The sequence below is a fragment of the Panonychus citri genome, unplaced genomic scaffold (genome assembly GCF_014898815.1).
Source record: "Panonychus citri isolate SS breed McGregor unplaced genomic scaffold, ASM1489881v1 Contig00068, whole genome shotgun sequence".
Classification (NCBI taxonomy): Eukaryota; Metazoa; Arthropoda; class Arachnida; order Trombidiformes; family Tetranychidae; genus Panonychus; species Panonychus citri.
The window spans coordinates 1-206,054 of record NW_026515473.1 but is presented as its reverse complement, the minus strand read 5'-3'; the positions used below and the strand labels follow the sequence as shown (position 1 = coordinate 206,054).

The following is a 206,054-nucleotide window of genomic DNA, read 5'->3' as shown; positions in this document are numbered from 1 at the left end:
CTTTAATTGTTCTCAATTACTTTCATTTCAATAAAGTTCCGCTTTAGCTCATAGAATCTAAACAATAAGTATGTATTAAAGATACAATTTAGTCTACATGTTTGTATGAGTTTTTGTTACTAATTAAAGTTCTGATGAACTCGAGTTAAATTACGGAAGTAGAAATAATAAACTAGAGCGGATACTCTATTATCAGTAATTTATGGGCTCATAATGATAAACCACGATTATGATAATTGTTGAATTGATCTTGCAACTAATCAAATTATCAAATTTTGATAATATTGAAATAAAAACAAATGATTAACAATTTCTCAGTATATAATCCAATAGACTTTATCTTTATTGAATCCTCTTGAGACTCTAGACTAGTGTCAATACAAAAATTACATAGATTTTACTTCATAATCAATCAACAACTCTAATTGTGATATACATCAAACAAGAACGTGACAAATGAGGGGAGATAACCAAAGGAAGAAGAGAGAGAGAGAGAGAGAGAGAGAGAGAGAGAGAGAGAGAGAGAGAGAGAAATGATGACAATCAATTAACTCTCCCGCTTATTTATCAATCGTGCGAAAAAAAAACCAAACCCATTGTTTTATCAATAATTTCTAGTTATTACTGATGATTATTAACTAATTGTCTGATCTCATAACAGTTTAGTTGTTTAAGTTGAAAACGTTTACTGTTGATCAACTTTAATCCAATTTACGACATTAGATTAACCTAATCCCCTTTAAAACATGGTTACCTTTGTCTTATTTGATGAACAATCCAAATCCAAATACCTGGAAACCTTTGACCGTTTATTGGGTATTAATCGTGATAAATTTCCAGGATTTAAGAAAGTTTTCCGAGTTAATTGTGCTCTAATTATTTTGTTATTCTTCTTCCTATCGACATGGATAACATTTTACTTGGCGAGTGTCACATTGGGAATACTTTTCATGCTCTTTCTCATTTAAAAGGACAATCAACTTAATCAACTCATGAAAAAAACTGCAACCCAACGACAATTAACAATCTCATCAATGGTTTTCATAAGGATAACATGTTAACTTATTGATTAAAAATCAATATTAAACTAACGCCGATTTCAGTTCAATTTTGACGCTAAATGTAACGTGACGTTCAAATGACAACACATAATTGTTTCGTAAATTGTTACGATTAAAATTGTGAGAATTTGTAAAAACTGAAAAAGAGAAATTAAAATAAATTAATTGTATAAACAAAAGCCACAAAAGTGTTCATATTAATCCTTTCTATTTATTGATTTATTTTCCTGTTTTATGGATACATAATATGGATTTAAAAAAATGGTTGAACATTTAGTGTTTTTTTTTGTGTATGATTAGGGAAACTCATTAAAGTGTTTAATTGACATTAATATGAATCAATTTGTGTGAGTTAGGATGAAATGTAGACGATAATTAAGGGGGAACATATCGAGAGCCACCAGTCCATGGATCAACATATTCATTTGATGTTTCTTGTTGTCTTGGTGCTGGAGTTGATCCTTGGGTGTTTTTAATTATAAAATTGGCAATCTGATCAAGATACAATTGGCTCAGATTGTGTTTCCAGATAAATTGTTGAGCTGTCATCCAGGCATCATCGCCTAGATTAAATGGTAACTTGAGTGCTGGTTCATCGTCTTTGATGTCAATATTGAAAACGAAATCATACTCTTTTCCCTCGAATTCTGTTTTTGCTGAAGGATCTTTATCACTATTTGCTTCTCCAACAACATCACCCACTTTGGTCCATTCCATTTTAATGTTACTCCATTGGTAAGCACAAATATTATCACCTTCGCGGATCAATTTGGTTGCCCCTTCTCTTTTACCGGGTTGATGAAGAGCCTCGGGCCCTGGAAGTTGATCAGCTTTGATATCTCCAAGCTCTTTGATTGGTAAGGTAGATTTAGAGACTTCATCATCAAATATTTTGATCTCATCCTCAGAAGCAACTCGAGAATCGTCTCGAGTAAATGTGTAAACTCGTCCATCAGAACAGCCAACGGCTACATTTGACTCATCGATAGCGGCAACTGACCAAGCAGTGGGAGCGGGTAATCGAATGGTTTGAACGGTTTCACCGTTAGCTAACCAAATTCTGATGGTTCTGTCTTCAGAACATGTAACAAATTGAAAAGAAGATGCTTCATTCTTGAGTATACTTATATCATAGATATAATTATCGTGACCATTGAATATTTGAACTGTTTCTCCAGAACCAATGTTCCATTGCCTAATGGTCCCATCGTTACTACATGACAAAAAGTTTTCACTATTCAAGATGACCAAACCTCTGACACAGTCTGTATGTCCTTCGTAAGTTTTTATATCTTTACCCTCCTTGTCCCATCTTTTGATCAGTTTATCAGCTGAACCAGTTAGGAAAACTTGACCTAAAGAGCAAACAGCCCAAACAGATCCTGAGTGACCTTTCAACTTTTTTTCTGAAACATTGGCTCGCCATATGTGAGCTTCTTGATCCCAAGATCCACTCATTAACAATTGATTCTCAGAGTCACCATAAAGAGAGCAAACTGTAGAGAATAGAGATAATTTTCAAAAGGAAATAATTACAAGTCATTAAACTTAAGAGCTTAATTGCTATATTTATAAGCCATTTCCTCACCTGTGCCTGAATGTCCAATAAGAATTGAATTTGGTTGAGCACTTTTAAGGTCATAAGCATAAATACATGCATCATTACTTCCGACATAGATAATATGTTCATTGTTAATTGTCATTACTGTAACACTAGAAACATAGTGTTGAGGTCCAGTGAAATTTTGAGCTTCAGTGAAACCATTTCCAGTTCTGTAACAGAAACAAAAGGTAACACATTCAAATAAATTGACTGACTTTCTCCAGTGTAGTTGGCAAAAGGATAACAAATGAAAAAAGTGTCAACAGACAAAAACAAGACAGTAGAACAATTGTAATCAAATGTATAGAAAGTAATTTACTTACTTTTCGGAGACAAATAATTTAGATATTCTATCTCGAGAGCCACAAACAAATCCATCACAATATTTAGCAACCGAACGTACATCAAGCTGATTAGTTTGAAGAACCTTTCGCAGTTTAAATGGTTTAACCTGATCACTCATGATGGATATTAATTGAATTCACCAAACCAATAAGATGACACCGAAAGTAATCCACTAAACAGAAATTCTAATAACAAACAAACAAACAGGAGATTAAATGAAGAAAGAAAAAAAAAATTAGAAAATCAAAAGATCCGTTTCAATGGATGAAAAGAAAAAGTATTTAGATACTTTGGATTAGCTTTCGATACCTTTTCACTTTAAACACCAAGGATTCAGTGTTCGAACTATTCCAGGTCAGGTTCAAGTTAAATTTCAAATTCCAAATTCTATATAAATAAAAAATAGACTCACAATTAATTGAAACAAAGAAAATATTGAACAACAATCAAGAGAATCATCAAATAAGATATCTCAAGACATTTTCGGCTTGAATGGTCTAGAATTAAATTTAATTCAAATGATAATTAAAGAAATAATAATCAATATCAATAGAATCAAATGGATTATTTTTAAATGTTGAATGTTACAAAGTTAAACATATATTGTACAAAATTGACTAAATGATCATAGTCCAAGTTGAATATTCAATGATCCATTGTTCAATTTGAGTACTTTTATCATGAGATTCAAAAAATCATTATGATTGACATACATAGTAATAATGATGATTTAGTTTCTGATAAGATTTCACGTCAGAATAAAGATCACTAATAATCTTGAACAATCAACTAATTTAGATTGTCGTTCGATTCAAAGTTCCACTTATTAGATAATCGACCTTGTTATTTATAGATGTCTCATCTAGATTTATCCGATCATTTCATTTTAATTGATTCACATCTGAGAAAACAATTATGATTATTAATAAAATTTGAGATTCGATTAATCGAAAATTTTCGATAATCGAATGAATCGTCTAAATCATCACAGGTCAGTAAGTATATGTCATAACAAGAACAGATCCTGAACAATTTCAAATTCAGAATATATAACAAACATTTGAGTTGAAAGTTCAAGTCAAAGTATCAAAATGACAAATCGACAAATTGTCGAACGTTTAATAAAATAATAATAGAAATTGAATCTAAATATATCACTGAATTGCATTTTACTGATTAAGATGAATTAATCAGTCAATATTTAAGTTCAATTGTGATTATCGTAATATTTAGCAGTTTTCAGATATCTAATAGCCATTGAAATTTGTTATTTAGATCACCTTAAACATCAAATGTCGAGTTTCGATTTTCGATATTTGTCCAATTTAATTTTCGACATTAAACATCTTTTGATGACATTTTGATTCTTCAATGTTAAGAAATTAGTTACAATTTAGTAAATTCTAAAATTCTAATAAATCACCTATTATGAATTGATTATGATTAAATTTAAATTTAATTAATTTTCAATCAATCAAGAAAATCATTAGAGACTCTGACAACAATCAAGAGAATCACCAAAGGATCACATATCTAAATCCACTACTTGTGAGCTATTTACACGTAAAGGGTTAGAATCGTTTCCATGGTTACCAAAAGGCTATTCTCACGACAGAATTAAATTGTTACTTGAGGAGAAGAAGAGAAAACAAATTTAGTGTTGATTAGGATTTTCATTGGAATAGAATTTTAATTTTATTTTCTTTCTTTATTAATTTATTGTTATTTTCAAGTTTATCTTTTTGAATGTTGTAAATTTCGTTTTTTTTTTCGTTGGAATTATAATAATTTTAGCAAAAGTGTGAAAATTGGAGGTTTAATTATTTGTTTGATGATATTTTCATGTCTTTATCTGTTAAATCTCACGTCCAAAATAAACACCTTTTGGCTCAGTGTACATCGTTAACAATTAAACAATGGAAGATCACAATAAGAGAATGGAAAATACCTAAATTGTATAAGATCACCGAGATTCCCGATTATTTACAATTTAATCCATTTGTTACCAATGGTTATCGTTGTTGCAAATTGTCCTTTTGGCAATCTATTTATTCACTTTTTTACCTTCACAATGAAACTGTTAATATACTCACTCATGGTAAGAATTATTTTCTATTCTATTCTATTCTATTATTAATTCTCTTCAAATTCGCATCTCAATACAAGGCAAATCTTTTCCTTTTCATCCATGTTTTTCCATTTAACATTCATGAGAAAAACAATTAGCTCAATCAACCTTATCCGTTACTTATTAAACAATATCGATCTCTCATGATAATCAACTAGCAAATGATAATTATTTCTCTTTACTTATTATTCGTTCTATTTTCCTTCCCATAGTTCGAATACCCTTACGAATATGTAAATTATCCTTTCTTTATTCTTTTCATTTATTTTTTTTCTCTCTCTCTCTCTCTATTTCCTTTTAGGTGCACCATTCTTTTATTTTCTACTCTTCATGCCGCGACATATTCCATGGGATCTGATCAATTATCATCTATTAGCATATTTACACATTACTGGTTGTGTTGCTCCTTGGCTTGGTAGTTGTGTCTATCATACTTTTATGAATCATCATTCGGGAGTTGATTTGTATCAAAAACTGCTCAAATGGGATGTCATTGGAATCTGGATTACTCAGAGTCTGGGTGCATCAACAACCATATACACCAGTCTTATTCTTTATCCATTTTGGTTGCAATTTAGTTTCATTTTCCTTTATTCTCTTATAGCAATTAGAGCTCTTCAACATACTCTAATAGCAAGTAGTGTTTGGAAGAGGAGATTTGGTTTCGCCATTTTGGTAGCCATGAGAGTTTTGGCCTTCGTACTCCGCCTAAATGCCATTGAAAGAGGACAAGCCAGTGTAAGATGATTAGCTCATTGATTTTACTCATTCTCTGCTGAACAAGTTACAAATTTTATTCCATGATAATCCTAGTATCTAACTCGTTTTTCTTGTTTTTCTTTTCTTTTTTTATTCGTCTTCGTTCCTTTACCTTTCTTTGTTTCTTTGTTTCTTAATTTCTTTCTTATACAGCCCTTGATTCATACCATTATGCAAGAAATTTGGCCTATCATCGGAGCCTTGATATCGGCGGCTCGAATACCTGAGCGTTGGTATCCGGGTTATTTTGATTTCTTTTTCAATAGTCACAATCTACTTCACGTTTTTGCTGTAATTGGAGCTGTTCATATGCACCTTGCAACTTGTTCAGATTTAATATGGTTATCCAATGTTTCCAAACTATACACGCACAATTAATTTTTATCTACTCCAATTATTGATTGATTGCACGGTTTTAACTCTCTCTTTTCAAAGCAAATAATTTATTCATCAAAAAAACACCAAAAAATCATCATTGCAACAACAACAACAACGTTCAACAACCAATACCTGACTGACAATTCAAAAAAAAAACTCAAAGACAGAACTGTAATTGGAAAATTACTCTGTTAATTTATTGTGATAATCAATCTATTCCAAAGTTGATTTGTTTGCTGTTGTAGTTGTAATGATGAATTAACATAATTAATGCAAATACAATTGGATTACAAAACAAATAACAATTTCGACAAAAATCTCGATAATCATTCATTTTGAAAATTCAAGGATAAACAAAATTGATTCATGATGTAAATATACAGAAAAAAAATAACTGTAATGTTAATATAAATATAATATACAACCAAATCCATTGAATAATATTGCGTGTTAACATTGGATTATACAGGATGAAGCCTTAATCATTAATCGACAAGGAGGTTAAATCATATTTCTATCCCAATCCAATTTACTTTCAATATTTGATTACAGTTAATACTTTCAACCAGTTTCTAATGAGATTCATATACACTCTTAATTGTTTAACACTTTTCTGTTAACAATCTAATCATCACCATTGCATAATTTTCCTTCAAATCCAAGCCAATTATCTAATCATAGGTAATCTAATTATGAGAAAAGAAAAGTTATCCAATCTTTAGATTTTCTCGGGATTAGTTAATCACTTTTATCTCTTTAAATCTAATTTATTTGATTACTTTTCTTTGATTTCCAGTGATTTAACTTGTTCAACAACTTGTCAAGTATAATAATAAATTGCCAATTCAATTATTATCAACATCTATTATATTTATAATCTTGCAGGTCCCAGGAATAATGATTTATTTATAAATTGTTAGTTGATTGTCATTAGATGTTGGGTAAGCAATGAAAAAACCTCATTGAACTTTACCAATAGTAGTTGGGTGTGTCTTCCAATAGATTCATTGATAAAGTATTTTCATCTCTTGTAATCATCTAATTCTGGGCTTTGAACTTTATTTTTATTCTGATTAGAGTGAAAATTGTAACCTAGATAATCAAGAGATACAAATTGTAATACAATTGAGATAATTTCGCTTTCGATGGGATAAAAAACATGGAAAAATCTATCACTTGGATAATAACTCTTTTTTCTTGATAATTGACTTGATAATCGTCGCTTATCAAAGTGATTAAATAGTCTGAATATTGATTGTCGATCAAAATGATTTTGATTGAGATAAACAATTTCTCGCAATTTAAACAGTATCAAGATCAATAGGTTCTTCAAAGTGTCATCATTATAATTTAGAGTTGTTTCTTTGTTTCACTTTGGCTAATCGATTAGCAATTGAATGACATTATCTTGAGAATAGAAAATTGAAATTAATTATCGAAATACAATTTAGTTCTAACGACAAAAAAGTTACAATTAAAGTCACTAGATGGTAACTAATTATCAAGCTTGATTCTTTAGTGTGACTCCATCTTGTGAGAAAATTTAGTTAATCGATGAAATTTTGAAACGAAAAATATTTTTAACTATCAAACGATTAATTGACTTTATCACTTACAGTCCAAGGTAAAGTTCATACGGTCAAGGTCATTAGGGAGTATTGGACACATCCAAATATAAGGAAAATAAAGTTAGATAATTTTACAATTATTCCACGAAAACTGATCTAATCAAAGTTTATTCATCAATCACAATTAAAGTAAAGTTAAATTAGCGAATTTACAAATTAGTCGATTCAATTGATCTTATCTATTTCTCCCGTTGTTTCAGTGTTCAGATTCTGATTTATTTTGCTTTATATCAAAACATGAATTCCTTTTAAATGTTCTAGAATCGATCGCATGTTATGTAATATTTATTGAAAATTTCGCAAAAATCAACTTTTCTCATGCGTGAACATGAATATTGATCTGATTGAAATGATTCCCCATTGAAGGATCGATGCTCATTTTACAATCGACACATTAGTGGACCATTGGGTCTGCGTAATGAAAAGGTATCATGAACATGTGATGGAAACAAGAACAATCAACTTTTAATGAAGACGAAAATAATCAAGATCATCTTCAATCATCTGAAGATTAAAGAAATGAAGGTAACTTGAACCTCGATGATTATTAATCGATTGAGAGATTAAATTATCTATAATCTCGATTGATTAGAAATAATTGCAACATCGTTTAGATCCTCAATACTATTTGATTCACTTTATATTCAAATTGGATTTTATCATCGATCAATATATTGAAAGAGTTGAATGATTTAGAATGAAAAAGAATCCATATCAACTCGAAACGCAATTTGATTCTATTCAATTGAATACGAATTTCAAATGAGAATATTTATAAATAATAAGATCATTTTTTTGTAAGAAAAGCTCGAAACGATATTTGTTTTCACGGATTGGATTGAATTTCGATTATTATTAATAAAATTTAGAAAACGATTAGTGGTAAGTTAATCATGGTAAAGTTTTTGGACGTTGATTAACATAAATTGTAAACAATAAACAATATCATTGGTTGATTCTTAGATTAAGCAACTTTTAATATTATATAATTAATATTAATATTATATCGTGTGGATAGTTTGTTTGTTTTATAGATTTTGTGCCACCCCTTTCAATATTATCATAGTTATTTTTTCATCTTTTTTTTTGTGTCAAATTTGACATAGAAAAGCAAGTTACATGTAATAGATTCTTATGGGGCTTCAGAAGCAAAAAGTATGAGAAGAGATGAAAATGAACGAAAAAAAAATTGCTTGTTGTGAGAAAAAGAATCGAAGAGAGAGAAAAAAGAAAACAGAAACGAGAGACCTGAAGTAGGAGGAGAGAGAGAGAGAAAAGAATGTAGAAAAGAAAAGACAAAGTGAAGTAGAGAAGAAAAAAGAGAGAAAGCAAAAAGAAAGAGAAAAAGAAAGAAAGAAAGGAAGAGAAAGAGAGAAAATATGAGGTTTGTGAGGTTTTTCTCAATTTAAATAAGGTGAATGATATGGATGGTGATTCGCCTTTAGCTTTACGTTGAATAATATTCATCGTATTTAGGCAAATATTAATAGAAAAAAGGGAGAAAGAGAGAGGGAGAGGAGAGAGAGAGAGAGAAAGGAGATACATTGAGATTAATTCATGCAAATGTACAGGTGAGAATCATGTCTTGATCTGTTGAGAGACATAAAGACAAAAAAGCAGAGAAAGTTAGAGAGCTGAAGTGAGCTGAAGGTTCCTTAATCATGGTGAGACTTCAGAAGCAATTATTGGCTTGGGTGTGGTAAAACAGGCCATGTTTAGTCCAGGATGTGCTTGTCGATGGTGAACTTTCAACTGTTTACGATTAGGTAGCTCGATATTACAATGGAGGCACTTGACATAGAATCGCACTCCTGTTGATATTCCTGATAAATTGCCTTCATCATTTATCGGCACATCATTTGTGAGATCAATTGTATTGTTTTTCATCAAATTAGCATTCATGTTTGTTAAATTACTTAAATTGTTCAAGTTCATCATCATGTTCATCATTAAACTACTTGCACTGTTAATATTAAGATTACTGTTACTTAAATGTTGATTGTGTTGTTGTTGTTGTTGTTGTTGTTGTTGTAGTTGTTGTTGAAGATGGTGCTGAAGTTGCTGTTGGTGATGTTGTTGCAGTTGTTGTTGTTGTTGCTGCTGCTGTTGATTATGATGGTGATGATGTTGATTGTGCTGATTACTGTTTCTGTTATTATTTTTGTTGTTTGTAGTTGACAATGCTGAAGATGAAGATGATGAGGACGTATTGTTGGTTAAGGTATTGGTGTGATGTTGATGATGAGAATGAGGAGTCGGATGTTGGCGTTGATTTTGTTGATGTTGGTGATGAAGTTGATGATTCTGAATATTTTTATGATTCATGACATTTCCATTGTTATTGTTACTTTTCATTGATAAATTCATAACAGAACTCATGTTATTATGTGGATTTTGCCGATATTGATTCTGGTGCAAGTTTTGCTGCTGATTCTGGTGGTGGTGATTATATGAATTTCTGTTGATATTGTTGGTGTTAGTGTTGTTGTTGTTATTGTTGCTGATGTTGTTACTATTACTACTACTAGTACTAGTACTGGTACTGGTACTGGTATTGTGACTAGTACTGTTACCATGTAAAGAATAGTTATTTTTACTTAGATTACTATTGCCTGGATTACTTAAACTACTTTTCAAGTTGTTTCTCTGTTGAATCGCTTTAATCGAAAGAGGACTTGGAAGATTGACAACTCGACCTCCTTCAACTCGAACATGGTTAACATTATTCTAGAATAAAAAAGAGAGTAACAGAAAGAAAGAGAAATTGTTAGCAAGTTAGTTGAAGAAAGTAAGAGTAAGAGATAAGAAAGAAGAGGAAGAAAAGGAAGATGAGGAAGAAAAGAAAAACCTAAGAAAGAAGAGAATATCGATAATAATAATAACATGATAGTACCTTGAAAGGAACGAGAAAATTGTTATTCCTTTGAGAACTATGGGAATTTTCGTGATTCAATAATAATCCAAAGCCATTCGCTTGTGGTGGATATTGCAATTGATGTTGATGTTGGTAAAGTCTCGCCGCGTTCATTTGTTGCTGCAATTTTAATCTTTCCATTTTTATCTGTTCTATTTTATATATTCGCCATTTCTTTTCCAGGAGACGACGTTTTTGCACTGATTCCGCAATAAAACGCTCCAACTTTGCAATCGTAAGGGTCTTTGGAAAGGCTCGACTTAGTTGATATAATGTAGCATCACGCACATAATGATTTTCACGAACATGCTTCAGGGCAGCAGAGTCAAGGTTAGGTAAACGAGTACTGTGACCCAGTTTCTTGCAAAATGTACACTCGTATGCATTGTAGGCCAAATGTTGATGGATGTGTTCAGCAAAGGAAACATCATTATGACTGTTACAGGGTGTGCTCGCAGAGGCGACTAGACTTCTCCGAGGCAACGATTTCTCACAAACAGGGCAACAAGTTGCACAGGAACAGTTGAGACTCAATCTACTTGATGATACCGGTGTTATCTGAGATTCCAGGAATTCATCCACCCATCGTTCAATATTCTGATCTTCACGGATCTCGTACATTAGATCAGTTGCCTCGATGTTTCTCTTGGTGATGCACAGTAAATGCATCAGTATCGGGAAACTTGTTGTCACAAAGAAGACACAAAACTGGTTTGTACTCCAAATGTTCACCGAAGTGTGGATAGGCGTCTAGTTTACAAGGGAATTTGGCATTACAAAAAAGGCAAAAATATTCTTCTGAGTGTCGACGTTTATTGGACGTTCTTCCAGATTCAATGTATTCCGCATGAGAAGGTGAAACAGAGATTATCATGGAATTGCTGTCTATCGGTTCTTCCGAACAAACTAAAGATTGATCTTCAATATCTTCCTCGTCATCCAATACAATAACTCCATTGTCATTAATTGAGTTGTTCATGTTGTTGTTGTTGTTGTTGTTGTTGTTGTTGTTGTTGTTATCATCATTATTATTATTATGGTGATTATTATTATTGGAGCTGGAGGTAGATGTCATGTTGGTGTTGGTGTTGGTATGAGATAAAGTTGAGGTGGTATTTGTATTTGTATTGATGTTTGTGTTTGTGTTTGTGTTTGTGTTTGTATTTGTGTTTTTATTTGTATTTGTGAGAATGGAGGGTAAAGTTTCCGTTGGTGGTGAAGGTAAAGCATAATTATGACGATTAATTGTTGTTATATTGTTACTATTACAACTCATTGCAATTCCATTTCCATTGACATTTGGCGAACCAACCATTTCTCGAATCAACTTCTTTGTTGGACGTCTTTCATATTCCATTGTTATTCCAAATTTAGACAAGTAATTGGCAATAAAATCATCTAATTTAGAGATGGATATTGTTTTCTGGAAAATCATCCACCGAGAATCAGTATCATCAATCTCTGGGTGTTTCAATTTAATATGATTGTTTGCTTTGCTCTCGAAATAAGCCACAGAATATTCTTTACCTTCCTCCTTACAACGTACACACTCATACGGTAAATAACAAAGGTGACGATGGATATGATCAATTTTACGACTAAATGAACTTTTCCTTGGTCGCGCAGATTCAATCTGACTCCCTGAGAATATTTTCTCACACACTGGACAATGATCTCGAGGTGGTAAGGCTCGGGTAATTGTTGCTTGCGCATAAAGAAATCCATTTATCCATTTATCAATAATTGGCTGTTCTCTTCTCTTGTAACGTCCTTTCTTTGCTTCAGGATGTGATTCTTTGTGATGCCTCACAAACTCTTGCATATCAGTAGCACCCTCACCACACAAGGAACACATCATAGAATAATAGTTGACATGCTTCTGGTAATGACGACGAGCCTCATCTCGATCTTTAAATGTTTCCGGGCAGAAAATACAAAAATATCCAACATTCAATAGCTGCTGTGGAATAAACCAAGAGAAAAAAACACAATTAATATCAAAATACAATCATTCAGACAATAATCTAAACTGAGACAAAAGAGAAAATAAAAACACTTACCGAATCGTCTTCACCAGTGAAATCAACCTCGGCCATTTCCTCTTCATCAAATATATTAGCAAATTGTTCCTCGAAAGTAACTTGATTAGATTGGAATATACCATTTTCTGATTTCATCGAATTGTTGTTGTTGTTGTTATGATTGTTGTTGTTTAGATTCGAATTGATAAAATTTCCTACTAATTTTGGCTCACGTTTTGAGCAACTAGCTTCTATTGGTGGTGTAATATTATCCAAGTAGTTGTGATCATTACTAAAAGGCTCATTTTCATTAGCATTTCTTTCTTCATTAGCATCTTCATGGTTTCTTATCGTCTCAATGTTATCCTCGGCATCATTGTCGTTGTTTTCGCTTAGTATAATATCATCGGCATTTGTAATCGTATCGGTCATTGTATTTAAAGTCTCTAAATCACCGATAATACAATTTGAATCTATTTCATTTATACTGTCGACAATATCACCAATAGGATTGTCCATATCTTCATCTTCTTCTTCTTCTTCTTCTTCCTCTTCCTCTTCTTCCTTCAGAGTACTTTCACAAACCATTGGTTCAATGTTGTCGTCAATGTGGTCAATGTGGTCAACGTGTTGATCGTTCATAATGATTATATCATTATCTATGATACAATCGCCATCATCGATATCCTCACCATCTTGGACATCATCTTCAACATCTTCAACTTCATCTACTTCATCATAATCTTTATCATCTTCATCACCATCACCATCACCATCGTCATCATCATCATCATTGTCATTGTTATTATTAACATCAGCTAAATCTTCAACATTATCACTTTCAACTTCATTGTTATTGTTATTGTTGTTATTGTTGTTGTCAAATGTAGTAGTCGAAATCATCAGGCTGTTGTTATTTTCATCATTCATATTGATTCCATTTTTATCAAATTCATCAAATTCTAGAATCTGAGACTCATCCATTTTCCTAGAGGACAAAATATACACAAGAAGCACAAGAACAAAAAGAACAGATAAAAAGAAGAAGAAGAAAATGAAACCAAAGGAAAGGAACAAAACACAATTAAAGTAGACACATTGGTTTTACTCTATTAGAGTTCTGGTTGTGGTACTGGTGCTGTGGTCATGGTGAGTGTAAGTGTAAGTGTAAGTGTAAGTGTGAGTATGAGTGTGGTGGTGGTGGAAGATGAAGACAAGAGAATTAATAAAATGGAAGAGGAAAAGAAAAGAAAAGGCAAAGGCACATCACAGAGTAAAAGAAAAAATAGAGAAGAAAAACAGAAGAAAAACAGAGAGAAGAGAAAAAGAGAAAAAAAGAGAAGAGGCAAAAATATAAGAGAAAAAACAAAACCAAATGGTAACCGAAAATTAGTGAAGGTTACAAAAAGGATAAGTTTATTTCGGATTAAAATTCATTCACTTACCGATTAATATTCCAATTATTCTTATCATGAAATGAACATTTTCTGTCACTCGTGTAATTCGGACTTTAAGTGTGTAATGTACAGCGAAGAAGAAGAAGAACAAGTGAATACGAGAGAGTAAAGAAAGAAAATCAATATATTCTTGTTAAGAATTAACCTTTTTCATCTTTTCCACTCTCCTCATTTCTCTTTCTCCTCTTTCTTTGTCCAGTTTTAATATCGATTTTTTTTCTCTTCTCTCTCTACCTCCCTCTCTTTCTCTCTCTATCTTCCATCATGATCTAGCTGCTTTATTCTTCCCTCTCTTGTTATCAAGCCGTCTTGTCTTTTTCCTTTTTCTGTCTTCATTTCATCTTCATCTCTCTTTTTCTTTTTCTCTTCTCTTTCTTTTCCATTACCATGTCAAAGGTTTATCCATATGATGACCTGAGTGAAAGTAGATTGTCAATGATCACCAACTAATCTTCAGTTGACTGAGTTAATCTCCTTCAGTCAAACTGTTTACTTTTCGGTCACTATTGGTGTAGATTTAAATTTTCTTTATTCTCTTACTTTTTCTCTCTCTTTTTCACTTCACTTTCTATTTTCCTCTTTCTCTCTTTTCCCAAAGACTCTCTTTCTTTTTCTCACTCATTCGCTGTCTCCGCTTCGGTTTCTTCCCTTGTGCTCTCTCTCTTTCTCTTTCTCTCTGTTGATATCCCTGTTTCTCATTTATTCTCAATTTTATATTTTATTGTGACTTCTGGTGAACAATAAATATTGTTCATTTCATGATAAGAATAATTGGAATATTAATCGGTAAGTGAATGAATTTTAATCCGAAATAAACTTATCCTTTTTGTAACCTTCACTAATTTTCGGTTACCATTTGGTTTTGTTTTTTCTCTTATATTTTTGCCTCTTCTCTTTTTCTCTTTTTCTCTTCTCTCTGTTTTTCTTCTGTTTTTCTTCTCTATTTTTTCTTTTACTCTGTGATGTGCCTTTGCCTTTTCTTCTCTTTTCCTCTTCCATTTTATTAATTCTCTTGTCTTCATCTTCCACCACCACCACACTCATACTCACACTTACACTTACACTCACCATGACCACAGCACCAGTACCACAACCAGAACTCTAATAGAGTAAAACCAATGTGTCTACTTTAATTGTGTTTTGTTCCTTTCCTTTGGTTTCATTTTCTTCTTCTTCTTTTTATCTGTTCTTTTTGTTCTTGTGCTTCTTGTGTATATTTTGTCCTCTAGGAAAATGGATGAGTCTCAGATTCTAGAATTTGATGAATTTGATAAAAATGGAATCAATATGAATGATGAAAATAACAACAGCCTGATGATTTCGACTACTACATTTGACAACAACAACAACAACAATAACAATGAAGTTGAAAGTGATAATGTTGAAGATTTAGCTGATGTTAATAATAACAATGACAATGATGATGATGACGATGGTGATGGTGATGGTGATGAAGATGATAAAGATTATGATGAAGTAGATGAAGTTGAAGATGTTGAAGATGATGTCCAAGATGGTGAGGATATCGATGATGGCGATTGTATCATAGATAATGATATAATCATTATGAACGATCAACACGTTGACCACATTGACCACATTGACGACAACATTGAACCAATGGTTTGTGAAAGTACTCTGAAGGAAGAAGAGGAAGAAGAAGAAGAAGAAGAAGAAGATGAAGATATGGACAATCCTATTGGTGATATTGTCGACAGTATAAATGAAATAGATTCAAATTGTATTATCGGTGATTTAGAGACTTTAAATACAATGACCGATACGATTACAAATGCCGATGATATTATACTAAGCGAAAACAACGACAATGATGCCGAGGATAACATTGAGACGATAAGAAACCATGAAGATGCTAATGAAGAAAGAAATGCTAATGAAAATGAGCCTTTTAGTAATGATCACAACTACTTGGATAATATTACACCACCAATAGAAGCTAGTTGCTCAAAACGTGAGCCAAAATTAGTAGGAAATTTTATCAATTCGAATCTAAACAACAACAATCATAACAACAACAACAACAATTCGATGAAATCAGAAAATGGTATATTCCAATCTAATCAAGTTACTTTCGAGGAACAATTTGCTAATATATTTGATGAAGAAGAAATGGCCGAGGTTGATTTCACTGGTGAAGACGATTCGGTATGTGTTTTTATTTTCTCTTTTGTCTCAGTTTAAATTATTGTCTGAATGATTCTAATTGATTCTTATTGATTGTATTTGATTGTATGTTGATATTAATTGTGTTTTTTTCTCTTGGTATATTCCACAGCAGCTATTGAATGTTGGATATTTTTGTATTTTCTGCCCGGAAACATTTAAAGATCGAGATGAGGCTCGTCGTCATTACCAGAAGCATGTCAACTATTATTCTATGATGTGTTCCTTGTGTGGTGAGGGTGCTACTGATATGCAAGAGTTTGTGAGGCATCACAAAGAATCACATCCTGAAGCAAAGAAAGGACGTTACAAGAGAAGAGAACAGCCAATTATTGATAAATGGATAAATGGATTTCTTTATGCGCAAGCAACAATTACCCGAGCCTTACCACCTCGAGATCATTGTCCAGTGTGTGAGAAAATATTCTCAGGGAGTCAGATTGAATCTGCGCGACCAAGGAAAAGTTCATTTAGTCGTAAAATTGATCATATCCATCGTCACCTTTGTTATTTACCGTATGAGTGTGTACGTTGTAAGGAGGAAGGTAAAGAATATTCTGTGGCTTATTTCGAGAGCAAAGCAAACAATCATATTAAATTGAAACACCCAGAGATTGATGATACTGATTCTCGGTGGATGATTTTCCAGAAAACAATATCCATCTCTAAATTAGATGATTTTATTGCCAATTACTTGTCTAAATTTGGAATAACAATGGAATATGAAAGACGTCCAACAAAGAAGTTGATTCGAGAAATGGTTGGTTCGCCAAATGTCAATGGAAATGGAATTGCAATGAGTTGTAATAGTAACAATATAACAACAATTAATCGTCATAATTATGCTTTACCTTCACCACCAACGGAAACTTTACCCTCCATTCTCACAAATACAAATAAAAACACAAACACAAATACAAACACAAACACAAACATCAATACAAATACAAATACCACCTCAACTTTATCTCATACCAACACCAACACCAACATGACATCTACCTCCAGCTCCAATAATAATAATCACCATAATAATAATAATGATGATAACAACAACAACAACAACAACAACATGAACAACTCAATTAATGACAATGGAGTTATTGTATTGGATGACGAGGAAGATATTGAAGATCAATCTTTAGTTTGTTCGGAAGAACCGATAGACAGCAATTCCATGATAATCTCTGTTTCACCTTCTCACGCGGAATACATTGAATCTGGAAGAACGTCCAATAAACGTCGACACTCAGAAGAATATTTTTGCCTTTTTTGTAATGCCAAATTCCCTTGTAAACTAGACGCCTATCCACACTTCGGTGAACATTTGGAGTACAAACCAGTTTTGTGTCTTCTTTGTGACAACAAGTTTCCCGATACTGATGCATTTACTGTGCATCACCAAGAGAAACATCGGGAGGCAACTGATCTAATGTACGAGATCCGTGAAGATCAGAATATTGAACGATGGGTGGATGAATTCCTGGAATCTCAGATAACACCGGTATCATCAAGTAGATTGAGCCTCAACTGTTCCTGTGCAACTTGTTGCCCTGTTTGTGAGAAATCGTTGCCTCGGAGAAGTCTAGTCGCCTCTGCGAGCACACCCTGTAACAGTCATAATGATGTTTCCTTTGCTGAACACATCCATCAACATTTGGCCTACAATGCATACGAGTGTACATTTTGCAAGAAACTGGGTCACAGTACTCGTTTACCTAACCTTGACTCTGCTGCCCTGAAGCATGTTCGTGAAAATCATTATGTGCGTGATGCTACATTATATCAACTAAGTCGAGCCTTTCCAAAGACCCTTACGATTGCAAAGTTGGAGCGTTTTATTGCGGAATCAGTGCAAAAACGTCGTCTCCTGGAAAAGAAATGGCGAATATATAAAATAGAACAGATAAAAATGGAAAGATTAAAATTGCAGCAACAAATGAACGCGGCGAGACTTTACCAACATCAACATCAATTGCAATATCCACCACAAGCGAACGGCTTTGGATTATTATTGAATCACGAAAATTCCCATAGTTCTCAAAGGAATAACAATTTTCTCGTTCCTTTCAAGGTACTATCATGTTATTATTATTATCGATATTCTTTTCTCTCTTAGTTTTTTCTTTTCTTCCTCTTCTTTCTCTTCTTCCTCTTCTTTCTTATCTCTCTTATTCTTACTTTCTTCAACTAACTTGCTAACAATTTCTCTTTCTTTCTGTTACTCTCTTTTTTATTCTAGAATAATGTTAACCATGTTCGAGTTGAAGGAGGTCGAGTTGTCAATCTTCCAAGTCCTCTTTCGATTAAAGCGATTCAACAGAGAAACAACTTGAAAAGTAGTTTAAGTAATCCAGGCAATAGTAATCTAAGTAAAAATAACTATTCTTTACATGGTAACAGTACTAGTCACAATACCAGTACCAGTACTAGTACTAGTAGTAGTAATAGTAACAACACCAACAATAATAATAGTAACATGAATATCAACAGAAATTCATATAATCACCACCACCAGAATCAGCAGCAAAACTTGCATCAGAATCAATATCGGCAAAATCCTCATAATAACATGAGTTCTGTTATGAATTTATCAATGAAAAGTAACAATAACAATGGAAATGTCATGAATCATAAAAATATTCAGAATCATCAACTTCATCACCAACATCAACAAAATCAACGCCAACATCCGACTCCTCATTCTCATCATCAACATCACACCAATACCTTAACCAACAATACGTCCTCATCATCTTCATCTTCAGCATTGTCAACTACAAACAACAAAAATAATAACAGAAACAGTAATCAGCACAATCAACATCATCACCATCATAATCAACAGCAGCAGCAACAACAACAACAACTGCAACAACACCAACAACAGCAACTTCAGCACCATCTTCAACAACAACTACAACAACAACAACAACAACAACACAATCAACATTTAAGTAATAGTAATCTTAATATTAACAGTGCAAGTAGTTTAATGATGAACATGATGATGAACTTGAACAATTTAAGTAATTTAACAAACATGAATGCTAATTTGATGAAAAACAATACAATTGATCTCACAAATGATGTGCCGATAAATGATGAAGGCAATTTATCAGGAATATCAACAGGAGTGCGATTCTATGTCAAGTGCCTCCATTGTAATATCGAGCTACCTAATCGTAAACAGTTGAAAGTTCACCATCGACAAGCACATCCTGGACTAAACATGGCCTGTTTTACCACACCCAAGCCAATAATTGCTTCTGAAGTCTCACCATGATTAAGGAACCTTCAGCTCACTTCAGCTCTCTAACTTTCTCTGCTTTTTTGTCTTTATGTCTCTCAACAGATCAAGACATGATTCTCACCTGTACATTTGCATGAATTAATCTCAATGTATCTCCTTTTCTCCCTCTCCCTCTCTCTTTCTCTTTTTTCTATTAATATTTGCCTAAATACGATGAATATTATTCAACGTAAAGCTAAAGGCGAATCACCATCCATATCATTCACCTTATTTAAATTGAGAAAAACCTCACAAACCTCATATTTTCTCTCTCTCTCTCTCCCTTTCTCTTTCTTTCTTTCTTTCTTTTTCTCTTTCTTTTTGCTTTCTCTCTTTTTTCTTCTCTACTTCACTTTGTCTTTTCTTTTCTAAATTCTTCTCTCTCTCTCTCTCTCTCTCTCTCTCTCTCTCTCTCTCTCTCTCTCTCTCTCTCTCTCCTCCTACTTCAGGTCTCTCGTTTCTCTTTTCTTTTTTCTCTCTTCGATTCTTTTTCTCACAACACAAGCAATTTTTTTTTCGTTCATTTTCATCTCTTCTCATACTTTTTGCTTCTGAAGCCCCATAAGAATCTATTACATGTAACTTGCTTTTCTATGTCAAATTTGACACAAAAAAAAGATGAAAAAATAACTATGATAATATTGAAAGGGGTGGCACAAAATCTATAAAACAAACAAACTATCCACACGATATAATATTAATATTAATTATATAATATTAAAAGTTGCTTAATCTAAGAATCAACCAATGATATTGTTTATTGTTTACAATTTATGTTAATCAACGACGGAACCATAAATTAACCCAACCAACAAATACTGTTAATTGGTCTTAATATGAGATCGACCCAATAATTTGATTCGTTTTTTTTATAATTCAAATCGTTGGGTAACTTTTTCACTCCACATCATTTAAATTATCATCATTCAATTTACAGTGGGAATTGATTAATTGGTTGTTTACTATTAATTTATCAGCATTAGAATTAAATTGCATCAATTGGTCGGGTCATTGTCATTATATTATCAAGACCATTGACCTAATTTCACATTCATCTTAATTATCACTACGATGATGATGATTTATTTCAATGTTTCAAAGTCAAGTGAAAATTATACAACCTTATTTGTAGTAAGAATGACAATTTAACACCGGAAATTTAATTGTTCCCAAAGAATCAATTTGCATCACTTTAAGATGATCAACTGTTTCGCTTAAATCACAATGATTAACTAATCATCCAATGGTTATTTGATTTTACTAATCAAGTTTTTCTTTCTATTTAAATTAACTAATATCATTTCGAGGTTCATCTTTCTAATCGTATATTAAATTGCTTCAAGGTTTTGATAGTCTAATTCAATGATTGCGATGTGTAATTAATTGTGATGATTTGATTTTGTTTTTTGCTCTTAATTGTTACTCAATTAACTTTTGTCAAGGACAATCAATGATAAACATTTAAAGTTAATTTTTTGAAGGCTTTTAAATTAGTATGAATCGTAATTTGACCCAAATTTAATTGTCTTGTGTCTTAATTTTTCTGCTCGATTGCTCGTATAATAATTAAGACAAAGTTCGTAACAATTAGTTGATCCCTAACAATAATCTAATATAACCCTTATGTCAATTTTAATTATGAAATTGATGAAAAGTTTATCATTAAATGAACGTGATTAAGCAAATGGGCTAATCAATGGGTAATTAAACAATTAGTAACTTGTTACCCTCAAGATATTTGGCAATTTAAATTTTACCTGAAGACATTTAATTTCCCAAAGATCATTAACTTAATCAGTTTTGTGTTCTCACTCTCTCTCTCTCTCTCTGTAATTCAATCATAACTAGTTGTTAATTAATCAGAAATAAAATGTTAATAAACAATTAAGAAAATATTGATCTTACAAATTGTTGGAAAAACTTAATTTCTTGATACAATTAACTAAGATCGTAACCAATTAAAGTTCATTTCAAGGATTCAAAGTGATCATGATCTCTAGAAAATTCAGAATATATCTAGTTAATTAGTTGATTAATACAATAAATTGCTACAAGTAAATATTAGCATTTCCAACTGAATTTAGTAAATAATGTCAGCAATTAACTCAAATCGGAATTATGAATTGATGTGAATGATAATTGAAAGATCATCATAAAAAAAGGGAATAAAAACAATTGGAAAAAGTTTTAATCGAAAAATTAACTGATCAGAATCATTGAATCTCTATAAAAGAAAACTTTAGAAACAACAATTAACTAATTGTCACGTGGAAAGAAAGGAAAGAAAGACTCATCACACCCATTTTATTTTCCCTCCTTCGATCTCTCTCATTTTCTCTTTCTCTCTTTTTTTTCGACATTTTCGAAGGCTGAATTTTCCTTCAATTGGCTTTTTATCATTACAACCAAATAATTCGTAGCGTTCATAATGTGTATCATGTTATTTCAATAGTAGAATAAAATTTATCATCATTTCTCTTTCATTCTTAATCTTTATCATCTTCTATCATTTCTCTCTCTCTCTCTCTCTCTCTCTCGATTTCGAGAAAAAGTTTCTACTGAAGAAGAAAAAATCTCTCATTAATCTTCATCTTTTCTTCAACCCCTTCGCCAGTCTCACTTTATTAATCATCATCATCCGATCATCAATTGTTAACGATCATCATCATCATCATCATCATCATCATTATCTTCAATATCGTTACAAGTTTCTACTTTCAGTATTTTTTTATCGTTCATCGAGTTGAAACAAGACACAAACAACAACGATTGTTATGATTTATAAGAATTGATTTGTTAATTTCGATATTTTTTCTTTCAACCAAAGTGTCAACAACAATACGATAACCGATTAATTTGGATAGAAAACTTTTCCCCAATTTAATTTAGTTTGTTTGATTATTCACAATGACAATTGAAACCAACGGCGGAAACAAAGCTGCTAAAAATGGGACATGTATCAACAATCAAAATGATCAGGTAAGATGATTTGATTAACATGATAAATATAACATTTTCAACAATAATTAGTCAAATAAATTGTCAATCAGATAATTGTATCAATTTAAGTGAAATTGTTCACGTTAAAAATCATTGAAATCTAACAATTTATCATCAAATATCAGCAACAAAAAAAAGTCTAATCAACTTTCAATATCTATGAGTTGATTTCAATCAAACTGTTTGCTTATTGTTAGTTAATTGTTTTAGGTAACAATCAATATTAATTGTAGTTACATTGTATAATTAGCTGAAGGAAACCTCATGTTTTGAATCATTTTAGGCCAAGGTTTGTGTGTACGACAATTAAGATGATATTATCATTAACGGTTAATCAACTTAATCAACTTAATCAACACAATCGTATTGTTGTATCCGTTGTAATTTCCGTTTCTATTATCTAACTATCTTATTCATTTAATTGAACAATTAAAAGTAAATGCTTTCTAAGTAGTTATATAATTAGAAAACAATTTAATTGGTAAAGTATTGATAGTTAATTAACTGGAGAATATCAACTAATCAACTTAATTGTTGATTCCAACTAAAGATCATTTTATAAATATTGGTCAATATTTTTCTCGTTGTTTTTTCCTCATCTTTAATTGTTGTAATTGTAATTATAATGTTATCAATTAGTTAATTATTATGATAAAATCTAAATTGTTCAATTTTCATGTTTTCAAAATCAATTGATTCTCGTGAAACAATTAACCAATTGCACAAAAGTTGGACACGTTAATTGTGTTTTCTAATAATTTAATTTCCCAATGAAACCAGTTTAATGATCAAATCATAAGAAGTTTATTTCTTTGAACAATTAATAAACAATTAAGCAAATTAACTCATGAATTAACCACAGTAAAAGTTAATGAATGTAATCAAATTATTTTTAAAGTTAATAGTAACAATTAAAACTTTTACTCAGGTAAATAAGTAAATTTACAAATCACTGAGATTAATCTGATTAATAATATCAAGGTGATTTTAATTGTTATACAGATTATGAAGACAACCTTCATCATATTAAGCGATTAACTTGATAATCAAGTTAATCTTCATCACCGTCTAACTAAATTGTTAGCAAAGTTAAAGTATTTAGGTTAGAAATTGATTACAAATGAATTTAATAGTTGATCCATTGATTTGATTACGACATTTGAACAGAAAATATTTTCCTTCCTCTAAATTAAATCAAATTGTATCATCTTCATCATATTCAGTAGCGATAATCATGATAACCTTGAATTAATCAGTCCAATAATCGATAATTAAATTATATTGTCGGGAAGTGAAATTGAGAATCTCCTTTACAAAGTATTTGGTTGATTTCCACTTGCTGGAGTTTAAACTTTATCCTAAAAACTTATTCTCATTTAAGATTAATCCAAATTGTTTCTATTATTAATATAATCCTTTAGATAATCCCTGAGATTAATTTACTATTTTGAATTAATCAATTTCGAATCATTTATATTATCGAGAAGCGATTTGACTTAATCGCTATCCTAATCTATTTACAACAATATAACCAGAAAATCAATCATACTTTATTTGGAAAGAGCAATTAATTAATTACTAGTTAATTATTGTTCGTCTTTCTCATACCCAACAATCACTTTGATCGTGATTTAAATTGATTGTTTATAATTGAAACAATTTCCCTTAAAATTTTGTCAACAATTCAATTTAATTCACAAATCGTATGATTATTTAACCAAACAATTTACGAGGTTATCGCCTCCATAATTAAAGATTCACATGATTATGAGGCCTAACATTCATTGATATAATTATCATGACAATTTAGTGATTAACTTTGATGGTAACAATTGAGTTCAATGATAACCTCTAGACGATTGTGACAAAATAATGTAACAATTTACTGATTTCTTAACAATCAATACTTTCCATTTCCTCTGATTAACTGATTAATCTCTTCCAATCTAATATGAAAACTGATCTCTTTCTCCATAGGTATTAAAAGTAGTTAATTGTGAACAATCAGTAGCTAATTGTGATCAAGTTGAACGAGGTCAATGGGGTCGAGGATTTGAATTTCTGTTATCATGTATTTCCCTTTCCGTTGGATTAGGAAACGTTTGGAGGTTTCCTTATGTTGCTTATACTAATGGTGGAGGTAAGTGTTTGTCTACAATCAATTTAATTGTGATTAAATCAAGGTGATGGTTAAATTTGTTTTGTTTTCCAATTTAATTTATCAGCAACATCAGCAAAGTATACAACAATTGATTCCCAATTAACCTTGTCTACAATTTAAATGAGCAATTAGATTTGCGAACTATTCAATTTTTTTCTGGATTAAACAATCAAGTTAATTGTTTACAAGTTTTTTTTTAATGACAGTTAATCACCAAGTTAATCCCATCGATCAATAGTTAATTAATGGAAAAATTATAAACTTACAGTTGAAATTAATTTAAATTTACATGATGAATTCAATTTCTAGCTTATCAGGTTTAATCAATCGTATACGATTAATATATTAATCAGCAAATTAGTTAATTTATTCAAAAAATCATTTAATTATTTTCTTGTTGTTTCTTAAATCATTGAACTAATTGTAACAATTTACACTTTCGATACATAAAATTAATCTTTATCACGAAAAACAATCAACACAAATAAAGTGTTCACAAAGTCAAATAGTAATTAAGTTAATCGTGATTGGTGCTGATTGTTGAAGTTCTGTCAGTTTAACTGGTGATTAAAGAGTTAATTAGATAATCAGTGATTAAAAGTTACCTTAATCAGTCAAAATGAAAGGAGCAATTTAACAATCCAACCAACCAACCAACGCTAAAAGTATGAAGTAAAATGAATACAAACTAAATCATTTAGTTAATCAAATCGCACACTAATTAATATCATCACAATCATCAGATATCAACTAATCAATTAGTTAATTGTTCCAACAGGTGCTTTCTTAATTCCCTATCTTATTTTGATGTTTCTAATTGGAAGACCTTTGTATTATATGGAATTGGTTTTGGGTCAATTTTCTGGTTGTGGACCAATTAAAGTTTGGAAAGTTGTTCCTGCCTTTAAAGGTTAGTTAATTAGCTAATTGTTTCACCGGATTAATTGGATAAGCTTTTTTTTATCATTACAATTAAGCTGTTAAATGGATTAAGCTTATACAATCAAACACAATTGGTTGACATTGAATTGAATCAACGATGTGCTTGATTGTAATAAGAGTAACTTTTTTTTGATCAATCAACAAATCAGTTATTGGTAAAAGTTTCCTTTACTCTTGACAAACATTTACTCAATTAAAATCTAAATGTAATCAATCAAATATTGATCATTGATGATTTATTTATACAGTTATTATTATTTAATTAAAATCTGTCTGGTTTATATCCATTTCTTATTGTTAATTGTTACAGGAATTGGATTTGCTCAAATGACAAGTTGCTCTTATGTGACAATTTTTTACAATTACTTGATGGCCTTAACTTTATATTATTTTTTTGCCTCATTTTCATCACCTTTACCTTGGACAATATGTGACCCAAATGTCCACTGGTCATCATCATTGTGTAATAATAATTATACTAATTACAATCAATCAAAAGCTCGTTGGTTCATCTTCCAGAAAAATATTTCCAGTTAAGTTTACACATAATATTTACATTGAAAAGAATCAATTTGAATACTAACCAAGAAAAATCTTACAATCAATTTTTCAACTTTAATTGTTAATTTACTATTTTCTTCAATTTGTTAATTAATTAATTTCATCTTCTTCTTGTTAATTGTTAAACTTTAACTTCCACTAGTGGTGCCATCTAACGAGAACAATTTTAGACTTTAACAGTTTTTACTTAACTTTTTGTTCAAAAGTTTTTAATTGTTACTTTTACTTTGATTCTTTATTGATTCCAATCATCTCATATATTAATTGTTGTATTTTTTTCTAATTAATTCAACAGTAAAGAGGTATTACATTTATCAAGTGGACTGGGAGAGATAACATGGTTTAATTGGAGAATCGCAGGTTGCCTGTTACTCTCATGGACTTTGGTGTTTCTAAGTTTAATCAAAGGAATCCAATCTCTGGGAAAGGTAATCAATTAATTATCTCCATGAGCGATTGATTGTTTAATCGCAACAATTAGATGAATTAGATCACTAAAAGTGTTTTCAATAAAAGTTACAATCCTATTGTGTTTTAAAACAAGAATCGATATCATTTATCATCAGGTTGCCTATTTCACGGCCATTTTCCCGTACGTGGTTCTCATAGCAATTTTAATTGCCTCCTTAATGGTTGATGGAGCAGTTGATGGAGTAATTTACTTCTTTAAGCCCCAATGGCATCGTCTCTGGGACCCGATGGTTTGGTACAACGCTGTTCTTCAATCCTTTTTCTCGCTCGGTGTTTGTGCCGGTTCTTTGCTAATGTATTCAAGTTACAATGATTTTCGTAAAAATGTTTACACGTAAGAATCTGGGCTTAACTTATTTTCTCTTCCACTTCAAGGACTTTTCTTGTTGCTTTTCCTTTGGTATGAAAGCTCATATTACAAGGAGAACTCACCCTAACTTGAAAGATCTTTATTACTTTTTTAACCTTTGACTCCTTGAGATTATTTCTTGATCATGGAGATGATTTTCTTGCAATGTTCAAATGATTGATTCTTTTTTTTTGCTTCTTTTTTGCTATTCTTTCTGAAGAGATGTGATAATCATCAGTGTCTTGGATACTGCAACCAGCATTCTAGCTGGTTGTGTCATCTTCGCTGTCCTTGGATCGATGGCTAAAAGTCAAGGTGTTCCTGTCAGTGAAGTTGCAAAATCTGATGGTAAATATTATCATGATTCTACTGATTATTCATCCATTATCATGAATCGATGACTTCTTCATCCTCTTTCATTGGATTATCTTCTACATTTTATATTAAACTTTGAATTTCTGTTTTATTCTCGTTTCTTAGGAACTGGATTGGCATTTATCGCGTATCCTCAAGCATTGGGACAGTTCACATTCTGGCCTAATCTTTGGTCGGTTTCATTTTTTGTTATGCTTTTTACCCTTGGTATTGGATCGAGTGTAGCCCAAGTTGAGACAGCGATAACATGTCTTAAAGATTCATCGCCTTTCTTAATGAAACACAAAACGTGGACTGCGTTCACTGTTTGTTTTGTTTACTTCATCTTAGGACTTCCTTTGGCTACTAATGTATGTAGACTAACTTTCTATCTATTGACTGTATTGTTAATGATGATTTTCTATGTATTCATTTACCATTTACAGGGTGGAATGTATATCATGAAACTCTTGGAAGAATTTGGAGTTGGAATAACCGCTTTTCTTTATGGGATCCTTCAAGCGATCGGAATAACATGGATCTATGGTTATTCTAGATTCGCGAATGATATCAAATTCATGCTCGGCAGGCCAGTTAGTTGGTTCTGGCGAATAACGTGGACAATATTAACTCCATTTTTACTCGGGGTAATTAAGACAATTACTTTCGATCAATTTAGTTCTTGTTAAGTTCCATTGTCTAAACATGGAATTAGTTCAAATTTGGTCTTTTGATTAAGTCTCCCAATAATAATCTAAATTGTAACTTTGTTAATGTTTGTTTTTCTGTTCGTTTTTCCAATTCTAGTCCATCTTCATTTACGGAAATTACAAAGCCGCCATTACTCATCATCATTCTGATCCACTGAGAAACGGAATTCCTGTTTGGGGCGAAATGCTAGGATGGGCCTTGGCTTTTCTCGCTCTATTGCAAATTCCACTTTGGATGATGATCACAATTTACCAACAATCAGGGGATTTCAAACAAGTAAGAATCATTCTCTCAATTAACTAGACCACTTTAGCTTTTATTACAACAACAATTAAAATTTCTAATTTATCTTCATTGATCATCTTCATGATTTTATTGTATTAATATTTAGAAAATAAGAAAAGCATTCAGTCCAACTAAAACATGGGGACCCAGGGATCCAGTTCACTTCGAGGAATGGTTGAAATATAAAAGCTCATTGAAACATCCGAAAAGTTCAGCCTACCAAGTTAATGCTGGTTTCGTGATGGACAATTATAATTCAAGTGATAAATCAGTTTAATCATCAACATTAATTGAACGAAAAAATCATTAACTAATCAACTTACATTTACCTTTTCAACTGTACAAACCGAAATCAAAGTCATATAACTTTATATAATCCATCACAATTTAATCGTCAATATTTGATTGGTGATCTTTTCTCATAATCTATTAATTGTTTCCCTTTAATTTGATGTATTATTTAATTATCTTCAATTTCTAGTGTATACAACATTCAACTTAAAAAGTGCCAGTTTAGCTCTACAATATTTAATTGTAATTCTTTTAATTGTTTTTAATTTAAACTAAATTACTAAATCATTAATCAATCACCTTTTAAACTGAAACAATGAACAAAGTTTAACTAATTGAGTTGATCAAAAAAAAAAAGTACAATGATGATTATGTTTAAAAACTTTTTGCTCAATTAAACGAAACAATTTGATAACAATAATCAAGAATTAAAAAAAAATTGATTGTCACAATCAAGGATAACCATTTATTAAATAAGTCAAGGTTAAAAAATTAACTGATTAACAATTAAGCTAATAGATAGTTAGACAATTACTGGTGATTCCTTAATTTTTATGGTTTGATCAATTAACTAATTGAAATTGCGATACAATGTTTTTGTTTTGTCATCAAGATGGAAAAGCATAAGAAATTAATTAACAATCAGATTAAGAAGATATAAACTAGAGCAACAATTTAGTATAAAAGTTATTAATTGTTTGTCTCCTCATCAATTCTGGTTAATATTAACCATCTAATTGTCCAAAATTTGCTAGAGGGTTAATCAGATAACAATTAACAATTAGATTGAAAATGTTGGTCAATAATTTGGTGAAAATTTTTTTAACTTTGTTTCCAATTTTAGTTAAATCAGATCCTGATTATGTTTCCCCTCGAACTGAATTACCTTACAATTCAACGGTAACTGATTGTCGAGCCGTTGGTCGAGCCCGATATCAGCATTCATGTGTCTTAGCGCCAATGACCACCTCTGGTCCATATTTTATTCCGGAGCCACTTCGACGGGTCAATATCCGTGAAAACGAAATTGGGTCTCGAATGGATTTGATCATCGGTGTAACTAATTCCCGTAGTTGTCGACCAGTGTCCGGTGCTGATGTTTACATTTGGCATGCCAACTCTTTCGGTAATTATTCAGGTTTCAACGATTTAGCTGGTGTCCAATGGGCTAACGATGGTAATTCAATTCCACAATTAACTTCCCGTTGGCTACGTGGTGTCCAACGAACAACCCAGACGGGACAAGTTCGATTTATTTCCATTGTACCTGGTTGGTATAGAGGTCGATCGCTTCATATTCACATTGAAATTCGAATGGGCAATAATCTGGTCTATGTTGGTCAACTGTTTTTCACTGAAGAATTTGGTGAACTTTTAGAACAAGTTTCCCATATAATACGGTGACCACTCCTCGAACTACTAATCCCGATGATGTTAGATTCCAACAGTCTCGAGGTGCTGGAATCCTAGTGACCACTGGTGACTTTGCCAGAGGAATCAGAGCTTCGATAACATTGGGTATTGAACCAACTCGAACTGTTCAAGATCAATTAAATCCAAACGGTGATGGCAATCGGGAACTTTAATCTACTGCCACAAGAATATTTTAATTATATTAATAGTATTTAATTTAATCGAAAAGGAAATAAACAAAGAAAATCCTAGTCAAATATCTGATTAATTTTTGATTCTTATTATTAATACTTTGAATTTTATCAAAATCATAATAATAATTGTTATCATATTTATCTGTTAATAAAGGTTAATTAATTAGCATTCAACTGATCGATCTCATTGATTGAAATCTTAGATCTTAAATCAACAAGTTGTTTATATGAATATCGGAATATTTTGCTTGTTTTATTTTCATCGAGTAGCAATTTACATTGTAATTAAATCGAGACTTTAATTGTTACGAAAAGTACAGGGAACATCTTGAAACAGTTTACAGTTAAATTGATGAGCGATTTTTTCAGCTGATTTGCCCTTCGTTTCGGGTACAAAGAAAGTGACAAAAGGTACACTGAATATCGAGATGAATGCCAATAGCCAATAAGTGCCGTAGGGTTTAAGGTAATGTTGTAAGTCTTCAAACGATTTAACCAATAGGAAGGCGAATGTCCAACAGAAACAAACACCAGCCGAACTGATTAAACCTCGAGCCTCATAAATGGTATATTCTGATATCATGGTGAAAGGTAAACACCCATAGCCAAGCGCGAAACCAGCGACAAAAACCATGAGTGAAATTAACGCAATGAAACCGTATTTAGGTCCAAGTTCAGGATTCGAGTGGACAATGTAAAAGGTTAATCCAAGAACGGATAAACTGATAACATGTAAAACTCCTGAGATGATTAAAAGTGGCTTCCGTCCACATCTATCGGACAATAGGCTTGCGATTATGGTTGAAATAAATGAGACCGAGTTAACAATCACTGAAGCGACAAAACCGTTCAATTGAATTTGTGACAATTTAAATATCTCAACCATTGAAAAAGTAACTGGACTTATGCCGCTAAACTGCTGGAAAAACATTATACCCAAAGTAATTAAAAATGGCTTGTAAACTTCGGGTTTTCTGATCACTGACCAAGGGACGAAAACTTTAGACTCATCACCGGTTGACCCTGATGACCCCATTTCCTTTAATTCACCTTCAATGTCACTTGAATGACTTCGTAATCTTTGTAATACTTTGTATGTTTCTTTGGTACTAGTAGATTGATAATCATTGTTATTATTATTGTTGTTGTTGAAATTAGTTGATTGCTGGTTAATTATGAACGCTGGTGATTCCGTTGTGAAAAACATAAGTAAAGGCATAATTAAACACGGCAGTGAACTAATTAAGGCCAATTGTCGCCACTCCAAGAAAACGCCAAGAATTGATGATAAAAGTATACCACCGATAGTTGCGGCCTGTGAAGTGATACAATTGTTAATTGTAAATTGATTAACCGATTGACTAAAACTTTTACCTGAAATGTTGACCCAATTAAACCTCGTAGGTGACAAGGTGAAATCTCAACCAAATACAAAGGTATAACTGTGCAAACAAAACCTGAACATAGACCAGTGGTCAATCGTCCGATTAATATTGATGTAATTCCAGGAGCAAATCCGATTGCAAGCCAACCAAAAAAGAAAGGGACATTAGCGACAATTAATGACAATTTACGGCCAATCAAATTAGCGACAGGACCTTTGTGATTATCAGAGAGTCAAAACAAAATGAGATTAACAGGAAATCCTTGTTACCAATTAGATGTTAGGTTTTCTAAAAAAAAAAGTTTAATCCTCGCAAAAAGTTATTAATTGTTTTACTTACCTGCAATTAAAGCACCGATCATGGCACCAATTGAGATTATACTCTTAATCCATGATTTAGTTTCATTGTGATCATGTTCAATTATTCTGGGTGAAGTTAAATTACTTTCCATACTTGGAATAGCTGATGAACTAAATCCAACAGTTAATCCCAATGAGATTGATCCCAAAAGCGATGATCCAACAGCATAGACCAGAAACAATGAAGGTTTAACATTGATCATTTTTTCATCTTTTAAATCACAAAATCAATCAATTAATCAATCGATAAACAATGAAACTGGATTAGTAATCAACGAGAAAACAAATCTAATCTAAATTGTAAGACTTACCCATAATTTTGTAAGGATAATCAAAGGATATTAAATGAATCAATGGTGAATTACTGAGGATTTAATTGTTGTCGTACTGATCAACTGATTCCGAAACTTTTTCCTTGTTATAATCAATAACAATCAATTAATTGCTTAAATTCTTCTAATAATTAAGGAAAAGGTAACGGTAATTATAATTGATTTGGTTCAACTAACAACAACTTTGTAATCAATGAGGTTTATTAAGTTAATCAAGAATAATTTCCTAATTGTAACTCAAATTGTAACTCTAATTGTGATGTTACAGAGAAATGAAAGTTTCGTCTAATAATGATTTTAATTTTAATCGGAAAACATGGCTAAGAATTAATTAATTGTAATCTCCATTTCCACCAATTTTTACATAACAATGATCTTCTTTATTACAATCAATCAATTATGATTAAATGTTAATCATCTTGAAGCATGATTAGTGAATGGCTAAGGTATTGTAGTCTAATTGTTAAGGTTAGAAAACAATTAAGGTTAATAATTTCAAGTTCAATTGAACAATTTATCGTTAAATGTTAAAAATATCATTTGGTCAATACACCAATTAAATTTAGATAGCAATTTAATCACGTGTAATCAACGTTGTATTGAATATCCAATATCATAACTGTTGATAATTTAATCAAGGTTAAAATGAAAACTTAATCGATAGCAATTAAATCAGATTATCATTGATCAAATTTTCCCCTGTCAATATTAACTCGAGTAAAACAATTACTTTTCTCAAGAAATCAAATTAATTGTTAGCTTATTGTAATAATTGAGTAACATTAATTGTGCTAAATTAATCATGACTTTCAACATAAAGCCAAGTTTAATCATTGAATTGAACTTAAATCAACTTAAATTGTCAATATTAGTCTCTTATCATATTAATCCGTTAAAATTATGAGATGTTTTGATTTCTCAATCAATTAATAGTAATTGTTGTAATTTAGTAACTGTTTTGATTGTGATGAGAATGATGAGAAAAAAAAGAAACAGAAATGAATAATAAATTAACACAACAGGAAATGTTGAAATGTTTACTCATAATGTTGACCATTGATAAAAGATAACTGGACATCTTGGGGATTGAACATTGTTATGGATTATTAAATTAACTAAAGGTACTTAAACCTTGACCATATAAGTAAAAAGGGTCAGAGGTAAATTTTTAACTCAATGGAGTATGAAAAATGTGAAGACAACAAATAAACAACAAGACAACATGCAGACTGAGGAGATGATGACAGAAAATGACCTCAATATAATTTATATATAATAATATATGGACGCGTGTCTATGTGTTTATGCGTGTGGATGTGTTTGTCCATCGGTTGATTGACCATAGGTAACATATGTATGAGGGGGAGAAAAGAAAGAGAAAAAGAAAGAGGAGGCGTAAAGTATTTAGAGAGAAGCAGCTTCAACATCCGTAGATCGAATTTTCCTCTTACTTACCTTTCTTTCTCTTTCTTTCTCTTTCTTTCTTCTCTTTCTCTTTCTCTTTCTCTTTCTCTGTGTCTTCGTGGTGGTGGTGGTGCTGGTATGAAGCCCTAGTGGGAGGAGGAGGAGGAGTCATAGAGTTCGAGAAGAGGGTCTAAGGTCTTTGGCTCGTGTCGAAGCCTCTGTTGTATAGTTGCAGCTCTAATTCACCATCAAAATTCAATACATTTTCTCTTACATCTGCTTATGGATTAAGGGAAACGAAAGAAAAACAATCAATTAATTGACTCATTCAATATGAGAATCAAATTTAATTAATTTTCTTTTTCTTCTTTCGAATAGAGAATGAAAAAGAAAACTTTACCTTAGAGATCCGTGTGTATGTAACTATATTCATTCACGCGATTCACAAACACACCTGAGATTATGAATTAATTGAGTCAATTAAAAACCGGATCAATTTAGAATATAAAAAAAAACAAATTGTGAAGAAAAGGAAATAAAATTTTCAATGAGAATTAAAAACAAAGTTACATTTGTAATTTACCAATTGTTAGAAATCAATGAAAGTCGAGAGGAAGATGAAAAGGTGAACTTTTGTTGCGAAGAATAATAAAGCTGGTCAAGGGTCAGCACAATAGAAAAGAGTTGGCGCGTTTTGGTCACTCTCTTTTCTCTCTCTCTCTCTTTATAAATGTTTACTGACCTAAGGCCACTGACCTAAGGTCAACATAATAATAACAAGAGAAAGGGGGAAACAGACAGAGTCCAGACAACATCGGTATCAAAATGTATGAATGAATTGTCCATCTTACGAAAGGTGTCCAGTAAGAAGAAGTGGACAAGGGTCAGAAAGAGAGTGAGAGAGAAATTGAAAGAATGAGTTAATGACCGGATTTACTTGGAGTAAATCATCAACTAATCATGTTACCATAATTCACATCCAATTGATTTGATTTACATCTTTAAACAATTTACTTGATTGTCTCTTATTACCTTAACTATCATACCAAGCAAATGGTTGAGGAAAAATTGACCAGCGGTCAGCATAAAATTTACTATTAATGAACAAGAAATTATGGAAAACTGTTAATCGATTAATTAAGAAAGGCAATTTTAATATAATTGTTACAATGATTGTTAATTAAATTAGAAAAACGGTTGGTATACAGTTTGTTGATCTTTTTTAATTGTTTACTATTGAAAAGAAAAACAATTTTCCAAATTTTTTAGGCACATGAAGTTATTACTATCAATTGATTGGATTGTTGGATCATCACCATTAAGAACTGATTGTAATGTCCGAATATAATCAACCGCTGACCTTAAGGTCTCAACTTTGGACAGTTTACCTTTAGCACCATTGGGAATGTGTTGTCGTAATGTTTGAAATCCAATGTTGACTAATTTAACTCGATTTCTTTCTCGTTCATTTCTTTTGTTAATTGTTCCATGAGATGATGATGAGGATGATGAAGATGAGGTTGAAGATACCGAACTTGGCCTGCGTTTGACTAAAATAATCTCAGTTGATGAAGTTATTCGTGGACTTTGCGATTTATCGTTGACATAAGATCCATTGTGATTCGGTGAATGGTAAATGGGCTCACATGTAGTTTCGTATGTTTTTTTGGCCATTTTACTTTTTCGATGACTTGTATCATCGATTATGGTCTCGTAGTTATGGTCACTTAGTAAATGTTCATCATCTTCTTCATCACCGTCTTCATAATTGTCCAATGAAGTTAAATCAGTTGAATTAATCAATGGATCGGGTAAATAGTCGGTAGAAAGTAAATCAATTGAAATATCGGTTAACATTGATGGTTTTATCTCGGTGTTGTTGTCGAGTAAACTGTTGAGTATAACATTGTTCGCAATGGTGTTGGACTGTTGTTGTTGTTGTTGTTGTTGTTGTGTTGGTTGTTGATGTACCGTTGTTGTCATGTAGGTTGTTGGTAAGGAATTTGAATAAATATTCATGGTGAAAGGGTCAAAAGGTAACGGTCACTTCTGAACAGAAGAGGAAAGGTAAGAATTGAAACTTTTATTCGTGATGATTATTAATAAAAATTGAATTTTCGATGATAAAGTTTTTTCTCTTCGATGTTGTTAACAGATCAAACGGTGAACTGGAACTAAACAGCGGTTCACCACGAGTCATAAATTTAGGCCTCTTTTAGATCCCGTGGGGCTCCTCCTTCTGATGAGACTTCGTTCACTCACCCTTGGTCTCTATTGTATGGAGGAGGAAAGAGAGAGAGAGAGAGAGACAAAGTACCAAAGGTAAGTACAGAGGAAAAGGCCTAAATACGATCTACGGATGTTGAGGCTACATTTTAATACTAACGCCTCCTCCTCCCTCTCTCTCTCTTTTCCTCTCTCTTTCTTCTTCTTCTTCTTCTTCTTCTTCTTCTTCTTCTTCTTTCCCTCTTTCTTTCTATGCATATGTTACAAATGGTCAATCAACCGATGGACACACAGGCGTTTATGTATTAATTCAACTAAATGCATTCAGGTCACTTTCCGTCATCCTAATCATCATAGTGATCATCATTTTTGTCATCATTTTCCTCTCGCGGCAAAACTCGTATTGTAAAAACCCCGCCAACTCTTTCGATCGCTGGTCAATTTTTTCTAATTCAAACTGGACATTTCGTCCTTTTCCCTCTTCCTTTTACATTTCGATACAATATCCTAAACAAATTTAACTCTTTTTCTTTCTTTCTTAATCCTTTTCATTTCATCTTCACTTCCGAACATCCTCCTCTTCCGGTCTACTGATCTCGATGGTCATTTACGTTCTCATCATCTTATTTATCTTCAAAAAGAATCTTGAGAAAAGGTAAGTTACATAATCGAAAATGAACAAAAAGTCGATTTTAATGGATTAATTGATTTTCTTTTCCCTTAATCCATAAGCAGATGTAAGAGAAAATGTATTGAATTTTGATGGTGAATTAGAGCTGCAACTATACAACAGAGGCTTCGACACGAGCCAAAGACCTTAGACCCTCTTCTCGAACTCTATGACTCCTCCTCCTCCCACTACGGCTTCGTTCATTCACCCAACACCACCCGCCCCACAAACACACACACACACACTATGGATTTTAAAGAAAGAGAAGAAAAAAAAGAGAAAAAAAAGAGAAATAAAGAAAAAGAAAGGTGAGACTCTCTCACCTTTCCTTTTACCTTTTTTGCTCTCCTGCGAATTTTATTAATGATCAATCAACCGATGGTCACACTTCCACAAGTACTTTCAACTATTGTAAATAACTTATATTCAGGTCACTTTTCCGTCGTTATCACATTATAATCATCTTCAGCTTTCTCTCTTGTATCTCTCTTAATCTTTAAAACCAGAAAACAAAGATAAGTATTTCTTGTTGATTATTCGTTAATTGTTAACATCTCAATTAGTGTATTTTCAACTGTTAAATTGCTAACAGATGATTAACAACATACAACAGACAATAAGACGAAAGATGAGACGAAGCAATTAGACAAAAACTAATCATCCATCAAAAAGGGTTAAAATCAATCAGGTAAAAACTGATCAACTAAATTACCGTTTTTTTTAAATCTTTTGAAAGACAAAAGTTAATCAATTTGAATTATTAATTTAATCATAAGGATAAGATGAAAAACTTTAAGAAAAAAGTTCAAACTTGTTGACCAATTAACTACTGATTCTCAAAATAATCCTAATGATTAACAAATAGTAAATCACACGATCACACTACTTACTATTCCAATTAATTTTCTCTCTAAATCGCAATTCTAATCTTAATTGTTACCAATCAGTTTACAATTTTCGATGAAGCAAAATGTGAACATGAAAAGATTAACGAGTTACATTCACTTAATCCAATCGATTTATATTGAGAATTTTCTATTCGATTGCGAACAATCAAATTTTCTCTGATCAACTTTAAGAAGCAACAATTAACCATCACAATCGAAATAAACTTGATCATTTTCATCTTCTTTTCTATGGCTCAAGAAAGAGAAGAAAAAGAAAACATTGGCCTCCGTTTGTAGAGTTCAAAGTTGCTAACCTAAAATTATTTTTCTCTTTTAAAAAGATGAACTCGTTTTTCCAACGGAAAAAAAAAGAAACTTGTCCTTTTGTCCCAACAGGATAAGTGACTCATCGAGTTATTAGTGCCAATCAATCAGAGGAGTTACAACGATCGATAACTTGTAAGAAACTCAACCACAAACGGACCGAATGGAACAATTGCCCTTTCATACGTTTTCCATCCGATAGATGGCTCGAGTTTTGGAAAAAATTTTTTTTTTTTTAAACTCACTTGTTGTTAATCAGTTTCTTTCTTTATCTTTGTCTCTCTTTCTCCTTTCGGTGGTTTATTTGTCTTTTTGTCATCCATCGACACTATCATCATCTCTCACCTCATAATTTTCTCTTCTTCTTTGTTCCAAACTTCCAAAAAAAGAACCTCCATTTTTATTTTTCGCATCAAAACAGTGAAGTGTTTTTCTTTTTTTTTCTATTCTCTCTCTTCTCTCACTTTCCATCATTTTTATTTAGTATAAAGAACTGCCCAAAGTGCCTTTTAATCGCCATTTTCCTCCAATCCCTAATTCCAAGTCAAACTAGTTTTCTTTTAATTCCTATTATTCATTTCCTACCCTGACAATTTATTTTCTATCTTCCTGAAACTCTGTTCTCTATCTTTCTCTCAGTTTGTTTTTTATTCTTTTCTCTAGTGGACAATTTTTTACCTTGGTTTTATTTTCTTTTACTTTCTTTCTCTCTCTCTCTCTCTCTTCCTTTCTCTCTTTCTCTCTCTCTATCCCTTATCCATCTTTTCCTCTGTAACTGTTCCTTCTTATCATCCATCTTCTTCTTCTTATTCTTCCACGGTGCCTTGTGTGTTGATCTCGTGACCTGTGCCAAGTGTTCAAAGAGAGGGTATAGGTAGACTAAACCTTAGACTCTCAACCGACCATTAAACATGGATTCTTATATGGAATTGATTATGTCCAATTTAAATCGACTAATCCCTCTGATTAATGGTAACTTTATCTCAGATCTCATTGCATATCGAGAAGTTTTAACCCAAGAAGATTGGGATATAATCTATGTAAGTTTTTTCCTCCTTATCCTCTCTTTCAAAAAGTATCCGAAGCAAAAAGAAATGGTCCTAAATATTGGTTACCTTTTAGTCTGCAATTGAGATATTAATAAGTCTCTTGCAAGGGTTAACAGTTTATGACTGCAATAGAAGTTGATCTCAATCGGATCAATTCTCATCATTTGGTTTTTTTTCTAATTAAAATTGTATCATCCATTTTTCTCCTCTCTTATTTTACCTTTTCTTTTTTCATATCAAGTCAAAAGATGACAATGATGCTAAAACGGAAAGTCTTCTACTAGCCATTGGACGCAGTGGACCTGATGCTATGTATGCCTTGAAAGATATTCTTGCTCAGACAGAAAATTTTCGAGCCATTGAGATTTTAAATTCGGGTAGAACTCAAATTCAAGAAAATAATAATAATAATAATATTAATCCTAACCGTGGTAATTGTTGCTCCGATGCAGGTCCACCAAGTAGCTCCACTTTACCGCGAGCAACGTCAAGTCGTTTCATTCCTGGTCGGGAAGGTGTTCGTTCATCACATACTCGATCTTATTCCTCTTGCGATGATAGTGACCATGGATTTAGTAATGGTAACCTAACCGGTGAACATTTTCTTGAAGGTAAAATTTATCAATCACCCACTGGAACAGTTTCCATTAAACCTGAACATCAATTTCTGGTTAAAACTGAGGGTAAACTTAAAGAAGGTCCTGACATTTATCCATGTAAATCTGATCCTCGAGGATTTTGCATAATTATCAATAATGTCGATTTTGAGGTGTTTGATCAGCGAGCTTCAGCTGAGGAAGATGGAGCCTTCCTTGCATCGATCTTTAAACAATTAGGCTACCAATTGAACTATTTCAAGAACTTGAGTGCTGGTGATATTGAAGCGGTTTTCCAAAAATATTCCAAAATGGATTCATTAAAGGATCATGATGCTCTAGTTTGTATCATCATGTCCCATGGACTTAAATGTGATCTCATAGTTGGTTCCGATGGTCTCTATGTCCGCCTTGAGACCCTCCTCTCCTATTTCAACAACTTTAACTGTCCACTCTTGATGAACAAACCTAAACTCTTCTTTATCCAAGCATGTAGAGGAGGTAAGTTAATTCATTTTAATTAATCAGTTTGCTTCTGTGTAATTTGATTGTTTACCTTTTGAAAAAAAAATCAATCAATTGACTCACTTTTTTTTATGAACAAATCAAGTGTAAAAATAACTTCAAGTGCTCAAAATGAGTTGTCGTCATTTAGGAACCATCATTAGTATTATATGTTTCATTATTCGCATGCTCAAACTCAAGCATTACACTGGAACGTGAAAATTTAATCAATTAATCAAGATTAATCAGTAAGAGTTACCATAACAATTGATCAATAGATACAAATGCAAATCGGATCACCTAATTAGAGTTACTGTTTTTTTTTACTTTTTGTTTACTTTTACCTCTTTGCATTTTGATTACAAATTAATTATTTGAATGTTAAAATTTTCTCACGTTAATTCAGATGTATAACATATCAAGTTAGATATTGACAATTAATTGATCATTAATCATTAATCACTCATGATCTCTTCTTTATGGATAGCCTTTTCTCTGAAAACCCTAGATGATGACTTAATTATCTTTCTTCTTCATGATCACGTTAATTAATTGTTCCTAATGAAATATTACTTTGTTTATCTATTTTGCTCTAGATGAATACGATTTTGGTATAATGGACGCTACTACGACCGCCGATGCTGGTCCAGTTCCTGGTCCAGTTATTTTTACCAAAAAAACTGATCCCGATCGTATACCCACTTGGAGTGATATGTGTATAGTTCAGTCAACGATTCAAGGTTATGTTGCCTTGAGAAGTGTTCAATCTGGATCATGGTTTGCTGAGGCTTTAGGATGGGCATTGATTGACCATGCATGGGAAAAGAGTTTGCATGAGATATTGATGGTGGTAAGTAGTTGATAACTAAAAGTTAATTGTAAACTTTGTATACTAATTGATTGTTTTTTTCACTTTACCAGGTAAGCTCAAAACTTAGCAAAAGAGAAGGTAAAAAGAGTGTTAAACAAGCGATTGAAGTTATTTGGAGAGGTTGGAATAAAAGTCTATACTTTAATCCTGGAATCTACAATAGTAATCATGATAATCCTGTTAAATCAACTAATCCAACAAATCCACCAAATTGATTTGAATTGCGAATCAAACTTTCTGACGATCTCTCTTTTCAATATCAATGATTAATCATTTTGTTACCATTACAAAAGTCCATTGTCTGTGCATATACATCAAGAAAAAAAAACAACCATAATCCTGAACATAATCACTGTTAATCTTAAACACTTCCAATCAAATGGTTTATTTTTTTCATCTTGATTATCATCATCACCATTGCTGCCGATTTCATCATCAATAATCACAATCAATTTCCGATCAAAGTCCCCACACCTATTTGATATTGACACATATTTATTACGACAACAGGAATCGATTTTTTTTTCTAATGTAAACAAAAAGGAGCCATTTTTTGTTTCAATCATTTTTTTTTACTAATAAAGTTTTGATTTAAAAAATAACACTCAGATAAATGATTCTGTAATTTGGATGAGTCATTTATGATTCAGGTAATCATATAATCGGATTGACTTAAGTTAATCATGAGATCATCTCTGAACAGGATTGATTAAGGATCAAAGTCTGATAACAGTTGAAAATGATTATCAAACGAGGGTTTGGTATCCTTGTAGTAAAGTTTATCTACATGGGAAATTTTCATGGCATCTAAATGACTTTTAAAAATTTTATAATTAATCTGATTCTCGGAACGATCAGGATTACATACCTGTAAAGGTGTAACATAAACATGGCCGAAAATGTCTCGATCTTTCAAAGTTGAGATGATCTTTTCATCGGTTAACCAACATTTTCCACCATCTAACCAATAGATGTGTTTAATTAGGGAAGCAAATGATTCAAGATGATTAGATGATGATTGATCCAAGACATGCAGAGAATGGATTAATTGATTAACCACAGTCATTCCTTGGCTAAATCCGATTAATCTGATACACTTAATGGGCAATAGCCAATCAGATTTGGTGGAAATCACTTGGTCAGTTAGACATTGAAGGTGTGACAAAGGTTTAGAGTCCAGTTGAAAATTTGGTTCACCGAAAATATCAGTTTCTAAAAGGGAGAAATGAGTTAATCCGGTGATAGATTAAGATTGTTGATCAACTAACCTACAAAATGATCGAAACAAGCTTTAACCCCTAATCGCATCGCAGAAGCTTTAATTGTCATTATAACGGAAGTGGAAAACTTTTTAGCCAATAGAATTGAAGTATTTTCAAGATTCCATTGTGAATATTGTTTAGCATTGGTGTTTGCTGACATCATTTCAGGATAATCCTTAAAAAAGGTAAGAGATTAAAGATTAGATTATTAAATTAGACAATAACCTAAATCAGATGAGAATCAATTTGTTTTCAAAAGTATTTTCAACTAACCTGAATATCTCCATGGAAAAAGATTACAAGATTATCTGATTTTTCGTGACAATTTCGAGAAAGAATGAGATCATTTGATCGACCCGTTAATCCAGGGACACTGAGTAATCTGGTGAGAGTTTTATTTGAAATTGGCGAAACCATAATTCGTATGAAATCAATGAGAATAACAGTAAGAGTCACTAAACGATAATCAGTTAATTGTATCTGTCAAAAAGCATCAAGGTGATGAACATGATGATGGAAACACAAAGCAACAGGTAAATAAACAGGAAATTAACACCAAACAAATAAACACAGAATTTGATTTACAATCCTTGACCTTAATGAAAAAAAGGGTCAAGTTTAATGATGAACACAAAACGACAAATGATAATGTTAATTGTGAACAGTAAGAAATTGGTAAATCAGCTGATTAGGTTTTCGTTGGTTACCATGGCAACGAATCATTTTTTTCCTTTTCTTTGTCAACTTATAAGTTGAATCACAATTTTTTATCAATTAACTCGTTTACGAGTTAAACCTAACCTAAAACAAATTAAACGCAACAATTAGTCAATTATTCACATTAATTAGCTCAGTAACATTAGTTAACGACTCTGCCGCTAATTTAAGCCAAACCATTGCGATCATAATAACAAAATGTTATCGAAAAATTTACTTACGAATCAATTGATAAATTAATACCAATCGGTGATTAAATGTCTAAATTGTTCTATTGATTGTTGTCAATTATAAGGATGTAATCTGATTTTATGATATTCTGTCGATTTAAGCAGAAAAAAAAGTTCGTCGGTGAAAAAAAGATGCTCTTAAATTCACTTCATCTCTCCAATGAAGATACTTAAAGAAGAGAACGAAAATAAATTGTTCGTCAGCACTAATTGTATTCTAATCATCTAGATTAACGATGAAAAAAACGCAATTACAATTAAATCCTTACGTTACAAGTTACTGTTTCATTCTGTTCAAATTAATTAACTTTTTTTTCCTGGGTGTTAATTGCAACTGAAGACAACATAAAGGGATTCAGCTTGACCACTAGGAGCCAAGACCTTTCGTTATAATGAAGCTCATTGGGTAAGTAAACATAAATTGACCATTAGAAATGACCAAATGGTTAACAGTTAATTTGTGAAAATTTATTGGTGTAATTTAATTTCCACACGATGTAGAGCTGCCATCGCACTTTTAGTGTTGATGAGCAACAATTTACTAATCACTGGACAGAATGAAAATGAAATCAATCCTGAAAAGGAAGTTGCATCATATTCACCACCACTTGAGCAAAACGAACCAACCAGAGGTGCTTTTACTGGTGCCGATGATGAGAATAAAGGACTTTCGTTTAATATTTCTGAAGCAAGTATGGAAATACTCATTGGAAATTATAAGAAATTACAAGATGACATAGCTAAGAATTCAAATCTGGTCTCTTTTATGCCCAATTTAGCTGAGATTTTACCTGAACCACAAGAAGAACCAAAAAATTTGACACGTTCAGAGTCTACAGTTCGAACTCGTTCAAGTGGTGATCCCGTTTCCCGACACGTTCCAATAAAGATGGAGGAAAGAGCAGCACCCGTTCGACAATCACCATATAATGTGAAACCGGGAATTGCGTCCAGCTTATATGATAAAAGTGAATTATATTGGAAAACAAATTCATCACTAATTGAAAAGTTCGACGTTAAAGCAATTTACCATGGGTACTTGGGGAGATTGGCTGCTCGGTGTAGATCACCCAATCAACCTTACAGAGGTGAACTTACACCATCTATCATAGCTGCTGCCGTTAAAGCGGCCACTTTAAGAGTGGACAGAGAAATTGCCGAAGCTCTTGCTAATGCTAGAGCAGGTAATATCATCGCATCGAATGTCATCTCTGCCGATGGTCGTCATTTGATCACAGGTAAATTACCTGCTGAAATTAAAGATTACATTGATCAAGAAGAGGCTCAATACCTTGAATATGTTGCTAAAAACTTACAGGAAAGGTGAGTCGAAACTTTAAATCATCAATATATTACCGATTAGATTCTTGATTGTATGAATCAAGGTGATGTATCAGCTAAATAGATAAGTCAAAATTCAAGTGGATATTGAGAAAGATTTTTATACCGAGTGTTTCATTTAGTTATCATGGAGTATAAGGTCAAAATGTTGACTTAAATTGTTTCGAAAAACTCGAGATTGGTTATCAACCCGCTGATTGATCGATGTTGACCTTTTCCTTTTGTTTTTTTTTTGATTGAATTTATCTCAATTAGAATGTGTATTCGACCAGTTGATGTGATTGAAAAGCTGACAAAGTTCCAATTTCATCTATTCAATCCAAGTTCTTGAAATGTTCTCGGAAACATGGAAACTTTGGTGGTAGTGCTGGAACAAGGTGCAGAAATTCAAGGTATCGAGCATATGATGGATTCTGTAACAACTTGAAGCACACATTCTGGGGTAAATCTAACATTTGCCATGTAAGATTTTTACCTCCATATTATGAGGATGGTATTTATTTACCTCGATCACGGGGAATCTCTGGTCAACCTTTACCGTCACCACGTACGATCTCATTGAGTCTCCATGAGTCTGGGGAGGGTGAAGCCTATTACACTCCTTGGCACTTTACTTGGGGTCAATATGTTATCCATGATATTATGTCAACCCCACAAAGTGTCCCAAGTCACGGTTCAGGAGTTCAGTGTTGTTCATCAGAAATTCATGATGAATCCAAGTGTATGCCAATCATGTTATCTAAAAATGATTTACAAGCATCAGCCAGAAAGTGTATCAATTTTATCCGATCAGCTCCTTGTCCACTTTGTTCAATGGGTCCAAGGCAACAAACCAATTTGGCCACTTCTTATATCGATCATAGTGCCATGTATGGAGGGGATAACGAAACGGTTGCGTCACTTCGTACCTTTAGAGGTGGTTTACTCAAGATGGGCAGCGATAGATTGAGTAGGCCAATTCTTCCTGACAGTAAATCTCCTCTTACCGATCAATGTAGTAAACCACATGCAGGAAAGGATAAGATTTGTTTCCGTTCAGGTGATGCTCGAGTTAATCAACAACCTTTTATCCAATTGATCCATTCACTTTTCGTCCGTCGACACAATCAACATGCTTCAGGATTAGCTCGAGTTAATCCTCGAGCACCAGATGAGATACTTTTCCAAGAGGCTCGTCGTTTAACCATAGCTGAACTTCAACATATCACTTTCACTGAATATTTACCAGTTCTTCTTGGACCAGAAATGGGCGATTATTTTAACATTATCGAAAAGGATACTTTGTTTTCTGAATACGAAGAAGATATCGATGCGACAACTTGGAATGAATGTGCTTCGGCTGCTTGTCGGTTCGGCCATTCACAAGTAACCTCATTCATGGCGATTATTCAATCAGACGCGAAACTTTCTCTCAAAGATTCTTTCTTCGATCCAAAGTTTATCCATTCAGGTTTGGTGAGTATTCGGTATCTTCTTGCTGACCAAAAGTTGGTGACATTTCATTTTATTCATTCATCTTATATATTAGACTCCAAATTTGATTGCAACTCTTCTGAACGGTAAATCAGCTGTGATTGACCCATTCTTAACACCATCTTTGAAGAATCATCTCTATTTCCATCCTGGAAAAGATTCATTTGGAAGTGATTTAGCTGCATTTAATATTCAAAGAGGTAGAGATCATGGAATCGCTCCTTACACTGAATATATCAAATTCTGCTTTGGTTTTACAATTAGAAGTTGGAATGATCTATTTAACTTTATACCAAGAGAAAATGTACAAAAACTTAGAAGTGTTTACCAGTAAGTTGTCAACCAAATTGGAGAGAAATTATCGTTTCTAATTAATAACAATTACAGAGATTTCCGAGATATTGATTTGTTCACTGGTGGTTTGTATGAAAAGAAGGCAATTGATGCCGATATTGGACCTACTTTCGCTTGTATTGTCGGAATCCAATTCTATCATCTTAAATTTGGTGATCGATACTTTTACTCTCACAAAGATCAGGCTGGTTCATTTACTCAAGGTACAAATTGTAAACAACGGTCTCATCTAATTGGTAAACTAATTTTCACTTTCACTTTCTCACATTTTCTCAATTCTACAGCTCAATTGCTTGAGATTAAAAACAAAGTGACTTTGGCAAATCTCTTGTGTCAAACGGAACCGGAATTGAAGTACAGTCAACAACACGCTTTCTTATTACCAAGTTATTTAAACCCCAACTTGAATTGTGATGAATCACGAAAAAGAAACTCCATCAACTATAACCTTTGGCGAGGAACCTTCTAGGAGACTGAATGACCATTGAATGGAAATGATGACCATCCAAATGAAAGTAAAAAGAGATGGACATTCAAATAGAAAAAAAATCTAAATAGAAGAAGAGAAAAAATTAATCCATTTTAAATTGTTATTTTGATTGCGGAAAATAAATTGTGTAGATCAAATTGACCAAGAACAATTACAATTGTTTTCTCATCTCTTTAATCACAGAGAAAATTTTTCGATTGTCGATTTCTAAACGAAAAACTTTTTATATTAACAATCATTTAGACAAAAAAATGTTTCTAACGAAGACACCAAGCAACAGATAAATAAACAAATGATTTAATTATATTGTTACAATTAAGTAACAACCCTTGATCTTAATGAAAAAAGGGTCAAGTTTAATGATGAACACAAAAAGACAAATGATAATGTTAATTGTAAACAGTAAGAAAATCAAAACAAACGCTCAGAAATTTGGTAAATCAGCTGATTAGGTTTTCGTTGGTTACCAAGGCAACGAATTATTTTTTTTCTATTTCTTTGTTAACTTGTTGGTTTAGAATTTTAGTTTTTCATTATTTTCATTTTCTTAATTGTTGCTGATCTTTAATTTGACTTGATTATCACCACAAGATTTACAGAGTTATATTAACAAAGATGATCCAAGAGTAAAGTGGAAGACACTTGAAAGTATTTGATGGAAAAGGTGATTAGTGATTTAAAGATTAATCTTGATGCAAATTTACAAGTGAAAAGTAAGTTAATTATAAATTGAAGAATCTACAATATCCATGAAGATGATTTAGAGCAAAGTCCTTGTTGGAAGAAAAGCAAAAAAGTGTAAGAATAATCAAAAAAAAAATGGAAGCGCAATTAAAGTGATCTGAGAATTAATTTAGATTCTCTTGTTAATCTAATCGGATGGAAGAAGAAGAGAAACCAAATGAAGACAGAGAAATAGACAGAACATAAGAAAAAGATGATTAGAGAAAATCTTAAATCATCAAGACAACAATTTCCCCTCGTGTCTTCCTATTCCTCGGAGATTCATTTCCAACCTGTTTGATTACTTTAAATCCACTTTCCCTCTCCCTCTTATCATCATCTCTCTCATTTTCTCCTTCTCTATCTTCCCATTCACTCTCTTTCTCTCTCTCTCTCTTCATCTTCATCTTCATCTCAGGCCAAGTGAAATTTGTCTCCGTGTCTTATTTTTGACTCTCTCAAAATTGATAATCTCTAGTCACTAGAATTTGTTTTTCTTTTCTAATATTAAGTTGATTCATATTCTTAAATTGTTATTTGATCCATAGAAATACAATCAGTTAACAAGATCAACAATGTTCAATCAATTTCATCTTCTAATTTCAACACTTCTCCTTTCATCTTGTTATGCTCTTGAATATCGTGATTGTGGTGAGTTTAATTTTCTCTCTTTCTCTTTCAATCTTGACCATTGTCCATCTAATAAGTAAAAGTGTTTCTCTCAAAGGTAATGGTCAAGTGAAGGGTATTAAAGTTGACGTTTGTGACCCAGAACAAGAAACATGTGTACTGACCAAAGGAAAACCATTTACAGTTGAATTGGATTTAATTCCTGGTAAGTTGAATTTATTTGATTCACTTTCACTTTGATTAACTGTAACAATTGACTGACAAATTCATTCATTCATTAATTGTAATCATGTTTAACTCTTATCGTTTACATTACAATTTCATTGTGATCAATTTTATTGATTTTAATTGATTTTTACATTTATTGAAAGCAGTGATTCATTTAATACATTAGATTCAATCATGTTAATTAACATTGATTGTTAATCGTTAATCATCACAATCTATGATCATGTGGTTTAATCAAAAGTACATTATAATATCTATTGCATGATAATTTCATTGAAATTATGAATCTCTCATTTAATTAATAGTAAACAATCAAGGTTAACTTGTATTGATTCAATCACAATTTTCCTCTTGATTGTTGATTATCATTAGAAAGATTTTAGTATTACTAATGAATTAATGATTCTTCTTGTTGATTTATTGTCATTTTTTGCTAAATTGTTTGTATTTTATTAATGCAAACACGAGTATTTATGATTTGATAATTGAGGAAACTGTTGATTGTTACACAACGAAGGAAACAATTAACTGTCTACATTATAAATCAATTGAAAAATCATTTAAATTGTAAATTTTTAATCTCTTTTATGGTGAATTATTTGATTACCAATTAAGAGAATCGTAGAAATGAAATCTAATTAGATTGAACCATAGGTTGAGAAAAGTCTTGATAAGAGACTATTAGATCTCGAACCGAGTGGAGCTTCACCGGAAGCGGGTAGCACTTCGATGCACTTTTTACTTGTGGCCGGATAGGACGAACATAACATTTCTGGTAATCGAGAAGCGGCAAGTCTAATTACCCGTCGGGATAAAGCTAAAGCTTGAGGTCCACATCGAGATGAGATAATGTTACTGGTACAAGAATCGTACCTATTGAATGCACAACACGCGGTGGAAATTCTTGCATCCAAAGCAGAATTGGTGACAACTTCCATCGCTCTTTGTAAATCTTTTGAACACCAAGCTGATTCACGTCGAGTTGAACCTAAACAACGAGCATGACGCTTATACTCTTCTCGAAGTGGACTTCCTCTGGTACAAAATTCATCTCCCACTTGTCGACCTCCCTCACCAAGGTAATCAATCAGCTCTCTTTGAAGAGGAGTCGTACATCGCTGGGTAAAGTTACGCCGACAACTTTCAGCTTCCCTTATGAAGCCACATTGTTTGTCCAGTTCAATTTCAGATCCAGTGATTTCTGTATATAAATAGTAATGGTCAATACAAAAGAAAACAAGATTATAATTGAATTTGAATTCTATTCAATTTCAAATTCTTTGGAGGGTTTTTTTTTATTTTCCTTCTAAATTCGTGGTAATAACAATCAAAATCGTTTCGGACTTGAAATTTTCTCCAAATCTCTTCGCGTTTACTTTGCCTCGATTCATTTTGACAAAAGTTACGCTGAATTCAAGTTCATTGTGACCTTGCAGTCTTTTTATTTGCTATTCTTACCACCATGAATCACCATGATTGAGATATTTAAACTGAAAGATCATGTAACCATAACGAAACAATTGGCTAATTGTTGCAGCTTAGAAAAAAAATTAACTTTTCCAAGTGACGTTAATTAATATTTCATTTAGTTTCTGCAAACAATTAACCTAAACCAGCAAACACTGAACTCATTTTTTTTAAGGAAACGATCATGATTAATGTAATAATTATAAATAGTAAATTGATTACAGGTAAATAGATGATGGTTACATTGCAATAAGATTAATAGTTGAGATATTTAATATAATTTAAAACAATCAAGTTGAAGATCAGGTACCGGTAATTGACCTAATAGGAATTTTTGACTCGTTACTTTTAAATTGTTGAGAGAATAGAAAACAACAAGTTGATTGTTTGACCGAAAAATGAACAATTAAAGTCCAGTGTAGGCTGAGAATAGACGTGAAAGGACAGAATTGCTTCGAGCTCCTCTTGGTGATGTTCCAGGGGGTGGTAAAAGTGACCGGCATTCGGAAGTTTGTGGACCATAACCAACGCAAATAATATCCGGTAATCGAGATAAGGCCATTCGTAAAAGAATATGGATAAATTCAACTGCTTCTTTACCGCATTTCGATTCAACCAGAGTAACAACACACCCTTGGAATCGTCGGTAAGCACAACAACCAGCGGGAATCCGACGATCCCATTCAACGTTAGCGATCATTTCGAGAGCCGATTGAAGGTCCTTGACGCACATTCGCTGATTACGTTGAGCTTGATTCAAACACGGAGCATGTTTCAAGTAACTTTGTCGCAATTGTGTCCCGGTGGTACAATACTCATTCAATAATCTCATTCCACCTTCGGTGACAAAGCCAATCAGTTCTCTTTGTAATGGTGTTGTACATTTTCGAGTGAAATTTCGTAAACAAGAATCGGCTTCACGTAAATATCCACATTGTTTATTCATCTCTTGACCAGTGGTTGCTATTCCTTCATTAAATGGATAATCCATAATAATCGAAATCGCAATTAGATTCTAAGTTAATCTATTAGTTTAATTGTTAATACTTTTCCTTGGTTAATATTATCATTGGTTAAATTGGTCAGTAGTTGTTAATCCAAATCCATTATTGTTGTTTTCCTGATTGATTGATTGTTAATGTTTGATTGATCAATTGATTAGACGAGTTAGTTTTGGTTAACGTTGAACTTGATTATGATCGAATCATTTTAATCATTTGTCAATTGTGAAACATTAATTAATCGTGAAGGTTAATGTTATTCTCTAATTGTTACGACAAAGTTTCCGGTTTAATTGTCTATTTTTAGTAACGTTAATCATTGCAATTAGTAATTTAATTGCATCATTTGATAAGAAAACAATGAACTTGATTCAGTCAGTAAAATTACATTAGAAAGTTAGAGTGATTAAGATTAATTAGAATTTATCATCTTATTAATTAGTGATTGTTATTATTAAAGAGAGAAATTAATCCGTTAATCAATAGAATTGGTAATTAAATTTCTTACCTGATGGATTTTGAGTGAATACCAATAATGTGGCGGCACAAAGATCTAATTCCCTGAGGTGACATGATTGTCCATGAGTTTGATTAATTACTAAAGGAATTAACGAAAAGAAACCTTAATTAGGTAGTTTTAATCAGTCATTTAAAGGGAAAATTGATTAACAATTAGTCAGAATTTTGATCAAATCTTAGGAATAACCCAAAAATTATCGATTTACATGATAAACAATAGATTAATTGTCATTCGAAGGAAATTTTCACTAATCACTTATGATTAAAATAGATTTCGACAGGAAAAGCGATAAGTTTATCCTTGTGAAGGTCTAAATGACTCAAGTGAAACCGAATTAAAATTCGTACCAAAACAACTAAACAATTAACGAAGGTCACAAATCGTTGCAACGTTAGATTGAGATTTTTGTTTTCGACAATTGATCAAATTTTGAGCATTTGTTTAGATTAATTGTCTTTAATAATTAATTAAATTCTGATGATTTCAATGAATTTTCGCCTCATTAAATTTGATAGATTCCAATTTAAGGTGATTAACATTTCCAATGTCAATTAACTTAATTTACCTAACCAATATTCATCATTAAATCAAGGTTAATTAACTTTTGTTAATTCAGTTATTTTTAGACCATTGTGCTATTAGATATTCAAAATATTAGTTAATGAAATGAGTTAATTAATCAAAGCACAATTAACCTAAAATGAAGGTAAATATACTGATTGAAGATCATTTCTAAATCAATTAACTATTACGATGATTTCCTGATTAAAATAAAGCAAATGATTAAAACTTAATGAACTTAATTAACTAGTAATCATTTAGTTTAATAATAACAAAGAAAATGATGAGTTGATTTGTTTCAGTTTAATTGTTGACTAATTGTTGCTGTTACTCAATCAATATTTACAATCTTCCATTAAATTAACATTAATTATCTTAATTTTCAATGTCAACCTACGATTTAATTGTTGCTTCAGGTCAATTAAAATCATTCACAATTAACGTGATTTAACCTACGAGTGTGAAAGTGGACAAATTAGTTCATGATGATTAACTTTTTGATTACCTACACAAAAATTTAAACAATAAGTTAATTTATTAATTGTTGATCTCCTTTTGTGATTTATTTATAATCTTTAGTATGTAACTAATATTGTATTAATTGTTTCAAACTCTTTGGCTCTTAATTAAGACAATAATGTTTAATCATCACTAAGAGATAATCCTTAAGTGATTAACTAATTATAATTGATGATGGTTAATCTTTTTTTACGATAAAACCTTATTTAGATTTGATTATGAGACACTCACCCAAATTGTCAGGTCATTTATGATTCTGATTATAATTAAACTTGATCACTAATTCAATCATCATCATAATTATCAGATTAACATTGATTACAATCAATTGTAGAAACCAAATATGGTTTAATTATCTTTAACTTGTCAACAACTTTCTATTAAGATAAACTAAATTTACCTTAATTTTTGAGCTAATTAACTCAACTAATTACCAAGAATACACTTATACAATTAACTAATCAAGTACATGTATTGATAAATGATTAGATGGATGTTCCTAATGGATGATCACACAAGATTGTTTTTTAATTATTTCTATGGTAAACAATCAACTGAATCTGACTAATTTAATTATTTGCAAAGGTCTTTCAGGTTCGACCCACACTAATCAACAATTAAATTGTAATCACAATTTTCTGTTTACAAATTAATTGCTTGAATTCCTTGAAGATGAGTTGATAATCTACCAGACAATCAACAATCTTTAAGCAAAACTAATTCAATGTCATTCAATTAATAGTCGAAAACAATTTAGATTAACAATCCAACGATTTGATCTTTTCATAAATACTAACAATTTACTTATCAACCAATTGATTGGTAAACAAATTGTCACCAAAATCGAGAGCAATTAGTTAATTATTGAGGTTGAAATGAATGAATTTAAATGATACTTACAGAGAATCGCAGCTAAGAGGAGGCTAAAGGTAATACTTTGCATGGTTGTTGTTTAATTAGATCACAAATTGATTGGAATTAATTGTTGAGAATCACTTTTTTCAAACTGTATTAAACACTGAGTTGATATAAATTGTTGAAAAGATCACAATTAGTCGTGTATATATATACTTGTTGATTGTTAAACTAATTTGAACGGATGTTAATCAGTAAATGAACAAAATCTTAGCGTGGATTATAATTAAGTCTTTCCCACTTTTCATGGTTTTGAACATTCGAGTGGGAGGTAAACTATGTTCGTACCTCTCGTACATGTATTTGTGATTAATTGTCTAACTAATTCATGATCAACGAGAAGAAAAAAAAATCACAATTTAAATCTCCAGAAACATTAATGATCATAATTGTTGAGAGATCAGATTAAACTCGTAAGAATAATCAAAATGACCACAAGAACCTTACGATGATGACCAGTCATTTCTCATCCTCGTCCATATTTAATTTCAATCTATTAAATTGGATTGACTTTAATCTGATTAAACAATTAGATTAAACTGATCGTTGATCACGTTCATTGAAGCCAAAAGTCAATGCTAATTAGATTGTTACGGTTGATTGTTGATTCGTTTTTTTTTTGTTTTCCTTTAATTTTTTTTCTTCATTTAATGATCTTGATGATTTACTAATTGTGATTTGTTAATTATTTACAGAGCATGATGCAGATGCAGTTACATTTCATTTATCGTCGTTAGTATTTGGTTTTCCTGTTGAATTGCCCGTTGATGATAATGATGCTTGTGGTCAAAAGCTGATTGAATGTCCAGTCAAAGCTGGAGTACCAACCAAATTTACTTACATAGGAAAAGTTGATGCATCCATCCCAATGGTGAGATTTAATCATGATGCTAATTACTCACAATTAACTAATTTCTTTTCTCTTATTTAATTTCTCAGTCATCGGTTACCGTTGTTTTCAACTTGAAAAATGGTGACACCGAAATCGCTTGCGTTGAATCTGACCTGGAGCTTCAAGATCCCCTACCTGTCGATGAAAATGAAACTGAATCTCAATCTCACCAAGAATTGTGATTATCATGAATTTTTTTTTCTTCTCTCAGCAATTTGATTTTTTCCCTTTTCGATATTAGTATATTTTAATTACGATCGTACAAAACTTAATTACAAATAAACAATTGTTACTATCCTAATCATCCATGTGATTATTATTCACTAATGATTGTAAATTTTGACTGTTTAATTGTTGTCTGTTCTTGAGAATCAAGTTTATAACTTTTCCTGTTAAATTGTTACACTTCCTGAACAATTAGATTAATTTAAAAGTCAATTGTCTTATTGTATCACCTTGTTGATTACTTAATACATTTCCTTGGATCAATGTTCAGTGATCATAGTAGATTAGATTAACAGTTAATTGTTCAATGCATAAACGTGAAATTTTAATTGTTATCATCAATGATTAATGATTTTGATGGTCCAAAGGAAACAACAATCAAGCAAAAAAAAAGTTTTTGAAAAAAAGAGATTGAGATTTTCAATAGAAAACATTTTGTGTAAAAAAAGTGGTTGATTAGTTGATTTTAATTTGATTATCAGCGTTTTGGGTGGAAAAAATGACATTGATCAGTTAATTGTGATCAATTGATTGACTCGAAATTGGTTTTTAATCAAGGAGTAACTCGATCTCCAGGATAAATCGTTGGAATCGTTTCCAAGCCCCAATCATGTTTACCACAATGACCAGGAAGAATTGGTGAAGCGGGAATACCTGAAATTGAACGAAACATGATTAATCAGTTAATTGTTGGCAATTTATGTGACAAAAATTTACCTCTTTGTAAAAGTCGACAACGTTGTTGGTCCAATCTAAAACGAGTTGAATCGAGATCATCAACTGGAGGATCGGTCCAAAGTCGTTCAGCTACTGCAGCAGCTCGAGGCCTAAAAAAAAGGTTCAATTATGAATTATGATTCGTTAATTTGATTCACAACAATTTGGAAATTGAATTAAATCTCAAATTTACCATATTCTTGAGAGTATATTGGTACCATCAGCGAATTCACTCCATAGACAAGCCTCTCCACCGATAACTCGTTTCTTTTCCTCTGGATCATCTGCTCAAGAAAATTCGACAATCAATTAATCAACAATGTAAACTAATCAAGGATAATTAAATTGTTCCCTTACTTGTGAAAGCTCTTGGTTTACATTGATAATGTTTCTCCCAAAATTGTCCAGGATATGGATAGTTAATGTAATTAAGATACCAACAAGCGGCAATAACAACACGATAACCTTTTAAAATATCAATGAAAATCAGTTGATTGTTGACAATTAAATATTCAAATTGAATAGTTTTACCTTTACGGATAATAGGGGCTGCATATTTATCCCATGATTCAAATTCACCAAGTTCAGAATCTTTCCAAATCTCAACCACAGAATCAGATGAAAGCTAATCAAATGAAAGGAAACAACAATCAAGGATCAAAATGGATAATGGATTTGAAAGATTGTATTGATAATATGATATTCGAGGATTAGTAAATTGGTGGATTATAAAATGTTACCTCAACATCGTTATCCACTGGATCTTGCCACATCATAACCTTATATTGTAAATCTTTAAGGTTTTTCAATGTTTGCCTCACATAATGTTGTTCAACTTGATTAACTTTTGTCCAGTTATTGGCGATCATTAAAGCCTGAATATCGGGATTAGATGACCAACAAGCATAATAAACTTCATCCATTCCAAGATGGATAAACTGATCTTTGAATAATCTTTTAATCTCAGCAAAAAGTTGATTCATAAATTGGAAAGTTTCATTTCTCATTGGATTAAGTATATCAGCATCTGAATGATGGGGAGGATTTGGTACACCAGGTTTACCATCAACAAAACAGGGTGTCAATAGTTCAGAATGTGATTTACCAAAGACTTTGGTATGACCAGGGGAATCGATCTCAGGTAATACTCTGATTCCTCTCATACGAGCATAATCAATAACTAATTGAACCTGTTCCTGGGTGTAAATGTGCTTAGATGAATAAGCACCCGATTCAGTTAATTCAGGGAACACTTTACTCTCCAATGGAAATGCTTGATCATCGACAAGGTGCCAATGGAATACATTTAACTTATTATAAGCCATAGCGTCCAAATTGATGAGAAGCACCTTCAAGGGAATAAAATGTCTTGCGGTGTCGATCATCATTCCTCTATAAGTGTATTCAGGCCAATCATCAATTCGAGTCTCATTGACTATACACTGATTATATTCATCGTCATGGTAAACAATTTGACTGAAAGTTTCAAGTCCTCTAAGTGCTCCCCAAACGGTAGCTGAATGTAAAGTTGCTTGACTTGAATTAAAAGGGATAATCAATGAATATGATTCATCGTCACCTAATTGTGGATAACCGCACTCTTGTGGACGATCAACTTGTACCATTAATGAGCGTAACTCGGTTCGTGTTGATGGTCCACTTGACGAACTGTTGAAACCTTGAAAGATAATCGGACGATATCGAGTCAACGATGAATCAAGAATATCACAGAATCGCCCGTTTGTGGTGAAATAAAACTCCATCGGATTCAAGTAAACGGTTCGTACTGTCGAGTTCAGGGACTTCGGCAATGGCCATGGTGTTCCTGGGGATGGGCGAGTTCCCTAATTCATAGAAAATCAGATCACAATAAGACGTAAAATTGGAAACTAATTAAATTATTTGCATAGGAAACAATTGGAAAAGTTTGCATTTACCTGGAGAGGAACCCGAGCTTCAATCCAGGTGATATATGAATCAACTGATATTGACGAACAGAATAGAATTAAACTAATTAGTATAAACATTTTGGAATTAATTGTTCACAGTAATTAACGTTGTTATTGATGTTGTATCATTAAAAAAAGTCACAGAACTGGAGCAATAAAAAAATAACCAAAGTCTACGATTGTTGATCTTATTCTGGTTGGAAAAAAATAGTTACTATCGTGAAGAAAATTGAGTGAGAGTTAATTAGGAAGATCAGGGAGCAAAGATAAACATGATGATGGTGAGAGACAGAGAGAGAGAGAGAGAGAGAGAAGATGATGATGATGAAGAAAAAGATAAATCAAGGTAAAGAGAATGTTTTTTTACAGGTTATTCAAGTTGAAAAGATTATGGGTTTGGTCAGTTTTTATCTTCTTCTTGTGCTAATGGCCAGTCAACCTTATTATACATCTAGAGGGTCTTCAGGTTAGCAGAGTTTGAGATTGAAAGTGATCAAGACGAAAGATAAATTGATAGAGTGAGAGAGATGATAATGATGATGACGATGATGATGATAAGAAAGTAAAGGTTATTCCCCGCGAATTCAATTTGACCGATAAGCTTGAACATTAACAATTAATTTATTTTTCTCGAGGCGTTTAAAAGGTTCACTAGACTTCATTGAAAATCAGAGAGTTAATTTCATGAGCTCAGTAACTAATGAAAATTATGATCATCTTTTCACCATTGAGAATCTTTTTTTGTTTTTGAGATGAAAACGATGAAGATGATGATTATTATTAGCACTGAAATGATTGGCCTGGTTTAACTTAATCGCCCGATATAATCTGTAATAATCTTAATCCTTAAATTAAGAAAAAACTTTGATTAGTTTAGGATCATGAACAAGGTTATTTGATTGAACTTGTCGGTCCTTTTTTCATGACAATCGACATAATTTATCAATTCCAACAAGTTCTGATGAAATTATATCGAAAAGAATTTACAGAAAATAAGAAATGGGCTGTTAGTTTTTTCCATTTCTTAAAATATTGTTTCTTCCATGAATTTTTGACATTTCATCGAAATAATTAACAAAATAAACAAACTGATATTCTACCAGAAATTGAACCTGATTGAATTTTCATTGGGAAAATTAAACTCGAAATATCAGAAAATCGAAATAAATTTTTTTTTCCAATTAAATCGCAGATTAGAAATCTAATCGATCTTCTAGACGATTAATCGATTCGCATGTGCATTTGTTTTTCTCTTTTTGATTTTCTGTCAGTTGATATTTTCAAATGATGAGAGACGTTGGGTGAGTTTATTAGTTACTTTTATTTTTCTGTTCGAAATAAAAAACCGATCAACTGATCAACAACAAGTGCGCTTGGGAAATATCATATCATCATAACCTCCAACAACAGCAATCAACAAGGATTCAACAATTAGAAAATCTCATCACATTGTTGAATAATTTTCTTTATAAATTGTGTTTTTTAAACTTCTTTTCTGTCTAATTAATAGTATCCTTTGTCTGTATAACTGACCATTCAATGGTTTACTTTTTACCACAATCAAGAAATCCTTTTGATCCTTTTCAATACCACCTTCTATTTTAATACAATCAATGGTAAACAGATCATTAGATTACCTTGTTATTGAATTTCTATTAAGCAACTACTGTGATGTCTTCACCATCGGTTCCTGGCGCTGGTTCAGTTAAATCGCCATTGTTACACTTCAACAATGTCGGTTATAACAATAATCTAAATGCTGAGAATAGTCAACCATGTGGAGTGGCTTCCCGACTCAAGTCCGCTTTATTATCTTTGGTTGGATCTAACAGCAATGTGTTGGTAATTAGTGGTGATTGTGAAAGATCAGCACATGAATCAACTGAATCAACTCGATCTGATTCCCTTTTCTCAACTAGTCTTCAGGTTTGCATCGCAATTACCTTATCTGGTTTTGGAAATGTTGGCGCTGGACTTATACTTGACGTTGTTCAACATTGGTCAGTATTTAAAACAATCAATGAATTGATCATTTTGGTACCATCACTTTTAGGTCTTAAGGGTAACCTTGAGATGACCATGGCAGCTCGACTTTCAACCCAAGCCAATCTTGGAAACATGAAAGACTTTAAGTCAACCCTTTACCTGGCTAAAGGTAACATGGCACTGATCCAATGTCAAGCAACCGTAGTCGCTTTTCTGGCCACAATATTCGCCATCGCCACTAATTCAATTTCCAAAGGTTCAATTGACATGCAAAATATTCTCATTCTCCTCGCATCCTCCCTGTTGACCGCTAATGTTGCTTGTTTTCTTCTTGGTGCTTGTATGGTTACTATTATTGTTCTCTCCAATCGATTTGAAATTGATCCCGATAATGTGGCCACTCCACTTGCTGCTTCCATTGGCGATGTCACCACTTTAGCTCTTTTAGCCTCTTTTGCTCAAATTATCCAGAATCACGCTCCTCCTGGTACAACATCAATTCCCTCCTGTATTATTATCCTCATTCTGTTTGCTCTTCTTCCCTTCTGGATATACACCGCATGGAAAAACGAACACACCATCAATGTTATCACCTCTGGTGAGTAATTCTTTACTTTTTCAATCCCTTCTCTTCCTTATTCATCATCATCATCAACTTCTTCTTCCAAACAACAACTAAACCCTTCTCTCTCTCTCTCTCCTCATTCCTTTAACCTTATCTGACCTTTCATGATGATGATAATCGATTGATTTAAATTGGTTCTATTGATTATCTCCCAATTCTGAATAATAGAAACCCTTCAATCTCTCATGACTATTTCCACCTTAAATCTTTTCCTCTTGTTTTATTGTTCCAATAGTTGTTGACACTTTTTTCTGTTTTCCTTCATGCCTTTTTTAATTATTACCTTTAAAGTGCAAATCATTCTGTCAATCAAAATTAATCGAACAGCAAAAAACCTCAACAAGTTATATTGAACCTTGTTTTCTCTGTGTCTTAATTTGCTATTATGACAACAATTAAAATCAATATATTTAATTAATCTCTTAAAGACTCTTAAATGTCAATATTTGATGAATTAAAGATCATTTTTTCTATGATATGTTTTTAAAGATTAAATTGTAAGAGAGAAATAGTTAATTGTTATGACCCCACCTTCTTGATAATCAAATTGTCTATCTCAATGTTTAATTAGAGACAATTATATTTAGAAATTTATTCTCAACTGATTGCAAGTAGCTTAATTTCATTATAATCTCACAATTAACAATCCTTAAGATTAACTTGATTATATTGACAAGAAAATAAACAAAAGAATATGTTTCTCAATCTATCAATGACCTTGCCCTTAAGGTTAATTAACATGATATTTAAGGTACAATCAATTCACCATCAAAGATATTTTTACAATTTTCATTTCTGTTTTGAAATCTCTCTTACATGGAGATTAATGATTATGAATTTGGTTCCAATTCTGTGATATCTCTTCCTTGTCTACATGATAATCATGTTAATCTCGAGAAATAAGTTATAAATAGATTCTGATTTTTGAAAGAACATAATTGAAGAAAAGAAAAAATTATCAAGAATGTCAAATGAAGATGAAAGAAAAAAGTTCATTAAGATTCATTATCTTCATCCGCCTACACATAATTCACTTGATCGATTTCCTCTCTCTCTCTCTCATCTCTCCTATCGTTACTAATTTTTACTTTTCTGCTAAATCATTACATGGACTCAATAATCAATTATCATTTATTATTCACTAATATTTACTAATTAATTTTGATCTCTTTCTTCAGGTTGGCTTCCAATCATTTTAGCGATGTTGATCTCGTCAATGGGAGGTTTCATCCTGAACGATGCTACCTCTCGCTTTGAACGTTTAGCAATGTTCCAACCGGTAATCAATGGTGTAGGTGGTAATCTGGTTGCCGTGCAAGCAAGTCGATTATCAACTTATCTTCATCGTCAAGGTAAACCTGGTCATCTACCCTTAAGCTTTGGTTGTTTAATTTCACCCTGTAGAGCTTTCATTGGTTCCAATATAAATGTTTCTACCGCTCGAGTTTTACTTTTAATGTCGATACCAGCTCACATTTTGTACCTCGTTGTATTCAGACTGATCAAGGGTGTCGGTGGTTTCGAGATGACCACTTTTTTCATGACTTTTTACCTCATATTTGCGGTTCTACAGGTAAATATAGATAATATCAAATCAATTGTTACCGTTTATCTTTTATTTTCACGAAACTATCTCTCAATTACCCATGATCATGACAACTTTTTTTACGATTACTAATTAATTGATTTTCCATTATTTTTTCTAGGTTTCTATGCTTCTCTATTTTGCTCATAATTTGGTTATACTTTTATGGAGAAATGGAACTGATCCTGATAATTTCTCAATTCCAATTTTAACCGCCTTAGGTGATTTCTTAGGCACTGCCTTCCTGTTAGTTGTTTTCATCCTGTTATCAACTGTGAGCGATATCAATGCAATGTAAATGACAATCAAATGAACTCGAAAACATAATCATAACAATTATTAAATCATAGCAATTGGACAGCAAAAAAAAGTGCAAAGCAAACATCTCTAATTCCCCTAATTATTAACAATCATAACAGTTATAATAGTTTATATTTTTTTTTTTGGAACACACAATCAGTTGATTTGACAAATCATTCAGATTGTAATCAATTGACAGCTCGCATGATAAAAGGATCACACTGAGTATTGACACTTACACCCAAAGCAATTAATGTGCAATCAAGATACACACATAAACATTTCAATCTAAATTATATCAATGAAAACAATTAGTTATTAAATATTGAATGAAAGAGCGCTAATCAGTGGACAGCATGAAGATATTATAAAGAATAATCTGAAACAAGGAGCTGAATAGATACTCATGAACTCAGAGATTCTCAATAAACCACATACACGACACAAAATGTTCATCATCATGGAACACGGAAAAACAATGGATCAAGATATTGAAAAACAATAAGTTAAACGAAAGGGTAAAGAACTGATTTCATTTGGATGTCCATCAAAGTCCATAAAGTTAATCATCTTTAAGATGCTTCAAAGGAGCTTCATGATTTCTGAGTTACATGAGACGGAAACAATCACATTATATATCAGTTGAAGGAAAAGAAAACTTTTCCATTAGTTTGAAACATAATCTGCAAAGTATTTTATTCTCATTAACAATCAAATGTTTATCTTTACCTGTTATTTAATCAAAAATCTCATCTAATATCAGTGTCTTTTGTATCTCTCTCTCTCTCTCCTATTTCCTTTTCCTCTCAAATCATCAACTCAAAACCCACCTTAAACAAAATTCTAGTGCAAAAAAAATCATTGATTTATATAAACAACAACAAAGTCTATTGTAAATACAATCTAATTAGTTGATCATCATGTTTCATTAGTTAAAAATTGTATCACCTGAAAAGTCAAACTAATTGAGAGACAAAATTTTGATGACAAATATTTATTTGCTCCTTTTTTCTAATTACTGAACAATTAACAACCTCTGATCTCAATCATGATCAACCTGAAAAAATTACCTGCGATTTCATATATATACACAAATCACTTTCCCCTGGACAGTAACTTGATGTATATATAAGACTATGTATTAATTTTTATCATATGAAAATAAAAATATTAATTTACTTATAATAACAATATAATTATAATCTAATCATTGATGAACCTTTGACGGTTTGATTGATTGCTGGTGATCAGAAATTTCCAATTGAATTTGAACATGAACAAAAAGTTACACGAGTTGTATGTTCCCAAGTCATTGATTATCTCTTCATCTTGATTATCAATCCTCCATCATATTAATAACAATTAGAATTATAATTTTCCATTGAATCTCATCAATAACATGATTTGAAATTATGATGATTTAAGAAAATATCTATTCAGAAATTAATAGTAATTATCATATTGATTGGCATAGGGAAGCAAATATAACATTGATGCTAATGGTGATTTGATTCAAATTTAATGATTTAATGAAAAAAAGGTTATAACAATATCATGATTAAATTGTTGCTTGTTAATCATCATCATGTTACTTCCGGATTCCGTCATGAATACACTTCCTTTTTCAGGGCTTATCCTGAGTTATCCTGAATTATCATGTGGTTCAAGTGATGAGGATAAACAACAAGAAATTAAATCATTTTTGAATATTAATAGAACCGGTTAATTGACCTTTAAATTTAAATCTCCTTTAATCAATTATTAGTTGTATTCACTCATTTAAAATTAACTTTTCTGTAAAACTGATTGATTAGTAACAATTAAGAGAAACAGTTTAAATGATTAAACATATAATTATTGCATGGTAACAATTGTTGATTAGATTAAACAATTAAATATCTTTAATTTGTTTTTCGGCTGTTGATTGGAAACACTAATCAAAGATCATCTTAACAATTAAATCTTAAGTTAAGACAAAACTGTAAATCAAAAATAATCCAAAGGTTATAAAGGAATCTAATTATTTTGATAATCTCTTTGCTAGATAAACAATTAAGTTTCCCTAATTGTTATAACAATTAATCTGATCGCCAGGTCAGAGTAAGATGAGATCTTTGATTAAATTAATTGTTAGTTAATACATTTGATTGCATAGTAACAGAGTTTTGTCTTGTTCACAATTAGACTGATTTAATTGAAAATCAATTTAAGTAAATTGTTAACAATCATAATCATTTAAAGTTTGTTCATTGAAAATGGTATCAATTTAGCTGATTGTTCACTAATTAGTTCTGTGGATAATTTGATTATCTTCTCAGTCGTCATTTGTTTTTTCAACCAAGTCAATTAAACAATTTAACGTTTTAATTAACTGATTGTTTGATTACAACGTCCATTGTTTCAGTAATTATTAATCTCTTCATCCTATTTGATATGATTGAGATTATTAGTATTACTTTTTCAGTAAACAATTTAACTAATTGATCACCTTCACCAGCAATTCACTTGTAATTAACCAGTTTAATATCAATTTTTTGTTGGTTAACAGGACAAATGATGATTTTATTACAATCGAGTTAAATTGCAGTTGAAACATTTAATTACCAAGAAACTTTAATTGTTAATCGTTTCATTTTTGATACAATTTTGTTTATTGATCAACAAGAGTTACAGTTATAATCAATTGATAACCTTGATGAATTTTCATTTGAATCCATTGTTTATTTATCTCTCAGGAATCAACCATTAGTTGTAATTATGGTTCTGTTAAATTGATTATTCATTTTGAAGATTATTGATTTGATTATTAACATTGACGATCAATGATGATGATTATTAAATCTGGTTAAAAATCGATTAACGGGAATCGATTATATGGAATAAACGATTTTATTGAAACTTTCTGAAAGTTTGAAAGTTTCAAAACAAACTGAGAAAAGTAAGTTCATTTTTTAACGGGAATTTGTTTCAAGACAGATACTGGAATTTTAGTCTTTGATTTCCGTTTCATGCGATTCATGGCTTTATCGAATACCCGATTAGTCGTGGGTAATTGTAATTTAGAGGTTAATTGACCATAAATGGAAATGCCAAACCAAATTCCCGAAATGCTACTTATGTAGATCACAAATTCTGAAACTGTTTGCTTTGGATAAGTATTGACTTGAACGTTCAGATCAATTGGAGGTTCGATACAAAGCATATTCTCATCAGCTAAACTATTGTAATAGACTTGAGCTGTAGTCTTGTACAGAACATACCGACACTCGATTTGAGCTGTGACCTGAGTACATTTCTCGATTATTTTCGTAAAAGCATAACTATCTTCATACGAACTGAAGCTGACGAACTTTGATTCCTTTGGATATCTATTGAATGATCTTATCCGATCAACGTAAAGATTTGTCTTTTCAATTGAAAATAGTTCATTGTCAATACATTTATCGAATAGTACTGAGTAGTAAAGGTATACTAAAGGCACATTAGGGCGGGGCCTAATATTTTTTTCTTTGTTTGAAAAAAGGGGGAATAATATCAACCATCTGTTGGTAAATGAATTTTCCCGCCAAAAAACTTGTAAATTTTCCCGCAAAATGAAAAAAAAAGGAAATCTTATAAATTAAATAACTTTTTTGCTATTAATCAAAATGAAATTCTGAATCAAGTAATCGCTTTGTCTCACTCTTCTACATCCCAAACAAACGCCTTTTTTTTAGGGGTTACCGAAGGGTCGAAATAAAAATTAACAAAAATAAAATATGATGGAAAAATGTTTAATTTGTAAATAAAAGGGAAAGGGAAAAAAGAAATGATTAAAGAGAAGGGAAACAAAGGAAATTAAGGTTTTTTTGAGAGATCGATTGGCTTCATTCGTTTACATGAAGTCAACTCAATCTCGTCAATATGACGTTTGAAGCGGAGGGGCATAAATTCACATATCTCCTCATCCTCTTCGATTGAAACAGGTCGAAGAGGAATCATCGGAGGAGGAGTAATTGGGAATAAGAGGAGATCGTGATGGTAGTGGTGTCGAGGATTGGATTGGTCGTGTTGGTGTCGATGGTGGTGTTAATGATAATGATGACGATGGACCAACAAGGAGAGCGAGAGTTTCAAGAGAAAGAGAAAGAGAAACAAATGGCGATGGTGATTGTGACCGTGAAGGCGATGGAGACCGTGAAGGCGATGGAGACCGTGAAGGAGATGGAGACCGTGAAGGCGATGGAGACCGTGAAGGCGATGGAGACCGTGAAGGAGATGGAGACCGTGAAGGAGATGGAGACCGTGAAGGAGATGGAGACCGTGATGGTTGGGGTGATCGATATCGATCTTTAACCCCCTGATAACATCGCCAAAGGTCGACAATAACGTCTCCTCTGTCTCGATTGTCCTCTAGTTCACATCTGAAGAGGTAGAGGAGGTCGAGCACTTCACCAACTGGCATCATTTGTGTTGATGAAGATGGTTGTATTGGTGGTGGAGATGATGTTGATGAAACTGTTGGTGGTGGAGATGATGTTGATGACATTGTTGGTGATGGTGATGTTCACAAAGAGAGAGAGAGAGAGTAGTTGTTTGTGTTGTTGGTGATTGTGATGGTCACAAAGAGAGAGAGAGTAGTAATTGTTGTTGGTGTTGTTGATGATAACAAAGAGAGAGAGAGTAGTAATTGTAGTTGTTGGTGTTGTTGATGATAACAAAGAGAGAGAGAGTAGTAATTGTAGTTGTTGGTGTTGTTGTTAAATGAACAATGATAAATTTCTTTTCTTTGACTATATTCATCGATAGGCGTGTTGCTCCCTCGGAAGATAAAAAGATTAAAAGAAGAAAAAGAAATGAATAAGATAGAAAAAGAAAAAAGTCCAAAACGGATTATAAGTCTAAAAGGATTATAAGTCAAAAGATTAAGAATACAAAAAAGAAAAGGATTATAAGTCAAAAAAGAGATTATAACCAAATGAATGAAATAAATGAAATAAAGCAAATAAAGAGTTTGAAGAATTAGAAGAAAGAGAAGAAAGAGAAAAGAAAGGAAAAAAGAAAGGGAGATGATAATGAAGATGAAGATGAAATGAAAAAGTAAATGAATAGAAGAACAAGGAGAGAAGTAAATGAATTCATTATTCATTCATACATTGAACCTTTAACTTCTCTCCTTGTTCACCATCACCATCAACACAATCACAATCAACACAATCAACACAATCAACACAATCAACACAATCAACACAATCAACACAATCAACACAATCAACACAATCAATCAACACAATCAAATAATCAACACAATCAAACATAACACAATCAACACAATCAACACAATCAACACAATCAACACAATCAACACAATCAACACAATCAATTCAACCAATTCAACCAATTCAACCAATTCAACCAATTCAACCAATTCAACCAATTCAACCAATTCAACCCAACAAATTCGAAAAATCGAAAGAAAAAAATAAAAATCGACAACAATCGACAACAATCGAAAAAATCGAAAAAATCGAAAAAAATCGACAACAATCGAAAAAATCGAAAAAATCGTGAAAATCGTCAAAATCAACCAAAATCAACCAAAATCAACCAAAATCAACCAAAATCAACCAAAATCAACCAAAATCAACCAAAATCAACCAAAATCAACCAAAATCAACCAAAATCAACCAAAATCAGCTCAGTAGTAAGTTCAAGTACAAATTTAATTTAGAATTCAATTGCAATGGATAATTTCATGTTCGATGAATCAATGGACTTGACTGGTTTAGATGAACTTCTTTTAGATTCACAATTGAATGATGACTCTATGGACTTCACTTCTTTTGACACATTCGTTTTAGATGCGCAGTTAAATGACACTAGTGATGATTCTCTTTGTAGACTTTTCGAAGTAAATATAATGAATGATCAGTATGATTCTCTTTGCATGGAAGTAGATGTTTCTGATTATGAAAGAGAGTGTGCTGAAGAAAGAAATTCAACAGAAAATCTACCAGAACATCCACAGATAGGTCATGGTTTACCTATTCCTCAACCACCAGTCAATAACATAATCAGGAATGATAATAGAAATGATGAAATAGAAATTGAGTTTCAGATATTAGAAGAGGGACCTTGGAAAGTGAATCGTACATTCCATACTAAGACAAAACTTTTGAGAGCCAAATTATCACATGATGAAGAAGGGGTTATCAATCTATTACAAGTAGGTGAAGCTATTGACTCAGCTTATGAACGATTTGTTAGTAGTATGATTTCAGAAGCAGGAAACAATGATAGAATTTATATAACATTCAGGAACAGCAGCGAAAATAGAGAACTTTATATAGCATTCAAAAAAGAAAATTTCAATAAAGAACAATTTTTAGATAGAGCTTATGCATTAGCGCAATCTGCAGGCAATTTTTTGGACAACAATGTATTCGAAATCAAAGTACAAGTCGTTCAGTGTGTAACTGGAAATGGTAGAGTATCTAAACTGCAGCCAGGATCGATCAGAGCTACCAAAAAGATCAATTGTCCAAGTTTTAATGAGGATCATAAATGTGGGTATATGGCCATAGGAATAGGTAAACTTTTCCTAGATAAAATAGCAGGTACACTCTTAGAAGATCATGTTAGCTGGAAGAGAACGAGAGTATCACCAATAGCACAGTTAAAAGCAGCTAGTAATTTATTCCAAGATTTGGGAGTCAATTGTCTTCGTCCACTAGATATGAATAATATTGTCGCAATCCAAGAAAAGTTAAATGATTATCAGATAATTGTTATTGATAGAAGAACTCAGTTAAAACTTTACGCAGGTCCTGAAAGAGAGAAAGTTTTAGGTTTAGAGTATAGTGAGCCACCTCATTTCAACTTCATTAAATCAATCAAAAGTTATATGGACGCTGTCGAATTTTGTACACGATGTTGGGTTAAGCACCAAAAAGGTAAACATAGTTGTTCTACTTCATGTAAAAAGTGTACAAAAATCACTCAGTGCCCTTTAATAGCTTTGATAACTTGTTCAACCTGTCATGTTGACTTTAATAGCGATTCATGTTTCGATTATCATATTGAAAAGACTCTTTGTCAAAGAAAACAGAAATGTGAAGAATGTTGGATTGTTTATAATACTCAAGAGATTCATGTTTGTGATACATACAAATGTATTAAATGTAATGTCCTCTACAAAGAATCACCCCACTATTGTCACATCAAAGTCTTGGAAATTGATGATCTTAAAAAAGATGATGAGAGACCAGCAATTATGATATGCTACGATATTGAATCCATGCAAATACCTTTAGAAAACAACGAACTCGTTCACCAGCCAAATCTCCTCATAAGTTTCACGATTTGTAATGAGTGTGTTGATCTTCAAACCTTCGGTAAAAAGGACGGCATATGTAAAGTGTGTGGCCCTCTTGAAAACATCTACAGAGGTAATGATTGTGTTACAAGATTTTGTGATTATCTCTACAGAGATATCGCACCAATAGCTTATGCTAAAAAATCGAAAGTAACAATCATCGCTCACAACCAGAGGGGATATGACGGCCATTTCATCATCCAGGACTTTTACAAGCGAGACTTTCAAGCCACTCCAAATTTAATAATGGTTGGATCAAAGATTCTTTTTGCTGGAATGGAGCAACTGAGATTTATCGACTCGCTCAGCCTTTTTCTTCAGCCACTCAGCTCTCTTTCTGAGTCCTTCAACATTGAAGAACTTAAAAAAGGATTTTTTCCTCATAAATTCAATACACCAGAAAATCAAGAGTATGTAGGATCTTTACCTTCTATTGAAAACTATTATCCTGAGTCCATGAAACCAAAGCAGTTAGTAGAATTCAGTTCTTGGCATCAGGAACAAGCCAATAATTTGTTCGATTTCGGTAAAGAAATAGTTGAATATTGTCGATCAGATGTTCAGATCCTGATGATATCAATGTTAAAATTCGTAAAACTTTTCTCTTCAATCACTGGTATTAACCCCATAACGAGAGGCTTCACCCTGGCATCAATTGCAATGGAAGTATTCCGAGCTAAAATGTTGTTACCCATGTCTCTAGCTGTAACACCAACATTAGGTTACGCTGCGAGGAAACACTCAGTGATTGGTTCATGTTGGTTAGATTTTCAACAGAAAAAACAGGGCCAACCTATTCCACGTGAATATAGAATAGGTAACTTCTTCGCTGATGGCTTCATTCCCGAAACTAAACAAGTTTTCGAGTTTTGGGGGTGTTACTTCCATGGATGTCCTGTTTGCTATCCTGATCGATCTCAAGATGTGAGAATAGGTGACCAATCCATCAATGTACAGACTCTCTACGAAAAAGTCGAGTTGAAACGTCTTTATTATACTCATCGTGGATTCAAACTGGAGGAAATATGGGAACACGAACTTGACAAGAAAGATTCATACATTGCTGATAGAATGGAGTATTATCATTCACTAAAAAAGGTCGGATGCATAGATATCAAGGAAAGTTTCTTCGGAGGGCGAACTAATAACATCAAGTTCTTCCATAAGTGTAGTGAGAATGAAAGAATAAGATATCTTGATTTCACATCATTATACCCTTATGTTCTCAGGAAAAATGTTTTCCCTATGGGACATCCAACTGTAATACAAGAAGATTTCAAAGATATTTCTGAGTATTTTGGATTCATCAAATGTAAAGTTCTGGCTCCCCAAAATATCAATATTGGTGTTCTTCCTCTCAGATTGGATAGACTTCTCTTTCCTCTCTGCCGTACATGCGCCACTAAAATGCAACAACAGTGTGATCACACAGACGAGGAAAGGTACATGACCAACACTTGGACAACAATTGAGCTCCAAGAGGCTATGACCATCGGATACAAGATCATCAAGATTTATCAAGTTTTAGATTATGAGCAGTCACCATCTTCATCACAATTTGGAGAATACATCAAAATGTGGCTGAAAATAAAACAAGAATCCAGTGGATGGCCAAGTTGGTGTCAAACCGAAGAGGACAAATCCAAATACATCAGTGATTATAAAACAGCAGAGGACATTGATCTTGAATTTGAAAATATCGAAAAGAATCCGGGTAAGAGAAGCATAGCTAAACTTATGCTCAATAGCTTCTGGGGTAAACTTGCTCAGAATCCCAACATGCCTAAGACACAAGTACTTAGAAGCTACGCTGACTTGTGGCAGATAGCAAACAATCCTGAACTTGAAACTCTTGGTCTTTTTGAGGTCAACGATGATACACTATTGATTCAACATAAGTACAATGATACATCTCTTGATCAAGTCAATCCTGGTAAGACTAATTTAGCTGTAGCGTCATTTGTTACTGCTTATGGACGTCTAGAGCTTTTCAGGCTTATTAACAAGATTGAAAATCATAGAGTAGGTAGAGTACTTTATTTTGATACTGATAGTGTTGTCTTTGTTGAGAATGAAAACGATCCAGAGATCAAGTGTGGTGATTATCTGGGTGAGTTGACGGATGAGATCGAACCTGGATGGAAATGTACTGACTTTGTTACACTTGGCCCCAAAAATTATGGATATGAAGTGTCAGATACACATGGAAATAGAAAAGCCATTACGAAAGTAAAGGGTATCAAATTAACATCAGCAGCTTTGGATATCCTTACACTTCAAAAACTTATGGAAATGATCGACAACTACATCAATGGAATACAAGATGTTGTCCATATCAATCAAACTAACATTGTTTCGGATAAGTTCACCCACATTGTTAAAACCAAGAGCTTCAATAAAATTTATCGAGCTGTTTCGGAGAAGAGAAAAATAATTGGGAATGATACACGACCATACGGATATATACCCCATCATAAACACATCTTGTTGAATTAACATATGTATTGCCATAAATTATAATAAATATTTCATTAAAGATAAACATTTCTATTTATTTTTTCATTATTTCTAAAAATTAACAAATCATTTGCAAAAATTTATGAGATTTTGTCACTCAATGCCAAAATTGAGAAGTTCCATAGCAATAACATGGGAAAAATTTGTAAAAGTTTACACTTTAATGTCAAAATTTTAAAAATTTAACGTTTAAGTGAAAAGATTTTCAAAAATTATCAGTTCAATGTCAAATTTAACAAACAAATGATAAAACTTTGATTCAAATTTCATCATGTAAATAACAACTAGAGGTGTGGTCAGTATCGTTAGTGATAGTTAGTATTAGTATTTGAAGATAACACCAGTTGTACTCCCATTGTGCGCAAAATCTGCAAAAGAGAAGAGACCAATAAGAGTAGACTGATTAAGATTTGGGAGACATTCATTGCTCCTTCATTGACAGAGCTAGAGAATAAAAGAGCGAACACTTTTGCCCAGAACTCATAAACCTTCTCTCTCTTGTTACTCTCAACATCGTTTTCCATCAACAAACATCAAGTCCTTAAAGTTTTCATCAAAATGTACTCCCGATCCACGTCTTCATCGAGATTTAGTTCAGACTCTGACCAAGAGAAATCCTATGATATGTATACTGCTGGTAAGAAACGTCGTATTCAACATGAAGAACCTCAAGTGCGTGAAAACTCTCCATCTACTACAGCCATTCCAGAGACCTACGCTACAAAACAAACTGATTTTCTTGTACTCGCGAAGAACAGTGAAACCAATACTCTTTTACTTCCCGCAAACAAGGATGTAGCCTTTCATTGTGAGAATGGTCAAGGAGCATACCAATCCGTTGCGAGTTATCTTGACCACTGGCTGAAAATCGATGTTGGAATCCATGGCGATAAGAGAAAATACTTCCAAGACCATCTGTTCACCATCCTTTGTGAAGCTTATAATGGTAAGTTCAAGGAGAACATTAAAGCAAGGCAATCATTACTTGCGACTGGTTCAAGGACAATTGTTTATGCTGCAGACCATGAAGAAGATGACTTCTTTTCTTGTGGAATTTTACCAGGAAAAGATGAAATCAAAAATCCAGGAAAATGGACGGGTAAGAACATTGTTGGTCTCGCTTTGATGCAAGTACGCGCAGAAATCAGAGAACAGTGGAAAAAGAATAATTTGGATGGTTCTGGACAACTTAAAAAGCGTCAGAGAACTGATTGATTATTTAAAAGAAAACTAAAATAATCTTACTTACATTCATCATTTCTTTCATTTGTTGATTGAGATAAACAATAAAATAATAATTAAATCAAAATGTCTTTGAAATTTGTCCATCCTTTCACATGTATGGTAGCTGGTCCCACTTCAAGTGGTAAAACGGTCTTAGTCGAAAATTTACTAAGAAACCATTCAAAGATTTTTTCAAAACTGAGTCCATCACCCAAAATACTTTGGTGTCATGGTCAAGATCAAGAGCGTTATAAACCTAACACTCTCATTGAGTATCACGATGGTCTTATTGAAGATCCTTCTGGCTATGACATTATCATAGTCGACGATCTGATGAATGAGATGGGTAACAATAATCGCCTTCTGAACTTATTCACAAAAGGAAGTCATCATATGAAAATTAGTGTCTTTTTCATCGTCCAAAACATTTTTCATCAAGCTAAAAATATGAGAGGTATAAGTTTAAATTGTCAGTATCTCATATTGATGAAGAACCCTCGTGATAAATCTCAAATTCATTGTTTGGCTAGGCAACTTTATCCTACTAAGACTAAATTATTTATCAAGGTGTTTGAAGACGCAACTCGTGATCCTTACAGCTATTTAAAGGTTGACCTTACTCCACAAACACCAGAGAATCTCAGAGTACAAGCTTGTCTTTCATTTACAAAATCTACTCCTACAGTTGTTGTTTATGAAATATGATTTCTTCAGAATTGAAAGAGTGTATATCTACATTAACAATTGCTTCCAAAATTCGCAATGTTAAACTTAGAGAAAAGTTTCTTATCGATCAATTCAAGAAAAACAGTGATTTATTTAAAGCGATAAAGGAGATTGCATTGAATCTGATACAGGAAAATATACCTTTAACTGATACACAAAAAAGATCGCTAAAGAAACATAAACATCAAATTGTAGATATTGTTAAAGATAAAGCCAAGACACGAAGGAAAAAACACATAGCGCAGTCAGGAGGTTACCTTCCCATACTTATTCCAACTGTGATATCATTAATATCAGAACTAATTGATGGATAATTTTATCAAGAAAGTGTACCAAATTGATGGTGAGGATATGAATCATTTGATACAAGATGGTGGTGCTATTAAAAAAGCTAGAAAATCAGACCCACAAGTTTCTTTGACTCCATCTAAAGATTTGATCCATAAAGTTATTAGGATTGCCCTCAGGTTAGCGCTTAAGGGGTCTTATAATCAAGACAATAATATCATCTTCCAAAAGAAACCCCTTGAAGGTACAGATATTGTAGATCTCATTTACTGCTGTATGTCCGAGGGTGAAACGTGTGAGGGATTATCTGAATTTTTACAGGTTCTTAAGGCTTCAGGGCTCGCCTCTAGTGACTTTACTAATAAAAAAATCATCAAGAGATTTAAAGGAATAAGTAAACTTAAGCAGCTTAAAAAGACAAGTATAAGTAGTCCAATAGTTCTCTCGAATGTACGAGTACAGCCACCATTATTCATCCCTAGAAACGACTTACACACTTTTGATAAGGAAAAAGCAGTAAATGATTCTCAAATCCTTTTAGAGCTTGAAGGTACACCTAAGGTCACACAGAAGATCAAGAGACCAAGAAAAAAGTATACTCCAGTAAACAATAATTATAATCTCCGGGATGGCAAAGAAAAAAGATGGGCTCGACTCAGTAAAGATTAAGACTCTGAATGATCTTTACTATAGTCCTGAAAATCCTGCATCTTTTTCTTCAATAGATAGACTTTTTGATGAAGCGCAAAAGCTTGTTCCAGATATTAAGAGGTCTGAAGTGGAAGAATGGACTAAATCACAGCTCACTTATACTCTACACAAATCTGTAAGAAAAAATTTCATTCGAAATAGAATTATTGTTTCTTCTATTGACGAACAATGGGAAGCGGATCTTGTCGAGATGCAGGAGTTTTCTAGACAAAATCAAAGCTATCGTTATATACTGACTGTTATTGATTGTTTCAGTAAATATGCTTGGGCTGTTCCCATCAAAAATAAAACAGCGAAATTAGTTACAAGTGCTTTTGAATCTATACTCGCTGAAAGAACACCAGCTGCTTTGAGAACAGATAAAGGTAAAGAGTTCATAAATTCAGGCTTCTCAAAACTGTTGGAAAATCATTGTATACGTTATTATTCTTCAAGTAATAGAGATATTAAATGTGCTATTGTAGAAAGGTTTAATAGAACTTTGAAAGCTAAAATGTTCAAGTATTTCACCTCTAAAGGAACTCGTAAATATGTGGATGTAATAAATAAACTCTTAAAAAGTTATAATAATGCCTATCATAGAGCAATAAAAATGCCACCAATAAAAGTTAATCAATCTAACTCTTCTCAAGTTTTTCAAAATTTGTATGGAAAGTCATGTCTTCGTGATGTCTATAGAAGCAATAAAAAAATACCACGTCTCGAAGAAGCAGACCAAGTTAGGGTAAAATACAAGCAGAAACCATTCGACAAAGGATTCTACCCAAATTGGAGCGATCAGATTTATAATATCAGCTCTATTGATAAAGTTCAACTCTTACCTGTTTATACTCTCAACAGTGAGATAGGTGAAAAAGTAGTTGATAAAAAGTTTTATGATAAAGAGGTGCAACATGTTAAAGCTGATGAACACAGAGTAGAAAAAGTATTAAAAAGACGTGTATATAAAGGGAAGATTCAATACTTCGTAAAGTGGCTAGGATACTCAACAACTCATAACTCATGGATCAATTCGGACGACCTGAAGAGCTTGGGATGAATGAATCTAAAATTTATTTATTCATCGCACAAATTTCCACACTTTTTTTCGTGATACTAGCGTCACTGATTAACTTGTCTTTAAACATTGGTGACCAGAAACTATGGATAACCTTGCTTTCAATGTCTCTTGGCTGTATTTTACCTACCCCAAAAATGAATTCGAAACCAATCAATTATTTGCAACGTGATAATTCAACTCATATAAAGCCAACTCTTGAAAGTGTTGTCTCTTAAAGCTTTGCAATGTCAAACTCATTTTATTTAACATTGCCTAGTAATGTTGTCAGCATTAATGAAAATAAACTATATGATTACACTACTTACTTTCCAAACCCTTTGTGCCTCTCTGATAACTATGAGGTTGCTCTCACGGAGTTTAATTACACTAAAAGTTGGTTTAACTTACTAACAGTGCCAACATTCACCCTATATGATCCAAAACGTATCATTTCATCTGAAATAGTTAACAACATCCAACCCGGCTATTATCATTCTGTAGATAACTTAGTAACTATTATTAACCAAAATGTTAAAGAATTATTTTCTAATAACCCAAAACTCATTTTACCTTTACTAGAGTTTAATCAATCATCACATACGATAACAATGATCCAAGGCTGTGAGAATCAAAACGCAGAAGATTCTACCAAACATCCCATTCTCATATCATTCGGAGAAGAACTCGACTCTATGTTAGGTTTTGAAACAATCAAGTTTGATAAAAGTTCAACAATTGAAATAATATCTATCCCCTCATTTACTGAGGGTCTTAACCAATCATCAGCGGTTGACATGAAAGCGGGAGTTCATAACTTAATGATCTATTCAGATATTGTTACTCCTACAATTGTTGGTAATGTGTATTCAAATCTATTGAGATCAGTACCTGTCAGTAATTCTAGTGTTTATGGAGAAGATGTCAATATGGTCTTCAGTAAACCTTATTATCATCCTATATCAACCAATGAACTGGATAGATTGAGAATCAATATAAAGGATGAATGTGGCCGTTGTATTGATTTCAAATTCGGTAGAGTCTCAGTAACTTTACATTTCAGAAAAAGATGGAGAACTATTATTTAAAGCAGGCTGGTGATGGTTTACCATTACAAGTATTTTCTGGCGTTAGATATCAAAGAGGTTATGGATTTTTCGGTCGTATTTTTAAAACACACGTTTTACCTATACTAAAATATTTAGGATCACAAGCTCTTGACACGGGGAAAGCTATCTTTAATGATATAAAGACATCGGCAACAAACAGAGTTTTGGATAAAGTACAAGAAGTAGCTAGTGAAGTTATAAAAAGAAAAAGAAAATTATCAGTGAGTGACCAAGTTGGTGAAGGTATAAAAAGACCTAGAATAAATAAAAGACATATAGATCGTACTCTTTTCAACTTTTTAAGATGAGTTCAATTCATAAGTTATCATCAGAAGCTTTTCTGCCAGAACTTGACCTTTTTTCAGTTCCTCCAACGCAAAAGTCAGCAGAGAGAGGATATGAGACTCAACATCGACCTATTTCAGCTCTTGACTCTAGTTCAATGATGAGTTTTCGAATACCAACCTCAATGGATGAATACATTTTGTTACACGAAACATATTTTTACATCAAACTACAAGCTATTGTTGTCAAAACTGATAAAACACCAATGACATCAAGTGATTGGTTGGAAATGAAGCCAGCAAACAATTTTCTTCATTCTATGATAAAAAAAGTAGAATTAAGTATTGGTAATAAAGAGATCACAATGTCAAATAATCTTTATGCGTATCGAGCTTATCTTGATAATCTTTTAGGATTTTCTGATGACGCTAAAAGTTCTCACTTGGGCTCTTGTTTATGGAATGAAAATGATGTAGCTAGGCAGCAAAGATTCATTCCTAAAACTGGAGGTGCTACCAGTAATGTGGTTGATCTGTATGGTAGATTGCACCTTGATTTATCTTTTCAAGGTAAAGCCCTTTTAGGAGGATGTGAGTTGCAAGTTTCACTAGTACCTCATTCACCTAACTTCTTTTTCGAGTATCCAGATGGTTTTGAAGTATCAATGAAGTTCATCGACGCTTCATTATATGTTCATCGACTCAAGGTAACATCGCAGCTATTGACAGCTCATGCAAAGGCTTTGGCTTTGGCTCCAGCTAAATATCCTGTTACCAGAATTGACATGAGACAAGTAGCCATTCCTGCTGGCTCATTGGATGCCATGCTTGATAATATTATCATTGGACAATTACCTCGAAGACTTTATCTTGTCTGTGTTTCAAATGCCGCACATAATGGTTCCAATAAAAATGAAGTATTCGTATTTAATCATTATGATATATCGTTTGCTGCTTGTTACTTGGACGGTATACAATATCCATCAAATGCTTATCAACCTGACTTTTCAAATGGATGTTATGTTAGAGAGTATAATGGGCTTTTTCAATCGATGAATATGAATAACACAGAAACAACCATCAATATAACTCGGGATAATTTTATTGAAGGTAAAACAGTATTTGGTTTTAACTTTGCGCCAGATCTTTCACATGGATGTGGTATGGCTGGTCATCTAAATCCAATTAAGCGAGGAACATTGAGACTTTATTTAAGATTCAAAGAAGCCCTAAAAGAGGTTGTTGATGTCATATTGTATTGTGAATATGATAATTTGATTGAGATTGATTCTGAAAGAAATGTCACAACTGATTATAATTAAGAATAAATAAAATGTATGACTTTGAAATTGATAGATGTTTAAAACAGGTTTCTGACTTTATTGGTGTTTTTCCTCGGGATAAAATCCCTGATCTAAAAAGATCATCTTTTTGCTTAGTCGTTAACAACGATAAAGCCTCTGAGCCAGGTAGCCATTGGGTAGCTTTCAAATGTAATAAAAAATTCTGCGAATACTTTGATTCATTCGGTATACCACCCCTTTACAAAGAGTTTAGACCTTTATTCAAAACAGGAAACTCATTTGGAATGGAAGATGTACAACATTTTTTCAAAGACTTGCGGTGAATTTTGTGTCTCCTTTTTGAAATCACGAAATAGAAAGGAAAATTTCAACAGATTTATTAACCAGTTTAACAAGAATTTGAAAGTTAATGATAAGAAAGTAATCCGTATGTGCTATGACCCCTAGTTTAGTTTTCAAAACAACTCATTCATCTCAAAACCATGGACTCGAGTACATCTCCAGTTGTTTCTAACATTGTGATAAGTTATACTCTAAATTTTTCTATTGTTTTAGAGTTTCTAGAGTTTGTGCTTGATAATGTTAAATACAACAAGAAAAAGTTCAATGGAGCTATCTGTAAGGATTTTGGATGCTGTCTCTTGATATTTCGAAATGGTAAAATAAACGTTGTAGGTGCTAAAACAGAAAAAATAGCTGATGATGCGATAAAACTATTCTGTGAAAAGACATACAATCCACTGGAGATCAAGGAAAAAAGAATTGTGAATATGGTGGCGAGTTCATTCATTGGTACTGGTATAAACTTATTGAAGCTCATGGAAAGGTCTTCAGGTGAATTTGATTATCATCCAGAGCTATTTCCATCTGCTTATTATTCAGTGCGTGGTACAAGAGAAAAGGTAGCGATACATCACACTGGTAAACTTGTTTTCACTGGCTTCAAGACTGCTCAAAACATTCAAAATGTACACCATTCACTTCTAAATATTCTAAAAAATACGATCTATTAAAGAAAGATTAAAAAAATCGATTATGTTTCAAATTCATTTATTATTAACAAATGCTTCTAAATTATATTTTACAATGTGTTGTGTTAGTGTTATTAGCAAGTAAAGGATTTTGATTGGCTTGCGACAAAATCTTGTCCCTTAGTTTTCAATATGAAACCGCAGCTAGGGAAACACTTAGCATGGAGTGTAAAAGGGTCATCACCAATACGCCAGTTATGTATAGCGCCATCACAGTGAAAACAATGAACAATATCATAGATTCCACGATAGTAAAATCCTGCTTTAGCGAGTTGATCAGAAGAAACTACTTTATCAAAATCCCAGTTGAGGAAAGATTTGATTCTTTCAAAATATTCTGATTTCTCAGGTTTGAAAGGTCCTGATGAAAGTAATTTGTCTATTGGAAAGTAACCGTAACAAAACAATCTCGGTAAACAGGCCACTCGTTGATCTATCACTCTCACCGTAGAAATGCTCTTTCTATAATGGTTTCTGGATCTTATCTGTATGTTTCCAGAAGGAAGTCGTATTAATGATTTTTCCAAGACATTCATTCTTCTGAACAACTGCGACCTCCGTAGAGTTTCTTGTGCACGGTAATGACCCTCGAGAGAAACAGTCTTTTCATTATAGTCTACCGATATCATTCCTCTGGAGGTACTTTGGCATGGACTTGAAAGATAACAGGGGAGTCCAGTAGGCGTTTCAGTCATCGGAGGTGATGGTGTATCTTTTGGTGGAGGTGTCTCGGGGAGTTGTCCGAATTTGGGGCCAGAATTGTAGGAAAATCCAGAAGAAGATTCAGATGGTGTTGGAGATAGTGTATCTTTAGGAGAAGGTGTCTCGGAAAGTCTACCAAACTGTTGGTATGGATAGTCAACAGCATCATTACTATCATCCATTTCTTCTTCAGAATCACTTTCAGAATCAGAATCTAATGTCAACGTTAAAACAACATCTTCGAATGCCTTAGAAAGTAGTTTTAAACGCATATCATCTTCACAAGATGAAAGTGATTCTGGTTTGTGAGTTACATTACCAACACTTTTTCCACAAACGAAAGGACAGTCTGGCTTCTCAAGTCGGTGATCGACCCAGTGTAGATCAGGAAGTAATGGTAAGTTGTAGACAAAATCACAGAAAACACATTTAACAATTCGATCCATACCCGTGTAGAAGAATCCATCAGATGCAACTTCAGCGAAAGAATCCCCACTTATAGTCCAACAAGGTTGTGAATGAAAAAAAGAGGCCAATCGTACAGATTCTTTCTTGAATTGGTCTGGTAAAGCTCCCCAAACAGCCAAACCTTCACCAATTTCAGAAGAACACTTAGAAAATTTACTTAACACAGTCATTGTTGATTTTAACTAAACTAAACGAATGAAATATAATGATGTTTACTGGACGAAGAGAGGAATGAAGTCAAATCGTATCTGTTTCTGGTTTTATACGATAGTTTTGCTGTGGGCGTAACTTGTTTGAAAAGAAAAGAAACGTTTTTTTTAATCTCTTAAGTAGATTATGATAATCTTTTTTATTTTTTAATCTTGATAGCTTCTAGGCTAGTTTAAGAGGCTTACAATTACAGATGCCTTGGCAGTTATGCTTAAGGCTATAAAGAGATGGTTTATATTTTCCTTCTTCTATATTGTGTTTCTTTTTCATGCTGACACAGATTGGATCTTGGTTTGTATCCTTCAGTGAAAAAGCGTGGAAGTTTAACATAGCTTATTTCATCATCTAGAAACTTTGGAGCCTCTAGACATTCCTCCTTGCTTATGTATTTACCCACTTTTAGCATTTTTGAATAGTCTTCATGGTCTTGACACATATTCACGAAAGCCTCCAATTTTATTCCTCTTCTGAATGGACGTGAAATATTCTTATCCACGCTTGGCATTTTCTTAAGACAAGGAAAAGGACGATCTTCACACATTTCTTCAAATGATAAATCTAAAAATAATGGAGATGTATAATTAGAACTCATGATCAATTAAATATTGAAGTATAATCACAAAATGTAAGTTTAACTAATTTTTAAAACGTTATAGATGAAACTTATCACGATGACTGGTCAAAACTGAATGACTTTTCTTTGTGTCTGTGTCTGTATTTATATGTTAAACTCTCGATGCTCCCTCTGTGGGTTCAACTTGAGTATTAATAAGTAAGTATAGAAAATATTGGTTTTTATCATTTTTATTTATTCATTAATTATTTCATTGATTTATCATATCAATCGGATACAGTTTTGTATAACTAGATGTTATATCTAAACCTCCGAATAGAGTGTATCCTATCAATTTATATGATAGATAGGTGGGAAGGTTGCTGGTTCAGTAGGCTCAATTGGTGTAGAACATCTCGGAGCTTCGATTGGTCTTCGGAATTCAATCAATTCCGCTGGCCAACCTACCTTTCAAAATATTCAGCTGGTACCTCATCACCGAATGAGTCGTACTCATAAAGGCAATAGGTGGCTGAGTATATTCTATCGGAATAGAACTGGTTGAGACCTCATTCGAAGCTTCAGATGGAACCTCTTCATTTGGTCTTCGGAACCTAATCAATTCCTCTGGCCAACCTACCTCTCAAAATATTCAGCTGGTATCTCATCACCGAATGAGTCGTACATAAAGCCAGTCATGTGGTGTTGGACCTCCTTCTATCGGTGTGGGTTCACTTGGAACTTCGCCAGGCCACCGTGAAGCTAACCAACTAGCAGGCCAACCTTCCCTTTCAAATATTTCGGCCGGAATACCACGGAATTCTGAAGCATACTCATAGGCGACACTATAAGAGGGGTTGTAAGGTGGTTGAGTCAAATCGACTTCACCTAGACTCACAACATAGTCCACTAGAGCATCACTTTCCTCTTGACCTCCCATCATTGGTCCGTAGGTTTGCAGAAGAACACGAATATGCGGTAACAGTTCTAAAAGACATGTTGACTTGTTGACTTGTTGAAGTTGAAGTAGTTCACTTTGAGAATAAAGGAGATGTTAACTTGAAGACTGACTGAGGATGAATGACTTTAACATTGACAATCGCTCTTTATTTATACTGATTCAATTGTATGAGGTGGAGCCTCATAAACCTTCTCTACTGTCCTTAAGGTTATTACTGGAGGGAATATCATCACCCCGAAGCTACGTTAGAGGTTTAAACTTATCTGGTTCATTAACCATCATTTGGCGTATCCCCAAGTCATTTCAGAAGTAAACGACTTAAGAGGATTAAAGAATAAGAGACTTATCTGAGTGCGACCTTTGGTACTTCATTCTATAGGTAGTCCTTAAAATCATTATGATGAAATCTTCATTTATTGTAATATTCATTAGGTTCAAACATTTCATCATGTATTGTTAGCCATCTTTAAGTTAATACACTTTTCGCGCCAATTTTTGTTTTAAAATATTTGAATTTTCCCACTTAATCTTCCCCACCCCTTTTTATTCCATTCTGAGAAAAAAAATATTAGGCCCCGCCCTAATGTGCCTTTAGTATACCTTTACTACTGTACTGATCGATTGTAAACCTGACAATTAGTTTGATAAGGTGATGGCAATGATTTGGTTTTAAATCTATTGAAACGACCATTGGTTATAGTAGCTTTTGACATCGGTGGCATTTGATAGTATTGGGTCAGTCGACTCTCGATAGGTGAATAAGCTTGGGTAAATCGAAAACCATAAGAAAAGTGAAATTATGATAAACACAAGCCAGAACATTATTGCCGATTGAATTGAGTGGAGCAATTGCCTTCATGGGCAAAGAATTATTTCTACAAGATATTCGAACGAAATAAGCGTATCCACTGAAGAAAAGACTTAATTGACACAAATTCGTTTCCAGAAAATCTATGTCACTATTTGGCGCTACTACACTGGTGATAAATTTTCTCGGTTCTATTGTGAACTTTTCAATATCACCAACGGTAATTATTCGCGATAAAAGTTCAGTTGCCATTGACGAAGCTTTTGCACTGCTAAGACAATATTTCAAAAAATCGTCAACAGAATTCATCACAAGTTTTGGCTTACTTAATACGCTTCGGCAAAACTTGGACATTTGGACTGGATGTCGAATATAAATTTCACTCATATTGATCAGTGCTATAGAAGGAATCGAAAAGTCAATTTCGGGAATATAAAGCGTTTTCGGGAACAAATAAATAACTTGAGTTTGAACCTCGAACTTTAAGAAGTTAATTGTTACAATTGCTATATGACCTGAGAATCCAATGAAACAAAGGATGAAAACAATTAAATTCTTATCCATAATTGTAACGACTATTTTTTATTTGTACTCGTTTATTATTTGAAGTTCACAAGAGTTAAATGAATTGTGTTCAATATTCATGATTACATGTAATTCAATTGAAACATTTCAATTCACTCCTTAGAATTCAATTGGTGATTAAATATCAAGATGAATTGAATGATAGATGGTCAATAAATTGTAATAGTAAATCAATTTAAATGGAAGTAAGAAAATTGGTCTTGGTCAAACTTTAGACATTGACAATTAATTTATATTGATTTTATGAACAATTTAATTGAATACAGTTTGATGAAAAATCGGCGCATTTACAAATAGTTACATATAAATGATGAATATATAAAAGTATATTATGGATTGATTAGATTCCAAATCGTCCATTTAAACGATAATAATACAAATATCGATAACTTTGTACGAATATTATGATCTTTTTAGTACTCGGATAAGATTCGAGCGATTTCCTTGTAAATCTTTACTCCAGCATCTATTGAGTGAATGAAATGACTATGATTGAAATCTGTTCCATTTACTAGAATCCATTCCTTGGGTTTAACTATAGATTAAGATAGAGATGATCTTAGACAATAATCCATTGAAAAGTGCATCGATCTGTATACAAACCTTTAAGATGTTCAACTAATCTAACGACATTATCATGATGAATAACCGTATCTCCAGTTGAACTGATTATGAAAATATGATGAGAATTAATTTTCTCTAATTGGTAGATCGGAGGTTCGGGTTGACCGTATTTGACGGCATTTTTTGTTGGACCAAAATCAAGTTTACGAAATTGATTGGATGATCCAACCTGATTGAAATGAATTATATCCCAACAAGGTGATCCTGCAGGGTAATGAGTAAAGTAGATCGCTACTCGAGATGAATTAACTTGATTACTTGACATTAGTCTAAATGGTTGTCGTGCCATTAAACAGAGAACGTCGACCATTGGATAAGAGCAAATTGTGAGTATAGATTTTGCAAAACCACGGCCGAAACATTCACTTGGATTGGAAAGTAAATATGATGAAAGGTAACTCAGTTCGAAAAATGTTCTCAAATAACTTCGACTTTTTCTTTTAACATAAACGGCTGGAGCCATGGCGATAAAAGGCTTAACTTTCTTAGAATATTCAGTTTTCTCTGATAAAAGTGCAAACATAATAGCCGATCCTCGAGACATTCCAACATAACCAACATTTTCTAAATTTGAGAAAAGATAAATCAATTATTTAGTTCGTTTTAATTGCAAACAAAAAACACCAACGAAATTCAAAAAGTTTTGATAAACAATTAATGCGAAAAACGCGCTGCCACCTAGCGATCGAATATAAAACTATATTAGTCTTTTATTCCAACAATAGATGTCAGAAGTTTTTGTTGACGAATTGAAAATTTGAAGAAAATTGAATGAAAACAATTGCGAACTGATTGTAATTACTGTTAACTAATTGGATTATAACCTTTTTTAGTCTTTGCTAGAATGTAATCAATCGTCATTGGTAAGTCAATTGTTGCCATCTCATCATAACCGGTTGACCAAAATTCTGAAGAGAAAGGAAAAGTTGATAAATTATTTGGAAAAATATCACATGAATTTCAAGGTACCTGATGAATTAGGATCGAAAGTTGTATGATTACGTGAATAGTAATTTCCACGGAAATTAGTTAACCAAACATCGTACCCAAGGTTAGCAAGTAGAAAGCCCAAATTTCGGCCACTTTTCTTGTAGTCAACAGACTGATACGATTGGCGAAATTTAAGAAAAGATTGATCAATGTAACCATCAGGTGAATTAATTATAAAATCATCTGAAGAACCAAACAAACCACTTTGAAGGAGAACTGGTTTACCTGAGGTTAACTTATCAGTATCATTAAGATTAGAAAATATCAATGGATTAACAATCCTAAACATGGTAAGAATATAACCATCACTTGTAACAATTTTATGAGTTTCACAATTAAATCCACGAGATTCAATTATCTCTGGACTATCACCATAGTCGACATCATTTAGATTAACATGTTCACTTGATGATGATGATGATGAAAACAAGGTATAAATTACATATGTTGACAAGAAAAATAAATTCAACAAGTTGATTATCCAAAAAGTATTCATTAGGTTTAGTATAATTTTCTATCTATTAGATTTAGAGTAACAATTTATACACAATTAGAAACAATTTGTTAACATAATATTAGTTTGTACCAACAGGATCGACACTTGGGATTATTGATCAACCTTTTTGTTTTGTTTTCCTCTTTAAGTTGCCGTAGGTAAACAAACGAGGATAATGATTTGAGTTTCTTTCACACAATTAGTTTACTACGAGGAGAAATTAAATTAAGCAATCAAATAAAAACTCGTTGGACAACTTATAATGATTGTAACTGTAATGTTGATTTTCACTGATTGTCAGTGGGAAAATAAATCCCCGTTTGTTTAACGTTTTTGCTTTTATCTTGGCTGATTAACAATCGATTAATTAAAAAAAACTAGGAGAAAGTAATTAGATTGCTTATCAGTGATGGGGAAAAACAATTGAATTAGACGTTGATCTAAATTGTTATTAATAATAAAGTGAAAGTGTTGTTTCATTGATGGTTGGGATGAGTAAATTGAGATCATTTTGGATTTTCATTAATAAAAATATTGAAATCAAATTTAATAATTTCTTGGTAATGACTAAGATATAAAAGGATTTTTTCTTTCGAAAACAAAAATATAAATATTCGTATCCATATTTATCAATTAGTACTTCGATGTAGGAAATAGTTTGTAAATTTAATTACAATTAAGAAACCACAGGTAACAAAGATAGGAATTTTTGTATAAAGTAATTCGGATTTTAGGAATACAAGAATCAGCACAATGGATTCAATTGAAAATTGCAAAATCTTTGGGTGAAAATGATGATGAGGATGATGATTGAAAGACTTTTGAACACGATTTGTTTTTTTTATCAATTCATCATGATTAGTTAATGATGATGATGATGATGATGATGATGATGGGATCATATTTATGAAAAAAAAGTAATTAATTGATTGCCGTGAATTTATGTAAATTTAACTATCGTTTGAATCTTCGTCTTCGGTTGGCACCTAAGAAAAATGAGATAATATGAAAAAAAAATTAGAGTTTAAGATTAGTCTTAGAACTTGTTGGAATGGATAACGTGTTTGACTTGTATTGAGGAAATATCATGATTGCAATGAATTACCAGGTGATGTTTCTCTGAGGAACATAATTGAGATCGATAAAAAATCAGCGTTATGGAAAGTAAGATAATAACAACTGTCGCTTGTAGGGACGCGAAAATATTGAGAATGAGACCAAGATTTTGCAAAAGTCGCAATTGACCAGCCATAGATTCATCCAGTTCAGCTCCCTGAGGAAAAGTATATGAAACAAAAAGACGGTCAGTAATCAATTATGATCAATTCAGAATCTCTTTCAACTCACAGCACTAAACCAGATCATTGGAACGTAAGTTTTGTCAAATGCTAAGTCCTTGGCGTAATTAAGTAGTTCATCTTTTTCCAATAGAACGTTGATTTGCATTGTTACCTTTACTTTGGTGGGAACACCAAGAGTCTGTTGGAAAAAAAATATAAGAATGATAATTAATTTAATATTTAAATGAATTTCTTTTCTTTCAGTTAATCGACGATTAGTTAATCATAAACAAGGAAAAGAAAAAGAATAAAATTTTATCCATTAGAAATGATTTCTTTAACCGAGGCCAATAAGAAAAGAATTAGTTAATTTATTTTAATTAAATCTGAATGATAATTATATCGAATTCTGATTATCAAACTAGAATCAAATTGTTAATACTAAGAAAATCTATATAATTAAGAGACCGGTTTATTCTGGATATCAAAATATTAATTAACTATGATGATCCGATTCGAATCTGATAGTTAATTTGCTTGATCAAATTTCAATTGTCCACATGATCAACTTGATATTGTTAATTTTGTGAAAATCAACAGTTGATAAACAGCAGATTATGTTACCTGATTGTATTCTGATTCTAAGGTTTATCCAGACAAAAGATCAATCAAATGTATTGAGAATCATTAAACTATCACCACGTTGAATCTTTTCCAATGATTTTTTTTTCTCACGATAAAAGTAATCTGATTTCTTTGTCTCAACAATTAAGCCTATTTAATTTCTAAATGCTTATGTGCTAATTAAAACAAAAGTTGACTACACAATCAACACAATTAACTTTGAGGCACTAGAAACACTACTTTAACAAAACTTGAGATTAAACTTAATCAATGTGATAAAAAACAATCAATTATAAAATTAGGTTATACACAATTAATGTGATTCTATTTGTAGTAATTAAGCTAACCTATCTTTTAGGTACTTTCTCATGTCGATTGATTAATTGTATTTCTCTCTCTTTCTCTTTCTCTCTCTATAAACACTAAAGTCTGATTCCTACCGGTTCAACATCCATGTAAAATTCATGTTTATTTATATCTGGTTGAAGACCATGAACACGTTCAAAGAGAGATGCATCTCCGAATAAGAAATGAGGCAGAGACATTGCAGCGGGTGACCCATGGGTACATGGTGATATATCAGCGACACCATCAGGTGGACATCTATTATTATTATGAAAAAGAAACAAAAATCAATGAGATTTAAAACTAATCCATATGGATCAAGTGAGATTTGATCACATGTAATTAAGATTTGTTGATTTATTAGTTGGATTAGTTGGAATGTGATATAATATTGAAAATATTAATAAAAATCAATTTGAATTGTTGGTTCGTTGAAAGGATAAAAATTTTGATTGACATTCTTAAAACCAATGTCATTCGTTTGCTTTTTGTTGACCATGACATTTAGGATAAATAGAAAAAATAATTATTTGTCTAATGAATTAAATTCTGTAATAAAATTTTCGTGTGAAGGTTAAATTCCAAGTGGACATTGGTCATTGCTTATTACTTATTGTAGAGCTACGATGATTAAATTGAACATTTTATAGCAGCCAAGTCTCGATATTGAAAATTTTCACGTGAATTGTTGATCTTTGTAAATTCAACTAAATAATATGATTTATAATATAATTGGAATTAAAAAAAGAATAAAAATACTTACGCATTATTGTTACAGTAGCATCGATTGCTTTTGATTGAGTAATTGAATAAACCAGAATCAGCTGAATATCTGAATGATTTTACTCCATATTTGATAACCTGTCTCTCGAAGGGAAGCTCGAGAGAGCGACAAGTATCACCGACAAATAATTTAATGGAAGAGGCTGGAAATTTTTGCAAGGGTATTTGAAAATCTGATGCTGAAACACCCGCCAGGGAGTTACATTCGTCGCCCCACCAAAGTGGTAGCGTAGTATGGTTATTCCAAGAGTACATTGTGTCGAAACGATCAAGACTCAAAGCACCAGTGTAGATACCAAATGTACCATCAGAAACTGTACCATTTCTACCATAAAACCAGCCAAATTTATCGTATGGAACATCCATTCCCAAGGTTCGAGCGAAGGTAATCAATGAGTCCTCGTAGCCAGTGAAAAGTAATTCATTGACAGTGTGTTTAGCAACTAGATGACTATTAGTAGCCTTTATCACTCCATTCAAAGCCATGGCAGTGAAGATACGACCATGGACAGTTGAGCCAGCCGCCTAAAAGACAAAGGTGGATGAAAACTCAATTAAAACAAAAATTCAATCAAATTACATTATATAACAATAATTAATGCAATATTGTTTACAATTCGCCAAAAATCATGAGTTATCAATAAGATTCTCGCATTGAATCAAACAGATTAGTCAATAAAACGTTTAATCAACTTCTCAACTATTTAATACTACAGCTCAGTTTCTCAATTAGTCATCAAATTTTTCAAAACAACAACAATTAGATGAGCCAAATAGGAAAAAGTTAGGAGAAAGTAACTGTTATTTTTATTTATGCAAACAAGTATCAGTAGCAAACATTAGGTTACAAAGATTACAGTTGTCACTATCACTATAATTAGCATAAGAGTTCCTGTTTGTCGAAATTGTTTCCTAATACTTCAAAAGTCTTAACAGTAATTAGATTAATTAATGAGCGTTACCTTGGTTAACCTTAGACAATCAGATTCAAGTAAATTTATGCAAAAAAATGTCTGTCTTGACAAGTGATGATAAGATAATATAATGACACAACAACTAAATCAATCATCATACAACCAATTCACAGGAAAACTGAAAATTCAACATTTCTATTTAAAAGAAACGAAACAATCAAATATTGATGTTAATCAATTTAATAACTAAAATCAATATTGAGTCAATTAAATCTCAATAAGATCTTTAATTAAGTTAACAGAAGACTAGTAATAGTTTTCCAATATGTTGATCTATTAATAGATTTACTTTTTAATCCTAGTTTTTAGTTCTAGAAGTGAAATTGCTTCATAATTTATATACATAAGTCGTTAAGATTAATATTAAGATGAAGATTAGGGTAAAATGAGTTGAATGATAAAACTACGTTAAATGTAACTGATGTAAAGTTCAGTTCATTTATGTTAATAAACTCAGGTAACCAAATGTTGTGAAATTGAATCAATCAACACCTCAAAGTATGAAGATAATCTGACATTAATAATCATGTGAAAATGATACTGAATGATAAACGTATCGAATTTCAATTGTTCAATTCTATAAACAAAATATTTTGTACTTCATAGATGAACGGTATCTATTTCTGGAGAATAATTTAAGTTATCAAGTTACCTGGAAATAGGATAAATATTATTGTAGGATAATCTATCAGATAGATCAAACAAATCATGTAACCATGTAATATTTATAACTGATGTAATCGTGTTCCCGTTAAATTTCAAGGTTCTTACAAAATCAGAATTGTGAAAAATAACGAAAATTTGATAACAATATTAATAAAATCTAGAAAAAAGCTTAATGAGTGGAAAAGCTTAATTGCTGTTCAATAAATGCTGATTTAACAAAGATAATCTAATGTTAAATATTGCTAATATTCAACTTAATCAGAGGAGGTATTAAGTTAATACAAAACTAGCAGCCTCTTAATCTCAATTAGTCTTATTAATTGTTTATGATGATAATCACACAGTTAATTACTTCGATTGCGGAAGTTAACCCAATTCTCTGGTGATCTTTTTAAGGTTATTCTTACAGCAATTTCCAAAGATCTTTTTTTAATAAAATTCAATAGAAAATATTGTATTCGCTAAAATAAGTAATATTAATCGAAAAATAATAATAACTTTCTCCGGTAGGTAATTGAGCCAATACACGTATCAATCTATTTAATTGATTCACCAGGAAAGTTACTAGAATTACAAATAAGGTAATCACGGCATCGAACTTAATTGAACAAGGAAACCAAACAAGGAAAATAAACAAGGTAAGAAATAATTACGATTGTAACAATCAACTGAATTACTTTTACTTACTAGAAATAAGTAAAATTTTGACCTACTGCTTAAATTGTCAACCTTATTGACCCTCTTACAACAATCGTTTGTTGATTTACTTATCATCTAGATGTACATGTAGATGTATTTACCTACTCATAGGGAATTATTTTTACAATAGATAATTAATAATAAATAGCGAATTATGATTAAAATTAATCATCAATGTGCAAAATTACCAGAAAAGAAAAACATTAATTATTTAATAATTAGGGCAATTAAAATTAAGATGTAAATGAAATTATGAGTTAAAAATGTTAATCTATTTTCAATTCTTAATTTGATTGGCATCAGCCAAAGAAATATCAGCTGGCGTAAAAAATTAGGTAATTTCATCATTTTTAGATTAACATCAATGATCATGGTCAGTTGATAACATGATGCAATCGGTTTGTTTACTGCAATCAATTTGATATAAAATGGAGACAAACTTATCAACAAGTTATCAAGAATGAAAAAGTCTCTAAAATAATTTGAGACTTGAATTAATTCAATGTGTCAAAATGCTAAGTGATGATGAAACGATGGATTAAATCAGAATAAATAATAGAATTTTACAATTGCAATAATAATAAAAGAATATTAAATAAAATCTATTAGTAGATTAAAAAGAAAGTAGGAAAATAAGGGAATAATGATTATCACAGAAAAAACGATTAGAGACAAGTAGTGGTTGCGAGAAACACACAAGGATACAAAGGATAATTAGTTGATTGTTAAGTCAAGTATTAATCTATTTCGTTTCTGTAAACAAAATTATTCATTTCCACCTAGATAATGATGAATGTAGAGAGAGAGAGAGAGAGAGAGAGAGAGAGAGAGAGAGAGAGAGGAGTAAAAATTAATTCGAGGTCATCAACAATCAAAAAGAAAATTGTTTCTCTGTCTTCATCTCTTCTTATTTAATTGACTACCATTTTCTATGTTTCTCTGTGAGCAACAGTCGTTTTAAACCCTGTTTTCCCCAAGGGTAAAAGAATGTTACTACAACAGTTTTAGAAATAAATTAATAGTGAGAATTGTGTAAGATGATTGTTGATAATGATGGATTAGTTGTAAAAGTGCAGACAGAGGTTTGATATGAATATTAAGATAACAAACTCACCACCATAGGAACGTTAAGATGATAAACAGGATCGTCCAAAGATCCATTTGTTAGTTCAGGTAAAAATTTCCACGTCCTGGATTGTCCATAATTAACAATATCAAGATTCTCGGACCAACTGAGATCTACTTTTTTTCTTGACTCAGCAAAAGCATAGGGACCTTAAAGAGAAATAATAAGATTGAATTGAAAATTATCATGAAACAGAAAAGAGATCAATGAAAACAATTAGAAAGACAATAAGAGAAGAGGTTGAGAAGAAAAGTTTTAAAATAAAGGTTGTTGCTTTTAGATTTAAATTTGTGTTTATGGATTAACAGTCTATCTACACGAGGATGATGGTATTTTGGTTAAAATTAGGTTGATCCAAGTGCAAATGTCACCTTACTAAGGAAATAAAAGCAACAGCCTTGAACAGAGGAACAAAACAACAACAAAGAATAAAACAAAAACAACGACCATAATGTGATTAAAAGAGAGAAAAATTAATAACCACTATCAGCTGATAACTTGTTACCTTCGATTAATGTAAGCACTAGGATGAACTGATCAATGAGTTTTCGGTTGAACCAAAACAAACAATTACATGCACTTAATAATCACACGTTGATTACATCAAAAATATTGAACAATCCTGTAAACGTTGAAAGAAATGTATAACTAATTGTAATGTAAAATATCACAATCAACTTACCAAGCTCTTGGACAATTGGTGATCGGCCATGTTTTATCACCTCCTCAGGGTTAGTAATGTTAAAAAGGTAAAAATTGGTCACAATTGGAATCGGAATACTTTCCCATTTGTCAAAAGTGAGTGAAGTTGAACTATTAACTAATGGAAGTGTCTGCAAGAGAAAGTAAAATAACAATTAAAATAGAGTAATAAACAAATGATAGCGATAAAACACCCACTACCAGAGAAAGAAAATAAAACAACAACAAGAAAACAGGAAAAAAACAAAAAGGAGCGAAAATGAGAAGAAAAGTTGAATTGATTAATTAGAAAAGATTGATTGACTTACCTTAGCAATAATTGATTTAATCACATTGGGCATAAGAAAAAAGGTTAAAAAACTTGACAATGTGATAGTTGAGGCAATGAAAAGTAATATAATAGGTCGAGAACGGAAACAATTAAAAAAACCCATAATCGTTAAGTATAATATAGATGTTATAGTTTAGTGATAGGCAGAGTTTTTTTAGAAACAAAAACAAAACAAAAATGAGAAGAGAATTTTTTTACAATCGAATTTTTCTTTTTCTATTCTTCTCAATCTCTGCCACTGTTGATAAATTCTTAAACACTTTTAATTGTCAAACAAATTAGATTGACAAAACTGAATTAAACAAGAAACAAACCAAATCATAATTAAATTGTTTATCAATTGAACAGATACAATCAAAGAGTAAGAAGCAAGAGAGAGCAAGCTATCCGTGCTGAGAGCAAACTGAGCCCGGATGCCACCAGAGGGCGCTTTTTACCATTTCTCTTTCTTTTTTCCCTTTCTTTTTAGTTTACTTTTTTTCCGCTGAAAAAAGTAAAAAGAAAGGGAAAAGAAAGAGGAAAAGAAAGAGAAATTGAGAAAAAGAAAGTGAAAAGAAAGGGCCCTTAATCTCAAAAAAAGAAAGAGAAAAGAAAGGGCCCTTAGTCTACAAAAAAGAAAGAGAAAAAGAAAGAGAAATGGTAAAAAGCGCCCTCTGGTGGCATCCGGGCTCAGTTTGCTCTCAGCACGGATAGCTTGCAGTCTCTTTCACTATACTCTTTGGATACAATTAACATGGAAAAGTTTATCTCTCTCTCTCTCTTTCTCTCTCTTAGTCTCTCCCATTTACGACAATCGGAATCGATTAATCGACTGTTTCGATTGTTCTTTTTTCTATTTTGATCTGCGCATGCGCAAAGAACATGCTTGTTCTCTAGCAACTGTTGGTTTATTTTGATTTTTCTCCACATTAATTGTTGGTTATTTTTAGATTTTGTTTCATTTAATTTATCTTTTTAATTGTTTGGTTTTCAATTTCTTTTTTTGATTATTTTCTTGTAATTACTTTTGTGACTCTTGGCTGTTTGATTTGTTTGTGTTTTCTTTATTGAATTCAACTATGGAGGTTAAACCTTTCGAAAAGATTGCCAATCAAATTAAGTATTACTTTAGTGATTTTAATTTGACTCGAGATAAATTTATGCAAGAACAATTGGTTAAAAATGATGGTTGGATTCCATTGAGTGTTTTATTAACTTTTAAAAAGCTTGCTGCTATTACTGAAGAACCTGATACAGTTGTTAAAGCAATTAAATCAACCAACTCAGATTTTATTGAAATCGATGAAGAAGGTACCAAGATACGAAGATCTTCCAAATTTCCATTACCAGAAAAAACTGATGAATATAAAGAAGAAGCCATTAAAAAGACTCTTCATGTTAAAGGATTTCCACTGGAATCGTCATTTGATGAACTATGGTCATATATGTCAAGCTTTGGTAGACTTGAGTCACTTTTAATGAGGAAAACAAAGAAAGGAGTTTTTAAAGGATGTATATTGGCCGTTTTTAAATATGAATCAGATGCTGAAAAAACCCTTAATGACGCACTTAATTACAATGGAAAAGAATTGTTAAAGGAGAAAGAGTTGATCCATCTAGCTCGAAGGAAGGAATATTTTGAAAAGAAAAAGAAAAAACCTCAGGGTGTCAAGCGACCACTTCCAGAAGATGAAGGTGACGAAGGTGACAAAGATGACAAATCTCAAGTTGATGTAAAGAAAAGAGGTTGAAAAAAGTGATGACCACCAGCTTCACCTTTATATTGGAATTCCGGATTTTTTGGTGTTAAATCAATCACAGGACAATAAAGTTTATTTCGAAAAACTGAATTATAAGTTGTTGTCATTGTATTGGTTGATTTACTATTCGCTTTATTCATTGTTCTATTCTCTTGAATTGTCTTAACACTGGTCATTAGTTCGGCTTCAGATGAAGTTCTAAATAGATCTCGATATGGTTTTCGTTGACCAATCGATCGACTCTCATGAAAATATGCATTAACCTGTGAACCATCTTGATAGTCATGATAATCGTGATGAGTTGTCGTTTCAAAATCCATGTTACCATCGAATTTCAAATGACTCTCATTACGATCTCGTGAACCTCGATGTCGAGGTAAACTTCGAGCTCGTTTTTGCTTTGATGCATTTTTATCTTCTCTCTTCATCTGATCTCTTTCATCTTCATTCATTTTATTCTGTTGATCATTCATATTGTTCAATGCCGGATTACTCTTGGAACTTTTCATTCGATCTCTTTCAACTTTCAATGATTCCTCGTAAATTGTATAATGATCTTTTCGATTTTTATGTTCAGATTCTTTTTCCATCGTCACATTTTCCTTGGTGGTAATCAAATGATTGGAAGAATTGATTTCATCTGATTTACTATTCGATTCATTTGAATCAACTTCCGATGTTGACATTACTCGATCTCCTTTGAACTTACAATTCAATGTAAGTGAAGATGTCGGTCGAATCGGACTTGGCCTCACAATTGGAACAGCAAAAGGTACAGTTCCCCCTGATTTACTTGGAATCGGTGATTTATTTCGTGACCCATGACCATTTTCATTTCGTGAATTAATTTCAACTTTTCGATAGGAACTTTTATCAGCGTTTCCATTTGCATGATTATCTGATTCAACAATTGTATTGATATTTTTTCCCTCGTTTTCAATTGTCATTTTCTCATGACGATTTTGTCCATTGTCTTTAATTGTTTTCTGTTGATTTGATTTAGTTGATTTGGTAACTTCAACTGCTCCCTGAAAACTTTGTTTCTTGGTTGTATTGTTTTCATCATTATGATTAACCTTTGACTTCGTGATTATTTTTGATTGGTGTTCATTTACTTCTGTTTGGTGAGATTTTTGTTCACTCGAAACTTTTGATTTACTTGCTACAATTACCTTATGATTATATTGATCGGTAGCCGAAGATCGTGTTGGTGTTGGTTGAATGTCTGTAGATCTTTTCGATTTTGACTTAATTTGATTTCGATTTGATCCTGAACCCTGTTGTTCCATCAGTTTTTGCCTTTCATCCATCGATCGGGCTAAAGCATCAAGTCGATCTTGAACCAATTGTTCACGACTTTGATCAACGACTACGAAGTTTTTGTAACTCTCCCTATTGATCGTTGAATAAGAACCTTCACCGCCGAGTTTCAATGATGTCTTGGGTCTATGGCGTCTTTTAAAAGGAACTGTAGGATCGCCAGCACCGATGTTCATAGGAGATGCAATTGTCCCATGTTCGCCATCGCCTTGCCTTGAGGCGATTAAACGTTGAGCTGCAGATGAATCAATGGTTGACTTGAAGGTTGTTTCTAATTCCATAGGCCCTTCCCATTTGAGATTATCTGTCGGCTTTGCTTTAGTTGGTCGACTTACGATCCACTCTGGTTCACAAGAAATACTATGATCCTCTCTAACCGAAGCATCGATTCGACCTAAAGTGGCCTCACGATGTTGAGACTCCATTATTTGTGAACAAGAAGATTCTGTTCCTTCTCGATTATAATTAATTGAAGAAATTTCTTTACTTTTTTCAGTGACAATTTCATTCGTTGAGATTGAACGTTTCTGGTGAGATTCAGTTCGAGAGATTGAAATGTTGTTCGAGTCAAAGTTTTGACTCTCAACTGACCGTTCAATCGGCGGTAATTTACGATTAGAATTATGACCAGAACCACTACTATTATTTTGACCGACACTTTGCTTAACGTTGGTCAAATGATTTCGACGATTTTGTCCACCACCAACTCGACCTTCTCTCGAGGTAATAGACGAAGCACTCGGATTACTAACTTTCGGGTATGAATTTGAGATTGACTTTAAAGCCTCAGGAGATATTTGCCATTGTTTTCGACATTTTTCTCTTCGAGCAGCTCTTTCCGTTTCCGATATCATATCATTATTGGTGATAACATAATCACCAACACCAGTTGAAGTTTTATTACCATTAGAACCTCGAACAGAGCAAATTTCGTATGGATTATCAGGATTACATTTGTGTTCACTAATAGAAAACAAAAATAAGGTAAAACCAAAGAAATTAATTTGATTTGATCACAATTAAGATTCGAAACTGCAACCCAAACACTTGAGAAAACAATTAAACAATCACAAACAATAATAAAGTTAATCATTGGTAAATATTGATAGTCATTGCCATTAACAGGCAAAATTGATTACAATTAATCAGTTATCATAGCAATGATTTAATTGTACATATCAATTAGCATAAATTAGACAACATTGAGTTCATTGAACTACGATTATTAGTCAAGTAAACAATTAACGATAAAATCAATAAACTAACAAGTTTTAGCTTATTGGTTGATCTTAATTATTGAAAAGTTTAAGTTGATAAAAGGAAAGACAAAGAAAATAATTAACTATCAAGATTTAATCTTAATCCTAATCCAAAGTAGCGATAGAATCAAGATTATAAAGACATAATAAGTTAATCTTATTATAAGTTAATTAGATTGGCCATTTGAAACAAACCTTTCCCCAGTTAATTGTTGTGAACAATAGAGACACCGAGTTTCCGGAATTGGATCAAGATTTGATTTCGATCGTAACTTTGTTGGTGTATTGATAAAAAGGAAAAGGTCCCATCGATGTTTACCACAGGGAGGGTGATATCGATGTCTTATCATAGAGCAATTTACTAATTAAGCTTAATTGTAAAGTAATACACATAATCATTATCGTGAGGAACTTTATGAGATGAGTAACATTTAACAAAGAGAATGGAACAAAATTTTAAATCAATTGATTAACTTTGATTTGGAAAAAAGGAAACAATAACAACAACGAAAAACAATAGATCACTTTTAATCTATTGATTAACTAAACTATTACCTGATGACCAAAAGGATACCTGAAGAGGGAGGGATAAGTGAGAGAGAAAGTTAAACTTCCCTGTGGAAGTTTTTGTGCCCATGATTGTTCATTGTTCATATGATGATGATGATGAACAATTAACTTCAATCCGATGGTTACTCTTGGCTAATCATTCTTGAAATGTTGCTACGATATAAATTAAATGAGTTCTCAGAGTCTCACAGAGTAAGGGAGGTTAATTAGTGAGCATTCGTGAAAAAAAAACAGAGAGAGAGAGAGAGAGAGAGAAAAGGGAAGATTCTGAACAATTAAAATGTATGCTGATGGTTACATGAATCATCTTGGTGATTTCATGTGACTTGAGACTGAATATTGTTTAGGAATGATGAGTTTAACTGTCCAATCGATATGGTACCTGAACCGTTTCATCAAGTAATCGTTTCCTGATCACACGCGTGTTGACCTAAATTTAGACAATATCTAAATAAATAATGTCCATTAAATTATCAGAATCAAGTCTGATGATTTAAAGTACAAAAAAATTATAATCCCATCGGCAGATTAATCTTATTTTAATCCGAAATATTTGACATTTCCTTTTTCAAGTTTCATCATATCCTTCATTTTGGGTCCATCTTTCTATCAATATCCTTTTCCGGTATCCTGATAACGTGATTACGACAATAGTTGAAGGATAATAATTAATTTTGATTCGATCAAAGTTAATTCTTCACCAAGAAAATTGAAAACTCATTAAATAATTTTAAGTTATTCCAACTATTAATAGTTGTTGACCCATGGTCAACGGTATCATGTCAGAGAAAAGGGCGTCTGGGGTGATTTTACCTGAATATTATTAATTAATAATTCAGTTTTCAGACCAAGTGATTAAATACCTTGACTATCAATTGGAATCTACCCTTGATCTCGTTGTGTCCATGGTGATAATAATATTCGGACTCTATCACAAGTTATACAATTGAAATTGCGCATTGATTGCTAATCCTCGTAGTTATGATCTCAATCAGATTCTCGTCTCAAGGAAAAATATCAACCTTCAAACATCAACTAATCAAGTCGACAATTAAACTAATTTGATTTCTTTTTCGTCGAGAAAATATTAATACATAATTTAGTATAAAAAAAACTAAATACGATTATAATTTCAATTATAATATGCTAATTGAAAAAGTTTTTTCCCCGAATCAAAAGGATTTCACACCAATAAAAAGTAACAAAAAAGATTATAAATCAACTTTTTAATTAGAAAATTTTAATCAAGATTAGAAAGATTGAGAAAAAAACTACTAATTAGATACAAGTTTACGAATCAAAGTCGCAATCTAATCGATAAGAAGTTCGAGTTTATCTCTATTATATTTCTAATTTGTTTGTAGATAATAAATTCTGAAGATATTATCAGAATTCTGGTCAAATCTTTTCAATCGAAAAAGTTTGTTGCTGAAAATTTAGGTCACTTTTATACTAAAGATGATATTCTGTCGATAAACCTGAACAATCTGACATGAGAAGTTCTGAAAATAAGAGTCACTCAAATAAGAATCAAATTAAATGAGTAAATAGATTTGGACTTAATTACAAAGCCATGAGTTAATTGCTATGAAATTTTGAACTCAAATCAAGGAACCAAAATTTTGATACTTACCCACAAATACAAATTTGGCAGATACAAAGTTGTTTAATTGCTGGATTAACCATGGCGATGATAAACAATAACAATTTAGCCAATAACCTTAACCAAGAAAAGTCCACTAAATGGCCAACCAATTTAACGACCTTCGATTTGATTGTGAGATTAACGATCAAATTACTAGGGATTAACTAAATCACTTTTCTATTCGGTACCTTGATTGTTCAACTTTAGGATAACAATGTCAACTAATTGTCTAGATTTTTACCTAATCTCTTTCACTCTCTATCATTCATTTTTCCAGTTATTTTCATCGCAATTAACTGACTCACTCTTCCTACTCCCATTTTCATATTTATCAAATTTGCTTCCTTATGAGACTGGCCGAGCATAACCAAGTACTTTGCATGCAAGAGAGATCATCATCATCATCATCATCTTCATCGTCATCATCCTGCTGACCAACAAAATTATTATCATGATCTAAATACTTGGGTTATAATATTTTCAACTCTTGTGGTCAATTCAATGTTCACGATTATTATTATTATATATTCCCAGTTGAGTCTGAAAATAAGGTCACTCGACCAATCGAGCTCATTAGATTGTTATTTAGATTTCAATTTTGATTCTCCTTTAATTCAATCGTAATAATGAAAATATTTCTGTTTCATTGTTTTCATGATTGATTAATTAATCAGATGATTATCTTATGATGAATATTAAATCATGTCAATTTATTAGTTCAATATGAGCCCTGGAAAAATAATAAGCATTTGGTTAAATATCAAGAGGTTATCCGATTGATTGAAATGTTGATGATAACAATTAACACTTATTGTTCCTTGTTATTCAAAATCAAACGATAGTTGTAAACATTATTGATTATTGATCAATAGTGAATAAGTTCATCGGTTGAATCAGGCCTAACATTATACGTTGACAATGAACGTCAAGAATTGGATTAGCTATGAGAAAGAAACAATTAGATGTCAATCCTAATTAGATAAATACAAAGGATGGAACTTATTTAGGAGATGATAATGTTTTTGAAATAACAAATTAAACAGGTGAGATTAAGGTGATTTACTAATTGTGAGCCCGAATGGATCAAAAATTATCTTCCATTTTCTAGTATAAAAAGGGAACTGATTTACATCCAATTCTCATCAGATTAATTGTCTTTAATCAGAAAATATAAAAAAAATCAAAATGAAATTCTTAGGACTTACTCTTGCTGTTCTCCTCGTCGCTGGATGTAAGTATTAGACTATTCCAATTGTGTGAACAATTAGTTGATTATTCTAATGATTATTTTCTTGTTTCTCTTGTTTAGTCGTCGCTATCGAAGCTCGATCCGTTGAAAAGCGAAATGTCTTAAACGACTTAGTGGCTAACGCTCAATCAGCTTTCAACGATGCCAAGGCTCAATTTGGAAAATTCTTCGGCTCAGCTCTTCAACAACAAATCGCTCAAGCTAAAGAATCTTTCATGAATGGACTTAAACAACTCCAAGAATCTGCTGAAGATCTTCTCGAAGATGGAGCTGATGCTCTCATTAAGAACCTTCCAGGTCTCCAAGGAATCGTCTCTGATCGAGTTGACGCCGTCACTACTTCATTGGAATCATACATCGAAAAGAACAAGGGTAAATTAGACGAAGTTCGACAACTGATCCTCGACAATGCTCTCAAGACCTTGAAGGCTCTTAAGGATCGACTCCACAACACTCAATCAACTGAAGCCGTTAACCAAATTGTCAACTCAGTTGACAATGTTGAGAACCAAGTTGTTAGTGAAGTTTCAGCTGCCAAGTCTCGATCTCTTTTCGGAATCAACTGGTCTGGTCTTAAGAACACCATCACTGAACGATTTGATGCCCTTCGAAACCGATTCGATGATTTGTTAGACTCATTCCGAGGAGAAGATAACGAAAAGATCCAAGAACAAAAAGAAAAGATCCAAGGAGCCATGGAAAAGGTTAACGGTGCTGACAAACTTCCATCCGCACAAAAGATCGAAGCCGTCAAAGCCGCTGCCGCTGAATTAGACCAAGCTGAAGAAGTTGTCGCTTCAGCTGCTTCATCAGGAGAAGTCGCAACCTCAGCCTCCGTTTAAAACACTGGTTATCTTATTAAAGTTTCGTTCATGTACATAAGTATGTACATGGTAGATTCGATTAATTAATCAATTGATTAATACTAAATGAGTTTAACTTTTATGGTTAAAAGCAAATAAAGTTTATTTTCAGCAAAATTCTTAATCTTGTCAATGGATTTGTGATCTATTCATCTAAATTTTCTAGATGAGTTATACCCAAAAAAAGACGAATCATAAATTAAGTGAAAAGACTTCATTGAATTGCTATTGAAATACATTCAGAAACAAACAACTTGTTACTTTTTGACAGATGAAAGGGTTTAATGGTGAAATGCAAATTTTTGATTGCGAGTTTTAGAAATCTGCGTTTAGCTGTGACTACAGATCAAATTTTAATTTTAATTAGTGAAACAGTTGAACTCAGCTGATTTAATCTCAGAGTTAAGCTAAATCTCGGTAGGTGAATACGAGCCAAAGACTGCATATTCGGCAACCAAGAGCAACTTGATTACGAATTTTTTATTCATATTTTGGCTTTTTGGTTGATTCAAGTCAGTCGGTTGTTGAAGAGAACAGGTAATCAGCTTAGACTCACTTGTTTTGATATCTGGTGATTTTTATCAACAATAAGGACGAAAGAATAAAATATGTAACCACTAGTGGTATTAAACTTTGAAAATTATTAAAGTTTGTTTCGATTTTTATTCATCAATGAGAACTGGAAGAGAATTGAAAGTTTTATAAAAACAATGTTTCATGAAATCATAGCCGTAGACAATTGATTCTTGAGGAGTGCCCACCTTAGGCCATTCGGTGGGTTTGTCTTCACAATCGTAATATATCAAAATTGATGGATGAGCTTCAACACAATATTTGGACAGCAAATCAGCTGATTCGTATGTGATTTTCTTAAAACTCCTCAAGTCCAATAACTTCAACTCAGGTAGTATTTTTATCAATTCCTCTAAATTATAATCATTAATCTCATCAACATATCTGATCCCAAGATGATGTAAATTGGGAAATTTGGACAACAGCCTTCGAAGTGATGGCCACGAAAAAAAACCACACTGATTCAAAAGAATAAAGGAAAAAATTATTAATAATCTAATAAGAACTTTTCACCAATTGACTTACATTAACGATAACCAAATCTCTTAAATTAAAATTCTTTATTGATTCATCTAATACATGAAGATCCTCTGCGTAATAATGAATAAAAGCGCTTTCCAAAGATGGACAAAAATCCATGAAATGAAATCCGGTGAATTGTTTGACGAAATCGTTTGTACCAAGTTCAAGAATCTTTAACGAAGATAAATTTGGACCATTGTAAAAAACTTCGTCCGCTATTAAAAATCGTAAGACGATATAAACCATTAACACAGTCGTAAGACTAATACAAGTTGAATCTCACCTTCATCGAGTTCTATGTTGAGTCGCTTCAAACTTGGAAAATATTTAATAAAACAAGGAAGATCATTCATGTCAAAATAGTAGCACCGAATTTGTTTCAACTGATCAGGTCGAAAAACTTGTTTATAATCGAAATCAAACTCTGCAGAGCACATTTCGATATTTTCCAAGTAGCCAACTTCACTCAGCTCTTTAGTGCCAATTATTCCCTTTATTTGTGGATTATTTTTGAGAATTCTTGGTAAATCACCAAAGCGATAATGATTATAAGTCGAAACTTCTATAATCTATCATTAAATTAAAAAATAAAATGTAATTAGAAAGCAACGTTCTTTTGATCTAAAAAGTTTGTTAATTACCTTTAGATTTGGAAACTTTTCCATTAAATTGTAACCTCTCCAATCTGTTTTAAAATTCATCCAGGAAATGTTCTTGTCGATATAATCACGTTTTTTATCTTTCAATTAAAAAATTGGAAATAAATTAATTATTAATCGCTGATGGATTAGGTAGAAACTTACTCGTCATTACTTGGAGATATTTCACTCTCTTAAATCTCGGCGTAATTAAATCGGACCATCTCGAACAAACTTTAGAACCAAGTGAAAGTAAAAAAGCATTAGAATTTCATCATCTAAACTGAATCTCAATCTTACCTCTAGACAAACAAATCAATTGTTTAACTCCATGGATATTTTCAAAGATTTTCCAAAGACAATTATCAGGTAAATCGTTTAATGACATGATGATAATTTACTTTTTAGTCATTTAAAAACTTGAAGAAATGAAGAAGCAAAAATTTCATTTGAAATGAGAAATTTTCTCGGAGAAACAGCTGATTAATTACTAAGAACAAGCGCTTCTTTTTGAATATGACAAAAGGGGCATTTTAAACGCATCTGAGTATTATTCTCGGAATTTTCAACGAGCAAGTGAGTTGTTTTGTCCATAAAACCCATGCAACTCTTCATCATCTAAGACTTAGATTCTAAGTTGTGAAGTAACTGAGAGAACTAGAGAAGAGAATAACTATAAAGCGCACATTTTGATATTTCCTTGTTATAATTTTCTCTAAGACATTCAAGAAATCCAATCAATTCTTTATTCTCGGAATATTGTTGACAATTCTTGTTAAATAATCAGATAATCACAATATCACTTATGGTTGCAACCATTAGTGATATTAAACTTTGGGTTATAAAAGTTTCGATTTTATTCATCAATGAGAATTGGAAGAGTAGAAAAGGATTTATAAAAACAATGTTTCATGAAGTCGAATCCGAAGACAATTGATTCTCGAGGAGTGTGCAACTTAGGCCATTCGGCGGGCTCATTTTCACAATCGTAATAGATTCTAATTGATTTCTTCTCTTTGACACAATATTTGGACAGAAAATCAGCTGATTTATGCGTCACTTTCTTACATCCTCTCAAGTCCAATATCTTCAACTCAGGTAATAACTTTATCAATTCCTCTAAGTTATTATCATCAATCTCAATCATAAATCTGATCCCAAGATGATGTAAATTAGGAAATTTGGACAAAAGTCTTCGAAGTGATGGCCACGAAAAACGACCAGACTTAATCAAAAGAATAAAGGAAAAAATTATTAATAATCTAATAAGAATTTCTCACCCATTGACTCACCGGTTCGATAACCAAATCTCTTAGGTTGTAATTCTTTATCGATTCATCTATTACACAAACATTTAATGTCCAACAATGGATGAAAGCGCTTTCCAAAGATGGACAAAAATCCATGAAATGAAATACGGTGCACTTTTCAACCAAATCGTTTGTGCGAAGTTCAAGAATCTTTAACGAAGACAAATTCGGACCATTGTAAAAAACGTCCTTCCCATAGTAATACCCTGAAAAGATATTGATCATATGAAACAATCGGAAGATCAATTCTCAAGTTGTATCTCACCTTCATAGTTATAGAGTTGCAAGTTGAGTCGCTTCAAATTAGGAAAATATTCAATGAATGAAGGAAGATCGTCCATAAGAAAATAGTAGCAGCGCACTTGTTTCAACTGATTAGGTCGAAAAACTTTTTTATAATTGAATTTAATCCGAAACCTTGCAGCGAACATTTCGATATTTTCCAAGTAACCAACTCTACTCAGCTCTTTATTGCCAATTACTCCCTTTATTTGTGGATTATTTTTGAGAATTCTTGGTAAATCAACAACTCGAAAATGACTATACGATAAAACTTCTATAATCTATCATAAAATTAAAAAATAACAATGTAATTAGAAAGCAACGTTCTTTTGATCTAAAAAGTTCGGTGATTACCTTTAGATTTGGAAACAATTCTATTAAATTGTAATTTCTCCAATCTGTTTCATATTTCATCCAGGAAATGTTCTTATCGACATAATCACGTTTTTTATCTTCGAATTAAAAATTGGAAATAAATTAATTAAAACCGCTAATGGGTTAAGTAGGAATTAACTTACACTTCATCACTTGGAGATATTTTACTTGATTTAATTTCGGCGCAATCAAATCGGACCATCTCGAACAAACTTTAGAACCAAGTGAAAGTAAATAAGCATTAGAGTTTCATCATTTAAACGGAATCTTAACCTTACCTTTATACAATCGAATCAATTGTTTAATTCCATGGAAATTTTCTAAGATTTTCCAAAGACAATTATCAGGTAAATCGTTTAATGACATGAGGGTAATTTACTTTTTAGTCATTTAAAAACTTGAAGAAATGAAGAAGCACGAAGTTTGTGCCACAAATACCATTTGAAATAGAGATGGGCGATATTATCGATATCGTTATTTTGGTGTCGATTTTTATCGATATAATAAAAAGAATATCGATTAATAAGTATCTTTTTTTACTCTTTCTTTTCACCATATGAGATTTTTTAAGGTTTTTTTACCAATTTTTTAAAACTTTTCTCTTTCTCTTACTTTTTTCTCTGTCTTTTTCTCTTTCACTAAATATTGTTAAGATCGATATTTGAAATCTGAGTATCGATACCATTCGATGATATTTTTTTCAAATATCGCACATCTCTTATTTGAAATGAGAAATTCAGTCGAAAAACAGCTGATTAATTACTGAGAACAAGAGCTTTTTTCTGATTATGAAAAATGGCACATTTTCACATCATCTGACATTATTCGTGACAGTTCCAAGGAGCAAGTGAGTTGTTCTGTCCCTAACATCCATGCGACTCTTCATTATCAAAATTGTGAAGTAATTGCTCAGAGCTAATTGTCCTAAAATAATGGCAATGGGCATAGAAATAAAGAAGAGAATAACAAATATAAAAAACACAGAATATGATTGAATAGATAATAAAATGGAGTAGATCATTTCGGTTAGGTTTAGTTCGGTCACTTAGAATAAAGTCCTAACCCCTTATAGTACAATAAAAGCAGCCCTCTCCGGTCCACTTCGGTGGGTTAGAAATGCCTATTGGGCCAGAAATGCATGTGGGCCAAAGAGGGCTGCTTTTATTCTACTCCTTATTGATTCTCATAACTTGCGTCCACCTCCAACCATTAATCAAAATTCATATGAGTTAACAATCATAATTGGAAGAATAGTTGTAACATGGCTCAAATAAATTGATAACTGTGACAATATTTCGTTCTTTTCTTGATGATCGTTAATCATTGAGAATATTTAAATAAATTAATTATCTACTAACATGAAAAATCTATGAGATGAGATTGTGACTGTTGCTCAAAATGATTTCTATTCGAATGTCGATTATTTTGTCACTTTTATTCAATTTAAGAATCTCTAACAACTAAACTATTCAAAAGAAGCGCTTTGACTCTCAGCCTTCCAGCTGTAAACGGCTGCGCCTCAGACTAGAAGCTGAGAACTTGTTGAACAAAAATTGTCGATTGTTAATTGTTTATTAAATCTATTAAGTCTATTAAATTGTTACAAAACAATTCGTTTAATTTCATCAGTTCAGTTAATTGTGATTATGTCCATAAACAATTTACCTAATGAATGTCTCTGGATGATCTTCGGCAGCTTCTTTAATCTCGAAGAGTTAATTAAATTGTCTAAAGGTAAAAGTTTAAATTTTTCAGTGTATCAATTAACCAAAATTTTAATTCTATTTGATTTAAAGTTTGTTCTAGATGGTCCAACCTAATTTCCGTAAGATTTTCAAGAATTAAATATCTATTTAACGGTAAGTAAATTTCCCTCTACGTGTAATTGTTAATTTGGTTTGATCAATCTTTTCAAGTCCATGGACCTGAAGAAAACACTATCGATCATATTGATCATACCAAGTTATGGATAAGAGATCCAGAGACGATCAAGGACCATAATTTACGAGAATTGTTACCAAACCTCAGGGTAAATATTAAATTTCAGTTGTCTATTTGATATTTATTCGTGTTTTCGGTATCGATTAGATTCTCGACATCTCTGATCATTTCTATGGTGTGGAAAAAAACTCAAAGATTTCAGTAAAGTGATAAATAATAATAAGCAACTAAAAGGACTGATTGGACTGAGTTGCATTAATTATCATAATCTCAACTTGGAAAATATCGAGATGGTTGAAATGGATGAGTTTGATTTTAGAAAAGTCTTTCGACCTGATCAACTGAAACAAATTTACTTTCATGAGCTTAATTTGCGTGATCTTCCTCAATACGTTGCATACTTTCCAAATTTAAAGCGACTCAACCTCACGATGTTTGATGGTAAACTATTGAAATTTGATTAATGTTCTGGATTAATGAAAGAATGATAATAATTTTTGCAGAACTAGAAACTCGATACAATGGCCCAGAATTGTCCAATCTCAAGATTCTTGAATCACATACATTCGAAGCGCATGAAGCTTGGAGCGCTTTTCATTTGATGGACTCTTGTCCATCTTTGGAAAGCGCTTTCATCAATAGTTCGTCAAACGACCATTTTATTGATTTGACCATAAAGAACTACAATCTAAGAGATTTGGTTATCGAAATGGTGAGTATCAAATTAAAGATTCGCCTTAAATAATTAGTAATTTTCTGTTCTTTTCAAGTCAATTCAAGAAGAAATAACTTGGTCATTCCTGCGAGAGCTGTTGTCCAAATATCCAAATCTACATAATCTTGCGATCAGAATGAGCGATGAGATTGAGGATTGTCATGTTGAAGAATTGGTGGAGATTTTGCCAGAAGTAAAACTGTTGGACCTCAGAGGATCAGAATATGTCACTCAAAAATCAGCTGATTTCTTGTCGGAATATTGTGCTAAATCCAGTCGATCAATCAAAATCTATTATGATTGTGAAAAGGAACCTATTGACTGGCCCAATATGCTTGGAACTGATGATTCAATCGTCTATGGATTCGATTTCATGAAGCATTGTTTTTATAAAATGTTTTGTGATCTTCCGATTCTAATTGATGAATGAAATCACCTACATTCTACTTTATTGAATAATATTAATATTCTTTCATGAATTTTGTCTCGGATGTTCCAATCAAATAAATTGTCATTAAAGCTACAGTCCGATAATGAGAGTATTTCAGTTTATCAACTGCTCGTTTTTTCATAATAACCATCATTTTGAACGATTTTACTTTCGGTCGCTAATCATTTGTTACAAAACACAAGGAATTTTTTCCATCGTAAACGATAAAAATTCGTTGAAAAAATGAGCTTGACTTGAGCCTCAATTGTAAGATTTAGTTCAAACACTTAGTATACGATCCTTAACTCTTTACTGGTTAAAAAAACTTCGTTCTACCTCAAACCACTAAAGCTCATCTTACCGAATTTTAAACTTACATTAAAAAAATTTATAATATTCATTTAGCTCATTTTAATGCAAAATGAATTAAAAGCGTTAGAGTTTATTCATCAATTAGATCCGGAAGACGATGAAAATTCTTGTAAAAACAATGTTTCATGAAATCGAATCCATAGACAATTAATTCTTCAGGAGTGTCTAATTTAGGCCAATCAATTGGTTCCTTTTCACAATCATAATAGATTTTGATTGATCGATAAGATTTGCGACAGAATTTAGATAAGAAATCAGCTGATTTTGAAGTCACTCCTTTGGATCTTCTGAAGTCCAACAGTTTTATCTCCGGCAATAACTTGACCAATTCTTCAACACGACTATCCTTAATAGCATCACCTCCTCTGACCGCAAGATTTTGTAAATTTGGATACTTGGACAACAGTCCTCGTAAGAATGACCATGTTAGGTGTATTCCAAGTGGCTTGAGATGCAAAAAATATAGTTGAAAATTAATTTCAGAATAGATTCTGATTCTATATACTCACTATTCCAATTACAAAATCCCTTAGATTGTAGTTCTTTTGTGCCATGTTGGTAAATTTATCATCTGATTGGTTATAAATGTAAGCACTTTCCAAAGATGGACAAAAGTCCATCACATGAAATGCGTTACAGTTATCACTCTTTCCGCTTATTGCAGACTCAAAGATCTTTAAATTGGGTAAATTTGGACCATTGTAACGAACTTGTTCACCTTTGAAAATAATTCTTCAATTAATTAAGATCATTAATCACATTAAACACTAATAATTTACCTGAAAACCAAATATTGAGTCGTTTCAAATTAGGAAAGTATTCGACGAGCTCAAAAAGATTATGCAAATAAAAATAGTCCTTATAACGAATTTGTTTCAACTGATCACGTCGAAAGCGTTTTTTATACGGGGCACGTAAAAAATCTATTGACACCATTTCGATATTTTTTAAATTGTAATCATAAAAAGTGTTTAGTCCAACTATTCCTTTTATTTTCGGATTGTTAATCACTTTCTCAAAATAATGCATTTTATAAGTTTGGCCGTAATAGTGATAAGAGATATCAAAAATCTGAAACAATTGAATAGAATAAAAATTAATCAAATTCCAGTTGATGTGAGCAATTTCTGTTAAACATTTACCCTGAGATTTGGTAACAATTCCCGTAAATTATATCGTCGAATAGTTTTCAACTGTTCCATCCATACTTTGGAATAATCCAAATGTGGAACTAATCTTGATTCTTGAAGTTGATAGAATCGGTTAGAAAATAATTTTTACAAAAATTAGAATTTTACTTACTGTTGAAAAGATATTTAACTTTTTTGAATCTTAAATCAATCAAATTGGACCATTTTGAACAAACTAAAGAAACAAAAAACAACTGAAATTTAGTATTGATTATCAACAGTTGAACTTGCAAAGTTTTACCTTCAGACAATTGAATCAACTCTTCTAATTTGAAGAAGTTGTCGAAGATCAACCAGAGACAATCATCAGGCAAATCGTTTAATAGCATAACTATAATTCACTTAACAGTTAAAATAAAATTTCAAACTTCTTGTGTTAGAATTGAGAATTTGAAATTCACCTGATTGGGAATAATCGCCAACTTTTTTCGCTTCACTTTGCTTGTGGCTCCTGAAGGGAAAGTGAAAGGGTTTTGATTAAACCAACCGCTTCTTTTGAACAGTTTGATTGTTTCAAAAAAAACAGTTCGAAATCAATGATATGAGTGAACAAAACTTCACACTATTAAAGAAATATCAACTTGAGTGATATCAACTCAACTACTGTAGACAGAAAGTTACTTCCAGAAAAAATTTATTAAACAGAAACAATTAACAATCGACAATTTTTGTTCAACAAGTTTTCGGCTTTTTGTCTTAGTCGCAGCCATTCACAGTTGAAGCTGAGAGTCAAAGCGCTTCTTTTGGATAGTTTGATTGTTGAAAAACTTTTCGAATTGAATAAAAGTGACCTCAATAAATATTACAGCATTTCCCAGTAACTTTCGCCCAGTTACCAAGAAGTTTAGTCGAGTTCCCATTTGGATTAGTCAACCCGATAGATGGCAGAATTTTTTCAATTCCGAGAAATGCTGTAATAGTAGACTTGAGTAAACTTTAATGATGAAAATCAAAATAAAGTTTATTTTGTCATTAGTCATAGTCTCGTCTCATAGAACGATATCTGAACAACAATCTCATCAATCGTTTTCTAGGAACGTTCAACTACAAATGATTGATCAACCAGCAGTACCGACCCAATCAATGACAGTTGAAGCTTCAGACCAAGTCAATGAAAACACCAATCCAAATTCCAGTTTCAGTTCCAACTTCTGCTCCGGTGTTAATACAAAAGACAAAAACACTGAAAACAACCACAGTAAATAACTATAATAATAAGTTTTTTTCAATTAAATGTAATTCAAACATTTAACGAAATATCTTGAAAATTTTATAGTTAAGGATTGAAAAACAAAAAAGTTATTAAGTTTGAAGTTTAAGATGAAAACATGATGATAAAAAATTTAGACCCAATTCTATGTTATTTACCTATACCTGTTAACCTGAGGAAACTGGTTTTTTCGAGTATCTGAGAAAATGATCTATTTCAATCAGATTATCGTAATTATTCCGCACACAATTAATATTTGATTTATCGAAACGAATAGCATTTTTTTCTTTTTCAATGATATAAAAATTATATTTTTTCGATCATTCGTTGAAAAGTTATGAGCTTTCTAAAGAAAAGGTTGAGGTGAAAAAGTTGAAAGATTATTTGGTAGGTATTTAATTACTTAATCTAATTTCAATCGTAATAAACTAATTAAAGAATTTTTTGTAAACCTTATTCGATAGCTGAGAGTTAGTATACAGTCCTAACCCTTTATTGGACCTCATAAGTCAGGTCCACGTCCAACCATTAACTCTTCATTTGTCATGGGCTATATTTTCTTAGAATTTTATCTAATGGTTTGCGAACAGTTCAATTTCGAAAAAAACCGCAAAAACCAATTCGTTAATTGGGAATCGCCTTTGAAATAATCTATTCGTCAATTAACTCCGGCAGATCAGGAAAATCTTTAAGAAACAAATATTAGAATTTACATATACATGTATATTAATTGACGGATGATCAACTTGAACTTTTATAATTTCACAAGGTTTATTTTTCGTTTTCGTTTTCGGTTTCGTTTTAAGTTTTATAACGATAAATACCATTATCAACTTGAACTGAGTTGCAATCATTTCGATATGTTCATAGTTATAATTGTTTTCATCGGGTTCTGATATTATAACTAATCCTTTCATCTTGAGATTATCGTTGATAACTTTCATTAAATTGAACTTCATTAGATTGGAAATGCAAATTGGAATTTTTATTAGAAATATTGAGATTTTGAGAATACTATTCATCAATTAGATCCGGAAGAGTAAAAAAACTCTTGAAACAATTTTTCTCAAAATCTTTCATGGATCGGGTTAATTTTATTCATCAATTAGGTCCGGAAGAGTGCGAAAATGCTTATAAAAATGATGCTTCATGAAATCGAATCCGTAGACAACTGAATCGCCAGCAGTGCTTAATTTAGGCCATTCACTCGGTTCATTTTCACAATCATAATAGATTTTAACTGGTCGATTAGATTCGCGACAATATTCAGACAAGAAATCAGCTGAATTTTCAGTAAATTTTTTAGATTCCCTGAAGTCCAATAGTTTTATTTCTGGTAATAATTCAACCAGTTCTTTTATATGGTTATCCTCAAACTTTTCACCACTTCCTCTAATCGCAAGGTTATGTAAATTTGGAAATTTGGACAGCAGAATTCGCATGGATGACCAAGCCATCAGATCTATTTCCACCCATGGCTTAAGATGAAAAAGATAAAGAGTAAATCCTAATTCTTGAGGAAACTTATTCGATACTCACTATTTCAATCACCAAATCTCTTAGCATGTAGTTCTTTATAGACGCATCAATATATTGACCATCAGAAGCGCCGCGAATGAAAGCACTTTCCAAAGCCGGACAAAAATCTATCAAATGAAATTCGTCCAATTTTTCATCCGATCCGATTGGAAAATATTCCAGAATTTTCAGGTTAGACAATTTCGAGCCAATGTTATTGAAAATTTGCTTCTCTGTAAAAATGATTTTCTCATTAATCTAGAACATCAATCCAGTGAAAATAATTTACCAATGAATCCACTGATATGGAGTCGCTTTAAATTTGGAAAGTATTCAGCGTACTCTGCAAGATATGCGAGATCGAAATCTTCAAATTTTGATTGTTTCAACTGATCAGGTCGAAAAAGTTCCAAGTAATTAACCATATTGTCCATTGCGATCATTTCGATATTTCTCAAATCCAGTTTGCGAAGTTTATTTATTCCAATCACTCCTTTAATTTTGGGATTATTGTTAAACACTTTTCTAAACTTTGAAACTTTCAATTCATCCAAGTAGAAATCGTTATAAACAGAGACAATCTAAACATTATATCAAAAAGTATTACAATTAATTGTCAAGAAAAATTATCAATTTGATAATTACCCTGAGATTTGGCAACAATTCTCGTAAATTGTGATGTTTAAGTGTTTCTATTGGGTAATTCATACATATTGTGGCCACGTCAAGATCGCCAATATCTTGATAAAATTAATAAAATGTATCAAAAGTAATTAGCGATTAGATGGAAATTTACTTACAGTTAACAAGATATTTAACTCTTTTGAATCTTTCAGAAATTAAATTGGCCCATTTCGAACAAACTTTAGAAATGAAAAGAATCAGAATTTGTGTTAGTTTTCTATCACAATTGAAACTCTTATACTTTTACCTTTAGACAATTGGATCAACTCTTCTAATTCATAAATGTTGGCGAAGATCATCCAAAGACATACATCAGGTAAATCATTTAATAACATTATTGTAATTCACTCAAGAAGGTAAGGTAATTAGAAAATAACTAACTCAAAAAATCTTACGATTTTCTGTTGCAAAAAATATTTAGCTTTTTATTCATTCATTTAACAGCTGAGATTTTATCGTTTTGCTCCAGGGCATTCATTCAATGAATGAGTTTCATTGATACAAAGTTTTGTAACACAAGGCGGTAAGAAAGTTTCTTTCTCAGGTGAGGCGCTTTATTCAAGACAAGAAAACAAACTTAATGTACAAAAAGTCAAAAAATTTATTTATCATTACAGGGGAAGCGATTTATAAGGTGATAATCATCAATGATTCCGGAAGAGTGGAATAAGATTTATAGAAATAATGTTATATGAAATCGAATCCGTAGACAATTGATTCTTGAGGAGTGTCTAATTTAGGCCAGTCATTTGGCTCTTTTTCACAATCATAATAGATTTTAATTGATTGATCAAATCGAGTTTGATAAGCACCAGGATTAAGGAGGGCCTCTAACTTTTTTTCACTTTTTTATCCTTTTTAGTTAAGAACCGCACTTTTTTTGGTTCATCGAGTTTTGCACGAACATCTCAAAAATATTATCTAATTTTATTCCTGATTAGCCGGACGGAAGATATTGAGACGTCCTAAAAAATACTGAGTTACCTTTTTTTGAGTCATAAACTTATGAGAAAAAGGTTGTACGGCCATAATTATCTTAGTAACTTTCTAAGACTTTCCCGATAAAACTATCAATTTTTATCGCTTCAGAAATCCGAATATCATTTGTCAAGACCCTTCTCAACACACTGAGAGTGAAATAACGAAGTTTTTGAAACTTTATACTCTTTCGTTTCCATTTGGTTCTGAAATTTTCATGATTGTCCTTTCTAGCATAGGCTAACATTAAATATTGATTTTGAACAGTTTTTTGAAACAATCAAACTAAAGAAAAGAAGCGGTTGATTTAATTAAACAACTTTCACTTTCCCTTCAGGAGCCACAAACCGCAGTGATAAAATTCAAATTAACGGTTAGTTAATCAGATGAATTTTTAATTCATTGGCGATTTTTTATTTAATTGTTCAGTGAATTATAAATATGTTATTGAACGATTTGCCTGATGAATGTCTCTGGTTGATCTTCGACAACTTCTTCGAATTAGAAGAGTTGATTCAATTGTCTAAAGGTAAAAGCTTATAAGTCCAACTGTGGACAATCAATACTAAATTTAATTTGTTTTTGTTTCTTTAGTTTGTTCAAAATGGTCCAATTTGATTGATATAAGATTGAAAAAAGTTAAATATCTTCTCAACAGTAAGTACAATTCTTGTTCTTTCTAATTATTGTATCAGTAATTTGTCAACCAATTCTGTCGACTTCCAGAAGAAACAGTTTCACATTCGGACTATTCCAAAGTATGGATGGAGAACCCAGAAACTATTGAAAGTTATAATTTACGAAGATTGTTACCAAATCTCAGGGTAAATATGAAATTGTTAACGTTTACTAGTAATTAATTTACTTTAATGGTTTAAGATTCTTGATATCTTTCCTTACATTAATGGTGGACCAAGGAGATCATCAAATTATAAACAAATTGTTAATAATAATCCGAAAGTAAAAGGACTAATCGGACTGGTTGGACTAGTCTTTAAATATAATATCGATTTGAAAGTTATCAGAATGGTCTCAATGAATACTCAATTTTATTATACATTCGAGTATAAAAAACTCTTTCGGCCTAATCAGTTACAACAAATTCGTTATAATGGAGTTTTTAATTTGAAAGAACTTTCTGAACTCGTCCAATACTTTCCGAATCTAAAGCGACTCAACATTACATTGCAAGGTAAATTATTGCTGTTCGATTAATGATCTAAATTAACTGAGAAATAATTTTTCAAGGGAAACATGTTCGTTATAATGGTCCAAATTTATCTAATCTGAAGATCTTTGAGTCTTCTGTAGACGGATGGTCAAGTATCTGTAACGCAATTCATGTGATCGACTTTTGTCCTTCTTTGGAAAGTGCTTACATTCACGGACAATCAGATGATGAATTTATCAATATGACACAAAAGAACTACAATCTAAGGGATTTAGTTATTGTAATAGTGAGTATCGAATTCAAATTTATTCTATTAACATCTAATATCTCTATTATTTCATCTTAAGCTATTTAAAGAATCCATAACATGGGCATTCTTACGAAGACTGTTGTCCAAATATCCAAATTTACAAAATCTTGCGATTAGAGGAGGTGACACTATTGAGGATAATCTTGTTGAAGAATTGGTAAAGTTATTGCCAAAGATAAAACTGTTGGACTTCAGAAGATCCCAAAAAGTTACTCAAAAATCAGCTGATTTTTTATCTAAATTTTACCTTGAATCTAATCGATTAATCAAAATCTATTTTAATTGTGAAAGGGAACCAACTGACTGGCCTAAATTAAACACTCCTAATGATCAAATTTTCTACGGATTCGATTTCATGAAACATTGTTTTTATAAATCTTTTTCCACTCTTCCGGATCTGATTGATGAATGAACCCTAAAACAAAAAACTCATTTTACAATGATGATTACAATTTAGTATCATGTGAATATCAATGTGATTTAATTATTGTATCGTCTTTTATAATACAGCAAATGTTTGTTAAATTCTTATTTAAAAGTTCAAAAGCATCCAACGAGATTCTTTCTGTAAAACATCAATGAAAGCAAAACAATCCGAGCAATAATAAAAAACGAAGTCTTGAATTAATTCAGAAGCACAACGATAACTTACATTTTCTAATTTTAAGTGTTCAGGATTAAGATCTTTTGATTGGTTTCATTGATCAACTTTAATTGTTATTAATTCGATTGAATCAATTAGGTCCGGAAGATCGAAAAAACTCTCAAAAAACAATCATTACATTCAATTATTATCTTTTTATAATTTCACAAGGTTTATTCTTCAAGTCTTATAACGATAAATACGGATGATCAACTTGAATTCACTTGCAATCATTTCGATATGTTCATAGTTATAATTGTTTTCATCTGGTTCTGACATTATAACTAATCCTTTCATCTTAAAATAATCGTTGATAATTTTCATTAAATTGAACCATTTTGAACAAATTTTGAGATGTTATAACAATAACAATAACAGGTAATTTATCAAAAGACAAGAAAGTTTACTAATTTGAAATTTGAACGCATTCATGGAATTGTAGGAGAATTTGATTGTTATCGATAAAATAGAATAAAATAGAATCGTTTGATTAAAAACGAACGTTTATTTCGAATAGAAAGAGAGATAATTGTATTTGTTTTCCGTCATTAAATCGAATTGTTCTTATAATAATTTTATCAATTCATTAGGTAATATAAGTTTGGATTTTTATTAGAAATATTGAGGTTTTGATAATTTTATTCATCAATTATATCTGGAAGAGTAGAAAAACTCTTATAAAAACAATGTTTCATGAAATCGAATCCGTAGACAATTGATTCTCGAGGAGTCTCCAATTTAGGCCAGTCAGTTGGTTCCTTGCCACAATCATAATAGATTTTAATTGATCGATTAGATTCGCGACAATATTCAGACAAGAAATCAGCTGATCTTTGAGTGACATTCTCACATTTCCTGAAGTCAAATAGTTCTACCTTTGGTAATAACTTAACCAATTCTTTCACATGGCTATCGTTTGTTTCGCAGTCCCCTCTGATCGCAAGATTTTGTAGGTTTGGAAATTTAGACAAAAATTTTCGCAAGAATGGCCAAGTTTCATATATTATCTCTGTCTACAAATGAAAAAGAAGAGTTCGAGTCAATCTTAATTCAAAGCGAATCTCTCACTTGATACTTACCAATTCGATAACCAAATCTCTTAGATTGCAGTTCTTTTCGGACGGTTCAATATTGCCATGTGATTTCGTACTTTTGATGAAAGCGTTTCAAAGATGGACAAAAGTTCAGTAGATGAAAACCGCTAACATTTGCTTTCTGCCTGATTGAATTAGACTCCAAAATCTTTAGATTGATCAATTCTGGACCAAAATAATTACCATAATCTCCTTTAAAATGATTTTCTATTAATTTAGATCATTAATTCAATCTCAATAACTTACCAACAAACGAAATATTGAGTCGCTTCAAGTTTGGAAAGTATTCAACATATTTATAAAGAAGATCGATCTCAAAGTTATTGTAGCGAATCTGTTTTATCTTAGAGGATTGAAAGACTTTTATATCGTTTATCGGATAGGTCATTGCAATCATTTCGATATTTTTCAAATTTAGTTTACACCGATAGTCTAGTCCAATCAATCCTTTTATTTTTCGATTGTTTTTAATCAATTTTGTACAATATCTTGTGAGCGAATCCCTGACGACACCTCCGACAGTGATGATCTGAAACGATAACAAAGAGTTCGATTAATCGTCAAGTAATAATATCAATTTTCTATTAAATTACCCTGAGATTTGGTAACAATTTCCACCAATTGTGACGTTTAAAAGTAACTACTGGATTTTCGATCCAAATTTTGCGATGATCAATTCGCTTACCAGTTCCATCTCGAAAATAATAGAATTAGAAAAATGAATCAAAACTGATTGATGGTTAAATGGAAATTTACTTACTGTTAACAATATATTTAACTTTTTTCAATCTTACAGAAATTAACGTGTACCATTTTAAACAAACTATAGAATCGAAAAGAAATAAAGTTTTAGTTACTTTTTGCAACAATTAAAACTCCAATACTATTTACCTTCCGATAATTGAATCAACTGTCCAAGCTCGTCGAAATAGTTTAATATCATCCAGAGACATTCATCAGGTAAATTGTTAATCGGCATGATTAGAATTCACAGCAAAGGTAATGAGAAAATAATGATTAGTTTTTCATGTATTTTAAACTTTGAAATTCATTTTAAAATCATCTGATTAAAGTCAGCTGATTAGTTAACTGTACTTAGTTTGATTCTAAATAAGCGCTTCTTCTGAATGCATGATTCGTAAGACAATTGTTTTTCGTCCAGTCGAATTGTTTAAAATGGTACAATATGTATGATTTCGCAATTTTATTCATCTAGCAGATTCGGAAGATCACAAAAATATTCACTAAAACTAGAAACTACAGCAGATAAAATTCGTTTCACCTGATCAGGTCGAAAGATATCTTTACAATAAAACATATAATCCATTTCGACCATCTCGATATTTTCTAGATCCAAATTGAGATCACCGCGTATCCCAAGCAATCCCTTTATTTTGGGACTATTGTTAACCACATTCTGGAAATATGCAGGCGGGAAGGAAAAGTGCATTCGGTATTCAAGTGAGGATACATAGTAATTTGCTGATGTAACCATACGAACACGAGAGATTAATAAAATCTATATTTGTAATATAAGAATCAAGATCAATTTCTAGTCAATATTTACCCTGAGATTTGGCAACAGTTTCCGTAGATTATATTTGAATGTTTTCTATTTTTCTATCCATATTTTGGAATAATCAAAATGAGCAACAGTCCCTGATTGAAGCCAAAGAATTGGTTAACTATGAGAGACTTGATTAAATGGAAATTTACTTACTGTGGAGCAGATATTTAACTTTTGAGAATCTTATGGAAATTAAATTGTACCATTTCGAACAAACTTCAGAAACAGAAAGAATCAAGTTAATTTCTATCACAATTCAAAATCTTTTACTTTTACCTTTAGACAATTGGATCAACTCTTCTAATTCATCGAAATTGTCAAAGATCTTCCAAAGACAATTTTCAGGTAATTTGTCAAAAGACATGATGAAAGTTCACTGATTGAATGGCTATTTTTTATAGCAAAAATCTTTAATTTATTACATCAACATGAGATTTAAAATTTGGTGGTTTATTCATCAATTAGCAAAGGAAGATGGGAAAAATTCTTATAAAAACAATGTTTCATGAAGTCGAATCCGCAGACAATTGATTCTCGAGGAGTGTCCAATTTAGGCCAGTCAGTTGGTTCCTTTTCACAATCATAATAGATTTTGATTGATCGATTAGATTTGAGACAGAATTTTGACAGAAAATCAGCTGATTTAACAGTAACTCCATCAGATTCTCTAAAGTCCAATAGTTTTATCTGTGGCAACAGTTGAACCAATTCTTCCACATGACAATCCTCAACCCAATCAGATCCTCTAATCGCGAGATGGAGTAAATTTGGAAATTTAATCAACAGTTTTCGGATAGATGACCATTTCATGTAATCTATCATAAGCTTTAGATGAAGAAAATAGATATACATGTGTATGTTGTAAGAATCAACTCAGGTCAAAGAGAAACTCAAATTTGATACTTACTATTTCAATCACCAAATCTCTTAGATTGTAGTTCTTTATGGAAATGTCAATTTTTCGCTCATATGTAGAACCACAAATAAAAGCGCTTACCAAAGATGGACAATAATCTATCACGTTGAATTCGTTCCCAGTCCCACCCGTTCTGATACATAAGCTTCAAGAATCTTCAGCTTTGATAAGTTTGGACCATTGTAACGCTCATTTCCTGTAGAAATGATTCTTTGATTAATCTAACAATCTTGAAAGATATTAAAGCGACATGAATGATTTACCATAGAGAAAAACATGGAATCGCTTTAAATTCGGAAAGTATTCAACGTATTCAGGAAGTTTATTTACATGAAGAAGCCCAAAGTAAATTTGTTTCAACTGATCAGGTTGAAAGACTTTTCTGTAATCCGCCATATGATCCATTGCGATCATTTCGATATTTTTCAAATCGACTGCACACTTGTTTCTCAATCCAATCAAACCTTTAATCTTCGGATTATTGTTGATCACTTTTTTATAATGTCTTGGTTTCAATTGAGGCCTGGGGAGAAAATCAACTACAGTGACAATCTTAAACCACCAAAAAAAGTTAGAATAATTAATAAGGATGAAAGATTTTTTATTTGATATTTACCCTGAGATTTGGTAACAATTCTCGTAAATTGTGATGTTTTAGAGTATCTATTGGATCCCTCGTCCATATTTTGGAATTGTTGATGTGATCAATAGGCTCACCTTGAAAACGATTATAATGTTAAAATGTAATCAGAACTAATTATGTGGAGATTTACTTACTGGTGACGAGATATTTGACTCTTTTGAATCTTATTGAAACTAAGTTGGACCATTTCGAACAAACTTCAGAAACAAAAAGAATCAAATTAATTTCTATCAAAGTTAAAACTTTTATACTCTTACCTTGAGACAATCTAATCAAATCTTCTAAACCCGAGAAGTTGTCGAAGATCAACCAAAGGCAATCATCCGGTAAATCGTTCAATAACATGATAATAATTCATTGGAAATTAACTAATTCAATTAGTCTGATTGTTTGGGTAAAAGCTTTGAAATTGACAAAACAATCAACAGCTGAAAGCGTTTAAAACAAACCAAGCGCTTCTTTTGAATGATGTGTCGTTTCCACGAAGTAATGAGTCGCAAAATATGGGAAGAAAATTTTTCGACACTTTGATCGTCGAGTATGAAATTATAATCAATCGAACTGTTGTTTCTCTGTCACATTCCCTGGAAGCAAACTGTTCCTTAATAAGTCATTGTTTAACTATTCGTTTCACTTGATTATCGTCTATCTCGTCACTATCACAAGGTGGTAAGGCATTAGATAAGTCCGTCAGCTCGATATCTTCATTTTGAGCGGTTTTTTTCGGCTTAAAGTCCAAGCTACGTATGAAAATGGACTTAATTGTTTAGTTAATTGTGTTTGATTAAATTAGGTTAGGTTAGGTCTTTGCTAATAAGGGTCACCATGACCAAAGAAAGGCCCGGAGGGCCTGAGACAATCAAGCCAAACCTCAAGCCGAGAAAAAAATCAGCTGAAAATTGAAAATTGTATCTTATGCCTTACCCACAAGGCGAAGTAGAAATAAATTGTAAATTGTATTAAAGTATCTATCGGATCTTCTTAATTTTTAAATGTTCAAAGTTATCAACAGGCTCATGTTGAAAACAATAAATACATAAAAATTGTTCCATAATGATAAGATTCACCTCTAAAGCGAATTTTTCTCAACTGCTCAGGTCGAAAGATCCCTTTACAATCAAACTATTCAAAAGAAGCGGTTGATTAATTTAAACCCTTTCACTTTCCCTTCAGGAGCCACAAGCCGAGTGATAAAATTCAAATTAACGGTTTTTTTGACCAACAGCTTATTCCCAATAGGAATTATCTAATCATATTAATTTTTAATTTTTAATTTCATGACAGAAATTTGGTGATTTTTACTCAATTTTTAAGTGAACTACGAATCGTAGTCTACGATTATGTCTAAAAACGATTTACCTGATGATTGTCTCTGGTTGATCTTCAACAACTTCTTCAAATTAGAAGAGTTGATTCAATTGTCTGAAGGTAAAAGCTTAAAAGTTCAACTGTTGATAATAAATACTAAATTTCCATTGGTTTTTTGTTTCTTTAGTTTGTTCAAAATGATTTGCCAATTTGATTGATATAAGATTGAAAAAAGTCAAATATCTTTACATAAGTAAGTACAATTGTAATTATTTTATCAAAGATTTATAACCGATTCTATCGACTTCTAGCAAGGGAAATTCCACATTTGGATTATTCCAGAGTATGGATTGAGCGTCCAGAAACTATTCAACTTGTACGAGAATTGTTACCAAATCTCAGGGTAAGCACATTGATTTTCGCCCTTAGCACAAGATCAGTTTGTTCGTTCTGACGAAGAACTACTTAGTGCTAACTCTTTACCTAATTAACTATTACTATTGTAATAAGAATAGCGGCTTTCGAAAAAAAAGTTGCGATAAGTGGAAAGACGCATGTAGAAAATTGTTCACGTTCAGTGTTTGATTTATTTTATTCTATTTAATGGTTTCAGATTGTTGATATTTATAGCTCATGGAAAAGTGCAAATTATGGAAAAGCATTTGACAATAACCTAAAAATAAAAGGACTGATTGGACTAACTGATGTTTACAAGCTCGATTTGGAAAATGTCGAAATGGTCTCAATGAATTATTTGTTGGATTTTGAAAAATTATTTCGGCCTGGTCAGCTGAAACAAATTTACTGTATGCTAGATTTTCATATGAATAATCTTTCTCGACTCGTCAAATACTTTCCGAATTTGAAGCGACTCAACCTTTCATTTCAAGGTAAAATATTGACGTTGGATTAATGGTCTAAATTAATTGAAAAATTCTTTTTGAAGGTCGAAAAGTTCGTTATAATGGTCCAAATTTATCCAATCTAAAAATCTTTGAGGCTTCGGTTTGGGATGATACGATGTATGAAACGTCCGGGTATTTAGGTATCTGTAACACAATTCATGTGATGGACTTTTGCCCATCTTTGGAAAGTGCTCACATTCATGGTCAATTAGATGATGAATTTACCAACATGGCACTAAAGAACTACAATCTAAGGGATTTGGTATTTTCAACTATGTTCTCAGTGAGTATTGAATTCAAGTCTATTCGGAAATATATTTTCTAATGTTTTTTTCATCTTAAGCTATTTGATGAATACCTTACATGGCCATTCTTACGAACACTGTTGTCCAAGTATCCAAATTTACAGCATCTCGCGGTCAGAGGTGGTGACACTATTGAAGATAGTCATGTTGAGGAATTGTTGGAGTTATTGCCAAGGATAAAACTGTTGGACTTTAGGAAATCTAATGGAGTTACTGTTAAATCAGCTGATTTCTTATCTAAATTCTGTCTCAAATCTAATCGATCCATCAAAATCTATTATGATTGTGAAAAGGAACCAGATGACTGGCCCAAATTAGACACTCCTCGAGAATCAATTGTCTGCGGATTCGACTTCATGAAACATTGTTTTTATAAAACGTTTTATAATCTTCCAGAACTAATTGACGAATAGATATGAATTAATTTCATTGGATGGTTTATGCTATTAAAATTCATTCGAAAACAAGCAACTTGGTACTCTCTGACTTTAGAAAGGGTTTAATTAAAGATACCAATACTTCAAACACCAACTATATTTATGCGAATTGTAATTCGATTTTTACACATCGACCTTAATTTCTCTTTTCTTCTTTATTAACTCTAAATTATGCTCTATCTCGGACATATTCTTCGAAAAGATTGAAATTCTTATTTCATTTTCTCCTTCTTTTCACGACAAACCGAATGAGTTAACTTTTGACCTGATTATTACCTTTGTCTCAATCAACTGATATCTATTTCTAATTCAAAAAATTCAAATTTAAATGTTTTCAATGTTCAAAACAGAGCGATTAGCTAATCTAAGACAACAAAATGCTTACGATTGAAGGACTGGATTCAATGAATGAAGAAAATATTGTAAACAAACTAAAGCTTTTGAATGTAATTGTAAATTTACTAGAATTCAAATTGTAAAAACTGAGCGATTAGCTGAGTGCCCGATGGGGCCACCATATATTGGTGTATAATGCATTGCCTTTAGCCGATGTTAAAATAAACATTAACATTGACTGAACGTTATCAACAGGCGTAATAATTAAGCTTATTATACTCGTACTCATTATACATCTGAGGAAGTTGAACTTTGGAAGATCGAATTCTCTTACCTTCACTTAAGTCGTGTTATTAAAAATTCGAAATTCGCCTGATTAATCAGGTAATAAATTTATTTCCTCTGAAAAGAAATACGATGTTTACGCGACTGACAAGATGTTGAAAGTTTAATATTTTCTATTGCAGATCGTGCAGGGAAAGCGACTTGTAAGGCGATAATCATCATTCATTAGATACGGAAGAGTGAAAAAAGATTTATACAAACAATGTTTCATAAAATCGAATCCGTAGACAATTGATTCTCGAGGGTTATCGTATTTAGGCCAGTCATTCGGTTCCTTTTCACAATCAAAATAGATTCTAATTACTCGATCAAATTTGAGTTTGATAAGCACTGGGATGGATTAAATTATTGTGATGAAATAAGATTAACTGCTAATGGCCAAGACTTCCAAAAAATCACCATAAATATTGAATTATCGTGAGTTGTAAACTCTGTCATTGTCACTTGGTTCTGAAATCATTCATGATAGTCCTTTTTAACTATCCTAACCGATATACTAACAATAACCATTGATTTCAGATTTTTGATATTTTTTCGTATTACAAGAATTGGAGAATTGTAAATTATGAAAATTTGGTTAACAATAATCCGAAAATTAAAGGACTGATTGGACTAACTCATGGTATTAATCTCAATTTAAAAAATATCGAAATGATCTCAATTGATATTTTGGATTATAAAAAAACTCTTTCATCCTAAAAAGTTTAGCCAAATTTACTATGCTTCCTCTTTACATTTGAATGATCTTTCTGAACTCGTCGAGTACTTTCTGAATTTAAACAGAATCAAAATTAAGTTTTATGGTAAATTGTTGATGTTGGATCGATGATCTAAATTAACTTAAAAACTATTTTTCTAGGGAAACAAGTTCGTTATAATGGTCCAAATTTATCTAACCTGAAGATTTATGAGTCTTTTGTAGATGGATGTCATCCTACCTGTAACGCAATTCATGTGACGGACTTTTGTCCATCTTTGGAAAGTACATATTCAGTCAATCAGATGAAAAGTTTACCATTTTTTAATTAATATTCAAATCGAGGACCATCCAAAGACAGACTATTGGTCAATCGTTTAATAATAGAATAACAATCAAGCTAATAATAAAAAACGAAGACTTAAAATTAATTCAGAGTTACAAAAGTAACATAATCTAATTTTTGATTTTCTCCGTCAGAGTTTCAACTTCACTAATTCTAACTGAGAAATTTTTAGATTTAGGAATTTCTGTCAAAACGCCAACAGGTTCTAGTTTAATTTTTCACTGTGAAACATACAATTGACTTAACGAGATTCGAAATTTTCGTAATTTATTCATCAATTAAGCACGGAAGAGAATGAAAAGATTTATAAAAACAATGCTTCATGAAGTCGAATCCATAGACAATTGAATCACCAGAAGTGCTTAATTTAGGCCAATCAGTTGGTTCTTCTTCACAATCATAATAGATTTTGACTGATCTATTAGATTCAAGGCAAAATTTAGATAAGAAATCAGCTGATTTTGAAGTCACTCCTTTGGATCTTCTGAAGTCCAACAGTTTTACCATTGGTAATAATTTCACCAATTCTTCAACAAGATTATCCTCAATAGTGTCACCTCCTCTAATAGCAAGATTTTGTATATTTGGATATTTGGACAACAGTCTTCGTAAGTATGGCCATGTTATGTAATTTGTCACGAATTCACTCCCTACCTTGAAATAAAAAACAGAGAGAAGATTATTCATATTCCAAGAGAATCTCGATACTTACGTAATGTTTTTTAATCACCAAATCTCTTAGGTTGTAGTTCTTTAGAGAGATATCAGTATAGCGATTAACATTTTGTTCAGATGGTGATATGCTATAGAGACCATCCGAACAGCTCATAAAAGCGCTTTCTAGAGATGGACAAAAGTTCATCAAATAAAATCCGTAAACACTTAAATTCCATCGGTCTGAAGCAAATTCAAGAACCTTTAGATTGCATAGATTGGGACCATTATAAAGAACTTCTTTCCCTTTAAAAATAATTCTTTCATTAATTTAGATCACTAATTGAGCATCAATAATTTACCATTGAACGTTATGTTGAGTCGCTTCAAATTCGGAAAATATTCAATGTATTTAGGCAGAGATTCAAAGAAGAAGTCGCGTTTAAAGCGAATTTGTCTCAATTGATCAGGTCGAAAGATTCTTTTACAATCCAACATATAATCCATTTCGACCATCTCGATATTTTCTAGATCCAAATTGAGACCAGCGCGTATCCCAAGCACTCCCTTTATCTTTGGATTATTGTTGACCACATCCTGGAAATATTCAGGTGGGAATTTAAAGTGGTCTCGGACTTCGGGCGGGGATACATTAAAATTCATTGATGTATATGGAACACCACAAGAGACATTTAAAATCTAAATTAGTAGTAAAGAATAAGAATAAACCATCTTTTACTTCATATGATCAAATTCTAGTCAATATTTACCCTGAGATTTGGCAACAGTTTCCGTAGATTATATTTGAATGTTAGCTCTTTCTCTATCCATATTTTGGAATAATCAAAATGAACAACATCACCTGATTGAAGCCAAAGAATTGGTTAACTATGAGAGACTTGATTAAATGGAAATTTACTTACTGTGGAGCAGATATTTAACTTTTGAGAATCTAATGGAAATTAAATTGGACCACTTTGAACAAACTTTAGAAACAAAAAGAATTAAGTTAATTTCTATCACAATTCAAAATCTTTTACTTTTACCTTTAGACAATTGGATCAACTCTTCTAATTCATCGAAATTGTCAAAGATCTTCCAAAGACAATTTTCAGGTAATTTGTCAAAAGACATGATGAAAGTTCACTAATTGAATGACTGAATTTCTTTATGAAATAATAAAACCTTTTAATTGAAAAGCACAATCAAGCTCAGAGTCTTTTCTTATAAGAGCTTTAACCCTTTGCTTTTCCCTTTTCCCTTTGAATTGTTGACAGCTGATGAAATCGTTTGATTAACATTAAGCGCTTCTTTTAAGTAGATAATTGTTTCGATAGTTTAACCGACTACACTGCCAGTCAATATTTTTCGTTACAACAATTATATTTAATTGTGGTACTAATACTTGACCAAATTGAACCAAATTTTCACAATTTATTCTTAACTCCAATAGCACTACAAGTTGTCGGGTTTTCATGGCACTGACCCTGACAGTCTAAGATTAAAAGGCCAAAACTCGTCATTTTCCATAGACTCCCATGTTAAATTCGATCTGATATAACTTTTTTATTTCTCATCCAATTTAAATAAAAAATCTCTCAAATTAATCGTTGAGATCTAGACAATATACTTTCACAACAATAAAATCTAAAAAATATCTCTATCAATGAAAACGGAGGACCAACGAAAAATTTTGAACCGTTTATTTGGGTTTTTTAATCAATCAGCACTAATTTAACCAGCTTAAGCTATTCTAAATTTTAAAAATTTTGACCAGATGATTGCTATCGGAGTTAAGAATAAATTGTGAAAATTTGGTTCAATTTGGTCAAGTATTAGTACCACAATTAAATATAATTGTTGTAACGAAAAATATTGACTGTCAGTGTATAATAGATTGAAAGTGTTTAATTTGAATTTATTTAAATGAAAGAATCAATTAAATGTAGAAGATGCACTCAGGTCCTTTCACAATTTTACCTGATTTCGATTCGTATCTTGGATAGTCGTTTGTTGATTATGTCAAGGCTAAATCAGACTCACAACACTAATCACAATGAATTACTAGAGTAATTAACAAGACAGAATTTCAGGGAACAAGAAAAACTGAGACACTTTTATATTTGAACAAGTTGAAGATGAAACTAACTCTGATTGTTACATTTTTTGGGTTCACTATTTATGTGAATTGGAACGGAAAAGGAAACATCTTAAAGAATGTAATTGTTGTTGGGACAACAGATTACTGGTTACATTTAGAAAACAAAATTAATTCACTTGGGACATAATTAAGAAAATATGTGGCTAATTTAAGCCAAACTAATCTAAAAAATTACATTTTAGAAAAGAACAAAAAATGAAAATAGAAAATGAAGAAAGAGAACAAAGAAAAGAAAGAGGGAAAATCTTTGGGGACTTTGTTTAAATTGCAATCTTATTGGTTCCAATTTAAATTCTCTTGACAATTTTGATTAATTGAAGTTAATCATGAGAGAGTCAATTTTTACCCTTCACACCCCTCGCACTTGATTAAGATACTCTCTTTTGATTACGGAGATTAATCAGAATCTTCTTTCAACTTGATTTGCTTGATTCTTTGGGAAGAACCATTTTCTGAATTTTCTCTTTCGTCAAATTCCTTCAATTCCTTGGCCCATGATGATAGTAATTGATTGACCATTGACATGTCCGGTGGTACACAATTTTCTGTATTGTAATAAGGGATTAATTTCATCCTTGGATTTTGTTTCCATTCCTCTGGCCATGAGAATTTTCCTGCTTGAACTTGGGAGTCGAAATAATACAAGAGAGAACTTGTAATAGTATTAGCACAGGTTAATTGAGCATTTTTATGGTGAATTCCACCAAGAGTCAGGGCGATTTCTTCAATGTCCTTCCATAGGAAAATGAATAATCTCATAGCTGTAATAGCTTCCACTACAGGTGAATGAATAGGTATAACGTAACCAGGAACCAGAGAAAAGCAATGGCTTGTAAATTTAAGGCTGATTGATAATACGGAGAGTAAAATTGATTTATCTCTCGACATGAGGGTAATAGTTGATTGATCTCATGAGAAGTAAGGCCAATATTTTTAAATTGATTAATTATTCCATAACCAATGATTCGAGTTGCACAAACGAGATATTTGATAACTTGGTCTCGTACTGTTCGAAGGTTACGACCATACTTCAGGTCTTGTCGAGTCAAACCATTGTAATTTACATCACTTAATTCGATTGATGAGTAACGAACAAAAGTTTCGTAGACCACACTTAGATTTCCATCTACAATTGTTACCCAAATTGGTCTTGGTTTTAGTTTATCACCTTCTCTTATTGGAGCACAAAACATTGATAGGCAATAAGAGGTTTCTTTATTTTCCAATGACTCACTTGCTAGGGCAAATAGTTTAACTCTTTCTTGAGTCATCATTGGTAAGACGGCTTTCGGTCTATTGTCCCATGACGATTTGATGATCTTTCGTCGAACATTTCTCGCATAGACTTTCTTTTGATTAGTAGTTGTTTTAGGTACATCCAATGGTTGATTCTTATTAACACAAGAAGGAAATTGTTCTAACCATTCTAAAACATGATCTACTTCAGCTGGAGCTAATCTATCAAAAGGATTGACTCTGATGAACGGAGATTCAGGGTCTTCAACAAAAGCAGAATACATTACGACTGAACTTGAATCTGAATTGATCGATTCAGCATCAAAATCGGTAATACCACGAGCCCACTTTCTCCAATTAACTGAGTCTTTGATAAGATATTCAGGAATAACAGAACTTTGCACGGTGGGAAAATCAGCAGCTCCGGGGTAATAAGGATTATTATCGATTGAAGGGAAACCAATTTCTCTTAGAAAAGCTTCCGTTTCTGACAATGGAGTTCTTGAATCTTTACCAATTTTCCAATTGTTCCACCAATTGAGGGACAAATTAGCATGAGCTCTCAATGAGATTGGTTGAAGATGAGGGTCATCAGGATTTTCATTCTCATCTTGAGTAGAAACGCAAATCGATTAGCTGTTTGTTGCCATTTTTCTTCATGTGAAATGACCTCTATTTCATCTTTCGCTTTTAAATGCGGAGGTAATAGACCAGCTAAGGTTCTAGGCTTTTCCAATACTTTCACATTTTTGACCTTGTTTAAAATTTGGTATTTTAAGTCTTTGTCCATTGAGTAATCGATTGGTCCACGTCGACAGGTGAAAATGTGATTAACATAATTAATATAATCAAAGCTTAACTTACACCAATCATGATTACAGGTAAACTTAGCATCTTGATAGAAATCAATTATTTCTTCATCTCCAATTGGTACCAATTTAACATATGAATTAGATGTTGAGGCTTTAACCAAACAATTCTCATTAACACATAAGAATTCAGTTCGTTCTTTAGGTGGAGGTAGATTAACTTGAGTAATTCCTTGTCTTAACCATTCAGCACATGGAGTACAATAGATTTTTGTACATGATGAACAACATCTTGGATCGATTGCAATTTGTTCACAAAATAGACAGGAAATTTTCTTTACTTTGGAAAGTAAATCAGGATGAATTACTCTTGATTTGATTAACCCTTTTGGTAACTGATCGAATGAGATTAACCCAATATCTTCAATTACATTGAGCTTCATCTTTTCCTTTATGAATTCAACATAAAGATTTTTGTCCATTTCATATTTAACGAGTTGTTGATCAATCTCTTCACGAGCTTTCTTGAAGAATTCAATTCTTAAATATGACGGTCGTTCCTCTTCTTTCGGTGGTAATTTTGCTGGATATCGTTTCATTTTTCCATAGATGAAATTAGGAACAGGGTAACCAGAATTATCGACTTCATTAGTATCTTCAAAGTCCCAATATCTTCTTGCTTTTCCTTCAGCAACAAACTTAGGAAGAGGGTCAACTAATTTCGCATTACGATACAAAGAATCAGGATCACTTTTACCAGAATTTTTTGGATCATTTTTAGTTGAGGGTTCAGGCCAATCATCGAATTGGGACATGATTAATTTTAGTAAATTAATAACTTCGCACAAAGAAAATGAATAACTTTCACTTTGATTTGAATCAATTGATTTAACTGATGTGTCAATTAGGGCAAACACTTTGAAAATGAAAGACAATGGACATTGGTTTCCTTTGTTTCTCTTCCTTAGAAACGTATTTTCAAGCGCCAATATCGGTAACCAAGAAGAAAAGAGTTGATTGTTAGCGGGTAATTTGATTTTCCAAATTTTTACATTTTTGTCTGAATTAATTAAATTAACACTAATTAATTGTTGTGACCTCGTTTCCGGCTTTTCACTATTGAGAAGTTCAGGGTTGAACATTTCACGATTAGCAGTTTTATATGTAGCTCTCTTTTTCACCACTTTAGCTGAATTTTCTTCAATTGGAATTGACTCTTCAAACTCAGGTAATTTTTTAATCTCAAGTTGATTTAGTTCATTATCAGTAATTGAGGTTAATTGATTATCACTCAATTCAGCTGATACGATTTCATTTGTTGAACTCAGCTCAACTTGTTCAGGCAATTCGTCATTATTTAGAGGATAATAACTTGATTCAGATTCATTAATCGCATTTTGGTCAACTAACCAATCATCAGAATTACAATCAAAATATTCATTTTTTAAACTCAGTAAACTTTCATTCAATTGACAATTAAAGGGTTTAGTTAATTGTAAATTTGAGGTAAATTGTTCAAGATTATTAGGATTTAATAACAATACTGAACCTTTTCTTACACCAAGAACTAAATAGGGACCATGATACTTTGGAACTAATTTCTTAGTTGTTCCAATTGATGGAGCAGAATTTTAATTAAACAAAATCTCCTACTGAATATGGATTCGGTTTTGTTAACTGTCTGAGTAGATTTTGGTAATAAATTTGTTGAGCGGCTAAACGAGCTTTCGTTAATTTTCTTGCTTGATCAACTGATTTATTAGTAAACGACGAAATCGACAATTGATTATCGATCGGAGAATTAGGATTCTTTCCAAAGATTAAGAAGTGAGGAGAAAATCGATGAATTTTATGAATTGAGGCATTAATAGAATAGACATTCCATTTTAATACTTTATCAATTCCTTCATTCAAACCATTTTCGATTATGAATGTTCTAAGTCTATCTCCTACATTTCTATTTGCTCTTTCAACTACTCCTTGCGATTGAGGATGATACGGATTCGAAACTTCATGAGTGATTCCTTTTGATTTCAAGAACTTTTCTATTTCCTCTGAGACAAAATTTCTACCTCTATCTGTCTGAATGATTTTGGGAAATCCAAAGATAGAAAAATACTCTTCAAGAAAATTCTTAACTGTCTGAGAAACTTGATTAGGAAATGACTTTGCGTAAACAAATCGAGACAAAGTATCAACAATGACAAGTATCACCTTTGATTTTCCATTCTGATAGGTAATTGGACCTTGAGCGTCCATCTCAATTCGTTCAAACACAGTATCAGGTATCGGCTTTAACGATGGTTCGGCATATGTTGTATTCGATGGTTTACTCATTGCACAAGTTAAACAGTTTCGACACAATTTATCGATCTCATCATAAAGATATCGCATCCAAAATCGACGAGAAATTTGAAGATAAGTCTTCTCAACTCCGAAATGACCACTTAGAACTGAATTATGTTCTTCTTCAAATAGCTTATTCAATAACTTAGGAGTTATCACTATTCGATAATTTTCATTTGTCACCATTGGTTTTCGGTAAAGAACTTCATCTCTTATCACAAACTTTTGTGATAATCACTTTTTGAATTTTCTCTCAATTGTTGTATCACTTCAGATATCATTGGATCTTTCACTTGATAACTGATAATTTCTTCTTTCCAATTAGGGTTCAATTTGAAATAGAACACAGAATTAGGTTTAATCACTCGATTCAATTCCCTAATATCTTGAATTGATTTCTCTTGATTGTCACAATCAATGTAAGTTGGATCACTTGTTATCATTAACAATTGTTCAACATATTCACTTTCTGGATCAATTGATTTCCTATGATCCCATTCCGATTGGTATCGGCTGAAACAGTCGGACGGATGTAACGAACCTTGAGTATAAATTACCTTATATTTATAAGCTCCAAGCATTATACTCCATCGTTGTAGTCTTTGGTTTTGAAATTGATCTTAGGAAGTTGACATAAAGCATGATGATCGGTTTCACAATGAACTCATCACCTTCCAAATAATGTCGAAATTTATTGATTCCAATCAATATCGCCAATAATTCTTTTTCACTTACTGAATAATTAATTTGATGTTTTAATAATTTCTGAGAGAAGAAGGATATTGGAAGCCAATTCTTAATTTTTTCCAATTGATTTGATTCTGGTTGATTAGGATCTTCCTGAAGTAAAATCCCTCCAATTGCTAAATCACTAGCATCAACCGTTAACTTTTTCTTTCGATTAGGATCGAAATGAACCAACATCGTTGTTTCGATTAATGATTGTTTTAATTTATCCATCACTTGATAGTCTTCCTTTAACATTTTAAACTTCCTTTCTTTTGATATTAATCGATATAATGGTGCAGCTAATTCAGCATAATTAGGTATATATCGACTAAAATAATTATAACAACCAAGTTGCGATTGTAATTGTTTCAAATTATTCGGATAAGGGAGATTTTTTAACGCTGTTACCTTACCAGGATCTGGACGAATACCTTTTCCATCAACCAAATGACCAAGTAATACCAATTCGGTGCAACCAAATTTGCATTTATCCGTTTTGACTTTTAGATTCCAATCTCTTAATCGAGTTAGAACTCTTTCAGTATTATCTAAAAGTTCAGGCCAACTTTTTCCCATTACTGGTACATCGTCAAAATACCCTAAACACTCCGAGTAATTTAATCCTTTTAACACTTTGTTCATTAATTGTTGAAATTCGAATGGGGCTGAAGCCAAACCCATTGGTAACCTTTTGTATTGAAACTTCCCATCGGGAGTAACAAATACAGTTTTACCTCTTTCCGAAGGTGGAATTTCGATTTGAAAATACCCTTGATATAAATCGAACATGTTAAAGTACTTCGAATCTTTAACTGCTTCCAGGCAATCATCTATTCGAGGCATCGGGTGAAAAACAACTTTAGTCATTCGATTGACTGTTCTTAAGTCATTCAATAATCTATACGATCCATCAGATTTAGGAATGATAAAGGCTGGAGATCCACCAGGAGCATCCGAAGGCTCAATAATATCTAACTCAAGTAGATCATTGATTAGGCTTTGGTAAGCTTTTCGAATGTGAATTGAACAGGGATATGGTTTCTGAAAGGGAATTTGATAATCTCCAATATCAATTTTAATCGGCCACTTTTCCCATGGAACGAAACCTAAATCTTTTCGATGCTTTGAGAAAACATCAGTAAATTTCATTAGAAGTTCTAATAATTCATTAACTTGATTTTCTTTTAAATCAGGATTCATTCTTTTCTTTAATCGTTCAGATAATTCAGGAACTTCTTCTTTTCTATTTGTTTGGAAATAAACAGAAATTTGATCCAATTCTTTAGTCTCTTCCAATGTCTGAATGAAAAGTTTCGCTCTCGGGTTTTCATTTGCATGAATTAACTTTTCATCATCGACTTTCGGTTTCCTTAAAATACCACTTTCGACTCGTCGACTCAATTCAATTGATTCTTCTGGAGTACAGAATCTGAATAGAAGTTCATTTGAAACTGGGTCACTATCGACATATTCTTGTAGAGAAACTGAATAATTTCCACCGTTGTTTTTAATTGTCGTATAAAACATATCATTGAAACCATTTCCAACCACCATGATTGGTTCTAAGTTTCGGGCTATTTGAAATCTTAGCGCTTTGACTGTACTCATGTCCTTATGTTTCATAAGGGCATAAGCTGCTCCTTCGATATCAAGATAATTGTTAGCAACTATACCTTTTACCGAAACATTTGATCTCATAATGAATGCATCCAATTGTTCAGCTAATCGATAATCAATACAAGCTGTATTTGCTCCAGTGTCGATTAGAACTTCACCACTTCGAACCAACTCACGATTTGGTTTGCAAAGATGCATCATTACCGTTGGAATGTTCACTATTTGTGGGTCCATTTTTGTAATCATCGGTCGACTCGGTTGGTTACAATTCACCATGAACATGAATTCGGATGGATCAGGTACTTTTGTTTCAGCTGAAGTTGAACTCATTAAGTTAGCACTTGTTTTCACTTGAGTTGAACTTTCAGGTTTCGCACTTTCGTTGTTCTTGGGACAATTTCTCGCGTAATGGCCTTCACCATCACATTTATAACAAGTAATTGTTGAATTTGATTGATTGTTACCTCGATTATTTGGTACAGAATTACCTTTACCTTTTCTCTCGTGGACACTTTTTCTTTTCTCTTCCATTTGTATGAAATACTTATGGATAAGTAAACCAAGTAGAGAGTCTAAATCATTAGCTCGTACCTCGATTACCTTTTCGTAGATTTCTTGGTAAGTGTTCCAACACTTCGTAAAGAAAACCTTCTTTAGACATTTTACCTTTACCTTAGTAACACGGTCTCTTAATCGGTCGACAAATTGAGACGGATGTTCATCGAAACTATATACCATAGAGCTTAATTCCGCTTGAGCTGTTGCCAATGCCGTAGGACCACGAAGATAGCTTTCCAAAGCTTGAACATAACTCTCGTAGGTATGCTCTTCCTCATCCAACGTGTCCGCTGCATCCAACAGTTCAAAAGCCAACGCCTTTTTAAGCACTCGTAATCGAGTTTCATCTGAAACATTCTCGTATCGTAATTGCCTTTTCACATTCTTCAGCCAAGACCAAGCATCAGCATTTTGTTTGAACAAAGGGATCACTGGATCCTTGGAACTAACATGATAAACTGGAGGCTGAAAATTGAAATGTTGATTAGGTTCAAACGGTGTTCTTAAAGGTGAACGGGGTGGTGAAGCAACTCTTGGAAGTTCGGCAACCAAAGGTTCCTCTTCTTCACCTTCATTTTCATTTTTATCGATCGTAGGGTCATCATAATCCATTTCCTTTAGGATCATTGAGTCAAGTTTTATCACTTTCTTGGCAGTTGACGTCTTAGGTTGAATCGAAGTCCACTTCTTAATCATTGACCAAATGATTCTCTTCGCTGGATTCGAGACATTTAGCTTTCTAACCGCAGCTTCCGAAGCTAAGCTAATTACCTCTTGCTTAATACCAAGTTTCAAAACTATCTCCTTAATATCCGATTCAGGAATAGATTCCTTTCTCATCTCCTTTACCCACTCTGGAGTAATAATACCATCCAAGATATTAGCACTTAAACTCTCCGCGTTTACAGCACTATAGTTCAATTTACACAATGCCAATTGTCACCACGGCAGTTTAAACAAAATCCTCTCATATGCTCCATTGGGCGATTCCAATCCCAAGCCAACATATATTTAGAAATTTCCTCACTCAAAATATCTTTAACTTTCGGTTCCAAACCGACATCACCAGAGTTAGACATAATCACTTATCTCAAACGGCTATCCTGCCTAGGTCGCCAAGTGAAAGTGTTTAATTTGAATTTATTTAAATGAAAGAATCAATTAAATGTAGAAGATGCACTCAGGTCCTTTCACAATTTTACCTGATTTCGATTCGTATCTTGGATAGTCGTTTGTTGATTATGTCACTAAGGCTAAATCAGACTCACAACACTAATCACAATGAATTACTAGAGTAATTAACAAGACAGAATTTCAGGAACAAGAAAACTGAGACACTTTTATATTTGAACAAGTTGAAGATGAAACTAACTCTGATTGTTACATTTTTTGGGTTCACTATTTATGTGAATTGGAACGGAAAAGGAAACATCTTAAAGAATGTAATTGTTGTTGGGACAACAGATTACTGGTTACATTTAGAAAACAAAATTAATTCACTTGGGACATAATTAAGAAAATATGTGGCTAATTTAAGCCAAACTAATCTAAAAATTACATTTTAGAAAAGAACAAAAATGATAGAAAAGAAGAAGAGAACAAAGAAAGAAAGAGGAAAATCTTTGGGACTTTGTTTAAATTGCAATCTTATTGGTTCCAATTTAAATTCTCTTGACAATTTTGATTAATTGAAGTTAATCATGAGAGAGTCAATTTTTACCTTTCAAGATTATTATCTGATTCACATCATGTGATTCATTTTATAATTGATGATTTATCTCATTGAAACTGTTATTAGAAATAATGAAATTTTTATTACGATGAGACGTGAAACAAAATTGATTGGCAAAGATTTTAATTGCGCTGAGTCTCAATATTTTTCGTATAACAATTTGAACTTATTGTGATTGCTTCAGTGAGTTCGACTACTGTTGAGAGCAAACAAATAAAATTTATTTTTCATTGCAAAATCTTGTCTGATAGATTTATTACTCTAATAGATTAATTTGATCATCAATTAGAAATGGAAGCTGAGAAAAAGATTTATAAAAACAATGTTTCATGAAATTGAATCCGTAAACAATTGATTCTTGAGGTGTATCGTATTTGGGCCAGTCTTCTGGTTCATTTTCACAATCATAATAGATTTTGATGGATCGATTAGATTTGAGACAGAATTTAGATAAGAAATCAGCTGATTTAACAGTAATTCCATTAGATTCCCTAAAATCCAATAGCTTTATCTGTAGCAATAGTTGAACCAATTCTTCCACATGACAATCCGCAACATCTTGAGATCCTCTGATCGCGAGATGGAGTAAATTTGGAAATTTGGTCAACAGTTTTCGGATAGATGACCAATTCATGTAATCTACCAATGGCTTTAGATGAAGAAAATAGATTTAAGAATCAACTCAATTTGAAGAGAAACTCAAGTCATATCTTTTATCCGTGCAAAAACAGATAAAAGAGTAAGCCTCGATCTAAGGAGAAGCTCAAATTCGATACTCACTATTTCAATAACTAAATCTTTTAGATTGTAGTTCTTAATTAAAAGATCAATATGTTGATCATCTGGAGCACAGCAAATTAAAGCACTTTCGAGAGACGGACAAAAATCTAATAAATCGAAATTGTCCTCATTTCCATCCCACCCTGACAAAACCGCTTCAAGAATCTTTAGTTTTGATAAATTTGGACCATTGTAACGCTCATCTCCTGCAGAAATGATTCTTTGATTAATCTAAGATATTAAAGCGACATGAATGATTTACCATAGAGACAAGTGTGGAGCCGCTTTAAATTCGGAAAATATTCAACGTATTCAGGAAGTTTATTTACATGAAGAAGCCCAAAGTAAATTTGTTTCAACTGATCAGGTTGAAAGACTTTTCTGTAATCATCCATATGGTTCATTGAGATCATTTCGATATTTTTCAAATCGACTGCACACTCGTTTCTCAATCCTATCAAACCTTTAATCTTCGGATTATCGGTGATCACTTTTTTGAAATGTCTTGGTTTCAATTGATACCTGTGGAGAAAATCAACCACAGTGACAATCTTAAACCATCACAAGAGTTAGAATAATGTATCAGGATGAAAGATTTTCTATTTGATAATTACCCTGAGATTTGGTAACAATTCTCGTAAATTGTGATGTTTAAGAGTATTTACTGGATCAGTCATCCATATTTTGGAATAGTCAATGTTATCTTCAGGTTTTTCTTGGAAACGATTATAATATTAAAATGTAATCAGAACTAATTAGATGGAAATTTACTTACTAGTGATGAGATATTTGACTCTTTTGAATCTAATGGAAATTAAATTGGACCATTTTGAACAAACTTCAGAAACAAAAAGAATCGAGTTACTTTTCATCAAAATTAAAACTTTTATACTCTTACCTTGAGACAATTTGATCAATTCTTCTAAATCAAAAAAACAGTCGAAGATCAACCAAAGGCAATCATCAGGTAGATCGTTCAACAACATTGGAATAGATTACAAGAAATTAACTGATTGTTTGGGTAAAAGCTTTGAAATTGACAAAACAATCAACAGCGGAAAGTGTTCAAAACAAACCAAGCGCTTCTTTTGAATGTTGTGTCGTTTCCACGAAGTAGTGAGTCGCAAAATAAGGGAAGAAAATTTTTCGACACTTTGACCGTCGAGTATGAAATTATAATCAATCGAACTGTTGTTTCTCTGTCACATTCCCTGGAGGCAAATTTGCGCTTTCTAAGTCATTGTTTAACTATTCGTTTCACTTGATTATCGTCTATCTCGTCGGTGCTTCTCATTGTATTGTTATTAACGGTGGACCATTGATTCTCAAGGAGCTTCGTATAAAATGTATTCAGTTGGTTCGTCATCGTAATCACATGAATAATTATGTGTTCAATGTTTATTAAGTGTTCAAAGTTATCAACAGGCTCATGTTGAAAACAATAAAATCATAAAAATTGCTCCATGATAATAAGATTAACCCTCTTTAAAAGTTTGAACAGGCACCATTGTTTTATTTTGATTTTGACAAGGGATTGATTGAACTTTTTGACTGTTTGATTGTGACTTTTCCTTCTGAGAAAAACATGAATATTAATAATATTATATTATTGTTTGATTAGGTCGATTGTGGTCTTAAGAGAACAAGGTTACTAACACTTGTTAATAGTTCGTCCATTTACAAGAGTAAATTGAACTTTTGGACAATCAACTGACCAGTTGTAAGATTAATCATACTTTATTTTGTCGATAAAATAAATTTTATTTTGAGCAATGATCTTGTCTAATGAATTTATTACAGAAACATGAGATTTGAAATTTGCGTGGTTTATTCATCAAATAGAAATGGGAGGTAGGGGAAAGACTTATAAAAACAATGTTTCATGAAATTGAATCCGTAAACAATTGATTCTTGAGGTGTATCGTATTTGGGCCAGTCATCTGGTTCATTTTCACAATCATAATAGATTTTGATGGATCGATCAGATTTGAGACAGAATTTAGATAAGAAATCAGCTGATTTAACAGTAATTCCATTAGATTCCCTAAAATCCAATAGCTTTATCTGTGGCAATAGTTGAACCAATTCTTCCACATGACAATCCGCAACATCTTGAGATCCTCTGATCGCGAGATGGAGTAAATTTGGAAATTTGGTCAACAGTTTTCGGATAGATGACCAATTCATGTAATCTACCAATGGCTTTAGATGAAGAAAATAGATATAAGAATCAACTCAATTTAAAGATAAACTTTAATTCGATACTCACTATGTCAATCACCAAATCTCTTAGATTGTAGTTCTTTATGGAAATGTCAATTCTTTGCTCATATGTAGTACCACAAATAAAAGCGCTTTCCAAAGACGGACAATAATCTATCACGTTGAATTTGTCACAAGCCTGACCGAATCCTGATACATAAGCTTCAAGAATCTTCAGCTTTGATAAATTTGGACCATTGTAACGCTCATCTCCTGTAGAAATGATTCTTTGATTAATCTAACAATCTTGAAAGATATTAAATCGACATGAATGATTTACCAAGGAGACAAACATGGAGTCGCTGCAAATTCGGAAAGTATTCAACGTATTCAGGAAGATTATGTACATGAAGCCCTTTTAATTGAATTTGTTTCAACTGATCAGAGCGAAAAACTTTCTTGAAGTTAACCATATGGCTCATTGCCATCATTTCGACGTGTCTCAAATTGAGCTTACACTTGTTCTGTAATCCAATGACTCCTTTGATTTTCGGATTATTGTTGATCACTTTTCTGAAATGTCTTGGCTTCAATTTATAGTTGTCGAACTCATCAACTACAGTGACGATCTGAAATCATTAAAAAGAATATAAATCAATGTCCGTTGTTCATTTTCTATTCGATAATTACCCTGAGATTTGGTAACAATTCTGGTAAATTGTGATGTTTAAGAGTATTTACTGGATCAGTCATCCATATTTTGGAATAGTCAATGTTATCTTCAGGTTTTTCTTGGAAACAATTTATAAATCATGAAAGTTAGTCAGAACTATTTACATGTAAATCAACTTACTGGTGTCGAGATATTTGACTCTTTTGAGTCTAATGGAAATTAAATTGGACCATTTCGAACAAACTTTAGAAACAAAAAGAATCGAGTTACTTTTCATCAAAATTAAAACTTTTATACTCTTACCTTGAGACAATTTGATCAATTCTTCTAAATCAAAAAAATAGTCGAAGATCAACCAAAGGCAATCAACAGGTAGATCGTTTAACAACATAATTATAAGCCGCTCAACAGGTATAAGCAATTGATTAACAGAAACAAGCAGAAATTGAGAATTACTAATTGTTAACTAATAAAACTTTTATTAAATTGAACCCAACTTTGTGTCTTAGACGCAGAGGTACAGCTGAAAGACCTAAAGCGCTTTTTTGAATAGTTCAAAAAACTGTTCGAATTGAACAAAAGTTACCGGAGGCCATATCCTCCGAACGATAATATGATACGATTGGATATAATTGAGAACTGAATTCAACAAGTATCTCTATAGTCTAAAAAACTCATTCATACAAGAATTGTTCAAAAAAAACTTTTATTTGGGTATTATCATAAATTTTATTCATCAATTACGTTCGGAAGGGAGCTAAAAGATTTATAAAAACAATGTTTCATGAAATTGAATCCATAGACAATTGATTCTCGAGGAGTATCGTATTTGGGCCAGTCGTCCGGTTCCTTTTCACAATCATAATAGATTTTGATTGATCGCTTGGATTCAAGACAGAATTTAGACAAGAAATCAGCTGATTTTCCAGTAACATTTTCACAACTTCTCAAGTCTAATAGTTTTATCTCTGGTAATAATCGAACCAATTTTTCTACATGATTATTCCCAATACCTTCACTTTTTCTGATAGCAAGATTTTGTAAATTTGGATATTTGGACAACAGTTTTCGCAAGTGTGACCAAGTGAAATTAGGAAATTCTCTCATTGGCTTCGGATGAATAAAGAAAAACTATTTTTACTAATCAAAACAAAACTGAGATTTAATACTCACCAGATCAATAACCAAATCCTTCAGATTATAGTTCCTTTTAGCTTCATCAGTATTAACATTTCCTATTGGAAGTCTCATAAAAGCGCTCGTAAGATACGGACAAGAGTCCATCAAACGAAATCCGTTATAAGTACCATACGCTTGATATGAATTAAGTTCAAGAATCTTGAGATTGGTAAATTCTGGGCCATAGTAATCTACTTCTCCTCCTAAAAAACATAATTCTTTCATTAATCTAGAAAATAAGTCGAATTTAGAAATTTTACCACAAAACGAAATATTGAGTCGTTTCAAATTTGGAAAATATTCAGCGCATTTAGGAAGCTCGTCAATGGAAGCATCGTACAAGTGGATTTGTTTCAACTGATCAGGTCGAAAGATTTTTTTGTAATCAAAATCCAGAGATTTCATCGAAATCATTTCGATATTCTCCAAGTTGTGCCCATTGAATGAATCAGAATCGCGACTATTGATTCGAATTAATCCTTTTATTTTCGGATTATCATTCACCACTTTTCTGACATCGACCGCGTGAGACGCCTGTCCAACGGAAACAAAAGGGAAATTGACAATCTAAAACCATCGAAAAGAATTATAATCAATTTAGTTATCGAGCATTAAACAAATACAGTCACACACTTATTTTGTGAAGATTCTTCATTGCCATCTAATCTCCTCACTTTTGTCAAACATGCAAAATAAGTGTGTGACTTACTGTAGATTAAATTTCTAATTGTTATCATTTAGATATAATTACCCTGAGATTTGGTAAAAGCTCTTGAAGATTGTAATCAGACAAAGTATTTGGATTCTCCATCCATATTTTGGAATAATCGTGTTTATGAACATCGAACCCTTGAAATCGATGGAACTGTGAAAATTAATCTAAAAAATCAAGAATCGACTAAAAATTTACTCACAATTTACCAGATATTTAACTTTTTTGAGTCGTATGGAAATCAAATTGGACCATTTTGAACAAACTAAAGAATAAGAAAAAGAAGAAAAAAGATTTCAAATTTCAGTAAATTTCCTCTAAGATTCAAACTCTTATACTTTTACCTTTAGACAATTGAATCAACTCTTCTAATTTGAAAAATTTGTCAAAGATCAACCAGAGACAATCATCAGGTAAATCGTTTAATAACATAACTATAATTCACTAAATGGGTAAAGTGAAAAAAACGAAGTCACTAAATTGAAGTTTTGAATATGAAACTTTCGATACTAAGTTTTGTATAACACAAGGCGGTAAAAAAGTTTGTTTCACATGTGAGGTTTAGGATACGAGCGCTCGATTCAAAAATCGAAATCAAACTAAAATGTCAACAAATTCACTTATCATTACAACTCTGAGGGAGAGAAATTTTCGTACCATATTTTTGTCATGACAAAAGAAAATTTATTCCTTAATTATTATCCTTAAATTATTTCATCTCTGATAATAATCTCACCAGTTCTTTTGAATGATTATCCTCAAACTTTTCGACAAAACCAGTAATCGCAAGGTTATGTGAAATAGGAAATTAGGACAGTCGATTTCCGAAAGATTGAATTGACCATTGAATGAATTAGTGTGATTATGAATCTCAATTGCTGATGAATATCTGTGCCTTGAAATAGATTAAGACGCTGAAAATAACTAATGATTTCGAACTGTTTTTTGATACAATCAAACTGTTCAAAAGAAGCGGTTGATTTAATTTAAACCCTTTCACTTTTCCTTCAGGAGCCACAAACCGAGTGATGAGGCACATGTTTAAGGTTATTCCTAATTTAAAATTATTAATTTTTATTTCATTGGCGATTTTTATTTTAACTGTTCAGTGAATTATATGTAATTATGCTATTGAACGATTTGATTGATGATTGTCTCTGGTTGATCTTCGACAACTTCTTCGAATTAGAAGAGCTGATTCAATTGTCTAAAGGTAAAAGCTTAAAAGTTCAACTGTGGATAATTAATAAATTGTAGTATTAATTCAATACTAAATTTCAATTGTTTTTGTTTCTTTAGTCTGTTCAAAATGGTCCAATTTGATTGATCTAAGATTCAAGAAAGTTAAATATCTTCTCAACAGTAAGTAAAATTCACATTTAAATTATTGTGTCAGAAATTCTTAACCGATTCTATCGACTTCTAGGAGTGACAATTAAACATTTAGATCATTCAAAAGTATGGATGGAGGATCCAGAAACTATCGAAGTTTATGATTTAAGGGAATTGTTACCAAATCTCAGGGTAGATATTAAATAGAAATGGTTTACTAGTAGTTTATTAATTTTGTTCGTTTTAATGGCTCAAGGCCATTGATCTCTTTCCTTACGTTGGTGATAAACCATGGATATCATCAAATTATAGACCAATGGTTGACAATAATCCGAAAATAAAAGGACTGGTTGATCTAACTGATGGTTATAATCTCAATTTGGAAAATATCGAGATGGTCGCAATGGATAATAAAATGATGGAGTATAAAAAACTCTTTTGTCCTGATCAGTTGAAACAAATTTACTTTGATTGCGCTTTTGATCTAAATGATCTGAATGAACTCGTCGAATACTTTCCGAATTTAAAGAGAATCAACGTTAAGTTCTGTGGTAAATTACACGTGTACTTTTTGATTAATTATCTAAATTAATTGAAGAATTATTCTTAAAGGGAAACCAGTTCGTTATGATGGTCCAAATTTATTCAATCTGAAGATCTTTGAGTCTACTGTAGATGGGCAGTTTGGTACCTGTAATGCAATTCATGTGATGGACTTTTGTCCATCTTTGGAAAGTGCTTACATTTGTGACCAATCAGATGATGAATTTACCAACATGGCTCGAAAGAACTACAATTTAAGGGATTTGGTAATTGTAAATACAGTATGTATCTAATTTATTCTAAAGTAAATTGTGTTAAGGATATGACAATTGAATTAATTTTCTAGTTCGTATCACTCTTTGCGTATGATAATTCACCATTCAATCCATTCTACAACAGCCTTCATATATGAATTTCATTTAAATCAATTTTCATCATAGCCATCGACAGACAACTTAACATGGCCATTCTTACGAAAACTGTTTTCCAAGTATCCAAATTTACATAATCTTGCGATCGACGGAGGTTATAAAATGGATGATAGTCGTGTTACAGAATTGGTAAAATTATTACCAATGATAAAGCTGATGGACTTCAGAGGATCCAAAAGTTACTGTTAAATCAGCTGATTTTTATCTAAATTCTGTCTTGAGTCTAATCGATCCATAAAAATCTATTATGATTGTGAAAAGGAACCAAATGACTGGCCTAAATACGATAATCCTCGAGAATCAATTGTCTACGGATTCGATTTTATGAAGCATTGTTTTTATAGACCTTTTGATGATCTTCCGCGCCTAATTGATGAATGAACTCTAAAGCTTCAATAAATCATGCTACAGTCAAATCACTTGGAAGGGAACACAAAATCATTAATTTGAAACAGAAAGCATTTTATTGAAACTGATCTGCTTAAAGTCAACTCTTCTAATCCGTTCAAGTCAAAATATCGAAACACAATTCATTTTTCTGAAAACAGAATTCATTTTTATCGGAACACTAAAGGCTATTTCTATCTCAGGACCAGTCCTACACTTTAAATGGATTCGAAGCACTTTGGCCTTAGGATGATAAACATGCTTATTTCGATAGTTGTTTCGATAAAAATGACTTGTGTTCCGAGAAAAATGAATTCTGTTTCGATATTTTGAGCAAAAAAGATTAAGCGTCTTAACCTAAAACGGATTAGTTTCAATAAAATGCTTTGTGTTTCGAATTGTTGATTTTTTGTTCCCTTCCAAGTGATTTGACTGTACATCGATAACCAGTCAATACGATTTAATTTTTATATTTTTTCGCAAGAAACGTGTGTTTATCTCTTACTTGGGTCGAGGAACATCCAAAGACACCCTTTGAGCGAAGCATTCAATAGTAGAATAACAATCAAGGTAAAAATCAAAAACGAAGACTCAAAATTACAACGGTAACATACACTTTCATGGTCAAAATTTCCACTTCGCCAATTCTAATCGATTGGATTCAAGGCTGATAAGAAATCAACTGATTTCTCAGTGACTTTTTCCGGATCTTCTGTAGTTCAACAGTTTTATTTCTGGTAGAATTGCTACCAATTATTTTATTCGATCATCGTTTATTTCGTCACTTCCTCTAATCGCAAGATTATTTAAATTTTGATAACAGTTTTCGTAAGAATGGCTGTAATGCATTCGGCAAGTGCCTTGAAATAAAAAACAGATAAAAATGATTCTGATTGCAAAAGAATCTCGATACTCACGTAATGTTTTGTAATCACCAAATCTCTTAAATAGTAGTTCTTTAGATAGATATTAGCATAGCGATCACCATTTGAACAACTCATAAAAGCGTTTTCCAAAGATGTACAAAAGTTCATCAAATGAAATCCGTAAACGCAAATTCCATTGGTCTGAAGCAAATTCAAGAATCTTGAGATTGCATAGATTTGGACCAACATTAAGAACTTTGTTACTCTTTAAAAATAGTTTTGTATTAATCTAGATCACTTATTCAGCATCAATAATTTACCATAGAACATGAAGCTGAGTCGCTCTAAATTCGGAAAAATGTTCAATGTATTCAGGAAGATATTGAAAAAAACTTCCCTTTAAAGTGAATTACTAAGTGCTAAGTATAATACAGCCAAAGACTAAGTTCGCAACCACTTTTTGAATCACTCACGCAGTTAACGATAATCAAGTAAAGATAACTTTTGATATCTAATCAGTTGACCTTTTTAAGACCACATCACTTGAATTAGTCGACAAACTTATTATCATATCTCTGGATTAACTTTATCTCATTGATTATATTCAACTGCGTGAAGTATTTAAAAGTGGTTGCCAACTTTAAGTCTTTGACTGTACAATTAAATTAAAATATCTTAATTAAAAGTATTTACATTTCCTATTAAAAGTCGCAAGAAATCTAATTGACAAACAACTTTTCTTGAAGCGATGGTCAATGAGCGACCACGTGAGACGCCACCCACGGAGTGACTAGCTTATTACTCTTTGGCGAAAAAAGTCAGCTGAGAGTGTAAATTGTGAGCTACCGGACTTATCTTGGGCCTTATCCAAAAGTAAAGTATCACCACAACACTATTTTAATTGTTCAGTGAATTATAAATATGTTATTAAACGATTTACCTGATGATTGTCTCTGGTTGATCTTCGACAACTTCTTCAGATTAGAAGAGTTGATCGAATTGTCTAAAGGTAAAAGTTTGAAAGTTCAACTGTTGATAATAAATACTAAATTTCACTTGTTTTTGTTTCTAAAGTTTGTTCAAAATGGTCCAATTTGATTGATATAAGATTGAAAAAAGTTAAATATCTTCTCATCGGTAAGTACAATTGTAATTACAACTATTATATCAGTAATTTTCTAACCTAATCTGTTAAACTGATTCTATCGACTCATAGAATGGAAAGTTACTCATTTGGATTATTCAAAAGTATGGATGGAGGATCCAGAAACTTTCGAAGTTTATAATTTAAGGGAATTGTTACCAAATCTCAGGGTAGATATTAAATAGAAATGGTTTACTAGTAGTTTATTAATTTTGTTCATTTTAATGGTTCAAGGCTCTTGATCTCTTTCCTTACGCTGACGATAGACCATGGAGATCATCAAATTATGGACCAATTGTTGACAATAATCCGAAAATAAAAGGACTGGTTGGAATAGATTCTAAATATATCATCGATTTGAAAATGATCAGTATGGTCTCAATAGATCAATTTTATTATGAGCAAGAGTATAAAAAACTCTTTCGCCCTAATCAGTTGAAACAAATTCGTTATAATGAAGATTTCCTGCTGAAAGATCTTTCTGAACTCGTCAAATACTTCCCTGATTTGAAGCGACTCAACATTTGGCTTGAAGGTAAATTATTGCTGTTCGATTAATGATCTACATTAACTGAAGAATTATTTTTAAAGGGCAAAAAGATCGTTATAATGGTCCAAATTTATCCAATCTGAAGATCTTTGAGTTTTCTGGATGCTGGGATTCTTTCTGTCCCGCATTTCATGTGATGGACTTTTGTCCATCTTTGGAAAGTGCTTACATTCAGGGACAATCAGATGATGAGTTTACCAACATGGCACGGAAGAACTACAATCTAAGGGATTTAGTAATTGAAACAGTGAGTATCAAATTCAAATTTATCCTATTAATAAGTCTATTATTTCATCTTGCATATCACCATTTGAACAAAATGTTGATCGCTATACTGATATCTCTCTAAGGAACTACAACCTAAGAGATTTGGTGATTAAAAACAATACGTGAGTATCAAGGTTCTCTTAGAATATGAATAATCTTCTTTCTGTTTTTTATTTAAAGGTAGGGAGTGAACTCATGACAAACTACATATCATGGCCATTTTTACGAAGACTGTTGTCCAAATATCCAAATTTGCATAATCTTGCGATTAGAGGAAGTGGCGAAATAAATGATAGTCGTCTTGAAGAGTTGGTTGCGATTCTACCAGAAATAAAACTTTGGACTTCAGAAGATCCAAAGGAGTGACTTCAAAATCAGCTGATTTCTTGTCTAAATTCTGTCTCAAATATGATCGATCAATCAAAATTTATTATGATTGTAAAAAGCAACAAACTGACTGGCCTAAATTAGACTCGCATCGAGAATCAATTGTCTACGGATTCGATTTCATGGAACATTGTTTTTATAAAACTTTTTTCGCTCTTCCAGATCTAATTGATGAATGAACTCTAATGCTACAGGCTCATTTTACATTGATACTTAGTATCACGTGATTTAATTATTGTATCATCTTTTATAATTTAGCAAGGGAAAAAATCACAATAAACACTTATATGACCTTATATACTGTCGCAAATCTAATGGATCAATTCGAAGCTTTTATGATTGGGGTCAGACCTCAATTGAGTGGCCTGAATACGATACTCCTCGTGAATCAATTTTCTTCGGAGCTTCTTACGAATAAATTGTCTACTAATTCGATCTTATGAAACATTGTTTTTATAAGTCTTTTTCCCGGCTTCCATTTCTAATTGATGAATAAACCACGAAAACCACCAATTTTTCAAATCTTATGAGCATTGTTTCGATGAAAGTTTTCCCAATCTTCCGGACCTAATCGATGAATAAAATCACTTACATTTTATTGTATCATGACAGTGACCTAATTGATGAATAAATTTTAAAGCTTCTAATTCATTTTACATTGATAATAAGTTGAATGTGAATAAGAATACGAGTTAATTATTTGATCATCTTCTATTTGTTGCCCATGTTTCTAGGTATCATGAATGTGTATTTGAGTTTTTTAAAATTAATTCAACATCAATAACTTACCACCAAACGAAATATTGAGTCACTTCAAGTTTGGAAAGTATTACAATACATTCAATATATTTATAAAGAAGTTGAATCTCAAAGTTATTGTAACTAATCTGTTTCATCTTAGAAGATTGGAAGACTTTTATATCGGATAGATTATTGCACTCTTTTCGAGTTTTTCAAATTCAGTTTACACCAATCTTTGCCATGATCAATTCAATCACCATTTTCCATCTCGAAAAATGAGTCAAAACTGATTTATGATTAAATGAAAATTTACTTACTGTTAGCAATGTATTTAACTTTTTTCAATCTTACAGAAATTAACTTGGACCATTTTAAGCAAACTATAGAACCGAAAAGAAATGAAGTTGCTTTTTGCTACTATTAAAACTCCAATACTATGTTACCTTCAGATAATTGAATCAACTATTCAAGCTCATTGACTTGATTGAAAACAGGAATACATACGAGCTGGAAGGGTTAAGTCGATCAAATCGCTTCTTCCATGGAAGAATATTAATATTATTTGATATAATAAAATGTAGATGCTTTTATTCATCAATTAGGTCCGGAAGATTGGAAAAACTCTTATAAAAACAATGTTTCATGAAATCGAATCCGTAGACGATTGATTCTCGAGGAGTATCGTATTTTGGCCAATCATCTGGTTCCTTTTCACAGTTATAATAGATTTTGATTGATCGATTAGATTCAGCACAATATTTAGATAAGAAATCCGCTGATTTACGCGTGATTCTTCTGAGTTTTCTGAAGTCAAATAGTTTTATTTCTGGTAGAATCTTTACCAATTCCTTAATACGATCATCATTTGTTTCGTTACCATATATAGTACTATAAAAACAAGGGCCTCTAATCGCAAGATGATGTAAATTAGGAAATTTGGACAACAGCGCACGTACAAAACGCCAGTTCAGCTGTTCATCCCGTGACTGTAGCAAGAAAAAGAAGAGTAAAAATAATTTTTAAAAATTACTCAGATTCAAAGAAAAATATAAAGCGAATACTCACTATTTCAATAACCAAATCTCTCAAATTGTAGTTCTTTATGGACGAATCAACGCGCTCATATGGTACCGCAATTTTGATGAAAGCGCTTTCTAAAGATGGACAAAAGTCCAACAGATAAAATTCATCAAGATCTCCATCCCATCCGTATAAATAAGATTCCAGAATCTTCAAATTGGACAATTGCGGACCATAGTACCCGATACGTTCTATTATTTAAGAAATAGTTGCTTTCTTCATTCTAGATTATTAACATCAATAACTTACCGCAGCAATTGAAGTTGAGTCGCTTCAAATTTGGAAAGTATTGGACGTATTTATGAAGCTTTCGCATGCAGGTACCTGTTGAAAAAATCGAATTTGTTTCAACTGATCAGGTTGAAACTTGTGTTTATAGTCGAACATAGCATTATCCATTGTGACCATCTCGACATTTTTCAAATCTAGTAGATCATCAATTTTCAATCCAACCAAACCTTTGATATTTGAATTACAGTTTACCAATGCTCTAATCTTATTTTGATCCCTGGGACCGAGACATGGAATAGTTAAAATCTAAACTCATTGCAGCAAATAAAAGTAGATCAACTGTTAGTAAATATGAGCAATTTTCTATTTGATAATTACCCTGAGATTTGATAGCAATTCCCGTAAATTGTAGCGTGCAACAGTAGTTGGTTTCTTTACCCAAATTTTGGTATAATCAAAATGATCAAGAGGCCGCACTTGAAATCGATAAAAAGGTTAGCAAAATACGAGCAATAATCGAAATGCAAATTTACTTACCCCTGACCAGATATTTTACTTTTTCGAGTCGCATGGAAATTAAGTTGGACCATTTTGAACAAACTAACAAAAACAGAATTTGAATTTCAGATCATTTCTTATACAATGTAAAGTTTACATTGTAAACTATTATTCTCTTACCTTGAGACAACTGGATCAACTCTTCTAATGAACAAGAATTGCCGAAGATCAACCAAAGACAGTTCTCCGGTAAATCGTTTAATGACATTATTTTAATTAGGAACAATTTCTCATGTAATTAAAATTTTAGATTCATCTGAACAGTACTGAGATGTTCACACTTACACTGTAAGTCTTACAGCAACTTTAAACAACCGTTACCGTTAGTTGAAGGATTTAAATTCAGTCAACCGCTTCTTTTGAATAGTTTCAAAAGACAATTCAAAAGTTTTGAATAGAAATCAACGGTTGTTAGCATAATTAAAAAATAACTTATTTTTTAATGTCTCTTATTTTAAATAAGAGACATTACAATAATTAAATGATATTAGCATTCTACTCATTATCAGTGTGAAATGATTAACTAATGGTAGCTTGAGAGTTTATTCATCAATTAGATCCGGAAGATCACAAAAATATTTATAAAAACAATGCTTCATGAAATCTAATCCTAATGAAATTTGGACAAAAGATCGCAAAAGAGCGACCAGTTCAGCCTTTCTCCCCATGACTTTAGAAAGAAAAGGAAGAATAAAAATTAATTTAGATTCAAAGAAAATCACCAATTCGATACTCACCATTTTAGTTCAGTTCTCTGTAATCAAATTCGAGGGATTTCACCGAAATCATTTCGATATTTTCCAAGTTGAGCAAATGGAACAAATCAGAATTAAGACTATAGAGTCTAATCAATCCTTTAATCTTCGGATTATCATCAACCAATTTTTTTACATCTTCAAATTCCAACTCATCACCAAATAAAACAGCAGGAATACTGAGAATCTAAACTCACCACAAAGAGTACGAACATTAGATTAATAAATATTATATTGACATAAAAATCTTATACTTGATAATTACCCTGAGATTTGGTAACAATTCTCGTAAATTATGATCTTTAATAGTTTTTGGATCGTTCATCAATATCTTGGTATGATCGAAACGATCATCATTGGACTCTTTAGAACAGAATTGGCGAAATTAATCAAAAGTAATTACATGTATATAAGAATTTACTTACTAATTACAAATATTTAATCTTTCCGAATCTCAAGGATATTAAACTGGACCATTTCGAACAAACTTTAAAAAACAAAAAGAATAAAATTTAAGTCACTTCTCTTTACCATTTAAACTCTTATACTTTTATCTTTCGAAAGTTTGATCAACTCTTCTAGTTCGAAGATTTTATCTAAGATCATGCAAAGACATTCATTAGGTAAATCGTTGAATGACATAATTATAATTCAACGAACAGGTAAAATTAAAAAACGAATCGGATTCTCGTAATTTGAACATTAGAAATAATTAACTTGTCATTTCCAAAGGATAGGAAATTTGGACAAAAGTCTTCGAAGTGATGGCCACGAAAAAAAAACCAGACTTAATCGAAAGAATAGAAGAAAAAATAGTTAATAATCTAATAAGTATTTTTCACCCATTGACTTACAGTTGAGATAACCAAATCTCTTAGATTGTAATTCTTTATCGATTCATCAACATGAATAACCTCTGCACAACAATGTATGAAAGCACTTTCCAAGGATGGACAAAAATCCATGAAATGGAATCCAGTGAATTGTTCAACGAAATCGTGTGTGCCAAGTTCAAGAATCTTTAACGAAGACAAATATGGTCCATTGTAAAAAACGTCAGGCTCGTAGTGATGCCCTGAAAAGATATCAATCATATGATACAATCGGAAGACTATTTCAAGTTGAAACTCACTGTCAGCAAGTTCTATGTTAACTCGCTTCAAATTCGGAAAATATTCAATCAATGAAGGAAGATCCTTCATTTGAAACAAGTAGCAGCGAATTTGTTTCAACTGATCAGGGCGAAAAACTTCTTTATAATTGAATTTGTTCTGAAACACTGCAGCGCACATTTCGATATTTTCCAAATAGCCACATCCACTCAGCTCTGCATTGCCAATTAATCCCTTTACTTGCGGATTATCTTTGAGAATTCTCGGTAAATCACCAAAGCGATAAGAATTTAAAATCCAAACTTCTATCATAAAGTTAAAAAATACAATGTAATTAGAAAGCAACGTTCTTTTGATCTAAAAAGTTCGTTAATTACCTTCAGATTTGGAAACAATTCCATTAAATTGTAACCTCTCCAATCTGTTTTAAAATTCATCCAGCAAATGTTCTTGTCGATATAATCACGTTTTTTATCTTCGAATTAAAAAATTGGCAATGGATTAAATATAATCGCTAATGGGTTAAGTAGAAATTAACTTACTCGTCATTACGTGGAGATATTTTACTCCATTAAATTTCGGCGCAATCAAATCGGACCATCTCGAACAAACTTTAGAACCAAGTGAAAGTAAATAAGCATTAGAATTTCATCATCTAAACTGAATATTTATCTTACCTTTAGACAAACGAATCAATTGTTTAACTCCATGGAAATTTCCTAAGATTTTCCAAAGACAATTATCAGGCAAATCGTTAAATGACATGATAGTATTTACTTTTTAGTCGAAACTTAACTTGAAGAAATGAAGAAGCACAAATTTAATTTGAAATGAGAAATTCCTGGAAAAACAGCTGATTAATTACTAAGAACAAGCGGTTCTTTTTGAATATGACAAAAGGAGCATTTTAACTGCATCTGAGTATCCTTCTTGAAAATTCCAAGCAGCAAATAAGTTGTTTTGTCCATACACATGTAACATCCATGTGACTCTTCATCATCAAAGTTATGAAGTAATTGCTCAATGGCTGATTGTCTCAAAATAATAGCATAGAAATAACAAACATAGAATATGATTGAGTAGATAATAAAACGGAGTAGACCATTTCGGTTAGGTTTAGTTCGGTCACTTAGAATACAGTCCCTTATTGATTCTCATAACTTAAGTCCATCTCCAACCATCTAAAATCTTATATAAAAATTCATCATTAATAGAATACAGAATAAGAAATTAAATGAAACCGAAATCTTCATGAAAAGTGAAGGTCTAAAAAAGTAACTTCGAGAGCACCTGATTTCTTGTCTGAATATTATCGCAAATCTCGTAGATTATATGAAATCTATTACAATCGCGAAAAAGGACCAATTGAATAGCCTAAAGTAGATACTTTCTTGGCATTCAATTTGCTATGGACTCATTTTCATGAAGAACTGTTTCTACCAAAACTCACACAGTCTTTCAGCTCTTATTGGTGAAGAATCGTTGCACAATCTATAAGTGTACAACGGTTTGCCTTCAGGGAATATGATCAAAAACATAACTGCTTAATTGGTTCAATTGCGAAAAAGTAGCATCTTTGACGACCATTTCAACAGGTAACTTGGTTGTGGATTGATGATTTATCTAGTTATTTTATTCTTGATTGCTGAATATGGAATTTTCTTAAAAAAAAGTTATTTTCTCTTTTTGATTAATTATGTGAACGTAACCATAACATTCACCTTTTAGCATCTTAACGATTATAAATCGTTGATGATTAGATTACAAAATTGGTGAATTAATGATGAATCCATGAGACAAGATTAAGATTATTGCTCAAAATAAACTTTATTTGTTTATCACCATAAAAGTTCAACTCATTTAGTAACTTAAACTGATCAACTGATCAAATCCTATGATGTACACACGATGTGCACACTTTTACATATGAACATCAACGTAGTGATGGGCGATATTATCGGTATCGATAAATATCATCGATATTTTTGTGTCGATTTATCATCGATATAAAAAAAGAATATTGATAAATATTTCTCTTTCTTTTTTCTCTTTCTTTTCAACACATGAGATTTTTTCAGATTTTTCGCCGATTTTTTCCTCAGCTTTTTCTCTTTCTCTTACATTAATTACTGTCTTTTTCTCTGTCGCTAAAAAATCGATTTTTTCGATGATAAAAATCTAAATATCGTTATCGTCGATGATAATTTTTTCAAATATCGCCCATCACTACATCAACGAAATATTAACAAGATTATAAGTTATTTAGGCGGAGGGGGAGGTTACAATTTCTCCTGATGAGGCAGCTGAAGCGGCAACTTCGTCAGCCTTGTCTAATTCAGCGGTAGCGGCTTTGACGGCTTCGATCTTTTGTGCGGGTGGAAGTTTGTCAGCACCGTTAACCTTTTCCATGGCTCCTTGGATTTTGCCCTTTTGTTCTCGGATCTTTTTGTTATCTTCTCCTCGGAATTCGTCTAACATGTCATCGAATCGGTTTCGGAGGGCATCAAATCGTTGAGTCATGGTGTTCTTAAGACCGGACCAGTTAATTCCAAAAAGAGATCGAGACTTGGCTGCTGAAACTTCACTAACAACTTGGTTCTCAACGTTGTCAACTGAGGTGAGAATTTGGCTAACGGCTTCAGCTGATTCAGTGGCATCAAGTCGATCCTTAAGAGCCTTCAAGGTCTTGAGAGCATTGTCGAGGATCAATTGTCGAACTTCGTCTAATTTACCCTTGTTCTTTTCGATGTATGATTCCAAAGAATCAGTGACGGCGTCAACTCGATCAGAGACGATTCCTTGGAGACCAGGAAGGTTCTTCATGAGAGCATCAGCTCCATCTTCGAGAAGATCTTCAGCAGATTCTTGGAGTTGCTTAAGTCCATTCATGAAAGATTCTTTAGCTTCGGCGATTTGTTGTTGAAGAGCTGAGCCGAAGAATTTTCCAAATTGAGCCTTGGCATCGTTGAAGGCTGATTGAGCGTTAGCCACTAAGTCGTTTAAGACATTTCGCTTTTCAACGGATCGAGCTTCGATAGCGACGACTAAACAAGAGAAACAAGAAAATAATCATTAGAATAATCAACTAATTGTTCACACAATTAGAGTGGATTAATAGTCTAATACTTACATCCAGCGACGAGGAGAACGGCAAGAGTAAGTCCAAAGAATTTCATTTTGATTTTTTTTATATTTTCTGATTAAAGACAATTAATCTGATGAGAATTAAATGTAAATCAGTCTCCTTTTATACTAGAAAATTCAATCAAAGTTTGATTCATTTGGTGTTACAATTAGTAAATCATTTTAATCTCACCTGTTCAATTGACTGTTTCAATAATTACATTGTCATCTACCAATCAAATTTTATCCTTTGTCTTCGTCTAATTTAGATTGACATCTAATTGTTTCTTTCTCATAGCTTGTCCAATTTAACCCAACTTTGTGTCTTAGACGCGAAGTTACAGCTGAAAGACCTAAAGCGCTTTTTTTGAATAGTTCAAAAAACTTTTCGAATTGAACAAAAGTTACCGGAGGCCATATCCTCCGAACGATAATATGATACGATTGGATATAATTGAGAACTGCATTCAACAAGTATCTCTATAGTCTAAAAAACTCATTCATACAAGAATTGTACAATTGTAGAAAAAAAAACTTTTATTTGGGGATTATCATAAATTTTATTCATCAATTACGTTCGGAAGGGAGCTAAAAGATTTATAAAAACAATGTTTCATGAAATTGAATCCATAGACAATTGATTCTCGAGGAGTATCGTATTTGGGCCAGTCGTCCGGTTCCTTTTCACAATCATAATAGATTTTGATTGATCGATTGGATTTAAGACAGAATTTAGACAAGAAATCAGCTGATTTTCCAGTAACATTTTCACAACTTCTCAAGTCTAATAGTTTTATCTCTGATAATAATCGAACCAATTTTTCTACATGATTATCCCCAATACCTTCACTTTTCTGATAGCAAGATTTTGTAAATTTGGATATTTGGACAACAGTTTTCTAAAGTGTGACCAAGTGAAATTAGGAAATTCTCTCATTGGCTTCGGATGAATAAAGAAAAACTATTTTTACTAATCAAAACAAAACTGAGATTTAATACTCACCAGATCAATAACCAAATCCTTCAGATTATAGTTCCTTTTAGCTTCATCAGTATTAACATTTCCTATTGGAAGTCTCATAAAAGCGCTCGTAAGATAAGGACAAGAGTCCATCAAACGAACTCCGTTATAAGTACCATACTCTTGATATGAATTAAGTTCAAGAATCTTGAGATTGGTAAATTCTGGGCCAGTAATCTACTTCTCCTCTTAAAAAACATAATTCTTTCATTAATCTAGAAAATTAGTCGAATTTAGAAATTTTACCACAAAACGAAATATTGAGTCGCTTCAAATTTGGAAAATATTCAGCGCATTTAGGAAGCTCGTCAATGGAAGCATCGTACAAGTGGATTTGTTTCAACTGATCAGGTCGAAAGATTTTTTTGTAATCAAAATCCAGAGATTTCATCGAAATCATTTCGATATTCTCCAAGTTGTGCCCATTGAATGAATCAGAATCGCGACTATTGATTCGAATTAATCCTTTTATTTTCGGATTATCATTCACCACTTTTCTGACATCGACCGCGTGAGACGCCTGTCCAACGGAAACAAAAGGGAAATTGACAATCTAAAACCATCGAAAAGAATTATAATCAATTTAGTTATCGAGCATTAAACAAATACAGTCACACACTTATTTTGTGAAGATTCTTCATTGCCATCTAATCTCCTCACTTTTGTCAAACATGCAAAATAAGTGTGTGACTTACTGTAGATTAAATTTCTAATTGTTATCATTTAGATATAATTACCCTGAGATTTGGTAAAAGCTCTTGAAGATTGTAATCAGACAAAGTATTTGGATTCTCCATCCATATTTTGGAATAATCGTGTTTATGAACATCGAACCCTTGAAATCGATGGAACTGTGAAAATTAATCTAAAAAATCAAGAATCGACTAAAAATTTACTCACAATTTACCAGATATTTAACTTTTTTGAGTCGTATGGAAATCAAATTGGACCATTTTGAACAAACTAAAAGAATAAGAAAAAAGAAGAAAAAAGATTTCAAATTTCAGTAAATTTCCTCTAAGATTCAAACTCTTATACTTTTACCTTTAGACAATTGAATCAACTCTTCTAATTTGAAAAATTTGTCAAAGATCAACCAGAGACAATCATCAGGTAAATCGTTTAATAACATAACTATAATTCACTAAATGGGTAAAGTGAAAAAAACGAAGTCACTAAATTGAAGTTTTGAATATGAAACTTTCGATACTAAGTTTTGTATAACACAAGGCGGTAAAAAAGTTTGTTTCACATGTGAGGTTTAGGATACGAGCGCTCGATTCAAAAATCGAAATCAAACTAAAATGTCAACAAATTCACTTATCATTACAACTCTGAGGAGAGAAATTTTCGTACCATATTTTGTCATGACAAAGAAAATTTATTCCTTAATTATTATCCTTAAATTATTTCATCTCTGATAATAATCTCACCAGTTCTTTTGAATGATTATCCTCAAACTTTTCGACAAAACCAGTAATCGCAAGGTTATGTGAAATAGGAAATTAGGACAGTCGATTTCCGAAAGATTGAATTGACCATTGAATGAATTAGTGTGATTATGAATCTCAATTGCTGATGAATATCTGTGCCTTGAAATAGATTAAGACGCTGAAAATAACTAATGATTTCGAACTGTTTTTTGATACAATCAAACTGTTCAAAAGAAGCGGTTGATTTAATTTAAACCCTTTCACTTTTCCTTCAGGAGCCACAAACCGAGTGATGAGGCACATGTTTAAGGTTATTCCTAATTTAAAATTATTAATTTTTATTTCATTGGCGATTTTTATTTTAACTGTTCAGTGAATTATATGTAATTATGCTATTGAACGATTTGATTGATGATTGTCTCTGGTTGATCTTCGACAACTTCTTCGAATTAGAAGAGCTGATTCAATTGTCTAAAGGTAAAAGCTTAAAAGTTCAACTGTGGATAATTAATAAATTGTAGTATTAATTCAATACTAAATTTCAATTGTTTTTGTTTCTTTAGTCTGTTCAAAATGGTCCAATTTGATTGATCTAAGATTCAAGAAAGTTAAATATCTTCTCAACAGTAAGTAAAATTCACATTTAAATTATTGTGTCAGAAATTCTTAACCGATTCTATCGACTTCTAGGAGTGACAATTAAACATTTAGATCATTCAAAAGTATGGATGGAGGATCCAGAAACTATCGAAGTTTATGATTTAAGGGAATTGTTACCAAATCTCAGGGTAGATATTAAATAGAAATGGTTTACTAGTAGTTTATTAATTTTGTTCGTTTTAATGGCTCAAGGCCATTGATCTCTTTCCTTACGTTGGTGATAAACCATGGATATCATCAAATTATAGACCAATGGTTGACAATAATCCGAAAATAAAAGGACTGGTTGATCTAACTGATGGTTATAATCTCAATTTGGAAAATATCGAGATGGTCGCAATGGATAATAAAATGATGGAGTATAAAAAACTCTTTTGTCCTGATCAGTTGAAACAAATTTACTTTGATTGCGCTTTTGATCTAAATGATCTGAATGAACTCGTCGAATACTTTCCGAATTTAAAGAGAATCAACGTTAAGTTCTGTGGTAAATTACACGTGTACTTTTTGATTAATTATCTAAATTAATTGAAGAATTATTCTTAAAGGGAAACCAGTTCGTTATGATGGTCCAAATTTATTCAATCTGAAGATCTTTGAGTCTACTGTAGATGGGCAGTTTGGTACCTGTAATGCAATTCATGTGATGGACTTTTGTCCATCTTTGGAAAGTGCTTACATTTGTGACCAATCAGATGATGAATTTACCAACATGGCTCGAAAGAACTACAATTTAAGGGATTTGGTAATTGTAAATACAGTATGTATCTAATTTATTCTAAAGTAAATTGTGTTAAGGATATGACAATTGAATTAATTTTCTAGTTCGTATCACTCTTTGCGTATGATAATTCACCATTCAATCCATTCTACAACAGCCTTCATATATGAATTTCATTTAAATCAATTTTCATCATAGCCATCGACAGACAACTTAACATGGCCATTCTTACGAAAACTGTTGTCCAAGTATCCAAATTTACATAATCTTGCGATCGACGGAGGTTATAAAATGGATGATAGTCGTGTTACAGAATTGGTAAAATTATTACCAATGATAAAGCTGATGGACTTCAGAGGATCCAAAAAAGTTACTGTTAAATCAGCTGATTTTTTATCTAAATTCTGTCTTGAGTCTAATCGATCCATAAAAATCTATTATGATTGTGAAAAGGAACCAAATGACTGGCCTAAATACGATAATCCTCGAGAATCAATTGTCTACGGATTCGATTTTATGAAGCATTGTTTTTATAGACCTTTTGATGATCTTCCGCGCCTAATTGATGAATGAACTCTAAAGCTTCAATAAATCATGCTACATCGATAACCAGTCAATACGATTTAATTTTATATTTTTCGCAAGAAACGTGTGTTTATCTCTTACTTGGGTCGAGGAACATCCAAAGACACCCTTTGAGCGAAGCATTCAATAGTAGAATAACAATCAAGGTAAAAATCAAAAACGAAGACTCAAAATTACAACGGTAACATACACTTTCATGGTCAAAATTTCCACTTCGCCAATTCTAATCGATTGGATTCAAGGCTGATAAGAAATCAACTGATTTCTCAGTGACTTTTTCCGGATCTTCTGTAGTTCAACAGTTTTATTTCTAGTAGAATTGCTACCAGTTATTCTATACGATCATCGTTTATTTCGTCACTTCCTCTAATTGCAAGATGATTTAAATTTTCATAACAGTTTCTGTAAGAATGGCTATGTAATGCATTCGGCAAGTGCCTTGAAATAAAAAACAGATAAAAATGATTCTGATTGCAAAAGAATCTCGATACTCACGTAATGTTTTGTAATCACCAAATCTCTTAAATAGTAGTTCTTTAGATAGATATTAGCATAGCGATCACCATTTGAACAACTCATAAAAGCGTTTTCCAAAGATGTACAAAAGTTCATCAAATGAAATCCGTAAACGCAAATTCCATTGGTCTGAAGCAAATTCAAGAATCTTGAGATTGCATAGATTTGGACCAACATTAAGAACTTGTTCCTCTTTAAAAATAGTTTTGTATTAATCTAGATCACTTATTCAGCATCAATAATTTACCATAGAACATGAAGCTGAGTCGCTCTAAATTCGGAAAAATGTTCAATGTATTCAGGAAGATATTGAAAAAAAACTTCCCTTTAAAGTGAATTACTAAGTGCTAAGTATAATACAGCCAAAGACTAAGTTTGCAACCATTTTTTAAATCACTCACGCAGTTAACGATAATCAAGTAAAGATAACTTTTGATATCTAATCAGTTGACCTTTTTAAGACCACATCACTTGAATTAGTCGACAAACTTATTATCATATCTCTGGATTAACTTTATCTCTCATTGATTATATTCAACTGCGTGAAGTATTTAAAAAGTGGTTGCCAACTTTAAGTCTTTGACTGTACAATTAGATTAAAAATATCTTAATTAAAAAGTATTTACATTTCCTATTAAAAGTCGCAAGAAATCTAATTGACAAACAACTTTTCTTGAAGCGATGGTCAATGAGCGACCACGTGAGACGCCACCCCTACGGAGTGACTAGCTTATTACTCTTTGGCGAAAAAAGTCAGCTGAGAGTGTAAATTGTGAGCTACCGGACTTATCTTGGGCCTTATCCAAAAGTAAAGTATCACCACAACACTATTTTAATTGTTCAGTGAATTATAAATATGTTATTAAACGATTTACCTGATGATTGTCTCTGGTTGATCTTCGACAACTTCTTCAGATTAGAAGAGTTGATCGAATTGTCTAAAGGTAAAAGTTTGAAAGTTCAACTGTTGATAATAAATACTAAATTTCACTTGTTTTTGTTTCTAAAGTTTGTTCAAAATGGTCCAATTTGATTGATATAAGATTGAAAAAAGTTAAATATCTTCTCATCGGTAAGTACAATTGTAATTACAACTATTATATCAGTAATTTTCTAACCTAATCTGTTAAACTGATTCTATCGACTCATAGAATGGAAAGTTACTCATTTGGATTATTCAAAAGTATGGATGGAGGATCCAGAAACTTTCAAGTTTATAATTTAAGGAATTGTTACCAAATCTCAGGGTAGATATTAAATAGAAATGGTTTACTAGTAGTTTATTAATTTTGTTCATTTTAATGGTTCAAGGCTCTTGATCTCTTTCCTTACGCTGACGATAGACCATGGAGATCATCAAATTATGGACCAATTGTTGACAATAATCCGAAAATAAAAGGACTGGTTGGAATAGATTCTAAATATATCATCGATTTGAAAATGATCAGTATGGTCTCAATAGATCAATTTTATTATGAGCAAGAGTATAAAAAACTCTTTCGCCCTAATCAGTTGAAACAAATTCGTTATAATGAAGATTTCCTGCTGAAAGATCTTTCTGAACTCGTCAAATACTTCCCTGATTTGAAGCGACTCAACATTTGGCTTGAAGGTAAATTATTGCTGTTCGATTAATGATCTACATTAACTGAAGAATTATTTTTAAAGGGCAAAAAGATCGTTATAATGGTCCAAATTTATCCAATCTGAAGATCTTTGAGTTTTCTGGATGCTGGGATTCTTTCTGTCCCGCATTTCATGTGATGGACTTTTGTCCATCTTTGGAAAGTGCTTACATTCAGGGACAATCAGATGATGAGTTTACCAACATGGCACGGAAGAACTACAATCTAAGGGATTTAGTAATTGAAACAGTGAGTATCAAATTCAAATTTATCCTATTAATAAGTCTATTATTTCATCTTGCATATCACCATTTGAACAAAATGTTGATCGCTATACTGATATCTCTCTAAGGAACTACAACCTAAGAGATTTGGTGATTAAAAAACAATACGTGAGTATCAAGGTTCTCTTAGAATATGAATAATCTTCTTTCTGTTTTTTATTTAAAGGTAGGGAGTGAACTCATGACAAACTACATATCATGGCCATTTTTACGAAGACTGTTGTCCAAATATCCAAATTTGCATAATCTTGCGATTAGAGGAAGTGGCGAAATAAATGATAGTCGTCTTGAAGAGTTGGTTGCGATTCTACCAGAAATAAAACTTTTGGACTTCAGAAGATCCAAAGGAGTGACTTCAAAATCAGCTGATTTCTTGTCTAAATTCTGTCTCAAATATGATCGATCAATCAAAATTTATTATGATTGTAAAAAGCAACAAACTGACTGGCCTAAATTAGACTCGCATCGAGAATCAATTGTCTACGGATTCGATTTCATGGAACATTGTTTTTATAAAACTTTTTTCGCTCTTCCAGATCTAATTGATGAATGAACTCTAATGCTACAGGCTCATTTTACATTGATACTTAGTATCACGTGATTTAATTATTGTATCATCTTTTATAATTTAGCAAGGGAAAAAATCACAATAAACACTTATATGACCTTATATACTGTCGCAAATCTAATGGATCAATTCGAAGCTTTTATGATTGGGGTCAGACCTCAATTGAGTGGCCTGAATACGATACTCCTCGTGAATCAATTTTCTTCGGAGCTTCTTACGAATAAATTGTCTACTAATTCGATCTTATGAAACATTGTTTTATAAGTCTTTTCCGGCTTCCATTTCTAATTGATGAATAAACCACGAAACCACCAATTTTCAAATCTTATGAGCATTGTTTCGATGAAAGTTTTCCCAATCTTCCGGACCTAATCGATGAATAAAATCACTTACATTTTATTGTATCATGACAGTGACCTAATTGATGAATAAATTTTAAAGCTTCTAATTCATTTTACATTGATAATAAGTTGAATGTGAATAAGAATACGAGTTAATTATTTGATCATCTTCTATTTGTTGCCCATGTTTCTAGGTATCATGAATGTGTATTTGAGTTTTTTAAAATTAATTCAACATCAATAACTTACCACCAAACGAAATATTGAGTCACTTCAAGTTTGGAAAGTATTACAATACATTCAATATATTTATAAAGTTGAATCTCAAAGTTATTGTAACTAATCTGTTTCATCTTAGAAGATTGGAAGACTTTTATATCGGATAGATTATTGCACTCTTTTCGAGTTTTTCAAATTCAGTTTACACCAATCTTTGCCATGATCAATTCAATCACCATTTTCCATCTCGAAAAATGAGTCAAAACTGATTTATGATTAAATGAAAATTTACTTACTGTTAGCAATGTATTTAACTTTTTTCAATCTTACAGAAATTAACTTGGACCATTTTAAGCAAACTATAGAACCGAAAAGAAATGAAGTTGCTTTTTGCTACTATTAAAACTCCAATACTATGTTACCTTCAGATAATTGAATCAACTATTCAAGCTCATTGACTTGATTGAAAACAGGAATACATACGAGCTGGAAGGGTTAAGTCGATCAAATCGCTTCTTCCATGGAAGAATATTAATATTATTTGATATAATAAAATGTAGATGCTTTTATTCATCAATTAGGTCCGGAAGATTGGAAAAACTCTTATAAAAACAATGTTTCATGAAATCGAATCCGTAGACGATTGATTCTCGAGGAGTATCGTATTTTGGCCAATCATCTGGTTCCTTTTCACAGTTATAATAGATTTTGATTGATCGATTAGATTCAGCACAATATTTAGATAAGAAATCCGCTGATTTACGCGTGATTCTTCTGAGTTTTCTGAAGTCAAATAGTTTTATTTCTGGTAGAATCTTTACCAATTCCTTAATACGATCATCATTTGTTTCGTTACCATATATAGTACTATAAAACAAGGGCCTCTAATCGCAAGATGATGTAAATTAGAAATTTGGACAACAGCGCACGTACAAAACGCCAGTTCAGCTGTTCATCCCGTGACTGTAGCAAGAAAAGAAGAGTAAAAATAATTTTTAAAAATTACTCAGATTCAAAGAAAAATATAAAGCGAATACTCACTATTTCAATAACCAAATCTCTCAAATTGTAGTTCTTTATGGACGAATCAACGCGCTCATATGGTACCGCAATTTTGATGAAAGCGCTTTCTAAAGATGGACAAAAGTCCAACAGATAAAATTCATCAAGATCTCCATCCCATCCGTATAAATAAGATTCCAGAATCTTCAAATTGGACAATTGTGGACCATAGTACCCGATACGTTCTATTATTTAAGAAATAGTTGCTTGCTTCAATCTAGATTATTAACATCAATAACTTACCGCAGCAATTGAAGTTGAGTCGCTTCAAATTTGGAAAGTATTGGACGTATTTATGAAGCTTTCGCATGCGGGTACCTGTTGAAAAAAATCGAATTTGTTTCAACTGATCAGGTTGAAACTTGTGTTTATAGTCGAACATAGCATTATCCATTGTGACCATCTCGACATTTTTCAAATCTAGTAGATCATCAATTTTCAATCCAACCAAACCTTTGATATTTGAATTACAGTTTACCAATGCTCTAATCTTATTTTGATCCCTGGGACCGAGACATGGAATAGTTAAAATCTAAACTCATTGCAGCAAATAAAAGTAAATCAACTGTTAGTAAATATGAGCAATTTTCTATTTGATAATTACCCTGAGATTTGGTAACAATTCCCGTAAATTGTAGCGTGCAACAGTAGTTGGTTTCTTTACCCAAATTTTGGTATAATCAAAATGATCAAGAGGCCGCACTTGAAATCGATAAAAAGGTTAACAAAATACGAGCAATAATTGAAATGCAAATTTACTTACCCCTGACCAGATATTTTACTTTTTCGAGTCGCATGGAAATTAAGTTGGACCATTTTGAACAAACTAACAAAAACAGAATTTGAATTTCAGATCATTTCTTATACAATGTAAACTATTATTCTCTTACCTTGAGCCAACTGGATCAACTCTTCTAATGAACAAGAATTGCCGAAGATCAACCAAAGACAGTTCTCCGGTAAATCGTTTAATGACATTATTTTAATTAGGAACAATTTCTCATGTAATTAAAATTTTAGATTCATCTGAACAGTACTGAGATGTTTAAACTTACAGCAACTTTAAACAACTGTTACCGTTGAAGGGTTTAAATTCAGTCAACCGCTTCTTTTGAATAGTTTCAAAAGACAATTCAAAAGTTTTGAATAGAAATCAACGGTTGTTAGCATAATTAAAAAATAAGAGATAATACAATAATTAAATGATATAAGCATTCAACTCATTATCAGTGTGAAATGATTAACTAATAGTAGCTTGAGAGTTTATTCATCAATTAGATCCGGAAGATCACAAAAATATTTATAAAAACAATGCTTCATGAAATCTAATCCATAGACAATTGAATCTTGAGGAGTGTTTAATTTAGGCCAATCGAATGGTTCCTCTTTACGATTGTAATAGATTTCGATTGATCGATGAGATCTGAGACAATATTCAGACAAAATATCAGCTGATTTTTCAGTAACATTTTTAGATCCCCTGAAGTCTAACAGTTTTATTTCTGGTAGAATCGTCACCAACTCTTCAATACGATCATCGTTTATTTCACCACTTCCTCTAATTGCAAGATGATGTAAATTTGGGAATTTGGACAAAAGATCGCAAAAGAACGACCAGTTCAGCCTTTCTCCCCATGACTTTAGAAAGAAAAGGAAGAATAAAAATTAATTTAGATTCAAAGAAAATCACCAATTCTATACTCACCATTTCAATAACCAAATCTCTCAAATTGTAATTCTTCAGAGATATATCAATATATTCACCTTTCGGTGGACTACGAATGAAAGTGCTTTCCAAAGATGGACAAAAGTCCATAAAATGAAATAGATGAAAATTTCCTTCGTATTCTGATAGATATAATTCAAGAATCTTCAGATTAGACAGATTTGGACCTTTGTAAATTCTTTCTCCTCCTTCGAAAATAATTCTTTCATTAATTAATACGATAATTGATTCGATATCAATAGCTTACCTTTGAGTAGCAGCGAAATGTTGAGTCGCTTCAAGCTTGGAAAGTATTCAACGTATTGAGGAAGTTCAGTGATGAAAGTTTCGTACAAGCGAATTTGTTTCAACTGATCAGGTCGGAAGACTTTTTTGTAATCAAATTCGAGGGATTTCACCGAAATCATTTCGATATTTTCCAAGTTGAGCAAATGGAACAAATCAGAATTAAGACTATAGAGTCTAATCAATCCTTTAATCTTCGGATTATCATCAACCAATTTTTTTACATCTTCAAATTCTAACTCATCACCAAATAAAACAGCAGGAATACTGAGAATCTAAACTCACCACAAAAAGTACGAACATTAGATTAATAAATATTATATTGACATAAAAATCTTATACTTGATAATTACCCTGAGGTTTGGTAACAATTCTCGTAAATTATGATCTTTAATTGTTTTTGATCGTTCATCAATATCTTGGTAAGATCGAAACGATCATCATTGGACTCTTTAGAACAGAGTTGGCGAAATTAATCAAAAGTAATTACATGTATAAAACAATTTACTTACTAATGAGCAAATATTTAATCTTTCTGTACCTCAAGGATATTAAACTGGACCATTTCGAACAAACTTTAGAAACAAAAAGAATAAAATTTAAGTCACTTCTCTTTACCATTTAAACTCTTATACTTTTACCTTTCGAAAGTTTGATCAACTCTTCTAGTTCGAAGATTTTATCTAAGATCATGCAAAGACATTCATTAGGTAAATCGTTGAATGACATAATTATAATTCAACGAACAGGTAAAATTAAAAAACGAATCGGATTCTCGTAATTTGAACATTAGAAATAATTAACATGTCATTTCCAAAGGATAACTTTGGTAAAGTTGTTGCTATTCAACCGAACCGTTATCAGCTGGAGGGTTCAGTCAATCAAAGCGCTTCTTTCAAATATACTGATTGTTTCAAAAAACTTTTTTAATTGAATAAAAATATGTTAAGTGAATTTAAACTTCTTGTGAAATGTTATTATGTATCAGACAACTTTAATACCTAAATTTTTTAGTCAATCAATTAGATCTGAAAGTGTGGAAAAAGATTTATAAAAATAGTGTTTTATGAAATCGAATTTGTAGACAATTTATTCACAAGAAGCTCCCAATTTAGACCATTCGACTGGTTCCTCTTTAGTATTATAGTACAATTTGATTGTCCGATGAGACTTGAGACAATATTCAGAATGAGCGATGAGATTGAGGATTGCCATGTTGAAGAATTGGTTGAGATATTGCCAGAAGTAAAACTGTTGGACCTCAGAGGATCAGAATATGTCACTCAAAAATCAGCTGATTTCTTGTCGGAATATTGTGCTAAATCCAATCGATCAATCAAAATCTATATTATGATTGTGAAAAGCAACCTATTGACTGGCCCAATTTGTTTGGAACTGATGATTCAATCGTCTATGGATTCGATTTCATGAAGCATTGTTTTTATAAATTTTTTTGTGATCTTCCGGTTCTAATTGATGAATGAAATCACCTACATTCTACTGTATAAAATAATATTAATATTCTTTCATGAATTTTGTCTCGAATGTTCCAATCAAATAAATTGTCATTGAAGCTATAGTCTGGTGATGAGAGTATTTCAGTTTATCAACCGTTCGTTTTTTCATAATAACCATCATTTTGAACGATTTTACTTTCGGTCGCTAATCATTTGTTACAAAATGGAAAATAAATTTTCTCCGTCGTAAATGATCAAAATTCGTTGAAAAAATGAGCTTGGCTTGAATCTCAATTGTAATGTTTATTTCGAACACTTAGTATACGATCCTTAACGCTTTATTGATTGAAAAAACTTCGTTCTACCTCCAATTATTGACGCTCATCTTACCAGATTTTGAAATCAAATTAATTAAAATAATTGATATAATATTCAATCAGACCAACATCAATGCAAAATGAATATGAAGCTTTAATTTATTCATCAATTAGGTGTGGAAGACATGAAAAACGCTTATAAAAACAATGTTTCATGAAATCGAATCCGTAGACAATTGATTCTCAAGGAGTATCTAATTTGGGCCAGTCAATTGGTTCCTCTTCACAATCATAATAGATTTTGATTGATCGATTAGATTCGCGACAATATTCAGACAAGAAATCAGCTGATCTTCGAGTGATATTATCACATCTCCTGAAGTCAAATAGTTCTACCTTTGGTAGTAACTTAACCAATTCTTTCACATGGATATCCTTAATAGCGTCTTCTCCTCTGATTGCAAGATTATGTAAATTTGGATATTTGGGCAATAGTTTTCTTAAAAATGGCCATGCCAAGTTGCTCAATCTAATAGACACCTTAAGATAATAAAAAGGTAAAAATCAATTCAATTTAAAGATTCCAATTCGATGCTCACTGTTTCAATTACTAAATCCCTCAGGTTGTAGTTTTTTTGTGCCATGTTGGCAAATTCATCATCTGATTCGCCGTTAATGTAAGCACTTTCCAAAGATGGACAAAAGTCCATCACATGAAATGCGTTATGGTCATCATACCATTTGTCTACAGAAAACTCGAAGATCTTTAGATTGGATAAATTTGGACCATCATAACGAACTGGTCCACCTTTGAAAATAATTCTTGAATTAATTTAGTTCATTGTTCAAACGAATAATTTACCATAAAACTTGATGTTGATTCTCCTCAAATTCGGAAAGTATTCAACGAGTTCATTCAGATCATTCAAATGCAAAGCGCATTCAAAGTAAATTTGTTTCAACTGATCAGGACAAAAGAGTTTTTTATACTCCACCATTTCATTATCTATTGAGATCATTTCGATATTTTCCAAATCGAGTGAATGAAAAGTATCTAGTCCAACCAGTCCTTTTATTTTCGGATTATTGTTAACCAATTTTCCATAATTTACTGTCCTCGATCCCTCGTCATAACAAGAAAAAATATTAAGAATCTGTAAACATAGAATAGAAATAAAAAAATTACTAGTAAATGTAAACAATTTCTATGTAATATTTACCCTGAGATTTGGTAACAATTCCCGTAAATTATCCAATTGAATAGTTTCTGAATCCACCCATAATTTTGAATAATCAAAATTTGGAACTGTTCTGTCTAGAAATCGATAGAATCGACCAAGAAATTAGTGATACAATAATTAGAATATGAATTTTACTTACTGTTGAGAAGATATTTAACTTTTTTCAATCTTATATCAATCAAATTTGACCATTTTGAACAAACTAAAGAAACGAAAACAAATGAAATTTAGTATTGATTGTCCACAGTTGGACTTCATTATCAATGACAAATGAATTTGTAGCTTTAGAGATCATTCATCAATTAGGTTCGGAAGATAGTGAAAATTCTTATAAAAACAATGTTTCATGAAATCGAATCCATAAACGATTGATTCTTCAGGAGTGTTGTATTTAGGCCAATCAATTGGTTCCTTTTCACAATCATAATAGATTTTGATTGATCGATAAGATTTGCGACAGAATTTAGTTAAGAAATCAGCTGATTTTGAAGTCACTCCTTTGGATCTTCTGAAGTCCAACAGTTTTATCTTCGGCATTAACTTGACCAATTCTTCAACACGACTATCCTTAATAGCATCACCTCCTCTGACCGCAAGATTTTGTAAATTTGGATACTTGGACAACAGTTTTCGTAAGAATGGCCATGTTAGGTGTATTCCAAGTGGCTTGAGATGCAAAAAAATAGTTGAAAATTAATTTCAGAATAGATTCGGATTCTATATACCCACTGTTTCAATTACTAAATCCCTTAGATTGTAGTTTTTTTGTGCCATGTTGGTAAATTCATCATCTGATTGACCGTGAATGAAAGCACTTTCCAAAGAAGGACAAAAGTCCATCACATGAAATGCGTTATGGTCATCATACCATTTGTCTACAGAAAACTCGAAGATCTTTAGATTGGGTAAATTTGGACCATTGTAACGAACTTGTTCACCTTAGAAAATAATTCTTCAATTAATTAAGATCATTAATCACATTAAACACTAATAATTTACCTGCAAACCAAATATTGAGTCGTTTCAAATTAGGAAAGTATTCGGCGAGTTCAAAAAGATTATGCAAATAAAAATAGTCCTTATAACGAATTTGTTTCAACTGATCACGTTGAAAGCGTTTTTTATGCGAAACACGTATAAAATTTATTGAAACCATTTCGATATTTTTCAAATCGTAGTCATAAAGAGTATCTAGTCCAACTATTCCTTTTATTTTGGGATCGCTAATCACTTTCTCAAAATAATGCATTTTACAAACTTGGCCGTAATAGTGATAAGAGATATCAAAAATCTGAAACAATTGAATAGAATAAAAATTAATAAACTTCCAGTTGGTGTGAGCAATTTCTGTTAAACATTTACCCTGAGATTTGGTAACAATTCCCGTAAATTATTAATATATCGTCGAATAGTTTTCAAACTTCTTGTGTTAAAATTGAAAATTGAAATTCATCTGATTAGCAATAATTTTTTCGATTCACTTTGGGTAAGACTCAAGATATGTCCGTCAGCTCGATATTTTCAATTTTCAGCTGATTTTTTTCTCGGCTTAAGGTTCGGTTTGATTGTCTCAGGCCCTCCGGGCCTTTCTTTGGTCATGGTGACCCTTATTAGCGAAGACCTAACCTAACCTAATTTAAACAAACACAATTAACTGAACAATTAAGTCCATTTTCATATGTAGCTTGAACTTTAAGCCGAAAAAAAGTCAGCTCAAAGTTAAGATATCGAGCTGACGGACATATCTTGAGTCTTACCGTTTAATTGTTGAAAAACTTTTCGAATTGAATAAAAGTGACCTCAATAAATATTAATAGTAGACTTGAGTAAACTTTAATGATGAAAATCAAAATAAAGTTTATTTTGTCATTAGTCATAGTCTCATAGAACGATATCTGAACAGCAATCCCATCAATTGTTTTCGGGGATGGTTCAACCACAAATGACTGATCAACCATCAGTACCGAGTCGGTACTACCGACCCAATCGATGCCAGTTGAAGCTTCAGCCCAAGTCAATACCAACACCCATTCCAGTTTCAGTTCCAACTTCAACTCCGATGTCAATACCAGAGACAAAAACACTGACAACACTTACAGTAAATAAAGATTCTAGTGGTAATCAAACGACTGATTTATTAATAATTGTTCGTCCTTATCCATCTCAATCCAATGATAGTTTAATCAAGAGTTTTGGTCAACAATTACAAACACGTTCGAAAGTAATTGTTTCCATAAATAAACCAAGTCAACATGATTCACGAAGTTCCTCGATCACGACAATGGGTCGAAATGGTAAATTGTTGATGTTACTGCGAACCTTAATAATTCGAGTTATTATTTCTCATGAGTGGGTGCTCAGATTGCGTTTTTACTATTTTTCGACTTTCAAAACAAACTTACTTACTTTGTTAGTCAAATTTTCATCTAAATTTCTGATACCATAATATTCTATAGAATCCTCGTAGTTTTATTAGTATCTTGTAGTAATAATCGTTAGCAGCGAATTTGTCCCAACTGATCAGGTAGAAAACTTTTTTATCGAAAAATAACTCTAAAGTGCACATTTCGATATTTCCTTGTTAAAATTTTTTCCAACACATGCAAGAAATCCAATCAATTCCTTATTCTCGGAAAGTTGTTGACAATTCTTGTTAAATCATCAGATCGAAGACTAACCGAGATCAAGCTTGATTACGGATTTTTTATTCGTGGCTTTGGCTTATTGATTGATTCAAGTCAGTCGGTTGTTGAAGAGAATGGGTAATCAGCTGACCTGTTTCGGTATCGGGTGATTTTGATAAATCAATAAGGACCAATATGTAATCATAAGTGATATTAAACTTTGGGTTATAAAAGTTTCGATTTTATTCATCAATGAGAACTGGAAGAGATAAAATAGATTTATAAAAACAATGTTTCATGAAGTCAAATCCGTAGACAATTGATTCTTCAGAAGTGTACAACTTAGGCCATTCGGCGGGTTCATTTTCACAATCGTAATAGATTTTAATTGATTTTTTCTCTTTGACACAATATTTGGACAGAAAATCAGCTGATTTATACGTCACGTTCTTACATTTTCGTAAGTCCAATGTCTTCAACTCAGGTAATAATTTTATCAATTTTTCTAAGTTATTATCATTAATCGCATCAACATATCTCATCCCAAGATGATGTAAATTAGGAAATTTGGACAAAACTGATAGCCTCGGAAAACAACCAGCCTTAATCGAAAGAATAGAAAAAAAAAATTGTTAATAATCTAATAAGTATTTTTCACCCATTGACTTACACCATCGATAACCAAATCTCTTAGATTGTAATTCTTTATCGATTCATCTACATGAATATTCTCTGCCCAACAATGGATGAAAGCGCTTTCCAGAGATGGACAAAAATCCATGAAATGAAATCCAGTGAATTGTTCAACCAAATCAACCGTATCAAGTTCAAGAATCTTTAACGAAGACAAATTTGGTCCATTGTAAAAAACTCCGTCCGCTATTATAAACAGTAAAACGATATAAACCATTAATACAGTCGTAAGACTAATTCAAGTTGAAACTCACTTTCATTGAGTTCTATGTTAAGTCGCTTCAAACTTGGAAAATATTCAATGAATGCAGGAAGATCATTCATGTCAAAATAGTAGCACCTAATTTGTTTCAACTGATCAGGTCGAAAAACTTCTTTATAATTGAATTGGTTCTGAAACACTGCAGCAAGCATTTCGATATTTTCCAAGTAACCAACTCTTTCCAAATCGAGATCGCTAATCAATCCTTTTATTTGTGGATTATTTTTGAGCATTTTAGGTAAATCAGCAACGAGATAAAAATTGTAACTTGAAACTTCTATAATCTATCATAAAATTAAAATATAATTAGAAATAAACGTCATTTTGATCTAAAAAATTCGTAAATTACCTTTAGATTTGGAAACAATTCCATCAAATTGTAATTTTTCCATAATTTTGTTTCATAATAATTCATCCAGAAAATGTTCTTGTCGATATAATCACGTTTTTTATCTTTGGATTAAAAAATTGGAAATAAATTAATTATAATCGCTAATGGGTTAAGTAGAAATTAACTTACACTTCATCACTTGGAGATATTTTACTCGATTAAATTTCGGCGCAATCAAATCGGACCATCTCGAACAAACTGAGTGAAAGTAAATAAGCATTAGAATTTCATCATCTAAACTGAATTTTTATCTTACCTTTAGACAAACGAATCAATTGTTTAACTCTATGGAAATTTTCTAAGATTTTCCAAAGACAATTATCAGGTAAATCGTTAAATGACATGATGGTAATTTACTTTTTAGCCATTTGAATTTGAAGAAATGAAGAAGCACAAATTTAATTTGAAATGAGAAATATTCCTGGTAAAACAGCTGATGGACTACTAAGAACAAGCGGTGGACCGTAGTAAAAGGCAAAAAAAGGCAAAAAGAAGCAAAAAAGAGCTAAAAGACAAAAACACTTTTTAAATTCAATTCTTTTTACTTATATTTAATTTTTACGATTTGAAGATGAACTCAGGTCAGTATATGTGGTCAAATTATCGATAAAAAATTAGATTTTTAGTTGAAATTGAATAAAAAAGTATTCATAAATTGATGTTCAAACTTCGCGCATCAAAAATCAGAAAAATTGAATTATTTTGAGATTTTGGTGATTATTGTTTTGTTTAAGTGCTATTATTGTCAATATTTCGAAAAGTCAGAATAAAATATCCTGAGGCTCTTTCACTTCAATTCTACTTGACGGTGGAGAATTTTGGCCCTTTTTTGCTCTTTTTTGCCTTTTTTTGTCTCTTTTCGTCTTTTTGTCTTTTACCACGGTTCACAAGCGGTTCTTTTTGAATATGACAAAAGGAGCATTTTAAATGCATCTGAGCAGCAAATGAGTCCGTTTTGTCCATAATATCCATGCGACTCTTCATCATCAATGTTGTGAAGTAATTGCTCAATGACTGATTGTCTCAAAATAATAGCATAGAAATAAAGAAGAGAATAACAAACATAGAATATGATTGAGTAGATAATAAAACGGAGTGGACCATTTCGGTTAGTTTTAGTTCGGTCACTTAGAATACAGTTCTAACCCCTTATTGATTCTCATAACTTAAGCCCACCTCCAACCATCTAAAATCTTATATAAAAATTCATCGTTAATAGAATACAGAATAAGAAATTAAATGAAACCGAAATCTTTATGAAAAGTGAAAGTCTAAAAAAGTAACTTCGAGATCACCTGATTGTTTGTCTGAATATTATCGCAAATCTCGTAGATTATATGAAATCTATGACAATTGCGAAAAAGGACCAATTGAATAGCCTAAAGTAGATACATGGACTCGCACTATGGACTCATTTTCATGAAGAACTGTTTCTACCAAAACTCACACAGTCTTTCAGCTCTTATTGGTGAAGAATCGTTGTACAATCTATAAGTGTACAACGGTTTGCCTTCAGGGAATATGATCAAAAAACATAACTGCTTAATTGGTTCAATATTGCGAAAAAGTAGCATCGTTGACGACCATTTCAACAGTTAACTTGGTTGTGGATTGATGATTTATCTAGTTATTCTATTCTTAATTGAATATGGAATTTTCTTAAAAAAAAGTTATTTTCTCTTTTTGATTAATCATGTGAACATAACCATAACATTCACCTTTTAACATCTTAACGATTATAAATCGTTGATTAGATTACAAAATTGGTGTATTAATGATGAATCCATGAGACAAGATTAAGATTATTGCTCAAAATAAACTTTATTTGTTTATCACCATAAAAGTTCAACTCATTTAGTAACTTAAACTGATCAATTGATCAAATCCTATGATGTACACACAATGTGCACACTTTTACATATGAACATCAACGAAATATTAACAAGATTATAAGTTATTTAGGCGGAGGGGGAGGTTACAATTTCTCCTGATGAGGCAGCTGAAGCGGCAACTTCGTCAGCCTTGTCTAATTCAGCAGCAGCGGCTTTGACGGCTTCGATCTTTTGTGCGGGTGGAAGTTTGTCAGCACCATTAACCTTTTCCATGGCTCCTTGGATTTTGCCCTTTTGTTCTCGGATCTTTTTGTTATCTTCTCCTCGGAATGCGTCTAACATGTCATCGAATCGGTTTCGAAGGGCATCGAATCGTTGAGTCATGGTGTTCTTAAGACCGGACCAGTTGATTCCAAAAAGAGATCGAGACTTGGCAGCTGAAACTTCACTAACAACTTGATTCTCAACGTTGTCAACTGAGGTGAGAATTTGGCTAACGGCTTCAGCTGATTCAGTGGCATCAAGTCGATCCTTAAGAGCCTTCAAGGTCTTGAGAGCATTGTCGAGGATCAATTGTCGAACTTCGTCTAATTTACCCTTGTTCTTTTCGATGTATGATTCCAAAGAATCAGTGACGGCGTCAACTCGATCAGAGACGATTCCTTGGAGACCAGGAAGGTTCTTCATGAGAGCATCAGCTCCATCTTCGAGAAGATCTTCAGCAGATTCTTGGAGTTGCTTAAGTCCATTCATGAAAGATTCTTTAGCTTCGGCGATTTGTTGTTGAAGAGCTGAGCCGAAGAATTTTCCAAATTGAGCCTTGGCATCGTTGAAGGCTGATTGAGCGTTAGCCACTAAGTCGTTTAAGACATTTCGCTTTTCAACGGATCGAGCTTCGATAGCGACGACTAAACAAGAGAAACAAGAAAATAATTATTAGAATAATCAACTAATTGTTCACACAATTGGAATAGATTAATAGTCTAATACTTACATCCAGCGACGAGGAGAACGGCAAGAGTAAGTCCAAAGAATTTCATTTTGATTTTTTTTATATTTTCTGATTAAAGACAATTAATCTGATGAGAATTGAATGTAAATCAGTCTCCTTTTATACTAGAAAATTCAATCAAAGTTTGATTCATTTGGTGTTACAATTAGTAAATCATTTTAATCTCACCTGTTCAATTGACTGTTTCAATAATTACATTGTCATCTCCCAATCAAATTTTATCCTTTGTCTTCGTCTAATTTAGATTGACATCTAATTGTTTCTTTCTCATAGCTTATCCATAGCTCATAGTGTGGCCTTTAATTATCAAAAACAACAATTAGTAAATTGTTGTTGAAAAACATTTCGATCAATCTAATATTTACCTTTTGACATTCAATCACTAAACTAATTCGCTAATTGTTAATAGAAAGGGTAAAATATGCTTCCATTTGCAGGATAGATAGAAATTAATTGTACTGATCAAGGTTAAAATATAATTACAATTTTAATCATGAGCACAATTAAATCACAATTATCGTAAAAATTAAACATTCGTAGGACATAATGTCAATTTCGTTGGATTTAAATTTACCTTTGCTAAAAGTCAATGTATCTTTAATTGAAATTTGAAAAGTAATTGTTACAAACCATTAATTACCAGAGGAAATTAAATCAACTGGTAATTAACAGTTGACTAGGCCTAATCACGGTTGATTTAGTTTAATTTATAAAATATTATTTATTAATAGTTAGTAATATTTAATTGTTTCAAAGAAAACCTAACCTCAAATATTAATAGAAAAAAAATTTCTCAACTATTAATAAATTATTTTCAAATTAAGAATCAAATCAAACTATTAACTTTCGTTTAATTGTTATGATTGTTTTCAATTGATGTTTTAATCAACTTAATCGGCAAAATTGAGTTTTAATTTTGTTCAAATTTTTTTTTGATTGTTTACAATTAACTCTCTTAATGGACATTTTTTGGATAATCAAACCATTTTTTTCACTTGATTTCATTTTAATCTATTTAATTGTTACAGTTAAATTTTCCCAGTCATTAGATGATTATGGTGACAGTCCAGAGATAATTAAATCTCGAGGATTTAATTGTGAAATTCACAAGATTGTTACAAGTGATGGTTATATACTAACCATGTTTAGGATTGTTAACCCGTTAATTGTTAAACAACAGCAATTAAGAAAACCACCAAATCGATTGGTAAATAATTACAAGCCTATTATACTTCAAAGTGGATTAGGTGGCTCATCTGATGATTATATTTTCAGTTCACCTGATGGTCAAGTTGATGAATCTTTGTTAAATAATCCAAATGTTGACCAGTTAATTAACTATTACAATGGTACTGGTCGCAATTTAGGTTTTCTACTCGCAAATCTTGGTTATGATGTTTGGTTAACTAATTTTCGAGCTAATTATTACTCTCGGAATCATACAACTTTAGATCCTGATTCAACAGGTACCAAAGACTATCCAAAATTCATCATAACAATTAGTTGGTCTAATTAAGTTTAATTATTGTTTTGCCTCCAGAGTTTTGGACAACAGGTCTTGATGAAATGGCCACGATCGATTTACCAACTACAATTGATTATATTTTGAATTCAACTAAAAGAAGTAAGTAAATTGTTTACATAATAATTTGTGGAAACAATTAAATCAAATGCTAATTGTACTTGATTGTTTGATTAATTCATTTTCCAATTCCCCGTTGTGAGTGCCATCTATTGGAATAGTTAAATAGTTTGAAGAAAATTTTTCTCCCCTCAACACAAGATGGCAGCACTTTTTTCCGCTCATTTTCGTTAATTGTGATTGAGAAACTTTTATGTTGCAATTAAGGAAACTTACAATTAATCTATCGTTTCTTTTGATAATAGAGACTGTTGGATATATTGGATTGTCTCGAGGATGTGCTGTCATGTTTGCTCTTTTATCAGAGAGACTTGAATACACGGAGAAAGTTAAACCATTCATCGCAATGGCTCCAGCGGTTTTCGTTGGTCGTTGGTCAGTTAGTTTGTTTAAAGCGATTCTTGTAAATGTGAACAGTTTATTACGATCGCTGGCACGCAAGAGCCCAGTCGAGTGTTTTGGTCGAGGGTTTCCAAAGAAAATGCATCAATTATGCCACAATTCAGAGTTTAATCCATTCTGTTCAATTGGTCAACATTATTTATCCTTTTTACTTGGTGATCATACAAATCTAACTCGTATGGGAATTTATTTTACTCACTTTCCCGCTGGGTCACCATGTCTTGATTATATTCATTACTTTCAAATTGGACTAAGTGGTCGATTTCATAAACTTGATTATGGTGAAAAGGAAAATTATCTCCGGTATAATCAATCTAGTCCACCAGATTATCCATTGGAAAAGATTAGATCAAAGGACATTTACATATTCAATTCGAAAGGAGATAAACTCGTAACTCCAAATAATGTGGTGAAATTGGTGGATAAACTGAAAGGTACTTTATTCGAAATCATTAATGATTGAAATTCTGATTGATTGTCACACCTTACGGTTAAATTAATTTTCTATTTTCTTTAAAACAGTCAAGCCGAAAGAATGGAAAGTAATCAATAGATTGGATTTTGACCACTTAGACTTCGTCTTTTCATTGGAAATTGGCGTTGAAGTTAATCGAGATATAGTTCGTATTTTGTCCTATTATTGACGATCAGATCAAGTTCGAAGTACTAACAGTCTATAAATAGTCTATGTTAAAAAAATCGAATCTCAAACACCAAAGATTTCGCCAAAATGTTCATCATGATTAGTGAGCTATTTAAGACCATGTAATCAATAGAAACTGGAAATAAATAGTAATCATGATAAACCAATACAATCGACAATTTAATTTATTAAATCTCTAAATCGATAGATTGACATTGAAAAGGAGAAGAAGAAAAAATCAATCAACAAGTTGATTGTCTTTACATGTTAATCAATTCTCAATCGACCAACAATTTAATCGCTAATCAATAACTGTAATCTACTCACTTTTGTTTTCCTAATGATTTCTAACTGTATCAATTGATTTACCCTTAATTGTTAAAGTGTTTCAAATAACAATTGATTGAATTAACCATATAATCATTTTTTTTTAAAATAGAATCTTTAATTGCTCCTCACTAACAATCAAACCTCAAGTACATTAAACTAATAGCAATTAAATTGAATGGAAAACAGGATAAGACAAAACAAAAACGATTCAATTTGTTTCTGTTGAAAAATGGATTTCCTATTAATCCAAATAAATCTCACCAATAGAAACAATTGAAATGTGATATATTCCTCAATGAGAACATGAACCATTTAATCTAATGGAAAATTCAGATCAGTTAATTAACATTAATTAAACTCTTTTCTCTTCTCGAAAGCCGAAAAAGTTTCAACTTCTACCAACAGAAGCGCTGGTAACGTGATAACTGTTTCCGTCTACATTTGGTTAACTTGTTTTCACTTCATCTCTTTACCTGAACAGCTTTTGGTTACTTTCATGTTTTCATTTTCCAATTTGGATTATCCAATTTTGATAATCTTCTTCTTCTTCTTCTGGTTAACATGTTGATTATTTTTCTCCTTTAATCTCAGTGTCCAATTGTTTCGGTGGTAATTATGGTTAATTGTTTAGTCAACTCATCGTTTTCCGTTTTTTTTTGTAACACTTTGTTTCCCTTTGGCAAACAGTCAACATAATCCAACCATATTGTTGAATTTAGATTAACCTTTATCTTTGTTTATCTCTGTCTATTTTTTTATTCTCTTTGTTTTTCTCTGTCTTTTGTTATCTTTGATTTGTTCTCATTTTCATCATCATCATCTTAATCTCCATCATCTTACAACATCAACAATTCTAATCATCAACAGTGTAATGGTTTAAATGGATGGAAAGATTTTCTTTTACTATTCCTCTCGGTGACCCATGTAAACAAGATGAATTCATCTGACCAATTGGTTGAGTTAATTTTTGCTAATCTAAATTGTAAATGGTAAGTTTACATTCAATTAAGTAATTAGACTTTAATTAGTCTTCTAATTTAACCACTGGTTTTCCTTATTGGTTAATCTATCAGTCTCTCAATCAGTTCGCTTGCATTTTGGATAATGTACTTAATGGGGGATAGAGTAACAATCAGCTGAGAGTTTAAAGGTGGGATTTTTTTGGCTTTTTCTTAATCTGTATTCTATTAATGATGATTAATTTTATCATCTATTCAATCATATCCTGTGTTTGTTTATGCTTTAGATAGATTGATGGACAAATAGAGTTAATCAATTCAGTGTATCGATGATCCTTTTGTTGTCTATTGATTGTCTCTTTTCAAGAACATGTAATTTGAATCATTACGATTTGAATTATGATTGATTATTATAACTTTTTCTCTGTTCAATTTACTTGATTAATCAATTACTCATCTTTAAATTAATATTTCTAATTGAGATACATTAATATTTCAAGTTATTAGATTTTTCGTCATAAAAGAAATGATCATGTTAATATTGATTATCTTTTGCTGGCTTGAGATTCACTAGAAATCAAGATTTATTGATTATCCATTTACTTTTAAATCATTTACTCTAATCAAGGATAAAGATGATAGTAAACAAGATGACAAATTCATGTAACTTGTGAAAAAGCTGAATTTCAGACTTGAATTGAATTGAATGACTTTAAGACTGAATAATTACCATGAATCACCACATGATCATTGGAACCGGTTTATGATCATGAGAAAAGAAAATCAATCCTTCATGGAGAAGAAAAGTCAAAAATTTATCTGAATAATTTACTAACATTGATTTTTTATCTTCTTTTATTATTAGAAACTCTTATTAACTAATCCTTGGAACTTGGTGTTATTTCAATGGAGTTTTTTTTATATGTTCATCACTTCCCTAAATCTAATTAAATTATAAATCTGTTTGTTGACCATAATGAATGACAACTCAGAGGAATCAGAGTCTCACGAATTGGAGGAAGGATCTAATCTAACAAATTCTGGTTTTAGTGTACAAATTGTCTCAAGTTCTATTGTCCATCCATCGTCGACCTCATCTTTACTTGCCACTGAACCTCCTCTTCCTGGTGCCATTGAAGAGATGCCTTCGAACAATGTTCCTGATAAACCGAGAGGTTATGATAATAATCATGTTAATAGGGAAGGAGATGATGAAAATGATGAGAATAAATCAAAAATTTCTCTCAATCAAGATACAATTTTCTTTGAAGATGGAGAGCGTCGAATTGATTTTATAATAGTTAACAAAGCTACTCAATTATTTCGTGAAAAATTTGACAAATGTCGTGAAATCTTTGAGAATAATTTAATTCAAGAAGGGTTACATTTGGAATCATGTTCGGGTCACAGAGGGAATTCATTCCTACGATTTACCAAGATTCATGCTCCATGGGAAGTTCTTTCTCGATACGCGGAGATCTTACACTTTAAAATGAAAGTGAAACCGATTGAATCTTGGAAGACAAAATTCATGGACGAATCACTGAGAACATCTCCGTCCATGACATCGAGCATCGCACCGCCAGTCACTACAATAAAGAGACCAAAGTTGAGGAAAGAGAAATTTACTGCAACTTGGAGACGTGACAAAGAATACATGTTCGATATTCAAAGTGATGGTAGAGAAAACTTTTTTTCACCAGCCCAAAGATCACGAATCGTTGATTATATTCTCAAACGGACAAGTTTCGATGAAGGTCGAGCGGACGCTTCGTGCCTTGGGATCGATAAAATGATGGAAGATGGTGCTTATCAAGCTGCTTACCCTCTTCACGAGGGTAAATTAACTATGGACCATAAAGATACTCCTCGAATGGAATTATACTCTAAATGGGCCTCGTTTTGGCACTTTTTTGACCCTCAACCTCTCGACGAAATATGTCACTATATGGGAGCTAAAATAGCAATGTATTTCGCTTGGTTAGGTTTTTATACGATTATGTTGATTCCCGCCTCGATTGTTGGCCTTGGTTGTTTCATGTACAGTATCGCTACTTACCCTTCGGATACAGTGTCTCTTGAAATTTGCACCAAATCGTATGATGATGTAGCCATGTGTCCACTTTGTTCAGACCATGATTGTGATTATTGGCTATTATCGTCCTCTTGTATTGACACCTTTTTCTCTTACCTTTTCGATAATCCATCCACTATTTTATTTGCCGTTTTCATGTCCATTTGGTCGGCAATTTTCACTGAATTCTGGAAGCGATACTCAGTTACCATAACCTACCAGTGGGATATCTCATCTTTAGACTATTATGATGAGGTCCCTCGACCAGAGTATCTTGCCAAATTGGACCAACAAAAGAAAAAACAACTCAATTATATTACTCGAATGTACGAACCTTATGTACCTTTCTGGAAGAAACGATTCCCCTACCTTGTTTTATCGGGTTCTTTGGTTCTCTTCTTCATCTCTATACTCATTGCCGTTGTTTTGGTATAATTTTTATCGCGTTTCCGTTAAAACTGCCCTTTCAGAAGATCTTGACCCTCAATTGGTCGATACTCATCTTTAATTAGTGCAACCACAGCATCTTTCATAAACGTTATTCTCATAATAATCTTCAATTGGATCCATGAAAAAGTAGCCTACAAGTTAACTGAAATGGAATTGCCTCGAACTCAAAACGATTTCGATAACAGTCTAACACTCAAATTATACATTCTACAATTTATCAATTATTATTCTTCATTATTTTATATCGCATTTGTTAAAGGTCGATCAGTTCGTAATCCCGGTGATATGTTTAAACCTGGTCTGTTGAACAAAGAGCAATGTGGCCTTGGTGGATGTTTCGTCGAACTGACCATTCAACTAGCAATCATAATGATTGGAAAACAAGCAATATTTGCCATTCTTGAGATGATTCAACCTTGGTTCGAGAAAAGAAGCTCAGTAAGTACCAGACAGAATTAAACTAATACTGTATCAGTAGATTTCAAATCGATTAACCATAATTACCTTAATTCTTTATTTTTCAAACAGAAAACTTTTAAACTTTAGTGCTAAAGATTTACTTCGTTTACCTCAATGGGAAGCAGATTTCGCTTTGAAGGGTTGGGAATCAACAGCCTTATTTTATGAATACTTAGAAATGGTCATTCAATTCGGAATGGTCACTCTATTTGTCGTCGCCTTCCCTTTGGCTCCGTTGTTTGCATTGATCAATAATGCATTGGAAATTCATTTGGATGCAAGAAAATTTTTGTGTCACTATAGACGTCCGATTGCAATTCGTATTAAAGATATCGGTGTTTGGTCTCACATTATAACGGCATTGGGTAAACTTTCCGTTCTAACCAATGCTTTGATCATTGCATTCACTTCAAGTTTAATACCCAAAGTTTATTATCACATGAAAACTGGTTCACTTGAAGGTTACATACCCTGGTCACTTTCGTATTATGAGACAAAATATTTACCGCAGAATCTGACCAATTTCATCAATGAGTTCGGCCTTTCCCTCAATTCATCAACCATGTGCGCTTATTCTGGTCTCCGGTATCCACCGGGCAGAAATCATCAATATCTACCAAGACAAGCCTTTTGGGAAGTTCTCGTTTATCGATTGGTGTTTGTTGTCACTTTCATTAATATAATTTGGATTTTTAATTCTTTCCTCGAATGGATTATTCCGGATGTTCCTAAGAAACTTAATCAAAGGATCAGACAAAACACTTACCTAACTAATGAATTTATCATTAACCAAGAAACAATGAGAACGAGATCATCTTATAGCTCAGCTAAACAATCATCTTCAAATATTACAATTGATCCACAAGTCTAATTGTTAACTGATCATTATATTTAAATATTATCTGAATAATGTACTTAAAATGTTGACAATGTAAAAGAATATATTGATATTTATGTTGTAAATTGTATCAATCAATTGCAGGAAATTTGCAATATCATAAAGCCTATTAAATTGTTTATTTACAAAGTAAACACCGATCCAAGAATTTAATTTATATATAAATATAATTACATGTATATTAAAAAGCGAAAATTTCTTTTATTCTCTAAGCCAAAGGCTCGATTTATTACCTGGCCATTAATTCAAAATGTCCAAATCTCGAATTTGTATCATTCAATTAAATACAATAGAGAGATTTCTGATAGTCATGCGGAAGAGTTGGTAAAATTATTATCAGAGTTCAAGATATTGGACTTGAGAGAATGTGAGAGAGACACACAGAGACGCACAAATCAGCTATTGGTTTACATCAAAATTGCGTGTCAAAGCTCATCACCAATTAAAATCTTGTGGCCTGAATCAGGTGCTTGCAGAGATTTGATTTGCTCTGAATTCAATTCGTTTTTATCAAACTTTCCCCAGTCTTTCAGGTCTCATTGGCGAGTGAAATTTCAATCACATTGTAACAACCAACTCTAATCATTTAATAGAAGTTTTGTTCACTTCATTTTGTCGGTTATCTAAAAAGCCTCATGTCAAATGAATTATTCTTCATGTTTCTGGGAAACTAAATCAACGAATCAGACAAAACACAACAAAATAATAAATTTATCATTAGCCCAGAAACGATGAGGTAAAATATTAAAAAAAAAATTATCTGTGAAAATTCATTAACCGGATGCACTATGTAATTTTCAACAACAACCTATTATTATTAATACCTCACTAAGAAACTCTCTTCATAATGCTCAAAACTAAAAAACGCAAATCACACTTAAAACGAGCGCCTTGAAAGCTACTCTTTCCAAACAAAGGCCATAAAGCACCAGAAATTATCAGCTGGTTTTAACTTTTAGAAGTAAAAGTTTTGGAAACAACACAAAATCAATTTTGAATTGAAATTTTAAATTATTTCCTTAAATTGATTTCAAGTGAGTTATGTCGATTAACAATCTACCAAACGAGGTTCTTTTTATGATATTTGACCATTTTAATGGATTCGAAGAGTTGATCCGATTGTCTAAAGGTAAGATCAAGATGAAGTTTTAAGTTACAATGTTCCAAATTTATTTTCTACTGATCTCTTAGTCTCTCCAAGATGGTTCTTGGTCGTTTTGCTGAAGTTTAGCAAAGTTAAATATCTTCAATTGATGGATAGTAAGTAAACCTCCACAAGATTAACTCTTGATTTTGACTAATTTTTGAATTGATTGTTTCTAATTTTAGAACGCCAAAGAGACGGTGACTACATAGAGAATAACAAACTTTGGAAAAACACTAGAGAAACTTTGAAAAGTCACAATTTAAGAGATTTGTTGCCCAATCTAAGGGTATTTGCATTTTTCCTACTGATAATAAGTTCGTTTCTAATGAAATATCTTTCGAATGTTTTTTTGCATAGATTATGGAAGTTCCGAAGGATGTTTTTCTCCGTCTCCGTTCTCCGGAATCGTATGATTTTAGAAGGTTGATTAACGAACATCCAAAAATCAGAGGATTAATTGGACTTTATGAACCTGTTGAGTTCGGATATAACTTGGAAAATATCGAAATGATTTCGTCAGATTTCAAATTCGAATTTAAGAAAGTCTTTCGGCCTAATCAGTTGAAACAAATTCGCTTAAAGCAAATTTACATGTCTGAATTTTATCAATATGTCGAATACTTTCCGAGTTTGAAACGACTTAGCTTAACCCTTTATTATGGTATGTTTACGACTTAATGCAAAAGAGTTCTAATTTATTTTGTTTGTTAAAGATTCAGCAAAACCTTACAATGGTCCAAAACTGCTCGATTTAAAATCCTCGAATTCACTCCAAGTTCTTGGGTGAACAAATTGATTGGATTACTTCATGGATTCTTGTCCGAATTTGCAAAGCGCTTTCCTCTCGTATTCTGATGAAAGTTATTTCGCTAAAATATCGTAGATGAGTCCATAAAGAATTTCAATCTAAGAGACTTGGTTATCGAGAATGTAAGTCATTGAGTTTCAAATTCTTATTAGATTATTCTTAAATTGTTCTTTATCTATCCAGACTTACATGGTAAGAACATGTAAGTCACTGAGTGAAAACAACTCAACATTCGAATAACTTTTGTTGTGTTTCTTATCCATCCAAAGGCTTACTATCTTACATGGACAGCATTAAGAAGGATCCTGTCGAAATTCCCGAATTTACATCATCTTGCGATTAGAGGCTACATAGTTGAGGAAAGTCATGTAGAAGAATTTTTCAGACTATTACCAAGAATAAAACTGATCGACTCGAGGAAATATGACGGATTTATTCGCGAATCAGCGGATTTTCTGTCCAAATATTGTGAGAAATCCAATCGACCAATTAAAATCTATTATGATTGTGAAGAGGAGCCAAATGAATGGCCTCAATTGGTTAATACTGGCGATCGAATTTGTTATGGATTCGATTTCATGAAACACTGTTTTTATAAAACTTGGGACTCACTTCCGCATTTGCTTGATGAATAAAGTTGCAAAATGACCCATATAATTTAATCTTTAATCTTTAATTCTTTAATCTCAGTGTCCAATTGTTTCGGTGGTAATTATGGTTAATTGTTTAGTCAACTCATCGTTTTTTTTTGTAACACTTTGTTTCCCTTTGGCAAACAGTCAACATAATCCAACCATATTGTTGAATTTAGATTAACCTTTATCTTTGTTTATCTCTGTCTATTTTTTTATTCTCTTTGTTTTTCTCTGTCTTTTGTTATCTACGATTTGTTCTCATTTTCATCATCATCATCTTAATCTCCATCATCTTACAACATCAACAATTCTAATCATCAACAGTGTTATGGTTTAAATGGATGGAAAGAGTTTCTTTTACTATTCCTCTCGGTGACCCATGTAAACAAGATGAATTCATCTGACCAATTGGTTGTGTAAAATTTTTGCTAATCTAAATTGTAAATGGTAAGTTTACATTCAATTAAGTAATTAGACTTTAATTAGTCTTGTATTTTAACCACTGGTTTTCCTTATTGATTAATCTATGAGTCTCTCAATCAGCTCGCTTTTATTTTGGATAATGTTATGTACTTAATGGGGGGATAGAGTAACAATCAGCTGAGAGTTTAAAGGTGGGATTTTTTTGGCTTTTTCTTAATCTGTATTCTATTAATGATGATTAATTTTATCATCTATTCAATCATATCCTGTGTTTGTTTATGCTTTAAATAGATTGATGGACAAATAGAGTTAATCAATTCAGTGTATCGATGATCCTTTTGTTGTCTATTGATTGTCTCTTTTCAAGAACATGTAATTTGAATCATTACGATTTGAATTATGATTGATTATTATAACTTTTTCTCTGTTCAATTTACTTGATCAATCAATTACTCATCTTTAAATTAATATTTCTAATTGAGATACATTAATATTTCAAGTTATTAGATTTTTCGTCATAAAAGAAATGATCATGTTAATATTGATTATCTTTTGCTGGCTTGAGATTCACTAGAAATCAAGATTTATTGATTATCCATTTACTTTTAAATCATTTACTCTAATCAAGGATAAAGATGATAGTAAACAAGATGACAAATTCATGTAACTTGTGAAAAAGCTGAATTTCAGACTTGAATTGAATTGAATGACTTTAAGACTGAATAATTACCATGAATCACCACATGATCATTGGAACCGGTTTATGATCATGAGAAAAGAAAATCAATCCTTCATGAAGAAGAAAAGTCAAAAATTTATCTGAATAATTTACTAACATTGATTTTTTTTATCTTCTTTTATTATTATTAGAAACTCTTATTAACTAATCCTTGGAACTTGGTGTTATTTCAATGGAGTTTTTTTATATGTTTATCACTTCCCTAAATCTAATTAAATTATAAATCTGTTTGTTGACCATAATGAATGACAACTCGGAGGAATCAGAGTCTCACGAATTGGAGGAAGGATCTAATCTAACAAATTCTGGTTTTAATGTACAAATTGTCTCAAGTTCTATTGTCCATCCATCGTCGACCTCATCTTTACTTGCCACTGAACCTCCTCTTCCTGGTGCCATTGAAGAGATGCCTTCGAACAATGTTCCTGATAAACCGAGAGGTTATGATAATAATCATGTTAATAGGGAAGGAGATGATGAAAATGATGAGAATAAATCAAAAATTTCTCTCAATCAAGATACAATTTTCTTTGAAGATGGAGAGCGTCGAATTGATTTTATAATAGTTAACAAAGCTACTCAATTATTTCGTGAAAATTTGACAAATGTCGTGAAATCTTTGAGAATAATTTAATTCAAGAAGGGTTACATTTGGAATCATGTTCGGGTCACAGAGAATTCATTCCTACGATTTACCAAGATTCATGCTCCATGGGAAGTTCTTTCTCGATACGCGGAGATCTTACACTTTAAAATGAAAGTGAAACCGATTGAATCTTGGAAGACAAAATTCATGGACGAATCACTGAGAACATCTCCGTCCATGACATCGAGCATCGCACCGCCAGTCACTACTATAAAGAGACCAAAGTTGAGGAAGAAATTTACTGCAACTTGGAGACGTGACAAAGAATACATGTTCGATATTCAAAGTGATGGTAGAGAACTTTTTCACCAGCCCAAAGATCACGAATCGTTGATTATATTCTCAAACGGACAAGTTTCGATGAAGGTCGAGCGGACGCTTCGTGCCTTGGGATCGATAAAATGATGGAAGATGGTGCTTATCAAGCTGCTTACCCTCTTCACGAGGGTAAATTAACTATGGACCATAAAGATACTCCTCGAATGGAATTATACTCTAAATGGGCCTCGTTTTGCACTTTTGACCTCAACCTCTCGACGAAATATGTCACTATATGGGAGCTAAAATAGCAATGTATTTCGCTTGGTTAGGTTTTTATACGATTATGTTGATTCCCGCCTCGATCGTTGGCCTTGGTTGTTTCATGTACAGTATCGCTACTTACCCTTCGGATAGAGTGTCTCTTGAAATTTGCACCAAATCTTATGATGATGTAGCCATGTGTCCACTTTGTTCAGACCATGATTGTGATTATTGGCTATTATCGTCCTCTTGTATTGACACCTTTTTCTCTTACCTTTTCGATAATCCATCCACTATTTTATTTGCCGTTTTCATGTCCATTTGGTCGGCAATTTTCACTGAATTCTGGAAGCGATACTCAGTTACCATAACCTACCAGTGGGATATCTCATCTTTAGACTATTATGATGAGGTCCCTCGACCAGAGTATCTTGCCAAATTGGACCAACAAAAGAAAAAACAACTCAATTATATTACTCGAATGTACGAACCTTATGTACCTTTCTGGAAGAAACGATTCCCCTACCTTGTTTTATCGGGTTCTTTGGTTCTCTTCTTCATCTCTATACTCATTGCCGTTGTTTTTGGTATAATTTTTTATCGCGTTTCCGTTAAAACTGCCCTTTCAGAAGATCTTGACCCTCGAATTGGTCGATACTCATCTTTAATTAGTGCAACCACAGCATCTTTCATAAACGTTATTCTCATAATAATCTTCAATTGGATCCATGAAAAAGTAGCCTACAAGTTAACTGAAATGGAATTGCCTCGAACTCAAAACGATTTCGATAACAGTCTAACACTTAAATTATACATTCTACAATTTATCAATTATTATTCTTCATTATTTTATATCGCATTCGTTAAAGGTCGATCAGTTCGTAATCCCGGTGATATGTTTAAACCTGGTCTGTTGAACAAAGAGCAATGTGGCCTTGGTGGATGTTTCGTCGAACTGACCATTCAACTAGCAATCATAATGATTGGAAAACAAGCAATATTTGCCATTCTTGAGATGATTCAACCTTGGTTCGAGAAAAAGAAGCTCGAGTAAGTACCAGACAGAATTAAACTAATACTGTATCAGTAGATTTCAAATCGATTAACCATAATTACCTTAATTCTTTATTTTTCAAACAGAAAACTTTTAAACTTTAGTGCTAAAGATTTACTTCGTTTACCTCAATGGGAAGCAGATTTCGCTTTGAAGGGTTGGGAATCAACAGCCTTATTTTATGAATACTTAGAGATGGTCATTCAATTCGGAATGGTCACTCTATTTGTCGTCGCCTTTCCCTTGGCTCCGTTGTTTGCATTGATCAATAATGCATTGGAAATTCATTTGGATGCAAGAAAATTTTTGTGTCACTATAGACGTCCGATTGCAATTCGTATTAAAGATATCGGTGTTTGGTCTCATATTATAACGGCATTGGGTAAACTTTCCGTTCTAACCAATGCTCTGATCATTGCATTCACTTCAAGTTTAATACCCAAAGTTTATTATCACATGAAAACTGGTTCACTTGAAGGTTACATACCCTGGTCACTTTCGTATTATGAGACAAAATATTTACCGCAGAATCTGACCAATTTCATCAATGAGTTTGGCCTTTCCCTCAATTCATCAACCATGTGCGCTTATTCTGGTCTCCGGTATCCACCGGGCAGAAATCATCAGTATCTACCAAGACAAGCCTTTTGGGAAGTTCTCGTTTATCGATTGGTGTTTGTTGTCACTTTCATTAATATAATTTGGATTTTTAATTCTTTCCTCGAATGGATTATTCCGGATGTTCCTAAGAAACTAAATCAAAGGATCAGACAAAACACTTACCTAACTAATGAATTTATCATTAACCAAGAAACAATGAGAACGAGATCATCTTATAGCTCAGCTAAACAATCATCTTCAAATATTACAATTGATCCACAAGTCTAATTGTTAACTGATCATTATATTTAAATATTATCTGAATAATGTACTTAAAATGTTGACAATGTAAAAGAATATATTGATATTTATGTTGTAAATTGTATCAATCAATTGCAGGAAATTTGCAATATCATAAAGCCTATTAAATTGTTTATTTACAAAGTAAACACCGATCCAAGAATTTAATATAAATATAATTACATGTATATTAAAAAGCGAAAATTTCTTTTATTCTCTAAGCAAAAGGCTCGATTTATTATCTGGCCATTAATTCAAAATGTCCAAATCTCGAATTTTTATCATTCAATTAAATACAATAGAGAGATTTCTGATAGTCATGCGGAAGAGTTGGTAAAATTATTATCAACGTTCAAGATATTGGACTTGAGAGAATGTGAGAGAGACACACAGAGACGCACAAATCAGCTATTGGTTTACATCAAAATTGCGTATCAAAGCTCATCACCAATTAAAATCTTGTGGCCTGAATCAGGTGCTTGCAGAGATTTGATTTGCTCTGAATTCAATTCGTTTTTATCAAACTTTCCCCAGTCTTTCAGGTCTCATTGGCGAGTGAAATTTCAATCACATTGTAACAACCAACTCTAATCATTTAATAGAAGTTTTGTTCACTTCATTTTGTCGGTTATCTAAAAAGCCTCATGTCAAATGAATTATTCTTCATGTTTCTGGGAAACTAAATCAACGAATCAGACAAAACACAACAAAATAATAAATTTATCATTAGCCCAGAAACGATGAGGTAAAATATTAAAAAAAAAATTATCTGTGAAAATTCATTAACCGGATGCACTATGTAATTTTCAACAACAACCTATTATTATTAATACCTCACTAAGAAACTCTCTTCATAATGCTCAAAACTAAAAAACGCAAATCACACTTAAAACGAGCGCCTTGAAAGCTACTCTTTCCAAACAAAGGAGCCATAAAGCACCAGAAATTATCAGCTGGTTTTTAACGAAAACTTTTTAGAAGTAAAAAGTTTTTGGAGGGAAACGGCTTACAAAATCCAATTTTGAATTGAAATTTTAAATTATTTCCTTAAATTGATTTCAAGTGAGTTATGTCGATTAACAATCTACCAAACGAGGTTCTTTTTATGATATTTGACCATTTTAATGGATTCGAAGAGTTGATCCGATTGTCTAAAGGTAAGATCAAGATGAAGTTTTAAGTTACAATGTTCCAAATTTATTTTCTACTGATCTCTTAGTCTCTCCAAGATGGTTCTTGGTCGTTTTGCTGAAGTTTAGCAAAGTTAAATATCTTCAATTGATGGATAGTAAGTAAACCTCCACAAGATTAACTCTTGATTTTGACTAATTTTTGAATTGATTGTTTCTAATTTTAGAACGCCAAAGAGACGGTGACTACATAGAGAATAACAAACTTTGGAAAAACACTAGAGAAACTTTGAAAAGTCACAATTTAAGAGATTTGTTGCCCAATCTAAGGGTATTTGCATTTTTCCTACTGATAATAAGTTCGTTTCTAATGAAATATCTTTCGAATGTTTTTTTGCATAGATTATGGAAGTTCCGAAGGATGTTTTTCTCCGTCTCCGTTCTCCGGAATCGTATGATTTTAGAAGGTTGATTAACGAACATCCAAAAATCAGAGGATTAATTGGACTTTATGAACCTGTTGAGTTCGGATATAACTTGGAAAATATCGAAATGATTTCGTCAGATTTCAAATTCGAATTTAAGAAAGTCTTTCGGCCTAATCAGTTGAAACAAATTCGCTTAAAGCAAATTTACATGTCTGAATTTTATCAATATGTCGAATACTTTCCGAGTTTGAAACGACTTAGCTTAACCCTTTATTATGGTATGTTTACTACGACTTAATGCACAAAGAGTTCTAATTTATTTTTGTTTGTTAAAGATTCAGCAAAACCTTACAATGGTCCAAAACTGCTCGATTTAAAAATCCTCGAATTCACTCCAAGTTCTTGGGTGAACAAATTGATTGGATTGCACTTCATGGATTCTTGTCCGAATTTGCAAAGCGCTTTCCTCTCGTATTCTGATGAAAGTTATTTCGCTAAAAATATCGTAGATGAGTCCATAAAGAATTTCAATCTAAGAGACTTGGTTATCGAGAATGTAAGTCATTGAGTTTCAAATTCTTATTAGATTATTCTTAAATTGTTCTTTTATCTATCCAGACTTACATGGTAAGAACATGTAAGTCACTGAGTGAAAAACAACTCAACATTCGAATAACTTTTGTTGTGTTTCTTATCCATCCAAAGGCTTACTATCTTACATGGACAGCATTAAGAAGGATCCTGTCGAAATTCCCGAATTTACATCATCTTGCGATTAGAGGCTACATAGTTGAGGAAAGTCATGTAGAAGAATTTTTCAGACTATTACCAAGAATAAAACTGATCGACTCGAGGAAATATGACGGATTTATTCGCGAATCAGCGGATTTTCTGTCCAAATATTGTGAGAAATCCAATCGACCAATTAAAATCTATTATGATTGTGAAGAGGAGCCAAATGAATGGCCTCAATTGGTTAATACTGGCGATCGAATTTGTTATGGATTCGATTTCATGAAACACTGTTTTTATAAAACTTGGGACTCACTTCCGCATTTGCTTGATGAATAAAGTTGCAAAATGACCCATATAATTGAGTCGTTTTTTTCAATTACATGTAGTTAATAATTGTCTCCTTTATTCATAATTTATAGATTTGAACATAATCAACTGATAATTTCATGAGAAAATCTTTAAAATTCTGATAAGTTTCAATTGAGCCAATAATTATGAGGTAAGATTGTAAATAATCCGAAAGAATTATTGGAATCGTTATATCTTGGAGTGTCGAATTGATTTTACATTATTAGTTAGCAAAACTAATCAATTTTTTGTGAAAAATCTGAAAAAATGCCACAAAATCATCGGAAATAATTTGCTTCATGAAGGGCTAAACTCAAGATCAATGATTCATGTTCTTTTTTCTCTTGTTCATCTCTCAATTGTTCCATGGAATTTTCAAGAATATTACGTGAGTGCAGCTAAACGCGTTTAAAACGCTCCTTTTGTGCTTAAAAAAGTGCTAAATTAATTGATCAGGTGCTTTTGATGATTAATCACTAATGTTATTGATTTTCAATGATAAGTATTATTAATATTTTCCCATATTTATTGATTATTTTCCAAATTTGAAGAGACTCAACTGGCCCCTCGGTAAAAACGTAACTCAAAAATCAGCTAATTCTCTGTTCAAATATTGTGTTAAAGCGAATCGACCAATTCTAATGTATTACAATTGTGAAAACGAACCTGTCGATTGGCCTGAATTGGTAAATATTGTGATTTGTTATGGATCCGACTTTATGAAAAATTGATTTTACGAATCTATCAACTGTCTTCCAGTTCTCATCGATGAATAAAAATGGAAACAAACATTAATAATACACAAAGTTTAACATTAGTTATGGCTACATAACTCTTTCGTCCTTATTGTTGATCAAAACGAGCGCTATTAAAGTTACCCTTTCCTGTCAATGGAAGCATAAAGCACAAGAAACTATCAGCTGGTTCTTTGAAGGAACTGGTTCAACCAATTAGACTTTTGTTCATCTCTTCAACTTGACGTTTTCAAGTGAATTATGTCAATTAACAAACTACCAAACGAGTGTCTCTATATGATTTTGGACCATTTCAATGGATTCGAAGAGTTGATCCGATTGTCCAAAGGTGAGATCGAAATTATCGAGATTTTGCATTTGTTAAACTTTTAATTTCTAAAATTTGATTTCTATTAATTTCTTAGTCTCTCCGAGATGGTTCTCGGTCGTTTTGCTGAAGTTCAGTAAAGTTAAATATCTTCAATTGATTGGAAGTAAGTAGATTCTAATTGTTTCTTGATTTCGAATGATTCTTGATTTGATTGCTTCCAATTTTAGTGTACAATAGAGGCCAGGACTTCATTGAGAATAACAAACTTTGGAAAAATACTTCAGAAACTTTGAAAAGTCACAATTTGAAAGATTTGTTTCCGAATCTAAAGGTAATTGATGACTAGCGTTTTTCCAACAGAAAAATATTAGATTTCTAATTCTATCGATCGAATTTTTCTTCATATAGATTATGGAAGTTCCTGAGAGTGTTTTTCTTTGTCTTGAATCGTATGATTTTAGAAGGTTGATTCACGAACATCCAAAAATCAAAGGATTGATTAGACTTTATCAACCTGTTGAGAACAGATATAACTTGAAAAATATCGAAATGGTTTCGTTTGATTGCAAGTGCGAATTCAAAGAAATCTTTCGACCTGATCAATTGAAACAAATTCGCTTCAACAAACTTTTAGACTACACTGAACTATCACAAGTTATCGAATACTTTCCGAATTTAAAGCGGCTCAACTTACCACTTCGTTATGGTATGTTAAAAAGAATTGATTTGTGAAATCGGTGACAAAATTTTTCTAACTTCGAAATAGACGTAAATAAATACGATGGCCCAAATTTGGCTGCTTTAAAGATACTTGAAGTTGAAGTTGTAACACATTCTTATGATGAGTTTTCTGTATTTCGCTTTATGGATTCCTGTCCAAATCTGGAAAGTGTATTCTTCCATTTTATTCATGGTAAGGATGCTTCTGTTAACGATTCGATAAAGAATTTCAATTTGAGAGATTTAGTTATCGAACAGGTAAGTCGCTGAGTGAAAAATTAGCACTTGATTAACTTTTTTTGTGTTTCTTATTATACAAAGGCTCATCATCTTAAATGGCCATCATTACGAAAAATTTTGTCAAAATTTCCGAATTTACATCATCTTGGAATCAGAAACAATGAAAATATTGACGACAGTCATGTGGAAGAATTGGTGAAACTATTACCAAAAATAAAACTGATCGACTTGAGGAGATGTCACAGAGTGACTCAAAAATCAGCTGATTTTCTTTCCAAAGTTTGCGAGGAATCCAATCGATCAATTAAAATCTATTATGATTGTGATAGATTAACAAATAGATTGGCTAAATCGACATTTCGTTATGAGAAGATCTGCACCGGATTCGATTTTATGAAAAATTGTTTCTTTAAATCTTGGTCCATTCTTCCGGACTTGCTCGATGAAGATTAATCAAACTTTTGTATAATTCTGATTATGAGTTTACTAAAATTGAAAAAAAAGTGAAACTAAAAGTTTCTAAGACGAATCAATAAAATAATCATTTGAATTAAATGTATATTGATGGTTAAAATTCTTTATTTATTTTGTTTAAATAAATCAATTTACTTCATCGATAATAAACAATTTACTTGATAATGTTTTCCTAAGTTTCGATAATGTTTAAAGATTGATTATCTTTCTATCTTAATTGATGAATAAAATTTTAGATTGATCATCTATGATGTTTCGAGGCGAAAGACGAAAGTTCATTTTTATTCCCAATTTTTGTATGCAAATTTATCATTGCGAAAACTCATGTTATGAATACTTCGAGCGCTTGGACTCGATAGTCAATCGGCTGTTCTTTCCGAGGGAAACGAATTTTGTTCATTAATGATTAATGACATTAATCATTAATGTCATTGAAATTCAATGACAAGTTATCGTTATTTCTTTAAGTTTACAAATCAATTATGTCATTAAACGATTTACCTGATAACTGTCTTTGAAAGACCTTTGAGAATTTCCATGAACTCAAAGAATTGATTCAATCTTCTTAAGGTAATATTCAGTTACGATTAAGTTTGAATGCTTATTTATTTAGTTTTATTCCAAAGTTTGTTCAAGATGGTCCGATTTAATTCTGTCCAAGTTCAGCAAAGTTGAATATTTGCAATCGAGAGATACTGTAGTAAATTAATTTTCATCTAATTGATTTCGCTTTTAACTAATTCGTTCTCTTTTCACAATTCTAAGGTACAATTGATTGGATCGATAATAACCTATGGAACAAGTTTGCAACATTACAATTTAAGAGAATTGTTTCCAAATATCAAGGTAACTGTGCCTTAGATCAAGTTCATTTCTAATGATCTTTTATCTTTGTGATAGAGGGTTCGTCTATTTTCCGTAAGTCTTTTTCTCATTTCAGGCTTCGATCAGATTTTTATGAAAATACGATGAAGAGAAAGGAGCAAAAATGGGAATTTGAATGACTTATAATTTCATTATGATTCCCTCGTTTCAGGGTTTACACTGGCAATAAAAGATAATGAACTCCAATAATTCACCAAGTCTGATTGAACACGTGGAAGCTTCCTTCAAATGCTTAGTTAATTTTCTTCGATAAAATTATGGAAAAACGACAGGTTGATAAACTGAAATTCTCTCATTATGAGACTATAGTTTTAATGATAATTTATTCGACTGAAATTTTCGAGACAATATTCAACATTCATGGAAGAATATTTATTGATACAATAAAATTTAGGTGATTTTATTCATCAATTAGAAATGGAAGATTGGAAAAACTCTTATAAAAACAATGTTTCATGAAATCGAGTCCGTGGACAATTGATTCTCGAGGAGTGTCGTATTTAGGCCAGTCAATTGGTTCCTTTTCACAATCGTAATAGATTTTAATTGATCGTTTGGATTTAGCACAATATTTAGCCAAGAAATCAGCTGATCTTTGAGTGATGTTCTCACATTTTCTGAAGTCCAACAGTTTTACTTCTGGCAAAATCTCCACCAATTCTTCAACATGACAATCCTCAATCTCATCGCTCATTCTGATCGCAAGGTTATGTAGATTTGGATATTTGGACAGTAGATCTCGCAAGAATGACCAATTCATATCTTCTTGAGTTGGCTTGAGAAGAACAGAAAATTACTAATTATTTAAGGCGAATCTTTAATTTGCTACTCACCATTTCGATAACCAAATCTCTGAGATTGTAGTTCTTCAAGGACAGATCAATAAAATCATCCTCTGGAAAATTTTTCATGAAAGCGCTTTCCAAAGATGGACAAAAGTCCATCAAATGAAAAGCACTACAATTATCATGCCCTTCGAATGTATAAGATTCAAGGATCTTGAGATTGGACATTTCCGGACCATTGTAACGAATTTCCTCACCTTTAATAATTATTTTTTCATTAATCGTGAACATGAATCGAATCGCAATAACTTACCATCAAACATTGAGATGTTGAGTCGCTTTAAATTTGGAAAGTATTCAATTATTTCAAAAAGATATTGCATATAGAATTCAGAAAAATGAATTTGTTTCAATTGATCAGGTCGAAAGACTTTTGTATAATTGAACATATCCATTGCAAACATCTCGATATTTTCCAAGTTGAGATTATGATAATTAACAAAATCCAGTCCAATCAATCCTTTTATTTTCGTATTATTGTTAATCAATTGACTGAAATCTTCAAGTTTTTCTCCACGTCCATAAAAATCAGCAGAGATGTCGAGAATCTAATCGATACAAAAAAAACACGAACAAATATCGAATAGACAACTGAAATTTTATATTTACCCTGAGGTTTGGTAACAATTCTCGTAAATTATGGTTACCGATCGTCTCTGGATCTCTTATCCATAACTTGGTATAATCAATATGATCGATAGTGTTTTCTTCAGGTCCATGGAAAAATTGATCAAAACAAATTAACAATTACACGTAGATGGAAATTTACTCACCGTTAAGTAGATATTTAACTCGGGAAAATCTTACAGAAATTAAGTTGGACCATCTAGAACAAACTTTAAAATCAAATAGAATTACAAATTATGTTATTGCTACAGCAGAATATTTAAATTTTACCTTTAGACAATTTGATTAATTCTTCTAGATTAAAGAAGCTGTCGAAGATCATCCAAAGACAATCATTAGGTAAATCGTTTATGAACATAATCGAAATTTACTGAACCGATGGAATCAAATTTAAATTAACAGTTTTGGAACAATTTAGAAACAGAAACGATTTGATATCGTCAATTTTTTTCAACAAATTCTTAGCTTTTGTCTTATTCGCAGCCGTTTCCAGCTGAAAGGCTCAGTGTCAAAGCGCTTCTTTTGAATAGTTTAGTTGAGGAAAACTTTTCGAATTGAATAAAAGTTAGTATGTATTCTTCGAGTGATGGTAAACTTGGATCAATTGGAGGCATTGGGAGTAGAATCACATTTGATGAGGATCTTTATGGTCCATAGATGATTTACCCCCATAAAGAAGATTGGAAGATTGATAGACACCATCGTTTTAATGATTCCAAGGGACGAAGTATCCGATTGACCTTTTTCGTGACTTGCCTTGACGTGACTTATTTCTCAACTAGATAATATATCATAATAATATAATGAATAACATTGTGAAATTGAATTTATAGATCTTAAAATGATATAGTTATTGACAATCGTTGAAGTTTTAGCAATTTACATAAGTTCGGCAAATAAGTGCGTTTATGTTTCACGTTCGTTATAATTAATGAAAGAGAGAGAGAGAGAGAGAGAGAGAGAGAGAGAGAGAGAATTGATTAAAATTAGAAAACAATTAATTTATAATTTAATTGAGTAAAATAACTTCATTTGATGACTAGTAAGTTGATTTCCACTTGATCCATCTACAATTTTAATTTTTGATTTCCAATTTTTCAATTAGAAGGCAAAGTTGCTTATAATGATAATTGAAGTTGACAGTTAAAACAAGTTTACTGCTGCAATTTTGATAAGAATTATTTTACCATATTTATTGAATATTTTCCGAATTTGAAGCGACTTAACATAGAACTCAATGAAGGTGAGATTCAACTTGAATTAGTCTTACGTAAAGTAAATGGTGTTACGTGTTATAATGTTTTTATTGTACCGTATTTTCCAATTGTATCATATGATTAACATCTTTTTACGATTTATAGTGGACCAAGTTTATCGAATCAATCATCAGCATCATGAAATAGACGACAAGCATGTTGATAAAACCATAGATCACGAATTGGTGATTAAGGAATGGCCAGTATTGTTTTGTTTTCAAATGAAAGCACATCGAAATTTTGTTCAATTAAATTTATTCTTTCCATTATCGAGCAACGCCAAATTCAAAGCTTTGTATTCTAAATTTTGAATATTCCACTAACAAAATTAATCTCAAAATAAGCGCCATTAAAGTTATCCTTTCCCGTCAACGGAGGCTTAAAGCATTAGAAACTATCAGCTGGTTTTTAGAGGGAACCGATTTAAACTTTAAATTTTGTTTACCTTTTTAAATTGATCTCAAGTGAATTATGTCAATTAACAAACTACCAAACGAGTGTCTCTATATGATTTTGGACCATTTCAATGGATTCGAAGAGTTGATCCGATTGTCCAAAGGTAAGTTCAAATTATCGAAATTTGAAATTTGTTAAAATTTGATTTCTATTGATTTCTTAGTCTCCCCGAGATGGTTGTTGGTCGTTTTGCTTAAGTTTAGCAAAGTTAAATATCTTCAATTGATTGGAAGTAAGTAAACCTTCAACTGATTGATTCTTGATTTTGACTGACTCTTCATTTGATTGCTTTAATCTTAGGATACAGAAGTGACCTGGACTATATTGACAATGACAAACTTTGGAAAAATACTACAGAAACTTTGAAGAGTCACAATTTAAGGGATTTGTTTCCCAATCTGAAGGTAATTGATAAATTGCGTCTTTCCATCAGAAAAATATTTAGTTTTTAAATCTATCGAATTTTTCTTTATATAGATTGTTGAAGTTCCGTTGCATTTTTTTGTTTCCCTTGAGTCATATGATTTTAGAAGGTTAATTAACGAACATCCTAAAATCAAAGGATTAATTGGACTTTATGATCCTGTTGAGTACGGATATAACTTGGAAAATATCGAAATGATTTCATCAGATTTCAAATTCGAATTCAAAAAAATCTTTCGACCTGATCAATTGAAACAAATTCGCTTCGACAAAGTTTTAGACTACTCTGAACTATCACAAGTTATCGAATACTTTCCGAATTTAAAGCGGCTCAACTTACCACTTCGTAATGGTATGTTAAAAAGAATTGATTTGTGAAATGTATGATCTAATTTTTCTAACTTCGAAATAGACATTAAAAAATACGATGGCCCGAATTTGACTGCTTTAAAGATACTTGAAGTAGAGGTTGTGACATATTCTTATGATGAGTTTTCTATATTTCCCTTTATGGATTCCTGTCCAAATCTAGAAAGTGCATTCTTACTTTTTATTCATGGTAAGGATGCTTCTGTTAACGATTCGATAAAAAATTTCAATTTAAGAGATTTAGTTATCGAACAGGTAAGTCGCTAAGTGAAAAATTGATGATGAAATTGTGAAAAAGAATTGCACTTGATTAACTGTTTTTTGTGTTTCTTATTATCCAAAGGCTGGTCATCTTAAATGGTCATTATTACGAAAAATTTTGTTGAAATTTCCGAATTTACATCATCTTGGAATCAGAAACAATGAAAATATTGACGACAGTCATGTGGAAGAATTGGTGAAACTATTACCTAAAATAAAACTGATCGACTTGAGGAGTTGTGACGAAGTGACTCAAAAATCAGCTGATATTCTGTCCAAATATTGCGAGAAATCCAATCGATCAATTAAAATCTATTATGATTGTGAAGAGGAACCAATCGAATGGCCTCAATTGGTTTATGGTGGCGATCGAATTTGTTATGGATTCGATTTCATGAAACATTGTTTTTATAAAACTTGGAACTCACTTCCGCATTTGCTTGATGAATAAAGTTGCAAAATGACCCATATAATTGAGTCGTTTTATTCAATTACATGTAGTTAATAATTGTCTCATTTATTCATATTTCAGTTCTCTTCCAATTCTCATGGATGAATAAAAATCGAAACTCCTATTATACAATATTAATAAATATGCTATTATGAAATATAACCCAAAGTTTAATATCACTTCGGTAACATTTATTATTCTTCGTCCAGTCCTTATTGATGACTGAAATCATTAGAAAATGGATCAGTCTATCAAATCTTCCAAAAGAAAAACAAGCGTCGAAATTTAAACTCAAATAATTTAACCATTTAGTTCTTTAACCTTCAAGAGATTTCAATAAGCTCACAGTTATTGATTTTTAATACTTTCCTCGAATGGATTATTCCGGATGTTCCTAAGAAATTAAATCAAAGAATCAGACAAAACACTTATCTAACTAATGAATTTATCATTAATCAAGAAACAATGAGAAAACTATTAAACAGGTTCTGTTTAACAAAATTATCTTCAAAATTTTCTCAACCAAATATAACATACTATTGATTTTCAACAAACAACATTGAAACCTCAATAACAAAATACCTTTATTCTGGAATTCGGTAAATCACACTCAAAACGAGCGCTTTGGAAGTAAATCTTCCCTACTAATGGAGCCATAAAGCACCAGAAACTATCAGCTGGTTTTAACGAAAACTTTTTAGTAGTAAAAAGTTTTTGGAGGGAAACGGCTTACAAAATCCAATTTTGAATTGAAATTTTAAATTATTTCCTTAAATTGATTTCAACTGACAAGTGAGTTATGTCGATTAACAATCTACCAAACGAGTGTCTTTTTATGATATTTGACCATTTTAATGGATTCGATGAGTTGATCCGATTGTCCAAAGGTAAGATCAAAATGCAGTTTTAAGTTGAAATGTTCCAAATTTATTTTCTATTGATCTCTTAGTCTCTCCAAGATGGTTCTTGGTCGTTTTGCTGAAATTCAGCAAAGTCAAATATCTTCAATTAATGGATAGTAAGTAAACCTCCACCTGATTAAGCCTTTATTTTGACTAATTCTTAAATTGATTGTTTCTAATTTTAGAACGCCAAAGAGACGGTGACTACATTGAGAATGACAAACTTTGGAAAAATACTAGAGAAACTTTGAAAAGTCACAATTTAAGAGATTTGTTTCCCAATCTAAGGGTATTTGCATTTTTCCTATCGATAATAAGTTCGTTTTTAATGAAATATCTTTCGAATGTTTTTTGTATAGATTATGGAAGTTCCAAAGGATGTTTTTCTCCGTCTTGAATCATATGATTTTAGAAGGTTGATTAACGAACATCCTAAAATCAAAGGATTAATTGGACTTTATGAACCTGTCGAGAACAGATATAACTTGGAAAATATCGAAATGATTTCATCAGATTTCAAATTCGAATTTAAAAAAGTCTTTCGGCCTAATCAGTTGAAACAAATTCGCTTAAAGCAAATTTACATGTCTGAATTTTATCAATATGTCGAATACTTTCCGAGTTTGAAACGACTTAGCTTAACCCTCTATTATGGTATGTTTACTACGACTTAATGCACAAAGTTTTAATTTCTTTTTGTTTGTTAAAGATTCAGCAAAACCTTACAATGGGCCAAAATTGCTCGATTTAAAGATCCTCGAATTTACTCCGAGTTCTTGGGTGAATAGATTGATCGGATTGTACTTTATGGATTCTTGTCCGAATTTACAAAGTGCTTTCCTCTATTATTCTGATAATGGTGGTTATACGAAGGATACCGTAAATGAGTCCATAAAGAATTTCAATCTAAGAGACTTGGTTATCGTCCATGTGAGTCATTGATTAATAAATTCCTATTAGATTATCATTAATATTTTCTTTCATTTCTCCATTTAAAGTCTCACCATCTTACATGGTCCTCATTACGAAAAATTTTGGCGAAATTCCCGAATTTACATCATTTTGCGATTAGAGGCTGGTACTTGATTGAAGACAATCATGTGGAAGAATTGGTGAAATTATTACCAAAAATAAAACTGTTGGACTTCAGAAAATGTGAGAATATCACTCAAAGATCAGCTGATTTCTTGGCTAAATATTGTGCTAAATCCAAACGATCAATTAAAATCTATTACGATTGTGAAGAGGAACCAATCGAATGGCCCAAGTTGAACACTCCTCAAGAATTGATTGTTTACGGATTTGATTTCATGAAACATTGTTTTTTTAAAACTTGGGACTCACTTCCGCATTTGATTGATGAATAAAGTTGATTTGAACATAATCAACTGATAATTTTCATGAGAAAATCTCTAAAATTCTGCTAAGTTTCAATTGAGCCAATAATAATGAGGTAAGATCGTGAATAGTCCAAAAGAATTTTGATATTTATTGGAATCGTTACCACATCTTGGAGAGTATCGAATTGATATAATAGGTAACAAAGTTACTAAATTTTCTCGTGCAGAATTTGACAAATATAGTGAAATTTTGGATAGTTTAATTAAAAGCTCAACCTTTTGAACCCTGTTCAGATCATAGAGGGAATTGATGTTACAATCTTAAAGATTCATGCTCCATGGGAGTATCACATCGCTAATAAAAAACCAAGTTGCGAAATTAAATGAAACTTCGAGAACATTTCCATATTTTGATTTATCGGGTTCTTTGATTCTCTCGGTTATCTCTCAGTTGTTCCATAGAATTTCCAAGAATTATACTAGGTTGCAGTTCAAACGCGTACAAAATACTCTTTTTATCTCATTCATAGAAAGCGCTCGTTCTTATATGTTCATTTATCAGCTGTTTTTTGACTCTTCAACCGAAATTTCAAATTAGTGCTTCAGCATTCATTCAAGTTTTTAAGCGATTAATTAGTGGAATCATAATCATGTCATTTAACGATTTGCCCGATAATTGTCTTTGGAAGATCTTCGAAAATGTCCATGGGGTCAAAGATTTGGTTCAATTGTCTAAAGGTAAGATTCCGTTAAGGTGATAAAATTTGAAAGCTCATTTAATTTCCCTTGATTCTTAAGTTTGTTCAAGATGGTCCGATTTAATTACGCTGAAATTTAATCGAGTTAAGTATCTTCGTTTGAT

The 206,054-nt window shown here is 32.1% G+C and overlaps 53 protein-coding genes and 1 long non-coding RNA gene across 68 annotated transcripts; 26 read left to right on the top strand and 28 right to left on the bottom strand.

Moving 5' to 3' along the window:
- Positions 1-1,252: 1,252 nt before the first annotated feature.
- Positions 1,253-3,466, bottom strand: LOC128386312 (phospholipase A-2-activating protein-like). The gene is made up of 4 exons (XM_053345330.1): positions 3,319-3,466; positions 2,988-3,194; positions 2,650-2,834; positions 1,253-2,557 (listed from the first exon to the last, which is right to left on the bottom strand). Exons 2-4 carry the CDS (start codon positions 3,125-3,127, stop codon positions 1,437-1,439), a joined length of 1,446 nt encoding a protein of 481 aa, XP_053201305.1. The 5' UTR covers positions 3,128-3,194; positions 3,319-3,466; the 3' UTR covers positions 1,253-1,436.
- A 1,182-nt stretch (positions 3,467-4,648) lies between these two features.
- Positions 4,649-6,715, top strand: LOC128386297 (progestin and adipoQ receptor family member 4-like). Its single transcript, XM_053345312.1, has 3 exons — positions 4,649-5,107; positions 5,439-5,875; positions 6,050-6,715. The coding sequence occupies exons 1-3, from the start codon at positions 4,852-4,854 to the stop codon at positions 6,272-6,274; spliced, it is 918 nt and encodes a 305-aa protein (XP_053201287.1). The 5' UTR covers positions 4,649-4,851; the 3' UTR covers positions 6,275-6,715.
- A 2,143-nt stretch (positions 6,716-8,858) lies between these two features.
- LOC128386287 (dual specificity protein kinase splA-like) lies at positions 8,859-14,228 on the bottom strand. The gene is given in 4 exon segments (XM_053345298.1): positions 8,859-10,629; positions 10,796-11,453; positions 11,455-12,776; positions 12,877-14,228. Coding segments are annotated over 4 exon segments (3,993 nt in total). The 5' UTR covers positions 13,822-14,228; the 3' UTR covers positions 8,859-9,561.
- Positions 14,229-14,283: 55 nt separating this feature from the next.
- On the top strand, positions 14,284-20,510 carry LOC128386288 (uncharacterized). 3 transcript variants are annotated; one of them, XM_053345301.1, is made up of 4 exons: positions 14,284-15,080; positions 15,524-16,460; positions 16,594-18,552; positions 18,721-20,510. In XM_053345301.1, the coding sequence occupies exons 2-4, from the start codon at positions 15,528-15,530 to the stop codon at positions 19,762-19,764; spliced, it is 3,936 nt and encodes a 1,311-aa protein (XP_053201276.1). In that variant the 5' UTR covers positions 14,284-15,080; positions 15,524-15,527; the 3' UTR covers positions 19,765-20,510. The 3 variants fall into 3 exon arrangements, with proteins under 3 accessions (XP_053201276.1, XP_053201274.1, XP_053201275.1); XM_053345299.1 differs by having other exon boundaries at positions 16,591-18,552; XM_053345300.1 differs by having other exon boundaries at positions 15,374-16,460; positions 16,591-18,552.
- Positions 20,511-22,296: 1,786 nt separating this feature from the next.
- On the top strand, positions 22,297-30,676 carry LOC128386292 (sodium-dependent nutrient amino acid transporter 1-like). Its single transcript, XM_053345303.1, is given in 12 exon segments — positions 22,297-22,749; positions 24,748-24,910; positions 25,710-25,841; positions 26,184-26,377; positions 26,380-26,405; positions 26,730-26,862; positions 27,001-27,239; positions 27,475-27,602; positions 27,735-27,979; positions 28,055-28,255; positions 28,416-28,595; positions 28,711-30,676. Coding segments are annotated over 12 exon segments (1,884 nt in total). The 5' UTR covers positions 22,297-22,677; the 3' UTR covers positions 28,882-30,676.
- On the top strand, positions 29,688-30,299 carry LOC128386258 (chlorocatechol 1,2-dioxygenase-like). Its single transcript, XM_053345263.1, has one exon. The coding sequence runs from the start codon at positions 29,688-29,690 to the stop codon at positions 30,297-30,299; it is 612 nt and encodes a 203-aa protein (XP_053201238.1).
- A 60-nt stretch (positions 30,677-30,736) lies between the features above and the next one.
- LOC128386295 (solute carrier family 2, facilitated glucose transporter member 8-like) lies at positions 30,737-32,974 on the bottom strand. The gene is made up of 4 exons (XM_053345309.1): positions 32,558-32,974; positions 32,227-32,457; positions 31,877-32,100; positions 30,737-31,817 (listed from the first exon to the last, which is right to left on the bottom strand). The coding sequence occupies exons 1-4, from the start codon at positions 32,559-32,561 to the stop codon at positions 30,801-30,803; spliced, it is 1,476 nt and encodes a 491-aa protein (XP_053201284.1). The 5' UTR covers positions 32,562-32,974; the 3' UTR covers positions 30,737-30,800.
- A 1,139-nt stretch (positions 32,975-34,113) lies between these two features.
- LOC128386300 (achaete-scute complex protein T3-like) lies at positions 34,114-42,119 on the bottom strand. 3 transcript variants are annotated; one of them, XM_053345314.1, is made up of 2 exons: positions 41,978-42,119; positions 34,114-36,031 (listed from the first exon to the last, which is right to left on the bottom strand). In XM_053345314.1, the coding sequence occupies exon 2, from the start codon at positions 35,999-36,001 to the stop codon at positions 35,216-35,218; it is 786 nt and encodes a 261-aa protein (XP_053201289.1). In that variant the 5' UTR covers positions 36,002-36,031; positions 41,978-42,119; the 3' UTR covers positions 34,114-35,215. The 3 variants fall into 3 exon arrangements, 2 of the variants coding, with proteins under 2 accessions (XP_053201289.1, XP_053201290.1); XM_053345315.1 differs by lacking the exon at positions 41,978-42,119 and adding an exon at positions 39,566-39,688; XR_008324887.1 differs by lacking the exons at positions 34,114-36,031; positions 41,978-42,119 and adding exons at positions 36,121-36,253; positions 39,566-39,700.
- Positions 38,095-41,711, top strand: LOC128386296 (caspase-7-like). 2 transcript variants are annotated; one of them, XM_053345311.1, is made up of 5 exons: positions 38,116-39,129; positions 39,380-39,515; positions 39,591-40,235; positions 40,835-41,088; positions 41,160-41,711. In XM_053345311.1, exons 1-5 carry the CDS (start codon positions 39,001-39,003, stop codon positions 41,322-41,324), a joined length of 1,329 nt encoding a protein of 442 aa, XP_053201286.1. In that variant the 5' UTR covers positions 38,116-39,000; the 3' UTR covers positions 41,325-41,711. The 2 variants fall into 2 exon arrangements, with proteins under 2 accessions (XP_053201285.1, XP_053201286.1); XM_053345310.1 differs by having other exon boundaries at positions 38,095-39,129; positions 39,380-40,235.
- LOC128386299 (mitochondrial protein C2orf69 homolog) lies at positions 41,512-43,025 on the bottom strand. The gene is made up of 3 exons (XM_053345313.1): positions 42,645-43,025; positions 42,378-42,546; positions 41,512-42,321 (listed from the first exon to the last, which is right to left on the bottom strand). The coding sequence occupies exons 1-3, from the start codon at positions 42,786-42,788 to the stop codon at positions 41,819-41,821; spliced, it is 816 nt and encodes a 271-aa protein (XP_053201288.1). The 5' UTR covers positions 42,789-43,025; the 3' UTR covers positions 41,512-41,818.
- A 513-nt stretch (positions 43,026-43,538) lies between these two features.
- Positions 43,539-47,127, top strand: LOC128386291 (peroxidase-like). Its single transcript, XM_053345302.1, is given in 8 exon segments — positions 43,539-43,724; positions 43,820-44,010; positions 44,098-44,641; positions 44,915-44,955; positions 44,958-46,114; positions 46,188-46,462; positions 46,520-46,689; positions 46,771-47,127. Coding segments are annotated over 8 exon segments (2,577 nt in total). The 5' UTR covers positions 43,539-43,710; the 3' UTR covers positions 46,956-47,127.
- Positions 47,128-47,492: 365 nt separating this feature from the next.
- Positions 47,493-54,733, top strand: LOC128386302 (mite group 2 allergen Gly d 2.02-like). Of its 2 annotated transcripts, XM_053345322.1 has the most exons (5): positions 47,493-47,689; positions 48,248-48,350; positions 48,427-48,534; positions 54,236-54,411; positions 54,480-54,733. In XM_053345322.1, exons 2-5 carry the CDS (start codon positions 48,275-48,277, stop codon positions 54,612-54,614), a joined length of 495 nt encoding a protein of 164 aa, XP_053201297.1. In that variant the 5' UTR covers positions 47,493-47,689; positions 48,248-48,274; the 3' UTR covers positions 54,615-54,733. The 2 variants fall into 2 exon arrangements, with proteins under 2 accessions (XP_053201297.1, XP_053201296.1); XM_053345321.1 differs by lacking the exon at positions 47,493-47,689 and having other exon boundaries at positions 48,064-48,350.
- Positions 48,143-53,721, bottom strand: LOC128386301 (uncharacterized). Of its 4 annotated transcripts, none has more exons than XM_053345317.1 (3): positions 53,526-53,721; positions 51,534-51,647; positions 48,143-49,758 (listed from the first exon to the last, which is right to left on the bottom strand). In XM_053345317.1, exons 1-3 carry the CDS (start codon positions 53,566-53,568, stop codon positions 49,196-49,198), a joined length of 720 nt encoding a protein of 239 aa, XP_053201292.1. In that variant the 5' UTR covers positions 53,569-53,721; the 3' UTR covers positions 48,143-49,195. The 4 variants fall into 4 exon arrangements, with proteins under 4 accessions (XP_053201292.1, XP_053201294.1, XP_053201293.1 ...); XM_053345319.1 differs by having other exon boundaries at positions 51,534-51,623; XM_053345318.1 differs by lacking the exon at positions 48,143-49,758 and adding an exon at positions 49,768-50,993.
- Positions 54,734-54,957: 224 nt separating the features above from the next.
- LOC128386293 (beta-hexosaminidase subunit beta-like) lies at positions 54,958-57,541 on the bottom strand. The gene is made up of 7 exons (XM_053345305.1): positions 57,312-57,541; positions 56,115-57,218; positions 55,906-55,999; positions 55,732-55,839; positions 55,568-55,658; positions 55,375-55,484; positions 54,958-55,311 (listed from the first exon to the last, which is right to left on the bottom strand). Exons 1-7 carry the CDS (start codon positions 57,399-57,401, stop codon positions 55,211-55,213), a joined length of 1,698 nt encoding a protein of 565 aa, XP_053201280.1. The 5' UTR covers positions 57,402-57,541; the 3' UTR covers positions 54,958-55,210.
- Positions 57,542-58,594: 1,053 nt separating this feature from the next.
- Positions 58,595-63,004, top strand: LOC128386294 (solute carrier family 41 member 2-like). Of its 3 annotated transcripts, none has more exons than XM_053345307.1 (4): positions 58,595-59,161; positions 59,243-59,907; positions 61,113-61,507; positions 61,641-63,004. In XM_053345307.1, exons 1-4 carry the CDS (start codon positions 58,995-58,997, stop codon positions 61,815-61,817), a joined length of 1,404 nt encoding a protein of 467 aa, XP_053201282.1. In that variant the 5' UTR covers positions 58,595-58,994; the 3' UTR covers positions 61,818-63,004. The 3 variants fall into 3 exon arrangements, with proteins under 3 accessions (XP_053201282.1, XP_053201281.1, XP_053201283.1); XM_053345308.1 differs by having other exon boundaries at positions 59,024-59,165; XM_053345306.1 differs by having other exon boundaries at positions 58,595-59,907.
- A 4,537-nt stretch (positions 63,005-67,541) lies between these two features.
- Positions 67,542-71,669, top strand: LOC128386257 (uncharacterized). The gene has a single exon (XM_053345262.1). The coding sequence runs from the start codon at positions 67,542-67,544 to the stop codon at positions 71,667-71,669; it is 4,128 nt and encodes a 1,375-aa protein (XP_053201237.1).
- A 12,246-nt stretch (positions 71,670-83,915) lies between these two features.
- Positions 83,916-86,123, bottom strand: LOC128386417 (gastric triacylglycerol lipase-like). Its single transcript, XM_053345449.1, has 4 exons — positions 85,284-86,123; positions 85,139-85,222; positions 84,294-84,878; positions 83,916-84,225 (listed from the first exon to the last, which is right to left on the bottom strand). The coding sequence occupies exons 1-4, from the start codon at positions 85,798-85,800 to the stop codon at positions 84,104-84,106; spliced, it is 1,308 nt and encodes a 435-aa protein (XP_053201424.1). The 5' UTR covers positions 85,801-86,123; the 3' UTR covers positions 83,916-84,103.
- Positions 86,124-86,419: 296 nt separating this feature from the next.
- On the bottom strand, positions 86,420-93,686 carry LOC128386416 (lysosome membrane protein 2-like). Its single transcript, XM_053345448.1, has 8 exons — positions 93,308-93,686; positions 92,980-93,130; positions 92,286-92,446; positions 88,813-89,357; positions 88,145-88,307; positions 87,148-87,279; positions 86,906-87,073; positions 86,420-86,786 (listed from the first exon to the last, which is right to left on the bottom strand). The coding sequence occupies exons 1-8, from the start codon at positions 93,431-93,433 to the stop codon at positions 86,751-86,753; spliced, it is 1,482 nt and encodes a 493-aa protein (XP_053201423.1). The 5' UTR covers positions 93,434-93,686; the 3' UTR covers positions 86,420-86,750.
- Positions 93,687-94,225: 539 nt separating this feature from the next.
- Positions 94,226-95,159, top strand: LOC128386419 (lupus La protein homolog A-like). The gene has a single exon (XM_053345451.1). It carries the CDS (start codon positions 94,389-94,391, stop codon positions 95,058-95,060), a length of 672 nt encoding a protein of 223 aa, XP_053201426.1. The 5' UTR covers positions 94,226-94,388; the 3' UTR covers positions 95,061-95,159.
- On the bottom strand, positions 95,033-98,229 carry LOC128386415 (putative uncharacterized protein DDB_G0282133). The gene is made up of 2 exons (XM_053345447.1): positions 97,844-98,229; positions 95,033-97,352 (listed from the first exon to the last, which is right to left on the bottom strand). The coding sequence occupies exons 1-2, from the start codon at positions 97,996-97,998 to the stop codon at positions 95,033-95,035; spliced, it is 2,475 nt and encodes an 824-aa protein (XP_053201422.1). The 5' UTR covers positions 97,999-98,229.
- Positions 98,230-100,934: 2,705 nt separating this feature from the next.
- LOC128386418 (uncharacterized) lies at positions 100,935-102,092 on the top strand. The gene is made up of 2 exons (XM_053345450.1): positions 100,935-101,094; positions 101,173-102,092. The coding sequence occupies exons 1-2, from the start codon at positions 101,049-101,051 to the stop codon at positions 101,952-101,954; spliced, it is 828 nt and encodes a 275-aa protein (XP_053201425.1). The 5' UTR covers positions 100,935-101,048; the 3' UTR covers positions 101,955-102,092.
- A 516-nt stretch (positions 102,093-102,608) lies between these two features.
- Positions 102,609-104,189, bottom strand: LOC128386277 (uncharacterized). The gene is made up of 6 exons (XM_053345285.1): positions 104,009-104,189; positions 103,874-103,942; positions 103,712-103,809; positions 103,354-103,639; positions 103,074-103,285; positions 102,609-103,006 (listed from the first exon to the last, which is right to left on the bottom strand). Exons 1-6 carry the CDS (start codon positions 104,094-104,096, stop codon positions 102,638-102,640), a joined length of 1,122 nt encoding a protein of 373 aa, XP_053201260.1. The 5' UTR covers positions 104,097-104,189; the 3' UTR covers positions 102,609-102,637.
- A 311-nt stretch (positions 104,190-104,500) lies between these two features.
- LOC128386280 (uncharacterized) lies at positions 104,501-106,268 on the bottom strand. The gene is made up of 6 exons (XM_053345288.1): positions 105,954-106,268; positions 105,819-105,887; positions 105,655-105,752; positions 105,284-105,581; positions 105,001-105,224; positions 104,501-104,933 (listed from the first exon to the last, which is right to left on the bottom strand). Exons 1-6 carry the CDS (start codon positions 106,039-106,041, stop codon positions 104,565-104,567), a joined length of 1,146 nt encoding a protein of 381 aa, XP_053201263.1. The 5' UTR covers positions 106,042-106,268; the 3' UTR covers positions 104,501-104,564.
- A 927-nt stretch (positions 106,269-107,195) lies between these two features.
- Positions 107,196-108,870, top strand: LOC128386246 (uncharacterized). The gene is made up of 6 exons (XM_053345251.1): positions 107,196-107,409; positions 107,472-107,534; positions 107,592-107,704; positions 107,764-108,057; positions 108,120-108,328; positions 108,387-108,870. The coding sequence occupies exons 4-6, from the start codon at positions 107,907-107,909 to the stop codon at positions 108,759-108,761; spliced, it is 735 nt and encodes a 244-aa protein (XP_053201226.1). The 5' UTR covers positions 107,196-107,409; positions 107,472-107,534; positions 107,592-107,704; positions 107,764-107,906; the 3' UTR covers positions 108,762-108,870.
- Positions 108,871-109,117: 247 nt separating this feature from the next.
- On the bottom strand, positions 109,118-110,953 carry LOC128386279 (uncharacterized). The gene is made up of 6 exons (XM_053345287.1): positions 110,565-110,953; positions 110,436-110,498; positions 110,276-110,376; positions 109,913-110,204; positions 109,643-109,851; positions 109,118-109,578 (listed from the first exon to the last, which is right to left on the bottom strand). Exons 1-6 carry the CDS (start codon positions 110,650-110,652, stop codon positions 109,204-109,206), a joined length of 1,128 nt encoding a protein of 375 aa, XP_053201262.1. The 5' UTR covers positions 110,653-110,953; the 3' UTR covers positions 109,118-109,203.
- A 1,494-nt stretch (positions 110,954-112,447) lies between these two features.
- LOC128386272 (uncharacterized) lies at positions 112,448-114,191 on the bottom strand. The gene is made up of 6 exons (XM_053345278.1): positions 113,983-114,191; positions 113,852-113,914; positions 113,697-113,791; positions 113,341-113,632; positions 113,073-113,284; positions 112,448-113,011 (listed from the first exon to the last, which is right to left on the bottom strand). Exons 1-6 carry the CDS (start codon positions 114,068-114,070, stop codon positions 112,628-112,630), a joined length of 1,134 nt encoding a protein of 377 aa, XP_053201253.1. The 5' UTR covers positions 114,071-114,191; the 3' UTR covers positions 112,448-112,627.
- A 911-nt stretch (positions 114,192-115,102) lies between these two features.
- LOC128386377 (uncharacterized) lies at positions 115,103-117,102 on the top strand. Its single transcript, XM_053345407.1, has 6 exons — positions 115,103-115,242; positions 115,308-115,370; positions 115,440-115,537; positions 115,593-115,905; positions 115,962-116,170; positions 116,232-117,102. The coding sequence occupies exons 1-6, from the start codon at positions 115,155-115,157 to the stop codon at positions 116,604-116,606; spliced, it is 1,146 nt and encodes a 381-aa protein (XP_053201382.1). The 5' UTR covers positions 115,103-115,154; the 3' UTR covers positions 116,607-117,102.
- Positions 117,103-117,419: 317 nt separating this feature from the next.
- Positions 117,420-121,724, bottom strand: LOC128386256 (uncharacterized). The gene is made up of 12 exons (XM_053345261.1): positions 121,315-121,724; positions 121,192-121,254; positions 121,031-121,131; positions 120,678-120,966; positions 120,024-120,241; positions 119,214-119,450; positions 118,823-118,913; positions 118,692-118,754; positions 118,525-118,625; positions 118,178-118,460; positions 117,917-118,123; positions 117,420-117,850 (listed from the first exon to the last, which is right to left on the bottom strand). Exons 1-11 carry the CDS (start codon positions 121,400-121,402, stop codon positions 117,963-117,965), a joined length of 1,695 nt encoding a protein of 564 aa, XP_053201236.1. The 5' UTR covers positions 121,403-121,724; the 3' UTR covers positions 117,420-117,850; positions 117,917-117,962.
- Positions 121,725-122,261: 537 nt separating this feature from the next.
- LOC128386254 (uncharacterized) lies at positions 122,262-124,551 on the top strand. The gene is made up of 6 exons (XM_053345260.1): positions 122,262-122,499; positions 122,573-122,618; positions 122,677-122,768; positions 122,979-123,255; positions 123,312-123,553; positions 123,614-124,551. The coding sequence occupies exons 1-6, from the start codon at positions 122,398-122,400 to the stop codon at positions 123,986-123,988; spliced, it is 1,134 nt and encodes a 377-aa protein (XP_053201235.1). The 5' UTR covers positions 122,262-122,397; the 3' UTR covers positions 123,989-124,551.
- Positions 124,552-125,977: 1,426 nt separating this feature from the next.
- Positions 125,978-127,637, bottom strand: LOC128386375 (uncharacterized). 2 transcript variants are annotated; one of them, XM_053345404.1, is made up of 6 exons: positions 127,437-127,637; positions 127,314-127,376; positions 127,161-127,252; positions 126,753-127,089; positions 126,449-126,696; positions 125,978-126,390 (listed from the first exon to the last, which is right to left on the bottom strand). In XM_053345404.1, the coding sequence occupies exons 1-6, from the start codon at positions 127,522-127,524 to the stop codon at positions 126,004-126,006; spliced, it is 1,215 nt and encodes a 404-aa protein (XP_053201379.1). In that variant the 5' UTR covers positions 127,525-127,637; the 3' UTR covers positions 125,978-126,003. The 2 variants fall into 2 exon arrangements, with proteins under 2 accessions (XP_053201379.1, XP_053201380.1); XM_053345405.1 differs by having other exon boundaries at positions 126,247-126,386.
- A 10,056-nt stretch (positions 127,638-137,693) lies between these two features.
- Positions 137,694-139,348, bottom strand: LOC128386379 (uncharacterized). 2 transcript variants are annotated; one of them, XM_053345410.1, is made up of 6 exons: positions 139,257-139,348; positions 139,134-139,196; positions 138,973-139,073; positions 138,621-138,909; positions 138,359-138,564; positions 137,694-138,227 (listed from the first exon to the last, which is right to left on the bottom strand). In XM_053345410.1, exons 1-6 carry the CDS (start codon positions 139,342-139,344, stop codon positions 137,835-137,837), a joined length of 1,140 nt encoding a protein of 379 aa, XP_053201385.1. In that variant the 5' UTR covers positions 139,345-139,348; the 3' UTR covers positions 137,694-137,834. The 2 variants fall into 2 exon arrangements, with proteins under 2 accessions (XP_053201385.1, XP_053201386.1); XM_053345411.1 differs by having other exon boundaries at positions 138,822-138,909.
- A 796-nt stretch (positions 139,349-140,144) lies between these two features.
- Positions 140,145-141,344, bottom strand: LOC128386392 (uncharacterized). Its single transcript, XR_008324891.1, has 3 exons — positions 141,251-141,344; positions 140,628-141,189; positions 140,145-140,560 (listed from the first exon to the last, which is right to left on the bottom strand). It is a non-coding gene; the product is annotated as an uncharacterized LOC128386392 (long non-coding RNA).
- A 618-nt stretch (positions 141,345-141,962) lies between these two features.
- On the bottom strand, positions 141,963-143,882 carry LOC128386253 (uncharacterized). Its single transcript, XM_053345259.1, has 6 exons — positions 143,469-143,882; positions 143,327-143,389; positions 143,164-143,261; positions 142,673-142,979; positions 142,407-142,615; positions 141,963-142,343 (listed from the first exon to the last, which is right to left on the bottom strand). The coding sequence occupies exons 1-6, from the start codon at positions 143,554-143,556 to the stop codon at positions 141,963-141,965; spliced, it is 1,146 nt and encodes a 381-aa protein (XP_053201234.1). The 5' UTR covers positions 143,557-143,882.
- Positions 143,883-144,141: 259 nt separating this feature from the next.
- Positions 144,142-145,619, top strand: LOC128386252 (uncharacterized). Its single transcript, XM_053345258.1, has 6 exons — positions 144,142-144,337; positions 144,424-144,486; positions 144,551-144,648; positions 144,713-145,007; positions 145,069-145,280; positions 145,440-145,619. Exons 1-6 carry the CDS (start codon positions 144,250-144,252, stop codon positions 145,617-145,619), a joined length of 936 nt encoding a protein of 311 aa, XP_053201233.1. The 5' UTR covers positions 144,142-144,249.
- A 1,878-nt stretch (positions 145,620-147,497) lies between these two features.
- On the top strand, positions 147,498-149,010 carry LOC128386251 (uncharacterized). The gene is made up of 6 exons (XM_053345257.1): positions 147,498-147,692; positions 147,758-147,820; positions 147,900-147,997; positions 148,062-148,362; positions 148,419-148,624; positions 148,825-149,010. Exons 1-6 carry the CDS (start codon positions 147,605-147,607, stop codon positions 149,008-149,010), a joined length of 942 nt encoding a protein of 313 aa, XP_053201232.1. The 5' UTR covers positions 147,498-147,604.
- Positions 149,011-150,302: 1,292 nt separating this feature from the next.
- On the bottom strand, positions 150,303-158,880 carry LOC128386250 (uncharacterized). The gene is made up of 15 exons (XM_053345256.1): positions 158,697-158,880; positions 158,553-158,615; positions 158,390-158,487; positions 157,881-158,205; positions 157,635-157,774; positions 157,207-157,219; positions 155,792-156,552; positions 155,230-155,239; positions 153,536-153,813; positions 153,251-153,457; positions 152,533-152,583; positions 151,311-151,389; positions 151,102-151,176; positions 150,838-151,043; positions 150,303-150,758 (listed from the first exon to the last, which is right to left on the bottom strand). The coding sequence occupies exons 1-15, from the start codon at positions 158,782-158,784 to the stop codon at positions 150,360-150,362; spliced, it is 2,793 nt and encodes a 930-aa protein (XP_053201231.1). The 5' UTR covers positions 158,785-158,880; the 3' UTR covers positions 150,303-150,359.
- On the bottom strand, positions 155,317-156,790 carry LOC128386386 (uncharacterized). Its single transcript, XM_053345417.1, has 2 exons — positions 156,639-156,790; positions 155,317-156,552 (listed from the first exon to the last, which is right to left on the bottom strand). The coding sequence occupies exons 1-2, from the start codon at positions 156,682-156,684 to the stop codon at positions 155,771-155,773; spliced, it is 828 nt and encodes a 275-aa protein (XP_053201392.1). The 5' UTR covers positions 156,685-156,790; the 3' UTR covers positions 155,317-155,770.
- Positions 158,881-159,368: 488 nt separating the features above from the next.
- Positions 159,369-161,075, top strand: LOC128386381 (uncharacterized). Its single transcript, XM_053345412.1, has 6 exons — positions 159,369-159,562; positions 159,649-159,711; positions 159,776-159,873; positions 159,938-160,232; positions 160,294-160,505; positions 160,665-161,075. Exons 1-6 carry the CDS (start codon positions 159,475-159,477, stop codon positions 161,037-161,039), a joined length of 1,131 nt encoding a protein of 376 aa, XP_053201387.1. The 5' UTR covers positions 159,369-159,474; the 3' UTR covers positions 161,040-161,075.
- Positions 161,076-161,177: 102 nt separating this feature from the next.
- On the top strand, positions 161,178-164,146 carry LOC128386249 (uncharacterized). Its single transcript, XM_053345255.1, has 6 exons — positions 161,178-162,511; positions 162,577-162,639; positions 162,719-162,779; positions 162,911-163,179; positions 163,236-163,441; positions 163,643-164,146. The coding sequence occupies exons 1-6, from the start codon at positions 162,424-162,426 to the stop codon at positions 164,027-164,029; spliced, it is 1,074 nt and encodes a 357-aa protein (XP_053201230.1). The 5' UTR covers positions 161,178-162,423; the 3' UTR covers positions 164,030-164,146.
- Positions 164,147-165,471: 1,325 nt separating this feature from the next.
- Positions 165,472-166,711, bottom strand: LOC128386248 (uncharacterized). The gene is made up of 6 exons (XM_053345253.1): positions 166,557-166,711; positions 166,430-166,492; positions 166,271-166,368; positions 165,910-166,198; positions 165,646-165,851; positions 165,472-165,567 (listed from the first exon to the last, which is right to left on the bottom strand). Exons 1-6 carry the CDS (start codon positions 166,642-166,644, stop codon positions 165,472-165,474), a joined length of 840 nt encoding a protein of 279 aa, XP_053201228.1. The 5' UTR covers positions 166,645-166,711.
- A 175-nt stretch (positions 166,712-166,886) lies between these two features.
- LOC128386390 (uncharacterized) lies at positions 166,887-168,488 on the bottom strand. Its single transcript, XM_053345421.1, is given in 7 exon segments — positions 166,887-167,304; positions 167,372-167,580; positions 167,640-167,952; positions 168,031-168,075; positions 168,078-168,127; positions 168,190-168,252; positions 168,319-168,488. Coding segments are annotated over 7 exon segments (1,143 nt in total). The 5' UTR covers positions 168,407-168,488; the 3' UTR covers positions 166,887-166,929.
- A 1,146-nt stretch (positions 168,489-169,634) lies between these two features.
- LOC128386387 (uncharacterized) lies at positions 169,635-170,895 on the bottom strand. Its single transcript, XM_053345418.1, has 5 exons — positions 170,832-170,895; positions 170,672-170,766; positions 170,314-170,605; positions 170,051-170,259; positions 169,635-169,991 (listed from the first exon to the last, which is right to left on the bottom strand). The coding sequence occupies exons 3-5, from the start codon at positions 170,468-170,470 to the stop codon at positions 169,695-169,697; spliced, it is 663 nt and encodes a 220-aa protein (XP_053201393.1). The 5' UTR covers positions 170,471-170,605; positions 170,672-170,766; positions 170,832-170,895; the 3' UTR covers positions 169,635-169,694.
- An 83-nt stretch (positions 170,896-170,978) lies between these two features.
- Positions 170,979-171,513, bottom strand: LOC128386388 (uncharacterized). The gene is made up of 2 exons (XM_053345419.1): positions 171,422-171,513; positions 170,979-171,358 (listed from the first exon to the last, which is right to left on the bottom strand). The coding sequence occupies exons 1-2, from the start codon at positions 171,464-171,466 to the stop codon at positions 170,984-170,986; spliced, it is 420 nt and encodes a 139-aa protein (XP_053201394.1). The 5' UTR covers positions 171,467-171,513; the 3' UTR covers positions 170,979-170,983.
- Positions 171,514-173,529: 2,016 nt separating this feature from the next.
- Positions 173,530-175,341, bottom strand: LOC128386383 (uncharacterized). The gene is made up of 6 exons (XM_053345415.1): positions 174,919-175,341; positions 174,792-174,860; positions 174,621-174,724; positions 174,264-174,555; positions 173,987-174,195; positions 173,530-173,918 (listed from the first exon to the last, which is right to left on the bottom strand). Exons 1-6 carry the CDS (start codon positions 175,004-175,006, stop codon positions 173,559-173,561), a joined length of 1,122 nt encoding a protein of 373 aa, XP_053201390.1. The 5' UTR covers positions 175,007-175,341; the 3' UTR covers positions 173,530-173,558.
- Positions 175,342-176,464: 1,123 nt separating this feature from the next.
- Positions 176,465-177,634, bottom strand: LOC128386385 (uncharacterized). Its single transcript, XM_053345416.1, has 2 exons — positions 177,489-177,634; positions 176,465-177,402 (listed from the first exon to the last, which is right to left on the bottom strand). The coding sequence occupies exons 1-2, from the start codon at positions 177,532-177,534 to the stop codon at positions 176,621-176,623; spliced, it is 828 nt and encodes a 275-aa protein (XP_053201391.1). The 5' UTR covers positions 177,535-177,634; the 3' UTR covers positions 176,465-176,620.
- Positions 177,635-178,409: 775 nt separating this feature from the next.
- Positions 178,410-180,327, top strand: LOC128386374 (gastric triacylglycerol lipase-like). The gene is made up of 4 exons (XM_053345403.1): positions 178,410-178,972; positions 179,047-179,130; positions 179,394-179,984; positions 180,073-180,327. Exons 1-4 carry the CDS (start codon positions 178,465-178,467, stop codon positions 180,192-180,194), a joined length of 1,305 nt encoding a protein of 434 aa, XP_053201378.1. The 5' UTR covers positions 178,410-178,464; the 3' UTR covers positions 180,195-180,327.
- Positions 180,328-180,907: 580 nt separating this feature from the next.
- LOC128386389 (anoctamin-5-like) lies at positions 180,908-185,497 on the top strand. The gene is given in 5 exon segments (XM_053345420.1): positions 180,908-181,512; positions 182,348-183,978; positions 183,980-184,038; positions 184,041-184,440; positions 184,529-185,497. Coding segments are annotated over 4 exon segments (2,787 nt in total). The 5' UTR covers positions 180,908-181,512; positions 182,348-182,458; the 3' UTR covers positions 185,337-185,497.
- An 854-nt stretch (positions 185,498-186,351) lies between these two features.
- Positions 186,352-188,040, top strand: LOC128386339 (uncharacterized). Its single transcript, XM_053345361.1, has 8 exons — positions 186,352-186,492; positions 186,555-186,623; positions 186,693-186,796; positions 186,868-187,171; positions 187,224-187,285; positions 187,502-187,510; positions 187,588-187,906; positions 188,009-188,040. The coding sequence occupies exons 1-8, from the start codon at positions 186,405-186,407 to the stop codon at positions 188,038-188,040; spliced, it is 987 nt and encodes a 328-aa protein (XP_053201336.1). The 5' UTR covers positions 186,352-186,404.
- On the top strand, positions 188,003-192,386 carry LOC128386373 (anoctamin-1-like). Its single transcript, XM_053345401.1, is given in 7 exon segments — positions 188,003-188,400; positions 189,247-189,708; positions 189,711-189,789; positions 189,791-190,059; positions 190,062-190,280; positions 190,283-191,333; positions 191,424-192,386. Coding segments are annotated over 6 exon segments (2,772 nt in total). The 5' UTR covers positions 188,003-188,400; positions 189,247-189,356; the 3' UTR covers positions 192,226-192,386.
- An 844-nt stretch (positions 192,387-193,230) lies between these two features.
- LOC128386376 (uncharacterized) lies at positions 193,231-194,897 on the top strand. The gene is made up of 6 exons (XM_053345406.1): positions 193,231-193,394; positions 193,457-193,525; positions 193,595-193,698; positions 193,770-194,073; positions 194,131-194,351; positions 194,501-194,897. Exons 1-6 carry the CDS (start codon positions 193,307-193,309, stop codon positions 194,864-194,866), a joined length of 1,152 nt encoding a protein of 383 aa, XP_053201381.1. The 5' UTR covers positions 193,231-193,306; the 3' UTR covers positions 194,867-194,897.
- A 944-nt stretch (positions 194,898-195,841) lies between these two features.
- LOC128386378 (uncharacterized) lies at positions 195,842-197,452 on the top strand. Of its 2 annotated transcripts, none has more exons than XM_053345408.1 (6): positions 195,842-195,961; positions 196,038-196,106; positions 196,171-196,274; positions 196,352-196,649; positions 196,710-196,921; positions 196,985-197,452. In XM_053345408.1, the coding sequence occupies exons 1-6, from the start codon at positions 195,874-195,876 to the stop codon at positions 197,354-197,356; spliced, it is 1,143 nt and encodes a 380-aa protein (XP_053201383.1). In that variant the 5' UTR covers positions 195,842-195,873; the 3' UTR covers positions 197,357-197,452. The 2 variants fall into 2 exon arrangements, with proteins under 2 accessions (XP_053201383.1, XP_053201384.1); XM_053345409.1 differs by having other exon boundaries at positions 196,710-196,856; positions 196,985-197,118.
- A 1,167-nt stretch (positions 197,453-198,619) lies between these two features.
- Positions 198,620-200,178, bottom strand: LOC128386382 (uncharacterized). Its single transcript, XM_053345413.1, has 6 exons — positions 200,005-200,178; positions 199,881-199,943; positions 199,717-199,814; positions 199,361-199,655; positions 199,096-199,304; positions 198,620-199,037 (listed from the first exon to the last, which is right to left on the bottom strand). The coding sequence occupies exons 1-6, from the start codon at positions 200,090-200,092 to the stop codon at positions 198,663-198,665; spliced, it is 1,128 nt and encodes a 375-aa protein (XP_053201388.1). The 5' UTR covers positions 200,093-200,178; the 3' UTR covers positions 198,620-198,662.
- Positions 200,179-201,413: 1,235 nt separating this feature from the next.
- Positions 201,414-203,084, top strand: LOC128386271 (uncharacterized). The gene is made up of 6 exons (XM_053345277.1): positions 201,414-201,549; positions 201,610-201,678; positions 201,747-201,850; positions 201,924-202,221; positions 202,282-202,493; positions 202,582-203,084. Exons 1-6 carry the CDS (start codon positions 201,462-201,464, stop codon positions 202,948-202,950), a joined length of 1,140 nt encoding a protein of 379 aa, XP_053201252.1. The 5' UTR covers positions 201,414-201,461; the 3' UTR covers positions 202,951-203,084.
- Positions 203,085-203,688: 604 nt separating this feature from the next.
- Positions 203,689-205,491, top strand: LOC128386282 (uncharacterized). Its single transcript, XM_053345290.1, has 6 exons — positions 203,689-203,837; positions 203,900-203,968; positions 204,038-204,141; positions 204,212-204,506; positions 204,562-204,782; positions 204,851-205,491. Exons 1-6 carry the CDS (start codon positions 203,750-203,752, stop codon positions 205,217-205,219), a joined length of 1,146 nt encoding a protein of 381 aa, XP_053201265.1. The 5' UTR covers positions 203,689-203,749; the 3' UTR covers positions 205,220-205,491.
- The last annotated feature ends 563 nt before the right edge of the window (positions 205,492-206,054 follow it).

Coding starts and splice junctions, on each gene's coding strand:
- LOC128386300 (XM_053345314.1), bottom strand. CDS start 36,001: ATGAATATTTATTCAAATTCCTTACCAACAACCTACATGACAACAACG.
- LOC128386299 (XM_053345313.1), bottom strand. CDS start 42,788: ATGGTTTCGCCAATTTCAAATAAAACTCTCACCAGATTACTCAGTGTC. Junction 42,547..42,644: donor TTTTCCATGGAGATATTCAG/GTTAGTTGAAAA, acceptor ACCTTTTTTAAG/GATTATCCTGAAATGATGTC. Junction 42,322..42,377: donor TTGTTTCGATCATTTTGTAG/GTTAGTTGATCA, acceptor TCTCCCTTTTAG/AAACTGATATTTTCGGTGAA.
- LOC128386417 (XM_053345449.1), bottom strand. CDS start 85,800: ATGAATACTTTTTGGATAATCAACTTGTTGAATTTATTTTTCTTGTCA. Junction 85,223..85,283: donor TTTCGATCCTAATTCATCAG/GTACCTTGAAAT, acceptor CTTTCTCTTCAG/AATTTTGGTCAACCGGTTAT. Junction 84,226..84,293: donor ATTAGTTGAACATCTTAAAG/GTTTGTATACAG, acceptor CTTAATCTATAG/TTAAACCCAAGGAATGGATT.
- LOC128386250 (XM_053345256.1), bottom strand. CDS start 158,784: ATGTTATTAAACGATTTACCTGATGATTGTCTCTGGTTGATCTTTGAC. Junction 151,390..152,532: donor ATGAGTTGGAATTTGAAGAT/GTAAAAAAATTG, acceptor CAATGAGTTTAG/ATTTTAACTATTCCATGTCT. Junction 151,177..151,310: donor CTGTAATTCAAATATCAAAG/GTTTGGTTGGAT, acceptor TTTTTTCAACAG/GTACCTGCATGCGAAAGCTT.
- LOC128386386 (XM_053345417.1), bottom strand. CDS start 156,684: ATGAAATTCTTTGGACTTACTCTTGCCGTTCTCCTCGTCGCTGGAT. Junction 156,553..156,638: donor CGTTCTCCTCGTCGCTGGAT/GTAAGTATTAGA, acceptor TCTCTTGTTTAG/TCGTCGCTATCGAAGCTCGA.
- LOC128386375 (XM_053345404.1), bottom strand. CDS start 127,524: ATGTCTTTTGACAAATTACCTGAAAATTGTCTTTGGAAGATCTTTGAC. Junction 127,377..127,436: donor GTTGATCCAATTGTCTAAAG/GTAAAAGTAAAA, acceptor TTGTTTCTAAAG/TTTGTTCAAAGTGGTCCAAT. Junction 127,090..127,160: donor AACTGTTGCCAAATCTCAGG/GTAAATATTGAC, acceptor CTACTAATTTAG/ATTTTAAATGTCTCTTGTGG.
- LOC128386246 (XM_053345251.1), top strand. CDS start 107,907: ATGGTTGAAATGGATGAGTTTGATTTTAGAAAAGTCTTTCGACCTGAT. Junction 108,058..108,119: donor CAACCTCACGATGTTTGATG/GTAAACTATTGA, acceptor TAATTTTTGCAG/AACTAGAAACTCGATACAAT. Junction 108,329..108,386: donor GAGATTTGGTTATCGAAATG/GTGAGTATCAAA, acceptor GTTCTTTTCAAG/TCAATTCAAGAAGAAATAAC.
- LOC128386248 (XM_053345253.1), bottom strand. CDS start 166,644: ATGTCATTAAACGATTTACCGGAGAACTGTCTTTGGTTGATCTTCGGC. Junction 166,199..166,270: donor AATTGTTACCAAATCTCAGG/GTAATTATCAAA, acceptor CAATGAGTTTAG/ATTTTAACTATTCCATGTCT. Junction 165,568..165,645: donor GAGATTTGGTTATTGAAATA/GTGAGTATTCGC, acceptor TTCTTGCTACAG/TCACGGGATGAACAGCTGAA.
- LOC128386258 (XM_053345263.1), top strand. CDS start 29,688: ATGTTGGTCAATAATTTGGTGAAAATTTTTTTAACTTTGTTTCCAATT.
- LOC128386379 (XM_053345410.1), bottom strand. CDS start 139,344: ATGTTGTTGAACGATCTACCTGATGATTGCCTTTGGTTGATCTTCGAC. Junction 138,565..138,620: donor GCTCCACACTTGTCTCTATG/GTAAATCATTCA, acceptor TCATTTCTGCAG/GAGATGAGCGTTACAATGGT. Junction 138,228..138,358: donor AAGATTTAGTTATTGAAATA/GTGAGTATCGAA, acceptor CTTCATCTAAAG/CCATTGGTAGATTACATGAA.
- LOC128386312 (XM_053345330.1), bottom strand. CDS start 3,127: ATGAGTGATCAGGTTAAACCATTTAAACTGCGAAAGGTTCTTCAAACT. Junction 2,835..2,987: donor AAATTATTTGTCTCCGAAAA/GTAAGTAAATTA, acceptor TTTCTGTTACAG/AACTGGAAATGGTTTCACTG. Junction 2,558..2,649: donor TATTGGACATTCAGGCACAG/GTGAGGAAATGG, acceptor TATTCTCTACAG/TTTGCTCTCTTTATGGTGAC.
- LOC128386415 (XM_053345447.1), bottom strand. CDS start 97,998: ATGATAAGACATCGATATCACCCTCCCTGTGGTAAACATCGATGGGAC. Junction 97,353..97,843: donor CAACAATTAACTGGGGAAAG/GTTTGTTTCAAA, acceptor GTTTTCTATTAG/TGAACACAAATGTAATCCTG.
- LOC128386251 (XM_053345257.1), top strand. CDS start 147,605: ATGTTATTAAACGATTTACCTGATGATTGTCTCTGGTTGATCTTCGAC. Junction 147,693..147,757: donor GTTGATCGAATTGTCTAAAG/GTAAAAGTTTGA, acceptor TTGTTTCTAAAG/TTTGTTCAAAATGGTCCAAT. Junction 148,625..148,824: donor GGGATTTAGTAATTGAAACA/GTGAGTATCAAA, acceptor TTTTATTTAAAG/GTAGGGAGTGAACTCATGAC.
- LOC128386277 (XM_053345285.1), bottom strand. CDS start 104,096: ATGTCATTAAACGATTTACCTGATAATTGTCTTTGGAAAATCTTTGAA. Junction 103,640..103,711: donor AAAAGTTTCCAAATCTAAAG/GTAATTAACAAA, acceptor ATTTAATGATAG/ATTATAGAAGTTTCGACTTA. Junction 103,286..103,353: donor CAACATAGAACTCGATGAAG/GTGAGATTCAAC, acceptor GATTTTTAATAG/CGGACGAAGTTTTTTACAAT.
- LOC128386256 (XM_053345261.1), bottom strand. CDS start 121,402: ATGTTATTGAACGATTTACCGGATGATTGCCTTTGGTTGATCTTCGAC. Junction 118,914..119,213: donor ATATCTTTCGACCTGATCAG/GTGAAACGAATT, acceptor CTGTGAATTCTA/ATCATGCCGATTAACAATTT. Junction 118,124..118,177: donor ACTCAATATTTCGTTTGTTG/GTAAGTTATTGA, acceptor ATCATTTTAAAG/GAGATTATGGTAATTATTTT.
- LOC128386382 (XM_053345413.1), bottom strand. CDS start 200,092: ATGTTCATAAACGATTTACCTAATGATTGTCTTTGGATGATCTTCGAC. Junction 199,944..200,004: donor ATTAATCAAATTGTCTAAAG/GTAAAATTTAAA, acceptor TTGATTTTAAAG/TTTGTTCTAGATGGTCCAAC. Junction 199,038..199,095: donor GAGATTTGGTTATCGAAATG/GTGAGTAGCAAA, acceptor GTTCTTCTCAAG/CCAACTCAAGAAGATATGAA.
- LOC128386254 (XM_053345260.1), top strand. CDS start 122,398: ATGTCTAAAAACGATTTACCTGATGATTGTCTCTGGTTGATCTTCAAC. Junction 122,619..122,676: donor AGTCAAATATCTTTACATAA/GTAAGTACAATT, acceptor ATCGACTTCTAG/CAAGGGAAATTCCACATTTG. Junction 123,554..123,613: donor TATTTTCAACTATGTTCTCA/GTGAGTATTGAA, acceptor TTTCATCTTAAG/CTATTTGATGAATACCTTAC.
- LOC128386385 (XM_053345416.1), bottom strand. CDS start 177,534: ATGAAATTCTTTGGACTTACTCTTGCCGTTCTCCTCGTCGCTGGAT. Junction 177,403..177,488: donor CGTTCTCCTCGTCGCTGGAT/GTAAGTATTAGA, acceptor TCTCTTGTTTAG/TCGTCGCTATCGAAGCTCGA.
- LOC128386416 (XM_053345448.1), bottom strand. CDS start 93,433: ATGGGTTTTTTTAATTGTTTCCGTTCTCGACCTATTATATTACTTTTC. Junction 92,447..92,979: donor ACCAATTGTCCAAGAGCTTG/GTAAGTTGATTG, acceptor TTTCTCTTTAAG/GTCCCTATGCTTTTGCTGAG. Junction 87,280..88,144: donor TTTACATGGATGTTGAACCG/GTAGGAATCAGA, acceptor TTTTTCCAACAG/ACTCTTGGTGTTCCCACCAA.
- LOC128386374 (XM_053345403.1), top strand. CDS start 178,465: ATGGACATTTTTTGGATAATCAAACCATTTTTTTCACTTGATTTCATT. Junction 178,973..179,046: donor TTTAGATCCTGATTCAACAG/GTACCAAAGACT, acceptor TTTTGCCTCCAG/AGTTTTGGACAACAGGTCTT. Junction 179,985..180,072: donor ATTGGTGGATAAACTGAAAG/GTACTTTATTCG, acceptor TCTTTAAAACAG/TCAAGCCGAAAGAATGGAAA.
- LOC128386257 (XM_053345262.1), top strand. CDS start 67,542: ATGGATAATTTCATGTTCGATGAATCAATGGACTTGACTGGTTTAGAT.
- LOC128386295 (XM_053345309.1), bottom strand. Junction 32,101..32,226: donor GATCGGTGCTTTAATTGCAG/GTAAGTAAAACA, acceptor ATAATCACAAAG/GTCCTGTCGCTAATTTGATT. Junction 31,818..31,876: donor TAATTGGGTCAACATTTCAG/GTAAAAGTTTTA, acceptor ATCACTTCACAG/GCCGCAACTATCGGTGGTAT.
- LOC128386302 (XM_053345322.1), top strand. CDS start 48,275: ATGTTCAATCAATTTCATCTTCTAATTTCAACACTTCTCCTTTCATCT. Junction 48,351..48,426: donor TCTTGAATATCGTGATTGTG/GTGAGTTTAATT, acceptor TTTCTCTCAAAG/GTAATGGTCAAGTGAAGGGT. Junction 48,535..54,235: donor TGAATTGGATTTAATTCCTG/GTAAGTTGAATT, acceptor AATTATTTACAG/AGCATGATGCAGATGCAGTT.
- LOC128386383 (XM_053345415.1), bottom strand. CDS start 175,006: ATGTCATTTAACGATTTACCTGATAATTGTCTTTGGAAAATCTTAGAA. Junction 174,556..174,620: donor AATTGTTTCCAAATCTAAAG/GTAATTTACGAA, acceptor ATTTTATGATAG/ATTATAGAAGTTTCAAGTTA. Junction 174,196..174,263: donor TAACATAGAACTCAATGAAA/GTGAGTTTCAAC, acceptor TGTTTATAATAG/CGGACGGAGTTTTTTACAAT.
- LOC128386301 (XM_053345317.1), bottom strand. CDS start 53,568: ATGCAAAGTATTACCTTTAGCCTCCTCTTAGCTGCGATTCTCT. Junction 51,648..53,525: donor CCTCTTAGCTGCGATTCTCT/GTAAGTATCATT, acceptor TACCTAATTAAG/GTTTCTTTTCGTTAATTCCT. Junction 49,759..51,533: donor ATTCACTCAAAATCCATCAG/GTAAGAAATTTA, acceptor ATTTATATACAG/AAATCACTGGATCTGAAATT.
- LOC128386378 (XM_053345408.1), top strand. CDS start 195,874: ATGTCAATTAACAAACTACCAAACGAGTGTCTCTATATGATTTTGGAC. Junction 195,962..196,037: donor GTTGATCCGATTGTCCAAAG/GTGAGATCGAAA, acceptor TTAATTTCTTAG/TCTCTCCGAGATGGTTCTCG. Junction 196,922..196,984: donor GAGATTTAGTTATCGAACAG/GTAAGTCGCTGA, acceptor TATTATACAAAG/GCTCATCATCTTAAATGGCC.
- LOC128386252 (XM_053345258.1), top strand. CDS start 144,250: ATGCTATTGAACGATTTGATTGATGATTGTCTCTGGTTGATCTTCGAC. Junction 145,008..145,068: donor AATCAACGTTAAGTTCTGTG/GTAAATTACACG, acceptor TTATTCTTAAAG/GGAAACCAGTTCGTTATGAT. Junction 145,281..145,439: donor ATTTGGTAATTGTAAATACA/GTATGTATCTAA, acceptor TTTTCATCATAG/CCATCGACAGACAACTTAAC.
- LOC128386381 (XM_053345412.1), top strand. CDS start 159,475: ATGCTATTGAACGATTTGATTGATGATTGTCTCTGGTTGATCTTCGAC. Junction 159,874..159,937: donor AATTGTTACCAAATCTCAGG/GTAGATATTAAA, acceptor TAATGGCTCAAG/GCCATTGATCTCTTTCCTTA. Junction 160,506..160,664: donor ATTTGGTAATTGTAAATACA/GTATGTATCTAA, acceptor TTTTCATCATAG/CCATCGACAGACAACTTAAC.
- LOC128386419 (XM_053345451.1), top strand. CDS start 94,389: ATGGAGGTTAAACCTTTCGAAAAGATTGCCAATCAAATTAAGTATTAC.
- LOC128386280 (XM_053345288.1), bottom strand. CDS start 106,041: ATGTCATTAAACGATTTACCTGATAATTGTCTTTGGAAAATCTTAGAA. Junction 105,753..105,818: donor ATATCTCCAAGTGATGAAGT/GTAAGTTAATTC, acceptor TTTAATTCGAAG/ATAAAAAACGTGATTATGTC. Junction 104,934..105,000: donor GAGATTTGGTTATCGAACCG/GTGAGTCAATGG, acceptor CTTTTGATTAAG/TCTGGTCGTTTTTCGTGGCC.
- LOC128386282 (XM_053345290.1), top strand. CDS start 203,750: ATGTCGATTAACAATCTACCAAACGAGTGTCTTTTTATGATATTTGAC. Junction 203,969..204,037: donor ATATCTTCAATTAATGGATA/GTAAGTAAACCT, acceptor TTCTAATTTTAG/AACGCCAAAGAGACGGTGAC. Junction 204,783..204,850: donor GAGACTTGGTTATCGTCCAT/GTGAGTCATTGA, acceptor CTCCATTTAAAG/TCTCACCATCTTACATGGTC.
- LOC128386294 (XM_053345306.1), top strand. CDS start 58,995: ATGTCTTCACCATCGGTTCCTGGCGCTGGTTCAGTTAAATCGCCATTG. Junction 59,908..61,112: donor CATCAATGTTATCACCTCTG/GTGAGTAATTCT, acceptor CTCTTTCTTCAG/GTTGGCTTCCAATCATTTTA. Junction 61,508..61,640: donor TCATATTTGCGGTTCTACAG/GTAAATATAGAT, acceptor TATTTTTTCTAG/GTTTCTATGCTTCTCTATTT.
- LOC128386272 (XM_053345278.1), bottom strand. CDS start 114,070: ATGTTATTAAATGATTTACCTGATGTATGTCTTTGGATGATCTTCGCC. Junction 113,792..113,851: donor AGTTAAATATCTTGTTAACT/GTAAGTAAATTT, acceptor AATTTTATCAAG/ATATTGGCGATCTTGACGTG. Junction 113,285..113,340: donor CCATATCAGTGGATTCATTG/GTAAATTATTTT, acceptor TCATTTTTACAG/AGAAGCAAATTTTCAATAAC.
- LOC128386253 (XM_053345259.1), bottom strand. CDS start 143,556: ATGTTATTAAACGATTTACCTGATGATTGTCTCTGGTTGATCTTTGAC. Junction 142,980..143,163: donor AGCTTTTACCAAATCTCAGG/GTAATTATATCT, acceptor CGATGGTTTTAG/ATTGTCAATTTCCCTTTTGT. Junction 142,616..142,672: donor ACTCAATATTTCGTTTTGTG/GTAAAATTTCTA, acceptor TATGTTTTTTAG/GAGGAGAAGTAGATTACTAT.
- LOC128386249 (XM_053345255.1), top strand. CDS start 162,424: ATGTTATTAAACGATTTACCTGATGATTGTCTCTGGTTGATCTTCGAC. Junction 163,180..163,235: donor ACTCAACATTTGGCTTGAAG/GTAAATTATTGC, acceptor TTATTTTTAAAG/GGCAAAAAGATCGTTATAAT. Junction 163,442..163,642: donor GGGATTTAGTAATTGAAACA/GTGAGTATCAAA, acceptor TTTTATTTAAAG/GTAGGGAGTGAACTCATGAC.
- LOC128386293 (XM_053345305.1), bottom strand. CDS start 57,401: ATGTTTATACTAATTAGTTTAATTCTATTCTGTTCGTCAATATCAGTT. Junction 56,000..56,114: donor CAGTGGATAACGATGTTGAG/GTAACATTTTAT, acceptor TCATTTGATTAG/CTTTCATCTGATTCTGTGGT. Junction 55,485..55,567: donor AATATACTCTCAAGAATATG/GTAAATTTGAGA, acceptor CCTTTTTTTTAG/GCCTCGAGCTGCTGCAGTAG.
- LOC128386387 (XM_053345418.1), bottom strand. CDS start 170,470: ATGATCTCAATAGATAATGAAATGGTGGAGTATAAAAAACTCTTTTGT. Junction 170,260..170,313: donor AATCAACATCAAGTTTTATG/GTAAATTATTCG, acceptor TTATTTTCAAAG/GTGGACCAGTTCGTTATGAT. Junction 169,992..170,050: donor GGGATTTAGTAATTGAAACA/GTGAGCATCGAA, acceptor TATTATCTTAAG/GTGTCTATTAGATTGAGCAA.
- LOC128386376 (XM_053345406.1), top strand. CDS start 193,307: ATGTCGATTAACAATCTACCAAACGAGGTTCTTTTTATGATATTTGAC. Junction 193,526..193,594: donor ATATCTTCAATTGATGGATA/GTAAGTAAACCT, acceptor TTCTAATTTTAG/AACGCCAAAGAGACGGTGAC. Junction 194,352..194,500: donor GAGACTTGGTTATCGAGAAT/GTAAGTCATTGA, acceptor ATCCATCCAAAG/GCTTACTATCTTACATGGAC.
- LOC128386339 (XM_053345361.1), top strand. CDS start 186,405: ATGTCGATTAACAATCTACCAAACGAGGTTCTTTTTATGATATTTGAC. Junction 186,493..186,554: donor GTTGATCCGATTGTCTAAAG/GTAAGATCAAGA, acceptor CTGATCTCTTAG/TCTCTCCAAGATGGTTCTTG. Junction 187,172..187,223: donor TAGCTTAACCCTTTATTATG/GTATGTTTACGA, acceptor TGTTTGTTAAAG/ATTCAGCAAAACCTTACAAT.
- LOC128386418 (XM_053345450.1), top strand. CDS start 101,049: ATGAAATTCTTAGGACTTACTCTTGCTGTTCTCCTCGTCGCTGGAT. Junction 101,095..101,172: donor TGTTCTCCTCGTCGCTGGAT/GTAAGTATTAGA, acceptor TCTCTTGTTTAG/TCGTCGCTATCGAAGCTCGA.
- LOC128386296 (XM_053345310.1), top strand. CDS start 39,001: ATGGATTCTTATATGGAATTGATTATGTCCAATTTAAATCGACTAATC. Junction 39,130..39,379: donor AAGATTGGGATATAATCTAT/GTAAGTTTTTTC, acceptor TTTCATATCAAG/TCAAAAGATGACAATGATGC. Junction 40,236..40,834: donor TATCCAAGCATGTAGAGGAG/GTAAGTTAATTC, acceptor ATTTTGCTCTAG/ATGAATACGATTTTGGTATA.
- LOC128386377 (XM_053345407.1), top strand. CDS start 115,155: ATGTTATTGAACGATTTGCCTGATGAATGTCTCTGGTTGATCTTCGAC. Junction 115,371..115,439: donor AGTTAAATATCTTCTCAACA/GTAAGTACAATT, acceptor GTCGACTTCCAG/AAGAAACAGTTTCACATTCG. Junction 115,538..115,592: donor GATTGTTACCAAATCTCAGG/GTAAATATGAAA, acceptor TAATGGTTTAAG/ATTCTTGATATCTTTCCTTA.
- LOC128386288 (XM_053345299.1), top strand. CDS start 15,528: ATGGATGAGTCTCAGATTCTAGAATTTGATGAATTTGATAAAAATGGA. Junction 16,461..16,590: donor TCACTGGTGAAGACGATTCG/GTATGTGTTTTT, acceptor TATATTCCACAG/CAGCTATTGAATGTTGGATA. Junction 18,553..18,720: donor ATTTTCTCGTTCCTTTCAAG/GTACTATCATGT, acceptor TTTTTATTCTAG/AATAATGTTAACCATGTTCG.
- LOC128386297 (XM_053345312.1), top strand. CDS start 4,852: ATGTCTTTATCTGTTAAATCTCACGTCCAAAATAAACACCTTTTGGCT. Junction 5,108..5,438: donor TGTTAATATACTCACTCATG/GTAAGAATTATT, acceptor ATTTCCTTTTAG/GTGCACCATTCTTTTATTTT. Junction 5,876..6,049: donor TTGAAAGAGGACAAGCCAGT/GTAAGATGATTA, acceptor TTTCTTATACAG/CCCTTGATTCATACCATTAT.
- LOC128386271 (XM_053345277.1), top strand. CDS start 201,462: ATGTCAATTAACAAACTACCAAACGAGTGTCTCTATATGATTTTGGAC. Junction 201,851..201,923: donor ATTTGTTTCCCAATCTGAAG/GTAATTGATAAA, acceptor TTCTTTATATAG/ATTGTTGAAGTTCCGTTGCA. Junction 202,222..202,281: donor CAACTTACCACTTCGTAATG/GTATGTTAAAAA, acceptor ACTTCGAAATAG/ACATTAAAAAATACGATGGC.
- LOC128386279 (XM_053345287.1), bottom strand. CDS start 110,652: ATGCTATTAAACGATTTGCCTGATGATTGTCTCTGGTTGATCTTCGAC. Junction 110,377..110,435: donor AGTTAAATATCTTTTCAACA/GTAAGTAAAATT, acceptor ATCAACTTCAAG/AATCAAGATTAGTTCCACAT. Junction 110,205..110,275: donor AATTGTTACCAAATCTCAGG/GTAAATGTTTAA, acceptor CAATTGTTTCAG/ATTTTTGATATCTCTTATCA.
- LOC128386388 (XM_053345419.1), bottom strand. CDS start 171,466: ATGGCACAAAAAAACTACAATCTAAGGGATTTAGTAATTGAAACA. Junction 171,359..171,421: donor GGGATTTAGTAATTGAAACA/GTGGGTATATAG, acceptor TTGCATCTCAAG/CCACTTGGAATACACCTAAC.